The sequence below is a fragment of the Saimiri boliviensis genome, chromosome 2 (genome assembly GCF_048565385.1).
Source record: "Saimiri boliviensis isolate mSaiBol1 chromosome 2, mSaiBol1.pri, whole genome shotgun sequence".
Taxonomy (NCBI): Eukaryota; Metazoa; Chordata; class Mammalia; order Primates; family Cebidae; genus Saimiri; species Saimiri boliviensis.
This window is the reverse complement of record NC_133450.1, coordinates 206,945,437-207,191,462: the sequence shown is the minus strand read 5'-3', so window position 1 is coordinate 207,191,462 and position 246,026 is coordinate 206,945,437. Positions and strand designations below refer to the sequence as shown.

Below are 246,026 nucleotides of genomic sequence, written 5' to 3'. Positions count from 1 at the left end.
CTGAGGTGGAATGCACAATGTGCATGAATGTTTTAAATCGTAGATGTGGTCTGCCTCGGAGGTAAGGATTTATATGAAAGCAATCAGCAGGGAGTACCCTCAGGAAAGACCAGCAAGGAAGGAGGGAAGCCGGACAGGGAAGGGGAGGAAGCCAGGCCAGGGTGAGATTTCAGGCGGAGTCTGCAGAAGGCAGCTTCAGCCTGATCCCAGGAGGACCCCATGGTGTACACTAGGCCTAGAGTTGTCTCCACTCAAGGCCAGAGGGCTGGGCTTTCATGCCTGCCAGTCTTTGGACAAGGCCCATGGGAAGAGGCTATAAATTCCCAATCAATTCCTGCTCTCTACCTGTGTAGGCCAAGCTGTTCCAGTAGCTAAGGGCAGTGGGTGCCAGAGCAAAACTTATGGAGCAGGCGGGGAGGAAAAGGCAGCAAACGCGGTCTGCGGTACCACCACGGTACCACCTCTGTCCCGGCCCCAGTGTTCATTCCTTCCGTCCTCAGTATTTGTCTGGAAGACAAAGAATTTTGAGAAATCCTGCTTTGTCCAGTCATGTGTCCAGAGTTGTGCCAGAGGTGGGTTAGGGACAGTTGGTTCCATCTTGTCCCAGATCCTGTCCTTGGCTGTTTCTGTTCTCTTTCCAGCCCAGGCAGACCACCTGAGACCTGAGCCATAGATTCCCCTGAGGCAGCTGGTGTTTCTGAAGGCACCCCTGCCATTCTCCCACAGGGCGCCATGGCCCCTCTGCAGGGAATGACCCCCCACCTAGCTGCAGGAAGGCTTTGTCAGGCCTCAGATCTCCTGGCATTCAACTCCAAAGTTTGTGTGGTCATGGGCAAGTAGTTTAACTCTCTGAGCCTCAAGTTCCCCATCTGTAAAATGGGTTTGGTAAGCTAAATAATGACTCCCAAAGATACGCAGATTCCAACTCCTGGAACTTTGGAATGTTACTTCATATGGCAAAGGGACTTTGCAGACATGATTAAGGTAAGGTCCTGAGATGGGGCGGGCCCAGTGTAATCACCAGGCTCTTATAAACACGAAGCAGAGAAAGATGTAACAGAAGAGGAAAAGGTGTGATCATGGAGGCAGAGTTTGTTGCAGTGATGCGCTTTGATGATGAAGGAAGGGACCACAAGCCAAGGAATGTAGGCAGCCACTAGAAGCAGAGAAAGGCAAGACAGTGGATTCTCCCCTCAAAGCCTCCAGAGGAAACGGTCCCACTATCACCTGGACCTGCGCCCAGTGAGACTGATTTCAGACTTCTGCCCTCTGTAAGAGAAGGCATTTGTGTTGTTTTAATTTAGGACAACAGCCACAGGAAACTAACACAAGGTGCTGCTGCCCCCAGCAGCTGCCACTTACAGCCCCATGTCTGTACTTGGGAGGAGTAGGACAAGAATGAGTTTCTGGACTTGTTGCTTCTGGAATTCCTGGGCCTGACTCTGAGGCTGCAGCCCATTGGGTGTGAGGATTTAAAAAATTTCCTTTGCAGTTGGACTTAGAAAGATCCACTTAGTTGTCCAAAGTCACTCAGCTAGAGAGGACAACTTTGAACCCACAGCTGCCTGAAGCCTGGGTCTGTTCTTCCCTGCACCTGTCCTGGTGTCTTTTGAAGTGTGGTGGGCTAAGGCAGCTTCAAGTACTGGGAGGGTAGGGGAAGGGTTGTCAGAGGTCCAGCCTGGCCACATGTACCTGTGACTCTGGCATCTTTACTCATGATACCAAAGTGGAGGGTGTGGGGGTGGGGAACAATTGGAGACTCTCAGAGTCTGCTTCTTCCTTCCTGGAGAACGCTGGGCAGATTACAAAATGCACCAAGCCTCAGTTTCCCCTTCTGTCCAAGAGTCAGACAGGACTGCCATGCTGCTCAGGAACCCAGGAACAGAGTTCACTCCCATGACCTGTGTGGAAAAACCTCTTGGGTTCGTCCTACCCTGACATTTCAGAGCCAGAGCCCAGAAGGATTAACTAAAATGTTTGCCCCTGGCACAGAGCTGGTCCTTAGTGGGTAGAAGCTGCTGCTAAACTTAATACTGGATAAGTGCCTAGGGAGTAATGGGCAGCCTGGGGAGCTGGCAAGGGCTTTCTACCAGGAGGAAAAACTCCAAAGCATTCAACTTTGGATGCAGCTGGATGAGGGACCTTGGGCAAATCTATTCTTGCATCAGGACTTTATTAACCCTCTTGTATTAATAGGAACGGTCAAGGTGCTCTTTAAATCAGTACCACTGATTTATTTCTTATGGACCTGCCCTTGTGTTTGATTATTTACTCTCAGCAACTGTATAAGGTGTAGGTATGAATCCCATTTGCTTGAGACACACTGACAGCAGATGGCAGAGCTGGGGCAAGAGCCCAGGTGAGTTGAACACTGTGCATCCCATCCTTTGGGGTGTGCGAGTGGTGGACAAGGGATGATGTCTGTGCTGCATTCACAGCAGGACCTTGGAAAAGTTCTTGTCTGTCTACGGGCTGGATTTCCATGCTTGCCTGATGGGGAGTTGGACTAGAATATACTTAGGGGGTGATGACAATACCTACCTATCTCAGAGGAGACGACTGAGCAGCAGAAGACTTCCAACAGGTCTGACCTGTAATTAGTGATCAAGAAAAATTTATTATTACTGTTACTAACCAGTCCGTTTCAGCCATGACAGTTTGTGATTTCCTCCTCACTGTGGCTCTCTGCGATTTTTTTTTTTTTTTTTTTTTTTTTGAGATGGAGTCTCATCTGTTGCCCAGGCTGGACTGCAGTGGCCCAATCTTGGCTCACTGCAACCCCCGCCTCCTAAGTTAAGCGATTTTCGTGCCTCAGCCTCCCAAGTAGCTGGGATTACAGATGTGTGCCACCATGCCCAGCTCATTTTCGTATTTTGAGTAGAGACATAGTGGGAGGGGTTTCGCCATGTTGGCCAGCCTGGTCTCAAACTCCTGACCTCAGGTGATCCGCCCGACCTCCCAAAGTGCTGGGATTACAGGCGTGAGCCACTCTGTGCGATCTTGCATAAATGTCCTACCCTTCGCAGACCAGGCCTCCATCTCCAGGTCAGCGGTGGGGCTGATCGCGGTGGGGATCAGCCTCCCAGGTCCGACATTTTCATCCGGCAGCTGGGTTTGCACTCCCCGCGTCCCAGTCCCCGGGGGCGGGCCGCGGCGGCCGCCTCCCTGCGATTGGTGCGCTCCCAGAGACCCCGCCCCCTGGGCCGCCCCCCGCCGTCATGGGCGGGCCTTGGGGATTATGCAAAGGAGCCGCCGCCCCGCCCCGCGCCCGGATTGGAGGCCTTTGTTTGCCGCTCAACTCCAGGAAACCACCCGCGCGCGGCGGCCGCCAGCAGGTGAGGCGCGGGGAGGGGCTCGCAGCGCGTCCGGGGTGGTCCCGGGCCCTCGCTAGGACTCAGTTTCTCAGTCGGGAGAATGGGGAGGGACAGTGGACAGCGCCAATGGGCTCCTTCCACTGGGACGGCGCTGCTTTCGGTCTTTTCCACGTGGAAACCCCACGCGCACGCGAAGGAGACGCATCGCGGCTCCGGGAATGGGAGGGAGCCCTGAACGGGCGATCCGGGTCCGGGTCCAAACCCTGCCGGCAGTCTCCACCCTCCGGCCTCAGTCTCCACCTCCGCAGAATGGGGGCGTTGGCTTTTTCTCGCTCCAGCGGGGGCTGGTGGCAGGGAGGGGAGGGGTCCCGGGGGAGCTCGGGGGTGGGCCTTGGCGGGGCCTCGGCCAGTGTTTGGGCTGGAGGCGTGGCCCGGGTTGCTGTGGTTACTGGGGAGGTGGGGCTCTTCTGTCTGGGATTTGTGAGAGATTCGTTCACCCAGCAACAATCCGCGCAGCCTGGCGGCCCTCCGGAGCCGCACGCCCTTCCCGGACGCCTAACGCAAGTTTCTTTTCCTCTTTTTGTCACGGGGTGGGAGGTAGAGCAAGGGCCAGTGTCGGGGAGGCAGCCTTGACAATGATAGGAACTGAACGAGCTGCAAAAATATGTCCAGTTCCCTCGTGGTACACACAGAGGAGGAGAAAGAAGTTCAGAGAGGGGTCGCTATTGGCCCAAGGGCGCACAGCAGGGAGGTGCAGAGCTGGGCTCTCCCCAGTGTGATGGGGCTGGCACACAGGCAGAGCCAGAGTTTGCTTGCTGCGTGACCTTGGACGACACTTTCAAAGCTCCTTTCCCGGGCTTTTGTTGAAAGAAATGACGAATTGGAGCCCATCATTACCTATGTTTAAAAACCTGCTTCCGAGATAGTCGGAAGGGAAATCGCTGATAACAAATCCGGGCTATGTCGGAGCAGAGAGAAGCTGAGACAGGCTGCAGTGAAAAGAGACGTTGTTTCTGTCCTCTAGAACAGAAGGAGAAGAAATGGGCTGGAACTGAAGCACGAAAGACTGAACTTAGGTACACCCAGGGACTTCCCAAAAGACTTTTCCAGGAGCCTCTTCTGGAGTTGGTGGGTTTTATCTGGGGGCTGTTTTGTTAATAAAACAGAATGGCTGCCCATCTGTTAGAGGGGGGCTTAAGTCTGGTTTACTTACAGGGGAGTGGAACCTGTGGTGTTTGGGGACTCTGGGTTTATTCCCAGGGGCAGTCTCACAGTCCTTCTGCAGGAGGGAGACGATGCCCACGTGGGGCCTTTGCCTCCTGAAGTCCAGCTGGTTTGCATTTAACACATGTGATTGGAGCTGTTTGTTGCAAGGGGATTTCATCAGCTCCCACCGTCCTGCCTACTCTGCCAGAGGCGCTAGCATCGGGGTTTCCAGAGAGACTGGGAATGGTCCCAGCACTGCAAGGCCGTCATGCTAGAGGGTATTTTGAAAACTGGTGCACAACATGGACATTTCAGTTTCCCTCCATGAGGCGTGGAGAAGGAAGAGTATTTTTAAAGCATTCACATCCCCAGTCGAATGGCTGGCCCTTTTTATGTTTCCTAGGTCCTGAAGGTGGGAATGATCTGGAGGCCGGGAGTAAGAAATCCTGGATTTAGATCCCCAGCCTGGCTTCAGTTCTGAGTGCCACAGCTTTCCCTTCCATAAAGTGAGGTTGGTAATGCCCACTTTACCACCATAGGCTTGAGTGAGGGGGCATCACTGAAAGCTTTTGCTCAGTCCACATTCTAAGTAAATGAGGAAACTGAGGCTCAAAGAAAGGAAGGAATAATGACAACAATAATACCATTGGTATTATTAGCTAATATTATAGCTAATATTTATTGAGTGCTACATTCTAGCCACTGTGCCAGGGGTTTTACTGCAAGAAGTGAGGTTTAGGAGGACAGAGGCTCTTATCTGTTTTGTCACCATTGTTATTCCCTCGTACCTACCTAGTACAGAGCCCTACATATAGTAGGTGCTCAGAACATTGTTGTTGATCATCTAGATTATGTCAGTTACCTGATGTTGTTGAAGTGGGTGTTATTGCTGTCCCTCTTGTACAGATAGAAAGCCTGAGGTTCAGAGAGGTTAAGCCACTTGACTAGAGTCACACAGCTTTTCACTGGTGTTAGCTCATTCTTACTTTGGGGTGCACAGGGTGTGCTGGTGTCAGCTCAGGAGAGCGGATTATGCCCATCTCTTCCCAGTGCTGCATGCAGTGATGCCAATAGCCTGAAATTGGTATGGCCAATTTCAGTAAGGGTGTTTAACACCATCAAAATTAGTAACCACCACAAATCAGGGCCTTTTCCTACCTTCTTCTTTTTTTAATTTTTTTAGAGAGCTGCAGGTGAAGGGTGGTGGGGGAATGGAAGGCCAGCCTGGCTTCTGCTTGGCAGCCTGGAGTTGGGGGCTTCTTGGCAGAGCCCAGCGGAGCCAGGCCAGAAGGGCTATCCCCCACGGCAACTCCCCTGAAGTGTGGGATTTGGGAAGAAAACCTTTGTGAGACAGCTTTTGTAGTCTATGGTGTGAGTTATGCAGTGCAGCAGCCCCTGACTTGGGAACAGGTTGGTATGAGCCTGAATCCCAGGCCAAAATGTCCGGCCTTTAACCTGAAAGTGACAGGAGCCACTGATGGTCATTAAGCAGGGGAAAAGCCTGACAGAATGGTGCCCTAAGAAGGTTTATCCATTGTGCCAAGGGGTTGTGGGCTGAGTCAGGGTAGGTGATGGGTAAGAGGTGCTGTAGTTGACCAGGGGAGCCAGGAGGAGCTAACAGAAGCCCCTCGTTTCTGAGCATGTCCTGTGTGCAAACACATTATCGTGTTCCTTTACACATGCATGCCCAAGGGAAGGAAAAGCCTCTGTCTATAAATGAGGTTATCAGATAAGTTCTGAAATGAAAGAGTGAAGGGCTGATCTACCAGAGATGACCTAGGCTTCCTGCCCCCAAAGTCTCACGTTCTCACTCCCCGTCCCTCCTGCACCCCAGCTTGCGGTTCCATCTTGGCTCTGGGCTTCCTTGCCAAATGTCAGGCCAACTCCAGCTCCATTGTCAAGTGAGACCTTCTGTGCCCAGTGCCGCTCCCACACCAGCCCCTAAGTCCTTGCCAGCACTCTCCCTCCAATCTCCCGCTCCACCCGACTCAACTTATTCTGGGGAAGGAGCCTGGGATCAGGGCCAGGGTGGGATGTCCAGCTGTCAGTCTCCTCGGGGTCCTGGGACCACAGCCAAGGACTAGGATTGAGGAGGAGAGGTCTCAGGGTCCAGGAGGTACACTCAGTCCACCACTAAGGATTCATCTGGAGGACAATGCTTTATTTGTAGATACAGACCCAACTGTGCCCTAATGCGCTGTGTGACTTTGGGCAAGTTGTATAACCTCTCTGAGCCTTTCTTCATCTGTTAATTGCTTAATTATTTATGAGGATCCAATCCGGCGACAAATGTCGTGCCTCCAAATGCAAAAAGTGGCTAAGGCCGGTGGCTGATTGCATCCTCTCCTTTTTGTGATTTTCATGTGTTCCCACATGTTGTGTAATGGGTGTATCGCAGAAAACGACATATCGTATTAGAGTTTAAACGGAGGAGGAGAAGGTATGGGGGTTACAGAATGTTATAGGAGGTCAGAGACTTGAAGGGCCTCAAAGAGCCCAACCACACCTTTCACCTTTCATAGGAGGGGACAGTGAGGGTGGAAGTGCCTGAGGTCGGAATGAAGCACCACACAGATGTGAGGTGGTATTCGTTTGTTCCGGTTTTAAAAACAGTATATGTTCATTACTCTTATTTTTTAAAGGAACTGTTATTTTTAGAAAATACCCAGAAGGAAAAATGGCAAACTAACCTATCAAAAGAACTTATCTACCAGCTTGTGATAATTACTGTAAACTTTTTTTTTTTAACTAGCTTGTGATAATTATTGTAAACTTTTTTTTTTTTTTAACTGAGAACGGAGTTTCACTCTGACCGCCCAAGCTGGAGTGCAGTGGTACGATCTTGGCTCACTGCCACCTCCGCCTCTCAGATTCAGGTGATTCTCCTGCCACAGCCTCCCTAGTAGCTGGGATTACAGGCACCTCTCACCAGGCCTGACTAATTTTTATATTTTAGTAGAGACAGTGTTTTGCCATGTTGGCCAGGCTGGTCTTGAACTCCTGACTTCAGGTGATCTGCCCGTTTTGGCCTCCCAAAATGCTAGGATTACAGGTGTGAGCCACCACGCATGGCCTGTTGTAAACATTTTAAAGCATGTCCTTCTCTTTCACTTTCTCCTTCTTTTCTTTCTTTCTTTTTTCTATCCTGTCTCCTTCCTGTCCTCCTCCTCCACTTCCTCCATATTTTACTGGGTTTTGTTTTGTTTTGTTTTTTTGTTTTTTTAATGAACTCAAACTAGATATATATTATTTTCTAACTGGCTTGTCCACTTAACATAGCGAAATTTTTAGATTATTTGATATTCTTCAATAGCATGACTGCTAACGGCTGCTAATACTATTCCTTTGAGTGGAAATATCAGTTCCTTTGAATGATCACCTACTACTGGACACTGCGCCTGTTTCCAGTCATTTTACCTCGTGCGAGTTTCAGTTGCAGTGATGAAGATTATACTGTCTGGATTCAGACAGCTTGGTTCAAACCAGCTTCCTCCCCTATAAAATAACATGGGCATCATAATTTCCCTCCTTGGATGAGTATGAGGATTAAATAATGAGATCTGAATCCCTGGAAAGGCTTTTATAAGGTATTTGATACATAATAGGTGTTCAGTACAGTTTTGCTGTTAGCAGTACCTTCCTGGCGCATGCACGTTTTCTCTGTTGTTGTTTGTTGGACTCTTTGGAAAGAGCATGAATTTGAGTGTGAGTGTGAGTGTGAGTGTGTGTGTGTTCCTCACTATGGCCACACCCTCCTCATACCCCTATCTCAGTTGGCTGAGAAGGGCCTGTTTGCTCTGCTCCTTAACTACTCAGAGCAAGGACAGAGTTTCTAGCTGGGCCGGTGAGTCCTGGAGTTGGTTTAGGGGCCACAGGGAAGAGGGTCACAAGGAAATGTCAGCATCTCCCTCCACTCGGGAAAACTGCCTCTCCCTTTTTGTGTCTAGGACTCATTGCTAGAGCTGGGGTTGAGACTGTGGAAGCTGTGATGAGGAAAATTAAACTGAGTCCTGCTGGGAGCAGGTCATGTGGGCGTTTCATGGAAAAGACAAGGCCATTTATTTGTGAACAGTTACCCCGTGCCAGCTGGGCACTGGGGCCAAGAACTCTAGGCACTAATCTCATTTGTCATCCCAAGAATCCTGTAATTATTGGCCCATGTTACAGATGTGGAATCTGGGATTCAGAGAGGTTAAGCAGCTTGCCCAAGGTCACACAGCTTCCAAGGGAGAACATGGAGTTCTCTGTTTGCCCACAATGCCCGTGTGCCTTAACACCTGTGCCCTGCAGTCTCCCATCAACATGGCATTTCTGCCTGTGTGGGCAAACGGCATGAAGAACCCAGGAGGGTTAGCATTAGGAGATAATCTCTGATAACCTCAGAGACAATCGCATTAAGCCCAGGTTCCAAAGCTCAGAGAAAGGAAGGTGCTTATTCCTGGGCACTCAGGCTGGAACTTGGGTCTCCGCTTCCCAAGCCAGGCTTCACCACTTCTTGGTTCACTTCCGAAACCCTCACCTGCCTCCTCTCTCCCCCAGACTCCCTGTGGAATTTTTTTTTTTTTTTTTTTTTTTTGGAGACAGTTTCACTGTGTTGCCTAGACTGGAGTATAGTGGCATGATCTTGGTTCACTGCAACCTCTGCCTTCCAGGATCAAGTAATTCTTGTGCCTCAGGCTCCCAATTAGCTGGAATTAGAGGCATGTACCCCCATGTCTGGCTAATTTTTGTATTTTTAGTAGAGATGGGGTTTCACCATGTTGGCCAGGCTGGTCTCAAACTCCTGACCTCAAGTGATCTGCCCACCTTGGCCTCTCAAAGCGCTGGGATTACAGTCGTGAGCCACCGAACCCAGCATCCCTGTGAATTTTTAACTACGGGGTAAATGCAGCATCCTGGGCAGGAAAGAGTGGGTTACCTTGTGGTAGGTTTTCATTTCTTTTCCAGGGAAGGGAGCAGCAGGGAGCCCAAAGAGCCACTGAGGATGGAGTAACAGAGCTGTCAGCCCCCAGGGCTCCTGAAGTTCTAGCTCCTGGTTTCCATTAGGGTGGCAGAGAAGCCTGGTGACCCCCCCATAGACCATGTCTGTGCTCCTGGGGGACGTGGTGTGAGGGGGTGACTGTCCAGGGTTCATCACGTCAGCAAGTGTGGCCCAGCCGAGTCCAGGAGTATGTCCTGGGCTGCATCTGAAGACTTAAAGAAAGAGCCGCCGGGCGCGGTGGCTCAAGCCTGTAATCCCAGCACTTTGGGAGGCTGAGGCGGGCGGATCACGAGGTCAAGAGATCGAGACCATCCTGGTCAACATGGTGAAACCCCGTCTCTACTAAAAATACAAAAAATTAGCTGGGCATGGTGGCACGTGCCTGTAATCCCAGGTACTCAGGAGGCTGAGACAGGAGAATTGCCTGAACCCAGGAGGCGGAGGTCGCGGTGAGCCAAGATCGCGCCATTGCACTCCAGCCTGGGTAACGAGAGCGAAACACTGTCTCAAAAAAAAAGAAAGAAAGAAAGAAAGAAAGAGCCGCCTTCCAGATTGGTTAATATGCTTGCACTTAAGGGGGGCTCAGAAATGGTTGCGGAGGGAGGTTGTGAGGGAGGGATGGTTGAGTGGGCGATGAGGAAGCAGTGAGGCAATGAGGAAGTAGGTGAGAAATGGCTTCTGTGGGGTTGGAACGTCATGAGCCAGACACTGGAGGAAGTAAATGGCCGAAGGCGAGCTGGGCTCCATGGGAAGGCTGGCAGGGTTCTGCAGACGCAGCCACGCGCACACCTGTTGCTGGTGAAAGTCGTCAAGCCCTGGCAGTGGGAGTCAGAGGTTTTTGTTGTTGCTTCTTTTCTGGGTGAACAGGAACTAATCTATTCCCTTCTCCGGGCCTCAGCGTCCTCACCTATACAATGGAATAGGACTCCTGTTCTGCCCACTTTGACATTCTGTTCTTGAGCATCTAGCGCTCGAAAGAAGAAAGCATTTTGGGAAACCAAAAGGCGCTGTGTGGAACCGGTGCCTCACTATACAATTAGAACATTGGCTTTGTGAATTGCAATTCGTTGGTAATAAACTCCACTCTCGATTTTACTGTGCACAGATATTAACTCTCTGTGAGCCGCAATGCTGTGAGGACCAAATTGGGTCATTAGGAGCCGGGTCTTCGTGTGTTTGAAACTCTGCTGCAGCTCATTAGCATTCTGACCTTGGGAAAGCTGCTTGGGTTCTAGGGGCCTCTGTTTGCCCAGCTGTAAAGTGGGGTTGTCACATCAGCCTCATTGGGTTGTTATGAGGGCTCTGAGTCAGGCTTGGGCAAATAGCTAGGTTCAGTGGATCATCTAGCATGTATTCATTGTTATTTCTTTTTCTGTTTTTTGAGATGGAGTCCTGTTCTTGTCACCAGGCTAGAGTACAGTGGTGTGATCTCGGCTCACTGAAATCTCTGCCACCCAGGTTCAAGCGATTCTCCTGCCCCAGTCTCCCGAGTAGCTAGGACTACAGGCACACACCACCACCATGCCTGGCTAACTTTTGTTTTTTTAGTGGAGGTGGGGTTTCACCATGTTGGTCAGGCTGTTCTTGAACTCCTTACTTTGTGATCCGCCCTCCTCAGCCTCCCAAAGTGCTGGGATTATAGGCATGAGCCACTGCGCCCAGCCCTATTTATTGTATTTCTATTTTATATCAGGGTCTGTGCGCTGAGTCCTGGGGATATGATAATGAGAGCCTCACAGAGCTCCCAACTGAGTCAAGAGACAGATGTTAGTCAAATAAGCACATATGAAATATAGTTCCAAATGGTGAGTCCCCCAGTGGGGCACTCTGGAGCTGAGGTCTGCAGGTTGCCTGCAAGTTAACAGGGAAAAGAAGTGGGACTGGGTGAGCAGAGGAGCAGGGCACATCTGTCCCAGGAGGAGCAAGGAGGCCTGTGTGGCAGGAGCATGCTAAGCAAGGGCAGAGAGGGTGGCGGGAGAAGAGGCTGGAGCAGCGGCCAGCCCATGGAGTTTCATCTTCTTTCTTAGAGCCATGGCAAGTTTGGAAATTTCTATCTTGAAGATCCCATCGGTGCAGTGTGGGGAACAGATTAGTGGACCCTAGAGCTTTCCAGACAAGGCCCATCCAGGGACCCATGTGGGGATGCAGAAATGGAGACGGATTCCGGTGAAATTTAGGAAATGCAATCACTAGGAGTTGATGATAGGTTGGTTACGGGATATAAGGGAAAGGGAAGCGTCCAGGATGACAGCTGATTCTCAGTATGTAACTGGGGGAAAGACGGGCCAAACTAAGGAGGGGTGGGCTTGGAGGGTGGTCGTACTAGGAGCTCAGTTTTGGACAGGCTGCTTCGGTTTGGTAGAATTTGGCCTGTGGGTGGGGATGGTGATCTAAGAGAGGGTGCTGCAGCCGGGTGTGGGGGCTCACACCTGTAATCATAGCACTTTGGGAGGCTGAGGCAGGCAGATCACCTAAGGTCAGGAGATCGAGACCATCCTGGTTAACATGGCGAAACCCCGTCTCTACTAAAAATATAAAAAATCAGCCGGGCGTGGTGGCACACGCCTGCAATCCCAGCTACTCGGGAGGCCCAGGCGGAAGCATCACTTGAACCCACGAGGGGGAGGCTGTGGTGAGCCTAGATCTCATCATTACACTCCAGCCTGGGCAACAAGAGCGAAACTCCAGCTCAACGAAAAATGGTGGAGGCGGGCGCTGCCTGGGCAAAGGCAGGGAGGAGATTTGGTTGGGCTTGGGGGTGCAAGGAAATGGAATGGACTGCACTGCGCTGGAGGCAGTTCTTCTTGGTGTTAGGTGGCTGCCCCTAAGATGGGTTTGGGGTTATCCACGGGCCACAGGCATGCCCAGCAACGGCAGCCATCTGGTGCTGATAGCAGTGCTGCCTGCGTTAATGACCAGGGAGGGAGGGTGAGTGAGTGACGAGGTGTCAGGGGAGCCCGCCCCTCACACAATGGCACACATGGCCACCAGAGCTGGCAGGGAGGGGCCTGATTAGGGTTTGGCTCTGCTCAATGACGGGCTGGGGGCTGCAAGGAGAGCCCTGCCACCCAGATGTGGGTAAAAGGCAGGGAAGGGGATAGAGGGGTGGGTGGTCACCAGGATGAGGGCTCCTGGTTCTAGCCCTGGCTCTGCCAGTTACTTACAAGCTGACCTTGGGAAAGTCTACTCATTAGTGAATTCATCCATTGATGGAATAAGACCAGAGACTTATACCTAAGTAGCAGCAGTAGTTGTAGGAGCAAAAATAAAAGAGCTCAATACATGACTGTGTTCTGGGTCCCCTGCCCTGCCTGTGGTTGCGTCACCTCATCGTATCTTTACAGCAGCCCCTGTGGGGTGGCTACTCTTCTTATCCCTATTTTACAGACGAAGAAACTGAGGCCTAGAGAGGTGAAGCCTCAAAGATCAGAGCCAGGAAGAGAGAGGGCTGGGATTTGAACCCAGGTCCACGCTGACTCGAAGATCAGAGCCAGCAAGAGAGGGGACTGGGATTTGAACCCAGGTCCACGCTGACTCGAAGATGTTTTCTGTCCTACATGAACGGTCCCTGAATCTGGCTGCTTATCAGAACTACCTGGAGGGCTTTTTGGACAATAAAGAGGCCTGATTTTTTTTCCTTTTTCTTTTTCTTTTTCTTTCCTGTTGAGAGCCTCTCGTGCTCCTTTGCCCCCTCTTCTGCAAAGCTCTCGCCTCTCCCGCTTGGCTCGCTCTGCCCTGGGTACACAGGCCTTGCTGTTCTCAGGGAAAGCCTGCTGGCTCCCCGACCTTTGCCTTTTCACTTGCCCTCCCAGGACACTCCGCCCAGCCCTTCTGTGGCTTGCTCTTACCCCGTCTTCCTTCCAGTGCTTAGAATGTCACCTCCTCATAGAGACCTTCCTGACCAACCCGTAACCCTTTTCCTCCAACCTATTACTCTTTGTCCCGTGGGTTCTCTACCAGGGCCAGTCACCTGGGACACTTAAAATCTCTGATGCCCAGAAACTGACTCTGTCGGCCCAGGGTGAGCCTAGGCTTCAGTGCTGCCTGGCCTGGGACATGGATGGTCACTGAGTCTCACTGCTCACTGCTCTCCCCTTGACATTATACACGTGCTTGGTTATTGTCCGTGTCTCTGCTAGAGTGGAGAGCAGGGGCCTGGTCTGTCTTGGGCTCTGCCGTATCCGCAGCACCTTCAGAAGCACCTGGCACACAGTAGGAGCTCAGGGAGTACCTATGAATGAAGGAATGGGATGGTGGGGCTTGAGAAAAGGCAGCTTTGATTGACCGTCAGGATCGATCTGTTCCCAACATCTCGTGAACCCTTGGAGGGTTCTTCCCACAGGGAACGTTTACCTCATCTGTCAGTATCACGCTTCCATGCTGTCCGGAATGTCCCACTCTGACGCAGGACCACCTCTGGGCGAGGACAGTGGCTTGAGATGGCAGGAATCACCATGGTCTCCCTGAGATTCAGGCTGCCCTTCCAGCTCTGACTCTGCCAACGTGCAGCCTGAATCTCGCCGGGCAGATGGGCCCCAGGCCTAGTGAGGGAAGGAGCCTCAGCCACAGTCAGGCCCTGGTTGAAGAGGGCCTAGAGGCAGGAGCTACAGCATCCTGTGTGACCTCGGCCAAGCCTCTGACTTTCTCTGTGTGTTAGTGTCCCCATCTGTACCTGCGGGGCCTGGGCTGAGATGATCTCAAGCCCAGGACATCAGGAGTTTGTTTCCTGAGTCCTTTTCTGGGCAGCGCAGACCTTTGGAGGGCTTGTAAGGGTTAAGCTCCTCCGGCTCTGCTCTGCACGCAGACAAACCCCCTCCTTCTGACAAACACTTGTAGGAAATCAGGCTGGGCACTTCCTGCTGAGGCGAGGCAAGGCGAGGCGAGGCGGCCTCAGCCGGCAGGGGCGGGGAGAGGTGGGGAGCGATGCTGGTGTGTGAGCCTCAGCCTGGGCTGGCAGACCGGCCTGGAGGCGGGCCAGGGCGCAATGGAGGCAGGGGGCTCCCTGGGTTTGGAACAAAGACTTCAAAGGCAGGTCCCCTGAAACTGGGCCGGGAGGACCGTGGTGGAGCCCAAGAGAGGTAAGGGATCGGAACGGAGGAGGGCCCGGGAGGCCGCCTTCCTTCTGGACGGGCCAGTCACTGACTCTCTGGGACAGCCCAGGCAGCCGGACCAGCCCAGCCAGGAAGTTGCAGCTGCTGGAGTGGCATGGCTTTTCTCTTGACTCAGGGGAGCCCGCCCCCCCAGGGCAAGTGTGGATTTAAGGAGGATTTTGTCAAGCCTCAGGATGCTAGATTCCAGTCCCAGCTCTGATGCTCATCTCTTGTGAACTTGGACAGGCGGGTCCATCTCTGTGCTTGGGGTGTCCTCATCTGCACCTGGAGAGTTAGTGTCCTTGGTTGCTAAGGGGTCTCAGAGACAATGCCGGGATGGGGAGCAGGCCAGGAGGCAGTGGCAGCACTGGTGGGGGGGGGAGTTCCCCAGAAAAGCAGTAGCCCCTTATGTCAACTGTGTAAGGGCAAGGAGAAAAGCCAGGGACGGTCCAAGGACCAGCAGACCCAGCTCAGCTCTTGAGGATGGCGAGACCAGAGACAGGGCACTGTTTCTCTTTCTCCTCGGCCTCTGCTGCCGGAGCAGACTGGGGGCAGGGAGGGGACACACAGAGTGGGAGTGGCTGGTGCTTCCTTGTGGGACTAGTGCCTACACAGCTGGTGGAACCCCTTGAGAAAAGCAGGTCTGTGCCAGCTGGGGGTGTGGGATGGCTGAGGCCGACAGCACAGCCTTTTTGGAAGGCCTGGTCACTGATAGCGGGGGTCTTCTTTCCCCATTTCCCTGGCCCCTACGTGTCTCATAGTCTTGGTTTCAGAGTTTGCGACACCTGGGCTCTGAATCCTCCAGCTGCACTTCCTGGCTGTGAGGTCTTCTGAGAGCCTGCCACGGCTCTGTGCCTCAGTTTCCTCATCTGGGAGGTATCGGGATGGGGGTGTGGGTTAGAAGCAGGGGTGCACCCTGGGCAGCCCTGGCTGGAGGGAAGGGGTTGCAGAGGACACAGGGAGGCAGTGTGGACTGTGTGGCGGTGCTGGCGAAGGAGGACCTGGGAGTCTGGGCCGTTCTGAGGGATCGAGCTATACAGGGAAGGGTCGCTGGCTGTGGAGTGGCTGAGGGGGCAGAGCAGCCCTGTGTGGGTGGCGGGGAAGAGGAGTCCATCCCACCCAGGAACTGAAGATAGACACTTTGGGGGTGTGTTGGACCCTTGAGAGAGCAGGAGCAGGGGCAGCATGGCGGTGAGGAGATGTGAGGGAGGAGTGGCTGCTACTTCCTGGGGGGCCAGTTTCTCCAGGGATGGCGGGGGCCCTGAGCTCCACAGCCCTCCCAGTGGGGACTGCATCCTAAAGGAGCTGACCCTCCTGTGGTTCAGCCCCCAGCTCACATGGCTGGAGTCTTCACCAAACCCCGCTCACTGCCTTTGAGGAGCAGCCTTGCTGCCCTAAGGAAGGCTGGCTGAAACAGCTCTGCCTTTTCTGGCATTCAGGGACCCCTGCTTATAGCTCTTCTTCAAGGTCAAGTCCTACTTTCAGACCTCCGTGCCTCTGCCTATGCTGTTCCCTCTGCCTGGAATGCCCTCCCCAATCTCCTCCCCTAAAACTCTCATCATTTCTCAAGCCCACCTTAAAGCTTCCTGTAGTAACACTTCTGTATTGCACTAACCTGCACCATTCAAAATTTTGGAACGCTTTTACTCTTTTCTACAGTCTTTGCATCTTATGTAGTGCCTGGTATGTAGTAGGAAGTCATAAGGCTTTTTTAAAAAGTTAATTTGCACCTGTCAGGTACTAGGTATGTATCTTTGTACTTTGAAATGTGACCCCAGGGAGGAGGAGAGAGGCTAACAGCTCTGAGGCTGTTGCCCTTAGGAGCTGAGTCAACCAGGGACTTCAGCGTTCCTTGAGTCCCATCCCCTGCCTCCCAACCCACCCTGGCAGGGTGAGCAGGTGGTCCTTTCTCTATTTTACAGTGAGGGAAATGCAAGCCCAGCCATACACGCTGAGTGACAGCAGCCAGGACTAGCACCTGTCCCCTGATGCCCAGCCTGCTTCTCTATCACAGCATCATCCCTGTCGGAGGTTGGCAGGTAGTCGGCACTAGTGTGTGTTTGTTGACTGACTAGCTGACCGGCCAGCTCTGGGGCTCTTGTGGTGCTGAGGGCCGTGGCTCACATGGAAGATGGAGGCCTTGCTCGGGAAAGGCTCACTGGTGTGGGCGCCTGGGGTCAAGTGCCAAACCCTAGCCAGTCACCGCAGCTGCCTGTGACGCGCACCTTCCCCTGGTTCCAGTGAGATTTCTGCCACCACTGAGTCATCCCAGAAGACAGGATGTTCCTCTTTGTGCACCCAGAGGCCTCTGTGATTGGGCAGGCTGCTCTGCGGCAGAGCTAGAAAAAAAGCCCTTTAAAAAGTCAAAAACCACATACCTCCCCCCGGCCCCTTCCCAGCAGAGGCTTCAGAACCAGAAAAGCAGCAGCTACACGGGAAGCCCCTCCTCCACCTGCCGTAACTGGTAACTGCAGGAGCGAGGAGGCCTAGTGGATGTCAAAGGGCAGGCCCTGCTTGTGGCCCTGGTTTAAAATGCAGATTCCCGGGCCCTATCCCAGGGCCACTGAGTCAGGCTCTCTGCAGGTTGTTTCAGGAAACTACATGCTGAGAGGATTCTTAAGCACACTGAAGCTTAAGATCCCTGGCAGGGATTTCCAGGAGGGGTACAGGCCCTGCAGAAGGTATGAGAAGCAAGGATTAGAGCTTCTATTTAAACTACACTTGACCAGCTGGGTGGGTGGCTCATGCCTGTAATCCCAGCACATGGGGAGGCTGAGGCAGGAAGATCACTTGAGCCCGGGAGTTCAAAACCAGCCTGGGCAAAATGGCAAAACCCCATCTCTACAAAAAAAATTTAAGAATTAGCCAGGCATGGTGGCGTGTACCTTTGGTCTTAGCTACTCAGGAGGCTGAGGATGGCTGGAGCCCAGGAAGTCAAGGCCACAGTGAGCTCTGATTGCTACTGTACTCCAGCCTGGGTAACACTGAGACCCTGTCTCAATAAAATAAAATAAAATATAAAATACAATTGACCCTTGAACCTCACAGGGGTTAGGGGTGCCAACCCTCATACAGTCAAAAATCTGCTTATAACTTTTTTTTTTTTTGAGACATAGTCTTGCTCTGTAGCCCAGGCTAGAGTGCAGTGGCACAGTCTTGGCTCACTGCAACCTCCACCTTCTGGGTTCAAATGATTCTTCTGCCTTAGCCTCCCGAGTAGCTGGGATTACAGGTGTGCACCACCACACCCAGCTAATTTTTGTATTTTTAGTAGAGACAGCATTTCACCATGTTGGTCAGGCTGGTCTTGAACCCCTGACCTTGTAATCCACCCCCAGTCGGCCTCCCAGTGTGCTGGAATTATAGGCATGAGCTACCGTACCCAGCCTGTTTAGAGCTTTTCACTCCCCCAAAACTTTATCAATTACCTGCTATTCACTGGAAGCCTTGCTGAGAACATATACAGTTGATTAATGCATATTTTATGTGCTATATGTATTATGTCCTGTTTTCTTAAAGTAAGCCAGAGAAAAGAAAATATCATTAAGAAAATCATAAGGAAGAGAAAATCTACTTACTTTCATTAAATGGAAGTGGATTATCATAAAGGTCTTCATCCTTGTCATCTTCATGTTGAGGAGGAGGACTTAAGAGGAGGGATTGATCTACTGTCTTAGGGGTTTCAGAGGCAGAAGAAAATCCACATATAAGTAGACTGTACAGTTCAAACTGTGTCGTTAAGGGTCACCTGTATTTATGTCCTTTTTCCTTTTTATTTTTAGTAGAGACAGGCTTTTGCCATGTGGCCCAGGCTGTTCTTGAACTCCCGAGCTCAAGCTTTCTGCCCACCTTGGCCTCCCAAAGTGCCGGGATTGCAGGCCCGAGCCCCTATGCCTGGCCAATTTTCTATTGCATCTTTTTAGAAAATGCCTTTTGAAATAATTCTTTCTAATACATGTACCATATTAGCATGGTGTATTCAAGCAAATACATTTTTACTGATGGGTTGAATGATCAGAAAAAATATTGGAGGGCCAGTAGGCCAAAACTGACGGTAGCAAGTCTTGCTTTGGCAGGAAGTAGCTGAGTGATCTTAGCCAAGTTCTACCCTCGTGTTTGCAGGGAGGGCAGATTCTGAACTTACAGGTAAAGCTTCTAGCCAGGCTGGGGCCGAGTGGGCTCATCACTTGTGGTGGGGACTGTGGGGCTGGAGGATAATCCACGGGGCGATCTGGAGGAAATTCTGGGGCTCTACATTTGGGGACAGAGAGGAAGACTGGGTGGGAACCAAGGAGAGAAGCCCGAACACCCATCCACGGAGCAGGAGTCTCAGCCAAGGAGGGAAGAAGGGTGTTCCCTGTCCCTCCCTCCTCTAGCCCTTGAGAAGTCAGCCTTTCCTGGGCTGCTCTGTTCCCTGGGGAACTTTGTGTCCAAAAATAGTTGCCTGCTGACTTTTCGCAGCCACACAAATCAAGCAGGATCCAAATGCTCACGAGGATAAAGGGACAAACACAGACTTTCTGTCCTGGGAGGCCTGGAATCATACTCCCTTCGACACAGCATGCAGGGGAGAAAGCTCAGACCGTGGGCCAGGAGGCTGACTTTCGTCCTTGCCTTGAGCAAGCCCTCTCCGCTCTTTGGACGTCAGTTTCCCCATCTGTGGAAGAAGGCCTTTGTCATGAGCTGCCCTGGGGGCCCGCTGTGCTGATGGGCCATAGCCAGGAGCTCCCTGAGAGACCATGCCCAGGCTGGGTCAGCTTTGCCCTGCCTGGGTCTGGTTCAGTGCTTGGCATAGAGGAAGTGCTTGGGGAAATGCAAGAGAGTGGGAAAGAAGAGGCAAAAGGAGATGAGAGGGAGAAGGAGTGAGGGAAAGAAGGAGAGGATTGAGGGAAGGCAGTGGAGGAGCCCTTCTCTGGCCACCCTGTTCCTGCAGCAGCTGCCTGGCAGGTCCCTGTGTGGCCAGGTTCCCCTGCTCATTCTCCCAGAGCTGCCCGAGGGGAACGCGGAACTTTTGAACCACACCTCTGATGGGCTCTCCCTGTGTTCAATACCCCCGTGGTCATCAGGGAAACCACTGCCAGGTCCAGGAAAGCCCCTGGCAGGCTCGCTGTCCACCCCCAGGTCTCCTCACTTGGAAGGCTTTTTCTTTAAACTGAGGTGAAATTCACATAACATAGAACTAACCATTTTTAGGTGAACAATTCAGCGACATTGAGTACATTCATTCAGTCTTGTGTAACTGCCACCTCTATCGAGTTGCAAAACATTTCCATCACTTTGAAAGGAAATCCCATACCCAGCAAGCAGTTGGTGCCACTCTCCTCTACCCCAGCCCCTGGCAAATACCAGTCTGCTTTCACTCTCCAAGGAGTTACCTTGTCTGGACGTTTCCTATCCATAGAATCACACCATCTGTGGCCTTGGTGTCTGGCGTCTGTCACTGAGCATCGTTTTTGAGGTTCATCTAGACTGTACAGTGTGTTGGGACTTCATTCCTTTTTGTTTGAGTGCCTGTTTTCAATTATGTTGGGTACTGGAATGCTAACTTTTTTTTTTTTTTTGAGACAGGATCTCACTTTGTCACCCAGGCCAGAGTGCAGGGGTGCAGTCATGGCTCACTGCAGCCTCAACCTCCCAGGCTCAAGTGATCCTCCCACCTCAGCCTCTAGAGTAGCTGGGACTACAGGTGTGCACAATCGCACCTGGCTAATTTTTTGTAGAGATGAGGTTTTGCCATGTTGCCCAGGCTGGTCTCGAACTCCTAAACTCAAGTGATCTGCCTGCGTCAGCCTCCCAAAGTGATGCTGGGATTAAATGTGTGAGCCACCATACCTGGTCTGGAATGCCCTTTTCATCATCTCCCCCCACCCATCTCTCAATCTGAATTCTTACCCGGGTGGGGGCAGAGATTCCCAGAGGAACTGGCTTCTAAACTGGCATCACCTGACTTCCCTAGCCTGTGTCGGGCAACCCCCGTGCCTCCTCCAGCACGTCTCACCTGGATTTCTAGTTGCCTGGTGATGCGTCTGCTTCCTCCTGGGGCATCGGTTCTCCTGTGAGCAAGGCCTGTGCCCCATGCCCACACCAGAGCCAGTACTCGGTAACACCAGCTAGCATGCATTGGCCTACTGGTCCCCCAATATTTTTTTAATCACACAACCCCTCAGTAAAAATATATTTGCTTGAACATGTTATGCTAATATATTACATGTATTAGAAAGAATATTTTAAAAAATAATTTTCTAAAAAAATGCAATAGAAAACTGACCAGGCACTGAATAGAAAATTGGTCAGTGCCCCGGCTGCTGGGCTCCTCATCCCGTGTCTCATCTAGTTTATAAAACCCTGGAAGCAGAGAGGAATTACAATTCCAGCTTTATTGATGAAGAAAATGAAGGTAGAGTGACTTGCCCAAGGTCACGTAGCTTCGGGAGGACGCAGCCAGGAGTTGAACCAGGGCTGTCTAATTCCAGAGTTCCTGCTGGAAACTTCTTGTTTCGAATAAAAGAGGGGATCAGGATTGATTAATGTTATCCTTTGAATGTGTCCCTGACAGGGCACAGGCAGGATGGCCAATGCTGATAGGAGCCAGTGGTGACTCTGGGGCCCCCCGGCGGCAGCTCTTTCTCCTGAAGATGAAGTGGCCCAGGTGAAGCCCAGGCCAGTCCCAATGGCCAGCTCGGGGACTGAGATCCACTGGGCTGAGCCTGGCCTGGGTAAGGGCCCCCAGCGGCGGCGCTGGGCCTGGGCTGAGGACAAGAGGGACGTGGCTAGAAGTGGTTCACAAAGCTGGGGAGAAGAGGGACTCTTTCCCGATGCCACCAGCCCCGAGCTCCTGGAGGACTTCCGTCTGGCCCAGCAGCACCGGCCGCCCCTGGAATGGGACCCATACCCGCAGCCTGATGGGCATCAGGATTCCGAGTCAGGAGAAACTTCAGGAGCAGGTGAGACTGACCCCCCGCCTCCAACAGTGGTGTCCTGCCCTTGAGACATCGCACGTTCTAGCGGGGGAACGGAGTGGAGGCTGCTTCAACATTTTATTAAATTCTACAAAGTCTATCATTTAAAATTTGTTAAGATTTAAATTGCATACCAGGCGTCCCCAAACTTTTTACACAGGGGGCCAGTTCACTGTCCCTCAGACCGTTGGAGAGCCGCCACATACTGTGCTCCTCTCACTGACCACCATTGAAAGAGGTGCCCCTTCCTGAAGTGCGGCGGGGGGCCGGATAAATGGCCTCAGGGGGCCGTAGTTTGGGGACGCCTGAATAATACCATTGATTGCAGGACAATCAGAAAATATAAGCCAAAAATTAGGTAAAATTTAAAATTAAAATTAGGTAAAATTTAAAATTATCCATCCCCAGATCACCACTGTTTCTCCTATGTATAGATATGCAAATGTAACATAAATATGGAACAATATTCTACATACTTCACTGTAACCTGCTTTTTTGTTAACTTAATAGATGTGAACACTTTTCTAGCTCATCAGATCCTCTCCCGCAAGTGATTCCTAGACTTCCATGGTGTGGATATTCCATGGTTAATTGGCCCGTCTCTCATCGCTGGACACTGTAGCAGTTTCTAGTTTTTACTGTTATAAATAATGCAGAGATGAATGTCACTAATATATCTTTGCACACTTGATTTGATCATATCTTTGGTAATTTGAATTACTTAGTCCCAGGGTTATGTCCAGTTTGGATTTTTTTTTTTTTTTTTTTTTTTTTTTTTTTTTTAGGCAGAGTCTTGCTCTGTTGCCCAGGCTGGAGTGCAGTGGCAGGATCAGGGCTCACTGCAGCCTCGACCTTTCGGACTCCATCAATCCTCAGAACTCCGCCTCCCAAGTTGCCACCACACCCGGCTAATTTTTGTATTTTTCGTAGAGACAGGGTCTCACAGTGTTACCCAGGCTGGTCTCAAACTCTTGGCCTGAAGCCAGCCTCTCGCTTTGGCCTCCCAAAATGTTGGAATTACAAATGTGAGCCGTCATGTCTGGCCATTTTTATGATTTTTTTAAAATCCCAATCGGCAGTGAGAATGTTGAGATTTCTTGTTTTCTACAATAACTGTGTTCTGGTTGCATCCAGACCAACTTAAACTAAATCCCTAGTGTTGCTTAGCAAGTTCCTTCTCTCTGAATCTTGCTTTTTCCTTCTATAAAATGAGAGGAGTAATAAATATCGTGGGGAACAGTAAGAGCTTGATACAAGGTGGCTATTGCACTTAGATTATGAGTGAGATACCACTGTTTTAGGGCCCTGTGACTCCTGCAGCCTGGTGTGGATTGCGTTATTACTCAAAGTTGTACATACCTGATCTGCTCAAAGTGGATATTGCCCACTGCTGCCCACTCAGGAGTCATTTCTGAGCTCTCTCTCCAGCAGGGGATAGTGACTGAAATGCACTGGGCTGACAGGGCAGAGGCATCTCTTCCTGGGGTCACATGGCAACGCCTGCTATGATGTAACAGCTGCTACCCTATCCTGTGCCTTTACTATGTGCCAGGCACAGGGCTGGGCAGGGTCAAGCCCTCTCTCGTTCCCTCCTCACCACCCTCTGTCAGGTAGGAGGAACTAGCCTCAAGTTTGACTATGGACTGCCAGAGAGTTCAACAATTTGCCTATGGCCCCAGTGAGGGGTCCTGGGAGCCAGGAATGAACCCAGGGCTCCCTGGCTCCAAAGCCCAGGCCCTTCACCCCTAGTGTATGACCCCTAGTGGTGGAAGCAAACTCACCTGCATGGCTGGGGCCTGGGTCCTAGGTCCAAGGACACTGGGTGATCATTGGCAACTTACGTAATGTTCAGGTGTACTGCTGTAAGCAAGAGTGACTTGCTGGAGGAGATGTTAAGTGGTTAAGGGACACAGAGTCATCAAGGTAAGGGAAGAGCATGGAGGAGCAGAGAGGGAGACAGTGGTGCATCTGCCAGAACAGAGAGTCTATGCCTGGTGGTACCCAAACTGTGTCTCGTGAAACTTTGGACCTATCCCAGAGGTTAACCCTGGGAGCAGAGTAGGTGCTCCAGAAACAATGACTGCATGGATGGTGGTTAGATGCATGGATGAATGGACAGGTGGGTGGTGGGTGATAGGTGATGGATGGGTGAATGGGTGGGTAGATGATGGATGGATGTTGGAAGGAAGGATGGTGGGATAGATGGGTGGGTGGATGTATAAATAGTTCTTGAGTACCCACTCTGTAATAATTACAATAACTGTCTACTTCCTGGGAGTTTCATATACCTTACCTTTTTCCCTCCCTCCCTCCCTCCTTCCTTCCCTTCCTTCCTCACTCACCCGCCTTTTCTCCTTCCTTCTGTTCAGTCAGCAAATAGTGTCGGGTAGCAACACTGCAAATGCAATTGTGAACAAAAACAGAGAGCACCCTTGCCTTCCTAGAGCTCACAGTATAGTGGGGGAGACAAATGTGGTGAAACATAAATGGAAAACTGTTGCTATGATAAGTGGTACAAAGTAGAGGCAGCAAGTCCTATCAGGTCCTGTAAAAGGGAGAACTTGACCTAGTCAGGGAGATCTAAGACTTTCTTGAGGACGCCGAGGTTGAGCAAATGCCTGCAGGACAGATAGGAGCTAACTAGGCCAAGGAAGGGAGAGAATCCCCCGCAGAGGGAGGCGCACACACGTAGCCCCCGTGGTGGGAGGAGCATGGTGTGCACAGAGCAGGAGTAGGGGGAGCTTGAGGGGGCTACGGAGAGAGGATGGATCAGGGGAGCTAATGGGGCTGGAGTGGCAGGACCTTAGGGAAGGTTCTGTTTTTCTTCCACAGGAAGACATGGATGAGTTTTCAGATGGGGATGCAGGTGAGGATGGAGGAGATGATTAGGTGGCTACTGACTGCAGCTGGCCAGACAAGAGAGAATGAGGCACCAGCCAAGGCAGCAGTGGTGGACGTCAGAGCAGTAGATGAGTTTGCAATTTTTACAGGAGGTAATGGGGCAGGACCAGGTGACAGATTGGATCCAGGGGGTTAGAGGGAGAGAGATGGCAAAGATGCATCTCAGGCTTCTGGCTTGTATGCCTCGAGGGGATGGTGGTGTCGTCTGCTGAGACGGAAGACACTAGAGGCACCACCTACCAGGTTGGGGTTTGAGTTTGAGTTGGAAGGACCTCTGAGGGAGTATCAGACAAGCACTTGGCTATGTGCGGGGCTCCTTGGGATTCCTTCCATCCCCCGTGTTGAGGAAATGGAAGCCAGAGAGTCAAAGTGACTTAGGGTAAGTTACATGCTGGGTGCAGACCTCGTGTGTGCTAAGTGAATGGCCTGTCTTTCCAGAGGCTGAAGCAGAAGATGCGGACAGCCCAGCAAGTTCCCGTGAGCCCCTCGCCTGGCTCCCCCGACAGGGCCATCAGCTGGACATGACTGAGGAGGAGCCAGATGGGACCGTCGGAGGTCCGGAGGTGGAGGATGTTGGAGAGAGCTGCCCGAGGTTGGGGTATGAGGCTGGTCTCAGCTTGGAGGGCCATGGAAACACCAGCCCCATGGCTCTTGGGCAGGGTCAGGTCAGGGGCTGGGTGGCTTCTGGTGAACAAGCTGGTGGAGACAAACTTTCCGAACATTCCGAGGCCAACCCATCCGTTGAGCTAAGCCCGGCAAGGTCCTGGAGCAGTGGGACTGTGAGCCTCAACCACCCTAGTGACAGCCTTGATTCCACTTGGGAAGGAGAGATCGATGGCTCCCCGCCCACTGCCCTGGCAGAAACCTTGCCAGAGAGCCCCAGCCACCACCTCCTAAACCCAGATGACAGAACTGGAGGCAGTGTTGCTCAGGCAACCCCCATGGAATTCCAGGACTCCTCGGCTCCCCCAGCCCAGAGTCCACAGCGTGCCGCAGATAGATGGAGAAGAGAAACGACCAGATTCGCCTGCCCTCAGCCCGAGGAACACATCTGGAAGCCGACAAAGACATCACCTAAGCCACTCCCTTCCCGATTCATTGGCTCCATCAGCCCCCTGAATCCTCAGCCCAGGCCAATCCGGCAGGGCAGGCCGCTGCCCAGACAGGGAGCCACTCTGGCTGGTCGATCCTCTTCTCATGCCCCCAAGTATGGCCGGGGGCAGTTGAACTACCCACTCCCTGATTTCTCCAAGGTAGGGCCCCGGGTGAGATTCCCCAAAGATGAGAGCTACCGTCCCCCCAAGTCTAGAAGCCACAACAGGCAGCCTCAGGCCCCTGCCCGGCCCCTCATCTTCAAGTCACCAGCCGAGATTGTGCAGGAGGTGCTGCTGAGCAGTGGAGAAGCAGCCCCGGCGAAGGACATGCCTCCTTCCCATCCCATCACCAGGGTACCACAAGAATTTCAGACGCCTGAGCAAGCCACTGAGCTGGTTCATCAGCTCCAGGTTAGTGAGACTCATGGCTGTAGGTGTGTCACCAAGGCCCCTGTTGGCTTGGGGTGGAGGTTAATTGGGGTGGGGGGGCCTGGGATAGAGGCTGACTGGGATGGGGAGGCTGGCGTGGAGGCTAGCTGAGCTGGGGAGGCCTGGGGTGGAGGCTGACTGGGGTAGGGAGGCCTGGGGTAGAGGCTGGCTGGGGTGGGAAGCCCTGGGATGGAGGCCAGTGGGGTGGGGATACCTGGAGTAGAGAGGCTGGTTGTGGTGGGGAGGCCTGGGGTGGAAGCTGGCTAGGATGGGGAGCCCTGGGATAGAGGCCAGTGGGGTGGGGAGGCCTTGGGTAGAGGCCAGTGGGGGTGAGGAGGCCTGGGTAGAGGCTGGCTGGGGTGGGAAGCCCTGGGGTGGAGGCTGGCTGGGGTGGGGAGGCCTGGGGTCTGGGCCAGGAACTCCCTGCTGGTAGAGGGAGGGTGTGCCTGGAGCCCTGAGATAGACCCAAGCCCTTTGCTGAAAAAGAGCAGGGATGTACTTATGTTTCAAGGATGATCTGTTTGTTTATTTTCAACTTCTCCTTTGAAAAAATTAAAATATATACAAGAGAGAAGATCGTGGAATGCACTCCCATTACCTGCCCCCTGGCATCCACAATCAGCATCTCCCAAAAACCTTTCTCATCTGTGACCTGACCTCTCCCCATTCACCCCCACTAGGTTATTTTGAAGCAAAATCTCGGGCATCCCATTCTTTTATCTAAAAATATGTTCGTGTGTATAAGTCTAAAGATAAAGACCTTATTTTAAACACAACCTCATACCATTATCACCTAAATGTTAATGCCAGATCCTTAAATATTAACAAATATCAAACCCACAGCCACACCTCTCCAGGTCTCATAAATAGCTTATTGGGTCCACTTGTGGGCCTCAGCATCCAAACATGGCTTGTATATTGCATTTGGTACCTTTCAAGTCTCTCCTCTCCTTTTTTCTTTCTTTCTTTCTTGCATTTATTTTTTCAAAGCTCTCTTACTCTCTTAGTCTGCCCTCCTTCTTACTTTTGCTGTGCAATTCATTTGTGGAGGAAATCGGTCAGTCCAGCAGAGTCGTCCGCATTCTGGGCTTTGCTGATTTGCTGTGGTGTCTCTTCATGTGTCCTCTTTTTCTTGAATATTGGTAGGTTTTGAGCTAGAGGATTTGGAGGGCTGTAATTACCTGTTTACGTGAGTATTTCCCCTCCAGACCATGAGCTCCGTGGGTGTAGGGAGTTTTGGCAAGAGCACATCCCAGGTGGCCTGTGTGCCTCCTTCGTCAGGCACAGGATGCCTGCTGGCCTCTTGTCTGTGATTCTGACAGCCTCTGATGGTCACCGTCTCGGTCCAATCTTTCATTTGGGGGTGACAAAGTGGTAGTATGCTAATGCCGTCACTCCTGCATTCATTGCTGGAAATATGCCAAAAGATGAAAATGTCCCTCATCAACTACTCAGTTACCAAGTTCTTGTTTGTATGGGAAAGACCAGAGAGAGGCTGCGTTCTGTCCTTTTACTGTTACCATTACTGACCTGTTTTCAGAAGGAGTCAGTTCCTCACATCCTCCAAAGGTGACATGTTTTTCCTTTTTTCCTGCAATGACCTGTCTTCCTAAAGCTCTTTGGATTTGTTTAAGGCAGGTGACTCTGAGTGGGTGGAACAGTGATTTTCAAGTCTTCTGTTTCTCTGCCCTGGACTTGGGTGGTTCATTCAATTAGCCATTGATAAAAGGTTTAAGCACATACTGCTTGAGCACCGGCAGTGCAGCCATGGGGAAGACAGATATGGGCCTCACCCTACAGAGGCGACAGGTGGGCAGGGAATTTAGATAGATGAAACACTGGCAGCCCTCTGCGATATGGGTTATGTATCATGGTAAACCAGCCAGACCCCCTCGGTCTAGACTCGTTGTCAGGGGTTAGGATCGTCGTCCCGCTGCCCTCTCATGCTCAGAACTTGAACGTGGTGGATCTGTGTTGCACACGGGCCTGAGGATTGCTCAGCTCAGGTCCCACCGTGGAATGCTGTCCGCTCAGGAACCCAGAAGCCCTCGTGGAGAGGGGTTTGCTGCCAGGGTCCCCCAGCAAGGAGGGGTATGTTGTGTGCCCAGGCATGTGATGATGCTGCTCCCTTTTTTTCAGGAAGACTACCACAGGCTCCTCACGAAGTATGCTGAGGCTGAGAACACCATCGACCAGCTACGCCTTGGGGCCAAGGTACCAGGCTGGGGTGGGGTGGAGGCGTGGGCCCAAGTCCTCACGAAGGTAACACTTTTCCCCAGTCCTAGAGAAAGGTCACCGCCTCCGGCATCTACTGAGGCCCTGGAGATAGTGGAGTGCCAGTTTTTGTTCTACCCCAAGGTCCCTCTGTGACCTTGGGCAGTGACCTTGCCCTCCTTGGGCTCTTTTTTAATTTTTTTTTTATTTTTTTGAATCAGGTTTTGCTCTGTCACCCAGGCTGGAGTGCAGTGGCACAGTCATAACTCACTGCAATCTCAACCCCCTGGATTCAAGGGATCCTCCTGCTTCAGCCTCCGAGTAGCTGGGACTACAGGCATGTGTCACTGTGCCCTGCTAATTTTATTTTATTTTTTAATGTTTTATAGAGACAGGGTCTTACTTTGTTGCCCAACCTGGTCTTGAACTCCTGGGCTCAAGTGATCCTCCTGCCTCAGCCTCCCAAAGTGCTGCTGGGATTACAGGCATGAGCCACCATGAGCCCAGGAATTTCATTAAAATCTCTCTCCATCTAGATGGGCTCTGGAGTAAGGTCACCTGGGTTCGACTCCTGGCTGCATTGCTGACGAGCTGTGTGAACTTAGGGAAGTTACTTGGGCTCTCTGAGCCTAAGAGAGTAACACAGAATTTCTGCTCAGCCACCGGTGCTTGTTTTCCAGGCCTGAACCTTCCTGGATCACACCTTTGCCTTTCTTCCTCCCCAACATCTCACTATAGCCTCTCCCTTCCTCTGAACATCAGCGTTGGGCAGGGGTAGAGTGGAGGGGAAACCCACCACCCCAGCCCCCACCCCATCTTGGGAGGAGGCTGTGAATTCTGCACCTTCCTCTTTTCTGAGTGAGGCAGGAAGTGGGACCTGTGGGGCCCCTGGTGGCTTCCTGCTTTTGCTGTGCCCGCCTCTTGCCTCATCAGGCAGCAGTGGAGAAGAGGGTGAAGCTGAGGTGCAGAGATGTAGACCCCACCCAATGCCTGCCCCCTCCCAACCCCCCACCACCTGCCCCGCTCCCCCCACTCCCCCACCACCCTCATGTTCCAGGACCCCGCCCCCACAACTGCTGCTCTCAGTGTCTAGAGGCACTTCTGGGGCAGGTGGGCGGAAGCCACTGTGGGGAGGAAGCAGAAGCAGGGGGCTGTTCCAGGATGGGGAGCCCCTCTGCATCGCCACACCTGCCGCCTGGAACAGGCAGGCCCTTTCCCCCTTGGCCTCATGGGGCACATCTGTAAAAGAGGGCTGGCTAACCAAACTTCCTCCTAGGAGCCAAGCAGGCTCCTTCCAGCTTTCTGAACCGCTGGGCCAGATCCAGGGTTGGAAGAGACAGGGGCGTGGGGAAGGGGAGTGGAGGGGAGTTTGCTAGTTCGTCGTCTCTGGGGAATTCACATTCTCTTGGCTGCAGAATCCACGTAGGTCCGAGAAGAAAGGAACCGGTCATCAGACCCAAACGCTTGGGCTTCCCCATTTGATAGATTGGGAAACGGGGGCTCCCGTTTTGCAGTAGGGGCCACTGAAGGTCGAGGAGTGGCTGGGGCTGGAGGCTTGGGGCGTCTCAGCCCTCCTTCCTTCCTTCTCTCCTTCCTCCTGCGCTCGTTTAAAGGCATAAATCAGTATGCAGAAAGCAATGACCTGGTGCTTGGCAAGCCCTTTGTGAGAGTTAGGAAATATGATTGTTATAAAGGTGTTTACTGCAAGCCCCTGTGTGCCAACCACGGTGACACAGGCGGGGGTGGACATGCGGTGTGCAGTCAGGGTGCCTCCGCTCATGGGTGCTCTCTTGACCCAGTAGGACTCAGGGTTCCCCCACGTGTAGTCACCCCGCCCTGGCTGGCACCCAGACCCCTAGCTCCTGTGTGCGAGGATGTCACAGGAGGAGAGAGCCAGGAATGGTTCTGTGCCAGCTCACTCACTCCTGCTTTCTGGAAAAACAACTGCTTGGCGGGAGGGCTCTCCTCCCTCCCCCAACCTTCTCTCAGCCTCAAGAAGTGTGAGCACGGTTCAGGGCTCTGCCGGAAGCAGGATGATACCATCACCTCGCTGCCCAGAGCCTCCCAGAACCCGAGAGCGGGAGGGGAATCACTCCGGGTCCCTGGGGCATGAGGGGAGCTGAGATTCCAGCTGGCCAGACTTCCTCACTCCATCTGGACTTCTGCGCACTCTACCCTGAAGGCTGGAGAGACCCCAGGACGGCCTTCTGCTTAGAGCCCACGAGTTCACAGAGGCAGTGCTGCTCCTCAGACCTCCCCAGGACCCACCGAGTGACTTCACTCTGCTCAGAGCCCACGGGGGAGGGAGCCGCGCTATAGATGTTGCACTAGACACCCAGGCTAGGCATGGCGGATAGGTGGACAGCAGTGGATGGGGACCCGTAGGAAGGAGATCGATGTTCACTGAGCAGCAACAGGTATCCTATCCAGGTTCGGGGTCATCTTATTTGAGCCCCTCCACACAGACACTGAGGCTCAGCCAGGTGGAATGATTTGCTCAACAACCCACAGCTGGTGCAAGAGACAAAGCTGGGACTGAAACCTACATCTGCCTGATTCTAGAGCAGGTGTTCTTTTCCTCATGCCTAGGCAAGCCCTGGCACTCAGGCCCTGGCACGGGCTGTGGAGGGAAGAATAGGGATGATGACAGTTATAGTAATAAGAATGGTCATAGGTGATGTTTATAGACCACTGTCCTAAATAATTTGCAGTTGGGAAAGCTGAGGCACAGAGAGGTTAAGTAACCTGACCAAGATCACTCAACAAGCAGGTGCTAGAGCAGGAGTAGGAACTCGGCAGCCTGGCTCTGAGGCCCACGCGTGACACCAGGCTCTAGCAGAACTGGACTCGGTAGAGGCGGAATCTGCAGCTGAGGAAGGCTGGCCCAGGACTCCGCCGGGTCTGCAGCCTCGGGGTTGGGGCAGGACTAGGTGAGGCAGGATCTGCAGCTGAGGAAGGGTGGCCCAGGACTCTGCCGGGTCTGCAGCCTCGGGGGTTGGGGCAGGACCTGGAGAGCCTGGCTGTGGGGCGGGGAGCCACGACTGGTCAGGAGTCACTGGTGAGCTCTGTTCTCTACGCTGGCCTCTGGCCAGGGTTTATGGTGGTCTCACTGCGTTAGCTACCATGTTGCCACCTCCTCCTAGGCCCTGTTCCTCCATTTCAGCTGCAGAGGTGTCTAGAAGAGCTGAGGTGACCAGAAACTGCCCCAGAAGGAATTACGGAGATGATGCCAAACCACGTTTTTTCAGTGTGTTCTGATGGCCACAAACTGGCCCAGAAGCCACCGGATGGGGATGGGGGTTGGGGAGGTTTCTGTGTGCAGATGAGCTGGGGAAATGTCTTCCTCTCTTCCTGCTCCCCGCCTGCCCACCCCATTCATAAAGCCCATTAGCATTTTAAAGGCTGAGAGAAATCCATCTGTGCAGAGAATATTCATTTGTTTAACCCAATGTTTCCCAAATTCACTGGTCCTCCCTTCACAGGATCCTGATTCACCTTTCACAGAGTCCCCCGAGGGAGCAAATCCAGCCTTGGGGAGTACCCAGGACACTCTGGCTGTGTCCGGGGAGACGGACCCTGGGAGGGCCAGGCCTGAGCAGCTGCAGCTGCCACCCCCACCCCCACACCCCGCCTCGGTGTTCTGCCTGGGCATCTGCTCGGGTTTTGGGCTTCTCTGCTTCAAACTCCTTTATGGTCCCTGAAACAAAGGACCCCACTGGCTTCCCTGGCCCATCCCTGTTCCCTGTCACTCCCCAGGTGGGGCCTGAGGCTGAGAGAGGGGTCAGGGGAGGGAAACATGTCAGAGGGCTGGGTCTGCCGTGGGATTTGGGTCACCTCAGGAGAGGGGTGCTGATAGGAAAGCCCCCACAGGGGGGTCTGAGCAGATGGCTGACAGGATTATTAAAATCCAGCTTTGTTCTCATCTGGGGAGGCTGGGCCCGAAAGAGGGGGAGGCAGCGGGGACCACGCCACACTTGGAGTTGATTTTTCAGCCACAGCCAGGACCTACACAGCTTAAGCAAGAGAGGCTGCTTGCCTGGGGACCAGGGAGCCCCTTCCACCAAACCCACCCTAAACTGCCAGTTTCTGACCTTGTGCAGCAGGGGGCAGTTAAGATAACTCCCTGACATCGCGATGAGCAGGTGCCTATAAGGGTGTAGCTTTTCCATGGACTCGTCTCCATGGTGGCTGTGCAGATGATGATGGTGATGATGATAATGGTGATGTCAGTGATGCTGATGATGGTAACGATAAAAATGGTGATGATGGTGGTGGTGGTGATGATTGTGATGGTGTTGGTGATAATGGGGATACTGATGGTGATGATGGTGATGGTGATGATGGTGATGGTAATGCTGCTGCTGCTGATGGTGGTGGTGATAACTGGTGGTGGTGATGTGATGATGCTGATGGTGACGGTGATGTTATGATAGTAGTACTGATGACGGCGGTGCTGATGATGATGGTGATGAATGTCAGGGTGGTGGCTGCTATTTACTGAGCACTTATTTCACGCACAGAGAGGTTATTAAGCCAACTAGGACTCAGAGGTTTGCCGTGGTAGAACCTGGACAGGAACCTGTGCTCTGACTGCAAGCCCACATGCTAAGCCACAGTTGGCAAACTTTCTCTGTGAAGGGCCAGATTGTGAAAATTTTTAGCTTTACAGAGCATATAGTCTCTGTCACAACTACTCAATTCTGCCACCAGAGTGTGAAAGCTGCCATAGACAACACATAAACAAGCAGGCATGGCTGCGTTCAATGAAACCTTATTTACAGAAGCAGAACATAGTTCTCCAAACTCTGCCCAAAGCGGTTGAACAGCATGTGGTTTCCCCTGCTTTCACGCTTCAAAAGGTCTTCCTTAGTCATCTGCCTGACTCCAGACTGCTCCCTCACCAACGGCCCTGTTAAGTCCGCCCTCAAGGGAGAGAGATCTACCAATGGCAGATGAGTTTGTTCGCTTCCTGTTTTACTCATTCATTCGAACAGCTATTAGTTGCTAATATTATCAATGTAACAATTGTTGGAAATGTTTATATGCATTAAGAAATAATTACATGTTATATAGTATAGTGTGATATAATTATAACCCCCAGTATTAATTAAGAGTTACTGTTAATAATAGAACCAGCTGGGCGCAGTGGCTCACACCTATAATCCCAGTGCTTTGGGGGGCCGAGGCGGGTGGATCACCTGAGGTTGGGAGTTTGAGACCAGCCTGACCAACATGGAGAAACCCCGTCTCTACTAAAAATACAAAAGTAGCCAGGCGTGGTGGCGCATGCCTGTAATCACAGCTACTCAGGAGGCTGAGGCAGGAGAATCCCTTGAACCCAGGAGGCAGAGGTTGCAGTGAGCTGAGATTGCGCCACTGCACTCCAGCCTGAGCATCAAGAGTGAAATTCCATCTTAAAAACAAAATACAGTAGAACCATAGATGTTGGGGTCAGGTAGAGCAGTGTTGTAATCCTCACCCAAGGACTTGTCAGCTGGAGATTTTGAGTAAGTGATTTAATAACCTCTCTGCGTCTCAGTTTTTTCTTCTATATAATGGGGTGTTGGGGTCCCCACCTTGTCTTCCTTTCAGGACTGCCATTAAGAATAAATGAAAGGGCATGGAGTTCTTCACCTGTGTTTGACCCAGCCAAGGGCTGCACTGAAAGATGGTGTTGATGACCACAGGGCGTGTGTTTTGAGCTCCTGGATGAAGACGAGGCGTTCGGGTGGGTTTGTCCCTGCCCTGACTTGGCTCTGTCGGTCTCCCACTTCCACAGGTGAACCTGTTCTCTGACCCACCCCAGCCCAGCCGCAGCATCCACACAGGAATGGTACCACCGGGGACCAAGGTCTTGTCCTTCACCATCCCACAGCCCCGCTCAGCGGAGTGGTGGCCAGGCCCGGCCGAGGACTCCCAGGCCTCCGTGGCCTCAGGTGAGTCCCAGAGAAGAGGTGTGCTGGAGGCTCCTTCTGCCTGGGCTTCTGCTCTGTGGGGCCCACTTCTTCACCCTGGGAATGGCACTGGCCTCAGGCCAGGGGAAGGAGGGAGACAAGGCCCCACTCTGGACACTTTGACTCAAAGGGGTCAGAGATGTGGAAAGTGTCCTGTTTTGAGCCACAGCAGCATGGGGGCAGCGCTGGCCCTGCCACTTGGCATCTTGGTGATCCTGGGTGAGTTGAAAACATGGAGCATTGTCCCTGGGGAGCCCATATCTCAGCAGCCAGGCCCTGCACTGAGCCTTGACACATGTGATCTCAGTTAATACCCACAACAGCCCGTTGAGGTGCACACTGTTGTCACACCCATGACAGTCAAGGGGACCAAGGCTCGGAGAGATGAGGACACGCTGAAGCTCACACAGCTATGGAGGGGAAGTGTCTGGACTGGAACCCACGTCTCCCTGTGTGAGAGCCCACACTTGACTGGGAACCCAGAGGCCTGGCATAGCTCTGCCCTTGCCAGCCATGTGACCTGGGGCAGATCTGGACCTTGTTCTCCCCTGTAAATGGGGGACGATGCTCTGCCCAGCCCACTTCCTGGGGCTGATGTGAAGATAGCACATGATGACTGAGCTGGAACTTGATGACGGAGGTGGTGGTTTTGAGGTTCAGCCTCAGCCCTTTAGCCCCTGGAAGGACTATTCTTGGCCCCTGCTTTCAGCGATTGTGTATTCCAGGGTGGCCATCAGCTCGAGGAGACCTGAGCCCCTCCTCGCCCACCAGCAAGCCCACCCTAGGGTGGCTTCCAGAGAACCGGGGCATCTCCAAGGACCAGTCCTCAGCAGATCAGACCCAGGCACTGGCTTCTCAGGCAAGACAGTTCCTGTCCAAGGTGAGTGGACTCCCGTCTTTGCTCCCGAGACACTTAACTCACCTGGAGAACATAGAACCTCTGCCTGCTTGGGTGAGAGGCACTCTGGGAGCCTCCCTCGTCATTCCCCTGTCTCTGCACCGAGTTAACTCAGCTGTCCCCAAAACACGAACCCCTCCCTGGTTTTAGAGGCCACACAGCTCCAGCTCCTCCTTGTCACCACTGCTAGGTTTAACGCCCCTTTTGGTGATGCGTCTCATCAAAGTCCCTCCAGTTGTGCTTAAAAGTGTCTCTAGGCTGGTTCCCGGGAGACTCTAAGCTCTTGCAGGATTCCGGAAGGGTAACAGAATCTCCACTCTGCCTTTTCCTCTTCAGGATAAGTTGCCTCACTTTCTTAGTTCATTTTATTATATAAATCAATTCTCAGTTACTTCTCAAGGGTCTTTGTATCTCCATCCAACAGTCCAAGTAACCGTGGATTGTTTGCAGGTTTATAACTGTGTATTGGCTTTATTCTAGAAGTTATTTTAAGTACCTTATGAAAATACATACGTTTTAACCCCATTCTGAAAACAGAAGTGAGGAAACTGGGGCAGAGAGGAAGTAAGGGTAGAAAAAAATAAAGTATGTGAAGTGAGTAAATAAAATGTTCTGCTGAACCTTAAGCACATTACAGTCGCACATTTAGCTTTGAGCTTTCAAACTGCCAATGCAAAAAGAGAAATGCCATAGTTACACGCACCACCAAATTATTTCGGAGAAGCCCCACCATGCTATTCTTCTTCCCTTCCCTTCCCTTCCCTCCCCTCCTCTCGCTTCCCCTCCCCTCCTCTCCCTTCCCCTCCCCTCCTCTCCCTTCCCCTCTTCTCCCTATCTTCCCTCCCCTCCCCTTTTCTCCCCACCCTTCCCTTCTCCCCTGCCCTCCCCGTTTCCCCTCCCTGCCTTTGCTTTATTGAAATGTAATTCACATACCATGCAATTGATTCACTTAAAGTGTATTCTTGCTTCAGTGGTTTTTAGTATCTTCACAGTTCTGCCACCATCGCCACAATCAATTTTAGAACGTTTTCATTACCCACTAAGAAATCTCATCTCTATTAGGCAGCTACTCCCCATTGCCTCTTCCCCCAGCCTCTGGCAGCCACTCATCTGCTTCCTGTCTTTATGAGCTTACCTACTGTTGACATTTCGTAGCAATAGATTCATGCAATATCTGTCCTGTGTCTGACGTCCGTCACTTGCCATGTTTTCAAAGTTCATCCATGTTGGAGCAGCACATACATACAAGTACTTCATTTCTTTTTTCTTTTTTTTTTTTTCTTTTGAGACGGAGACTCTCTCTGTTGCCCAGGCTGGAGTGCAGTGGCACCATCTCGACTCACTGTAACCCCCACCTCCCAGGTTCAAGCGTTTCTCCTGCCTTAGCCTCCCTAGAAGCTGGGATTACAGATGTGAGTCACCACACCTGGCTAATTTTTGTATTTTTAGTAGAGACGGGGGTTTTACCGTGTTGGCCAGGCTGGTCTCGAACTCCTGTCCTCAGGTGATCCACTCGCCTCGGCCTCCCAAACTACTGGGATTATAGACTTCATTTCTTTTTACCACCACCAGACTTGGTTCCATAACTGGAGACACATTTCTTCCTCGTCTTACCTGTTGTCCAGAAAATAAAGTGATGTCAAATCATCACACTGACCAGGAGCTGGGGCCTTAGCTGACCCCTCATGATCTAGGGCTGCATGGTCCAGTTCCGAAGCCACTGGCCACACGTGGCTGTTGAGTACTTGACATCATCTGCTCGGAATTGAGATGTGCTGTGGGTATAAAACACATACCAAATTTCAGAGACTTAGAAAAAAGTATATAAAATATCTCCCTATTTTTTTTAATATTGATTACATGTTGAAATGATTACATTTTGAAATTATATCATTAAAATGATAATTTTTCAATAAATAAAATATATTATTAAAATTAATTTTACCTGTTTCTTTTTACCGTCTCAGTGTGATGCTGAGAAAATTATAAATGACATGTGTAGCTCACACTGTATTTCTATTTTATATATTATATGCATTATATAAAATATGATTATATTATATACATTTCTATATTACATTTCATGCTGATCTAGAACGTTCTTAAAACTGAACCTCAAATCATCCCTTTCCTGGCTCTATCGCCAGGCTGGAGTGCAGTGGCGCAATCTCGGCTCACTATAACTTCCATTTTCTGGTTTCAAGCAATTCTCCTGCCTCAGCCTCCCAAGTAGCTGGTACTACAGGCACACACCACCACGCCCGGCTAATTTTTGAGTATTTTAATAGAGACGGGATTTCACCATGTTGGCCAGGACAGTCTCCACCTCTTAACCTTGTGTTCCGCCCACCTCAGCCTCCCAAAGTGCTGGGATTACAGGCGCAAGCCACCGCATGCAGCCTCCCTTGCCTTTTTTCTAATTAAACGTTTTTTGGTTTTTTGCTTGGAGCAGGTAATAGAACCCCATGATAAGGACCCTTGCACAGTACAGAGGGCATATTGAGCAAAAAATAAATCTTTTCTCCAACCCATGCAAAAACGTTCACTGCACACACTCGCATTTATAGAAATGATTGCATAAGCTACTGTACCTTGACTTTTTGAAGATCTAAATTTGAATATTTATTTTGGAGCAGGCAATGAATTCACATTGTTCACAGTTCAAAGGAAGCAGAGGACATGTGGTAGAAAAATCTACTTCTCATGCCTGTCTTCCAGCCACCCAGTTCTCCTGAACGATTAATGTTTAATTGTTAATAAATTAATTTTTAAGTAATAAATAAACTGTTAAGAAATAATATTTTAGTTTCTTGAAACCCTCTAGAGATAGTATGTCATATTTAAGCAAACGTATTTTTAGTTTTCCTTTTTATTCTCTACGTATTTTATACAGATGGTCACATACCATAAGCATTGCCCTATACCTTGATTTGACACTGAAAAACAGGTCTTGGAGGTCTTAATAGCTCAGAACATAGGCGTGTGGCTTCCTCATGTTGATGGCTGCATACTGTTCCACAGACAGGCGTTTAGGCTGTTTCTTGTCCCCTTCCTACTGTTCGTGCTGCACTAAATATTCTGGCTCATTAGTCTTCATGCACAAGTGAGTTTCTTTGTCGTCAGTAAATTCCTGCAGGTTCCCCTTTGATTTTTCTCAAGGCTGCCATGCCTGGGGCTGGTGGTAGAAGCTATTCCCAGCACCCACCTCTCCATGCTTGGCAGAAACCCCACATCCTGAGGACAGACCCAGCTCGTCTTACCAAAGCTTCGATGTGGCTGGGTGTGGGAGTCTGCAGGATGGGATTAACGGAGCATATTTCTTTCCCCTCCCAATGTCCAGGTGGAGTCCTTTGAAAGACTGATACGGGCAAGACGGCTCATGCCCCAGGACCAACTCAAGGTACTGCCCAATTCAAGAGCTGCCCATGGAACTGCCAGGCAGCTACTGTCTCCCATGGCTCTGTCTCTGATGCCTCTTTTGCTGCAAAATGGGAAAGAGAATCCCAGACACTGTTTCTTTAGAGCAAACAGCTCCTGCTTAGCTTCCCATGATAACGATTATAATATCACAATAGTTACCACTTACTAAGCAAGGATGATTGTGTGCCAGGGGCTGTGGTAAACCCTAGTGTATGTTATTTTATTTTATCATCATCAAAACCCAGTGAAGCAGTTACAGTCATCACCCTCATTTAACCAGGATGGAACTAAAGCTCAGAGAGGTGACTCAAGGCCATACAGCTAGTAGGTAGCAGAGCCTGGAGCCAGGTCTGTCTGCCTCCCAGTTCCAGGGTCAAAATCACTAGCTCGCACTACTTCCCACAGATTATCCTGCCTCTCAGCAGGCAGAAAAAGGCCTCTTCTTTTTTATCGCCTTTAAAAACAATTACAAAAGTAGTTGCCCAAAGTTTGCAAACGAGGTTAAAAAAAAAAGCAGAGCGCGGAGACCCTTTCTAGAATCTGTATTAGTGTATTTCCTTTTGGAATTTGGTGTTTTAGATAACTGTGGTCATAAATACCATTTAGATTCCTGCTGCATCAGCCAGTGTCCCAGTAAGGAACAGGGAGAGCTTTCAAATCTGGGAGTGTAGAGGTCAAAGAAAGGAACTCTCAGCACAGGTGTGGGCAGCATTGGGGGACCCAACAAAAGCTGGGGGATCCCCAGGGAGTAGCATTAGCTGTTCCGGCTCTCAAGTCTCTCTCTTCCCACCCTGCAATCTCTGATAGGTTCCTCCCACTAGACAGACCCAACCAGAAGCCAGCAGGTAGAAAGCCCTGGTGCTCAAAGCACAGAGCAGGGTGGGAGAGGAGCTGCGAGAAGGTCTGGAGAGGTAAATGCAACACACCTAGTTTCTAAAAAAGTGTATGGCAGGAGCATTTTCCTGTGTGGTTATATATGTGTATATACATACCAGTCACAAGATGTGTGATGTGTATTATGTAGCATCATCCAGTGGATGACCAAGGACCTTATAAACTAAAACCATTCATTTTTTTGCTCTCTGTTCTAATTCCGCTCTATACAGGGAAGTTGAGAGCTGTCAGAAGACTAGATGTGACTAGGGATTGGGTTCTAGGTTGTCCTTGGCCTCGGTCTGTCCTCAGAGTTGAGCAGGATGCGGATGGTAGTAACAAAGTGATACCGGCTGGGCGCAGTGGCTCACACCATATCCCCGCACTTTGGGAGGCTGAGGCAGGTGGATCACAAGGTCAGGAGTTCAAGACCAGCCTAACCAATATGGTGAAACCCCCGTTTCTACTAAAAATACAAAAATTAGCTGGGCATGGTTGTAGGCACCTGTAATCCCAGCTACTCAGGAGGCTGAGGCAGGATAATCACTTGAACCCGGGAGGGGGAGGTTGTAGTGAGCCGAGATTGCGCCACTGCACTTCAGCCTGGACGACAGAGCAAGACTCTGTCTCAAAAAATAAAAATAAAAAAGACAGTGATACCAATCCTAATTCCTGCAACTTTAGCCATGTATTACCTATGATCATATTTAACATGCAAGCCTAGCAGAATTGCTAGGACCATGAGCTCTGGGGCCAGTGGGCCTGGGCCCACATCTTGTCTCTACAGCTCACTCACTCCATGACCTTCACCAACTTAAACGACCTCTCTGTGCCTCAGTTTCATTCTTTTTAAATGAAGATGATAAATTACCCTTCTCATTACGATTATATTAAAGGTGAAATAAATGCAAAGTGCGTTAGCATTCAGGTGCTTTAGCACAGAGCCTCAGTGCTCAGTAAGCGTTCTCTATCATGCGATGGTGATGATGACATTATCTGTGTTGATAATCTATAAGAATTTGAGGAAAGAGTGGCTAATTTTCTGAAGCCCACAGTTCTGTAAATCAAGAATGAGGATCCAGAGCCTCTCAAGTAATAGGTCCTCATGGAGATGTAGTGAGAGTATATTTGACACGGTGACAGCTATGACAGTTTGTGGTACTTTGGGGTCCTTGTAAGTCTACCCAGGAAGGGCTGGTGCCCTCTGAAGCTGGTGCCAAAACTCTAAGTGGTGTCTCTGTTGTGCCAGTCTGATGGCAGAGAACTTGACCACAGCAGCTCTTCAGAGCAAGCAGCCTCCAGAGTTCTCAACCCCAGACTGTATCTCGCATGAACTCAGGCCCAGGTGCCTCCCATGCCTCCCGCAAGCCATCTCATCCACTGTGTCTGCAGGGACAGGCCCTGGGGGTGCTGAGCACTCAAGTCTTCCTGGCCTGGTCTGGTTTCAGGGCTTCCTGCGGCTGAAGGCTGCCCACGCAGCCCTGGAGGAGGAGTACCTGAAGGCCTGCCGGGAGCAACTCGCTGACCAACCGCTTGCCAGCTCCATGGGGACGCCTGGGAGATTTGATCCTGGCAGGTACCTGCTGGGGAGGAACGCCTGGAAGGACAGATGGGAGGGGTCCCTGGAGTCCGTTAGTCTCCAGGAGGGAGACACTTTGTCCTTATGATTTATACACGAGGGAACAGAGAGAAATCCTATCCTAATTAGCAACACATCCAAATGGTGGCACACTCAGGAGCTCAGATCTGAGCCCTTTGGACTCACGTGCTGAGAAGACCCCTTGGCCATAAGAGCTGAAACCCTTGTTGGACTATGGGGAAACTGAGGCTAGAGGGGAGTGGGGTTTATCTAAGGTCCCACAGCCCGTGGATGGCAGAGGGGACTTGGACTGAGGCCTCTTGATTCCCAATGGAACCTTCTTTCATCTTGTTTATTTATTTTAAGTTCTCACCATCATCTAAAGGCTGATACTAAATGGACCCCAAAGGGCCAAGCCCTGGAGTCCCTGCTCTGACACTCTTTCCCAGACCTGCCTGATGGGGCTGCCATCTTGGGCTCTTGACGCTGATGTTTCTGCATTCCAGGGAGCTGGAGGCAGAGATTTACCGTCTGGGAAGTTGCCTGGAAGAGCTGAAGGAACACATAGACCAGACCCAGCAAGAGCCTGAGCTGGCCCGGTCAGACTCAGCTCTGGACAGCTCCCCAGCCCTGCCCTGCCGCCACCAGCCAACGCGCCAGCCGGCTCCTTCCGGACAAGCCCCCACGCCAGCCATCAAGACCTCCCACTGTGAGGTACCTCTTTGCGCAACCATATCGGGCTGTTCCCCTGTGCATTCATTTCTTCATTAATTCATTTCTTCAGTACATATTGCATATTTACGAAATGTGTACCATATGCCAGGACCCATGACACATGGTGGGGACTCTGTGGGATGGGAGGTGGCGGGGAAGGTAGCCTCTACCTTCACAGAGATTCCTGCAGAGTTGAACTAGTGACAGTGATTTAGTTATAATTATTACTTCACCGAAGGAGAATTACAGGGTTCTGTGAGAGTGGATAGCGGGAGTAGCATGACTGAGTTTGAGGAGAAGGTCAGAGAAACTTTCCCTGAAGAAGTCATGTTTAAAGGAGACCTGAGGCTAGGAATTACCAGAGACAGAAAGAGAAAAGCCATCCAGCCCGTGCAAAGGCCCTGTGGCTAGAGTACGGGAAGAGAAAGGAAAAATAGTCTGAGATGTGGCTGGAGAGGCAGGAGGGGGCCCCATGATGTAGGGTCTGGTGGGTCACTTAGAGAGTGTGGTCTTAAAGTCTGCTGGGTTTTCTGGCGGGGGATGACATAAGATGACTTGTGGGTAGGCCAGTCTGAGGCTGGGGAGGTGGCAGGGCGAATGGAGAAGGGCATGTGGATTTGAGAGAGGTTGGGAAGGTATGTTTGAGTGGACTTGGAGCAGCCGTGAGAGGGAAGGGGGAGGCAGATGGCTCCCAATTCTGGCTTGTAGTACTGCACAGATGATGGGGTGAAGCCTAGACAAGAGCCCGACAGGAAAGGGGCTTTGTAGGAGGCTCTCTGGCCCACACCACGACCCCCTGAGAGACAACCACTATCTCTGTTTTGCAGACAAACAAACTGAATGTAGTGTGTTCACACAGATGACAGGGGTGGGGTCTCTGTGCCTCCCAGCTGCTGTTGCCTGTGCTGCAAAGACTTGGCTATTGGGGATGGAAGCAGGAGAGAGCACCCAGCATGCTGGGTGGGGTGGGATTCTGGTAGGACATCCCTGACAGCTGAGGTCTACCGGCCCCATGGTTTGGGGAAAATCTTATGCGGTGCTCTGCCCTAGAGGGTAGGAAGACTCTACCAGGCATCACTACATGCATGAATGGGGAGAAAACCTGAGTACCTTATCTTGAGGGACCCTTGTGCTCTGCAGTGAAGGTATTGCAGGGGGCTGTGGTGGCTACACTGGAATGGCTAGGGGTCAGGAGCGTTGACTCTGGCAGGAAATCTAGGTTCAAATCTCAACTCTGCTCCTTGTTTCTGTTGACTTTGGGCAAATCATTTCAGTGTAAGTTACCTGTCTGTAAAATGGGTTGTAATAATTGTAGGTACTGGTTGTGCTGTTGTGATGTGATATCTGTATGGTGCTTGGCACATAGTAGGTGCTCAATTCATGGCAGCCAGTGTGGAAGACCACACAGCTCAGTCTCCATAGTTTACGCACACGTGAAAGGGTGGTGGGCGTTGTGAGTCTAACGTGCTTCTTACTCTTCAGCCCCCAGCGTGAGCCTGGCAGGAGGTAGGTGCTTAAAAGTGGTGTTGAAGTATCTGCTGAATCTCTGTCCCTCCGTCTCTCTGACCCCAGCCTGCCACCACCACTGCTGCCGCCAGGACTGGCCCCTACCCTTTGCATGTGAACGTGGAGGTGAGCTCTGGCAACAGTGACGTTGAGGACAGGCTGCAGGACCCCCTGGCCCCGCTCAGGGACAAGGAGCTGCAGACGGAGCAAGTTCTCCATGGCCTCCTGGAGCGGTGAGTGCCACCTGGACCCGACTGCAGTGTCTGGCCAGCAGCTGGATCTTGGCGGTCCCCCACTGGGCAGAGGTCATGCCCCTCTGTGTGTTCTTCTGCAGGTCCCTCAGTGTGAAGTCTCTCTCAGAAGCCATGAGGATGGAGGAGGAGGACGAAGGCGAGGAAGAGGAGGAGGAGGAAGAAGGACGCGACTCCTTGGAAGTTGATGGGGTGGCTGCAGCTTCAGGGAAGGCGGAGGCCACCGGGGTCCTCCCAAGGCAGTGCCTGGTGCAGGCTGAGAAAAGTCATGGGGCTCCCCTGGAGTAAGTCGCTGAGCCTTTCCTGCAGAATGCCCAGTTCCATGCTAAAACCACAGGGTGACCACCGTCCGAGTGAGTAAGGCAGCACTTTCCAGTTTACACATGGCTTCCCGTCCTGCCTCTTCGTGGTGTGGAGTGTTTACCACTGATAGCCCTTGAACTGATTTTGGGTAGTGTCAGTAAGACAGATGCAGCTCTAAAGAACAGTATTCTCAGCTGGGCACAGTGGCTCACGCCTGTAATCCCAGCACTGGGAGAAGCCCAGGCAGGTGCATCACTTGAGCCCAGGAGTTCAAGACTAGCCTGAGCAAAATGGCAAAACCTCATCTCTACAAAAAATACAAAAAGTAGCCAGGCATGGTGGTACACCCCTATAGTCCCAGCTGTTTGGGAGGCTGAAATGGGTGGATCTCTTCAGCCCAGGAGGTGGAGGTTGCAGTGAGCTGAGATTGGGCCACTGCACTCCAGCCTGGGTGACAGTGTGAGACCTCATCTCAAAAAAAGAGAAAAAAAAATTATTATTCTCCTTTTCCGTCTCTGACCTTCTGATGATACAAAGGAGAAAGTCTCAGTCAGTGCTGTGGTGTCTTTAATGCCTCTCTTGATCTCCTGTGGAAAAAGAGAGAGACGAGTGAAAGCATGCGAGCCGCCTCATGCCTAGAACCTGTAGCAGGCAAATGAATCTATGTAGTATATGATAATGTTCAGGTTTCTTGTATTTATCCTCAAAGTAAGTTTCTGTTTGTCATATGACACACCAATCTGTTTTGGGTTTTGGGGGGTTTTTTTGGATGGAGTCTTGCTCTGTCACCAGGCTGGAGTGCAGTGGCATGATCTCGGCTCACTGCAACCTCCCCCTCCTGGATTCAAGGAATTCTTCATCCTCAGCTTCCCAAATCACTAGGATTATAGGCGCCTGCCACCCTGCCCAGCTAATTTTTGTATTTTTAGTAGAGATGGGATTTCTCCATGCTGGTCAGGCTGGTCTTGAACTTCTGACCTCAGGTGATCCACCTGCCTCGGCCTCTCAAAGTGCTGGGATTACAGGCATGAGCCACTGCACCCAGCCCCAATCTTCTGTTTTTAATAGTGATCTAAAATCTTTTGAGTGGCTGGAAGTTTATGGAAATGGCTGAAATAGGGAAGATGGTATGTAAACTCCTCCAGTCTGGGAAATGCTGCTTTAGCATTCCCTCTGTGGTGTAATGGGTGGGTTTTGTTGGTATCCACATTTCACAGTTGAGAAAAGTGAGAGGGGAAGTGCCTTGCCCTAGGACACACAGCTAGAAGAGTGGCAGAACCAGGCTGGGCAGCCAGGGGTGTCTGACTCTGGAGCCTGTGCCCTGGACTGCTTGGCTCCCAAGACAGGCCAGCCCCCACGTCAGGACCGCCTGGCCTGTGGCCGAACTCAGGGATGATGCTCTTCTCTTCCCACGCCAGGGAGGCCACAGAGCAGTTGGAATCTGTGAAGCCACCAAGTTTCCAGACATCCCTGGCCAGAGACGGGCACATGTCAGGCCTGGGCAAGACTGAGGCAACCCCTCCAGGCCCTAGCATGCCACCCCACCCTCGGGGCACCAAGTCCGCAGCCTCCCACCAAAGTAGTATGACCAGCCTGGAGGGAAGTGGCATTTCTGAGCGCCTTGCACAGAAGCCTTTGCACCGAGTCTGTGGGCCCCACCCGGAGGTAAGTCTCCCCGTGGGGGAATGGGCCCAGAGCCTCAGCTTTCTGCTTCTGGGTCTTTCCTTGTGCTCTTCCTTCTTGGAATACCTGCTGCTCCTGTCCCTCCCTGCCAGCCACAATCCCACCTGACATGCAGGACTTATGCCCAATGCCACCCCGTCCTGTCGCTCTTCCAGAGCTCTTGTTCCTCCTCTGAGAGCTTGGAGCCCATTGCCTGAACTTCCCTGAGCCTGCTCATCACAGCTGGGGAGGCGACTTCTATGTCCTTTAGAGCAGAGATCACTGCCGCAAGGTCACAGACCACGATGGAAATGTGACTGTCATAGAATAATGCATATATGTACATTCATGTGCATGCACACACAAACACACACACACACACACACACACGCTTCTGTAGTCCTGATGAGCCCACGGTCAGGAATTTCTGCACTAGATGTGAGCTCACTGAGGGCAGGCCCCCGTGTTGCTGTTCATGTTCTTTGTGCTGTTCATGAAACCCGGTGGGTAGGAACCGTACGTATTTGATGGTTTCGTTTTTCCATTGCCTGGGGCCTGAGCATTTCCACAGTCAAAGAAGACCATAGTATTCCAGGCCTAAGTCAGTAGACACTGGAAATAAGGCTTCCTCCCTCTCCCCTTGCTAGTCCTTGTCCACGGCCATGTCTCTCCCAAGGGCTCTGGCTGCCCCTCCTCAGGGAGGCAGGACTCGCTCAGGGTCCCCCTGGGGTGTGGAGTCCCTGCTGGTAGCCAGATTCTTGTGCTGGGGCCTGGGAGCCTGAGGGCCATCACCCCTGGGCCTGGCTGCTGGGAGGTGGACCAGCCTCCTTGGTGTGTGAGCCTCTTGGAAGTGAGGCCCAGACCAGGATTTGGGACGGGCTTCCCGGGCCGCCTTGGGCACGTTCCGCAGACATAAAGGGATACTGCCTCTTTCAGGAGCCCTGGATGGCGTCCCCGGAGACAGACAGTGGCTTTGTAGGCTCAGAAACAAGCAGAGTCTCACCCCTCACCCAGACTCCGGAGCATCGGCTCTCCCACGGAAGGTATCCCGGGATCCTGCCATTGTCCTGTCAGTGCCACATGCCGGGGACAGCCTGGGAATCACAGTGCCCGTGATGGCCCCGAATAAGAGATGGTCTGGCCATTCATAGGGCCTCATTCATTCCCCCGACTGTGATTTCTTGTTTCCATGTTATTGACAGAGCTTCAGTGAGGGGAGTGCCTAGTCCAGCCTCTCACAGCCAGTTAGCGACAGACTGGGAAATTAATTTTTGTTGAGCAATTGAATGCATGAATGAATAAAACCTACAGGGAGGGCACTGTGAGATAAACAGAAGATGAGGACAGAGGGCACTCAGGGTGGCTACATGGAACCCAAAGGGAAGGGAGAAGGCGGAGGGGACAGGGGTGAAGGGTGGAGGGATGGGGCCTCCAAAGCTGGGTACAGGCCCTTCAGGAGGCCCACATGGCAACCCAAGGGTACATGAAAAGGAAGGATTCGAAGTCCTATTTTTTTCTTTTTGAGATGGAGTCTCACTCTGTTGCCAGGCTGGAGTTCAGTGGCACAGTCTCAGATCACTGCAACCTCCTCCTCCTGCTTCAAGCGATTCTCCTGCCTAAGCCTCACAAGTAGCTGGGATTACAGGCATGCACCACCATGCCCAGCTAATTTTTGTATTTTAGTAGAGACAGGGTTTCACCATATTGGTCAGGATGGTATCGATCTCCTGACCTCATGATCTGCCTGCTTCAGCTTCCCAAAGTGCTGGGATTACAGGTGTGAGCCACTGTGCCCAGCCTCTCTCTATGCTTTCTAAACATAAATTCTAAGCTTTATTATTTTGCATATTGGGTTGGCCGGTGTACAGTTTACAAAGAAGTGGGCATCTAATGTTTGTGTGTGTCCTTGGAAATAGGGTACCACCAGGGATGTGAAGTCACAAAGGTTGGGAGCGCTTTGGGTTAGCGAGTGGAGGGGCTTAGACGCCACCTGAGGGTCTCGCTCTGTGTGACCTCTGTGTGTCCCTCCACGGTCCCCCAGCACAGCAGGGACATTAGTCCAGCCCTTCACCGCATCTGTGCCCAGGGATGGAGCCTCCTACCCCAGGGCCAGGGGTTCTCTGGTCCTCAGAAGAGCCACAGAGCCCAGCACACCCCAGAGCCGTGCGCAGAGGCACCTCTCCTGCCCAAGTGGGCCTCTCCGGCAGAGGGCACCCAACTGCAGCCTGGAGCGGGCATTGGCCACAGAGATGGGTGAGTGCAAGAGTCTGGCTTGGCCAGAACTGTGTGGATGGACACATCAAACAGAACAACTTGTGGAATCCTTTAGGATATAACATCAGCCAGGTCCCTTGTATGGAAATTTGAAATGACAGATAAGGTGGGCAAAAGGGAACAAAAGAAAAAAGATACCCTGGAAACCATTAGTGCTGACATTTTGGTGTAGAACCTGTGAGCTAGCTGTTTTCTGTGCCGATGTAAATGTGTGTTTACTTACACACACTGTCATGCGCTGCATGACAACATTTTGTTCAACAACAGACAGCATGTACGACTCAGCCTCCCGAGTAGCTGGGACTACAGGCACGCACCACCACATCCAGCTAATTTTTGTATTTTTAGTAGAGACTGGGTTTCACCATGTTGGCCAGGCTGGTCTCGAACTCCTGCCCTCAGGTGATCCACTGGCCTCGCCCTGTGGATCACCACAAAAAGTGCTGGGATTACAGGCATGAGCCACTGCACCCGGCCTGCACTGTACTTTTATAAATGACCGGCAGAGCAGACTGGCCTTTAATTACATTTTTTATTTGGGGATAATTGTAGATTCACATGCAGTTATAAGAAATAATACACGGAGATCCCATGTGCCTTTACTCAGTTTCACCCAATGATAATATCTTGCAAAAGTGTAGTACAGTGTCACAGCCAGATGTTGACATTGACGCAGTGAAGCTGCAGAACATCCCATCACCACAAGGAGCGTCATGCTGCCCTTTCACAGCCCGCACTTCCCTCCAGCTCACAGCCTCTCCTTAACCCCTGGTAACCACTCATCTGCTCTCCACTTCTGTAATGTCATCATGCCAAGAATGTTGTATAAATAGAATCATCCACTATGTAACCTGAGATTACATGGTATCCCAGGGATTGGCTTTTCACTCGGCATAATTCTCTGGAGATTTACCTAGATTATTCCGTGTATCAATAGTTAGCTCCTTTATATATTGGTGAGTAGTATTCCAAGGATTTCATTGCTTTTATTTTTATTTTTATTTTTTTTTGAGACGGAGTTTCGCTCTTGTTACCCAGGCTGGAGTGTAATGGCGCGATCTCGGCTCACCGCAACCTCCGCCTCCTGGGTTCAAGCAATTCTCCTGCCTCAGCCTCCTGAGTAGCTGGGACTACAGGCACACGCCACCATGCCCAGCTAATTTTTTGTATTTTTAGTAGAGACGGGGTTTCACCATGTTGACCAGGATGGTCTCGATCTCTTGACCTTGTGATCCACCCTCCTCGGCCTCCCAAAGTGCTGGGATTACAGGCTTGAGCCACCGCGCCCGGCTCATTGCTTTTATTTTTAATTTATGTATTGTTTTTAAGATGGGGTATCGCTCTGTCACCCAGGCTGCAGTGCAGTGGCGCCATAGTGGCTCACCACAGCCTTGACCTCCCCAGATCAAGCGATTCTCCCTTTTCAGTCTCCCAAGTAGCTGGGACCAAAGGGGAGTGCCTCCACATCCAGCTAATTTTTTTTTGTATAATTTTTTTTTGCAGCAAAAATGGGGTCTTTCTATATTACTTAGGCTAGTCTTGAACTCCTGGGCTCAAGCAGTCCTCCTGTCTCAGCCTCCCAGGGTGCTGGAGTTATAGATGTGAGCCACCGTATCTGGCCAGTTCACTGCATTTAATGCATGGGCCAGATGAGTGGTTTTTAACCTTTGGTCACCCATCCCTTTGGGAGATTAGTTAAAAGTTATTAATGCTCTCCCCAGAAGCATGCATACATGGAAAAAGGTGACTATAATTTCAGAGGAGGTTCTGAAGCCAGCCCCAGAACAACATGGTAAGGTGATCAAGTCTTGGGGACCCAAGTGAAGGAGCAATTAATTCTTTGCAGGGGGAGTTCCTGAAGACTTGGATGGTGTCATGGTGGGTGGGAGGAGGGGTTCTGGTTAGAAACAGCAGAGCAGGCCCAGCTCAGCACCCACGCTCCCGGCAAAATTTAGATCTTCTGGTTTGGAGGTCAGTGTGGGTCACTGGCCTCATCGGGAGCTTCCTTTGTGACCTTGAACTGGGCACTGCCCCTTCGCCCCACCCCTCCACCCCCCGTCATTCCACCTGCATGAGTGTGAGCTTGGAAGTTCTCTCTGCTTAAACTCACTTTGGGTTCTCTCTCTGCCTTCCTAGTGGTCCCTGGCTCAGAGTTTGAGGGGCACAAACGGATTTCTGAACAGCTCCTTCCCAGCAAGACAATCAGCCCACCCCCAGCCCCTGCCCCAGTCGCTGCCCCTCTGCCCCGTGGACCAACAGAGACCATCCCCAACTTCACGCTCACCAGGGCAGAGCGAGAGTAAGTCAGACTCTTGGATCCTGGGGGTTCAAGCTCATCATACAGATGGGAGTGTGATGTGATGTATTAGGGGTGAAGGTAGAGACCTGCCCAGCTCACACAGCTGCTGATGGTGCGACCATGTGGACCCAGGTGTCCTGCCTCCCAGCTCCCGGCGGTTTCTGTGGGACCTCACGGATCTAGGCTGCAAGGACACTTCTCCAGCCAGCAGAAACTGACCTAAACAGTCACCTTTCTGATGCTTAATCATCTCCCGTCTCTCCCCGTCATTTCCCTTCCAAGATAAGCCTGTCCTTTCCAGGGGTGTCTCTTCCGCCACTTGCTCATTGGTTTTATAAACCAAGAAGCTGCTGCCTTCTGAGATTTTGTTTTCTTTTGGTCCATGTGCATTTTTTCTACTAAGAAAGTTCCATTTCCTTGGTTGAACAGAAATGGTAAAATGGCTTGGTCGGCTCTCTCACATCTCCTCTTAGTTGCTTTTGGTCGATGATCACTCACATGTCCTTGCGGGAGGGGGTGTCTGTCTCAGGATGCGCTGGGGAGACTGCTTGGTGGTGACCCAGCCAAGGCTGCTTTGGCTCGAACAGTCACGAGGCTGTCATGTTGCCACGTGCCAAGTTGTGTCCAGCTGCTGGCGTCTGGCTTCCTTGTAAGTCTGCCCCTGCAGGCTCCCCTGACATCAGGCTTGTTTCTCTATGGTATGCTGGGCCTTGGACAGAGTCTTGAATACAATAGTAGACAAGACTCTGTCCTAGGCCTCGTAAGGCTTACCATCTTATAGGATGAACACACGAAGAAACAGGCAGTGGCACCCCCACTGTGATAAGTACCATGATGGCAGAGGACTAAAGGACTGTGGGAACACAGAGAAGGAGCATCTAGTCCAGTTAGAGGCTTCAGGGAGGGCTTCCTGGAGGAAGTGGTATCTCAGCAGACATCAGAAGGAAGAGAGGTAGAAGAGTATCTCGAGGAGAGGGAATGGCACGTCCAGAGGTCTAGAGGTGAGAGAGTGCCCATCACCTGTGAGGAGCTAAATGGTCAGCCAGATCCTCTAGTGTGAGGTTGGGGGGTGCTGGGCAGTAAAGGAAGAGACATGTGGAAGGTCCTGCCTGAAGGCCATGGGTAAGAGGAGATGTTCACTGCGTATTCCTGAGGGCACAAAGGCTGTGTGGACAGGGAAGGGGATTTTAAGCAGGGCAGTAGTGTGAGCACGTTGCTGTTTTAGAGTTCTCTGGCCACCAGCAGGTGAGAACAGGCCGAGAACCTGCTGAGAAGGCTGCCTCATCCAAGAGAGAGATGACAGGGCCTGGATTCTCTAGGGAGGCCCCTGCAGGGGGAAGAAGAGAATCATTTGGGGAGAGATATTTTGGAAGTTTGGCCCCTGAGACTTGGTAGCTGATTAACTTCAGGGGTGTTCAGGGAAGGAGCGGGTCTAGAGGGGCTCAGATTTCTGCCTGGCCCAGTCAGTTGGATGCCGATGCCATCTGCAGAGACTGGGGAGTAAGTTTGCCAAGAAAGATGAATTTTAAGTGCCAGTTGGCACTCAGTAAGAAACTAAAGAGTTAAATCAGGGAGACTGAGATACCCAAGTGACTGACTCATGATCCGGCCAGGTAAGCCTTTTTTTTTTTTTTTTTTTTTTTTTTTTTTGAGACAGAGTCTCGCTTCGTCGTCCAGGCTGGAGTGTAGTGGCATGATCTCTGCTCACTGCAACCTCCGCCTCCCAGGCTCAAGCGATTCTCCTGCCTCAGCCTCCCGAGTAACTGGGATTACAAGGCTCATGCCACCACACCTGGCTAATTTTTGTATTTTTAGTAGAGATGGGGTTTCACCGTGTTGGCCAGGATGGTCTTGCTCTCCTGACCTCAGGTGATCCACCCACCTCGGCCTCCCAAAGTGCTGGGATTACAGGTGTGAGCCACCGCACTGAGCCTTTTTTTGATGCCTTCTGGCTGGGAGCCGGAGCTCTCCCTTGCAGGGGTTAACTGGGGGCGGGGAGATGTCCCTCTCCAGTAGCCACCGCCCACCCTTGCCCTCAGGGCTTTGTCTCAGAAACACCAGCAGGCATCTCCCTGGGGATTGCCAAGGGAACCCACTGCTCTTGAACACACACACTCAGTGCTAGGGCACAGCCAGAAAGAGGCCTCCACTCCTTCTCACACACTCATCTGAGCGCTCATGTCTGCTGGAGGCAGCACCAGGAGACACTCGCCCACAAGTCCAGGGGCCACCAGGCAAGAACGGCCCCAATGGGAATTCCACCCCAGACTAAGGGATCGATGTGGAACCTGCATCAGCCTGGAGGGTGGTCTTGCTGAGTTGAAGCTCTAATGCTGCTCCGTGTTGGGGAGAAGGAGTCTTGTGGGGAGGGGTGTCTGGTAGAATTACCTGCTGCAGTCCTAGCAATGCCCACAAAACGAGACCCTGGAGATGCAGGGACTGGCTGGAGAGAAATGCAAACAGGATTTACTCCCTAAATGCTGGCGACTGGAGGTAGGACCACGTTGGGAGTTTCACCAGGATTTACTACAGCCTTGCAGACAGCTTCCAGCCTGCTCTGTCAGCCCTCCTGGGACAGGTGGGGCTAGGAAGCATCAAGGTGTCTCCTTGTCTGCTCTCCATGCACAGCGCTTTACTCTGCTCCCTCTCAAAGCCCAGATCCTCTGCAGTACTGTTTCCTGAGCACCCACACGGTGCAGGGGCTCGGGGGTTATAAGACAGGAAGCCATTTCCTTCTTGCCTGCTGGCGGCTCACTGTGCGGGGAGACAGTGGGCAAGCGTCTTCTGCTAGGTCTGGAGGGACGGGCTTGCACAGTGGTAGGGAAGGGAGCTGCGCCTGGACAGAGCGAAGGTTGGTGTTTTACAGCGCACTGTAGCTAGGGCCCTCTCCCTCCTGCCTCCTCATCTCCAGCTCAGGAATCTGTCACGGGTGTTTCTGGACAGCTATTCAGACCCTGTGTGTCACGCAGGGGAAACTTCAAACAAAGGTTCTGTTCTCTTCACTGAATGCACAGGGACATGAACTCAGGAAGGATGTCAAGTTGTGTAGCAAGAAAAGTGTTGCACAGGAAAGTTCTAGAATCATTTGGTGATGACTCTAGAGCTAGACCCTGTGCCTGCTGGGACGGGACAGGGGTGCCTGTCCTGGGGTGGCTGCAGCTCAGTTCCTCATGCCTGTGTTCTTTGTTTCTGTCTCCACTCCTACCCCAGCCAGGCCATCCATGAGCTGCAAGAGGAGGTGTCTCGGCTCCGCCTGCGGCTGGAGGACAGCCTGCATCGGCCACCCCAAGGCAGCCCAACTCGCCCAGCGTTTGCCTTTGACCGCCCCGCCCGGACCCGCAGCCGGCCAGCGGACTCCCCAGCCACCTGGGGCTCCCATTATGGCAGGTGGGTGACCTCAAAACTCCTACCTCTGTGTCCTGGTGGCAGCCATGGAAGGTAGCCTTGGCTGGCCTCTGGCTCTCCCCAGGCATATAGACTCAGGTACTGTCACATCCCTCTCTCATTCATTCATTCATTCATTCACTGTTCCATTTGTTTACTGTAGAGTATCTGATGCACAGAAGAATATATAAACCTCTGTGTTAACAATATAGAACAACACAATGAATATCCCTGGGCCCACCACCCAGCCAAAGAGTTAAAATGTTGCCAGGATGTCTACCGTCTCGCCCACTAATTTGGTGTTGGTTCGTTTATAACGATAACATAAGATCAGCTGGCTTCTTTTGAGTGTTTCTGTGGGAGGGCACTCGATGAAGAGTTTTATGAACATTTTCTCATTAATCTTTTCATAACCCTCTGAGGTAATTGCTCTTATTATCCCCATTTGACAGATGGGGAGACTGAGGATCAGAGAGGCTCGGAGCCATATTCTGTGAGACTGACTTCAGAGTCTTTGGCTTTGACTTTTATACTCTTCCTTCCATTGTGTTAGAAGAATTTCTCCAGGCTGAGCTTCTCACAAATCCCTTTAAAGGCCACACAAAACCTCATCCAATGACATCTCTCTTTCCTTTTGCTAGTAAATCCATAGAGAGATTATCCGGTGAGCCTAGAGGTGAAGAGCAGACGGTCTCCGCAGGAAGGCGGCGAGCCAGGTCTTCCTCAGTGCCTCGGGAGGTGCCCCGACTGTCCCTGAGTAAGTGGCCACTTGCCAAGGCCGATTTCTGGAGGCCACAGTCTGAGCATGTTGGCTCAGTGGTCAGGGACCACAGCAATAGCATTCAAGGAGACTTGGAGAAGGGTTTTTGTGCGTCTGTTTTAGGATATCGTAGTGCTGTGAAGCGCAGTGCACTTCAGTTTTTTTTAGACAGTGTTTCGTTCTTGTCACCCAGGCTGGAGTGCAATGGCACCATCTCGGCTCACTGCAACCTCTGCTGCCTGGGTTCAAGCGATTCTCCTGCCTTAGTCTCCCAAGTAGCTAGGATTAAAGGCATGTGCCACCACGCCTGGCTAATTTTTGCATTTTTAGTAGAGACGGGGTTTCTCCATGTTGGTCAGGCTGGCCTCGAACTCCTGATCTCAGGTGATCCGCCCGCCTTGGCCTCCCAAAGTGCTGGGATTACAGGTGTGAGCCACCGCGCCCCACCGGCACAGTGCACTTCTAATGTACGGCACACCTACTGTGTGCAGGGTGTCTGTAAGGGCTTTGTAGCTGCCATCTTGCTTAACCTCCACTGCAAGATGGTCATATTATCCACATTCCACAGTTAAGGATGCCGAAGCCCAGGGAGCGCAGGGAACGTGCTGAAGGATCCGGGCTCCCTCCGCTTGTCCTTGGCCGAGTTGTTTCCCTGCTCTGAGCAGTTAAAGGGACAGCTCACCATGTAGTTATAAAGTGTCCACCTCATGGGATTGCTGTGAAGGCGCCCGACACAGCACACACACAGCGTCTAGACTAGCGCTTGGCGTGGGGGCAGGGTTCTGGAAATGTCAGCTGTTACTCCTAAGGGGCAGACTATGGATTAAAACCCAGGCATCCGCCCCAGAGCCTGAACTCATGATACACCCAGTCCTTGAGGTATGTGACCCCCACCCCTTGCCCCCTCTGATGCCCCACTTTTTCCACCCCAGGTTCAGACTCTGAGTTGCTCCCCCCACCACTGTTCTCCGAGAAGAGCAGGACCACCGAGGACAGTCCACAGGCAGCTCGGGACAGAAAGAGAGGGGGTGGCAGTGCTGGATGGTCAGACAGGGTCACCTTCCGGGGCCAATACACAGGTAGGTCGGGAGGGAGGGCCGTGATGGGAGCAGCCCTGGCGGGGGCAGAGGACTCCTCTGTTATGAGAAGCTTTCTCCATATGCCCAGTGGGTGATTCAGATATCATTTTCTGTCTGTTCCGTGATATAAAAACCAGCAGGGAGCATTGTCTTCATGAATCTTTGTGCATTTGTTCATTCATTCATTCATTCACTCATTCAGCAAATGCTTTCTGATGCCTCCCCTTCACCAGGGCCCGCGCTTGGTTCTGGGAAGCCTGTTCAGCTGGTCGATCCTAAATTGGTTTCTGATCACCTGCTCTTTCCCAGCTCAGAGCATGCAGGGTGGACACTGACTTGGGTATACCATCTGCATATACCATTGGGTACACCTGGCTTCCTTCTGGTTCTCATTTCCAGAGGGCCCCTGTATCTCAGGAAGTCAGCACCTGGCACAGAGTAAAGACTTGGGATGACACATGGTACCATTTCAAGTGCTTAACATTTATATATATATATATATATATATATATATATATATATATATATATGGGCTGGGCGGGGTGGCTCATGCCTGTAATCCCAGCACTTTGGGAGACCGAGGCAGGAGGATCACCTGAGATCAGTAGTTCAAGACCAGCATGGCCAATGTGGCGAAACCCCATCTCTACTAAAAATACAAAAAAATTAGCCAGGTGTGGTGGCAGGCGCCTGTAATCTCAGCTACTTAGGAGGCTTAGGAACGAGAATTGCTTGAACCTGTGAGGCAGAGGTTGCAGTGAGCTGCGATTGTGCCACTGCACTTCAACCTGGGTGACAGTGGAACTCCATTTCAAAAAAAAAAAATATATATATATATATATATATATATATATATATATATATATATTTATTTATTTATTTATATGTATGTGTGTATATGGTTCTCACCTTCATGAATCTGACTGTGTAGCAGAGAAGGTGATAACCAATAGGTAATTATAGTAAAGGCAAAGTCTCTACTGACACCTTGTGGAGGAGGGAGGGCTGCTGGCCTCAGATTCTGGGGACAAGGCGGGAGGGCAGAGGCACATCTCGCCTCCATGGAGCACGGTGAGGGAGTCAACAGAGGCCAAGGAGTTAGAAGTGAGAGTTGCAGGAGCACCTCCAAGCTCACCAGACAATCTCTCTGTGGATTTACTAGCAAGAGGAAAGAGAGACGATGTCATTGGATGAGGTTTTGCGCAGACTTTAAAGGTGAGCTCAACCTGGCAATGGAGGAAGACAGTGTACAAGTCAGAACCAACGACTCTGAAGTCAGTCTCACAGAAAGTGGCTCTGAGCCTCTCTGACCTTCAGTTTCCACATCTGTTGCGTGGGGAAAATAATAGCAATGACCTTCAGTGCCACATACACAAAGCCAGAACAGCACAGGAGGGAAATGAGATGATGAGACCTCTCCACTGTGGCTTCAGGTGTCACGTAGAAGGCCTTATTTAAAACTCAGGGATGGATAGGCCGGAGGTGGTGGGGCTGGGTGAGGAGCCCACAGTCCATCCAGCTTTTTCATAACATCGGGTGCTTTACATCTGCCAGGTACTGGGCGGAGCGCGACGTGGATACGGCCCCGTTCAGTCCTCCCTACAGACCTGTGAAATGGGCACTACGTTTATCCACACGTTACGGCCACTCAGAGCACGGAGGCAAAAACACCACTGACCCCATGCCCCAGCCATTAGATCCAAACCAGCAAGTTGGGGCGTGGGGAACAGTATCACTTGTTAATTTCTTATTGTTGCTTTGCTTATCCTTTCTTCCTGGCCTGCCTTCCAGTCCTGACTTAGCCTGGGTGTGCTGGTTGCTACTGGATGTCAGCTGGTTCTAGGATCTGAGATGAAACAGAATAGGCGTCTGGAAAAAGCTTACAATAAACAGACACAAAAATGTGCGGTGACGTATATGTGTATATGTATGTCAGGCATACTTATATATGTACATATTTTACACATGATGTGTGTATGCACACTCACATGGGCGCACATGAGAGAGACACAGAGACTATTAAAACCGTTTGGAGGAAGAGGAGAAAGATCATTATTCCAGAATCCTCCTCGATTTTGCATCCATCCAGGGGGCTGATACTGACAGTTTTGGTTCCTTTCCCCAGGCCACAAGTACCATGTTCTGTCCCCTAAGGCGGTCCCAAAAGGCAACAGCACAGTCTCCTGTCCCCACTGCCGGCCCGTCAGGACCCAGAATGCAGGTAAGGAATGCAGCTTCTTGCCCTCAGCGGGGTGTGTACGGGACCAGATCTGGCCTGCCCTGAACTCAGTGGTGGGTTACAGGGACAGACCAGGGAACAGGATTTTTCTGGGTGTCCTGTCATCTCATCTGCTGCTCCAGGTGCTGCTGCCTGAAGCCACCTCCTTGATTTAACAAATTCCTGAAGGGTCCTGATAGATGGGCTCTAGGCAGCAGGGGACCTGGCGTCAGTGATTATATCTTATTCTCCCCTCCATCTTCCCTTCGCCCCTCATACTTTCCCCCAAGCCCACAGGGAGGAGTGGCTGGATCTGGCCAAGCAATCAGAGAATTCAGGCAATGGCTTCTAGTCCCAGTTCTGCCACTGTCTTGCTGTGTGACCTTAGGCCAGTTCCTTGACTTCTCTGTGCCTTGGCCACCACATCTCTAATGAAAGGATTGGAAGAGATGGTTGCTAGGCCTTTTCAAGCAGTGGTGATGATAATGACTGATGATAACGAGCTGCTGTTATTAAGTCCCTCTGTATAGAGGGTGTCATGTTAAGGGTTTTGCATACATTAATCCTCGCAGTTCTGTGAAGTAAGTACTGCAGTACTATTATATCCATGTTATAGGCAAGGACACCAAGGCTCAGAGAGATTAAGTAACTTGCCCAACAGCACACAGCTTACAAGTGGTGGTGGAAACAGGATTTGAACCCAGGTGTTTGTGACTCCAGAGCCCCACCTCTTCACCACTATGCCCTGCCTGTGCTAGCATTAGAGTCCTGCATTCATTCATTCATTCATTCATTCAGCACCCACCCCGATGGGGCCCTGGGCCCTGTCCCCCAGGAACATAAGGCAGAGTGGCCAGAGGTGGGATTGGGGAACACGAGCAGGGCCGGGGGGTGCCTGACTCTGCCTGACGGGGTGGGAGGGCTTCCCAGAGGGAGTGATGATTGAGCCGAGGCATGAGAGAGAAACAGAGCAGCCCTGGAACTCACCCAGGTGTGGCACTGGGGATTTCTGTGGGAACAGAACAATGGTGCCCACTCTCCTCTGCTCCCTTAGGCCTGTACCAGCATCCCTGGTTTCCCTGGGGACTATTCTGGGCCACTGCCACGTGGAGAATGGGTCTGTCTTGCTGTGGGTAGGGGGAAACGGAGGTGGGCTGCATTTGGGAGAGCCCAGGCTTAGGATCCAGGGACCACTGCTTCCCAGCTCTGAGACCTTGGCAAATTACTTGACGTCTTGGAGCCTCAGTTTCCCCATCTGTAAAGTTGCGGGGGAGGATGAAGACAGTAGCTAGCCCAGTGGCTTGTAGGATTTGATAAAATAATGAGAGGGCCTGGCTCGTCAAATGCTTGCTTTCACTGTCATGGTTGTGGTCACTATCATTGCCCGGATGGAGGCAGCCTGTCCCCTCCTCCGCAGTGGACCCAGGGATAGCTCAGTGCTGCAGAAGGCCAATCTGATGATTTAGACGTCATCCTCCCCTGACGTCTCTGCCTCCTCTTCCAGGTGTTGCTGCCACAGGGGACCCGCTGGGACCGCCTCCTGCTGATACCCTTCAGTGTCCCCTGTGTGGTCGAGTTGGGTCTCCCCCAGAGGGAGATGGTCCAGGCTCAGCCACCTCTGGTAAGGACAAACACTTCATTTCTTCTCTTAGCCAGACCCTCAGCTCTCCTTGACCAGTGTTTGGGGACCAGGGTGAGTTTAGCTGGGGCGGCTGCTCTCCCAGTCCGGGACAGAGCAATCAGGGCAGAGGATTTGTTCCCCAAAGAGAGGCCTCCCCAGCGTGGACTCTTACAGGGGAGGGCCTGTCCGGCTCTCACGTGGGAAGGGCTGGGTGGACCCTCCATCTTTTGCCGCATCTGGCCAAGTGGTCAGACTCTGTCTCTCTCTGCTCTTCCCTCCCTGGTAGGGGCAGAGAAGGCCACCACGAGGAGAAAAGCACCGTCAACTCCCAGCCCCAAGCAGAGGAGCAAGCAGGCGGGGTCGTCGCCACGCCCGCCCCCTGGACTGTGGTATCTGGCGGCCGCGCCCCCAGCACCAGCCCCTCCGGCCCTTGCCTACGTCTCCTCGGTGCCCGTCATGCCTTATCCACCAGCTGCTGTGTAAGAGCCTTTCATTCCTACCTTCCCAGCCCCTTTGCATAGCTCACAGAGCATGTTAGCATTCAGACCTGTGTGGGGCGGCTGAGATGCCGTGCACTCCTCTGGTGTTTTATTCCTGCATGGATAATATGCAGCAGGAGCCCAGCACTGACATAGTCACTCAACAAACCCAAGTACCAAGGACAGTGCTTAGCCCTGGGACCCGGCAGTGAAGGGAACTAGGAAGAGGGAGGGCTGTGCCCTCTGGGAGCTTCTAACTTTGCGGAGACTGAGAATCCTAACCATCTTCCCTTTTCCTTGTGGGTTTTCTCAGCAAGTAAGTGATGCCCACTGTTGTTTTTTAAATAGACTTTATTTTTTAGAACAGCTTTGATTGATAAGGAAATTGAGCAGATAGTCTAGAGAGATTCCCACACACCTCCTCACGCCTGCACCGTTTCCTCTGTTGTTAACGTCTTACATCCGGCACATTGGCCTCGTTAGTGAAGCATTATTCATATATTATTGGAAGCCGAAGTCCTTGGTTTATTCAGGCCTCCTCCATTTTCCTCCAGAGTCCTTTTTCTACTCCAGGATCCCATCCACACTCCCACATGGTGTGTGATTGTCGTGCCTCATTAGGCTCCTCTCGGCTGTGACGGCTTCTCACACGTTCCTTGTTTTTGATGACCTGGACAGCTTTGAGGAGTCCTGGCCGGGTATATTGTAGGACTTTTTGCATAGATTCTGGACGTAACGTCAGTCAAGCCAGAAGAGGCAGGAAGCCAAGACGGAACTGGCTTGGGTTTGGAGCTGGCCAGAGCGACTTTGGAGTCCCATCTGCCCCCCAGTAGCACTGTGGCCCTGGCAAAGTTACTTCCTCTCCAAGCCTCACCTTCCCCATCTGTTCAATGGGGGAAGAATCTGAATCGGGTATTTAATTCTGTGTGTGAAGGACTGAGCGCGGCACAGGGCAGGAAGCAGATGAGATGTATGTGGAGTTTGTGGTGCCGCGTGAGCACGTGCTCACTGCTGAGCACACGGCAGCCTTTGCCATCCCAGAGAATGTTGCTATTCCTTGGCCTGGTCACTTAATAGGAAGACAAAGGAGTAAAATTGCATTCAACATGATAGGCTTGTGCAGGGGACCGAAGCGCAGACCCGCGGAGTAGGAAACCTGTCTTCCTGTCTCAGCTGTCAGCAGCTGCTTCTCTGCCCGCTTCCCCTGCTGCGAAATGGGTCGACTGGGACTGACGCCTTCGGTGCCTGTGTTGCCAGAAGCCTGTGTCTGTAGGCAGTGAGGGCCTGAGTCACGAGGAGGGCTGGTGCTGGATGGAGCAGGGACCCCAGGCGCCATCCAGCCCTGTTCTGTATTCGGGGACCAGGCCTGTACATGTGCTTTAAAAATTTTTTAATTTATGTATATTTTCTGAGATAGGGTCTTGATTTGTGGCCCAGGCTGGAGTGCAGTGGTGCAGTGGCTCACTGCAGCCTCTGCCTCCCGGGTTCAAGCGATTCTCGTGCCTCAGCCTCTCGAGTAGCTGGGACTACAGGAATGCACCACTACACTCGGCTAATTATTTTGGTATTTTTGGTAGAGAAGGGGTTTTGCCTTGTTGGCCAAGCTGATCTTGACCGCCTGGGCTCAGGTGATCTGCCTGCCTCGGCCTCCCAAAGAGCTGGGATTACAAGGCGTGAGCCATCGCGCCTGGTCTGTAAATGTACTTTCTTGCTGCCCTCTCAGCTAAGTCTGAGCAAGTACTTAAGGGATCTTCCGCTCCAGCAACACTGAGGACCCGTGCCGCATGCTCACACCTCCAGCAGACGAGGGGGAGAACAGCCTGCCCATGTTCCGACTCACTGGGTGGGAAAGGTTTTGCCTGGAATTCACCATGGAGTCTTTACTTCTCCCAAGGCCGCATTCCACATTCTTCCAGGCTCTGGCCTGTAGGCAGAACTAACCAGGTTGCTGTTTCCAAGTTAGGATGGGTGGGTTATACCTATGCCTCAGTTTCCTCCTCTGCAAAATGAGTTGTGGTGAGGATTGAATGAATTAATGCATGGAAAGCCCATAATACATAGAAGTTGGCCAATGACAATGATGCTTCTAATGCTGCTAGAATGTGGGCCGGTGGCATCCTGAAGTTTCTCCAGCTGCTGGTCAGCAGGACTGAGCGGGCTCAGGGGCTGAGGCCAGTGCAGTTTGGAAAGTGGAGTGGACCTGTGCTGCCCCCTGCTGGGCAGCTGCCCCGTAGGCCCTGCAGCCAAGGCTTTCCAGCCCAGAAGGACTTTCTCAGTGTCTGCCTTAGGGAGAGTTTTGGGTAACTTTCAAGCCAAGCTGGTCATCAAATTAACAGAAGGTGGGTGCGTATGAGAACCCAGTCCAGACAGTCCCAGCTTTTACAGTGGTTCGATTTATGATTTTTTGACTTTACGGTGGGTTTATAGGGACGTAACCCCCTTGTAATTTGAGGAGCCTCTGTAGTTACTTATACCAGACCGTCCCTAGAGGAGGGAGTGCAGGCTGCTGTTTATGGGATCAGGGAAGCCCATTCATTCAGTTCAGATTATTTTTATCAGCATCTGCTGCTTGCCAGTTAGCACAGGTTAGAGATGCGGAGAGAGTCGGGGCTGGGTGCGAACCTGTGGCTATCCCTTCCAGCTCTCTGACCCTGGGTCTTAGGAGCTCACATTTATGGAATACTTACCATGGCCTGGAAGTGCCAGGCTTTTTACCTGAATTTTCCATGGGCCCTGAGCTGAGAGGTTGCTAACTGTGGTTGTTTTAGGTGGGAAAACAGAGGCCTTGCCAAGTGACTTAGCTTGTCCAGAGTCACATGGCTAGCCTAGCGGAATGACTGGGATTTGGGGCGGGCCACCAGGGCCTGAGCTGCTAAGGCCGGTATGTTCTTCTGCCTCCTGACTCACTTAGCATCTCTGAGCTCCTTTGCTCATCTGTAAAATAAAGATAAAGGCGCCAGCTGGTACATGGGTACCTGGGCTAGCTCTGGGTTTAACTGTCGGAGGAGCTGCCAGACTGTCCTCCACAGCGGCCGCACTGTTTACGTTCCCACCAGCAGTGCTGAGGGCTCCAGTTTCTCCACGCCCTCGTCAACACTGGTCGCTATCTGTCCTTTTTGATTTTAGCCAGCTTAGTGGGTGTGGAGTTCTTTCACTTTCCATTTCCTGCTGGCGGATGATACACATCTTTTCACGTATGTATCATTCACTTGAATGTCACCTTTGGAGGAATGTCTGTTGGCATCATCTGTTGTCACACACTGCGCAGTAGTGTAAGTTAGAAAGTGGGCGCTCATACTTCACAGTGTGCTGAGTGAGATGCCAGTGAGTGACTCCGCTATGGCCTCCTAAACTTATTCCTCTTTATCGCCCTCCCCCACCTCATAGGCTTTATTCAACAATGCAGAGGCCACACCCCCTCTTCCCACTGCCGGGTTCCTGGAACCCTAAACTTAGTGGCCCTGATAGATGCCATTGTCACTTCTTAGGGAAATCCGTGCTTCATCCCAATAGGCTTGTCAGCCCATTCCTGCAGCACTTTAAAACCGCACCTCACATTCCTGTAGGACTGGACTGGGAAGGATGCCCTTCCCCCCACTTCCCAGGATACCTGGGGCCAGACCCTCCCACTCCTGCAGAATTCCTATGATTATTATTATTATTCTTGCCTTTCTCCAGCATCCCATGCTTGGCAAATGGAACCCCCAGATATTCTCCAATGAGGGGGCTTTGCTGTCAAGCCTGGGGTGATCCTGGGCTTCCCAAGATCCGGCTCCAAGAAGGTTGCAGGAGTCCATGTTTTCTCGTCCCACTGTAAGCCCAGAGCCTGGCACACTGGCCGGCAGGTACTAGATGGACAGTCAGTCACTGTGAGAGGAACAGGTAGATTGAACTTCCTGTCCTGGAGCACCTGTTCTGGGTCAGGCACACGTGTTGTTATCCGCCTTCATCTTTCCAAGAAATTCCTCGATGTGTGCCCATTATTCCCATTTTAGAGGTAGAGAAGTTGAGACCCAGAGAGTAGGGCCAGCGGCCCAGCTGGGATGTAGAAGGGGGCTGACCCCACACGCGGTGCTCCTCGGCTCGTCCCTAGCCTCCCCGTGTGTAATAAGCCCACTCACTTCTCCCAGCAGGTACTATGCGCCCGCAGGACCTACCTCAGCCCGACCAGCCGCTGAGTGGCCCCCCACAGCCTCTCCCCCGCCAGCCCGGGGACACCGGCACTCCATCCAGCTCGACCTGGGCGACCTGGAGGAGCTCAACAAGGCCCTGAGCCGGGCCGTGCAGGCTGCCGAGAGCGTCCGCTCCACCACCAGGCAGATGAGCCGCTCGCTGTCGGCCGACCTGCGCCAGGCTCACAGCCTGCGGGGCTCCTGCCTCTTCTGACTTCACTGGGGGCCCAGAGACAGATGAGTGGGTGGGTGGGCAGGTGGCCGCCAGGCCAGGAGCGGGGTGGAGCTGCTGAGGCCCGGAAGGCCGGCATAGTTTCTCACCAGGACAGTATCCCTCCAGCACAGACCCCGCCTGCTCAGTCCCTGTGCTTTCCGAGTGGAGGGGGTGTCAGCTCGATCACCAAGAGAAGTGACTTTCCAGGAGCACCTGTCCCTCACAGAGGTGCTGTGACCGAGGCCCGCTTACATCCAGGCAGAGCCTCTGGCAGCCTCTCCTGGTCCTGCACGTGTCCACCTCCAGCTAATAATAGGCATTTTATATACAGATGGACAGATACTTTTTTAAACTGGGGAGTTTTCCTGATCTTGGGTCCTCCTTAGGAGGCCGGACAAGAAAGGAAAGGCGTACGGTTTCTGGAGCACACCTGTCCCCCATGTGACCAGTCACTCTGGGGCAGACACCTCTGGGAAGGGCACAGCTGGAGACCTTTCTCCTAGTGACTGGCAGTCAGTGGGGCATTTTAGGATGTCAGAGCCCCAGGCTGACATGCGGCCAGCTTCTCCATGGCAGCAGAGGCCTTTCCCGCAGGCCTGCTGGGATGCAGGCAAGCTACGAAGCACCCAGGTCGCCGTCCACTGTGGTCCCTCTCAGTACCTCACACAAGGTCCCCAGCTCCTCCTAGGATCCCAGTGGCTTTTTTCAGTGGCCAGCTACCTGCCAGGCCTGGGCTGGGGCACGGTCTGTGGCCATAAGGCCAAGCCGCCTCCCACACCCCCACCCCGTGGCAGCACATACCTCTGCATTTCTGGAATAAGTGTGCATCAATGATGTTTGTATATTTGAGGCATTTAAAAATCTATTTTCGTTACAAGGGCAAATGAAGAATGAATATTGATCTTAAAAAAAAAAGAAAAGACAAAAAAAAAATTCCCAGAGCCATGTGTGTCTGTGATGTGTGTCATTAACTTTGCCTTCTAGGCTGGGCATGGTGGCTCATACGCCTGTAATCCCAGCACTTTGGGAGGCTGGGGTGGGAAGATCACGAGGTCAGGAGTTTGAGACCAGCCTGACCAACGTGGTGAAACCCTGTCTCTACTAAAAGTACAAAAATTAGCCGGGCATCGTGGCATGTGCCTATGGTCCCAGCTACTCTGGAGGCTGAAGCAGGATAATCATTTGAACCCGCAGGCAGAGGTTGCAGTGAGCTGAGATCAGGCCACTGCACCCCAGCCTGGATGACAGAGTGAGACTCCATCTAAAAAACAAACAACAACAACAACAAAAAAAACTTTTGCTATCTAAAGTCAAGTTTATGGGGTGGGAGATTTGATGCCCAGCCCAACTCTTTCCCAGGAGACCTGTTGGGTGTCTGCCTGCCTCCATCTGGTGGCTTCTGTTTCTCCAGTTTTTTTCCCATCTGCGTATCTAAGAATCATAAATCTGTCAGCTGCAGAGGGCTTTGAGGTAGGGCTGCCCAGCCAAGTCCCCTTTGACTGAGGCCAGAGATGTTGATGAGGCTCACATCAGGTTGACGTCTGTGAGAGCGTGGACCTTGACTCTCCCCAGTGCTCCTTTCAATAGCGGACAGCAGCTGCCATTTAGGGAGCACCTCCTGGCGCCTGATCCCTGTGCTAAGCTCTGAGTCTGTCCTGCTTCACACAGCCCACATGCTAGCCCTCAAGACCCCTACTATGCCACCCCCCCCACCACCACTTTTGCTGATGAGAGTGAGGTTCCACTGGGCCATCTGCCCAGACTGATTTGGGAGAGAGCCTGGGTTTGAACTCACATTGGCCTGCCTCCAAAGTCCACATTCTTTGTCCTGTGTGTTTTTTGCTTCCTATACCCCCATGATTTTTTTCCTCTTCACCTCCTGCTGCTTCTTTGCATGGGTTTTCCTCCCGCCTTCGCTTCCGGCCTCCCTTGCTTCTCCCTGTCCTGCCCACCACGACTCCTTTCTGCTTCCTTTTTCAGCAGATCCTGCTCCGTAGGGTTGAAAATGATGTCTCACTGAAGGTAACACCGAAATGGAAAAAACTGGGTAGTTTATTTTTTAAAAAGAGGTTTAATTGATTCACAGTTCCACAGGCTGCACAGGAAACATGGCTGGGAGACCTCAGGAAACTTAAAATCATGGTGGAAGCAAGTCCCTTCTTCGCAAGGCAGCAGGAGAGAGAGAGAGAGAGAGAATGAAGGGAGAGGGGCTACACACTTTTAAGCAACCAGATCTCATGAGAAACAGCACTGGGGGGATGATGCTAAGCCATTAGAAACCACCCCCATGTTCTTGTAGGCTCTGAGCCTTCAGTTGCAGGCCGTTCTGGGGCCCCAGAGGCTGTTTTGTCCACTTGCCTTCTGAGGACTTCAGCACGGCGTACCTAGCCTCCGTGTTGTGGACGCAGCAGTGGTTTGGGTGCTGAGCAAGGGTGCTGGAGTCTTGGGCCTGTGGAGCTTGGCTGTTGGGACAGGAGGTTCAAAGGGGAGTGGTGCCTGAGGACACAGGACTGGACCCCTGGGTGTCAGGGCTTTGGGCTCATGGTCCTGTCACCCTGGGTGGCATAGGCAGCTGCACACGCAGAATTGCTCCAACAACTCATCCCAGCCTTTCTGCCACTGGAAGGGTGCTGCTTCCCTGACGTAACAAGAGGCTGTCAATTATGAGCCCCGAGGTCTGGGTGAAGCCAGCCCTTCGTGGCATGTGTCACCGAGTGGGTCGTGTCTCGGGCTTGGCTCCACCTCGGGGCTCCACATTTGCAAGATGTCAGCTGATTTCCAGGGACTGGCCTCACCCTTAAGTGTTGCCTCCTCCTTCTGGGCCTCCCCGGTGGGCATCCTGAGGACACCTCCATGGAGACACCCAGCCTGTCTGGCCTGGGCCCCAAGTCCTCGCCATCACTTTAACCCTTCCCTGCCCTGCCCTGGCCAGGCAACCGCCTCTGGCCTGGATGCCCACAGCAGCCTTCACTTAGGCCTTCCTGCCTCCAGCCTAGTCCCCCAGGGCGCCTCCCAATGGTCATGGTAATACTGAATAAGGTCCTTATGATTGGCACTACATGCCATGAACTCTCCCCACCCCATCCACCTTATGTTAGTCTGTTCTCACATTGCTATAAAGAACTACCTGAGACTGGGTAGTTTATGAAGAAAAAAAAAAAAAGAGGTTTGATTGACTCACAGTTCTGCAGGCTTAACAGGAAGCACCGCTGGGAGGACTCGGGAAACTTAACAATCATGGTTGAAGACACAGAGGAAGCAGTCCCTCCTTCGAAAGGCAGCAGGAGAGAGCCAGCGAAGAGGGAGCTGCTCCACGCTTTCAGACAACCAGATCTCACGAGAACCAGCACTGCGGGATGGTGCCAAACCATTAGAAACTACCCCCACGACCCAATCAGCTCCACCAGGACCCACCTCCAACACATGGGGGTGACAATTCCACGTGAGATTTGGGTGGGGACACAGGCAAACCATGTCACACCTCCACTCCTGTTTAGGGTCTTCTGCCCCAAGGTTTCTCAAGTGCATCCTCTCATTTCCTTTGCTTGCAGGAGGAACAGAAAGGTTTTTTGTTTTGTCATGACTAAAGTTTTATTACAATCTTGCTATTAGGAGAAAGTTCCTTACAGTAGTCTCAGTTTAGAAATTCACATGTGTGGGCCGAGCGCAGAGGCTCACGCCTGGAATCCCAGCACTTTGGGAGGCCGAGGTGGGTGGATCACGAGGTCAGGAGTTAGACCAGCCTGGCCCATATGGTGAAACCCCATCTCTACTAAAAATACAAAAATTAGTGGGGCGTAGTGGCACGCGCCTGTAGTCCCAGCTACTCGGGAGGCTGAGGCAGGAGAATTGCTTGCAGCAGAGGTTGCAGTGAACTGGGATTGCATCACTGCACACCAGCCTAGGCCACGGAGCAAGACTCTGTCTCAAAAATAAAAAATAAAAAAAATAGAAATCCCACTTGACCCAGCAATCCCATTACTGGTTATATATCCAAAGGATTATATATCCAAAGGATTATAAATCATTCTACTATAAGGACACATGCACACGAATGTTCATTGCAGCACTGTTTACAATAGCAAAGACCTGGAACCAACCCAAATGCCCAACGATGATAGACTGGACAGGGAAAATGTGGTACATATACACCATGGAATATTACGCAGCCATCAAAAACGATGAGTTTGTGTCCTTTGTAGGGACATGGATGAACCTGGAAACTATCATTCTCAGCAAACTGACAGAAGAGCAGAAAATCAAACACCATATATTCTCACTCATAGGCGGGTGTTGAACAATGAGAACACATGGACACAGGGAGGGGAGCACTACACACTGGGGTCCGTTGGGGGGAAATGGGGGAGGGACGGGGAGGTGGGGAGGTGGGAAGAGATAGCATGGGGAGAAATGACAGATACAGGTGAGGGGACAGAAGGCAGCAAACCACACTGGGGGATGGTGTACCTATGCAACAATCTTGCATGTTCTTCACATGTACCCCCCCCCAAACCTAAAATGCAATTTAAAAAAAAAGCTACATTTCTTTGCTTGGATTATTTTAATTGGACACATAATGTACATACTTACAGGTACTGTGTGATATTGAATGTTCCCAACACAAAGAAATAGCAAATGAGGTGAAAATGTTTATGACCCTGATTTGATCTTCACACATTGTACACAGGAACGGCAGCTTGTATTATGCGCCTCATCTTTCTAGATTGGTTCAGATGCCCCTTCCAGGAAGCCTTTCCAGATTTCCACCCTGCAGAAGAAATTCTCTTCCCACAGTGCTGGCCTCCCACAGCACTTGGTGCCTGTCATCATCTATCCTGGCACATGTGAGGCTCTTCCCACCAGGGACAGTGTCTTATCCAGTGCCCAGCCAGGGTCCAATTCAGGGCAGGCTTCAGAATGAACGAATGAACGAATGACTAACAACCCAGCTGTTCCAAACACAGAAGCTTTATTGATACAAGTGAGGGAAAGAACTGAGGTACACGTGCCGGGTTGGAGGGGGAGGATGGCCCCCAAATCTCTGTCCTGATCCAAGGCTGTGTCCTGCTACGACTCCTTCTCCTCCTCCTCTTTCCTCTTCTTCTCCTCCTCCTCTTTCCTCTCCTTCTCATGCTGCTTCTCCAGCGGCTCACACAAATCCTAGAAGGCAGCCAGGAGGTGGGGTGAGGGGGAAGCAGAGGAATGGAGAAAGGCTGGGAGGTCTTCCGGGAGGGGCAGGCAGAACGAACTCCCGCCTGTGAAACCAGCTCAACCAGCGTTCCAGCCCCGGCACTGTCACTTCCCAGCTGTGTGATCTTGGGCAAGTCATTTTCTATCTCTGAGCCTCAGCTGATTTGCCTCTAAAATGGAGGCTCAGAAACACGGGTATTGACTGAGCACTTAGGACCCGCAGGACCCTTACGCTGCATCTCCTGAATTCCTCACCACTGCCACTACTATGCAGATGATGTAACTGAGGCTCAGGGTGGCCGTGGAGCCCATTCGAGGCTCCCTAGCCAGACAGCGCGGGTGCCGGGCTGTGGATCAGGTGAGCTGACTCCAGTAGCTGTGTTCCTAAGCCCTGTCCCAGGATCCTGGAGCTGGGGGTCGGGGGGCAGGTCACATCACTGGTGGTGCTCTCAGGTGGCGAATGGATGGCATTTGTTTTCCTTTGACTAGTCATGGAAGTACTGCATGGGTATATTTTAAAAACTGGAACCAGCCCATCGGCACTGTGATTTCACAGATATTAGGGCAGAGGGCCACACCAAGGCGAGACTTCAAACACAGATTTAAAGAAAAGTGTTAAGGAGCTCATTACACAGTAATTCTCTCATTTGTAGCAAAAATCAGGATGGTGATTCTGGCCATGCTGTAGTATGGGTGACACTGAAAACCACAGTATCAATTCCCCATTGCATGGGCATTAAAAATAAGCAGGCGGCGGGGCGTGGCGGCTCATGCCTGTAATCCCAGCACTCTGGGAGGCCGAGGTGAGTGGATCACCTGAGGTAGGGAGTTCGAGACCAGCCTGGCCAACATGGTGAAACCCTGTCTCTACTAAAAATATAAAAATTAGCTGGGCATGGTGGCACACGCCTGTAATCCCAGCTACTTGGGAGGCTGAGGCGGGAGAATTGCTTGAACCCGGGAGGCAGAGCTGAGATCCTGCCACTGCACTCCAGCCTGGCAACAGAATGAGACTCCATCTCAAAAAAAAAAAAAAAAGAATTGAGCAGAGAGTGGAGGTGGGGTGAAAGCCTGGGGTTTGGGAGGTGTCTGTAGGTGGTAACTCCCCACATTGTGTCTCCTCCAGTTGCCAATCCCCCCACCCCTGCCACCTTGGCTCACACTGTTCCCTCCTGTTAGCTTCGAGGTCCTCCCTGGTTTCCCAGGGACTTCTCCCTCCTGGGCTCTCATCCACCACCCCGGGCGTCTGTAGAGCTCAGCTGTCCCTACAGTGAGGCAGGTGCCTAAAAGCAGAAGGCCTGCCCAGTTGTACAGCCTTGGCTGGCAGCTCTCCCACTCTGGGGCTCTGAGGCTGCCCAAGGTGGGCCATGAACAAGGTGGGCACTGCCCAATTCCTTGCATTTACCTTTTTTGAATCGGTGTACAGGACTTCTGACCTGGGAATGTTCAAGCAGTCGAGAGCTTCATAGAACTCTCCCAGCTGCTCCTTGGTTGTCTCTGGCTTGTCAGCTGCAGGAGGAACAAGGAGACTGAGTGGGGACACAGTGGGGCCCGACTGAGAGGCCAGGGAGGGCTGGGGTTCTGGGGGCCCAGCCCCAGGGGTGAGTGAATGGGGGGCGAGGCCTAGGTGGGGCATGAGCTTGGGGCTGCCAAGTGTGCCTACCATAGACAGACAGCCCCGACTTCTTCTCATCGTCCAGGTCTAAAGCAAGCATGAAGGTCCTAGTGTCCCTGAGGATCAGCAGGCGAGCGACATGTTCTCGTCCTTCCTCTGGAAGAGAAAAAAGAGCCTCTGGGTGAGAACATGGGATGGCACAATGGTGCCCATCTCACAGGTGAGGAGGCCTAGGTGTGTCCAGGCCCACACAGCCCATTTGTAAAGGCCTTGGGCTCCCTTGGGCCACCGTGTGCCCAGCTCATGCTGCGTGCCAGGCTTCACGCCAAGCACTTTCTGTACATAGGATCACAGGAGGCTCACACAGGCTGTGGCAGTCGGGCCTTTTGCCCCATTATACAGATGGGGAAAATGAGGCCCAGAGAGGAGGCTCAGGCTGCTAAACGGTGTCAGTTCAGCTCCATCAGCTCCCTGCTATGTGCCACCTCTGTGGTGATGGGGGGACAGAGTTGAAGGCACCACCTGTCCAACGTACAGGCTTCCACCCTGGGTTTCCAAAGCATCTTAAGGAGGGAGAGAGAGGCAGGTCTGAAGCCAGCCTGGAGTTCCAATTCCAGTTCTGATTATAAGCGGTGTGACCTCAGGGAAGCTATTTGAGGTCTCTGTTCTGTCTCCTCATCTGATTCTCCCAATGTCCTCTTAAAGTTGTTTCTGAGCACATCGTAAGAGCTCAAAAATGTTAGTGGTTATTTCTCTATGCCCAAAGTCTCCAGGACCCTAGACCCACCCCCCACCTTACGCTGGCCTGCCCTGTTCCCATGGTGAACCCTCCTGCCTGAGGGCTGGCCCTCACCGAATTTGGAGATGGTCCCATTCTCCCGCTGGACACTCAGGTAGCTGGAGTTATAGATGCACTCGTTCCGGCTAAAGCCAAACAGAAAACGGAAGGAAAACAGTACGATTAACAAGGAGAAGTGGACAATCGCCCAACACAGTCCAGGGGCAAGAGTCCGGTGGAGATTAAAGATAGCCCTCCCAGGTCCACCCATGGGAAGGCCAAGGCCAGAAGAAGGAGGGGCTTGCTCAGGTCAGAAGCTGAGATGGGGTGGGCTGGAATGGGGGATCTCACTTGGTCTGGTACTCTCTGAGAAAGATCGTGTCCTCTGTCTTGTTGGGGGTAAAGTAAAAGAAAGTTGCTTGAATCTCCTGAAGCAACTTCTTGAACTCCTCATTTTTAAAAGCCGACGCGATATAAAACCACTTGCCGGAGATCTAGGGAGAAAGTGGGAGTGGTGATGGGGCCTTGAGTCTTTGACTGTTGGCCAGGAAGAGACTCGGGCAGGTATCTCCCTGATTTTGCAAATGGGGAGATGAGGCCCCTGGTGGGGAGCGGGCATGCAGGAGCTCACCCTGAGGATCAGTCACTCCCACTGGGCAGCCTCTCCAGGCCCAGCAAAGAATTGTCCTCTGCAAAGGACTCTGCAGTGAGGTTTCTGAGTTTGGAGGCAGGGGGCACCTCCAGAGTCCCCTGGGGTGGTAAGAATTTTACCCCAGGGACCCAGCAAAGAAAAGGGCAGAGCCAGGAGCAGGCAGCCGAACACAGCCAGCAGGGAAAGGGAGGCAGCTGCCCACGTGCACAAGGCAGGGCTAGCGCAGGCACTCACCTGGTCTAGGGTGGCATTGGTGATGGGCACCGGTCTTAGGTTGGCACACACTGGGATCTGGGCTTCTAGCAGAGGTAGGAGGCTCAGGACTGTAAGAACCCAGGGCAGTGCCATGTTGAGACCAGGGGGCACGCGGAGCCAGGCAGTGCTGGTGGCCACAGGGTGCAGTCACCTTTATAATAACCTGTGGGTGGTCACCTGGAGCCCAGCAAAAGTTTGCTTTGTGTCTGTGACACAATCCTGTCAGCACTTGGGAAATGCCTTGCACAAAACCTTTTCCTAAAGACCAGCTGAGGGTACAGCCTGCAACCCCAGGTCTAATTTGAGTTCCTGACATGGAGAGGTTACAAAAGCTCTAGAGTCTGGTGGCCCAAGGCCAAAGTGGGTGTGGGGCTGCAGCCACATTAGTAAACATGTGAGTCTGGAGATTTCAACAGAGAGGCCTCCCGCTCAGCAATCTTACGTCTTCATTCAATTCCCATCCCACTGAGTGCCAAGACTTCAGTGGGACCCAGCCGCAAGCCAAATGATGAAGCCACCTTCCAGTCACCAGGCTGGCATGGGGTGTGTTGTGGTGGGCAGAGTCGGGGTGAGGGGTGCTGGGTGAAGGCAAACATGGATTCAGTTACACAGAGTGTGGCAACAGCTGTGTTAGAGCCAAAGTTCAGTTGGGCCCCAACACAACCCTGGACACAGGGACATTTCCAAAAAGGGGCATCCAAGTTAAACATCTGTTTCCAGTCAATTTATTACGTGAAGCATCTCTCACCATCTAAAACAGGAAATGATCTCCCCGTTTCCCCCCATCTTAGCAGGCATCTTGCTTCTCTTTCACCAATACACCTCCGATCCTGGAGCAGTGCCAGAATCACTCGTTCCACAGTATGTACCCAGTGCCTTGAAGTGCTGGTCATTGCTCTTCTACGCCATTCGCCTTTCTACCCCATCAGTCAAGTCTTTATTTGTAGGAATAAATGATTTCGGAAAGTATGTAACCATTTCTTATGGCACGGGTACAATTTTGCATTCTTATTCATTTCATTCTGAATACTTTTTCATGTTTCCATGTAGTTTGTAGTTAAAAGTTTAATGGGGCCAAGGTGGGAGAATCACTTGAGGACCAGAGTTCAAGACTAGCCTGGGCAGCATCGCGAGACCCTATCTCTACACAAAAATATTTAAAAATTAGCCAGGTCTGGTGCCGTGTGCCTGCAATCCTAGCTACTCTGGAGTCTGAGGCTGAAGAATTGTATGTGCCCAGGAGTTCACAGTTGCAGTGAGCGGTGATTTTGCCAGTACACTCCAGCCTGCGTGATGGAGCCAAAGTAAATAATTAATTAAAAGTGTAAGGGACGCATAATCTTTCATTCACTTACTCTATTATTTTATGTTTTTGTTTTTGAGATGGGGTCTCACTCCGTCACCCAGGCTGGAATACAGTGGCAGGATCTTGGCTGACTGCAACCTCTGCCTTCTGGGTTCAAGCTATCCTCCCACCTCAGCCTCTGAAGTAGCTAGGACTGCAGACACGCACCACAACACCAAGCTAATTAAAAAAAAAATTGTAGAGACGGAATCTCACCGTATTGTCCAGACTGGTCTTGAACTTCTGTCCTCAAGCGAGCCTCCCACCTCAGCCTCCCAAAGTGATAAATTATAGGCTTGAGCCACCACTCCCAGCCTATCTAATAGCATTTCATATTGTGATATTTCCTCTGATGATACATGTCAGAGAGTGACCAACTTCCGTTCTAAAATTACCATACTGTCCAAGGGAAGGAAAAGCACCTCCCATGCACAAAGTCTTGTATATTAATGTTCATAACAGCATTGTTGAAAATAGCCAAAACTAGAAATAATCCAAATGTCCATTAGCAGAAAAATGGAAAATAAAAATGTGGTATTTTCTTACTAAGGAATATGACTTAGCAATAAAAATAGTTGAACTACTGACACATATAACACCGTGGATGAATCTCAAAAACATTATGCTGAATAAAAGAAGCCAGATATAAAGGAGCTTATACATGGCACGGTTCCGTTTATATGAAGTTCTAGAACAGCGCAAACAAATCTATGATTTTGGAAATCACACCAGTGGTTGCCAAGGGCAAAAGAAGGCAATGTGACTGCAAAAGGGCATGAGAGAACGCTGGAGTGGATGACAATATCCGGGTTGTCATTGTGGTGGCCATTATACACACAGGTATAGTTGTAAAAACTAATTGAACTGTAAACCTAAAATGTGTGCATTTTCTTTTATTTATCTAACCTCAAGAACGCCTATGTTTTAAAAATGTTTTAAAAACCCTCCTTCTAAACATGACAAATCCAGAAGCACTAGGGATTTCAAATGCCAATTTGGCAACGCACAAGTGAGTCTCCTTATCCACAACCTTGTCACAACAGAAATGTCCCTTTTTTCCTCCCTTTTATGTGTTTTTGCCAGCTCAGTTTGTTTTTTGAATTTGCGTTGCTTTCATTTGAGGCTTGAAACAATGATTGGGGTCATCAGGACGGAAGAGAGCAGATGAGAAGGTGGGTGTAACAGGGAGCTGAAAGGTCTGTGCGGCTGGAGCACGTGATGGGACCAGAGTGCCCAGACTTCATGTTGAAGAGGCTGGCAGGAGACGGAGCCTGCAGGGCATGGAAGCCAGGCGGAGGGGTTTGCTAGACTCTGGAGGTGATGGAGAGAAATTGAAAGATTTCAAAAGGGGTTGGAAGGCACGATCAGATTGCTTCTTTAGAAAGATCGCTCTGTCTGCATGGGAAGAATGGGGAGGGAAAGGGCAGGAGCCGAAACCTGGGAGACCAGTGGGAGCTGATGCAGTGGTCCAGGAGTGAGATGATGGGGACAGACTCCAGATACCATTTATCAATTGACTGATTGATTGATTGATTTGAGTCAGGGTCTCACTCTGTCACCCAGACTGGAGTGCAGTGGCATGATCTCAGTTCACTGCAGCCTCTGCTTCCTGGATGCCAGCAATTCTCCTATCCCGGCCTCTCGAGTAGCTGGGATTAGCTGCGATTACAGGCGTCACCACCACACCAGGCTACCTTTTTTTTGGATTTTTGGTAGAGATAGGGTTTCGCCATGTTGGCCAGGCTGGTCTCGAACTCCTGACCTCAGGTGATCCACTCACCTCGGCCTTCCAAAGTGCTGGGATTACAGGCATAAACCACTGCGCCCAGCCCAGATACCATGTATTTTGAGAAGAAGCTGAGTATTCTGTGGGGACAGCACCACACGATAGACTATTGGGACCCAGGGATTTAGAGGACCCCACATACCACACCCACCCATCCACCCACACCACACACACACACACACATCCACACAGACACGACCGTTTATTAAATAACAGATCAGCACCTCTGTCCTTTGGGATCCGGTGTCTGGTACTGGCACAGTGGGACCCACATCACTCACCATTCTCTTTCACAACCAACACTGTGCAGGCCCGGGAAACAAGCTCTCCATCTGGCACTCGATTCTTTTTTTTTGAGATGGAGTCTCACACTGTTTCCTGGGCTGGAGTGCAATGGCACCATCTCAGTCACTGCAACCTCCACCTCCTGGGTTCACATGATTCTCCTGCCTCGGCCTCCCGGGTAGCTGGGATTACAGGTGCACACCACCACACCCAGCCATTTTTGTATATTTAGTAGAGATGGGGTTTCACTATGTTGGCCAGACTGATCTCAAACTCCTGACCTCAACATCCGCCCATCTTGGTCTCCCAAAGTGCTGGGATGACAGGCATGAACCACCTTGCCCGGCTTTGCCCTCCGCTCCAAGTGTCCTGATAAGTCACAGATGATGCCATCGCAGACACAGAAGACAGACACTGCTTCACGAGAGGATTTGAGTGAACTTGAACTTACAGGTAAGAAAAAAGACACAGTAACATTTTAACTCTTTCCTTTCAGCATGCGTGCCAATGAAAAACTCATTTTGCCAAAAACACTAAAAGTCTACTTTCTTGCAATGTGTGGTTAGTGAGATCCTCCTGAGTTAGAAACAAGCAGTACTTACAACAGTTGCACATGGTTGCTTAGAAACGTTTGGCAATATTGCATCATTACTCCTAAATGTGTATGTCTGGTGTGTGCAGATGGTGCCCACATACAGCTTGTATCTAGTTCTTTTTTTTCTTTTTTGAGCGGAGTCTGGCTCTGTCACCGAGGTTAGAGTGTAGTGGCATCATCTTGGCTCACTGCAACCTCCGTGTCTCAGGTTCAAGCAATTCTCCTGCCTCAGCCTCCCGAATAACTGGGATTACAGGCATCCGCCACCACGTACAGCTAACTTTTGCATTTTTAGTAGAGATGGGGTTTCATCATGTTGGCCAGGCTTGTCTCAAACCCCTGACCTCAAATGATCCACCTGCCCTGACTTCCCAAAGTGCTGGGATTACAGGCATGAGCCACTGCACCCAGCCAATTGAATCTGGTCCTCTACATGGGCATCTAGAGGTTGCATGCTAGCTTCGTGAATAATTTTTAGTTGTACAAATCTCTTGGACATGATTTAATTGATTAATTAAATTTCTAAAACTTAAATGTAAAAATGTCAGCTTCATTTAAAATACTTTTGATTTATAACATTCAGGTACTTAGGCCAATGGTCTCGGGGCTTTATCTGTTCATGTAGAAATCCCCAGCGTGACCTGCGTGGGGGAAGGGTGAAGCAGGAGAGCCCTTGCCTTCCAGAGCAGAACTGTGCCCTGTGAAGGCAGTGCAGAGGCGCTTCCGAGTCTGTGGGGGTGGGTGCCTGTAATCCCGGCTATTAGGGAGGCTGAGGCACACTTCCAAGTGCCTCTCCTCAGCAGGAGTAAGTGGTCTTCAGCGTCTTCACGGTCCCTCAGGCTGCCCCACAGGGGTCTCACTCTCCACCTGAGACTTTCCAAGTAATTCCTCCAAGCTCATCCGGCACCCACCCTGCCCCAGTATAATCTTCTCCGTCTCCTAAAATTTCAGGTGTGCTTGAGTGCTCCTGAAGACTGAGGCTCTGGGTAGTCCTCCCTAGCTTGTCTGGCCCTGTCCTCCATCCGGCCCTGGGAGGATGTCAAGAGAAGTTAGGCAGGAATGAAAGAAACAAAAAAGGCCTCTGGCCAGTACAGGCTGGTGGTGAAACTTCTCTGTGCCTCAGTATCTCCACCTGTAAAATGGGGATAATAGTGGTACCTACTTCATTAGGTTGTTATGAGGATTAAATTGGTTCATAGTTGCAATGTTTGGTTTTAAAAACTTCAAAAAAAATTTTTGGTAGGGATGGGGGGCGGGGGCTCTCGCTGCATTGCCCAGGCTGGTCTCGAACTCCTGGGTTGAAGTGATCCTCCCACTTCAGCCTCCCAAAGGGCTGGGTTTACAGGCATGAGCTACGACACCCATAAAATGCTTTTTAAATAAAATAAATTTGTTCCTAAGGGTCTGCTGGTGATAATAACTATTGCCCTCAGTTCGACCAACCCCCAGACAAGCTGGGATGCGGAGGAAAGAAAGACCACCGCGTTGCAAACGTACTTCAGTGACTGCAAGCTACATCCTGCCTTTAAAGACATCAAAACGCAAAAACATATCTATCCTAGGCTCAAGAAAATAGGACATTTCCCCCATTATATAGATGAGGAACGAAGTGGCTCAGAGACGTGAGGCAGCATGGGAAAAGTCACACAGCAGGTGAGCTGGAGGTAATCAGGGAAACGCACCTGTTCAAAACACATCATTTCCTGAAAAAAGCCACGCTCCACCTTTCTTCATCAAGGCCAGAGCCAAGGTCTGTGTGAGACCGACTTGTGACCTGCTGCCACATGAGAATACGTAGGCCAAGCAAATCGTCCGCACCAAGAAATTTGTGTGTGGGCGGAGGAAAGACCCAAGAAGATTTTCTCAAGTTCAAATCCTGTTTTGTAGTCTTGGGCAACTTAAGTAACCTCTTCGGACTTCCAGGGTTTGAAAAACCAGGGTTACACCATGAGTCCCACAAGATCGCACGTGAGATGAAAATGTGGGGATTGCACCTAGCATGGCACCTGGTGTGTGGTCCGTGCACAAGAAATTGTAGCCATTTAGTTATTCTGAATGGCGCTATTCTTGGGTTGAACCGTACGAAACTGGGTTCTACAGGTCCAAAAGCAATTGGCTACCATTCTGTTTCATACACTTCGCTCTACTATATATATATATATTTTGAGACGAAGTCTCACTCTGTCGCCCAGGCTGGAGTGCAATGGCGTGATCTCGGCTTACTGCAACCTCCACCTCCCGGGTTCAAACGATTCTCCTGCCTCAGCCTCCATCACTCTTCTATTATTGAATGCTAGTCCTCTCTGTGCCTGGCAAGAAAGGCAGCGCATATTGGTCCCATTTTGCACAGAGAGAAACTGAGGCCTAGAGAGAAAGAATAGCCTACCCAGGGCCGTGTCCCATCGGGAGCTGGAGTCTGCCTGCCAGCCTCTCCTCTTGCTCTTCTCTCCCTCACTTTCCCAATCCTGGGCTGCTGGCCATGATGGGTGCGACCGAAGCCAGGGTTCGATTCACTGTGAACAGAGCAAACGCAGGCTAGCCTGGGCTTTCTCCTGGAATTGGCCGGGCCTGGGAAGTCCCCCTGGCTGTTTCCTGACACTCCATTGTGCAACAGGAGATAGGGAACTATGGGAACTGTCAGGTTTGGGAGAGTTTCCTCTGTCCCCCAACAACCTCCTACCGGTCCCTTCTGGGAATGAGCTGGCCCAGCTCCAGCATCCTCACTGGCCCACCTGGGTTTGGAAACCAGGCCGGGAGTGTTAGAGTTCTAACATGGCTCCTCTTGCTTTCCCCATCTGGCCCTTCTGGGTGGCTTTTCCAACCTCTACCATGTCTTCCAGGCCTAGCCGACACTACTGATGGCTCCAGAGCTCTGAGTGTGAAACAGACTTCTCTCCTGTCCTCAGAGTGCAGGCAGCTGCCTCCTGGGTGGCTCTGCTCCAGGACCCACGGCAGTCAAACCCAATGCCAACCCAAACCTCTGCTCATCTGTGCAAACCTGTGACTCGTCATGTTCCCAGCTCCATACCCCAGGCCTCCTCACACCTTTTCCTGTAGTGCCATGTGTTACCACTTACCACTCACTCCCAGCTCTCACAGAGCTTTCTGTGTATGTATGTATATATGTATGTGTGTATGTATTTATTTTAAGATGGAGTCTCACTCTGTTGCTCAGGCTGGAGTCAATGGATCTCCAAGCGGCTTGTTAAAAACACAGATTGGTGGCCGGGCATGGTGCTCATGCCTGTAATCCCAGCACTTTGGGAGGCTGAGGTGGGTGGATCACAAGGTCAGGAGTTCGAGACCAGCCTGGCCAACATGATGAAACCACCCTGTCTCTACTAAAAATACAAAAAATTAGCTGGGTGCGGTGGCGGGTGCCCGTAATCCCAGCTACTCAGGAGGCTGAAGCAGGAGAATCACTTGAACCTGGGAGGTGGAGGTTGCAGTGAGCTAAGATCATGCCACTGCCCTCCACTCCAGCCCGAGTAATAGAGCAAGACTCTGTTTCAAACAAAACAAACAAACAAACAAACAGATTGCGAATCCCATCCTTGGAGGCTGTGATTCAGTAGGTTTGGGGTGAGGCTCAGAATTTGCATTTTGAAGGAGCTCTCAGGTGCTGCCTCTGCTAACTCCTGGGTCCGATGCACGTTAACAGTGCTGTTAGCAGTCATGGGTTTAAATTACAGCTTTGCCTTACTCCTGGTTTTTTTTTTTTTTTTTTTTTTAAGATGCAATCTTGCTCCCTCCCCCAGGGTGGCGTGCAATGCGCAATCTGGGCTCATTGCAATCTCTGCCTCCCAGGTTCAAGCAATTCTCCTGCTTTGGCCTCCCAAGTAGCTGAGATTACAGGTGCGTGCCACCACACCTGGCTAACTTTTATATTTTATTTGGTAGAGACAGGGTTTCACCATGTTGGCTAGGCTGGTCTCAAGTTATTGACCTCAGATGATCCACCTGCCTCCACCTCCCAAAGTGCTGGGATTACAGGTGTGAGCCACTGTGCCTGGCTTGAATGACAGCTCTGCCTTGGCCTCACCTGTGATCACAGGCCCTTCCTTGGGCGTCAGCTGCCCTCTATGTAAAATGGGAGGGTGTGCTTTGGATGTGGAGATCACTATGCCTTTCCAGACCTTGCCTCCCAGGCTCTGTGGAACCGTGGCAGGCTGGCTCTGGGGCTCACTGTCTATGACAGGTGCAGGGTTGGGTTTGGGGGCAGAAAACGGAGCTGTATGTGGACTGATAACCTTGAAGCTCGGTGCAGATTTTTAAAATCTAAAATCCTGGGTAGAAACTCAACTGTTAGTGATTTGTTCTTTCTCCTCAATGAGAAGGACAGAAAAGTTCTGATTCATTCTTAGTCCTAGAGAAGGAGGAACAAGCTGAGGAAGAAAGAGATCTGAAACAAGGGTCGGGAAACATGGGCTCCAGGCCAGGATAGTTAGATACGTGTAAATCTCAGATAAACAAAAAGTAAAATGATTTTTGGCATAAGTATATCCTCAAAATTGCATGCAGCATACTTGTACTATAAAGTAGCTATTGTTGGCCGGGTGTGGTGGCTCACACCTGTAATCCCAGCACTTTGGGAGACTGAGGCGGGTGAATCACCTGAGGTCAGGAGTTCAAGACCAGCCTGACTAACATGGTGAAACCCATTTCTACTAAAAATACAAAAAAATTAGCTGCGTGTAGTGGCATGCGCCTGTAATCCCAGCTGCTTAGGAGGCTGAGACAGGTGAATTGCTGAAACCCGGGATGCAGAGGCTGCAGTGAGCCAAGATCACACTCCAGCTTGGGCGATAAGAGCAAAACTCCATCTCAAAAAAAAAAAAAAAAAAAAAGTAGCTATTGTTTATCTGAAATTCAAATTCATCTGGGCATCCTATATTTTTGTTTTCTAAATTGCAACCCCATCTCCCAGACTTAAACCCACTCACTTCTTCCACAGCAGATGCTATTGTGACTTCTCTCAAGAATCTGACAGGCAGGAATTACTCCTTTTGAAGCATTATTCACAATAGCCAAAGGTAGAAACAGCCCAAATGTCCACCAGTTTGGCTCAAACGTTCATCAACTTATGAATAGGTAAACAAAATGTGGTTTATCCATCCAACAGAGCATATTCAACCGTAAAAAGAATGAAGTACTGATACAGGTTACGACACGGATGAATCTTGAAAACATCATGCTGAGTGAAAGAAGTCAGGGTCACAAAAGGCCATGTATTGTATGACTCTACCTGTATTAGGTTGGTGCCCAAGTAATTGCAGTTTTTGCCATTTAGAAGCAAAGACAAAAATCGCAATTACTTTGGCACCAATGTAATACAACACGTCTGGAGCAGGCAGAGCCGTGGACACAGAAAGCAGGCTGGTGATTCTCCAGGGGCTGGAGGAGGCTGTGACTGCTAAAATGGGTATGGCTTACCTTTAGGGGTGATGAAAATAACAGGCAAATAGATCATGGTGATGTTGCATCCCATTGTGAGTGTACTGTCATGAGTGGCAAATTTTATGTTATGTGTAGTTAACCACAAATTGCTCATGTTAACCTCTCTGCACCCCCTTCCTTATGTGTTAAGAGTTGAATTGTGTTCCCCCAAAAGATATGAAGTCCTAATCCCCGACACCAGTGAATGTGACCTCATTTGGAGGTAAGGTCTTTGCAGATGAAAGCAAGTTAAGGTGGGGTCATGACAGTGGGCTCTAATCCAATATGGGGTCCTCATAAAGAGAAGATGGAGCACAGGGACACCTCAGGAGAACACGTATGACCACAGAGGCACAGACCAAAGTGCTGCAGTTGAGTAAAGTTTGTCTCTAAGAGACAAGCTTGAAGCCACCAAGTTCACGGTATTTGTTACAGTGTAAGGATGGCATCCTCTGAGCATCTCCTCCCGCTCCCTGTCCCAGCCCAGCCAGAAACTGTCCCCCATCCCCGAGCTTTGAGAAGCAGCACAGGACCACAGGCATGTCATTCCATTGCCTCAGTTTTAAATATTTATTTAAAATCCAGAAGGGAAAAGGAGAAACAGAACCCACTGGGGTTTTAATACACTGACATGTGGACAGAGACATAAACGAGGACAGCAGGAAAACCCAAGAATGAGACAGAGGCCAGTGGATTCTGGTGGCAGGAGGGATCTGAGCGCTGAGATGAGGCCCGAGCTGCTACAGATAATGCACTTCCATGCGGAGCATCCAGGCACAGGCAGCGGGGCGAGGATACGGAAAGTGTGGGGACGGGGGACGGGCCAGAGTGAGGTATTAAATAATAAAAATCAAACCCAATTCCCAAGGAGACACAACTTTAGGAGAGAAATATACAAATAGAGACTTTCACATACATTTTCCCCTTCTGTAAAAATAACTCCATACTTAAAATAACCTTAAATTCCAATTCAAGCGTCAACTTCCTTGCTGATATGGCACAATTCAGACGACGCTGAATGTCACGATGGTGCCGAACTCCGAGATCACCATCATTATTCTGTCTCCTCGGCACAAATTTACAGGTGGAGCTAATGATAATGGGTTTCTACAGAATTTAATGACAATGAAAAAGCAGGAACGATGATTGCCTCTTGCAAGGACAGACTCCTGGAAGTGAGAGCCTTGGAAGAGGTGATGCGGCTTCCTGAGATGGTTCCATGTTGATGCTTCACCTCCAAGGCTAACCCTGACCCAACGCCTGCTTTTGTGATTGGTTTCGTCAAGGTCAAGGCTTCACCCAAGACCTCTTCAGGGCACACCTTCCAAGGCAAGCCTCACCTCCCTCCAGGACCGTGAAGGGCCAAGCCAACATGCTTCGCACCCAGGCCTGCCTGCTGCCTTAAAAGGACAGACATTTCAAGGTCCATAAGTTAGAAGGTAAATCTCTCTACTTCTGGTTTCTGGTAGGTTTTTCTTTTTTCTGTTTTTTTGCTTTTGCTTTTTTTTTTTTTTTTTTTACTTTATTCTTTTCTTTTTTTTTTCTTTTCCCTCCTTAGCAGATTACCTGATGAGCACAAGGGTGATGCTAGGAAAATTCAAAAATTCCCCAAACTTTGTCATTTGGAGGAGAGAGAGAGAGATGCGGATGATACCCCACATCCAAAAGTTTCTTCAAAGTCTGTGGCAACATAATGGTAGCACCTTCAGAATCTTAAATAGGGTTTTTCTTTTTCCTTAAAAAAATCACATACACTACAAGAGACAATTGCGAGCACCAGCGATTTCACAGTGGGAGGTAGCAAACGTGGGCACCCCCAGCCCGAGGATCTCGCCGCTTCCCACACCTGGCTGCTCCTTCCCATCCTCTCAACAATTTCCCGGGGGAAAAAAAAATAGTAACGCACCTTCTTTGTGTTTGTTTAAATAATATATATATATACTTCTGTCTTTCCTTTTCTCCTTTTTTCATGTCTCCTTTCTAATATTGCACATCAATAGCTCCCTAGCAGGGACCAGCTGACAAGATGCCCCCTTCCCTCAAGTTGGCTTGAATGTGGGGCTCTTTGGGCAGGAAGCTGGGGAGGGAAGGGGTGGCCGTAGAGCTGAGAGACAGGCCATGGGGCTCAGGCGGGTTGCAGGTCCAGCTTGCTCTGGCTGGCTCTTTGGTTGGTCTTTGGGGCTAAGCTGGGATCCACTGTTCCCAAGGACACACTATCCCCTCCTACCCCCACCCACTTCTACCGGGCAGACAACAGCTGGGGTCTGCCCAAGGACACTTGGGCAGGCGAGCTGCCTCTCCTGGAACCATCTGCCCGTCGGCACCCTCCCCTTGCCTCTTCCTCTTCCTCCTCCACGAGGCCTAGAGGGGCCAAGAGGTCAGAGGTCAGAGGAAGCACGCAGGTCCAACTTCCAGGCGGTACTGCTTCCCTGATGAGGCAGGAGGGAGGTTGTCCACACTGATGATGGGCAGCTGTTGGGGGTCTTGGGTCCGGAAGGTGAAGAGCGTCTGATGCCAGCGGCCATCTTGGACCTGGGGGCAGAAGGAAAAGTGCACGTGTACATCCATCGTGGTTCTCATCATACGTCATGAGCATTTGCCCTTCCATCTTTCCTCACCATTTTTAATGGCCATACCGTATTTCACTGTAGCAATGATCTATATGGCACATTTAGATTGCTTCCACTTTTTTTATTCTTAAAAGTAATGCTGTCATGAACATCACTGTAACTAAACCTTTGTTCACATTCTTACTTCCCTGGAATGAATTCTAGAAGTATTGTTCTAGAATTGCTAGATCAAAAAACAAGTACATCTCTTATATGTGTATATATATATACACACACACATATATCATATATATCTATATATACTATAGTATTATTTATTTTTTCAGTAAGTTTTTGGGGAAAGGTGGTGTTTGGTTACATGAATAAGTTCTTTAGTGGTGATTTCTGAGATTCTGATGCACCTGTCACCTGAGCAGTGTACACTGAACCCAATGTATAGTCTTTTATCCCTCACCCTTCTCCCACCCTCTCCCCGAGTCCCCAAAGTCTGTTGTGCCATTCTTATGCCTTTGCGTCCTCATAGCTTAGCCCCCCCAAAAAATCGGTACATTTCTAAGGTTTTGGATACATATGAGAGCTGCTATCCAGAAAACCTCTACCAACGTATTTTTTCCAATAGCTTCATGCGAGATTGTTGGTTTCCCCACACCCTCACGAACACTGTGTAGTATTATCAGTTTTGTTTCATTTTATGAAACTGACTGTTGCATTTTCTCAATTTTCTGTCTTCCCCTCCCCTGACAACCTATCCCATTCAGGGCATTTGAAAATGACCAAAAAATAGAAGGGGAAGAAACTAGCCTGACTAGGGTGGGAGCAGGGAGAGGAAATATCTCTTCTTTGAAAGAGCCTTAAGGCCGGGCGCGGTGGCTCAAGCCTGTAATCCCAGCACTTTGGGAGGCAGAGGCGGGTGGATCACGAGGTCAAGAGATCGAGACCATCCTGGTCAACATGGTGAAACCCCGTCTCTACTAAAAATACAAAAAAATTAGCTGGACATGGTGGTGCGTGCCTGTAATCCCAGCTACTCAGGAGGCTGAGGCAGGAGAATTCCCTGAACCCGGGAGGTGGAGGTTGCAGTGAGCCAAGATTGCTCCATTGCACTCCAGCCTGGGTAACAAGAGCAAAACTCCGTCTCAAAAAATAGAAAAAAAAAAAAAAAGAAAAGAAAAGAAAAGAAAGAGCCTTACAAGTAAGTACAGCATCTACTAACCTGAAGAATTTTTACCAGCCCAGACCTCCCGTCAGGGCTTCCCAGAAAGGAAAGTGAGTAAAAACAATTTTAGAAAACTGTTCTAATAATATCACACAAAGATAAAATTATATCTGTCACATTAATATATGATGATATAAAAATGTTAGATATAATCTTATAAGAGAAACACATTTTTCCAAACAATTTTTTTTCCAGTTGTCCCCATATGAGGGGATAGAGCCGAGGAGGGGCTCTGAGAGTTACCTTGCAGCCATCCACGGACACCTCGGGCCGGAACTGACCCCCAGCCTCAAAAATCTGTCCGTTCCAGGCCCGGAAGCGCACAGCCTGCTTGGCTGGGGTCTGCCCAGTGCCTTCCTGCCACACGGTCATGTTAAGGCAGTGGATAGTGATGTGCTGGGTCACCTCGGAGCTTAGCAGGTGCAGGAAATTCATCTGGACCCGGCTGATGGCAAACTCAACCTGTGGGAAGCCGCAGCAGTGAGTCGGCTCAGGCTGGGCGGCACCCTCGCCTGAGAATTCCCTGCCTCTCTATGGAGGGGACAGCGGTGGGCCCTTTCCTGGCAATGCTCCCAGACGTGTGCCCACTTGATAGACAGGGAAACTGAGGTCTGTGTGAGCTGGTCTCACAGGTTCTTGGCTGTGTAAGCAGAGAAGGCCTGCCTGACTCAGAGCCAGAGCTTCGAGGGTCCTAGTGTCATCCAATCCATTACCCCACTGTATGGGTGGTCTTCGGGGCCGAGCTAGGATCCAGGGGCCCAGCAAGGAAGAGGATTTTACCCAAGATTCAGAGCCTCACGGAGTGTAGAGGAAATGAGAGGAGCTTTCTAGACCCTTCCTAAGTCCAAGATCCCTGGGAGGTGGGGTGGGGTGCTGCTGGAAGTGGCAGACCCAAGAACAGACGACGGGACAGGATTGGCAGCTCCAGCGCTTTCCCACACAGAGCACAGCCTCACCCTGCCATTGATTCTGATGGGGAAGGTGACCCAGTTGGGCACTCATGCCACCATTCCAGGCACCAACTCCAGTCTCACCCATCTGCCAGGCAGGTCTGCTGCGTGACCCCCAAACGTTTGAGTCACCAGGGAAGAGAGCCTGTGGATAGCACCAAGTCCCTGTTGGATTGTGAGCTCTGGCTGCAGGGGCAGTGGCGATTCTGACCTCCCTGTCTTGGCTCAGGGCCTGGCACATGATAGAGACCCACCAAAGACCTGGCAACTGGCTGGCTGCCTCACCTAGAGATCCTCAAACTGCCAGTCTGACCCGGTCAGCACAGGGCATCTCCCAGAGCCTCCCCAGGGGGTGTGGGGATGGAATGGGACAGTTTCCCTCCCCTGCAGACAGAGCAGCTTCTTGCTGTGGCGTAAATTGCCCCCAAATTCAGAAGGCTTAATGGAACTACAGACCCACGATCCACTGAGGATCCCTGCCACGTTCCACTGCTGCCACCTGCCTTGTCTCGTTGTCAAGTGGCCCTGTACCATCCAAAATGCTCAGCCCAGAAACAGGCACCTGAACTGCACACAGGCATTGAACCTGACTTAAGTATCTGCACACACAATTCATGCAACATGCTTCAGATGAGCATCACACTCGTTTTCCCTTTTATTTCATGCTGATGAGTCACGGCTCCCCAAGCCAGGCCAGCTTGGCCAACTGCTCTGCTTTAGACATTAGGCAGAAGATCTATGTGAAGGAAGATTCATCAGCATCACACAACTCACAAGGGTCTGGAAACCACACATTAGTTCAACTCACTCCCAATTTATAGATAAGGAAACAGCCTTGGAAGGAGGAGGTGACTTTCTCAAGACCACACAGTCAGACAGGCACAGGTCAGAACAGAAGCTGGGTTGGTTGTGGGTCAGGGCAAGCTGGGGATAAAGAGGGTCAGCCTGGGGGCAGTGTGGGAGCTGATGGGTACCTTGGAGGCCGTGATGGGCTTGAGACACGTCTGTCCACCATGCGTGAAGTTGCAGGAGACTTCGATGGTGTCGGACGAGCAGCCAAGGTTTGGATCCACCCAGTAGGTACCTGTGGGCAGCGTGGGAGGAGGTGATGTATGTATTTGGGGAAGAGCCCAAGATGGGCCCTGTATCTTGTGACCTGCCGAGCCCCAGGTGAGCATGAAGTCAGGGTAGGTGGGCAGAAGAGGGATTCAATGAGCCAAGAGATGGAAGGACACCTTCTGGGCAGAGCTCACAGCTGGCAGAACCCCCAGAGTGGGGGCCACATGGCTATGTGCTTCCCCGTGTTGCTACTGGGATGTGTCCATTTCACAGAGGAGACAATTGATGTTGAGAGAGACTGGGCCACTTGCACATGGGATTGGGGAATCACCTAGTTGAATGGATTCTTTGAGGCCTAGGACTCCTCCTAGGGTCTGCCAGGGGAAGGCAGGAGTCAGAGCTCTCACCCCATCAGCCAGCACGGCTGCTCACATCTGGTTTCTCCACTGGGATTTTCAGGAAGCCAAAGCCTTTGCAGCTCAAGAGTGGGACAACCGGCCAGGCACAGTGGCACACGCCTGTAATCCCAGCACTTTGGGAGGCCAAGGCAGGCAGATCACAAGGCCAAGAGATCAAGACCATCCTGGCCAATATGAAGCCCCTTCTTCACTAAATATACAGAAATTAGCTGGGCATGTTGGCCTGCATCTGTAATCCCAGCTACTCCGGAGGCTGAGGCAGGAGAATCACTTGAACCCAGGAGGCAGAGGTTGCGGTGAGCTGAGATTGCTGCACTGCACTCCAGCCTGGTGACAGAGCGAGACTCTGTCTAAAAAAAAAAAAGGAGTGGACAACCAGCCATCTGGTCCCAGCTGCCTGTGCAGAGGAGGTAAGGGCGGCTCAGGATAGGGCCATGGCTCACCCCAGCTCACAGAGCAACTTTGAGGCAGGGCTGACATTGGAACTCAGGTCTGTCTGCCTCCACAGCTCAGCCTTCACATCACCACATCAGCTCACAGATGAGAGAGTAGAGTCCTCACTCTCAAAAAAGGGAAAAAATCCTGGCTCACCCAGGAACCCGTGACATGACGGACCACCGGGGCCAGGGACTCCTGCAGCCTCAGGGGCTTTTTTCTGCCAAAGCTCTTGCCTCTTTGCACTGAAATGGTCACCCCCAGCATGTCGATCCAGGGGCTCTAGAAGGGTGGGACCTCTCCTCTGCATTCGTCGCACCCCAGGAAGCACAGTTTGACATACTGTGAGGCTCAGTGATTGTTGAGTGAATAAATGACTGCCCATGTATCTGTCTTGCCGAGGACTAAAACTCAGCCAAAATGAGCCAAAAATCAATATTCCCCCTGCCCCAGCTCACTGATGCCCAGCACCCCCACCCCGGGCAGGAAGCCTTCTCACCGTCCACCATCTTCTGCTCACAGTCCATGAGGTCCCTGCAGACCCGGGCGGGGTTCTCTTTGGTGCCCAGGGGCGTCTTAATGCTCTGGATGAGGTTGCTGAGGTAGTGTAAGGTTTTAAAGATCTCTCCTCCCTGGTCCAGCACCAGCCGGTCCGGATAGCTATAACCCTGTCACGAGGAGAGGGTGGCCATTGGGACCTGAGGGTCCTGGTCCAGGCTGGGGTCCAAGCCTCCACAGCCCCAGGTTCTCACGATCTGGGAGGTATCTCGGATCCAAGGGTCATGGCTGGAGCAGGGCTTGGGTTTCTCTATTTTGCAGATGAGAAAACTGGGGCCAGGGACAAGGTGCAGGAGGAAGGGCTGTCACGATGGCCCGGAGGCTTAAAAAGAGCTCGGGATCAGACCATGTTCTCTGATACGGGACAGGCAGAACCCTGTGAATAAGGTAGGTGAGGGTGCCCGGGACACTCGGCAGCGGCCCCCTATCTCTATCTGCAGAGTCTGGAGGAAGCGAAGGTGCAGGGAGGAGATGACTTGGGGGCACCCAGCCCCCACTGGGCTCCCACGGGCCTCTGTGAGGCACCAAGAGACGGAACTGGGGCCAGCAGGCACCAGTGTGGGAGGAGGCCTTGAGCTCAGAGAAGGAGCAGATCTCCACTAGGAGGCAGCAGGGGACCACAGAGTGCTAAAGAGCGGGACATTCAGGGTCACCCTGGCCAGACTCCTCCTGCACGCCCCTTAAGCCTCAGCTTCCAGAGTTACAAATCAGAGCTAAAGACACCCTCCTTCCTCTGGGGGTGGAAGAGGTCACGTGTGTGCGTGCATGCACGTGCGTGTGTGTATGGGTGTGTGTGCATGTGTGTACGTGCATGTACACGTGTCAGAGACCGGCAGCCGCTCACCCAATCCATTTCTTCTGCCTGGACAGACTACATTCCCAGCCTCTTTTGTGCTTTAGCCAATGGGATGGAAGTGGAGCATTGCCAACCCCATAGAGGCCTGGCCCAGAGACCCTCCTGCACAATTCTCTACACTCTCTTCCTCCCGTGGTGCCTCCCCCGGTGTGGAGTGACTTTGGGGGCTATGTGTGGGAGAGGAAGAGGGCAGAGCCCCTGGCAGGTAGCCAAGGTCTCTCATCAACAAGCCAATTAACTTTCACGTGCACGAGAAATAAACCTCGACTCCACTGCCAGTGCAGAGTGGGGAGGAGGTGCTTGATACATGGAGCCGCTTTCCTTAATAATGTTAAGGATGTTGCCGGTCAGTGCTCTCCCGGGATGCAGTGTCACTGGCCTCTAGAGGCGGAAGGAAATGCTTCCCTTCTCTAGCCGCACTGCATCCTGGGCGTCCCTCTCTCTTTCCACTGACCTCCCCAGACAGACGGTAAGAGGCTCATCCATGCTCTTCACCACTCTAGACTGTGAGTCCTGAGAAAGTCAAGGCTGTGACTGCACACTATCTGTCTCAGCATCCAGCACAGGGAACAAACAGAAATGTTCCCCGTCATGCAAAGGAGGCCAGGCTGCAAAGAGGGCTCCCAACAGGCTGGACTAGAGGACACGGGGGTCCCTTCTCAGCCTGGAGTTTTGGAGCTGAGTCGACCACAGGCCAGGGTCTTAGCAGAGCCCCGTGGGCTAACCATGAGCTTCTTGCTCCTGGAGAAACGTGGGAGTGATTTCTGGGAAGCTGCTGTGGGCACTGGGCCCAGGCAAGCTTCTCGCCCTGACTCCAGCCAGCAAGAGCTCAGAGATGCTGAGAAGCCTCCAGAGAGAGCTCAAGGGCTCAGGGCCTGTTTCTGGCCATGGGACCCTGGACTCACCACCCATTCTGAGCCTCCGTACCAATCCCCGTTTGGGGATGCAAGGGGCCACCAAGACCAGGACTCTGAAATGCTCCATGCAGGCCACTCAGAGGGCAGTGACCACACGTGGGCCTTTATTTATTTGTGTTTCTCCCAGGAAGGGACCCCACGTGGGAAGAGCTCCTACCTCTGGTCTGAGTGCTCCGTTGGTGTCCATCCACGTCTGGAAAGCTGCCCCAAGGTCATCTTGTTGCTGTGCAGGGAAAAGACAGGTATGCATCCTGTCCCCTTAGGGTTCTCTACACCCATCAAGTGCGAGCCCCGGGGCCACATTCCCTGGCAGGATCTTGGTCAAGTCATAGGCCCTCTGCAGAACTCTCTGTCCTTCCTCCCTCTGCAGACAGTCACAGCTGACCCTGCCTTTCCCTTTCCCCAGGTACTCTGACAGCTCCCCATTGCCCTCAGGATTAAGTTCAAACTCCTCAACATGGTAGTAAGACCCAGTCTGAACACTGTGATCTTGAGTCATGTCTCTTTCCTCTCCCCCGTATGTGCTCTGGCTCCAGCCACACTGTAGTACTTCTAAGTTCCTAAATGCCACGCTCTGTCTGGCCGTGGGGCCTTTGTGCACGCTGTTCTCATTGCCTAGGGGACTTGTCCCTCCCTCCAATGCACCATCTGGCTATCTTCTACACCAGTGGTTCTCAAGCAGCGGTGACAATGACCCCCAGGGGATGTTTGGCAATATCTGGAGACAGTTTGGTTGTTCAAGCTCGGGGAGGGGTTACTACTTGCATCTCATGGTTAGAGGCCAGGACTTCCGCTAAACATCCTCCGGGACTGTCACTCACCACAAAGAGTTATGCAAATGTCAACCGCACTGTGTCTCAGAAAACCTGCCCTAGACTCATCCTACAGATGTCAGTTGTGATAAGAAGCCTCTCTGGAGGCTTCCGACTCCAGGGTAAGAAGAGGGAGGCCCCCTTTCTCTATGCCCTCAGTCTCCCTGTTTCTCCTTTGGCTTCCACTATAATGGTCTAATATAACTTTCTACCCCCAACCCTAGCCCCGGGCTTGGCGGAGGCATGGCTATGGTCTTGCCATGAAACAGCAACAGCCCAGGCCTGGGTTCTGGAACCCGGACTCTAGCGCTGCTCCTCAGGGTCAAGCCCCAGACCTGCTACTTGCTAACTGCATCATCTGGGGAAAGCTGCTTAACTCCTTTCTGCAGTTTTTTCATCTTGAAAATGGACCTGATAATACAACTCTCTCACAAGAACTGCCGGAAGGAACTCACGAAAAGCACCCGTAGCCCAGGCGCAGTGGCTCACGCCTGTAATCCCAGCACTTTGGGAGGTCGAGGCGGGAGGATCGCTTGAGGTCAGGAGTTCAAGACCAGCCTGGCCATCACGGTGAAAGCCCTTCTCTACTAAAATACAGAAATTATCTGGGCGTGGCGGTGTGCTGCTATAATACCAACTACTGGGGAGGCTGAGGCAGGAGAATCGCTTGAACCTGGGAGGAGGAAGTTTCAGTGAGACAAGATTGTACCACTGCACTCCAGCCTGGGCGACAGAGCAAGACTGCGTCTCAAAAAGAAAGGAAAGCGCCTTAGCACTGAACAAGTACTCAGTCAGTATTAGTGATTACTCCAAAAATCCAAAATCCTCTAATTTTCTGTTTCCTGGATCTTTTTACTTTCCTTTACCTTTCTTTCTTACTGATGAGAAGGACAAGGGAGGGCTGCAGAGGAGAGGTCAGGGCTGTCACTCTGTCTCTGAAGACAGTGCAGAGGGAGAGGCAGTGAGAGCAGACAGGAGGACAGCAGAGGTTCTGAGTGACGCCTGGCCTGAGGGCTCCTGCTGCATTCCGTCTCTCCTCGAGGCTATGCCCTGGGACGCTGTGGGGGCCTGATGGCAATAGTCATCCAGCCACCGTGCAATAGTAAAATGGGGATGGACTCGTCACAGGGCTTGGGAGGAGTCATGCTCTCGGACAGGACCACAGCGACCACCAGGGAGGAATGCAGGGGCCCCAATCTGCCCCCAGCCCAACTTTCTTTGTTTTTTCTTTTTGAGACAGTCTCGATCTGTTGCCCGGGCTGGAGTGCAGTGGAGTGATCTCGGCTCACTGCAGTCTCCACCTCCCAGGTTCAAGCGATTCTCCTGCCTGAGCCTCCCCCGTAGCTAGGATTACAGGTGCCACCTACCACGCCTGGCTAATTTCGTATTTTTAGTAGAGATGGGGTTTTGCCATGTTGGCCAGGCTGGTCTCAAACTACTGACCTCAGGTGATCCACCCACCTTGGCCTCCCAAAGTGCTGGGATGACAGGCACGAGGCACCACGCCCAGCGCCAACTCTCTTTGGATTCAGAATCCGAGGTGTAAGGACTCTTGCAGTCAGTCCGTGTGTTGAGAATACACAGATAGGACCATGACCCCAGTGACTGGAGCATCTTCCTGAATTCATAGTCAAGGGCACAACAAAAACTTAGGTTTCCTGCCTCCTGGCCTGGGGCTCTTTCTATTGCTTCCAGGTCCAAGTCTCCAGGATGAAGTGACAAAAGGGCATGGGCATCCTTAGGCCCAGCTTAAGGCTCTAGGCACCGGGGCCAGAGAGGGCCGGCAGCCTCCTCCCTTGAACCCTTTAGGCCTTACCCCGGGTAGACAGAAGAGAATGTTTCCAACTTACAAATTGGATAGGACGCCCTGGAGGACCCTGTAAAAGAAGACAGCAGGTCAGTTAAATGATGGGGATAGTGTGCTGGCATCTGGGAGGGTGTCAGGAGACCAGGGAGGCCATCAAAGCATGGAGGACCCACCAAGCTACCCTCTGCTCTCCTGGAGGCCTGGCGGGCCCCACTGGACTGGTCTATACTTTTCTGGAGGCCTGGCCCCTAGGTGTGACTCCATGTTGGCAAAGGTGGATATTCTGTCCTATGCTCTCCCAGGAGTCTGTGGGCCACAAGAAGCATGTGAGCCCTGTGAGGTTCAGGGTCAAGGCTTAGTCTGCCGGCGAAGCCTTGGGTCTCCTTCACAGGAACCCCCCTCCTGCCCCCAGAAGTCCCAGATGCACCCAGCACTCAGTTACCTACCGGGGGGCCAGGCCGCCCTCTGGGGCCGGGAGGACCCTGGGGGAACAGGAGAAGAGTGAGCTCTGGTCCACAGGGTCTTCATCTCTCCCCATCCCAGTCCCTCCTCAGGCAGACCTGAGACTCAGGGACGATGGTTCCTCTAGCACAGATGGATGACGGAGGTCCAGAGGGAGACCATGTGCCACCAGGCAAACCCAGGGTGCTCCCCCCACACCCCACCCCACAGCCCTCACGGCCAGCCCACTCACCCTCGGACCTTGCAATCCCTGCAGGGAGACAGAAGCAGGGGAGAGAGTTAGGGAACCTGGCTGAGCCCCGGCCCCACCCCGTGAGCCCACCCATCCCCCACCCCTGCAGCATTGCGCCCCTCAGCCCCAGCCCATCCACTCACCCAGTCCCCACGGCTGCCTTTGTCACCCTTCGGACCCTGCAACAAATCACGGCCCAGTGAGACAGGGCCCAGAGGGGAATCCCCATTTCCAGATGGAGAAACTGAGGCTTAGACTGGCACTGAATCACAGAGACAAGGGGGCCCAGGATCCTTCCTGCCCAGCCCCCACACATACCGGGAGTCCCGAAGGTCCCAGGATTCCGAGGGGCCCGATGATGCCTTCCTTTCCCTAAAGGAGACAGAAAGGCTCGTGTGTCCTTGTCCCAGGGACTGGGGAACCGAGGCATGGAGACGGGGATGGAGGGCAGCCTGAGCGCCCAAGGGAGTGCAAGGGAGACTGTCTAAGGCAGGCGCAGTCCATGCATCTCCGAGCCCCTCCTGTGGGCTTCAAGAGTGGGGAGAGGGGAGGAGGTGTGGAAGGAGGGAAGGATGGCGGCTGAGCTGGGGGGAACGGCAGCAGTGGTGTGAAGGTGGGAACCAAGCCTGTGGGCAGAGAGGGCCCAAGAGTCAAGGAGCAAGAGGAGGATGAAGACAGGTGCCCAGCCAGCTGATGGCCGGCCACCCGTGAGCCTAGAACGACCCTCCCTGCTGCCACAGCAGGCAGGGGACTCACCATCAAGCCAGGCGGCCCCCGAGGGCCCTGGATGCCTTTGAAGCCGGTGTCTCCAGGGGGGCCCTGTGGGAGGCAGAGAAAGGGCTATCTGTACTTGGCTGCTGCTGGGTAAAGGGCCCCTGCACCTCCCTCACCCCTGGGGTCTGCCAACCTTCACCCTCCCTATCAAGAGAGGCCTTACCTGAGAGGCCCCAGAAGTAAGAAACACCCACAGTAATTATTCAGCAGGTGCCAGCAGCAGGCTGGCTCAGTGCTATGTGGCGTCTGCCTCTGGTCTTTATTTTTGCAACAGCCTTCTACTATCATCGCTCCCATTTTACAGATGAGGAAACCAAGGCTTAAAGAGACTAAATGACTTGCCCAAGGCACAGATAGGTAATTGTGTAGCTGAGCTTGGAACCTAGGTCTGCTGGAGTAGGTACCAGGGAATGAGGGTGTTCATGCCTGATTCTGGGTGTTCCAGATTGGGTATTCCAGCCAAGGTTTTAAGTGCCCCGTAACTATTTGCTGAATGAATAAATGAATGAATGGGGTGAATGGATGGGACCCCAGAGGAACGGTGAGCAATGGGAGTCCGTACCTTGGGTCCAAAGAGACCTGCCATTCCTGGGAAGCCCATCTCGCCAGAGTCGCCCTGCAGGAAGAACAGGAAGTGATGGAGTGAGTGAGGTCATAGCCAGCATGTCCTGCCGGTCACCCAGGTCCTCAGGGCCTGCCTTTTCCCTCCCGGCCTCTCCAGGGTGATCAAGTCAGTGTGGACAGGTCACAAACTAGATGCCAGTCCTCCTGGGCTCCAAGGGGACCCTGTGCTCTCCATCAGATGAGAGAGCAGAGCCTGGCTCCGGATTCCACAGGGGAGGCTCTGCAACACTCTGGAGCTCCTGTCCCAAGTCTTCAAGGGACAGAATAAAAGGGCCCGCAGCTGCCTCCCACGGGTCGGAAATGTTCTGTTAAGGAACGATGCCCTAAAAATAACCCCATTCACTGAAGGCCTGCTACGTGCCAGTTGTTTTGCCGGTACCACCACACCTGCGTGCTCCCAGGGACACACCATGTCCCCCGTTTACAGATGAGGAAACTGAGGCTCAGAGAGAGCAGGAACTTGCTGAAAGCCACACAGACACCATGTCGTGGACTGTGCTAGATTCAGATCCAGGGTGGACAATTCCAGGGACCTTCAGCCTCCTCTCCTGACTCCTGCTCCCAATCTTGCAAGAGGTTAAGAGAGCAATCAGCAAGGGGGGAATGCTGGGGCCTGTGCCAAGAAGGGAGAGCTGGGGGCCCCTGGAGACAGAGGAGCCTGCCATTATTGTACATTCTTGGGGCTTGGCCTTCAAGCTCATGAGCAGAAAGCCATAAGTGGTTAGAATCTCCTAGCCTAATATTATAAGACCAATAGCAAGCCACTTGCCTCTACTGAACCTCAGTTTCCTCATCTGTAAAATAGGATAACAAGTCATCTCGCTCTCAAAAGGGCTGGAAGGATGCAATTCAAGACCTGGTGCTGATGCAGGTAGGCTGAGGGGTCAGCCTTCAGAAGGGTTTCATGTAATCTAAATTCTGTTCAGTTTTAAAAGATAACAGCTTTATTGAGCTGCTAGTGATTCTCTTGGTGGTTCTGATTTGTCTTATAAATGCTTGTTGGATATTTGTGTATCTCCTTTGGAAAAAATGTCTACTTGAATACTTGGTCCATTTTAAATTTGAATTGTCTTTTTATTCTTGAGTTGTAAGGGTTCTTTATATATTAGAAATACACATTCCTTGTTTATGACTTGTAAATATTTTCTTCCACACCGTGGGTTTTTGCACTTTCTTGATGGTACCTTCTGAAGCACGGAAGTTTTTGATTTTGAGGAAATCCAATCTATCTCCTCTTCTTTTTCTGCTTGTGCTTTTGGTGTCATATTTAAGGAACTATTACCTAATACAAGGTTATAAAGATTTGTTTTTTTGTTTTCTCCTAGGATTTGTACAGTTTTAGCCTTCACATTTTGGTCTATAATTCATTTGTAGTTAATTTTTGCCTGTGGTATGAAGCGGGGGTCCAACTTACTTCTTTGGTATGTGGATATGTGATTGTGTGATTGTCTTAGCACTGTTTATTTGACAAAAATTCTTCTCCCATTCAATTGTCCTAGCACTTTTGTTAAAAATCAATGGACATAAATGTAAGGGTTTATTTCTGTTTTCATTAGTATAGTTTTGTAGTAAATTTTGTAATTGGGAAGTGTGAATTGTCCAACTTTGATCTTGTTTAAAGATCAAAATTTTGGTTATTCTGGGCCCTTTGCATTTCCATATGAATTTTAGGATCAATTTGTCAGATTTTGTTAAAAACTCAGCTTGGATTTTGATAGGGATTATATTTCATCTGTAGCTTCATTTGTAGTAAGTACAGCTATCTTAACCATGCTAAGTCTTCTGATCGATGAATATGGGATGGCTTTCCATTTATTTATTTATTTTTTAAAATTTCATCAACATTTTGAATTTTTCAGTGAACACGTCTTGCACTTTTTTTTTTTTTTTTTAAGATAGGGTCTTGAGATGTTGCCTAGGCTGGACTTGAACTCCTGGGCTCATGAGATTCTCCCATTTTAGCCTCCTCAGTAGCTGGGGCTATAGGCACATACCACCACGCCCAGCTTCTTGCCCTTCTTTTATTAGATTTATTCCTATTTTATTCTTTTTGATGCTATTATAAATGGAAATGTTTTTTAATTTCATTTTTGAATTGTTCAGTGTTAGTATATAGAAATGTGATTGATGTTTTTATGTTATATATGCAAATGGTATTTTTGTATATTGGTCTTGTATCCTGCAACTTCGGTTCATTAGTTCTAATAATTGTTTTATGGATCTTCTACTATTTCCCATATACAAGATCATGTCATTTGTGAACAGATAGTGTTACTTCTTCCTTTCAAATCTATTTCAGTACAATACTGAATAGAAGTGGTAACAATGGACATCCTTGGCTTGTTCCTGATCCTGAGGGAAGTGTTCAGTCTTCTACCATTAACTATGATGATACCTGTGGGATTTTCATAGATATTTTTAATCAGGTTGAGGATGTTCCCTTCTGTTCCTGGGTTGTGTTATTGTTGCTGTTTTTATCATCAAAGGGTGTTGAATTTTGTCAAATGCTTTTTCTGCATCTATTAAGATGACTGTATAATGTTTGTACTTTATTTTATTAATACGGTGTATTACATTGATTGATTTCCAAACGTTTACCCAGCTTTGCATTTCTAGGATAAATCTTACTTTGTCATGATGTAGAAGAACCCTTTAGGCATATTGCTGAATTTGGTTTTCTAATATTTTATTAAGGACTTTTGTGTCTGCATTCACAAGGCTTATTTGTCGGTTGGTTTCTTTCTTGTGGTGTCTTTTTCTGGTTGGGGTTTCAGGCTAATACTGGCTTCACAGGACCAGTTGTGAGATGTCCTACATGTTCATTTTTGCACTCTGATGGCTGTCTCCTATATACCCAACAGGTGCAAAGAAGGAGTAATTTAAAAAACAGTCTTACTAAAGTAAAACTAAAGATAAACAACTGTACTATTTAAATTGTATAATCTGATTTGTTTTGACATATCTATGTACACCCATGTAACTGTCATGACAACCCAGACAAAGTTTCCTCACACCCTCTTGTAATCTTTCTTTCCCACCTACCCTCCCACCTCCAGGAACCACTGATCTATTTTCTTTCAATGCAGAACAGTTTGCATTTCCTATAATTTTAAAAAATGAAACCACACAGTATATACCATTTTTTATCTGAGTTCTTTCACTCAGCCTAATTATCTTGAGAATCATCCATGTTGTTGTATATATCAGTAGTTCAGTCCATTTAATAAATAGTATTTCATTGTATAAACATACTACACTTTATTCACCTGCTGATATACATTTGAGGTGTTTTGGTTTTTTTTCCCCCAATTTGGGCTATCATAAATAAAGCTGCTAGGCACCTTCTAGTATATACAGTCTTTGTATGGCTGAACATCCTTATTTATGTAGGGTAAATATCTATGAATGGAATGATTGGATTATACAGTAGGGATATGCTTAACTTTTAAAGACGCTGCCCAACTGATTCCATAGTGATTGTACCACTTTAAATTTCCATTATCAGAGTGTGAAAGTTTCAGTTGCTCCATGTCTTCACCAAAACTTGGTGTGGTTAGTCTTTTAAAGCTCTTCACTATTCCAATAGGTGTGCAGTAGCATCTTATTGTGATTAAAATTTTAATGAGCATTTGTCTAATGACTAATGATCTTAATCTTTTTCTCATGTGCTTATTTGCTATCGGTATATTTTCTTTGAAGTGTCTATTCAAATCTTCTGCCCATTTTTAAAAACTGGGCTGTTTACTTTTATTATTGAGTTTTAAGAGCTCTTTATAGGTTCTGGATACAAATCCTTAATCAGATATATGATTTAGAAATATTTTATCCCAGTATGTGGCTTGTCTTTTCATTCTCTTAATAGTGTCCTTTGAAGAGTAAAAGTTTTAAATGTTGATGAAATCTGATTTATCACATTTTATTTTATGGGTCATGCTTTTGGTATCATATCTAAGAATCTCTGTTTTATCCAAGTTCTTGAAGATGTCCTTCTATGTTGTAGAAGCGTTTTCATTTTCGGTTTTACATGTAGGTGTATGATCCAGGTTGAGTTAATTTCTGTACACGTCATGAGGCATCACGTGTCTGGAACTACGTGTTAGGTAAGACTATTTTGTATTTGCTGAATTGTCTTCACACTTTTGTTAAAAATCAGTTGTCCATATATGTGTGGTATATTTCTGGACCTTTTATTCTGCTCCTTTGATCTGTTCGTATTTATGGCACTACCACAATTTCTTGATGACTGAAGAGTTGTAATAAGTCTTGAAATCAGGTGCCATTAGCCCGCCGACTTTGCTCTTCTCTTTCAATGTTGTTTCAGTGATTCTAGGTCCTTTATATTTCATATGTACATTAGGATCAGCTTGTCATTTTCTACATGAAAACCTGCTGAGATTTAGTTGGAATTGTGCTGAATCTATAGACTAATTTGAAGAAATTTGACATATTGAGTCTTTTAACACATGCGCACAGTATATATCTCCCATTTATTTAAGTCTTCCTCAATTTCTTTTACCAGTGTTCTATAGTTTTCAGTGTATATATGTTACACACCTAATGTCAATGTATCTAAGTATTTTATGCTATTATAAATAGTATTGCTTTTTAGATTTCCATTTCTAATTGCTTGTTGCTAGTGTATAGAAATGCAATTCATTGCTGTACATTGATTAGTGTATAGAAATGCAATTCATTTATGCATACTGACTAGTATATACGATCACATTTGTTCATATTGATCTGGTGTCCTACGATCTTGTTAAACTCACTTATTCAAGTAGCTTTATTGTAGATGCCAATGGATCTTCTACATAGACAATCGTTTCTTAAAATGAAATTAAAAAGTTTTAATTCTTCCTTTTTGATATTAATGTCTCTTATTTATTTTTCTTGCCTTATTGCACTGGCTAGAATTGCCAGTACAATGTTGAATAGAAGTGGTGAGAACAGATATCCTTGACTTGTTTCTGATCTGCTCCTTGAAAAAAAGCATTCAGTCAATCACTATTAAGTATGATGTTGACTAGGTTTTCCATGGATGTACTTTATCAAGTTGAGGAACTTCTCCACCTAGTTTGTTGAGTTTTTATCAGAAGCAGAGTTAGATTTTTGTTAATGCTTTTCCTGCAACTACTGAGGTGATCAAATGGGTTTTCTTTTTGAGTTTGTTAATATAGTGAATTATATTGATTGATTTTCAAATGTTATACCATCTTCTCATTCCTAAGATAAACCCCACTTGGTCTTGATGTATTATCCTACTTATATATTCTTAGGTTCATCTAGCTAAAATTTTAATGAGAATTGTGGTAGCTATATTTATGAGGCATGTGTCTTAGAGCTGTTAAGGGCTTATTTTTTTAAAAACCACTGAAGTTTTTAAATGGCATGTGTGGAAACTTTATGCAAATAAATAAGTATCTATGTCAAAAAAAAGGCATATTAGTCTGTAATTTCCTTTTCTCATAATGTCTGTCTGGCTTTTGACATCAGGGTAATATCAGCCTCAAGGAAAGAGTTGTGGTAACCATTCTTCTCTTCAATGTTCTGGAAGAATCTATGTAGAGTTGGTATTATTTCTTTTGTAATGTTTAGTAGCACTGACCAGTGAAGCCATCTAGGCCCAGAGTTTGCTTTGTGGGAAGCTCTTTAACTGCAGATTCAAACTCTTTTAATAGATACAAGGCTATTTAGGTTATCAGTCTCTTCTTGAGTGACCTTTGATCGTTTTGTCTTTCAAGGAATTTGTCCATTTCATCTAGGTCTTTAAATTTATTGGCATAAAGTTATCATTCTCTTATTATCCTTTTAATTTCTGTCATATCTGTAGTGACATTGCTCCCCTATCCCTGATACTAGTAACTTGTGGATTCTCTCTCTCTCTCTCTTTTTTTTTTTTTGTTTTTTGTTTTTTGTTTCCTGATTAGTCTGGCAAGAGGTTTTTCAGTTTTACAGATTTCAAAAAACTTTTGATTTTCCATTTTTTTTGGTTTGTTTATTTTTATCTTCATTATTTCCTTCCTTCTGCTTACTTTGTTTTAAATTTGCCTTCTCCAGCCCCAACCCCCAATTTCTTAAGATGGAATCTGAGACCATTTATTTGAGACCTTTCTTCTTTTCTAATACAGAAGGTATTACTATAAAGATCTCCCTAAATATTACATCAACAGCAGCATTTCACTGATTTTTATATGCTGCTTTTTACTTTCATTCAATTCAAAATGCTACCTTCCCTTTTGATTTCTTCTTTGACCCATGAGTCATTTAGACATTTGGGGTTACTTAGTTTCCAAATGTTTGCAGATTTTTCAGATCTCTCTGTTATTTATTTAAAATTTAATTTCATTATGGTAAGAGAACATTCTTTGTGTGATTTGAATCCTTTTAAATTTGTTAAAGGATGAATTGATAAAATATTATTTATACTATTAAATAAATACATTATTTAATATTTATATTATTCATATTACTAAAATATTTTATTAATAAAATTTATGTACTGGTCTTCAGGTTCAAAATATGGTCTGTCTTGGCAAATGTTCTGAATGTACTTGTAACGAAAGTGTATCTTGCTGATGTTGGGTGCAGTGTTCTATAAATGTCAATTAGATCACGTTGTCAGTTCAAGACATCCGTACTGATCTTCTATCTACTTCTGTTCTACCCATTAGGAGAGAAATATATTAAAATCCTTGACTATAATTGTGAATTTGTCTATTTCTCCTTGTAGTTTTTGCCTGATTATTTTGAAGATCTATTATTAGGTGCACAAACATTTATGATTCTCATGCAATTTTGATAAGTTGACTTCCTTGTCATTATGAAATGACCTTTATTACTGTTAGTAGTCTTTGTTCTGAAATCCATTTTGTCCGGTATTAAAATAGCTACTCCAGCTGTTTAAGATGAATGTTAGCACAGTATGCCTTTTTCTACCTTTATCTTTAACCTACTTACATCTTGATATTGAAAGTGGATTTCTTGTAGCAGTGGATATAGTTGGGTCTTGCTTTTTCACCTACTCTGACAATCTCAGTTTTTAACTGAGGTATTAAAACTGTTTGGTATGTGTTTCCTATGTGCCCTGTTTATTCTCCGTTCATTCTTCCTTCTTTTTCTAGGCTGGGGTAAGTTGAATGTAGCCTCTGGGACGAGGAGGAAAGGCGGTGAGGTACAGAATGAGCACTGGACTGGGAGTCAGCAGAGCCCACCTTCTGATTATGAGTACTCTCTCCCCCTTCTGAAGGGACCGCTCGGATCTCTTTCCTCAGCCTCCCCTACCACCTGGCTCAGGGGTGGCAGAATGGTATCCTGTACCCAGATGTTAGCCCTTGTCACAGAGCAAGGAGATGGCTTCTGGGTCAGTGTGTTTGTGTGTGCGTACGACTGTGCATGTGTTTGTGCGTGTAGGTGTGAGTGCGTGGGCACGTGCATTCTCTGGGCCTCACTCACCGGCTGGCCTTTGGACCCAGGCTCCCCCTGGTTTCCAGGGAGTCCCGTTCTGCCCTCGGTCCCTCGCTTGCCGTGGGGACCCAGCTGTCCAGGTAACCCACTCTCACCCTTAAAGAAACACATCAAAATTACCAGTCAAAGCAGGGAAGGGGGCCTAGGGGAGGGGGAGGGAGAAGGGGCCTAGGAGAATCAGAACAGTGGCCTGGTGGGGGCTGGTGGCAAGCCTTTCACCTCCCAGAAAGGAAGGTATCTTTCCCTCCCACAGCATGCCCGGCCCTGCCTTCCTCGCTCCTCTCCTGCAATTCCTCTCCTACTGTTTGTCCCCACAGCATGCCACTCCTCCAAACCTCAGCTCACACCCCTAGAATGCCTCCTCCCCTTATTATTTATTTTTTTATTTATTTTTAGACGGAGTCTCACTCTGTCACCCAGGCTGGAGAGCAGTGGCGTAATCTCGACTCACTGCAACCTCCGCCTCCCTGTTTCAAGTGATTCTCCTGCCTCAGCCCCCTGAGTAGCTGGGACTACAGGTGCCCACCACCATGCCTGGCTAATTTTTGTATTTTTCGTAGCGGCAGGGTTTCCCCATATTGGCCAGGATGGTCTTGAACTCCTGACCTCAAGTGATTCGCCCCCCTCGGCTTCCCAAAGTGCTGGAGTACAGCCCTGAGTCACCGCATGGCCACCTTTTCCCCTTCTCTTCTCATTCAAATCTTCCCTGGGTCAAGGCCATCTCTCCCTCTGCCTCCTGTGTCTCAGAGGGTTCCAACCTTTCCCCAATGAAACCCTGAGCTCAGGGAGGGCAAGGACCACATCTGAAGCATCCGTCTACATCTCCCCTTCAGTGTCCATCCCTTGGTTCTGGCGGATTCAAGGTGGCCCCCTCCTCCCACGCTGCTCTGGGAAGTTTTCTAAGGATGCCTTGGGGATCCTGGCTGCAAGCAACAGCTGTTGTTCCATAAATGTCCACGAGAGGGCGCCCGTGGACAGTTCAAAAACCTCTTGAAGGTTTCAAGGGCCTGGTAGGGGTGGTATTTCCAGCTCCCTGGATGAATTAACCTTTTAAGTCTGGTTCAAGCTTGGGGCAGGACCCCCGAGAAAGGTCAACAATGTGGACTCTGTTTTCACGCAGGCTTTGGGACATGGGTGCTTGAAGAGTCGGAACCACTAGAGTCTGCATCAAGCAGGAAGGGCGGGGCATGTAAGTGGATTAAGAAGTATCTGACCTTGAATCCTGGGGGCCCCTGTGCTCCAGGCAAGCCAGCCACACCTGGATTTCCTCTCTTCCCGGCAGGGCCCATGGGACCAGGGTCCCCATCGTCTCCCTGCTCCCCCTGTTAAGAAAGCAGGCAAAGGTGGGTCTCTCGTGTTTCAGGAAATAGCCAAAAAAGCAGATGGCTTAACGCCTGGGTGAACCTTGGGTGTAGTGGGAGGAAGGAGTCACACTCCAGAATGGTCAGATGGACGGACATGTGTGTGACAAGACTGGACCAGGAGGACAGGAGGAGCTGAGGACTGTGAGCGGGGAAGGGGCAAGATAGGAACTCTATCCACCAGTTACGGGAGGAATGGAAGGAATTTCCAGGTGCTGGCATCCAGGAGAGACAGTCAAAGGTCCACAATTCCAGGTGCCAGGGGATCAGATGGTTGCCCACCCCAAGGAAACTTCTGGATGTGTTGGTTCTACATATCCAAGTTTCTAAACGGGCTCCCCTGGCCCATGGCCTGGGGAAGTTCCCCCACACCTGGTCCCAAATGGATCCACCATCTGGATCCACCATCTGTTAACGCAAGCCCCACTCACCTGCTGTCCCGCTTGCCCGTCCCTGCCAGGAAGCCCATCTGGTCCAGCGATGCCCTCAGGGCCCTGTCTTCCCACCACGCCCCGGGGCCCCGGCAGCCCCTGCAGGCCCTGGGGGTACATAAAAAGCTGGTGAGGACATTCGGTGTTGGGGGCAGCGTGGAGGGCGGTGGGGGGGTGTGTGGACGAGCAGGGAGGCTGGTGGAAACAGCAGCTACAGGCACTCACCTGGACACCCCTCCGGCCTGGGGCCCCTGCCTTGCCTTGCTTTCCCTTTGGTCCCTGAAAAATGAAGGGCCACATGATGAAGGCTGCCTGGTGGAGGGTCAGGACCCTAGGAGCTCTGGAAAGAGGGACTGAGAGGATCCTGGGCCCCTGAGTGAGCATGTGAGGCCACAGATGTGCCCAAGCACACTGGCCTGGAAGCCTGGGTCCAGGGCCAGCCTAGAATGCCCAGGGTTGTCACTGAGCCTGCTCTGGGCCCTGGTGTCACCTCACAGGCATTGGCAATTTCCTGGGAGGAGTCAGAAGCCATGGGTCCATCTGATCATTTAGGGACCACATACCCCTGAGGAGTGCGGGTGGGGGGTGTACCCGGGGGAGGGAAGGGCATTAAGAGAGCACTGGCCCAGCCTGGGCACTGGGGGAATGCAGGGGTCCTGGGCCAGGGACAGGAATGGCTCCTCCTTGAACACCCTGTCTCCGCCTCCTCTTCCTCCAGACCCCCTTCACTGACTCCTCCCAGTTTTCTCTCTAGAGTGTGACGGGAGAGAGAGGCCAGCCTTGGCGCTACACTGCCCTGGGTTCAAGTCACTTTGGCTGGCCTCAGGCAGGTGGCTCCCCTCCTGGAGCCCCGTGAAATGGGGCTGATCGTCCCTCCTGGCTCAGGCTGTTTGAAGGGACATGGGGTCATGGCCAGAAGCAGCCTGCTCCCTCAGCTCCTGGCGGGCCACCCCTCCCTGCCCTGCCTCGCAGCCTCTGCAGCCTGCGTTTGGGTTGCTGTATGACCCTGGGTCAGGCTTTCCCCCTGCCCGGGACTCAGTCTCCCCTGCTGAAGCCCCGGGCCTCTTACCTCTGCGCCTTTCGATCCTTTGGGTCCCGGCCGTCCCCGGGGTCCCGGATGCCCCTGCAAACCAAGGTGAGATGACGCAAGGCAGCCCCAGGATTCTCTCCCGGGGAGGGTGGCCAGTCTCCGCCTGGAGGGGGAGGGGTGGGGAGGGGTTTGGGGGTGCAGGTTCTGGGGGGGTCTCCCCAGGGTCAGGGCATGAGAAACAGAAATGGCTACCCTAGACCCTTCTGCAGGGAGGGTCCCTTTAAGCTTTAAAGGGCCCAGTTCTTTCATTCCCACTGCTCCACCCCACTCAGGGCAGGAGGCAGGGATAGGATGGGAAGCAGCACTCACGGGTTGGCCCTGCTGGCCTGGCTTTCCACGGAGGCCCTGCACACCCTCCTGTCCCTGGAAGCCAGAGAGAGACAGGTGAGGGGGGCCGATCCTCAGGCACTGGGGGCAGCACAGAAGCCTGGAAAGTTCTTGTTCTTTCTAGACTCATGTCATCGCCCCTCTCCCCGTCATGCCTGATCTTGCCAGCAGGTAGGGGCTCCAATACTTACTGGGTATCCAGGGTCCCCGGGTTCCCCACGGTCTCCTCGATCGCCCACAGGGCCCTGAATGACAAAGACAGCAGCAAAATTTGGGCCACCAGGTGCAGAGGACGCCAGCCCTGGCCCCTGATCAGCCCACCCCTCTCCGTGCAGCGGGAGGATCAGGTTCCACCTAGGACGGCACATGGCCCAGGTGAGCAGAGGCTTACCGGATCTCCAGGTGGCCCAGGGGGCCCCTCAGCCTTGCCGTCCTCGCCCTGCTCCCCCTGTGGACACAGAACCAGCTTTAGGACAAACCGCCTGCTCCTGGGGAATGTGGGGAATTTCAGACAGAAAGGGCTTCGTCAGAGAAGTCCAGCCTTCTTAGAGTTACAGATGCGGACACAAACTAGAGAGGGGAGGGGACGGGTGTCTGAGCTAGACCTATGGTGGTGTGGAACCAGGACTGTGGAACCCAGAGCAGTGCTTTGTACCCTCCATGCTGCTGGGCACGGCCCATCCCGATGCCCTTGAGCTGTAGGATTCTGCAGGAAGTCAGGGAGCTCAGACAGCTGGGTCCACATCCTGGTTTGCAAAGGACCAGCCATGTGGTCCTGCAACATGCCCATTCCTGTCTCTGAGCTCCTCTCCTCGGCTGGGGAATAGGGGAGCAGAGGGGTGGAGTGAAGGGGACAGAGTGTGACGCCCATCAAGAAGTGGTGAGGACTCCATGGCATGAGGCTCCAAGCCCGGCAGGGAGTAACACCAACTCCAGCAGCTGGCATGCATGGGCACTGCTCCAGGCCAGACCCAGGCAGACTCGTGAAATCTGCCCCGCAGCGCCATGAAGCAGATGTGGTTATTATCCCAATTTGCAGATAAGGACACTGAGGCCTGAAGAGACAATGGGACCTGCTGAGAGTTCTTCACCCTCAATCTGAGAGTCCCCGTCTCTGATCCTTGCTGGGAGGAAGCAGCTTGAGGACGAACCTCCTAACCTCCAGGTGGCACTTGGCAGCTGGTCAGCACAGGGGCCGTGTCCATGAGACAGGTTCCTGTGTGCAGAGCAGGAGGGGGGCACCTCCCGGTGCTATTCAGAGGACTTGGGGAAGAAAGGCGCAGGAAGCCCTCAGCAGGCAGCCGCTCGCGGAGTAGAGGCTCAGCAGATGGCGTTAAAATTGCCGTAGCCGGTTAACAATAGTGGCAGTGAGACTGTGTCACATGGACATGGCCAGAGCCGGGGGCGGGGAGGCGGGGCAGAGCTTAGGGCTGAGGTCCTCATGCCATAGCCACCCCAGGCCCTGGTCCCCTCACAGGACAGGTGTAGATGCCACCTTTCAACTGTAAGGAAGGTGTAAGTGAAACAGCAAATGGCAAAATCTCAGGGCTCAGAAGACTCCAGCCCCAGAAAAGGTGTCACTCTCCTGGGCACAGGGCTCAAGCCAGGCACCCCTGAGCCCCTTTGTCCAGAGGGACCGAAAGGAGCCAGAAGAGGCCGGGCACAGGCAAACCGTCCCTGGGGTGGGGCACATCCCTGGCTAGAGTCAGTTCTGAAGGCTGGCGGTGATCAGCCACCAGCCTGGGGCCTCTGTGATTCCTGTGGGTGGAGGCTGAAGGCTGGCAGGGTCTTGGCCTGAGGCCTAGAACCAGCTGCACCCGGAGGGGTGGCCCAGGGAGTGGGGATTCCTTCTCCTGCCTGCCTGCTCTCTATGGGTCTTTGACCCAGTGTTCAGGTCCCACTGTGGGCGGAGGCAGCTGGACTTCGGGGCTTTGGGGAAGGGGTCTGCCTGTGTCGACCTAGCGAGTTCCACGTGCCAGGCACTTCATGAGGTTTCATCCGATCTGTGCAGCAACCCGTGCCGCTGGGACTACTGTCCACACTTAAAGATGGGAAACCGAGAGGAAGGAAGGTCTTAGCCAAGTCCACTCCGGCATCAGGGGGTGATCCGCGCCCAAAGCCAGCTGTACTGATACCCCGCAAGGCAGATGTAGTTGGGGATGCATTTTTTACTGCCAGAATCTGGTAGGACACTGTCTCTGCCCTGTCCAAGTCCCAGAATCTCATCCCCTCTCTCTGGCCACCAGCTTTGTCATGAACTTACCCCCATGGTGAGTGGGGGTGGGAGGTTCAAGTTCAAGAGCATCTCGGTTCCTTGTCTTGGGTCTGCTTTTGGTTGGGTAGTAGGGTCTGGCATCAGACAGATGGAGTCTAAATCCTGGCCCCGCCACCCTCTTACTACAGATCCTGGCCTAGTCTCTGAGCCTCATGGGGACTCAGTTTCTCCACCATCTTGTAGAACAATGATAGCTCCACACTGAGGCTGTGGTGAGAATGGCAGGAGGAGTGGCAGGGAAAGAGGTCTCCATGTGGGCGTGTGCTTGGTGGGTCTCCCCAGGACCCTGCTCTCGCCTTCCCAGCACCGTCCAGCTTGTGGGTGGCTGTTCCTTCCTGGGACCAGCTCTATATTTGAGACTGCTAAGCGTATCGTTGCCACCCTCTAGCTCAGGGCCTGGAACATGCTAAGTCCTCCATAAACACTGCTGTGGAGCTGGAGGAATGAACTGATCTAGTAATGCCTCCTAAGCAGAAAAGACATCTGGCTGTCATACATGTGATGTCCTCCACCTTGGCCTCTTGTTCCCAAGGACCCCACCACTTGATGAGGCAATCAAGGCTCAGGGAATCCTGGGGATCATCCCCCTACAAGGCCCCTGCAGCCTTAGGGCAGATTTGGTTATTAGATCTCATCCTCGGCAGCCGTAGGGACTGCTTCTAGAGCTGCAGATGGCCTGAGTGCAGGCCTTGGGACACCACAGGCTTCCTTGTTTCTGAGTCTGTGTTAACCCTTTCTGTGCCAGCCCTGGCAGGCTGCGAGGGCCCAGGAGGGACCTGGGGTACTGAGTGGCACCTTCTGTGGCTTCCTGTGGAATCTGCTGGGGTGGATGCCCACTCTGATGGCTGAGCTGTCCGCCTCCAGCAGGAGGAAGGGGTCGGCCGGGCAGCACGCTGGGCCAGTGTGAGTCACCGACAGCGGGATTGAGTCAGTGGGGAGCTGACTCAGCAAAAGGAGTGCTGGGGAGGCAGGGGCTGAGGGGAGTAGTGCTCCAGCCGAGCCAGCAGGGGAGGGGCGGAGGAGGAAGGACCGAGGACTCAGGCGAGGAAGGTAGGACTCAGACACGTGGCTTCTGGCGCCAGCTCTGTTTCGCCTTGGACGTGGCACAGCACCAGTACCTTGGAGCTTCTGGTACTCCCAGCCCTCCACAATCCCCAATGGCATGGCGGCGGAGGGTCCAGGGATCAGCGAGGACCCTTCCAGCAATTCGTCTCCTCTACCGAATATGGAGCCAAGGGGTGGGGAATGAACGCGCCTTGCCCTCTGCCTCGGTGGCTTCTTCCTTGACCACTAACCACTGGGGTTCCTCGCTCTCCGTCCTAAGCCCTCTCCTGCTCGGCAGCCTCTCCCCACTCTCGCTGGGTGATCTCATTCACGGGCAAGGCTTCAATTCGCATGTCCACACAGACGATGGAGTCCGCTTTAGTCATCACAAGATTGATGTCCATTTCTGCTTCTCGACTGTACGCCCCGTGAGAGCAGGGAGTGCATGTTTTCGTTCCAGTGCTGGATGCAAAGGTGACACCCAGCACACAGTGCTGAGCATGGATCTGATGGCTCCTGCCTGCTGGGTGCGGTGGCAGTGACACCAGCCTCGGCTGCTGCAGGGGGCAAGCCCTCACAGGCTTCTCCAGCCATAGGTACCCTAGGAGCTTTCTCCTGCTGGCCCTGAAGCTGACCTCAGCCTCAGACACGGGTGCAGCTGTTTCCCCCAGAGCAAACACCCACCTTTTCACCTTTTGGCCCAGGAGGTCCGAGGGGTCCCACGAGGCCCTTGTGTCCCTACAGGAAAACAAGAAGGAGGGAAGCGAGAATGAGAACTCAGGAAGGACAAAGGACTCGGACTCTGAGACGGGGACACCGGGCTGCGAAACTGGGTCCCAGCTCTGCCCCAGCGGGCTGTGTGGCTCTGAGTCTGTGCCTCTGTGGGTCCTGGCCTTCCAGATATGCCATGCTGGTTCCAGACATGCCCCAAAGGGGTATTCCAGTTTGGATGGTCGGGGGCCCTGCCCGCCCCACCCTGGAGCAGACCTGGGAGGGTTATCTCGGGAGAGCCAGCTTTGTCCTCCGAGCCAGGACCAGGGATAGGGGCAAAATGCTGGCCTCAACAGACCTCCCAGGCCTTGGCTAGGCCTGCAGGTGCAGACACCCTGGGGCTCCTCGAAGCACCCCTCCAGGCCTCCCGTCTCTCCTGGTTTCCTCTCCCTCTCCTCCCCTCCCTGCTGTATCTCTAGTTATGTCTAGAGCTGCAGAGACCAGGCTGAGGATCTCACATCCACACTGATGCTGTCAGGCCTCGTGCATGCTCTTTATCCTCCCAAGCTATGGTTTCCCCTTCTAAGTAGACACCATACCCCTCTGAGCCCTGATCTCCCCAGATGTGTAACCTGGGTTTGGCTCAGCCATGTCCAAGAAGGTGCCAGCATGGATGCAAAAATGGTCCCTTCCCCAGACAGCAGCTAAGGCATGCAGAGCGCCCACCCTGGGCAGCAAATTCTCAGGAGGGCTCAGGGTGGCTCATCCCAACCACACCTATCCCATCCATGATCTTCTACCCCCACCACAGCTCTGGGCCTGGGACTCCCCGGGGCAGGTGAGACCCCACATCTTCAGTGACCCTGGGAGGTGGTGGGCAGAGGCTGGCATGGGCCTGTGTCCCCGCCTGCAGGGAAGAGTCGGGGGCTGAGGGGAGGTGATATCTGCTTACATCATAACCAGCCAGTCCCGGTTCTCCTTGGGCCCCCATGCGTCCTGGAGCACCCTACAAGAGGAGGAAACCCTCGTTGGTATGGAGCATGGCTCTCACAGTGGGGACACAGGCAGTCTCCCCGACAGGCTCCAGCCCTGCTCTGCCCAGCAGCCTGGCATATCCACGCTACCCATAACCAAGGTGTGTGAACAAGGCGGAAAGCCAGTGATATCACTGCTCCTCCCTGGAGCTCCCCATACCGCCCCAGCCCTCCTTCTCCTGGCTCCAGGGGTTCAAGACAGCCGATTGCTAAATTTTCAGGACTTTTACAAGCCAGTGAAAGAGAGCCGTTATTAACAAATTTTATGGACTTCAATTAAGTTAATTGTATTAAAACAAAGATAGAGGATATTCAAACCTCATCTCCTCCTAGCCGTTTGACTACATTTTCCTCCTACCTACACTAACGAGGTGATTCTGGTCTACTGCATCTGTGCTCATCGGTGGAAACACTGCTGAAGGGAGGGCTGCTGTGTAACTCCTCCCACTCTGTGTAACTCCTCCCACTCTGTGTAACTCCTCCCACTCTGTGTAACTCCTCCCACTCTGTGTAACTCCTCCCACTCTGCCTTCCGTGTCGGTGGCTTGAAATCAGCCATGGAGGAAGCCCTTACACCACGGAAACGAGCAAATGCCACTAACCAGCTGGTTGCTTATTCTTCCACTCAGCCAGCTCAGAGCTGCTCTGCCACCCTCTCCAGCCTCCCTCCCTCGCTTCCCCTTGGGGTCTTCCTCTCCTGCAGGTATCAAACCCCTCTGGGCCCCTTCCTTCAGGGCAGCCCAGCAATGCCGTGGGACACCCTCGGAGTCATCCAAGGACCTGCAGCAGCATCGCCCTGTTCTTTCTGAATCTATTTCCAGTGGGAAGTCTCCTCATTTGATAAAAACGGTCCTAAGAATCTGGTCCTTTCTCCCCTAATGCTAATAACAAGGCTTATTAATTTGGGTCCAGAGAGGGCTATAGGGGACTCACACACCCCTTCAAATAGCAGGAATATTCAGTGTGGTGTATACTGTTCTGGAGGCACAGCTGCAGCTTTCTGCAGGTTACCAAAGGGATTCATGATTCAGAGAGGTGGCTGGGACAGTGAGCACCGGGTGTTCCATTAATAGCAGGGGTAGGTGATACCAGCGCGGGGAAGCCTGGTGTTCCCCTTTCCTGCCCTCGGTCCCCTCTATTCCATGCATGACTCCCCCACTCCAGCCAGAGAGTCCTCACCGTTGGTCCCAGGCTGCCCCGGGACCCTTTAGGGCCTGGGGTGCCAGGGGGTCCGGGGTCTCCAGGGACGCCCATCTCACCCAGCTGTCCTTGGTAGCCCTTGGCGCCCTGCAAGAGGAAGAGAGACAAGCTGTCACTGGGCCCAGCAGGACGGAGGGGCTGGGAAGGGGAGGGATGTGGGGGAAAGACGTGGCCCATCAAGGCAGGAGGGGGCACCTACCTTGGCTCCACTGCGGCCCTTCTCGCCTTGCTTCCCTGATTTTCCTTCGGGACCCTGAAGGGAGAAGGGGGAAACAGCAAGAGAAAGATGAGAGAAGAGAGGAAATCAAGGCGGATCCACGAGGCGGCCGGACTGTCGGCTCCGGAGGCAGACGGCGGGTTCCAAACCAATTCTGCCACTCAGTATCCGTGTGACCTTGAGCGTGACCTAACTTCCTGGGCTCAGCAACCTCTGCTGTGTAGTGGGGATGGTGTCACAGAACTTAAGGATTCGACTTGGCGATGCGAGAACATGCTCACAGCGAGGCCTGGCCCGTGGTCAGTGCAGGTGTGGATGCTGGGTGTGGCTTTGGCAGTTGCTGGCTTCGCTGTTGTCATAGTGACCGTTAGGCATCCCGGGCTGTCCTACAGGGAGCAGCGTTCTGCACGGAGCTCCCTCCAGTGCCAATTGCAATCTACCCTCCCAACGACCCTGAACGTGAGACCCCAATGAGACCCACTTCCAGTTGACGCAGCCAAGTTCCCAAAGACACAGTGACTTCTGCCCAGGGTCCCAGCTGTGCTGCGCAGGCCCTGATTCAATCCCAGCTATGTCTGGCTCCATGCCTGCGGCCCTTCCCACTCCCTGGCTCATGGTGCCTATTGATGACACGAGGTGGCAGGAGAGGATTTATAAGTTCTTCCCTATCTCTGAGCTGTTGGGTGTCACTTGGGTACAATTCCTGCGGCCATGTCCCTGGAACAGGGCCCGCCTCTCAGGGAATGGGCTGAAGATGCCTCCTCATAGTAGGGAATAGTGCTGGGAAGGTCACCTGCCTTCTCCCACTTCCCTTGGGGTCCCCAGGCCATTCCCTCTGACAGACCACTGTGCCCTTAACCCATGGGGCTTCTCAAAGAGATGCTCTGGCCTGGCCTGGTCTGCCCTGCCCTGGGGGGCAAATTCAGCTTTGTATCCACAGTTGTCAGAGAAACTGCACAGCAAGGATGAGTGAGTGTGTGCAAGTGTGCATGTGACAGTAACAGACAGACACAGAAAGAGAAGAGAGAGAATAAATCCTGGGCCATACTCGGTCAAGAGGGAGGGAGTGGGGCTGGCAGTGTTTCTAGCCTGGAAAGGACTTCTTGACTGCAAGCCCCAAGGGAGCTGGAAAGAATGTCTATGCTCTTGGTAAGCACTACAGAGCTGCTTTGATGTAATCCCTCTGGTTGCGTTAACAGAGGCACCAGATGTAGAATGGAGGAGGTGATGTCCCATTTGGGAACAGGTATTGTACTTTAAGAAGAGGCACTGACTAATTGCGATGGAAGAGGGACAGGAAGAGGAGGTCCTAGAGGAACAAGGAAACATCTGGACCAACCCAGAGGGCTTGGTTCCTGTCTACAGATTTCTGCAGTTGTTCTGGGGCAGGGCCAGCCATATTCTCCAGGGTAGCCAGCACATGAAAATTACGGGGCGGTTGGCTTTGATTCAGCACAAGGGAGAGATATCTGCTCTAAAGACACAACGCGGCATCAGTTATGATGCCAGAAAAGATGACGCTGTCCCAAAGGAAAGCACCAGGCAGACCACTCTGTGGCCCTCAGACGGAACACTGGCTCGGGTAGGACCCTGGTACAGATTGCCTGCACCCCGATGCCTGAGTCTACATGTGCCCCTGGACAAGTCCCGCTCTTTCCCTGAACCTCAGTTTCCCCACCTCTAATATGGGACTAACACTGTGGCCTCCACATACGGCTACTGAACACTTGAAATGTGGCTACTATGACTGAGGAACTGAATTCTTAATATTATTTAACTTTAATTAATTTAAAATTAAATTTAAGTCCGGCACAGTGACTTACACCTGTAATCCCAGCACTTTGGGAGGCCGAGGTGGGTGGATCACTTGAGGCCAGGAGTTCAAGACCAGCCTGGCCAGCATGGTGAAACCCTGTCTCTACTAAAAATACAAAAACAGCCAGATGTGGTGGTGCATGCCTGTAATCCCAGCCACTCAGGAATGCTGAGGGATGAGAATTTCTTGAACCTGGGAGGTGGAGGTTACAGTGAGCTGAGATCACACCAGTGCACTTCAGCCTGGGCAACAGAGCGAGACTCCGTCTCAAACAAACAAACAAACAAACTAAAGCATTAAACGCTGACACCCAATTATGTTGCTACAAAATTTGTTTGGAGTAACTTGGGCGTATAAACCTACATTTTCAACTGAAAGTTTTATGAAATCTAAACACAGATCAAGTATTGCCAGTGAAAATTCACATTTGAGATGTGCTATGAATATATACTATACACTATATTTCAAAGACTTACTACAGAAAGAATCTAAATATCTTACTAATGATTTTTAGATTGCTTATATTTTGAAATGATGATATTTTGGATCTATTGGACTAAATAAACTATATTATTAAAATTAAATCCTTGGTTTTTTTTATTTGAAACAAGGTCTCACTCTGTTTCCCAGATTGGGAAACAGTGGCTCGATCTCAGCTCACTGCAGCTTCAATCTCTGTGGCTCAAGTGATCCTCCCACCTCAGCCTCCTGAGTAGCCAAGACTACAGGCATGCACCACCATGCCCAGCTAACTTTTTAATTTAACTTAATTTTTATAGAAACGAGGTCTCCCTGTGTTGCCCAGGCTGGTCTGACACTTTTAGAGTCAAACAATCCTTCCACCTCAGCCGCCTAAAGTGCTGGAACTGCAGGCATCAGCCACCACACTGGCCTTTAAAATTAATTGTACCTGTTTCTTTTCACCTTTTTAAAAGGTGGCTACTGGAAAATTTTAAAGAAGTGGCTTGTATGTAGCTTGTATCTCGTTTCTATCTGACAGCAAAATCTCCAGCTCCTCCGGTGATAAAACATCAACAATCCCTACAGTTCTCATTCTACATAAATATTCATTAGATTCTCACCAGTATTTGGAGGAAGGGATTATTTATCCCCTTTTGGAGTGAAAGGAACTGAGGTTCAGTGACAGGAAGCCCGTTGTGGGTCTCCCAGCCAGGTCAGAAGTGAGAGGCAGCTCCTCCATTTCTGGGGCACCTCTCCTTCTAGGCTGGTCTTGGTCGGGCAAAAAGCCACGTTACAGTGACTGGTGAGATTTGCCAGTGCACTGAAGGGACTGCGACAGCTGACTGATCCCTTGCAGAAGTCAAGATGAGTCAGTGCTGAAGAATCCAGTACAGGGGCAGGGAGACGGGAGGCTGTGTCTCCCCCAGGACAGGGCGCCACTTGCTGGGACAGGCCCTCTCCAGCCGAGAGCCTCCAGTGGGTGAGGCTGTGGGCCCAGAATGAAGATGTCTGCTGGGCCCCATCCATAGAGATGCATTTCTGGAAAGGCCCCGATTGCTCATAAAATTCTATTTTTAAATACTCAACTGTTTCCAGGCCACAGAGTGGGAGGTATTTATCCTGATGCCAGAGACACTCTAGTAAGGTTCCTCACTGCCTTGTCACTGCACACATTCGGTCTGGCCCCAGAGACTCTCTTTCCAATCCCAGCATATGGGATAACGGGAGTGATGGCAAAATATTGACATTAACGCAGCTACCACCATCACACCATGACCATGGTAATCACCATCATCATCACCACTCCCCACACCACTATCACCATATTTCACCCCTTCCACCCATACCACTGCCATGGCCACCATCATCCCTTCCCCACCATGACCACCATCGCCACTGCCCATCATCACCACCACTGCCACTATCCTTAGTGCCACCACTGCCACCACCGCCCCATCATATCATTATCATCACCACCATTATCACCATCACTATCACCAACACCACTACCCCTGCCATCATAACCACCACTGCCATTATCCTTAGTACTACCACCGCCACACTGCCCCATCATCATCATCACCCACACCTCCACTCCACTCCCACCCCCACTATCACCATCCCATCACTACCATCACTGCCCCATCATCACCACCACCACCATTATCATCACTACCTCCAACACCGCTACCCCCATCATCATCACCATTACCAACCACCACTATCACCCTCGCCTCCACTCCACTCCCACCCCCACTATTACCATCACCACCAGCACCCAGCACCACCATCACCACCTCATCACAATCACTGCTACTGCTACCACTACCACCATCATCATCACTATCACCACCATCAGTACTACCATCATCACCATCATCTTCATCATCATCACCACCACCATCATCATCACCATCACCACCTTCAGTACTACCACCATCACCGTCACCATCATCTTCATCATCACCACCACCATCATCATCACCACCACCATCATCATCATCACCATCACCACCGTCAGTACTACCATCACCATCATCTTCATCATCATCACCACCACCGTCATTATCATCACCATCACCACCACCGCCATTGGTGCTGCCCCCACCCGCACCATCCTCTCACCATCATCACCAGCCCTCTAGTCACTTTCTCCTCTAAATTCATAAAGACAATATTTTATATTTCTGGTGCATTTTATAAAAATGCTTTCCTATCCTGAGTTTTACTTATTCTTTATAGATAAGGCAACCAAGGCTCACAGAGGGGCAGTGATTTGCCCAAAATCACATGAAGAGTGGGTTGCTTGAGCCAGAAGCTCAAGTTCAACCTCAGGACTCTGGTGCCAAGGCTATTTCTGCCACGTGTTGCTGCCCATTCCACAGCCATGATACTCAACACTCACTAAAAAAGGGTCCCTGGAATGCTGGAACTCAAAGTGATCTTAGCACACATTCCTTCCAAATCCTCCAAGGGCAAGACCAGAGAAGGCAAGGGACGAATGAAAAGTCACAGACCAGGTTCCTGATGCAGAATCAGGGCCGGGGCCCCTCCTGCTAAATTCCCCTTGGCCCACTTCCCCACCGCTGAGTCAAGCCCGGGGGGAAGCCTCCTGGCTGACTCAGCGCCCTTGTATTTATTCTTCTCTGGTTTGGTGAGTTCATTCTGTTGCAGCTGTTCGGGGGATTGGCACTTCAGTGCTATTTTTAGGAAACAAATATTTTCCCACAACCATAGTTTGTTGCGGTCTCATTTGGATCTGTCCTAGGTGAGTCATGTAAACACATCATGGGGAAAAAACAGCATGGAGAGCAGGCCTGATTCAAATGGAATCAAACTGGGTTGCTTTGCCTAGGTAACGACATCGACCTCTCCGCTTGAGGGATGAAGAGTGAAATGGACAACCCAGGAAGCCTGGGCTGGCAGCAGAGGCACCAGTTCTCTGGTTGGCTCAAGGTGGATGCCAGCAGGCTTGTGCATTTGGGCAGCCTGCCTGCCAGGCCACCTAATCTACGGTTCCCAAGCAGTTCCGCTGAACTGACCCAGCACTCCTGGGTCACACAAACCCTGCTCACCTGTACGAGACTACCACTGCCCCCCACTACCAAGTCAAGTTCCGAGTCATCAGTCCAGTATTTGGGTCACTCAAAAATCAACCTTTCACCTGCCTCCAGCCTCATCCTCACAGCCTCACGGCCAAGCCCCGGATTCCAAGCCTGTCAGAGCAGAGGGGCAGTGTGTGGAGAGTCACGCAGGCCTAAGTTCCAATTCCAGCTTTGCCATTTCTCACTGCCTGAGCCTGGGACATTTCGTTCACCGCCCCGATTTCCCCAGTCCTCGGGGGTTGCTGTCAGAATCAAAGAGGGAACCTTCGGGAAAGCACTGGGCAACTTGTCTATCTACACACATTCAAGCAGGATTCAAGCAGGAGAATTTTGCTCCCTTCCCTACTGGCTTCTACATCCCCCACGTTAGAGATGGTTTACCTCTTCCATCTCAGCGGACCTGGCCCAGGGAAGCTGCTCGTGAGGGTTTGTGGACTAAGTACATTTCTGTTAGTGGGGAGAGCAGAGCCGCTCTCTCTTCTCAATCAACAGACTTTGGTCACCTATGTGTCAGCCTGTTTTTTGTTCTTTTCTTTTTTTTTTTTTTTTGAGACAGAGTCTTGTTCTGTCACCCAGGCTGGAGTAGAGTGGTGCAATCTTGGCTCATTGCAACCCCAGCCTCCCGGGTTCAAGTGATTCTCCTGCCTCAGCCTCCCGAGTAACTGAGACTATAGGCATGCACCACCATGCCTGACTAATTTTCATATTTTTAGCAGAGACGGGGTTGCACCATGTTGGCCAGTCTGGTTTCGAACTCATGACCTCAAGTGATCTGCTTGCCTTGGCCTCCCGAAGTGCTGGGATTACAGGCTTGAGCCATGGCACCTGGCTGAGGCACTGTTAAAGACGTAAATGAAAACCAGAAAAGGTCTTGGCCTCCATGGGGTCAAGACATACACTGAAGGTTATGAATGGCCCTAGGGGCTCAGGGCCCAGCCTGGGGGTCAGGGATGGCTTTTTGGAGCAGGTGATGTCTGTGGTGATACCTGAAGGTCAAATAGGACTTAGGCAGGTGACAGGGGAGCGAGGAAGGGAGAGTGTCCTAGGCAGAGCATGTGCAAAGGCCCAGGGGTAAGGCTCACAGCTTGTCCAAGGAACTTAAAAAAGTTCAGTGTGGCTAGATACAGGGGACAGTCGAGATGAGGTCGGCAGGGGCCAGGTTTGTACAGGGCAGGGTGGGGGAGGATGCAGAATAGACATTGTTCTGCAGAGCCATGGAGCGTAAAGCGGGGAGGGGCCCAGAGAATGGTTCCCCAGACTGGTTCTCTGGCAAACTACCAGGTGGAGAAAGGACCACAGCAGAAGATCCTTCGGTGGCTCTACCGGAAGACCCCCCACCCAGGTGCCTGCACAGGCGTGAGTGCTCAGGGTACCCCAGAGCCCCAGGCGCTGCAGGCAGGCAGCACACTCACCCGGACACCGGTGACGCCAGGGGGGCCGGGGGGCCCGTCCTCACCCATCAGCCCTTCCTGGCCTTTCTCGCCATGTTCTCCATCAGGCCCTGGGTCTCCCCTGTCCCCCTGGGTGGCAAGGCATGAGGAGGGGAGAAAGAGAGAGAATAAATTAGTTACCAAGTCCATCAGAGGCCCCAGACCTCAGGGCTCCATTCAGGCGTCCACAGTCACTGGCCCCTAGATTCCCCTGACAGTTCCCTCTGCTGCCAAAAAAGCAGGCTGCTGAGGCTCGGCTGCCCAGCCCAGTGGAGCTCCAAGCTTGCACAGGACGCATCCCAGACGAGGAGGTTCCTACATGTCCCTGCCTGGGCCTGGGCGGGGAAGGGCAGAGTGACTCAGAGATAAGCCAGGGACCTCACTGCACCCACCCCATGGAGTTCACAGGAAGGGGTCAGTTTCTCCCCAGTTTAGACACATTGGGAGAACAAGAGTCTTATGAAGCTGAATACTTTTTCCTTTTCTTTTCTTTTCTTTTTACTTTCTTTTTTCTTTCTTTTTTTTTTTTTTTTTTTTTTTGAGGCAGTCTCACTCTTTCTCCCAGGCTGGAGTGAAGTCGTGCAATCATAGCCCACGGCAGCCTCGACCTCCTGGGCTCAAGCAATCCTCCGCCCTCAGCCTCCCAAGTAGCTGGGACTATAAGCATATGCCACCATGCACAGCTAATTAATTTTTTTTTTTTTTTTAAGAAATGGGGTCTTACTACAGAAGAGCTTGAGCCCAGGAGGTGGAGACCATTGCCCAGCCTGGTCTTCGACTGCCGGGCTCAAGCAATCCTTTCACCTCAGCTTCCCGAAGTGCTGGGATTACAGGTGTGAGCCACTGCACCTAGCTGAAAGAAATTTTCATCAAGAAAGAAAATTCACCCAATTCTCCCTCTCAGAACCACTCTTTCCATTTTTCTGAGTTGCATTTTCAATCCTTGATGACACAAAAACAGTGAATAATAATAAAAAATGGTAGGTAACAATTTGGATGGTATGTACCAGGCTCAGGGCAGTGAAGCCACTGTCCCCAGGCAATGAATCAGGCCCGAGTGTTCAGGGTACCCTTAGTGAGCAGTAAACTAAGCTCTAAAGGGACAATCCCACCGGGCCGCCGGTCTCCGTCTTTGTAATGGTTACTGCTTTGCTCTATGGTAAACAGGTTCTCCCACTGCTCTGGGCTCTGCACGGCGATCATTCTCATTGGCTGCAGAATACTTTCTCTGGAGGGTAGATGGAGCTAATATTTAAGTAGCACTAACCCTATCGGGACCATATTCTGGGTTCTTTAACATCTATTAACTGACTTAATCCCCACAAAAGCTTTCCAAGGCTGGTCCTCTTTTAGTCCCATTTTACAGATGAGGAAACTGAGGCAGAGCTACATCAAGTCATCTGGCTCAAAGGCCCACAACTTGCTAGCGGTGGAGCTGGACTTTGAAGCAGGAGCCTGAGGATGCCCTCTTTACAGTTAAAGGGCTGTAACCAAGGTCTTCTCAGGACCTTGGGCCTTTGGGGCACCTGAGGTTATTTCCTTGGAAAGGCAGCCCTTGGCATGGGCTTTTTTTTTTTTTTTTTTTTTTTTAGAAGATTTCATTCTGTCACCCTTGCTGGAGTGCAGTGGCATGATCTCAGATCACTGCAATCTCTGCCTCCCATGTTCAAGCGATTCTCTGGCTTTGGCCTCCCTGCTAGCTGGGATTACAGGTACACACCACAATGCCTGGCTTGGGTTTCACCATGTTGGCTAGGCTGATCTCAAACTCCTGAACTCAGATGATCCACCCACCTCGGCTTCCCAAAGTAATAAGATTATAGGCATGAGCAACCATGCCAGGCCGGGGTGGGCTTTTTATGGTTTTGAAGCAACCAGCGTCACTCTAAACCTGCCTTATCTCATTGCAGTAATCTTTGTATACTCCTAGGGAGATTGGGGGCAGGTGGGGTTCCAGGATGGGGCGGGCAGGATTCCAGGATGGGGCATGGGCTGTCACCCTCATCACTGTGAGCAGAGCTGGTGTGAGGAGTGCCGCATGGGCATGGATGCTGCCCCTCAGAAGGTCACCTCCATCGGGGCTGCCAGGCCTAGCTTAGCTGTGACTGCTCAGGGAGACCCATGGGACAGGACATGAAGTCACAGGTATAAAGAAGGGATGGGCGAGAGGAGCAGGCTTGGAAAACATCATGCGTCTACCAGTTTTGTCCTCCGGTGCCAAGCTTTACAAGGGACTCATAAACTGGTGTGCATCCAGAGGAGAGAGAGTACAGGAAGCGGAGGGCATCAAGCTGGAGCCTGGGGCTTGGCCTGGCGCAGGAGAGAGGCTTGAGAGAGTGACTCATTCATGCTCATTGCTGCAACCTGGGCCTGCAGGGGCCTGGGTGCCAGGGCAGGAGATGGGTGTGAGGGAGTTGCTGGGGCAGTTTCTAGCTCAGTCAGGCAGATGTTCCAAGGGAGCGGTCCAGAGATGGCACAGATAAAGGCAGGAGACTCCGAGCTGAGGCGCAGGCCAGGACAGAGCAGATCTGGGCACCAGGCCGTTCTCTCGGGTCCCTTCTCGCTGAGAGTCTCAGCTTCTAAGCACAGCCTGGCATGAAGACAGGGGCTGGCCCGGATGACTCTCCTGCAGACTCCCCTGGCTCTGGGATTCCATTTCTGGTTTGTCATCCTGGCCACCTGTTCTCCTAACTCTCAGAGGCAGGCAGCCTGCACCAGGTGGCTGGTCGGGTTTTCAGCAAAGGGCTCTCACCTGAGCTCTGCATAAGACCACACTCCAGGGACTAACCGGACCCCTGGGGTGCACGTCCTTGGGAATTCCATACAGAACAGGCTCTGGGAGTTCCTGGAGATGCCCCAAATCCTCAGTCATCTGCCAGTGCTCAGAAGAGGCTTGCAAGTTGCCTTGCGTAACCCTCTCCATTTACAGATGGGAAAACTGAGGTGCAGAGAGAGGCAAAGACTCCCTAACACCACAGAGTAAGTCAGTGCTGTGTGAACCTGGGGTTCCGGCTCCTTCTGATTCCAGGGTTCTCTGCTCAGGGGACGATGCCTCCCTCATCCCTGGGGTTCTGCTGCCTAAGTTCACATCTTGCTACCGTTCCTGAATAGCTGTGTGACCCTGGACAAATTTTTTCATTTGTAAAATAAGGATCAAAGGATTACTGCAAGGATTGAAAGAGATAAACCATGTAAATAGCTTAGCAGCGTGTCTGGCACGTGAGAGCTGGATAAAAGCTACCTGTTATTGGTCACTGCCACCATCGCCACCATCCGCTAGACATCAGCAAAGAGATAACGGGCACAGAAGCACTATAGAAAGTGCTGTGCACATTCAAGATGCAGTTTTCACCATGAGGTGATTCCTGGACAAACACCTTAAGAAAATGGGTATCTCCTGGGATTCATGTAAAGACCGGGGACAATGCTATGCATCTGAGCACACAGACTCAGGTGGAACTGGCTTTGAAGGGCGGGAAAGAGGACGAAGCCAGAGCCAAGAAGCCATGAAAGGTGGAGGGAGAAGACTGGGAGGCACCCAGCCTGGAAGACCCCCTCCCACCCCGCTTGGTGTGCATTCCAAGAAAGGTGGCTGCCCAGAGTGGAGTGAGAAGGCTGCTGCTTTGTGCCTCAGTTTCCTCATCTGCCTAGTGGGGATGGTAATGTATCAAGCTTGGGAGAGAATATTTATTATTCTGGGAATAATTATTATGCTGGGAATAATTATTATGCTGGGAATAATTATTATGCTGGGAAGAATAATTATTAAATGGGTTAATTCACACAAAGCGCTTTGGGTGGGTGGCACTGGGCACGGGGCAAGTGCCCAAAGCACTTTAGCCATGACCTTCATCAGCATCACCACCCAGTGTAATGGGCACTGGCAAAGGATGTGGCGGGGCTGTCAAATGCTCCGGGTCCTGGGACCTGCCTACACCCTAGGATGCTTCAGGGTTGGGGGTGAGGAGGCAGGCAGATGACAGGCAGGGGGCGCTCTCGCTCTTGCAAGAAAACACCAGGAGTCAGCAGGGGCCAGTCACCAAGCACCCTGGGAGGCTGTGGGGAGGGGACACTGAGGGTGGGTGGAGGCCTGGGGATGGGGAAATTGGGGTTCAGGGGGTTGCTTCTCCAAGGTCACCCGGAGAGTAGGTGGGTTGGAGGGGGTCCCCCGATGTGGCCCTTGGGACCCTGGGCCGGGGAGCAACTTGCACAGGGTGACCGGCCAGCCCCGGGGAAAGCCCACCTGTGGAGTCAGAGTGGGGCCCAAGACGGAGGCCAGGGACCGGCCTGGCTGGAGCTGGGTTTGGAGAGACAGAGGGTGGTACCCGCCTGCCTGCCTGCAGTTCAGGTGAGCTCAGGTGCCTCTTCAGGGTCCTGACATTGGTGGCTCTCAGGGAGCAGCAGGGTGGAGTTGGGCCAGCAGGCTTTGGCCCCTGTGAGCTGTGGGTTTGAATTTTGGATCCTCACTCACAGCCATAGGTCCTAAATATATCTTTGCCTTCCTCTGAGCCTCAGCCTTTTCGCCTTTAGAATGGGTGCATGGTACGGCAGAGCGAGCAGAGGCTTTGGAGCCAAACAGGCCCCGATCCGGGTCTTAGACGTGCCAATTGCTTGCTGTGTGTCCTTGGGCAAGTTGCTTGACTGCTCTGAGTCTCAGTTTCCTCACCTGAAGACAGAACTTCCACTGTTGTCTGGATCAAGCTGACAAAGGGCTTAGTGTTGTACCTAGTATGCATGTGACTAGCCCTCCCCCAGTCGTGGCTCATAAGGCAATGGTGGTGATTATTATTTTCCTGATCTTCTAGGATATTTGGAAGATAACGGAGATCAAAGGCCCTGGTTCTGGGCCTGGCCTAGTGCCGGTGCTCAGGAATCACCCTTAGCCAACAGAAGCTGATGTTTTAGCAGGCAGTGCAGTGGGCAGGGTGGGAGGTGGCCACTGGACACTGCTGACCCTTCCCCACCCTGCTCTTAATGGGAGCTGGAGGTCTCATCTCAGATCTCTATAGGAACACAGTGCTTCTGGGAGGACTCAGGCCTTAGATGGGAAAGCAATTCCCTGCCAGGGTGCCCAGGCCCTGCCCTAAAAGGGCACTTACCTTCAGCCCATCGGGCCCCATGGGGCCACTGTCACCCTCGAGGCCTGGCTCTCCCTGGAAAGGGTAATGGAGAAAGAGGAGGAGATGTTACTGGGGGGAGGCCCAGTGTGCTTTTTCTTTCTCACCACCCCCTCAGTGCGGCAGGACCCTGAACCATGGATCTCCAGGCAGTGGGACTCCAGAGGCCCAGACACACAGTGGGTGCACAGTAGCCAAGGGCTGAATTAGCAAATGAGCAGGAGGGTTGAGGTGCCCACCCTCGGCTCTCCAGAAAGTGAGAGCAGACCCCCAGGCTACCGACAGCTCCCTCTGCAGGGCGGTGTGGGTGGGGGCTACACGAGGTCATGAATTTAGAAGGTGCTTGTCATGGATTGGTCCTGGACATCATGTCTAGGCTGAGTGGCTGGGCTGAGGAGGTGGTATGGCCTAGTAGTTAAAGACAGGGTTTGACATCAGCCAGACATCAGTGTTATTCATTTCTCAGTTTCTCATTCTCTGGCTGTTTGACCACAAGCAAACTACTCAGTTTTCACGGGCATCTGTTTTTTCATGTGAAAAATGGGCTGACGCCACTTCCTTCAAGGGCTGCTGTAAGGCGTGGTGTAAGTGTCACACACATGGCAGCCGTGTGCGACATTCCCACCGGAACTGGAGTAAGCCTTCATAGAACTCCTCAGTGGAATCCCATTTCTCCGAAGAGGAAAGGGAGGCCAGTCTTTAGACTTTCTTGCTAGCCAGCTTGGGAATGACAGCAAGAACACTGAGTCCCTGGCCTACCCTCAGCCAGCCTTGCCCTTCCAGCTCCAGAGATGCCCCTGGACAGCTGAGTTCTCCAAATGGCCATCCAATTAAAGTTGGGTATCTCTCTGCTTTTAGAATTCATCCCTGTTCAGAGTCTGAGCTGGAAAGGGCCTCAGAGACCATCAGATGCAGGACGGCAACGAGGTGCCAGCTGGGTGGTCTGTGCTCCTCTGGCACCCACGGTGGCATCACTTAACCTGCCGAAACGCAAGCTCCAAAGACAGGCCTCTGTCACCCCACTGCTGTGCTCCTTCTGCCTTGAGCAAAGGGCCTGACACAGTGGGCACAGGATGCGTGCTCATCATTCTCTTCCCTACCGAGCCTTAACCCAACCTCAGGATCCTTCTTTTTTTTTTTTTTTTTTTTTTTTTTGAGAGGGAGTCTCACTCTGTCACCCAGGCTGGAGTGCAGTGGCACGATCTCGGCTCACTGCAACCTTCAATTATCAGGTTCAAGCTATTCTCCTGCCTAGGCGTCCCAAGTAGCTGGTTTTAGAGCCGCACACCACCACGCCCAGCTAACTTTTTTTATTTTTAGTAGAGATGGGGTTTCGCCATGTTGGCCGGGCTGGTCTCGAACTCCTGACCTCAACTGATCTACCTGCCTTGGCTTCCCAAAGTGCTGGGATTACAGTCATGAGCCACCATGCCCAAGCTCAGGATCCTTAACACAGCTCCTCAAGGAGACTCTACTGATCAGTCTTTATGGACACACAAGACTTGCCAGCTCAGGCCTCCAAGCTCTACACTCATCCTTTCTCCCCCTGTGGCCACCCCCTTACATTCTAGATCTTAATTTTGTGTTGTTGCTGTAACCTTTGGGCCATGGGTAATACGAGGCATTGGGAAAAAGAAAAGTTGAGAAACAGAAAGATTTGGGCTGGGGTCCTGGAGGCCCTGTGACCTGAGACCCACACTGCCTGCCTCTCTCTTTGCACCCACCTGCCCCCCCCTGCAAAGTGCAACAGGACACCTGCTCTGTATCCTCACAGTGCCCCCAGGGTCTACATTCAGGCTAGTCGGGTTCTTAGGGTGAGACAAACTTGGTGCGTTTCTTCTGGAAAAGGAAAGACAGCTCTCTGTGGAGCAGTTTTTGGGGATACCATGTTGTGTTTTTCCGTGAAAGTGCTTGGGGGTCAAATAAGTTTGAAGACCCTGAATGAATCCCAAAGGAACCAATTTCTAGACTGCAGACCTTCTCAGAGCCTTGAAAATGCTGCTGTTAATGTGTAAGAGGGAACACCGAACAGGCAGTGAGTCTCAAATATTTTGACCACAAAATGCCTTTCTCTTCACTGTGGAAACGCTGGCCTACCAAGAGAGACTGGCGAGGCTGCAGAGGCTCATGGTCTATTTCTGTAACTAAGGAAACTGAGGCTCAGGGAGACTGAGAAAAGCCCTTCTCTTCCCCGCTGCACCCACACTGCCTGGGGGCTTTCAGGGAAAATAAATTTGCTTCAACTTACCCGTTGCCCAATGAGGCCCTGCTCCCCAGGGGTGCCCAGGGGTCCAAGGTCACCCTAGGAGAAGCCAAACAAAAGTCCATGGGGGTGGGTAGGGCCAGCCCCAGCCCACACCACCCCTTCCTATTTCCACCAGCTCTGACTTAGGGTGGGGGAGGAGGCGCTGGGGAAGGCCCTTCTTCCCAGGGACCGCAGAGAAATCGTGAAACACCAACCAGAGCCCCTGTTCCAAGTAAGCCTCGGCCATGGGCTTCTTCTCCCATGCCGGGACAGAAGGACCATTACCACCAGCACCACCATCTTATTCTAACTGTGCTGTTCTAAGGACTTTTTTTTTTTTTTTTAAACAAGGTCTCATTCTATCACTCTGGCTGGAGTTCAATGGGGTAATCACAGCTCACTGCAGCCTGGACGTCCTAGGCTCAAGTGACGCTCCCGTGCCAGGCAGATTTGTAAATTTTTTGTAGAGAGGGGGTCTTGCTATGTTGTCCAGGCTGAGGACATCAGTTTTTATATGAACATATTTGACTTTCAAGACAACCCTGCAAGGAAAGGTATTCTTTGAGAAATGAAGAATCGGAGGCACTGCGGGAGTTCAGGAAGGAGCCCAAGCTCGCACGAGACTAGGCAGTGACCAATTGAGGACCCGAACCCCGGGCAGCCTGGCTCCAGGAGCCTTGGATACAGCAATGGCAACTGTGTGACTTTTCTCTTCCTTGAGAGACTTGAAGAGAAATCCAAATGAGGAAGAAGCCCTAAATGAGCCAGAAAAAATGTCACCTGTCCCCCACTTAAAGGCCCTGAAAGGGTCTTTCTCACTGGAGAATTTTCAAGCTATGCATCGTAGGCATCCCTGGTGTCTAGGGGCACAGAGGAGGGCAGAGCTCTGAGCCCCCAGCCCTGCTCCAACGGAAACAATCCCACTTCTATCAGTTTTCTACGTGGGGTGGTTTCCTTCATTGGTGTTTGAACAAAGGATTTTGGAACTAGGCCAAGTCTGACAGCCCTAGGCCTGGTCCAATTCTCTCTCTGAATGACAGGGAGACTTAGGCACAGAAGTGGGTGACTGGTCTGAAGTCTCACAGCCCCTCTGGGGCTCCCCTGGGCCCTGCCTCAGCAATGTCTATGGGCCAGCATCACTCATCAGCACTGGGGCCTCCAAGGCGAACAGGGTCCTCTTCCAACAGCAGAATAAGGAGGGGCTCTCCCCAGAGCCTAGGTATCAAAGGGCACCTGTTTCTTAGCAGATAATGAGTGGCACTGGCGCTGAGATGCAGATGGTATCGCACGAGGCCAGGGGGTGCAGCCACCCCAGATGGAGGCAGGGGCAGGTGTCCCGAAAAACCCACTGCCAGGCAGGGGGCACGGGAGGGGCTCCACACTCCACCGTGGCCAGGGCCAGGCCCCGCTCCCCAGCCAGGAGCACAGAGAACCCATTATCCCAGCCACAAGAAGGCCCATTTTGCTTCTGTGGAGAGGACATGGCCGCCAGCTGGGAGCTGCTTTCCAGTCACTTTTCTCTTCTTTCATCTGCCTCACCTTCATCCCGGCTTCCCCAGGAAGGCCTGGTTCTCCCACTGCACCTGGCGGCCCCTGCAAGAAAATGCCATTGGTCCTTCCTGGAGCAAGAGCTGCCCGCTGGTTGTAAGCAAGAGGGTAACAGGCCCAGAGAGGGCAAGAGATGCGTCCAAGGTCACACAGCACAAGAGATGCAGAGGTGGGAGCAGCCTGCAGCTTCTTGGAGCTTGGAGCTAGAACTAGGGGGTGGAGGGTGGGGGGTGGGCCCAGGCTGGCTGAGCTTCGGGACTACTCAGAGGCTCAGAGAGCCTTCTAGGGCCTTCTCCTGCCCCAGGAGTGCGGTTTACCACACTAGGAGCCCTTTGACAAGCACAGGGAGGAAAATTTCACGATTCACATAAAGACGGGGGAGGAAGCCAATGGATGCTGTGTTTAGGGTCAAGTGATCCTAACCCTTTTCTCTGCAGCTGAGCCAGCATGAAGCAGGCGGGAAGCAGCCCTCAGTTATCACCATGAGCATGGCTGCAGCCCTCGCATAAACTCTGGGGCTGGTTTTTCCCTCCAGATAAGGCAGGGGTGTCTGAGGCTCCTTCCAAATTCCTTGCTACATGACCCTTGGGGGCTGGATCAACAGACAAACCTTGCTGGACCAAGTCCCAGCAAGGTCAAGGTTGGGAAGCATCACTGCTTCCAGTGATGCCCAAAGAGGCAATGCCAACCCCCACAAGGGTCCGGGCACCACTGTGTGCCACCCAATGCCCCTGGACTAGGAACCCAACTCCTCAACCTATGCCACCAGGAATGGATCTACCCTCTTTGCCAGGGCGTCCAGCCTTCTCTGCAGTACACGGCACACGGCCATCTCCCTGGGCCAGGACAGGGAAATGGCAGAAAGAGATCCCTGGGGAGGAGGGCAGGGAAGAACTGATACATCCCCAGTGGCATCATGGGACAAATAAGGGTCTCTCACACTCACCTTGGGTCCCATCTCTCCTGGAGGCCCAATTGGCCCCTGGGGTCCCTGAGGGCCCTGGAAGAGACAGACAAACAGACAGTTGGGAGAAGCCAGCCTGGGCCCTCTTTGGGATCTGGAAGGGTGAGTGAGGGAGCTGACCCCCAGATACAGGGACTCTGAAGCACACCTCCAGTCTGCCCCAGCCAAACCGAGGGTCCTGGTGTCTGCAGCCTGTCTTCACCACTGGTATCTGTCATACTCCCTCCAACACAACTACAAACTCTCCTATTCACCCACCTAAAGCCCAGGGGGCCCTCCCTGCTCAGAAACCTCCTAGCTCGGGAGTCTTGCTCATCTGTTGCTGCTGCCTGGAATGGCCTTTCACCTCGGAGCCATATCTGGAAACCCCACCCCCAGCCAACCCACTGCTCTAAAGGGTGACTCCTCCGGCCTCAAGATGTGGGAGTGCAGCAGCGGCCTTGGGGATGGGAGTGTCCTGTCCTCCCCTGCCCTGTGTGGTGGTCACCCTCCCAAGCCCCTGGAGATCCTGTCCCCTCCCTGCCATCTCTAGGAGCATCACTCTCAGCCTCCTCGTGGGGCTCCTCGACTGTCCCCCTACACCTGTCCTTCCAGAGACATCTTCGGGAGGGCAAGCTGATGGCCTTTTCTGCCTCAAGCCCTTCCATGTCTCCTGTTGCCCTTGGGATGAAAAGCACCCTCCCCCTCTGGTCTGGGGTGACTGATGCCTACTGACCTCTCCCACCCTTTCTGAGGTCCCACTTTCCACTCTAGTCATGCTGGACTCTGCAGTTCCCACTCAGCTTGTACATTTACTCTTTTTTTTTTTTTTTTTGAGAAGGAATCTCGCTCTGTTGCCCAGGCTGCAGTGCAGTGGCGCGATCTTGGCTCACTGCAACCTCCACCCAGCAAGCAATTCTCGTGCCTAAGCCTCCCAAGTAGCTGGGACTACAGGCACGCGGCACCACACTCAGCTAATTGACTTTTGTGTATTTTTAGTAGAGACGAGGTTTTATCATGTTGACCAGGATGGTCTTGATCAATCTCCTGACCTCGTGATCTGCCTGCCTCAGCCTCTCAATGTGCTGGGATTACGGGCGTGAGCCACTGCGCCCAGCCTCATTCACTTTTATCTCCCCTCCCTCCCTCCTTCCGCCTTTCACTGCGCCAAGCACTCTCTGTACATTTTCACATTTCATCTTCACAACAGAATGGCAAGATAGAGACAATCCCCCCATTTTCCTGGCAAGAAAACAGCCTGGAGGCCAAGGGAGCTGAGCCTCCAACCCAGAGCTCCCTGGCTTAGTGCTCGCCACCAACCCAAGCCCAGGTGCATCGGGGCTTAGAGGCCAGGCATGGTCCCTTTCAACCCTTCTCCTTAACTGACCACCTGGCCCACCCCCACCCCCAGCTGCAAGCAGCAAAGAGGCAAAAGGGGGAAGGAAGGGCTCTTACCGGTTCTCCTGGGAGGCCCTTGGTGCCTGGGGGGCCTGAGGGACCCGGGATGCCCTGCAGAGACAAGGCAAAGGTGACCTTAGGCCCTCCATGGTCTCCTCTGCCCGGCCTTGACCTCGAGCAAGCTGTCCTAGTGTATTGGGTCCCCCCACCACACCGGGTGACAGATGGGAAGGCTGAGACCCAGAGAAGAGGGAGCGTGCTGAAGGGGCTTCAGTGCAGGGCGGGTGGGCAACCAGAGCCTTCGGGGTTTCCACAGGACAGGAACGTGGTTAAAGTGGTTATTACCCCCCTCCCCCCATGACCAAAAGCCCCACGCGGAGGATGTAAAGAACTGGTGCTACTTACAGGAAAGCCTCGAGAGCCCAAGTGGCCTCGCTCACCAGCCACACCCTGGAAGCACATGTGGGGGTCATTAGAGGCTCAGATCACAAAGCAGGGAGCAGGGAGGGGGCCTGCAGCTGGCCTTGGCCTGACATACCTGCTGTCCAGGCCGGCCCGGTCTGCCCTGGGGTCCTGGAGAGCCCTGTAGGAAGCAGAGCACATGAAGGTGGGAGCGGGTGCTTGGGAGGACCCTCCCCCAAAAAGGGACCCCTCTGCATGGGAGACAAAGGGAACCCGTGAGGCCGCAGAGGCTGCCCCCTCTCCTCTGAGCAGATGGGAAAACTAAGGCCTGGCCAGGGGAATGGCTCGCCATTGTCGTCAGCTGCTCCAGGTGGAAAACCGAGGACCCCTTCCTAGGGATGGGGCTGTCAGCGGCCTGACGGGGCCTGGAGTCTGGGGAAAGGGTCAGAGGACGTGTGTGATCTCCCTCCTCCTCTCTGGCTTTCTCTTTACTGGGCTGGCAGTGGGGGGTTGGGAGGAACGGAAGGGTCAAGCTCTCATTGAGTCCTGCAGCCTCCGCGGGGCTCCCTTCGTTGTTCCTAAGGGGCGTGGTTCTGAGGAGGTCTGAGCCGCGTGCCTGAATCCTGACCCAGTGTGGGAGTAGTGAGGAGGGCAGGCCCTGGGGGACGGTACCTTCAGGCCCCGTGACCCTTGCTCCCCAGCTGGTCCGTCCGGTCCTCGGGGGCCCTGGAACAGGAACAAGGGACTAGCACACTGGACAGCAGGGGTCTCCCTCGGGCCAAGAACCAGGAGGGCGGGGCTGCCCAGAGCCTGGGGCCTTCCCCTGCGCAAGCCCCGCCCCCTCCTCCCACTTCCCACACACTCCCCCCCCTTCCCCCCAGGTGGTCACCCTCCCGCAGCGCCTGCGAGACAGCTCTACAGAGGCCGCAGCATGAGTAGACTCAGCTAGGGTCCGAAACTTCCAGAAAGGGGGCTGGGGCACAAATGGCCCTGTTCAGAGAGACCTTTGGGGTCACCTAGCCAATCCATTTCACAGACGTGGAAACTGAGGGCCGCAATTGAGATACACGTGGCCACGTCCCCACAGCCAACTCTTCAGACTCTGCTGCCACGTGCCCTTCCCAGAGCACACACAGGGCAGAAACAGGTGTGTGAGACACAGCCCTTGGGGGAAACTAACAGAGCAGGACCTGGGAAGAACCTTCATGTCCTTCCCGGATGTGCAGAGCAGCCCCGTCTCTAGCCAGACGAACTATGAATGCAGCCCGGCTCACAGACGAAGACCTGCTGCGAGGCGGGGGCAGGAGCAGGGCAGGAGTGTGTACCAGGGGGTGAGAGTCCGGCTGCTGTTCACTGGATCCCTGGGCTCAGGCCTGACCCCTGGCATAGGAGGCTCGGTCCCTGATTGCTGGGAGACCCCAGGGGCAGGTGGAGTCCACCTCCTATCCCCACTGCACAAATGGGGACACCGAGGCATGGCCAAGGGAAGTGACTTAGCCAAGGTACCTAACACATTAGCTGCTGTCGTCCCCCATGTGGGCTCCACCCACTGCCCCACGTGTGTCCCCTCCAGGGGCACTCCCACAGAGACACACATGGTCTGGGGTCTCCTGGAAAAGAGCCATGGGAAACAGAGCGGGCTGTATTCTCTAGGGGATCTCAAGAGGTCTGTGTTGGGGGACAGGTCTGTGTTGGCCATCCCAGCCCGGAAGCCCAGGGGACCAGCCTGCAATATTCCCCCAGATAAAAGGAACTGGGGAAGTGTCTGGGTGTGGGAGGATGGGGAATGAGAAAACTAAACAAAGAAAAATCATTTAAAAATCGAACAAGGAAATTTTCAGTGGATAATGGGCCAACAAAGTGAAAATTCCACTTCTCAGCTGCCTGGAGCTCCCAAGGCTTCCCCACACCACAGCCTTAAAAAGCTCCCCACTGATCAAATAATCCTGGAACAGGGGCCACCGACAAGACCAGGGGCTCAGCTGTGAGACACTGTTCTCAGCATCTCCAAGCCCAGCCTGAGTCCCATGGTGGGGTCCAGCCCTAGCATAGGACTGCTCAGGAAATGTGTCTGGGGACAAGTGACTGCTCCTCACTAAGACTCAGTTTCTTTTTTCTGAAATGGGCACAAGAAATATCTCCCTCAAGACAGGAGGCCATACCCACAGGTGGCTGGTTGCCTGGCATGCAGAAAGTACTTAATAATGGCTAGTTCCATCCCCACCAGAGGAGGTGGCAGGCTCCCCAGAGGCAGGGACACAGGAGTGGCCTGGTGAATCTGGACTCAGTCCCTTCCTCGGGCAGTTTATATTATGCTGTGCAAAACCCATTGAGAGTTTTCAGAGATTCAAGCTGAGGTTTGATGAACTCCTAGCATGCATTAAGGGGCTCGGGTACCAGCCCTAGTTCTGTTGCTGGTTTGCTGTGTGACCCAGAAAAGCCCTGTCTTTTCTCTGGGCCTCAGCCTTAGGCTCTTATGGACACTGTCACACACCACGTCGTTAGACTTAACACCCGCGATTCATGGGCACAGGCCTGGCACAGCTGGAACCACATGGGGAGGGGGCGTCCTAGGTCATGGGAGCTGCAACAGGGGCTGAACTGATGGCAAATCACTGAGTTCTGAAAGATGACCTCTGGCCTCTGGGCTCTGTCTCTCACTGAGACACACACCTCCCTGGACAGGGATAGCTCTGGGAGGGGAGTGGAGGCCCAGAGGTGTTGCTTGGCCTGAATCCCACAGCACTTCTTTATCCCAAGAATCAAAGGCTTTCTGGGAGAAAGGTTAAGTAATCTAACAATAACAGTAGAGCAGCAGCAGCCACCGCAGTAGCAGTGAAAGCTATTCTCTTCCGTTTACAAGGAAAGAAACAGGCTGAGGATGCAGGTAAACTTTCCTGTGCTCACACAGCTAGGAAGCGGAGGAGCCAGAATTGGAGACCAAGTCAGCTAGACATCCGTTTTCTTCACCACTACCTGTCACTGTTTATCAGAAAGGGAGTGAGCTCCCCGTCAGCAGGGATATACAGGTCAGGGCCCAGAGGAACCAGCCAGGAAGCCCGCACACTGAGGCGTGGTGGTGGAGAAGACAAGGTCTAAAATCCCTCTTATCTGGGAGAACTCACTCTCTCAGCAGAGCACCAGGGATAGCACCGGGAGAAGCTGGCCTGGCTTCAGAGAGAGGAGGAGGCAGTAGTGGGGCCACCAGCCACCCCGTCTCCCCAGCTCCACAGGGCAGGGAGGGGGCGTAGCCAGACACTCTAACCCCTGCTCGGGCCACTCAACAGTTCATCCTGCAGGTCCCCACTGTCCTGCCGCCTTCTTCCCTAAATGAACCCGGGCAGGCCCACGGCCCCCACACCTGCCGGAGGGAAGCCTGGGTTCTCTCAGAGCCACATGTCTGCTCTCCTGTATCCGCTCCCAGAGGAAGATGTTTGCAGGCACAGTGGGGGCTGCCCTCCGGCCAGGCCTGGGGTCAGGCTTGGTGGGGAGGAGCAACTGCCTGGGAGAGAAGATCTGGCCAATCACAGCTCTTGTGAAAAAAGGCAGAGGAACCAGCAGGAATGGGCACACACCATCCTGTGCTGTGCTGTCGCCCTGCAGCAGGTTCGAGGTGCTCATGAAGGGACTGAATCCCCACGGCCAGCCCACCAGCTTGGTTCTGTGGCTGACCCACTTTACCGAGGGAGAAGTAAAGGCTCAGGAGGTGAAATCACTCGCCCAAGATCCAAGATCCAAGAGGAGGAGCGTGGATTCAGGCAAAGTCTGCTAAGCTCTGACACCCACCAGCAGGGGCAGAGTGGGCCCGAGGCACTGCAGTCTGGAGTCCCTACAACCCCCTCGGAAGGAGGAATAAACATTTCCCACCTGAGCAAGTGGGAGAAAGGCTCTAAGAGGCTAGGAGACCGGCCTGGGGTTCCACGGCTGGGAACTGGGGGTGCTGAGACTTGCTGCTAAACCCGTCTGACCGCAGAGTCCTTGTTCTTTTCACTGGGGCCTATGGGCCTAGGTTCTAATCAGTGTCCTCACCAACAGAGGACGAGGGCCTCCCTTGGCCCCGGCCACCAACACTTAGCGCTCATTCTTCCTCGGGTGGGCAGTGGGGTGGGCAGCAGGGCCCGTCCTACACACAGGCAGGGAAGCAGGCAAGGCCTTGCAGACCTCCAGGCCCATTCCTCATGCCACATATGGGTAAACTGAGGCACAGAGCCACAAGGCCTTGCTAAGGGCACAGGGCAAACCAGGAGCTGATTAGGACTTGACCAGAATCAAGCTCTTTCACAGGCACAGCGGGTGCCTCTCTAGCTTCCCCACCCTCGGTCATCGCATCTGGAGGTGGCCAAGCGCAGCAGTTAGGCAGGAGACCGACCCAGGGGGCCGATCTCATAGTTTGTGCATTCCTCACAAACCCAGCGGGGAGACGGGCTCATGTTCCCGATGCTCCCCTCTCAGCCCAGGAGACTTTGATGTGGTTGGAAGCCTGGATTTCCTTAAGCAGGGGATGCATTCTTCAAGCCACTGCTGGGAAGGGGTGGTGGGGATGTCTGCGGGGAGCCCAGTGAGTTGAGAGGCCTGAGCCTGGCATCTGAGGCAGGACAGGGGGCCTGAGCCCACGCGGCTCACCCTCCAGGGAATCCAGCTTCCTGGGGCCGGAGGGGACGTACAGAGGATCTGGATGGAGCCTGGCTGCCCTGAAGCTGAGGCCCGCTTGAAGAGACCCAGAGGACATGGGCACCGGAGGGACCCTGCCGGGTCAGAGGAATGCCTCTTAATCTTCCCTCTCCCAGGCCGGCTGCTCAGGCCATCTGGTTTGGGGGAAATTTTAAAACCATTTGAAATCCAGCCAAGAGGAGAATAATCATCACGGATCCCCTGTATGGAGCTTGGATATCAGGCCTCGGCTGATACTACCTGGTCCGTCACTTCCTCTTTACAATCAGGCTGCACGGCCCTACGCCTATATACCTAATTATGGCAGACCATCCTGTCAGCCCTCCCTGTGTGACTGAAAATAAGGCTGAATTAGGTATGCAAACAAGCCAGATTCCCTGGGTTCAAATCCCCGCTCTGCCACTTTTTAGCTGTGCAACTTGCGGCCAGTGACTTAACTTCTCTGTACCTCTCTGGGAGTGGAGTGGAGGCTCAGAGGTGTTGAGGGCTTGGCCTGAATCACAGAGCAGCTTGTTTATCCCAGGAATCAAAGGCTTTCTAGGAGAAAGGTTAAGTAATCTAATAATAAAATAATACAAATACAATAAAAACAAAATGGGAATGAAAATAGCACCTACATGGCAGGGTTGAGGATTAAATGAGTTAATGTGTGTGACAGACAGTGTCTGGCAGATTTCTCCCTGCGACCCAGGACAGCCCTGTTGAACACCCTCTGCGGCCTCCCACTGCCCCTAGAGTATAGCTGTGGTTTCTGAGGCCATGTCTCACTTGGTGCCTGCTAAGTCCTGGCCCCATCCCTCGCCCTCACCCCTCTGTTGATCCTGGGGATCCCTAAGCACCCACCTCCTGACTCACCTTCGGGCTTTCCCCTGCCCGTCCCCTGCTGGGAAGCTGGCATCAGCTCAGGCACTGCCCTCTCCTAAAGTCCTTCCTTAGTAGCTTGCCGAGCTAGGGTCCTCCTCTGGGCTTCCAGGCTGTCGGTGCCCCCTCGGTCTGTGTGCCGATGACCCTGCACTGTATCACCTGTGTCTGCCAACTGGTTTGATTCACTTGTTGCCTGGCTCACCAGGGCAGGCAGGGGTCATGTCTGTTCTGTTCACCATAATATCTGCAGAGCCTCCCACAGTGGCTGGCACACAGGAGGTGCTAAATAAGTGCTGGTTAAATAAATGAATGAAAAACAACTGGTACCAGAGCCCGACTGTGCCTGGTGGATGGACCGCAAGGCTCAGAAATGAATTGGAAGGAAGCGTGAGGTCCCACCCCCAGAGCCAGGCCCAAGGTGAGCCTGGAACCTTGTCTCATGCTGCGAAAGTCACAGATCCCAGAGCTGGGTGGGGACAGAGACTGGGCAGTCTCTGGTAGGTGGCTCTGTTCCAAATGTGCTCCCTCCCATCAGCATCAGCCCCCAGGAGCTGGGCCCAACTTACCCAACGTCCCTTTGCTCCCCTCAGGCCTGGTGGGCCTCGAGATCCTGGAGGACCCTGGAAAGAGGAGAAAGAGTTTGGAGAGAGCCCTTTTTAGGAAGTGAGAGCAATATGGGGGGCCAGAAGTGTGGGGCAAACATGCCCTCAGATGGGCATGTTCGGAAGCTGCCTGGGCCTGGCAGCCTCCACATGGGAGGACGGGGCACCTGGCTCATTGGGGAAGGCAGCTGGCAAGACACATTTCCTGGGAAATGCGGAGAAGGCTCCCTACGTGACATTTTCTTCTCCTTTTCCTCAAAATTAGCAATGAGAAGATACGATGCCGTTCATTCATTCATTCATTCACTCATTCATTGAGACAAGATCTGGCTTTGTGGCCTTGAGTTCTGGGGCTCAAGCGATCCCCTGCCTCAGCCTTGCTAAGTAGTTAGTATCGCTGGCATGCACCATTATGCCCAACTAATTTTCTTCTTTTTATGGAGACAGGGTCTCACTGTGTTGCCCAGGCTGATCTCAACCTCCTAGGCTCAAGTGATCCTCCTGCCTTAGCTTCCCAAAGTGCTGGGATTACAGGTGTGAGCCACTGCATCCAGCCTACAATGACAAATATGACAAAAGGTCTCCTCAAATCCTCGTCTCTTTTTTTCTTCCCCATCAGAAAGGGGAATCTGGGGACCCAAGCTCTGTCCTTCGCCTCCACCTTGACACCCAATAATTTCCTGAAGATTTTTCCCCAGGGCAGAAGAGGAGGAAGAGCCTAGAACACAGGCCTGGGGTGGGCTTGGGAGGCAGAGGGAGCAGAGTGGGAGAGGATCGAGAAGGAGAGAAGGAGGGGGGAGGCCGGGGCAGAGAGCGGGGTGGGCTGGCATGAGAGGGGAGCAAGGCCTGGCCCCAGGCAGATGCCGAGCCATCTCAGTTTCGATGAACAGACGACAAGAGGAGCAAGAGAGGCAGGGCCAGAGGGCGAGGGACCAGGGCCCGTTGAGCTCCTGAATCCTCAGCACCTGGCCTGACACGGATGCACGACAGGCACTGAGGAATCTTCTGAATGAACAAGGAGCACACGAACGGAAGAGGGTGAGGGTGGGAAGGGAGGAAACGCAGGAGAAGATGGGCAGCAGGCCACCCCTCTGCCCTGTCTCCCCCACCTCGACCCCAATTCCAGACCTCAAGCAGCAACTTCCTCCACCGGCCAGCCAAGACTCTCTGCCAGCTGCAGGAGCCTCCCAGCTTCTCGAAGCGATTCTCGGGCTGGGCGTGCTCCTTTTGCAAGGCAGAGCCAGCCTTGTTCCCCCTCTGAATACCAGGGAGAGGCCCAGCCCCATTTGGGGCCTCAGAATGAACTCTCGACGTTCCCAGTTCCCTCTCCCCATGGCTTTAAGGAGTGTGAACCCTGCAGCTATCACCTGGCAGACCCTCTGACAGCTGCTTCGGAGGGGTGGATGTGAGGGGCTCGGCCCCAGGCTGACCCTTCATCAGCAGAGCAAGCAGGGTGTGGACCAGGGCTTGGCCCCATAAAAGGCAGATCTGATTCCTGGATGATGGAGAACATAAAGACTGGGTGAGAATGGGCCATTTTATAGAGTGATCTCAGAGCTCAGAAGGCATGCAGTGCTCCACTGGGAAGTTTCGAGAGCCAAGTCTTTACATCAAGGCATAGCGTGCTCTGAAGAGCAGGCTATAGCGCTGGAGAACCCGGGCTCGAGTGCCAGCTGTGCCGCTTACTAATTGTGCCATGCTAGGCAAGTTACTTCGACTCATTGGGCATCAGTTTTGTCATCTATACAATGGGGATAGAAGAGTCTTACCTCCTAGAGTTTCTAGAAGATGAAGTGACAAAGTCCTCAGGAAAAGGTCGCTACCTGCCTGCTCTTGCAAGGCAGGAGGCGGTCAGAACTGAATGCTAGACCCAACTCTGGCCACTGGGTGACCCTGGGCAGGTCCCAGAGCCTCACCCCACCCCCAATAATAGGGATGATAATCTTGACGGGTCTCAGTGAAAGTGATTGATAAAGTGGGAAAATGCCAATCAGCCGTGAACAACGTCACCAGAAACGTCACTTTTCATGGTAGTAGTCTTTCTAATAATTGTGGCGATTATTAATTATCATCTCTAACAAATAGTTATTACCATTCGTGAAGCACATAGTTCTGCAGGAGGGTTGCAAAGCACTCCTTCAAAGCACAGTATCATCCCTCACGACGATCTCACACTGAAGGTGGCATTATGCTGACTTACAGATGGGGAAACTGAGGCTTAGGGAGGCTATGAATGTTGCCAACAATCCTGCAGCTGGCAAGCTGGGAAGTTGGAATTTCACCCCCATATGTCTGGTTTTGAAGGTGCTTTTCTGGGCCTCTGTGCTAGCCGGTTTCCCCAGTGTCACTGGGGGCAGCTGTCTGGCTACAAGAAACCCCAAGAGATCCAAGGGACCAGCCCCATATCACAGCAGGGGCTACGGTATCCCACTCTGCCCACCTTCCCGAAGCCCACCCTGGGCTGGGCTCCCAGCCCCGAGCCGTGGTCTTGGCTGAAGCGAGTGCCCTCCCCCAGTTTCCATCCTCCATCGGCAGAAACTGAGGGACCTGAGGAAGCTCTACCTGCTCCAAGTGAGAGCAGCATCCCACCCCCCACACATCGCCCTTGGGAAGGAGAAGGGGCTCCCAGACTTGAGTGCTCCTGGCTACACCCTTCCCCCAGCTCTCCCAGCCTCTCCCACCACTCTCTGCCTTGGGAGCCTCAGGAATATGCCTGCTTCCTCAGTCATCATGAGAAACCCAGGCCTCTGAGGACCTTCAGCCCGGTTTGTCCAGCATTTCGCATCTTTGTGCCTGCTTCTTCCATAGCAGACATCACTTCCTGGGTTCTATCTACCCACTCCCCATACCAGACGACATGTTCCAAAGGAAGGGCCCATTTTCTGCCTTTCTTGCTGCCATATCCCCAGCTCCTGGAACTGCTGAAACCCCATCTCTACTAAAACCACAAAAATTAGCTGGTCATGGTGGTACACGCCTGTGATCCCAGCTACAAGAGAATCTCTCGAACCCGGAAGGTGGAGGTTGCAGTGAGTCGAGATTGGGCCCCTCCCCGCAGCTCCCGAAACTGCCCAGACACTTATCACTCAGACATTACAGAGTGAATCAGTGAATGGACAGAAGCGATAATGCTGCTGCTAACCAAGATGCGCCCAAGGAACAAACACCACTCAGCAATGAGCATTGGCCCACGCTGCCATCCAACCACACGGTCACACGGCCACGACCGTGAACAAACACCACGCTGCATGAACATCGGCCCACGCTGCCATCTAACCACACGGTCACACGGCCACGACCGTGAACAAACACCACGCTGCATGAGTATCGGCCCACGCTGCCATCCAACCACACGGTCACACGGCCACGACCGTGAACAAACACCATGCTGCATGAGCGTCGGCCCACGCTGCCATCCAACCACACGGTCACACGGCCACGACCGTGAACAAACACCACGCTGCATGAACATCGGCCCACGCTGCCATCTAACCACGCGGTCACACTGCCACGACCATGATTATTTTGTTCTGTTTTTCAAATGAGCAAAATTCAGCCTCAGAGAAGTTACATGATCTGCCCCAGGAATACAGAGACTGTGTAGCTGGGATTCTACCCAGGTCTGTCTGATTCTGAGGCTAGCACTCCTAACCCTTATTCTTTTTCTCTCTTTTCTCACTCTTTCCTTCCTTCCTTCCTTCCTTTCTTCCTTTCCTTCTTTTCCTTCCTTTCCTTCCTTCCCTCCCTCCCTTTCTCTCTTTTCTTTTTTCTTTTTCTTTCTTTCTCTTTCTTCCTTTCTCCCCACTCCCTTCCTTCCCTTTTCTTCCTTCTCTCTCCTTCTCTCTTTCTTTCTTTCCTTCTTTCCTTTCTCTCTTTTTCTTGGTTTCTTTCCTTCTTTCTCTTTCTTTTTTTGAGACATGGTCTAGCCCTGTCACCCAGGCTGGAGTGCACTGCCGTGATCTCAGCTCACCGCAACCTCTGTCTCCTGGGTTCAAGTGATTCTCGTGCCTCAGCCTCCTGAGTAGCTGGGATTATAGGAGTGTGCCACCATGCTCAGCTAATTTTTGTATTTTTAGTAAAGACGAGGTTTCGCCATGTTGGTCAGGCTGGTCTTGAACTCCTGTCCCCGAGTGATCTGCCCGCCTTGGCTTCCCAAAGTGCTGAGATTACAGGTGTGAGCCACCGCGCCTGGCCGCCTAACCCTTCTCTGACGGTGGTTTGAGCTTAGGGAACACGAAAGCATTGGTTACCTGGGGTCCAGGTTCTCCAGGGGTCCCCATACCACCTGGCATTCCAGGATGACCCTGCCGAGAGAGAAGACAAAGGAGGAATCAGCTGCAGAAGGTGTCCCTTCCTCCTTCAGTCCTGCCTCGGTCGGCTCAGTCCCAACGCAAAGCCAAGAGGACGGCAGCTAGCCCCCGCGGACAAAGAGGGAGCCAGTCATTCTGAACATCTGGGGTACACGCTTCATGGAGGAGAGCAGAGCTGTCACTCACGGCTGCAACAGGAGGGGCAAGAGGATGCTGACTTACTCCTTACCATCGACCCCTTGGGTCCAGGTGCGCCTGGGGGTCCCATCATGCCACGATCACCCTGTGATGGAGAAAGCAATGCAGGCAGGTCATGGCTATGGCTGTGGGGTGGCTCTGTGGGAGGCAGGTGCAGAGGGCCATCCAGAAGCTCAAAGAGAAGCAGGGGCTCGCTCAAGGCCTCTAGAGGGTCATGGCCACATCACCCAGGCAGGGACCTGGGATTTCACTCCGAGGAAGCCAAGACCTCTGGCAAGCCCCAGAAGGCCTCAGCATCCCCTGCAGCGGGCCATACAGTGAATTTCCCTCCAAGGATGGTCCTGTTTAGGGAAGCGCTAATTACATTGCCCCCTTTGATCCTGGCCCACATCATGTGGTCCTTATTAGGCCTGGCATCTAGGCTTGCTGAGGTGGAAACAGCAAGAGAAGGCATTTCTTTCACTCTCCTCACCCTGTCCAAACCTAGATGAGATGCTAGAGAATCAGAGACGTAACTCATTCCCTCTCAACTGACCTAGACAGACTGGGCAGAGCCGGCAGTGTAGCACATGCTCTAGCCAGAAGGGAGGTGCTCTGGGTTCGAATCTTGGCTCTGTTTTTTGTGAGACCCTGTTTCTTAAATCCTCCCAGCCAGCAAATATTTATTGAGCATCTACTATGTGCCCAACACTATCTGCCTGCCAGACTCTGAATATACAATGGTGAGTAGACCTGCTTCCATGGAGCAAGGCACTCAGAGGGTTATAGGAGACACAGGGCAGTGAGGGTAGGGGCCATGGTGTAAGGTGTTATCATTGGGGCACTTGACCCACTTGGGGGCAGAGCTGGTCAGGGAAAGCTTCCCTCAGGAAGTCTCTCTTGACCCCGAAGCTGAAGGATAATTAAGAGTATCTGACAAAAAGGGCGGGGGCAGGTGGGAATGGGAAGAGTGCATTTGGCCAAGGGAAGGGTGTGGGTAACGGTCTGTAGGTGAGGAGGGACAGGGGTCATTTGAGCAAGAGCAGGACGCCAGAGTTGGCTTTGATGTTGCGCTGTCATGATGTAAGATGCCATCGTGGGAAGAAACAGGGTGAAGGGTACTATTTTTTGCAACTTCTTGTGAGTCTGTCATTATTTCAAAATAAAAAGTGAAATGGAAAATTTCAAGATAAAAAGTTGAATTTAAAAGGAGGAGGGGGAAGAGAGGGAGGAGGAGAAGGAGGAGGAAGAAGGCAGAGGCCCGAGGGTCTGGGCCACATAGAGTGATAGAGCGACACACAAGAGGGGCCTGGAGAGTTAGGTGGGGCCAGGCTTGGGGGATCCTTCCTCCCTCTGGACCTCAGCTCTTCCATCTATTCAATGGGAATAACACTGGTTCTCCCAGAGGGCCTGCTCTGGGGACCGGATAAACCCACATAAAGGAAGGCAAGTCCCTCCAAGGTGCTTGCTGGGAGCTGGGAGCCAATCAGAGGCAGAGCGTCTTAGTGAGCCAAGTGTAACTAACCTTTGGCAGTGAACCTGGTTCAAATCTCAGCATTGCCACTTACTATCTCGGTGACCTTGAGTAAGTCACCTCTCCTATTTGAGCCTCTGTTATCTCATCTAAAACAGAGGCTTAGCGAGGCAAGCTAAGGACATGCTCATGCTTCCTCTTTGTAAAGATGAATCTTTCCCTCCTTGCTCTAGCCCACACCTGGGCAGTGCCAGTGGGCAGCCGTGAGGAGCCCAGATCACATGCATCCGCTGATTGTCACATAAAAGTCTAACTGCGCTTGAAGCTGATGACAGGAGGGCAGGGACGGGCCTCCGAGGAATGCCAGGAAAAGAAACAATGGCTCTTGGCAAGCTCAGAATGCCAGGTCAGGAGAGAGGGTAGGGGAGGGTAGTCTGCAATCCCCAGGTGGAAGGGCCTCTTCTCCTTTTAAACATTTCAAAACGCAAGCTCTCATTGTGTATCTTTTCCCCTCAACACCACTTACCTTCTCTCCCACGATTCCCGGCTCTCCGACCAGACCAATGAATCCCATGAGTCCCTATGAGACACATTCACAAAAGCAAGAGAAACGATGTGAATCCGGGGACCTGGCCTGCATGCTACTTCCCCCACCGACGAAGCTCATCTCCCAGGTGTCTCCCGCCCCTGCCTGGTCATCCGGCCGCGTGGGGCTGTGCCTGGGAGAGCTCTGCCTCTCTCTGGGCACCATCCTGACTTCCCTCACTCCACCAGATGGTTCTGATTTTGAAGCCAAGCAGTGGGGCCACTGCCAACATCCCTGGGAGCGCCACACATTCTTCCCGCGCCAGAAGCAGGCTGGGAGGCTGCCACGTTTGGAGAGCTGGGGCAGGGGGTGGCCCTTAAGCCATACTGGGAAGAGGCCATCTGTCCCCATCTTTCGGGGCTCTGGGGCTGTTTCAAAGAGTGAAACAAACCCTCTGGCTGAAATACCGTAACAGCCTTCGCCAAGAGACCTGATTGGCATCGGGGAGGTGGAGGCCTCCTGACTGTCTTCTGAAAGGCCTCCTTGCCTTTTTCTGAAAGGGTGAACACGCAGGCACACACGTGCGTCTCCTGCTGCTCTGGTGAACTCTGCTGGGTGACAACTTGCCTGTGGGTTCCAGGGGGTTCTTCTAGGTGGCCCCAGCCCTTGCTGTCTCCCTGAGCAGGCAAACACGCACACGCGCAGTGAGGGTGGACAGCCTAGAGGGGTCACCTGGGAAGGCCGATCAATTTCTTGTTCAGGCCCGACCCTCTTTTCTGCTAAGGAAAACGCAAACTGAGTGGGGAGGGCCTTGTGTGTTTCAGGAGTGCAGAAGTGGGTTTGGAAGAACCCAGATTGGCAGCCAAGAGGTTCTGGGTGAATTACGAAAGATAAAGGGATGAGTGGATTTGTTGCATAAAATCCTCTCGCTGTCCCCAAGACTGCCCCCAAACCCTGGCCAGGGTAAAATGAGACCTTGGGCCAGGAATTGGCCAGAGGTTCTGTGCTCAGGCAATAAACCCAGACTCGCTGTCCGTCAACTATAGTGAGAGGGTTACCTCTGCGACCCACACTTTCTTATCTAAAGACAATTTTAAAGTCGTCACTTCAGCGAGGGCCACACGTGTCTCACTGCTGCAGTCTGGGATGTCCGCTCTGGTTTGTGTGGCTCCAAAGACCATGGCACCTTCCCCTCCAGCCCAAGGCCCCCAAAGCCTGTGGCTGTGAACAGAGCCAGGCATGGCACCACCCTGGCACTACACATGGTGGGTCCTGGGCCTGCCCCTGGTTCCCTGGGCTCAGAGACTTTTCTCAAGGATAAGGTAGGAGGGATGAGGTACCAGGTATGAGGTCACAGTGAACATGTCACAGAAAATAATTAAGTATTTGATTTTTGCAACAACTTAATTTTTAAAAATTAATTAGAGCATTTTCCAAGTGATAGCAATATTACAGCAACGGCTTTGACATACTGAGTACTTCCTGTGTGCCAAGCCCTGTACTTGATGTCACTGTCATTCAGTTTTCAGGTGGTGTAGGTTCCGGGCAAATCAATCTCCCAGAGCCTCATCTATGAATGGGAGACAATCAAAGTACCCACCTCGCTCCTGGCATTGTTCTGAATACGGGAGCTAACACGCAATGCCAGCTCCATACATGTTTGCTCAGTCCCATCCCCTCTAATTTATTTTACAAGGGCACAGGGGTAAGACAGAGGCCTGAGCTTCCCACAGGGAGCAGTCAGACATTTAGAGGATACCGAATGAAGGGAATAAAACCTGCTCTGTTAAAAGGCCCCTGCCTGACTGGCCCAGAGAAACAGAAATTTCAGAGCTACTTTAAATTTATGAGATGCTGGGTCCGGGAATGCAAGCGGGTCATAAACCTCCAACAAGAAGCCAAACAGGATCCTAATGAATAAGAGCCACACAGCAAGTGCCCCATCCTGACCTCCACCCCTGGGACTTCCCCTGGGGTACGGTCCCCAGAACATCCTGGCATGCCTGTTCTTGAGGCTGGTCCAGGGAAGCCAGCCCCAGAAACCCAGACAGGTCGATGGAGAAGCAGATCTGAAAGCTGCGGGCACAGCTGGCTCCTCTCAGGTGGGCAAGGCGGGCACAGGAGGAGGCAGCATTGTTACTCACAGTGGGCACCACACAGGCAGGACCAAGTCCCCAGTTTTGGGGAGGAGGCTGGCCTGGTCCTCACATGGCCTCCAGAAAAAGGGCCATTGTCTGCTATGGGAGCTTTTCTGCCTCCTCTCCTATGCTAGGCATTGGGGATGCAGCTGAGAAGGGCTATGGACCCCGAGCTGGACTAGACAGCTCAGCGTTTACATGCATGGCTGCCCCTGGACAGTGCGTCTTGAAGGCAAGACCCATGCTCTATCCCAGCACTTTGGCCAGGGCCTGGCAAGCAGCCTGTGATCTGTTAGATACATGCCAGGGCTCAGGAGATCAGAGAGTTTTTCAGCCCCTTGGGGCAGGCGTTGGGAACTCAGTAGACCTCAGTGTCAATCTTGTCTCTGACAGTCACGTTACTGCCTGTGAGATCTTGGATAAGTTACTTAACTTCCCAGAGCCTCAGTTTCTCCTTTGCAAAATGATGATAATAATACCTACTGCCAGAGACGATTGTGTAGATAGTAGTTGGCACAGAGTCTGGTACCTAACGGGTGACCGATAAATGTAGCTGCTATTGGGTTGTTGCAAAAGTAATTGCAGTTTTTGCCATTATAATGGCATCGACCCAACACTATGATTACAAGGAGGTCCTGTGGTGTGAGCTTCAGAACTTTCCCAGGGATCCTCTGCTTCTGCAGTGAATGCCCGCACTTTCACTGTGAACATATGGGGTGGGGGTCAAAGGAAGGGCTGGCATGGTACCTCCAGGTGCCTTATAGCAGCCGCAGGGGTCCAGCTCTGCCTCCTTCCAGTGACTGTCCAAACTGCCTGGGCAGCAAGCTGGGTGCTCTGCTCACCAAATGAGCCTGGGTTGCTCCCAGCAAGGTTCCCACCCCTCCTGGCTCTGCCACCATCCCGCTTGCTGGTGATCTTGGCCAAACCTGCTTCTCCTCCATAAATCCCAGATTGCCAACATGGACTGGAATCTGGGGGTTCTAAATCTGGGGTCTCTGTCAGGCTCTATGAATGGAATTCAGAGGGTCTATCAACTCAAATGGAAAAAAATTCTAACTTTAATTTTCACGAACTTCGAATTGAAATTTAGCGTTTGCCTCAAATATGAGTGTAGGCAACAAACCAGAGTAGGATTACCAGGACCTGGGAATGTCCCAGAAAGTGACATGTCACATTACAATCATTGCTGCAGAGATCTCAAAATACATCACTAAGGCTTGGCGTTAACTTCAAAATTGAGGCTGCTGTTGTATCTGCTGCTCGACCTCATCATCTAATGCTTTGCTAAAGAAGCATATACAGGAATATATTACATTCTAACATATGTTCATAATTGCATTTCCATATAATCAGCTTCCTTTGTTTTTAATTTGATGCATTTACAAACTCTACTCTGAGAAGGGGATCCTTGGGCTTTTCCAATCTGGCGAAGAAATCCAAGGCACAAAAAACAGTGAGGGCTCTTAGATTTCCAAGGATGTTTTGTGTTCAGAATTCCAAGACCCTGTATATCTATTTCCCGAGGGCCCTACCATTAGCATAACTATGAAATTGAATTTGCTGATCGCATTGCCTTTTTTTTTTTTCCAATGAGGAAATAGATCCAGGCCGCAGCAGCCTTTCCAAACTCCCGGGCTTCCCACAGAATGCGCTCGAATGACACTGGAAAGATTTCAAAAATCCAGGCCTCCCCTGCTTTAATTCCTTTCTTCCCCAACAGATGTTGCAGCCTAGTGAGGAAGCCCATCGTGTGTGAGTCTCATGCCACTGACGGGGCTTCGTGGTGCAGCCAGATTCCTCTACGGCCATCTATGCAGCATCAGACCTTTCGGCTCAAGAAAGCCCCGTCCAGAAATGAGCTCCATGATCTGAAGGAGCGGACGAGGTCCATACCTCTCCCTCTCAAAGCCCAGAGGTTAAGCTTTCAGGAGGCCCCACGGCTGGGCAGTAAGGACTGAAGCTATCTGTCCGCCCATCACTCAGAGCTGTTTCTCTGGACTTTAATGGAAGGTCGTGATCCTCAAACCTCTATTTTAATGACTAGTTGCAATCTCTTCTCTTCTTCAGACCTTGGCCCAGCTTCTCAACCAGCCAGAGCCACTGGTTTGAATTTCATTTCCTATGTAATTTGGGGATGCCTGGACCCAGGGCCCTTGGCAAGTGATAACCCTTCAGCGGCCTTTGGCTTCCTGATCTACAAGCTGAGGGGAACACAAGCAAAGATTGCCAAGGGCTCTCACAGTTTTAACGTTCTGGGATAGCAGGCACGTAACCTCTTTGGGCAAATGCACCAAAAACCTGCGTGTAGAGTCAGGCTGTGGGGAGAAGCTGTTCTGACTACGATCCACATGGCTTTCTCATTCAGACACTGCCACGCATGGATGTGAGGGTCACCATCCACCTCCCTGAAAAGTGGAGAGGACTGAACCTGCCTCTGGAATTGTTTGGAGAATTACGCAAGGTGGTATATGTAGGGCGCTTGGCAAAGGGCTTGGCAGAGTGAGGGCCCAATAAATGGAGCCATTCATTCACACACAGACCGTGGCTAACTAACCTGCTCTCCCACAGGCCCCGGCCGGCCAGGATCCCCTGGTTCCCCCTGCGAAGAGACAAAGAGGATGGATCAGGATGGGAGACGGACGTCTAGACCTCCTGGGGCTTCCCCAGGCCTGCTGGCCTTCGTTGCCATTGGTGGGGATGAACCAGGGATCTTATTTCCAGTGTGGGGCCTTAGAGACCGCCCCCCACCGCCAACAAATGGCAGAGACAAAGGGGTACTTGGACAGAACCGTGGGCAGACATGACTCTAGTCACCCATTCCCTCTGAGGGGGCCTTGGCTTACTCAGCACCCAGATGTGTATGTCTCATCTAGATCCTTTAGAAGTCCACGGCGTTTTGTGGAGGTGGAAAATGAGGCCCAGAGAGGTGAAGCGACCTGCCTGAGGTCACACAGTCAGCGAGAGGTAGGGCTAGAACTGAAACCTTGATCTGCCCGGTTGAAATACATATTCCTGGCCAGGTGCCGTGGCTCATGCCTATAATCCCAGCACTTTGGGAGGCCGAGGCAGGTGGATCACCTGAGGTCAAGAGTTCGAGATCAGCCTGGCCAACATGGAGAAACCCCATCTCGACTAAAAATACAAAAATTAGCCGGTTATGGTGGTACATGCCTGTAATCATAGCTACTTGGGAGGCTGAGGCAGCAGAATTGCTTGAACCCCAGAGGCGGAGGTTGCAGTGAGCTGAGATGGTGCCACTGTACTCCAGCCTGGGTGACAAGAGTAAGGTTCTGTCTCCAAAAACACACATACATACACACACACACACACACACACACACACGCATACACACACACACACACACACACACACACACACACACACACACATTCCCACTGCAACAGGCTGCCCTATCACAGAAAGGGCAGGGAAATGGGGCATCAGGGCACCAGGGTCGTAGGCCTCAACCCACCAGAGCTCTGCCACCAGCTCACGGGTGGCCGGGGTGAGTATCCCTGCTCTGGGCTCCCTCTCCAGCTATAAAGAAGGGAAATCAGATGCATTTGTCTTCAAGGCTCCATCCCGCTTTCACACCGGGTGGCCTCTCTCGGCCTTGTCTGCCTGTTTTATCCCATGCTGAGGTGGCTTCTGCTTCTCAAGCGGCCACAGCTGCCCGGGTCTCCCCATAGCAGACCCATGGGATAAATCCACACAGACGATGTCACCGCTCCCACCACAGAAACCCAATTGGTATCTGAGGGAGAGAGGCCGAAACCTCAGACAGCAGGACACGGGCTCGGGCTAGCCAGGAGCTTGGCACATACATGAATGTGGCTTAATGCAAGTCCGGGTGGAGACTTCTCCTCCTTCAGCTCCTTTTGGGACCTCGTGAAAAGTAGGATAGATAAGTGGGCCATTTCCCCAGAAGGGAGGGAGATATGGATGGCCCGGGCCCCCACGGCTCTGCCGTAATTTCTTGTGGGTTTGCCCATCTGTAAACTTGACCAGACGATCTTTTGCTCAGAATGGCTGGGAAACTCCAACTCAAGCGGAGTCTTTTGAAAACCATGAAGTGAGGCTGCCCATGGCGTGAGGGTCATTTCTCTCCTACCTTGGGCCAGGTCTTTTTTGATAACATTTTTAAAAAACCCTATTAATATATGTACTGCCTATTTATTTGTGCATAATAGGGAAAATATAGAGGCCCACAGAAGAAAATGAAAATCTCCTATTATCTCACCACCCAGAGATAACCCCTGTCCACTTCCTAGCCTCTGCTCTGTGCATAAAGAAGCAGGGTGCGACCAGGCATGGTGGTACACACCTGTAATCCCAGCACTTCAGGAGGCCAAGATGAGGGATCCCCTGAAGTCGAGAGTTCAAGACCAGCCCGATCAACATGGAGAAACCCCATCTCTACTAAAAATACAAAATGAGCTGGGCATGGGGGTGCAGCATGCCTGTAATCATAGCTACTTGGGAGGCTGAGGCAGGAGAATCATTTGAACCTGGGAGGCAGAGGTTGCAGTGAGCCAAGATCGTGCGGTTGCACTCCAGCCTGGGCAACAAGAGTGAAACTCCATCTTGAAAGAAAGAAAGAGAGGAAGAGAGGAAGGAAGGAAGGGAGGGAGGAGGGAGGGAGGGAAGGAAGAAAGGAAGGAAAAAAGAAAGGAAGGAGGGAGGGAAGGAGGAATGGAGGGAGGGAGGGAGGGAGGAAGGAGGGAGGGAGGGAGGGAGGGAAGGAGGGAGGTGCGACCTAGCCCCTGCCACTGGCTCACACTTGAGCATCCCCTTTTATGACCTGTTTCCTCCACCACCACTACCCCATACACAGGCATCTTCCCGTCCTGTAAGGTAGCCTGACTTACCATCTAGGGTGGCTGTGCTCTACCCACTACTTGAATGATCCTCCCCAGTTGGGCGCTTAGGTCACGTCCATTTTTCGTTTCTCTTTTTCCAATACTTTATTCCAAATGGGGACCAATTTTTTCTCCCTTTTCACACCTGGCCATGGGATCTGGGGCTTGACTTGGGGCCCTAATATGTATGACCCCCCCTTTCCTCTTGTCCCCAGGCATCTCCCGGTCCCCTCACCTTCACACCATCCAGGCCGGGCCTCCCAGGAAACCCCTTCCTGCCAGGCTGACCCTGCAAGAGAGAGAGGGGTAAGCTGGGCAGGGGCAACATTGCTGGGGTCCAGGAGCTCCAAGGACCTGGCACAGGGTACCCATGGCTGTAGAGGGCCAGTGCCCTGGGAAGACAGGAACATAGAAAGAACCCTGAGTCACCAGGTGGCCAGCTGTCCTAAAATACAGGCAGGGTCTCCAGCTGCGTGAACTCAGGGAAGCCTCCCCCATCCCTGGGTTGGTCTTTTTGTTGCAAATGAGGATGATGACACCTGCCTTCAGGGAGCGAGAGAGAGGAAGGGACTTGGCCGATGATCAGGGGCACTGGGAAGGGGTGGTCCCCAAAGTGTGGCCTGAGGACTCCAGGGGTCCCTAAGATCCTTTCAGAAGGTTCCCGAGGTTGAAATGATTTTCGTAATCACACTAAGATGTCATTTGCCTTTGTGACTCTCACTCTCGTGGGGCTGCGTGACCTGTGATACCGTCCGTGGATTGAAAGCAGAAGCAGAGTAGAGAAGCCAGCTGACTTCTATTAGGCTAGACACTAAAAAGATCTGCAGAAATACTGACACGATGCCACTCTTTCCACTCAATTATTTTACCATGGAAAATAGAGTGAATTCTCCTAAAACTATTCTTTTCATTAACAGGAAATAAGCTTATGATTAATCTTCAATGAATGAATGAATAAATACATCTAAAGTCTCTTGGTTTTAATAACTAACATCAGTAGATGTAACCCACACAAACAAAGCTCTTTGGGTCCTCCATCATTTTTAAGAGCGTAAGAGGTCTGGAGACCACAAATTTCATGAACTGCTGGTTTATGCAATGGCTGCAATGAAGAGGGGGCGTGGGACAAGGGACTTGGGGAAGGCAGCTTGCAACAGTGCAGAGGGCTTGGGCTGAGGTCCCAGGCAGGGCGTCCCCACTGCCTGGCTGTGAGACGTTGAGCTGAAGCCTTCCCTCTCGTTTGCCTCTTCTCTAATGAAACCAAGGAAAGAGGTCCTGTGACATGGGAGAACCCAGGAGGATACTGACACGAAGCACTCGGCATGTAAGACGTGGGGAGTGACAGTTTCCTGGCTCTTGTCTTTCTCCTTTGGGGTCTGTCCTAGTCCTCTCTCTGGCTTGGTCCCAGGCCCTACTGATGACTTCTCTGGAGCACTGGCCAGATGTTGCCTGCCGGTGCACAGCTGGCTCAGCTCCTATGAATCCCACCTCCCCCAGGCCAGCGATACTCACCTCCAAGCCAGGGGCCCCTGGTGGCCCCATGGGTCCCTCATCTCCCTAGAATTGGGAGACACGAGAGAGGAAAAAGGAGAAAATTAATCCAGTTGGACTTGCAGAGATCTTGTCCTGTATGGAGGGAAAGGGATGGACAGAGGAGAGGCCTCCTGGACAGAGAGCAATGGCATGGCTGGCCCACCTGCCCGGACCTCCCCCAGGACAGAGGCTCCACTGGTCATAGCCTAGAGCCCAGGTTACACAGTGACATCCAGTGAATGGAGACTCTGGGCTTCATGGTCCTGGGCGTGAGAGTTAAACTCCATTGTGTGCTGTGAGGAACAGAGCCTAAGCTGCAGCTCAAAGATGTAAGCTCTGAGTTCTGCTGTTTGCTCACTAGCAGCTCTCAGCCTCACTGTGCCTCAGTTTCCCAGAGTGGAGAAGATCATCCTCAAGTATAATAAGTGGCTTCACTGAGTTCCTGGAGGACAGCAATGATGCCTTATTCATTCTTGCAGCCACCCCCAAATATCAGTCAGGACGGTGCAGTGTCTAGCGGGTGTTTGGTGAATGAATGAATTAATTAATTAATGAAGCTGTGAACAAGTGACAGACAGACATAGGGCTTTTGAGTGGCAACATGAGTGTAGACAGAAGCACATGGCTGGTGCCGTTCCTCCTCTCCCTTTCTTTCCCATTTCTGGTCCATGAGACTCTCCAGGTCCCCGCAACCCCCACAGGCTCAGGCGGCCTCTGAACAGGCTCCTTCAGGCATGCCAGGCCTGACCAAAGGGCTCCCTCCAGAACTACTCCCCAGCTCCTTTCCCCCAGCTTCCAGGAAAGCAGCTCCACGTGGTGGCTCCCAGAGCCAGTGCTGGGACCCCGCCAGACCCAGAGCCAGCCCAAGAAGGGATCCATGTCAGCTGGATGCCCGCCTGCGCTGGCAGTGAATCTGGGCTTCCTACACCCTCAGCCCAAGGCTGTGTGTCACGGGGGTCTGGCATCTGAGCTAAGGTGGGTGGGGCATGGGAAGGCTAAGCATAGCCTTGTGCACAGGGCAAAATCAGGGGCCCACCCATCTGGTGCCCACCTGATGCTCCAACAGGCCCATAGAGACCCTTCCCCATCCACTTCACCAAGTGCTTTGCCACTATTGGTGCAAGTCATTGTAATATCCTGGAGGTGCCCCCAGGCCACTCCCAGAAAGCCCAGAGTTGACAGCATAGGATGTATGTCATGAGCTTTGAGCTCAAGCAGACCTGGGTTCCCACTGTGTTGCCTGCTAGTAACCATGAGACCGGACTCTCTTTTCCTCTCTGGGCCTCAGTGGCCTCACCTGTAAAATGGGGCTGACGATTCCCACTCCCCCATCAATGCCCTGATAAACTGCTACTAAGAGCATGGCAGTGGCAGCAGTTCTGGGAAAGAAAAATCCAGGGTGATGAGGGTGCAGCGGAGGGAGGGTGGTGGGGAGCCACCCCGCCAGGTGACAGCAGGACAGAGAAGGTCCCTGGAGGGAGCACGGGGCAGGGCTGTATAGGAGGAGCTGGTGAGTGAGTCTGGGGCAGCCCTGGGTGGTGTCCTGGCTGAGGGGACTCCAGCCTCCAGCTAAGGCCTTCAGTACCCAGGACAGGGCAGGCTGGGGGCTGCAGTCAGGCCAGGATGGGCAGTGGAGCAGGGCCAGACAGTCTCACCTCGGGCCCCAGCTGCCCACGGGGTCCCGGCAGGCCTCGGGCTCCAGGCTTACCCTGGGGAGAAGGGAACAAAAAGGGAGTCTCAGAGGTGGTACCTCCATCGCCATCACGGGCAGGCAAGGCACTCCCTGCTTCCAAGCCAAGCAGCCAGCCCTTGAGGCTCGTGGTTTCTGCAGAGCTGTCTGCTTCTCCAACTAGAGCTACCCTGGGCAGGGACTCACCTTCATGCCTTCTGGGCCGTTGTCCCCAGGGGGGCCGATGTCTCCTGGGAATCCCTGTGGGGAAGCAGAGAGCAGGGTCACCCGGGGGGGCCATGAAGGGAGTGCTACGGGTCTGCGTCTTACAGGGGGACTGAGCTGAGTTTCCATCTCATCCTGCTGGGATGGGACCCCAGGCTGGTGAGCTAACCACTTTGATCCCACAATCCTGAGATCTAAAACAGGAGGTGTGGTTCCCACCCTGAAACCTCAGAGAGTTGCTGAGACAATAAATGGGACAAATGCAGGAAAGCATGAAGGTTGTAACATGCAAGGTCACATTCAAGGTTGTTATTTTCAAATCTGGTGCTGCTACCAGGTCAGAGTTATGGGTGTCCAGGGACAGTGCTCCCCAGAGCCAGCCACTCCCTGCCCCGAGAAGTCTTATCTTTTGACTGCAGTAATCCTGCAGAGAGGATTATGTTCTGGGTTTGCTGTGACTTTGAAAGCACTGAGAAGTGCTGACTTAATTAAGCTGAAGTCCTTCCTACATCCTGGCTACATGTGTTGGACTCTGCCCCACTCCACCCGTGGGGGCTCCCTGCTTCCTGATGAGGGCCGTTCCCGTGGGAAGACTGTGCAATAGAAGGTTCTTTCTGCATGCAGTGGAGTCACCTCCCTTCCCCTCAGTATCCTTGTGCTCCTCCTCAGGGCCCCACAGAGTACAGGGGCTCCCTCTCCCCACCGTGGTCTTTGTACAATTTGGAGACCAGTTTCCCAGTTCCCAGAGACCTGTCCTTCTCCTGTGTGACCCTGGGCAAGTTCCTTAGTCTCTCCGGGCCTCAGCTTCCTCATCTGTAAAATGGTACCCCTAGCATCTCTCTTACAGGGCTATTCTTAAGTTTAAATGGAACCAGTAAAGTTGCAAGTGCTCAGTAAAAATCTGCATCCAAAATGATTTCGGATCCTGTACCCTGGGAAAAGAAGTCTGCCTGGGGCGGGCCCATCTCTACGTGAGAACCTGGCAGTCGGGATGCTGATGCTCACTTGCATCTGACCCATTGATGAGTAAGAGAGGATTCGCCCTCGTGCTGGAGAGCTGGAGCTCCCTCCCATGGTCTCTGGGAAAGCAGGCAAAGCAGCAGGGAGGGCGCTGACACACTTATCAGCTTCCGTGCTTATCAGCTTCCGCCTTCAGCGGAGCAGAGCTATCTCTCGGCTTCAGAGTCGGCCAATCAAAACAGACACAAAGATGGGAGAGGCTGATGGCTAAATTGTCCAGGGACCCAGGAGAGAGCCCAAGCAGACCGTATTTGCTCCTACCTACCGGAGCAACCCTGGGGAAGCCACTTTCCTGCTCTGTGACTCAGTTCCTTCAACTGTAAACTGGTGGTAGTAATATCTCCCTCATGCGGCTGCCGTGGCAAGTCAGCAAGTTCTCATCTCGAAGACACTACAAGGCCTCCTGGCACCAGGAGGTGCTTCATAAATGTGAGGGAGCATGCTTTCCACCCTCACGGGCCAGAATGCTGGGAAAGCCGGACTCCCAGAAAAGCCTTTTTCCAGTGACCAGAGGAGGGAATTGGGGCCATGAAGGAGAGGCCAAGTCCATTTGTCTAAAGATAGGACTGTGTCACGGCCAAAGTCAACACAGTGGAAAGTCAGAACTTGTAGCTTTTAGGAAACATTTCCTCATCCATCTGAGTGATAGCAGGAGTGATCTTTGGAAGGGTCTGGCCAATCCGCAGAGCCACACTTTTGTCTTGGATGCAGAGAGCTCATGAGTGAGCAAGACCCAGAAGCCAGGGCGTTGTGGGAGGGGGGCTCCAGCTGGGGTTGGCCCTGGGTGCTGATGATCCTGAGATGGACAGCAGCCCTGGCTCCTGCTCAGCCCAGCTCTCCAGACACGAGACCCATGTTAAAGAGAGCAGGGTCAAAGAGAACTCAGCCAGCTTGCTTCGCTCCATGACGTGTGAACTCCAAGTTGATCATTCAGGTGTAGCTACCTATGCCAATGATCACACGCATCAGAAATCCTCAGGGTCTCTCCTTACTTAACTAGAGTTACTATATGAATTGCTAAATCTATCCTTATTTCTCATTCTTCATTCAAAAGCCCAAATTTTGCATTTACTTCTTGCTCCCCAAACCCGGAAGCTCCGAGCCCTGAACCGTTCCAGAGTGGCTGTGGGTGGTTAGAAAGTTCCAGAGTGGCTGTGGGTGGTTAGGAACGTTCCAGGGCTTGGAACAGGAACTCAGATTGGAGAATGTCCCATGAGGGGCCCAGTAGCGCACAGAGGGCTTTCATGAATCACAAAGCTTCGGTGGCCACAAAGTTGGCAGAGGCCTCTGAGGCCAGCTTTTTGTCCCTGCTGACTTTGGAGAGCCTCTCGGTAAGAGCAGAAGAGCAGAGGGGGAATGAAACGATTGCTGATGTAGGAATCGCTCCCCTCAGCCTCATCTCTCACATCCTGCATGACCTAAAGCAAGTCTTTCTCCATCTCTGGGCCTTAGTTTCCCAAGGATAAGTCCAAGTCCTAGCTGCAGAAAGACAGAGAAATGGGGCATCACATACCTCGGGTCCAGGGGGCCCGGGAAACCCAATAGATCCTTTGTCTCCAACTTTGCCCTGTGGAAGAGAAGAGATTGCAGGGAGGCAGGGGTGAGGGCCCCACCTTCCACGAACCTCCCGCGTTACTCCCCTGGCTGTAGGTGGTTGGGAAGTTCAGGAACATGTGCATAAAATCTGCCTGGACAACTAGAAGGAGTGACCATTCAAACTCTGCCTCCTGCACTTCCTAGCCATGGGACCCTCAGCAAGTCACTTCACCTTTCGGACTCTTAGTTTGCCCATCTGTAAAATGGGAGCAATATTAATTCCCTAACTCCTGGGGTAGTTGGTAGCTTTCAAAGAAACATAGTACAGAAGGGGTCTGATGCACAGCGACACGCAATGAGTGACAGCCGCTGCTGTTACTGATAACATCACTACTGTTTATAAGGCATCAGGAACCCCAGATCCTCATCAGAGCTTTGTCAGCGAATAAGGCCTGTCTCTGAGGCCGCGTGAGTTTCTGAGCCTCTCACAGTGTCCTCATCTGTGAAATGAGCAGATCTCATTCCTTCCCTGCCCTGCTTGTCCCCAGGAGTTCTGCTGCAGGACAGAACGAAGTCCTGGAGGTCAGGGTGTCCTCACCCACGTTCCATTATCAGTTGGAGAGTGTGAAGTTTGGGGGTGCTGGAGGAGCAGGTACTTACCAGAGGCCCTGGCTTCCCCCGTGCGCCGGGGAACCCTGGCACCCCCTGGCTCCCCTGGAAGAGACCCAGAGCAGGCTGGGGTTAGTGAGGAAGAGAAAAGGCCAGGTGAACAGCCGCCCACTCCTCCTGCTGGCCCCAGGCCCAGAGAACGCCTTGGAGAAGGATGAGCTCTTTCCTTCCTTTCCCTGCTGCGAGCTCTGGCTTGGGTCACACCTGCCTGGCACCCCTCTAGGCTGGCCCTGAGGAAATGCTAACATAAAACAGCAGCACCTGCCCTCACCAGAAAGAATCAGGGACCCTGGGGCTGCACGCAGGCTCTGTGGTGCCCTTGACACCTGGGGAACCCTGGAGACTAGGTCCAGCAGGGAAAACGCCAGGCCTGCTACGGTTCACAAGGTGGAGCCATGGAGGCTGGGTCAGGACAGGCCAGCGAGGAGGGAGGGGAGAGGAAGAGGGAGAGCTGGCCAACATCTGGGCCTCGTTGACTGGCCAGGAGAGTCCAGATGTGGCCACATGATGCCAGACACAGGCAAAGGGGAGACTGTCTCAGCAGACCCACAGCTGGGCTCTGGAAGTCAAGGCCACCTCAGTTTGACCCCATAGTCGATCTGTCAGCGAGCAAGGCCAGTTACTCCCTCAGCCTTATCCTAAATATTCGTGATCAAGGGCAGGACCCTGAGTGGAGCTTCCTCAGGGCCCTCTGTAGCCTTGGTCTCAGGGACCTCACTGTCCAGCAGGGGACTCATCACAGGTACCCCAAAATCAGAGGAGAAAGGCGGCGCCACCAGTGAGGGAAGGACGTGCCCCTCAGGGCACTGAGAGAGTGAAATGGCCACTTTCTGAGTAGGTAGGAAAAACGTCCTCTGAGCAGGGTGGTGTGGAGACGCTGGGGGGAGGCGGTCCTGGGTGGGAGCAGTCTGAATGTGTGTGCAGCGGCACACGGCGGGCAGTTCAGTGGGGCTGGAGTGCGGGGCTGGAAGGGGGAGAGCGGGGGAGTATTAGAGCACTCACTGGGGTCCTGATGCGTGGTTAGGGAGCCTGAGTGTCACTCTGAGAACAATAGGGAGCCTTGGATGGTGCGTGAGCAGAGAGCAGAGCTTTACCCTCAGAAGAACAGTCAGGAGGCAGTAAGGAAGACAGAGAGAAAGCAAGAGGCTGGGGCCCAGAAATAAGTTGGGAGGCCCCAGTGAAGTCCAAAGAAGAGATGATGAGTGGATCAAAGATGGAGAAGCCTGGATCAGTTTCAAAGGCAGCCGTCTCACAGGTGGGTCCTGGCCTGTGACAGGCCCTAGGAAGGAAGCCAGGACCAGGGGAACAGCAGGGCGGGGGCGGGGCAGGGGGAGGGGAAAATCAATGCAATTACCTTGTCTCCTTGGAATCCGGGGTCTCCTGACACACCTGGAACCCCTTGTTCACCCTAAGTACACATCAGCAAAGAAGGTTACAATGGAGACCACACTGGCTCTGAAAGCCTCCCCCACAGACCCCCTGTTGAGGTACAGCTGTGCCGACGCTGTTCCCCAAGTCGGATCTGGCCGGCAGCAGCCTTGTGAGAGGAAAGGATGGGCCCCTGGTGAGGAAAGCAGGCCATGGCAGGGGATGAGCCCACCGATGTGCAGAATTGCCTGGAGCTGCTTGGGATGGCTGAAAGCGCCCCTAACAGAAGCTAAACTGCCCAGTGCCCAGTGTCACCCAGCCTTGCCCGGAGAACAGACGCAGAGCAAATGAAGTGTCTGAGCCTTCAACCTCCTCCTCATCAACTAGTACTATGACACAGGGGCGAGGGCAGTGTGGATAAGGGCCCCACGCCACTGTGGTTTCGGAGTGTTTGTGTCTGCTGTTTGATATTTTTCACAATCAGGCTGAGCTGTGACTTTCTCCTCCTGTGGGAGTTTCTGTGTCAGCAATCAGCTTTGGTCTATTTTTTTTTTTTTTTTTTTGAGACGGAGTCCCACTCTGGTTGCCCAGGATGGAAAGCAGTGGCATGATCTCAGCTCACTGAAGCTTTGACCTCCCGAGCTCAGGTGATTCTCCCACCTCAGCCTCCCTGGTAGCTAGGACTATAGGCACATGCCACCACGCCCGGCTAATTTTTTTTTTTTTTTTTTTGTATTTTTAGTAAAGACAGGGTTTCGCCATGTTGCCCAAACAGGTCTTGAACTCCTGCACTCAGATGATCCACCCGCTTCGGCCTCCCAAAGCGCTGGGATTACGGGCAGCTAGTCTATTTCTAATTAACCGCTTTTAATCAGCTATAGCGTGGGAAATCAAGATGTCCTGGCTTGTTAAGACTACGTGTAAACAGTGAGTAAATTGGTCTCGACTTAGGTCTGGGTGTTTCTCTTCTAACACAATGTACCGCACTGGTTCTGGCTGCTGAAGGTCTCTTCTGCTCCCTCCCTGTTTTTAGCCATGTTCTGAACGGGTACAGTCCAGATTGGGAGCCTCTTTCCCTTAGGGCCTGAACCACCTGACAAAGGCCTCACCTCACCCTATCCAGCCCTCCATGTTGGACGTGACTGACACTCTGTTGGTCCCAGGATTCACAGAACATTCACGTCCCGGGGAGCAGGAGGAAGAATGGGGAGAAAAACCCAGGGAGAATGGAGCGCCTTAGAAAAGCCACACATGGCTAAGGCCATGACCCAACAAAAGAACTTCCTTAGTAGAACAAAAGTCAGAATTTTTAAAAAAAACTTTTTTTTGAACTTACTTTGGTTTTTCCAATTTGGAAAATCCTGTACAACATCCTGGTGTTTGGGGAACCACAGGACATTTTTTTTTTTTTTAATGTCCAAGAGAGGAGTGACGGGGTTAAAAAAAAAAAAAAAAAAGAGTTACAATAGAAAAACAAGGAAAGTTGAAAAGGCACCTCGGATGTCAGGACAATGAATTTGAAAAGAGCTGGGCTCGGAGCAGGAGATCTGCTTCCAGAATGCTTCTCCAGGCTGCGAGAGGGAGCCAGCGGTTGTAAGTGGGACTGAGGCCAGGCTGGGTCATGGAAAATCTGGGCTCTGAGGCAGGAGCAACCTCGGAACATGAAGGGATGGCTCTGTCAGCCCAGGGTAGGGCCAGGGGACACGGATGTGTGCGTGGCCGATCGGAACACAGCCGTGAGGCTCCTCCCCACCAAAGGCAAAGGGGTTCCTCTCTCCCTCTCACTCTCTTTTTTCCCCTAAAGACATTTGATTTTCCTAAAAACTATGGGCATGAAAATAATTTCCTCCTCCTTTTTTTTTTTCCAGAGTTTTCACATCTCTAAATGTCCCAGGCAACTCCCAGCAGCAAGCCAGCCGAGTTCTATGTAACACATTTATTTCCATGTTCCTGCAGCTCCGCAAAGGGACCTATAAAAAGCTCGCTGCCTACACTCTCACTTCCCTGGCTTCCTTTCTCCCTTGTCCATGACTTCAACGTTTCCAGAGCACTGATGCTTCAAACGTTGGGATAAACAGGTAAGCGAGGGGAACCCCCGCCCCCACCCCGTCTCCATCAGAAAGCCCAGTCAAAGAGGGAGGGCTCTGGCAGAGGGGTGTAGCAGACAGCAGGGTGAGGGGGCAGAGGTGGGTGGTGGCTAGAGGCTTGGGCATGACAGGAGGAGATGGAAGAGGTAGAAACAGGCAGAGAAGGGACTGGGACTGGCACTGCATCCGGCTGGCTACCCAATCTGGCTACGTCCATTTTCACCCAGCAATTCTGATGTTCTAAGAGTCCACTGGCCTGCAAATCTCTTTCTCTCTCTGGTTCTTGGTTTCTCCAGCTGTGAGATGCAGGCACTGTGAAAATGTGACCTTCCCCCGTCCCCAGAGCCTCACCAGCTCTGACCTTCTGACTTCAGTTCTGCTCCACTGGTGAGGTCTCTGGAGCCAGGTGACTCTCTACTTACCAGCCGTGTGGCCTCAGGCAAGCTTCGTATTTCATAGTGGGTTGGAGGATTAATGGGTGGATCCATGTGGTACACTCAGATGGTGCCCAGCATGGCCCCTGACCTTATGACTCAGGTGTAGGAGGAAGCAGAGACACCTGGAGACAGGTGCGGTGGCATCTGGCCACGGGAGGGCCTGCACAGCAGCCAGCCCTTCAGATGTCTTTTGGATACTTGGAATGTTGCCCTGAACCCCTCCTGTACACCCTTTGGGGATCCTGGTTTGCCAAGGGTCTGAAGAGGGCAGGCAGGAAGATGGCCACAGAGCAGGGCGCAAGGAGTGCTGGGCCCTGTGTCTCTGCTGTTCAGATGCTGCTTCGCTCTGGGCGCCCAGGGCCCATCTTCCCACCTCCAACTGTGGTTTGGCACCGGGTGAGACAGGGAGAGCTCAGTAGCACGGCTGCACAGAGGACACATGGCAAGGGTGGCCACCCCCATGGCAGCGGGAGGAGAAGTAGGTCAGGGGCTCAGATTCGCATTTCCAGTAGGGATGCTGTCTGTGGTTGGGTCCCCAATTCCACACCAGGGTGGTCTATGTGGATTTGCTTCCTCCTGTGCCCACATTGCCACCCTCCTTGCTCTGTGGCTTTGCCTTCGAAGCCCAGATGCTGGCCTCAGCTCTGCTCTCTGGATTCAGAGCCCTGCCTCAGCATACCTGACCTCCCCCCCGCCAACCCCGCTGCAACAGCTTCGGATGCCCTATCTGCTGAGGTCTTCAGGGTCCCACCTGCCTGAGCCCCACCCACAGTGACTAGGAAGAAGCTGGGGAGCACAGATTTAGGGGAGACCAGAGGGGAGGCAGGAAGAATGCAGGGGAGTGGACCTGGCGAGAAATCAGCAGCAGCCTCCGGGCGGAGAGGGGGGTGGCATGCAGAGAAACCACAGTGCAATAAGGGAGTATTCAGATCACCTTATCACCTTTCAGTCCGGGCTCCCCCACGCTGCCCATCAGTCCCTGCAAGACAAAGGCCCAAGGCTGGCTGTGATAGGACTCCAGGTCACGGAAGTCAGGAGCCCTGGCTTACATGTGACTTGCCACAAACCCTGTGCCAGATCCCCCAACTTCAGTGTTCGAATCTGTAAAAGATGCCCATGTCACAGGGCAAGGGTGTGGCCTGAAGGAGCTATGAGAAGAGGCAGTGAATCGCAGCACTGCAGACAAACCCGGGGAAGGAGGCACTGATGGGGAGGGAAGGGCTGAACGAGCCGTGTCCCATGCATGTTGGTTAAATTGGGTTGTCCCTGGGATGTGGTCCTCCAGTGTAGGACGGCCTTGCTGCTGCACGCCCTTCCCACTCCAGGGTGGGCTGAGTTCACTGGTTTGCCATGGTAGTTTCTATAGCCCTGGTGATGTCCCCCACTGGACTTCCAGTGCCCCGAGGCCCGAAACCACGTCAGACTCATGCTCAGCTAGAGGAAGATGTCTGGCCTAAATGACATACAGATGAAGCCTGGCTCTGAGGCCCGAGCTGGCTGAGCTCCTGGCCTGCCCAGCTTCCTCCCAGTAGCTCTCGGAGCAGCCTGCCATCCTCCCTTCCCCAGCATCATCTAAGGTCACCCTTCCTTCTGGGCTGAAATGGGTTGGGGGTGCCCAGCTGGGACGAGGCCTGAAGCAGGGGACATCCCTTGCTTACCTTCATGCCCTTGGGTCCTGGGTAGCCAATCGGACCCAACACTCCCAAGTCACCCTGAGGAGAAAGAGAAGAGGATGCTGTGAGCAGTGGCCAACAGGGGGCTGGCCTGGGTGGTGGGGACAATCCCTGAGGTCCCTGGGGCTGGGCTTCCGAAGATGTCGCGCTGTAAGATTAATCTTGGGATGTGGAATGTTCTTCATCCAGAGACCTCCACTAAAGTGCTGGAATCAACTTCACAAAGATCCTTGCCCAAGTTCATTTCTGGATTGCTGCCTCTCCCCGGCCCCATTTCTTTCTATAGTCAATAGTTCTCTCCTACATCTGGTTTTTTAGCCCCGTACCAGGGACGAAGGGCTTTTCATTCGACTATTTTGGACCCTCAGGCTTTCTCTCTATAAAATGGGGGCAATGATCTGTCCCCCGAGAGCTGCTTGCAAGAGTTAAATAAGGCATAAATGGGAGTTGTGATTCCTCCAGCTACATGAGGGGAGGTGCCTCTGGGGAGGGGAGCAGGGAAGGAGTGAGACCATGGATCCCAGATATCCCACAGCTGGTGGTGGGCCCTGTGGGACACTACAGTCAGCTGGCAGATCCCAGGCCCCAGGTTGGAGACCCAGCTTCAGATCAGATCAGCCAGTCTGAGGTGAGAACAACAGAGTCCTCAGGCCTAGAAAGCCAAGTTCCCTTCCCAGGTGTGGCGTCTGCAGATGACAGCTCAGCCTGGCTGAGTGCTGTCCCCATGATGCCCCTCCTGGCCTTTCCAGAGCCTTCCTTCCTCTTCAAGGAAGGCTCTAGAGGCACTCAGACAGGCTGAGCTGACATCTGCAAACTCCACCCCATCCCTCTGTCTCCCCAGGGGCATTCCATGGCACAGGCCCCTCGCCCTTCCGCAGGAGCCAGGCAGGAATGTGACTTTTTATTCTCTGTCCACCCGGTGGGCAGCAGACCACTGGGTCTCACTCTTCTCTGGGATTCACTCATTGTGTGAACTGGGGGATCTTGATGTCTCCGTGCCTCAGTTTCTTCATATAACAAGTGGGGATGAACAATACTGTGTGCCTGCCAGCCTCGTTTCCAGGAGTAACTGATTGAACATGTATATACTTGGCATTTTGGGTTGTCAAACTTAAGAGGTACTATTGGCATCTGGTGGGCAGAGGCCAGGGAGGCAGCTGGGCATCCTGCTATGCACAGAACAGCCCCCGCCATGAATAACCATCCAGCCCAAACGTCAGTAGTGCAAGGTCCAGGAACCCTGCCACAGAGCGAAGAAGCTACTGACTTTCCTCTTAACCAGCCTGCGCTTTTCCCCTCAAATCTCACTTCTGCCCACTCCATCATGCCGTCGGCCACAGTCATGACACTAAGTCCGCACACAGAGAAAGGGAGACCCTGAAAATGCCTTCTTCTCCCCTTTGCCCATCCTCCCTGACTGATCTAAGTGTCTGGCTGCTGTGTGATTTCAATGTGCCTGACCTCTCTGGGCCTCTGTTTCCCCGCAATCCGATCAGGCTCTGAGGTTGGGGCACAGGTCTGAAGCGTGGGAGGAACAAAGGCTACCCCAGGTAGCCAGGCTCAAGAATGGGAAGTGGCGTTCCTGTCGGAGCTGCCTGGAGACATCTCGGAGGGAAGCCAGGCAGAGAATGAAAAATCACATTCCTGCCTGGCTCCTGCAGGAAGGGCTGAGGGGACTGTGTGATGGAATGCTCCTGAGGAGAGAGAGAGACAGAGGGTGTGGAGTTTGCAGACGGCAGCTCAGCCTGGCTGGGATGATGCCGATTCTCACTCTTTCACCCCCAGAACAACTGGAGTCTGGCCTTGGCCCTGCCTGGGCTGTGTGATCTCGGGCAAACGCTTCCCCTTCCTGGACTTTAGGATTCCCATTTGATTGGATGAAACAAAACCTCCTAGCTGAGCCTTTGCTAAGAAATTCTGCTTTCAGGCCAAGCACAGCGTGGTGGTTCAGGCCTATAATTCCAGCACTTTGGGAGGCCTAGGTAGGAGGATTGCTTGAGGTCAGGAGTTCAAGACCAGCCTGGGCAACACAGGGAGACTCAATCTCTACAGAAAACATGTAAAAATTAGCTGGGCAAGGTGGTGCATGACTGTGGTACCAGCTGCTCGGGAGGCTGAAGCAGGTGGATTCCCTGAGCCCAGGAGTTCAAGGCTACAGTGAGCTATGGTAGCATCACTCAACTCCAGCCTGGGGGACACAGAGAGACTCTGTCTTTAAAAAGAAAGAAATTCTGCTGTCAGGTCCCATCAAGTAATCTCACGGAGAAAGTGAGGGCTCAGTTAAACAGGTGATAACAACAAGCAAATGCCAGTTGCCAGGCACTGTGCCAGGCACTTAACTTGCCTTCACCCAGTAATTCCTCACCATGGCCCTTCAAGATCAGTCTACTACCGTCCCCATTTTGTAGATGAGGAAACTGAGGCTCTGAGAGATTAGGGCTTGAGTGAAGCCACAGAGCCAGGGCACCACTGGGATTCACAGTAGGCAGCCTGTCTCCAGAGCTTCAAGGTCATTCCGAGGTGGTCTCTTGAGAGGAGGGAGAGAGGCCGGATTAGAAGGGAGGCCAGCTCTGTCTGCAGAGAGCTGCACGTCCACAGGTCCCTCTGGCTGCTGCCTCTCTCCTTTCCTGGACGAAGGCAGCCAGGGTGGCCTGCCCAGAGTTCTCCGTGATGCACAAATAAACAGAGCCGGCTCTGCTGGAGGAGTCCTGCTCTGCCAGGGGCCGGGCAGGGCGGGTGACAGGCAGGGGGGCCACCAGCAGCTCGGGAACACAGGCTCATTCTTCCTCCCTCCATGCCTGAAGCGGCTTGTTGTGTGAAAATGAATTCAGTACAGACCAGACGGTCACCTGTGTGGGGCCTCGGGGAGTCACGGCACAGCACCCCACTCCCCAGGTCCCACTCTGCCTTAGCAGACCTCTCCAAAGGGGTCTGAGCGTGGTGGGGGCAGAGATCTGGCCTGGGCATCCAACCCCAGGGCAGAAGGAATCTGTGGCAGAGAGACCCCTGGCTGGCAGGGTAGAAGGTGCCAGCTCACACAGGGCAGGCCCTCCTGTGTTGGTGGGACCCTCACGTTGGGCTACAAAAGCATTTTTGGGGAGGAACAAAGAAAGCTCCAGGCCAGTATCCTGCAGAGCCACCATCTACTGTGTACCAGACACCCTCGAGGGCAGCTTGGCCACAGCCACTCAGAATGTCACGTTCCCATGAGAAAGAAGAATGAGTAAAGCCCTTAACTTGGAGTCTGTTCCCACTTTTCTCTAAGCTCCCAGACACCACACTCCACACTGTGCCCTCATCTCACTGACTCCCACCAAGAACACAATCAGCCTCGTCTGTCACCATTTAAAGAGCGCCCACTGTGTGCCAGATGCACAATACCCGCCTTGAAGCCTCCTTAGCAATCACTAAATGTCACTCTGTACACCTTCGGCATGCCAGGGACAAGGCGGCAGCTTGGACGCTCACCAGCTGCTCACAGTAACCCCAGGAGGTGAGCACCATTGTCAGTCCCACTCCATTTTCCAGAGGGGAAAACTGAGGCTTAGGAACAGGTGATGTAACTTACCTGAGATCGAGCAATAAGCAGGAGGCAGAGACAGGACCAGAACGCAAGTCAGTCAGTCTGTCTGTCTGTCTGACTGACCCCACAGTCCATGCTCACAAGGCCCAAGTTGGCTGTTGACCAAAAAAGCACTCAAGGTTGCCTGTCCTGTTGTCATGTCTCACGTGAGACAGGGCACGAGGTCAGGCTGGAGACTCAGAAGAACTGAGTTGTATTCCCCTGAATGGCAGCAGTGGACCCAGGAGGCGAACGTGGGAGTGAGCGTCCAGTGCCCCTCCTTCATGATGTCTACGCATGCATCTCACCTTCCTGCCCTGCTCTTCCTCCTTAGCTGCGACACACTTAGCTGCCGGCATAGCTTCCTGGCCCTGGCTCAAGCTGTTTCCTATGCCCAGAGTGCTGTGCCCCCCACTTGCATTGTTAATGCCCATTTGTCCTTCGGCCTCCAGTGCTAACATCACTTCCCTGACCCCAAAAGCAGGTTGTGCCCCTGCTGTCAGGCCTCTGAGCCCCCGTGCCTCTCGCTCAGGACCCTTCTGACACTGGCCATCCTTTCTGTGTGTGCTTACGGGGCCACCACCTGTGCTGCCAGACCAAGGGCAGGTGCCTGCTCTGAGGACCTCACCTCTGTGATCCCAGTGCCGAGTACAGAGCACAGCTCCGAGGAGGTGCTTGGTAAAAGTGGCTTGGTGATGGTGAAAAAGAAAGCTAGGCCAGGTGTGGTGGCTCACGCCTGTAATCCCAGCACTTTGGGAGGCCGAGGCGGGTGGATCACGAGGTCAGGAGATCAAGCCTCAGTTTCCTTAACTGTAAATTGGTGGCCCCACTTCCTACCCTGAGAGGGCTGTGGTGACAATGACAAACTTGACACAGGGTTGGGCCCAAGAGGGTTTGGTGCATGCCAGGTGGTGAGGTATCTGACCTTGCTTTACAGACAAGGAAACAAAGCCAGGTGATGATTCAGTGGCAGAACAAGGTGGACTAACCCACTGCACCTCACATGCTGGGTGTGTGGCCAGATCACATGTTCTCTGGGTTCCATTAAATTGCGGAGGAGCCAAAATTTCCTCTGTGTCACTCTGAATAGAAAGGACAGAAATCGTCTTTGTTGAGCAGATTCTGGGATCAGGCACAGTTTTCTTGAGGGCCTGCCAAAGGGTTTCAGTTACTCAAAGAGGGCTGTTTGGAGGCCCTCTCACCTCTGAGGCTGCAGGGAGCCACCGGTGGCTTATTGGAATTGAGGCATTCAGACCCAGGTGACAAGCCCGACACTTCCCCTCTCTAACCAGTGACCTTGGCTTTGTGAGGCTTGCCCCGCCCAGTGCATGTGATGCACACGCAGCAGACAGACGCTCAATAAATGTTAGTTTGTCCTCTCACGCCCTTCCTCCCGGCTGCAAGGACCCGGGAGACGGAAGGAAGGTTTGGCCTCAGTCTGCATGCAAATTGCTTCCACTGACTAGACAGAGGCATTGAATACATTTGAATTTCCACTAAAATGATTATCAATACGTGGAATTCCCATTTGCTCAGCTAAAAACCCACATCCTCTGGAAAACCATAGGTGACTCACAATCCCTCTTCCTCTTTAACTCCTGGTTAGAAAATTCCTTTCCTTTCCAGCTCTTTGGGGAGACAATTTTTTTTTTCCCCAGGCACAGAAGCTGCTGTTCCCAAAAATCCAGGGTGGAAGGAAGCATTTTCTTGGGGATCAGAGGTGATTGGATGGGCTCAGGTCCAGCCCTGTGACCCCACAGGCGCAGGAGTGAGGACGCTTCATCTTGGCAGTGAAACGAATCTAAACACTGAGGAAAGAGGCTGAAAGTGACCAAAAAGACGCAGGGCATGAAGGAAACACAATTCAAGGCAGAACAAATCAGTTCTGGCAAAGGGGTACCATGAAATGCAGAAAAACCCAGGGCTCTTCCCCCAGCACAGGCTGCTCCAAAGCAAAAAGAGGAATGTCCCAGTCTAGGACTTGAGAGTCATGGCCTCCATCCTCTCCTGCCTGGGGTGTGACCTTGACCAACAGCCTCAGTTTTCCCATTTGTTGAAAGGGTTTCTCCTGACACCACAAATAGCACTGCCAGACCGGACAATTAAAAAGACAGGATGCCCAGTTAAATTGGAATGTCAGATAAACAATGAGTGACATTTTAGTATAAACGTGTTCTAAATATTGCATCTGGCATTCAAATTTAACTAGGCGTCATATTTTCTCTGGCAGCCCTAACAGTGGACCGCAGCAGAGAGCACAGGTAGGCATGAGCTTTGCAAAGAACCAGGAGGTCCCAGCACTTTGGGAGGTCGAGGCGGGCGGATTGCTTGAGCCCAGGAGTTGGAGACCAGCTTGGGCAACGTGGCAAGATCCTGTCCCTACAAGAAGAAAGTACTAAAATTAGTTCAGCGTCATGGTACACACCTGTTGTCCCAGCTACTTGGGAGGCTGAGGTGGGAGGATCACTTGAACCCGAGAGGCAGAGTTGGCAGTGAGCCAAACCACACCGCTGAGCTCTGGGCTGGGAGACACAGCAAGACCTTGTCTCAAAAAAAAAAAAAAAAAGAACCAAGAGGGCTACGATGCTATAGTCCAAGACCCCAGGCTCTGCGTTTATCCCACCAAGCAATATTTTTGCTCCTCTCAGGAACCAACCTAGGAGACACTGGGACAATGACGAACAGGAACAGGTGCCAAGGATGACAGCCAGGATATGTAAACATCCCCTCAGAAAGGCTTTGGAGACTGGGATTGTTTAGCCTGAAGAAGGAGCCCTGGGAAGCACAAAGACCATTTTTACACCTCAAACAGCCTCTCTCAGGGACAGTGAGGACGAGCTGGGCTCAATCCACAGGAAAACACCGAACAATGAGAGCTCTGTAGAATGAGCTGGGCTCTCAGAGAGGGAGAGACTTTTAACACTGGAGGTGTTCATTTTGGAGTTTAATCACCATATGACCAAGATGCTCCAGAAGGGATTCTTGTTGGGCTTAGAGAGGGTCAGTTTAGAAGACTTCTAGAGAGTTCTCTAACTCCCGTGGCAGATGTTTCTTTTTCCAAAGCATTTAGGTCAGTGCCTTGTGCCAAAGAAGGTGCTCAGCAAAGTCCTACTGAATGGACATCAGGGATGACAAATTTATGACTCATATGTTGACACTTCCTCAACCCCAGCCAAGGCAGACATCACCAATCAATGGCAGCACCCTTTCCCACCAAGTTCCAATGTGACTGTGAAATTTTTCTCAATTCAGCAACCCAGACAGCTGCTACCAGGTGTGAAATATCACATGCATGTGTAATATAATAACACCAACAATAGCTGTTGTTATCATAACTAGTACTTCTGGAGTGCTTACTATATACTAGGCACTTCACATATTAATTTATCTACATCCTCACTCACAACAATCCTCCAAATTAGGTACCAATATTGTTCCCATTTTACGGATGAAGAAACTGAGGCATTGGGTGGTTAAATATTTTGCTCAGGATTGTGATTATATGAGTGGCAGAGCTAGGATTTGAACCTTGGCGGTCTGGTTCCAGAAACTGTCCTCTTAGCCACTGAACTGGAATGGACTGTGTTTCTGTGGTCCTAATAAAAGTGGGTACAATAATCCCATTTCATAGAGGGGATCTCTGAGACTCAGAGAAATGAGGCCAAGGTGAAGTTCAGAGTCAGGAGGCAAGCAAAGCCAGGATTCAGAGCCAGAGGGCTCTCACCTTCTGCCCATCCCACCCAGGTTCTGCTTCCACTCACCTGAGCAGGCACAGATGGCCATGGGGATCTCTGGGCCCTCTTCCCAGGACTAGCCTCCCCTGAGCAATAGGGTCCCTTGCCTCCCCCAGGGGCCTCCTCCAGCCTCTCTCTGAGCAGAATTCCTCAGCACAGCTGCCGGAGTGGCAAAGAGTTTACTTTTGTCCCTCCATGGGTGCCCAGACTCAAACCCCTTGAGGAATGACCCAGCAGACAGGGCAGAGGGAGTGTCAGACTATGGGGACACTTTGAGTGCCATTTCCCAGGCTCTGACCTCTCACTGGCCCCTGGGGCTGGGCCCAAGGTTAAGACTCACTCCACTGAAAGCCCAGCAGGGCCCCTGGCTTTGGCTAGAACCATTCCTCAGGGCCTGCTCCACCTGGATGGAGTCAGGTCAGCTCGCCTCCCACCTCCTCTGGCCTCTCTCGGCCCTGGGCATTTCAGGAGGTAACAACAAGAATTATAATAACAATATTTTCCACCAGCACTTACTGAGTGCCAGATCCTGTGCCAAGGATTACACATATGATGCCTTGTTTAATCCTCACGACCACTCCAGGATGATTCTGCTGTCCTCTCTATTTCACAGATGAGGAAACTAGGCCCAGAGAGGGTAAGTGGCTTGGCCCAGGTCACACAGCCAGGATGTCGCAGGCCTGTGACTTGAACCTAGGTGGTCTGCCTCCAAGTCTGCTTGGAGGAAAAGAGTGAAAAAGACCACCGTGGCGCTACCTCCTCCCTCTGCACCTGGAAATGAGCCTCACCTGTCAAATGAGCATGCCATCACTTGTCCACACCCCCTTGCAGGTGTGAAAGTCCTTTGGCCATCCTGAGTTCCAAGCACCCATTTCATTTAACTAATGAGGGAACAAACTCAGAGAAGGCAGGTGATGCACCTGAAACCACACAGCAAGGCTCTCCTCCCTCAGCCTGCCCGCCCTCCCCCACCTGCCTTCTCTGCCCGGGTTGTTCTCTCCTGGACCCCAGCCCCTCTGGGGGTTGGATGAGAAAAGAGCCTTTTCAACCTCCCCAACAGGGCCTGCTCCTGGCTCCCTACATGCCGGCTTCACCCTGCATCTCCCCAACACCCACCCACTGCCCGCAGGCACTGACGTACTTACAATGAGGCCGGGGACTCCAGGGGGGCCTGGCAGGCCCAGTTCTCCCTGCAGATAGAGAGACCAAGGTGGTTACTTGTCGCTTCTCCCTCCAGGGCCCCTCCCTCCATGTCGTCCTCCGCACGGGCACCTGGTGGGGTCTGTCAGAGCTGAACACTCCTTATTCCTGATCGCAGGCTCCAGGGACTTTCCTGAGTCTGGCCTGGAGTTTGGACCACACCCATCCCCTCTCTGCCATCAGCTTTCCACATCTGTCAAATGGGGAGGTCAGACTTCCAAATCCAGCATCTTCCCATTGTTAAGCATAACAGAATGAGCGGAATCGCAATCACGGTCATACAGATGTGCATGGTGCTTGACATTGCACGCTCACTTTGTAGACAGGAAAACTGAAGCTCCAGAGGTTGATTCACCCAAGGCCAGGTGCAAGGAAATGACAAAGCCACGAGGGCCCCATGCTGAGAGCCTCCAAGCCGGCCTCCTTCCCTTTCCCAGCTGGGAGAAAGGAGACGCCTCCCCCGCACCCCACACTCTCACAGGTCCTTCTCCCAGGGCCCTCAGAGTCTGGAAAGAGTTCTAGCCTGGGAGTCAGGAGATGAGACTTTCTGTGATTTATCCCCTACACCTCCATTTCTCCATCTTAAACATGATTCTTCCATTGCCCACATGAGAAATGATAGGTGGAGGGGTTTGAGTCAAGTTCAAAATGGAAAGGTGAGAATAAAACTCCAGGGATCAGCCGGGCGCGGTGGCTCACACCTGAATTCCCAGCGCTTTGGGAGGCCTAGGCAGGCTGATCAAAGGGTCAGGAGTTCGAGACCATCCTGGCTAACACGGTGAAACCCCACCTCTACTAAAAATACAAAAAATTAGCTGGGCGTGGTGGTGTGTGCCTGTAATTCCAGCTACTTGGGAGGCTGAGGCAGGAGAATCGCTTGAACCTAGAGGCGGAGGTTGCAGTGAGCAGAGATCGCACCACTGCACTCCAGACTGGGCGACAGAGTGACACTTCACCTCAAAAACAAAAACAAACAAACAAAAAAACTTCAGGGCTGTAGACATTGTGATTAGCAATGAGAAGTAAGAGGCAAGCTTTGCTTCAAATGAGGGGAAGTGATAGGCATCGGGTCTTCTCAGTTCCTCTATGCCAGGAGCATAGACATCCCTGCCCCTCCCCAAGGAAACTTGCAAATGATACTGCCTATTGTTAACAGTTAATCCAACAAGGGACTATGGAGGGAGGGGCTCGGATATCCCCCGCCCCATGCCTTTGCTGGTGCCCCTTCCTCCACCTGGAATGTCTCCCCACCTATCTCCTCATCCCGATGCAAATATCACTGTCCTCAGAAGACTTTTCTGTTACCTTCTCCAAAGAGGCACTTGGGACCTCTCTGATCCCACCCATCCCACTGCCTGTTGTATAACAGATGGGAGCAATGGCCCTCGAACTCCTCCATGGCAGGGACTGTGCCCTGGATTACCCAGTATTTTACACAGCCTCACCCACCAAACCCATGTGGAACACCTTGCCTGCCACCTTTCATTCTCACGACAGTCCTCTCTCTTTATTTATTTTTTGAGATGGAGTCTGACTCTGTCGCCCAGGCTGAAGTGCAGTGGCGTGATATTGGCTCACTGCAACCTCCGCCTTCTGAGTTCAAGCAATTCTCCCCCTTCAGCCTCCCAGGTAGCTGGGATTACAGGCATGCAACACGATGCTTGGCTAATTTTTTGTATTTTTAGTAGAGAAAGGGTTTCACCATGTTGGCCAGGCTGGTCTCGAACTCCTGACCTCAAGTGATCCACCCACCTCGGTCTCCCAAAGTGCTGGGATTACAGACGTGAACCACCGCACCCAGCCTCAGGCTGGAATTCTGATCCCCTTGCTTGACAGACAAGGAAACTGAGATTTAGGGAGGTGAATGGATCTGTTTAAGCTCACCCACCTGACAAGCGGTGCAACAAAACTCAAACCCAGGTCTGTATATGGCTCTGAGGTCAAGGCTATAATCCCCAAGGGAGCCTGGCTGGGTCAGGCTCAGGGAGCATTTGTGAACTGAATTAGCGTCTAATCAGGTGCTGGTTAGGAATGTAGCAGCCACTTCTGCAGAGGGCACAGCTGGCAAGGCTACTCAGGCAGGAAGCCCCAAGGGGAGACGGGGGACCTCAAACTACCTTCTGCCACCGGCCCAGGGCCTCGAGCCAGGAAGGGAAAGACAGACTCAGCTCCCCAGGACAGGCTGACCCGGCTCCTCGTGGAACAGAGCCTGGGCCTCTAATTATTTACAAACTCTATAAACATGCCTGTGGCGGAGATTCCTTTGGAACTCAGCTCTTCCCTTTCTCCAAACAGGGCCTGCAAACCGTGTGCTTCCCCAGGCCTCTGCTGGCCCGTAAACATTTCTGATGCTTTGTAAGATGGCAGCAGCTGGGGCCTCTCCAGTGGGGAGTGACCCGAAGTCCTGGAAATGGGATGCAGCCTGGAGCTTTGGGCCCAGGGGCTCAGTGGGCTGGGGACTCTTACAGAGGGAAACAGGGCAGCCACAGTAGACAGAAGCCTAGTGTTTAGAGACATCATGTCATTCATCCACGGGTGACCAGCTAGTAGTTCACAGGGCTGGAATTTGACCCAGGTCTGTCTGACCCTCAAGTGTGGGCTCCTAAAATCTGCTCGTGTTCACTCGGAATCTCTCCTGTTCACAAAGACTTTAAATACTTACAGGGTTTCCATCCAGTCCAGGAGGGCCTCTTTCCCCAAAGACTCCAGGAAACCCCTGGAGGGCATGAGAGAGAAGACACGGTAGGTTAGTGTTTTCACCTGCAGGGTGGGCTCTGAACCAGAACCCCCCCCTCCCCGGGGGGGACACAATGACAATGTCAAGGCCCTCTCACTCCTTGGTCATGGGCAGGCAGTAGGGTGCTGAGGTCACCCCTACCCTCAACGAGCAGGTTCACACAAAGAGTTTCTCAGGGATCCTTTCCTTTTCTGCTCAGTCTCTGAAAAGAAAACAGTACCCAGCTCCCCAGCATGAAAAATGCCAATCCCCTAATCTGGGACCTGGTCCTGATGAAACGGGAAGGACACAGACTAGGAGCAGGTAGCTGGGTCTAGGCCAGTTTGAAGAGCCTCTGTTTCCCCAGAAGGCTTCTGTTGCATTTCAGATCAGACCTTCTCGGTGGCACGTTTTTTCAAAAGTCACCCGGTGAAATCGCTGTGGGAAGTAGAAAACTTCCTTTTTAAACTTTCCTTTCTCGTTAAAGAGTAAGTGTGCTAATAACTTTGGTAAGCCCTAGCCCATGTAGCTGTTAGACACGCCATGCTTACAGGCACGCGGTACATTCTACGTCCTTGTACTTTAACCAAGATATCTGTGCTGGACACGCTCACAGACATGTCCCAGCTCTCCATTGCTTTTACCTGTTTAGAAAAGTTTTAAGTTGTTAGCCAATCGGGTTTTAGTTTCGATGGTGAGGTCTGACTCCAGCCAATGGAGATGAGACACAGCAGTAAGGACGATGCCAAATGTGTAAAGAATAAATTTGTGTGTTTTCCTTCATTCATTGTACTATTGCGGCAAGATGGCTAGCGAGAGTACCCTTCCTGCAGTCCAGGAAGTAAAAATTGCATTGCTGAAAGATCCTTTGTCTCAGTGCTGATTTTTCTTTGTGGCACCAAGCTTCTATTTCCAATATCATGATTTCCATTTTATAGATAAAGGAAATCAGACCGTGAAAGAGTTAAATGGCAAGGTCACACAAGGTCACATCACCAGTGAACATCAGCCCAGCCTCCACAGGTGTTTCAGCAGCTCGGAGAGATGCTCAGCTGCCCAGCCCAGGCAGGTCTGGCCCTCTCACCCTCTCCCTGACCCCACTCTGGAGGCCACTCCACGCTCTGGGGAGATGGGCAGCTGAAAAAATATCAGCTGTGGGGACGCCTCTGGGGGCCGGGGGCAGAACTCCATTCCTACTTCAAAAGGAAAAGAAAGTCCTCAAGCTTGGAGTTGGGGAAACCTGTTCTCCTCCCCCCGCTTGAATTCAAATCATTCTTTTTCCAGGGAAATGTAATTAAAAAAAAACAAAGCACATGTTTTCCTGACCAAGTAAATGCTGGAGCTGTGATTCGAATGGTAAACATTCCTCACAGAGGATCATCCCGGTTTTGGTTTCTAATACCACTGGAGGAGTCCAGGGAGTACACTAAACCCAAAACGCCAAACCTGGAAACAAAACCCAAACCAAAGTCTCCACCAGTTAAACAAAGACACCTTAAAATGTATGTGTGCATACAGGTGTTTAGCCTGGCCCTGCCCCACAGTCCTGCTCCCTTCAAATCTCTCCTCTGCCGGGAAGCCCTCTTGGGTTGACATTCATCCCACAGAAGGTGGGGCTTCATTGAAACATCAAAAGGAGGAAACAAGAAGACAATCATGAAATTCACACCAAGCTGGTCACTTTGCATGCAACACCTCACTTGCGTTTGATATCTACCTTTGAGGAAAAAGTTACCGGTCCCATTTCACAGACAGGAAAATCGAGGCTCAGCTAGGCAACATCACTTGGCCAAGGTCATAAAGCAAGTTTGCGGCAGAGCCCAGGTCCACCTCTGGAGTCTGACATGTTCATAGGGGCTACATACAAGCCTCATCTGCAGAAGCCGCTCAAACGCATGTCCCAGTGGTTACAGAGGGTGGCAGAGGAGTGTGGCAGGGGAGGTTGTGTGTATGTCCAGATCATGTCTTTGCGGGGGCACATCTGATCTTACCCAAGCTTTCTCCCCTGACATCCTTAGGGTCTCCTCTGGCAAATTCCATTCTCACCTAAACTAGCCCTTCTTGGTCAGATCCATGTTACCTCCTGAGACCAGAATCGGCCAGCTGGGCTGTGGCCAGGGGAGCCTTCTTTTTCTTTCTTCTTTTTTTTTTTTTTTTCATGAAACAGGGTCTCACTCTGTCACTCAGGCTGGACTGCAGTGGCATGATCACTGCTCACTGCAACCTCTGCCTCCTAGGCTCGAGTCATTTTGCCGCCTCAGCCTCCCAAGTAGCTGGAACTACAGGCACAGCTACCACGCCTGGCTAATCTTTGTATGGAGTTTCTCCATGCTGCCCAAGCTGGTCTTGAACACCTGGGCTCAAGCAATCTGCCTGCCTTGACCTCCCAAAGTGTTGGGATTACAGGTGTGAGCCATGACGCCCAGCCAGGGGTACCTCCTGAAGGCACCGAGTTCCCACCTCTGGCCTCTAGACTTTGGGGTAGAAAGACCTGGCAGGAGAGAAGGGCAGCTCCTCGAGACAAGGGGGCTGTTGTCTGGCTGGGCACCTGGCTGACTCCACGTGGCCTACCAGGGACAGGACTTGAGTAGCCCCTGCTCTGTTCTGCAATTCCCACACGTGGAGATGGGCTGCAGGTTAGCCCTGGCTCTCCTCCAGGCTGGCTGGCTGACCTTGGGTAGGCCCCCACACTTGACCCTCTGTCCTGCTCAGGCTGGGGGGAGTGTGATCCCTAGGGACCCTTTAGGACCCTGTGATGCCCAATATATTCACATACAGCAGCCACCAGGCAGGTCTCAGATCCACAGGTCTGCTTTCAGAGGCCATTCTGGGGTGGCTCAAGGCCTCCTCAGGCCCAGCTGCTGGGCCAGCCTGCCCTGCGACAATCCTGGCTGCACCACCCATGGGCCTCTTGGGGCCTCACTTTTCTTAGCTGAGAAGCCGCATGGAGGGTGAGCTCTCACAGCCACATGGGAGACCACAGCCATGTGAGGGAATGTCTCTGAGGTATAAGCAAGGGAGAGACGGTCATCAGAATTTTGAGTCAATTTCTAGAGGGAAGTAACTTCTAGACAAAACGCAGCCTGTGTCTAGCCAGAGGGATGTTGGGATGAAACAGTGACAGCCATAGCAAACTCCAACAGCGTGACCGCCAGCAGGTCCTATTATTGGCTGCATTTTCAAGATGAGGAAACTGTGATTCCGAGAGGTTGGGCAATGTTTCCAAAGTCACACAGCCCTGGAATAGCAGAGATGAGATTCGAACCCAGGCCATGTGACTCCAGAACCAGCCTACGGGCTCTCAAAGTGCTCATTAGAGCCCTGAGCTGATGTGCAGAAGGGAATGGCACTACTGATGCTCAGGACTGCTTCTCCTTAGACACGCTGAGGGCCGCCGGTAGCCACTCCCATCTCCAGCTTCAATCTCCCTTCCCGTGGAGGGGTCAAGCAGATGACCTCTAGGATTCCGGGGTTTGTAATTAAGAGCACAGTGGTTGGTAAAAAGAGTTTTAAAGGTGCTGGAACGAGTGGCCTAAAGATGAAGGGACCTGAGATATTCTTGACGTTCACACCTTATTACACTAATGAGGAGCCTGCAGCCCGGAACACACCCAAAACCTCTCACCACCACCTTGCCTCATCCCTCTGCTACTAAGTGGCAGAGCCATTTCCAGCAGTCTCCCCAAAGCTCCCTGGGTCTTAGAGAGGCGGCTGCTGAGCTGGATGTATAGCCCCCACTTCAGTCCCTTCTGCTTCCCTCTGTCCAGCCATGCCTGTGTATGTAAGGCAACCACGCGGCATGCACCCCCAGCCCAGCCAGCAGCAGGGACCTTCCTCCACATGCCTAGCTGTGGCGGGCTGGCCCCAGGCCCAAGGAATGAACTCGGCTCCCTGCCGAGGCCCTGGCCACATGGTTTCTCTACTTCCCCAGGTTGGGCCCCTCTGGAGAACTAAACACTTCGTACTTGGAGCAGAAGGCCCAGGAGGAGACAGAACAAGGCTCGGGAGTGAGACTCCGCATTCTCTCTTGGCCACAACAACTCAGAGGAAGAGAGCTGAGGACAGGGACGGTCCTTGCCACCACATCCGAAGCAGGACGCCAAGGAGAACTCACAAGGCTATCTCCTCCACTCTTCTGCCCCCAGGAAGTGTCCATCCCAACTGTCTGCTCCAGAGGGGGGGGATGCAGGGGCAGGGAAGCAAGGAACATCTGGAACCAAAGTCCCACGAATGCTTCTAAGGCTCAGGTCCCTGGCCTGCAAAACAGTCAGTACTGTCCCACTCACCTGGCAGGGCTGGGCTGCAGAAACCGTGAGATGCTCCTAATCCAGCCCCTGGCCAACTCTGTTGTGCCATCACTACACTAGTTAGGGTTTATATCAAGAGTGGGAATATTTCATAACCTCTAGGAGAAGCCCACAAAAGGATCTCGGAGAACTTACGAGGTGGACATTCTCCAAAATCTGGAAGTTCCTGCTGAAGTCTAACCTGCATCCTTCCTACTGTACTTGAAGCAGCCACATTCTTTTCTAGGTGTGCAGGCTCCAAGCCTGCTGGCATGGCAGGACTCCCTGAGGTCTCCCAGCACCCTTCTCTCGTGGTCTGAACAGGTTTTTACCCTGCGCTTCTGAAATCCACAAGGAAATCTACTCAAGAAAAGGCAACTCAGGGAACAAGAAGATAGGTAGAGTCCTCTCCAGGACTCCAGGGGCACTAACAGCCCGGGGCAGTTCTGGCTCACATCTGGGACACTGGAGACCACATCCCCAGCTCACGGCATCACCTCAGCTAAGAACCTTAATCTGCTTTGGCCTCAGTTTCCCCACTTGGAAATAGGAATTCTCTGTCACTTGGCTGCCTGCTCCCCATCATCTGAGAACTGGAAAGAGCCATGACCTTGAAGCCCAAATGCACCATGTTAGAAGCCCTGCCTCTTCCCAGAGGACTGCGTGGCCTTGGGCAAGTCCCAGTAATCCCTGAGGCACACCCCCGGGGTTGGTGCCAGGGCCGGGCCCTTCCTGCTCTAAGCTTTAGGGTCTTCCCTCCAGACTCACTCATGGGGCCAGCCTTGGCAGGCCAGGCCAGAGGCTGTGAGAAAAGCTGTGTGTGGTGGCCTGCCTTGCAGGACTAGCCCAGTGGGTTTGAAAGAACATTTGGAGAACACAGGCAGGAAGACTCACGGCGGCATCTTCCTAGCGCACCATGGAGACCCTTGGCTGGGAAACACGGCTCCGTCTCTCACTGTGAGTGACACTGAGCCATGCTCAACAAGCCAGGGCAGGCCAGGAGAAACCCATTCAGCTCCAGCCACGTTGGGAACATTTTCTATCTGGACCCCTCCTTAGAAAACCACAGCGCATTCTCTTAGGAGGCAGCATGAGGGATGAGAGCTACGGACCAAGCTTTCCTCTGGAGATTGAAGGTGGGAGCAGAGAGAAGAGGGAGCCATGTGGAGAGTACCCTGCACTGGAGAGCATGTGTTCTGGGTTCAAGTCTTGACTGTGCCAATGACTTGCTGGGAGACCTTGGGCAAGTGTCTTGCCCTCCCTGGGCTATGTCTGCTTAGCTGTCTGAAAAAGAGTTCGGGCCAGGTTGTCACTCAGTTTCCCACGGGTCTGATGTGCTTTGACCTGCACTGTCTTCCTCAGCTCTCATTAGTAAAAGACTCACACATCACCCTTCCAAATTGGATAGCGAGGAGGCCGCATGCATGGGCCCGAGGTTTTGCCTGCTGGGGAAAGACTGACTACAGCAAAATCATCACCAGCCCTGCCAGAAGTGACACCAGCTGCGATCTGGCATGAAGGACTTTAGCTCATTCCCCTGACACTTTCTCTTCTTAATAAGTGTCTAGAAACTGCCTGGCCCAAAGCTTGGATAAGGAGGAAAAACCATTCAAGACAGGAGCACCCAACCCTGCCAGGCAGAGCAAGGGCTTGGGAGCATCAGCAACAGAGGGACTGCCCTAGAGACTGCCCAGGGTCTTTAGACTGAGGGGCATGGCAGACTCAGAGGCCCAGCGGAGACAGAGACAAGCTGTAGGGACTCAGGCGACGTGAAGTCCTATTACACACACATTAAATCACATCTGACGCAAGCCTGGCCGATGTGCTGGCCACGGTGGCTGGGACGAGTCGAGGGTATTTTCTTGGCTCTGAAGGGTATTGCATGGGCCTAGGGCTGAAAAGGTGTTTCTCTCCACCCACATCTGACACTCCAGTGTCATAGAGGTCAGGGCCTAGTCTTAGAAAGTTAAAGGCGAGAAGCAAGGAAGCAGACAGAAGTTCTCAGTCTGGCAAGGACTCGGAGGGTCTATGGACAGATGGCTTTGATTGACAGTCTAAGCCTCAGTTTTCTCACCCGGAAAATGGGGATAATCAATCTCACCTCAAAGGTTCACTGGGAGAATCACACGTAGCCCAAATACTATGCACACCAGTGGCCTCAATACACGTGGCTTCCTTTCACTTGCGGGGTACTTAGGGTGGCAACCATGCCCTCTTCTGGCTATTTGTCCTGTTTATTGATCGTCTTTACCCTTAAAATTTGAGCTCCACGGCAACAGAGATTTTTTTTTGTCTGCTTTGGCTACAGTGTTATGCTTAGCACCCGGCATACAGTGATATATTCAACTAATAATCTTTGGTTGAATGAGGAATGAATGTGTGACCTTATCTCACACAGGCAGTATGATGGCACCTCAAACCCAGGACTGCCTTCTCAGCCAGGCCACGAACAGTGTGACTTTCAGCTCCAAGAAGAACACAAAAACACGGCAGGGAGAAGGCGGATAAAGGGGCTGCTGGGAGGGGAGATGAAGAGGATGCAAAGGATAGGGCGGAAGGGGGAAACTGAGGCATGGCCCTGCTGACAGTCCTTGTATCTGGTTGGAGAAGAGGCCATGACATGCCCAGGTTGTTGTGGGTCTTGCCTCTTCCATGCTCAGGAGAAGCTGGACCCCAAGCTCTAAACAGGTACACTTTGGCACCGGAAGCTCTGGCTGTGTTCTAATCCAGCTCTGACGTTGAGCAGCCATGTGATCTTGACCTAATCCTTTACCTCTCAGAGAGGCTATCTCATCTGTAAAGCAGCAATGCTTGGCCCTCGGTAAGGCTCCCAGGATGCCTCTGAACAAATCCCCCAAAGGCGGCCCTTGGGGCAGGGCCCAGCTGAGACCACCTAAGCAAGTCAAATCCTCCCATTCTGCAACTTAAACCATGGGAAACCAGACCCAGCAAAGGTGAAGTCATTGGCTCAGTATCCTACAATAGAGAGAGCCCCTCAGCCATCCAGGAAATCACAGAGGAACAAGGGCTGCTACTGTTTATTGAGTACTTACTATGTGACAGGCATAATGATCTTATAAGGCATACTATTGTCCCCACTTCTCAGATGAGAAAACTGCGGTTCGGAAAATCTGAACCAAGCCTGCTCCTTCCCCAGGGCCTTCGCCTGGAAAGCCACACAGCTCCCACGCGCACCTCATTAAGATTCTTCATACAGTGGCGGGGAATTTCTGCACTAACTTATCCACGAGCCCAACCTCCAGGCTCCCCGTCTCCCTATCCTACTCGTCTTAGCATTCAGCACTACCTAACCTTCATTTCATTGTTCATTCTTCCGTTTCCCCTTTCAGTGATTGTGTATGCCCCAAGAGAGTAGGAACTTTGTCTTAACCACTCTGCCCGAAGCAAACTCCTTAGTCCAGAATAGGCATTCAACAGATATTCACTGGATGAACAGATATTCACTGGATGAATGAATCTCCTTGCCTAAGGTCACGCTGGCTTGAGGGACAATCCCAGGTGCCAGCCCAGCCCTCTTAGACTCCAGGTCCTTGCCCTGAAGCTGGGAGCATCAGGTGCTGCTCCTTGCCCAGGTCCAGGTGTCAGGTGTTGGACCTGAGAGAAGACTGCCTGTCCGGACCACAGAGGGGTCTAGGTTGGGGGCAGAGGGACCTCCTCTGTCAGCTCTTTGAGGCTAGGATTTGGGTCTTTCTCTTCTTTGTTTTTCCTCTTTGGCCCCCAGAGGGCCCAGGTTAAAAGCTCCAACAGCTGCCAGGCGTGGTGGCTCACGCCTGTAATCCCAGCACTTTGGGAGGCCGGGGTGGGTGGATCACGAGGTCAGGAGATTGAGACCATCATGGTTAACATGATGAAACCCCGTCTTTACTAAAAATACAAAAAAGCAGCCAGGTGTGGTGGCACGTGCCTGTAGTCCCAGTTATTCAGGAGGCTGAGGCAGGAAAATCGCTTGAACCAGGAGGCGGAGGCTGCAGTGAGCCGAGATCTTGCCACTGCATTCCAGCCTGGGTGACAGAGTGAGACTCTGTCTCAAAAAAAAAAAAAGGGGGGGCGGGGGGTGGTTCCAACAGCTAACACGCTCATCAGTGGCAGAACCACAGAGAGGCCTCTCTGAACACTCTGGAATGCTCCAGGCCCCTCTTCACACTCCCTTCTTCACCAGCCACCAGTGATGGGAAATCCAGACTCGGGCTGACCTTGGTGCCAAGTCAAAGGGTCAACCTGCAGGGCAGTGGCAGAGGGACCCAGGATATCTCACTCTGCCGCTCAGAGAGAGCCTCAGTTTCTCCCTTCTGAATAATTGGAATGAATGACCTTCCTTCCAGGTGAAGATTCTAGGGAATCTATTTTTATAATATGACTGCGAACTAAGGATCCTGAGAGGCTGCCTCAAGCGGCCACTGAGATCGAAGACCCCAGGGACAAACCAACCGAGTTGGGATTCTGTCTGCATCGTTCACTCGTCATGAAACCCTGGGCAAGTGACCCAATCTCTCTGTGCCTTGGCTTTTTCTCCATGTGCTGCACACGTACAAAGAAGAGGAGAAACGATTTCCTCCTGTGCTGGGGAGTCACAGACAAAGCTGGTGGACTAGGGGTCACCACTGAGCCCCTCTTTGGGTCATGCCTGCTGTGGGCCTGCCCGTATACCCCAATGTCTCCTGGCCTTGTGTGTGCATGAGCAAACTGGACAGAGCCAGATGACACCAAGACAACATGGAGACCGAGTGTTCCCTGAGACGGGAGCAGGGTCACCTGGTCTCGCCAAAGTCCCCCAGTCACAGCAGACCCACAGACACAAATACCCTAGACAGAAGCCCCCCAGACACAGAACTGCACTGGAAAACCTTGCTGCCCACAGAGAGAGAGGAGCTACCCCAGAGGGGCCCAGAGCCCACGGAAGCCCCAGCCCCAGCCAGGCCCCAGCCACGCAGGGTGCCAAGACAACCCCCTACGCGGGCCCCCACACTCAAAGCAGGGAGAGAAGCAGAAGAAGCCAGGCAGCAGGTGGCCAGGGCAGCGTGGCCGTGGGAGGTGGGGATCCCCGCTAGAGTCTGCGTAATAGACACGGAAAATCTTTACCGGCATACCCATCTTGCCCCTCTTGCCAGGAATGCCAGGCAGGCCCTGCAGGAGAGAAACAGGGGAGAGGTCAGGTCAGGATGCCAGCGGGGACCACCAGGCTTGCCCCAAACCAGTCCAGAGCCACCCACGGCAGGAAGTCACAGAGTCACTTGCGTGGCAGCCCCAGTGACACGCACATTGGACGGATGGCAGGGTCGGGGTCTGTGGTGACCTAAGCTGGGGAAATAGCGGTGTTGCTGTATTCAGCAGATTCTTCATAAGTGCTCAGGCTCCAGCTGTCCTAAGGTTCTCTATATCCAGCTTATGGTGGTTACAATTGAGCTCCCTTAGATACAGGCTCAGGTTGAGAGGGGGCGGGGAGGAAGGGCCAAAGGCTGCCAGCCCAGCAGCTTCTAGTGGACCTCCAGGCTGGGCCAGGGGTCAGTGAGAATCTCCCACACCATCTTTTGGACTCCCCTGACTTAGATACTTGGTCTGGAAGGACAGGGTATCTTAGCACCCACTGCCCCCCACCCAACCAGCCCCACCACCTTCCCCAGACAGCTGCTCCCCTGGGGGCCTCCATCTCTTCGGCACCCAAGAGAGATTAGTCTTCCAGCCCAGCCTTCCCTCCCCACTGTCCCTCACGCCCACCCCGGTCTGCTGCCTCCAGCCAGGTACAGCCACACCATCTCGTCCTCAGACCGCTGGAACTTCTGCCACCTGGCCTTGCTGTCCCCTCCCTCCACCCACGCATTTTACTCAAGTAAATGAACTCAACTGTCTAAAAGAGAAATCAGCAGATGGTTTCTGGAAAGGGGCAGATAGTGAATATTTTTGGCTCTGTGGGCCCCACAGTCCCGGTCACACCTACTCAGCGCTGCCACTGTAGTGAGAAAGTGGCATGGACAATATGTAACCAAATTGAGCAAGGCTGAGCGTGATCAAACTGTCTGCAGAAACACACAGCCGGCTGGGTTTGGCCGGTGGGCCACAGTTTGCTACCCCAATCAATACTTTAAAGTGGGCCTGGTTTTCATTGGTTGCAAGTCCTCAAGGTCCCTTTCCTGCCTTAGTCCTGGGTGCCTAGGACATTGCCCCAGGGTCCTCTCCAGCCTCAGCTCCCACCACTGCCGCCCTCTCGCGCAGCACTCTGGTGGCGCTGATTGTGAAACTGGCCAACTGGCCAAGTGACCGTAAATCCCTGACTTCGCACATGCTGTTCCCTGTGCCTGGAACACATCTGCCTCGACATGTCCCCTTATCAGACTCCTACTCGACTCAAGTGCACCTCCTCCAGGAGGAATTCCTTGACTTCCCCAGGCTGGTGTGTGGCAGGCTCTGCTCTGCTTGGGCAGGAGTGGGTGGTGGGTGGTAAATAACGAAACGAGCAAACTTACTCGCTCTCCATCAGATCCTGGCAGGCCGAAGAGTCCTGGGAGTCCAATGTAGCCCTAGGAAAGAGAAGAAGGGGGGTCAGAGAGGTCAAGTGGTGAGGGGTGGCTGGCCCGACCTGCCCTAGCCCGTCCACCACTGCCATCCCACGTCCCGGCTCCTCCTCTTCCTCGCTGGTGGCAGTGGCAGCTCCGGTGGCTCCTCGATGACATAGGCCTTGAGGCAAGTGTATATGCCCATGGACTGCATGGTGCTGGCTTCCACGATGTAGTCCAAAGGCACATACCCTCACGCCAGGGAAGGGCGCGGGTGCTCGCAGGCAGCAGGCCCGCCCCACGCCAGGGCTCCAGGACCTGCAGAAGGAAGCTCTCGGCTGGGTTAGATGCTAGCGTGGCACCAAGCCCTGCCCACCCCCAGGGATGCCTGCAGGTGCCTGTGGTTCCTGCCATGGCTCCTCCTAGGCCTTCAAGGTCCTGGACCTTGTGGGGCTTACATCCACCCCTGGCCACCTGAGTGCTGGCATTAACTAATAGCAGCTGCAAACCCAGAGTGCCAACATTGTGCCAGGCGCAGGCATGCTATGGCATTAGACTCTCACAAGGACCCCCAGATTGTCATCACCCTCACTGGACAGATAAGGAAACTGAGGTTCTGTAGATAAAGCAACACACCTAATCAGTGATGGAACTGTGAATTTTCTTTGGGAATTTCTAATCAGTTCAAGGGTTACTGAGGTCCAGCTGCCTCCAGGCTCGTCACCATTCTGGGGTTCTTCCCTAGGATATGTCTCATTTCCTCCCTCCAGCCTTTTCTCATTCTGTCGCCTTCAGCAGGCATGCCCTTCCCACCCCTTATGACTTCTGAGCCAAATCCTTCAAAGCCCAGCTCTCAGGAGCTCTCCTTGGGCAAGCATCCCTGACACCCCAAGCCAGAATGCCATTTTTGCACCTCAGTAGCAACCTTCTCCACTTTCTCCCTTGTATCTTCATTATTTGTGTTCACGCTTCATGTTCCCATTAGCCTGGAAACTTCTTAAGGTGTTTCCTAGTGACCTAGCCCGGGGCTTCTTCCACTAACCGCATGCCATTCCGTGGATTGATGTAATAAGAACTCTAACAAAAGCTGATGTTTGTTGAGCGTCAGTGATATGCCAGGCCTGCTATCAGGGCTTTGCATACATTAAAGCATTCATTTCATCCTTACCACACCCCAAGGAAGTATTTTTTAATTTTTTAAATATATTTTATAGAAAGAGTCTTGCTCTGTCACCCTGGCTGGAGTGCAGTGCTATGATCTCGGCCCACTGCAACCTCCGCTTCCCAGATTGAAGCGATTCTCCTGCCTCAGCCTCCCAAATAGCTGATTACAGGCATGTGCCACCACACCCAGCTAATTTTTGCATTTACTTTAGTAGAGACAGGGTTTCGCCATGTTGCTCAGGCTGGTCCCGAACTCCTGGCCTCAGGTGATCTGCCCGCCTAGGCCTCCCAAAGTGCTGGGATTACAGACCTGAGCCACCGTGCCTGGCCCGAGGAAGTATTATTACCCAGCCTCCTGTACAGTAAGATCATTTAGGCCCAGAGAGGTGAAGTGACTGGCCTAGGGCCACACAGCTGGAATGTGGTAGAGCTGGTATTCAAATTCAAGTCTGACTCCTGGCTTGGGCTTATAACCACTCTGCATACTGCGTCCCCTCAAACAAGCAACCAGCGGAGGCTCACACCCATCTCTCCTTCTCTGGAAGGCCAAGAGGCCACTGAGCCTCCTTGCTGGCAGCCAGCATGATTAATATCCATAATATGAAAGAGTGCCATTTACTGACCCTTCCAAATAGGGCTTATCTCCCACATTTACAGGTGAGAAAAGAATTGACTCAGAGAGGCCCAGTGACTTGCCCAAGGTCCCACAGCCAGCTAGTGGCAGGGCAGGTCTCAAAGCCAGTCATCCAGATTCCAAAGCCTACCCTCTGCCTACTTCATAAACATGATCCTGGCGGTGGCAGGGTTGGAAGGCCAGCTTGAGTGACCGACCCACTGCTCATCCAGGTTGCCCACGGCTGTGTGGTCTTTAAGAAACAGGAGTGCTGGGGCCAGACCCATCCTCTCCTCCTCTGTGGCTTTGAGACGCCACCAGCCTGGCAGGCAAGTCAAGCAACTGCAGATGTCATTAACATGCCTGTCCCGGCAGGTCAGGAGATCAGGATGGGAGCTGCACTGAGAAGACCTTTCTCCCTGGGCTTAGGGGGCCTCTCTGGGGTCACAGCCCATGGGAGCAGCAGAATGAAGGCAGAGAGACCCAGCATCCAGGGAGGAGCCTCCGCAGGCCCTGCCTGTTACAGTCACCTCCTGGGGAATGCAACTACCCGCCCCCTGTCCCACCCGCCCACACTCTCCCAACAGCCACCAGTCTGCTGCAGGGATTAAGGCTGAGACTGCAACCATTCTGTCCTTTCCCACCTGCCAAAATGGAAATCGCTTTGGCTCAGGAGCAAAGGCTACATGACCTGTCCTGACTGAGGACTGTGTGACCTTCTTGCTGAACATTCTTTGAGAGGCAGCAAGTCCAGGCCTCAGAACACTGGGTCCTCATCTCAGACCCACCTTAGGCATGCAGTGTAAGCCGGGGCCATCCAGGCCTCGACTTGAACCCAGGTTCTTTGTACGTAGAAGAGAGGTTTCCACCACATCAGCTCTTCGTCTTTCCAACTCCATTGACCCCCCCCATTCATCCGCCCAGAACCTTCTCCATCTTCCCACAACGCCCATGAGAGCCCCCATCTGGGGGCCCCCTCCTGAGCTGTCAAGTCCCTGGTGTCCCCATACTCAGGCTAGAGGTACAAATGGACATCATGCCTATTGTAAAGGTAGGCAAACTGAGCCTGATAGTAACTCAGGCTCTGCTCCATGGGAGTCTTGAAGGAAGGGGAGATCTGGAAGCTCCACCAGGCTGTAGGCTTGGGCAGCATTCACACAGCAGGCACCCTCCAAAAACAGTGGTTCCCCCCAGCCAGCCCTCAGCTGGGAGCAGGAGGGAGGCCTCTGAAGATTCGATGACGAGCAATTCAAATGGCCCCAACTGGCTCCCTTGTAACTTGGGATGAGCCGGGAGACACAGCAAGCAAATACCTCGTTGTTTGCAGCTGGACTGTGACCAAACCCCGAGCAGAGCCTTTGCTGCCCAGACTTCTAGGCCACGGGGACCAAGCCGGCTTACCTGGCTCAAGGGTCTCCCATCAGCCAGCCCTCCTGCTGCCCCTCTGCTCTCCAGGAGCACTCAGGTGGGGGGACCTGGGCTCTCCTTATAGCTCTGACCTCCCACCAAGTCCACTGGAGACAGGTGATGCTCACCTAGAACCTACCCATGTGGCACTGGCCAGGAACCACTTACCCTGCTGCCTTTGGGGCCGGGATCTCCTACCGGTCCAGGTAACCCCTGAAACACAAAACACAGAGGGGCAAGGACATATGGAGACGCTCCACCTGCTGCCAATCTTGGGGCGAGTCCTGCCTCTTTGGGGCCTCTGCTGCTCTCTTTGTAGAATGGGGTGGGGTTAGATCAACAGTCTTTGGCATGAACCCTACAGCCCCAGGATCCCAGGGAGGTGGCTGGTGGGTAGGAGGGAAACTACATGGGAGGAGCCTCCGGAGCCCCAGCGCCATAGGACCAGACCTCCTCTTACTGTGCAGCCTCGTCCCGTGCCTGCAAAGAGGCTTCCTTGGTCCAGCGCCCTGGACAGCCCCCTTCTTAGGGTTGACCCAGCAGATGCAGCTCCTTGGCCCCAGCCCATTGCCTCCCTCTGCCTCGGGACACCTGTGGCCATCTCCATATCACCATGGCCACAGAAGCTTCCAGAAGCCATATACTGCACCTGCCTGCCAGGGTAACCTTTGGCCCCTGGGCTGCCCTCAGGTCCTGGCTGCCCCTGCAAAATAACAGAGAGAAACATAAGGAAAGGAAAGACCCTGCCCAGCTCTGGGCCTGGGGGATGGTGGGGGCCTGGGGCTGACAATAAACAAAGAGAGGGGCAGGAATGTGAGACGAAACAGGAGGAAGGGGAGGGCCCCCAAGCCCACCCCTCTGTGAAACCGGTCTGACCAGCTCTGAGGGACAAAGGGACAAAACCCCCTCTGCTTGCAGCCCAGGAATAAGAAATCACTGAGGAGGCCTGGCTGGTTCTCCCATGCTGGCAGGGCTGCTGTTTGACTTGGGCCAGACCAGCCCAAATTCCTGCAAACCCCGTGGCGGCGTGTATAATATCCCCTAACATCGCCCGGAACAGGCCAGCCATTCACGGCTCCAACCAGAGTTGCACGGCTCATGCCAACATCATGCCGGCATGGACTCTGGCTCTTTCAGGCAAATGTGACTGGGCGAGAGAGGTGGGGTGGGCTGGAGTGGGATGGGGGCCCCAGCAGGGTGAGAGGCAGAACAGCCTGGCTCTGGGGCTGGCGCACAGTGCAGGATCTAGGGAAGGGGCCAGAGACAGGTAGGGCTGGGAGGGACAGCGGGCAGGGCAGGGCTGAGGCTGAGGCCCTCACCTGTTCTCCAGGGTGCCCTGCCGGTCCAGGATAGCCCTTGTGTCCCTGTGAGGGGGAAGAAGCTGCATCAGGCAGGGAGGACACCTCTGGGCCTGGAAATCACAAGGATCCAGCTGCCCAGCCTTTCCTGTTCAGCACCCTAGTACCGCGTCAGGGATGGCGTGTATGCTCAGCAAACGTTCCCCAGATAGATGCAGACCCCATGTGAGGCTTCGCAGATTCCTAAGGGTTTCTCTCTGCTCCCGGTGGTTCTTAGGCCAGAGGACATCATGGGGGTCATTCACTGCCTTGGCAGAGATGGTGAACGGAACTGGGACAGAACAACTGTGACCAAGAAATGGCGTATCGCAACCATTCCTTCTGAATCCAGAGAGAAGGCGAGACCGTCTCTCAGGGATAGGCTTTGCCAACGGAGGAGTGGACTCAATCGGACTCGAGGTCTGGAATGTGCTGCGCCACCACGTGATACTGGGATTCCCTCCCCTGTCAGGACCTGCCCCTTCTCATAAAACCCCCGTCATACACCTTGACCACATATATTAACCCAAAGGGCTGTTTCCCTTCTTCCACTGCCCCCAGCTCCTATTCCAGGGAAGAATAGGCCACCCAGATAGTGATGAGAAAGACTCTGGCAATGCCCTAGTACCAACCTTGACCCTCTGTCCTGATGGCCAGAGACCATGGTGTAAGGCATGGCCAGGCCAGGCCTCTAGGTTGAAAGAACCAAGCTCAGTGTGTGCTTTCAAGCAGCACCAGGTATGGTCACCTGAGCCATTTCCTAAGAGTAAGGAGGTCTCCAAAGGAAACCCCAGATTTCAAGCTTCCATACGCTGGGGGGCTTCCATTGTACACAGGGATTACTTTTGGTGCTGGTTTAGATGCTGTTCCTATGCTGTGCATCTTGGGGTGAGTTACTACCCTTCTCTGAACTTCAGATAACAGAGTTAGAACTCTGAGTCCCCTTCAGCTCTGATGTTTTAGAACCTTAGAGTTTGAAGACTTCTCCAGAGTCTAACATACACACCCAAGACTCAAGATACATTATAAGACTTTAGCACACACACACACGTGCGCGAGCCCACTCATACCTGTAGACTCTCTATGCGCTGCTGTTCACCCAGGACTACATGGGCAATAGATGACTTTATCTACACCTTACAACAGTCAGACGAGCTAGAGGGGGGTCGATTATCATCTCCATTTCACAGAAGAGAACACTGAGTCTCACCCAACTGAAGACGCTTGCCCTGAATCCCATTGCTAACAAGCCACAGGCACCCACTAGCTACCAGATCCTTCTGGCATCTGAGGCCACACTGGGAACTCTGCAAACATCCCCAGGCATGTACAGCTCCATGCACATACACAAACACACACAGGCATACACCCTCAGCACCCCCCATCAGCCCCCAGGAAGTGGGGACTCTTAATTATAAACAGCAGAGTCAGTGTGATCTAAGAGGTCTGGAGAATTTACGAGCATTCCTTTTGCACCTATTCACGTCTCAAGACCCTCAGTGATATGATTCTACCTTAGATTCCAGGGGCCTATGGAGATTGATGCAAGAAGGCTGGGTGAGGTTCTCCTAGCTGGGGTGTGTGCTCTTTTCCCCAGAGGGCAAACGGGGCATAGGCTGCAGCCAGCAGCTTGCTGGCAGAGTGATCCAACCTCTTGCTTCAGGCCCATCTGGATTCCAGTGCTGTTCTACTAACTGGTTGGCTGGGTGACCCAGAGCCAATGACTTCACCTCTGAGAATCCCGTTTTCCTCAATTACAAAATGGATATACAAAGTTGGAGCAGGGATTGCAGGACAGAAAGTGTGTAAAGCGATTAGCACTGTATTTGGCATTGGATTCCAGGGCCCCGTAAAGGTTAGCTGTTGTGATCATAATCTTCATTTTTCATTCATTCATTTGATAAACATTTACTGAGTTTTCATGCTCCAGCGCCCTTCTAGGCACAGGAAGAATGAGGCAGACAACATTCTTTGCCCTAAAGGAGTTTACATTCTAATTAAGGAGGTCTAAAAACAGAGTAAACAGAAAAATAACATCTGGGCTGAAAGGAGAGGCATGGGGAGTTGTTTGATGGGTGCAGTTTCAGTTTGGCAAGATGAAACGCTTCTGGAGATTGGTTGTACAATAATTAATGTACCTAACGCTATTGAACCGTAAACGTAAAAATGGTTAAGATGGTAATTTTATGTTATATGCTTTTTCAGCGCAATTAAAATAACATCTTTTCAAAAACAGAGAGATAATGTCTAGCAGTGAGCAGTGCTGTGAAGAAAAGGAAGGGGTGGGGTGGCGAATAGGGGATGGGATCCAGGAGGGCTGCTCTGAGGAGAGGAATGGGATTAACGCAGGGTGGGCTCCCCAGAGGAGGGCATTGCAGGCGAAGGAGGCAGCAAGTGCAAAGGCCCTGAGGCAGGAACGCAATCGACTGGCTCGGAGGGAACACAGCAAGGCCTGCACGACTGGAATAGAACGAGCAAGAGGGTGAAGAACGGAGGTGGTCGGAGAAGCAGGAGGTCAGAACACGCCGGAGGTGATAGGATGCAAAACCACAGAAGTGCTCTGAGTAGGGAGGTAGCGTGACATAAAGGAACTAACAGCCGTGATCATCATTTTTCCACCTGGAGCTTGCAGATGAGGAAGAACAAGCGAAGCCTTTTCCTAGTGAAGAGCTGCACGGAGCCTTGCACTCTGGGCTGTGTGACTCTGTATGGGTAATTACCCTCTCTGAAGCTCACTCTGCCATCCTCTGCCCGCCTGCAAAGATCCAATGGAGTAATAGGGGAAGGACCCCCCCCCCAAGAGAACTACAATGTAGAGTCCAGGGGGCCCTTGGCCATCACCAGCTCCTGTGGCTTCATCTGCAGCCACAAGAACCCTGCTGAAAAACAATACTTCAGGTCCTGCACCTCCCTACAGCAGAGGCATTTCTCCAGTGAAATCCAAGGAGATTTCAAGTAAACCCTTTGAGTCAGGATGCAGCTAAAAGGAAGTGAGTGATCATCCGGCGTGCCCGGTGGGCAGCCCTCTGCCTGGCTCAGCACCGAAGCCTTCGTGTAACAGTTCAGGGACTCCTTGCAATCAGCCCCAGGAGGCAGGAATTACCATACACATTTGCCAGTTGAGGAAACTGATGTTCAGAGAGGTAGAGATGTTGCTGAGGCCACACAGCCTTCTAGGGGCAGCGCCAGGCCTGTGACTCCAATCCCACATCCTTAGTCATCAAAAAGCATGGGATGAGACATGCTTATTGAGGCCCAAGGCCTCCCTAGAAGAGCCACAAAGCCACTCAAGGAGAGACCCCCTTATAGATGCACCTCGCTGGGACAAAAGCTCTCATGTCATTGCAGTGTTATTCAGGCGGAGGTCAGTCATGAAACCCTGGAGTATCAGAGTTGAAAGGGACCTAAACCATTAGTTTGACAACCTCCTTTCTCATTGGACGGACTGAGAAACTGAAGCTCAGAGAGGGGAAGGGACTTGTCTAAAGTTACCCAGCAAGTTATGGCCAAGCCAGCACTTTTCGCTGGGACTCCAGACCCACTGGGGTATACAATTTCTAGGTCTCTCTTGATCAAGGGACCCTGAAGGGCCTTGAACATTACCATGAACACCCCAGTTTCTCCTGGATGGCCAGGAGCAGCAGAGAGCATAGCCCAGGTGGGGGGTAGGAGGCGGGAGGTGCTTATACTCCCTAGAAGCATCTTAACAATGTTTACCAAGCTGGGGCCAGCAAATAGCTCCAAATGACAGGGCCCCAGACCTGCAGGAATCTAAACCATTATCTTCTGCAGTGCCCCGGCAATTACGGGGCGGGTGCCGACCGCAAGGTGGACCCATGGGCGGTGATTTCCCAGTTTGTGATCGGTGCCTGACTGGCACTAAGGGAGAGGGAATGTTTCGGGGAGCTCCAGGGACCGTGCTGTCTGCAAGGGGCCTCTGGCTGCCCAGCAGGCGGGTCTCCACAGGACCGGTGTTTATAATAGAACTCGGTCTCTATTTTGGTTTGGGAGCCAGATTAATCATTGCTTACAATGCGCAAGGAGAAACCAGACATCACCTCACTGTTGCTACAGACCGTCTCCCCGTCTGGCTGGGCTGCTTTTTGGGCTTTGGGCAGGGAGGGGAAGGGTCCTGTCCTTGCCCAGGGGTCCTAGGGACCACTGTGTACTCAGACATCGGCTGTCCACCCAGGCTCCACCTCAGCCTGTGCGAGGCCTCGGCTCGCCTTGCAGTTGTTGAAATGAAACTCACCCACCTTGCTTAGCTCTCCATGAATCTCTCTGCTGGACTTCCCTATCACCTGGGCAGCCCGGACCCCAGACTGAGCCATCAGTGGGACAGAAAGAATCAAAGAGTGAGAAACACATGCCTGGAGTAGAGGGTCTTATTATGGGATGCTGGACAAGGTGCCTCTCTGGGCCTCAGTTTCCCCAGCTGGCCTCTCCAAGTGTCCTCTGGGCTCAGAAATGGTAGGATTCTGAAATTTGTGGCTTGTCTAAAAGCACAGTCCATCATGGCACAGGCCAGGTGTCTGACAGCAAACTCTGTTCCGTGGATACATGAGACTGCTCTGGGCAGGAAGGTATATTTTCTGTATGGATCATTCATTCATCCAGTTATTCATTCATGCAGCAGATGTTTGCTGAGCCCCAGCAATGACCAAGACCCTGTGTTAGGCACTAGGCATACACCAATGAACAGAAAATTTCTCTGCCTTCTAGAAGAGGGCATCAAATGCGTATGAAGTGGAATGAAGGAGAGGCAGCATTGCTGGAAGAATGTAGATGCACCCAGCATTGTAAACTGAGGCCTGCGGGAGGGGCAGGGCTTGGACAGGAGACACGGGATGGGGTAGTGAGAATGGGCTGCAGAGGCAGGGGGGCCTGGAGACATTTCTCGGGAGGACCTCTACGGAATTAGGGGTGCCACACTCAGGCAGAACTGGAAGTTCTGCAGAAGGGCAGGGGATTGTCTGAGGCAGCCTCAATCACATTTCCCCAGAAACGCTTCCAGAAGACCCCTGTGCTCTCCCATTTTATGACAGCTTCCCACAGACAATGGCCAACGCGGGCAGCATTTCTGCTAGGGGGAAGGGTGGGGCAACAGGAGGGAGCTGGGGGGGAGTCAGGCTGGAGAGAAGCAAGCCAGGTTTCAGTCTGAGTGCCAGTTTTGTCCCGTGCGTGATGTCTATCTGGGGCAGTAGGGTAAGAGAGAGTCAGGGGCTGTGTCAGGGCGTGGCCGGAAAGATCCATCTGTGACGCTTGCTAGAGGTGCGGAGGGAGGGAGTTGAATGTGGCCAGCACTTCGTTAAGCCCACGTGGGGAAACAAAGATGGGTTGGGTTCTGTCCTCTGTCCAATCTGAGCAGTGTGTCGACACTAGTGGGTTGCCCACTAGCCCAAGGAGACTGAGAAGGGAGGCCAAATGGTCAGAGAAGGGAGGCATGACCTCTGCCTGAAGGTGCTGAGGAGTACTCTTGGAGAAGATGCTATTCTTCTCTGAGAATAGAGCCAAGGGGCAGGCATATGAGGACGCGTGTGGAGGAGAGGCCTGGTGAGGGCACAGCAGAAGCAAACGCAGGAAAGCAGGAAGGCCCAGGGCACACAGGATTGGACGGGGCCAGGGTTTCTACCCAGCAGGGGGCAGGGAGGCAGGAAGGCTCAGGGAACACAGGATTGGATGTGGCCAGGGGTTTCTACACAGGAGGGGGCAGGGAGGCAGGAAGGCCCAGGGCACACAGGATTGGATGGGGCCGGGTTTTCTCAGCCTTGACACGCTGGGCTGGACACATCTTGTGTACATGTGTGGGAGGGAGGGGCTGTCTACTGCTAAGATACTCTTTAGCAGTATCTCTGACTTCTACTCATTAGAAGTTAGTAGCACCTCCCTCCCAGTTGTAAGGGCCAAAAATATCTCCAGACATTGCCAACTCTTCCCTCAGGGGCAAAACCACCCTGAGTTGAGAACTACTGGTCTACAGGAAAGAAGACAGGCGGGTTAGATGAGAGGGAGCAGGGGAGGTGCAAATGGGGTTCTGGCAGCCTTCTTGGCTACTGGAGGGCGGTTGACTGGAAACTAGCAAAGTGAGTGGCGCTAGCAGATGGTAGCACAAGACCGTCTTCAGATGCTTCTCTTCATGATCATTCAGTCATTCATTCCGCAAATATATGCAAAGTGCCTGCCATGCGCCAGCCCTGTGCTGCGTGCTGGGGATATTACATCTCATTGAATCCTCCCAACCACCTCGTGACTCAGCTGAGGCCCAGCAAGGTGAGTTGACTTGCCCACACTCACACAGCAGGAGAGGGGCAGAGCACGGATTCCATCCAGGTCTATGTGACCTGGTTTGCGTGTCTTCCCCACCTTAGGAACTGGCCCAGCAAAGTCCTTCGACATGCATCTCAGCCAGTGGCAGAGAAACAAACCTTCTGAGGCAGGCAGCCTCTTTTTTACTGGATGGAAACTGTCTTGTTTGAGAAACGGAATCAGCTTTGTGGCGACCCAGAAAGGGCCTGAGGGTCAGAAGACCTGGGTTCAAATCCCAGCCCTGCAGCTTAGAGACCCATGGAAGGTGTTTCCATTACATTGGTGCCTCTCACTCTTGGCTACACGTGGGAATCACCCGGAGGCCTTTTAGAGCTACTGAGGCCTGAGTCCCACTCAGACCAACTGAGCCAGAATCACCGCGAGGGGGCCCCAGATCCCCGGGGCAGGGATTTTTGTGCATTCAGCTCAGTGGCTGGCACATTCTAGGCATTCACGAATTCTTGTTAAACAAATGAATAAATAGGATTATCAGTGTTGCCTCAGAATGACACAAAAATCCAATGTGCTGGTGAGCACGAAGAGGAAACTGACTTTACCTCCTTTTTGTGTGTGTGTGAGATGGAGTCTCGCTCTGTTGTCCAGGTTGGAGACCAGTGGCATGATCTCAGCTCACTGCAATCTCTGCCTCTCAGGTTCAAGTGATTTTCCTGCCTCAGCCTCCCACGTAGCTGGAACTACAGGCATGTGCCACCATGCCTGGCTAATTTTTTGTGTATTTAGTAGAGATGGGGTTTCGCTGTGTTAGCCAGGATGGCCTCAATCTCCTGACCTCGTGATCCACCCACTGTGGCCTCCCAAAGTGCTGGGATTATAGGCGTGAGCCACCACGCCCGGCCTGACCTTACCTCTTACCCACTCACCTCCCTTCTCTCCACAAGGCTTCTCACAAAAAATAATGCAGAAAAGCCACGCTATAGGATCAGAGCCAAGTGGCTGCTGTGGTCACCGAAGACTGTGTGTGACAGGAGAGACTGCCTACCGTGGTAGCCTCGGGCACATTGCCCATGGCAGTGCAGTGGTTCTCTGCTCTGCTCCCCACCACTGGTCAGGGGTCTCTGCCTTGGGACCTGAGCTCCCCGACGCTTCACCCAGCACCCTCTGTAAGTGGGTGACACCAGCCTGCTGCAGACCAAACTCTTCTGTGCCTGTCTAGGCCAGGGCCAGAGGGGAACTCGAAGCAAACGGCTTTGCTAAATAGTCTTCCAGCTGCACAGAGGCTCTTGCTTAACTTAGAGAAGCTGCCTCTCTCCCTGCTCAGGTGAGCTGGCTCCTCTTGATTGGGGGTTCTTCTGGACATCTGCTTAATGCGAGGAGCCTTGGAACCCCAGGCAGGAGCTGGTTCCAGTCTGGTTTCCCCACCTCCTGCCACCTCTGCTGGGCCGCCACCCCCACGCAGGACAAGACCACCACAGGCTGCTTTACAAGCCGGGGCTGGACGGAGCCTTTTCCGCTAGCACCTCATCCATCAGAAAGCGCTAGAGCCCAGAGGGAAAGCAAGTGGGGCGAGCCAGTCCCTCTGTGTTCTCTGAGCCGGAAAAGACCATATCTCCTGGCTCACAGCCACTGCCTCCAGGGCGGACCTCTCAGAGTAAAGGTATGGCTTGCTCTGCCCATGGAAGGTGCGGGAGAAGGGAATGGCGGAAGAAGGTCCTTCAAGGCCCCCCTGTGTCGTGGGGCTCTCAAGGCAAGAACAGGATGGAGCTGAGAGACACCCCAGCTGTCCAGATGAGAGCCAGATGGCCTAGAGAGAGGACAGCTGTGGCCACAGCTGGGAGCCAAGGAAGAAGCTTAAGACACAGTGGTAGGCTGATGGATCTACCAGACAACCCATCAGCAACAGAGGATTTTCTTGGAAAAGGCAGTTGACCCTTAGCCTGCGTTTGCCTGTCCTCTGTTTCCTGAATACCTGCAATGCAAGGGCTTCATGTGAGGCTCAGGAGGGACAGCAGCAGAGCAGATCTGCACACCCCGGGTGGGAAGGCAGGACTGGCGGCTCAGAATAACTAAGTCAGGACGGTTTAAGTGGCCTTGAGCAGAGAGGAGCCTCATGGCCCGAAGCTGGGTGTTCCAGGAGCGCTCCCTGGAGTAGGCACAACTAGAATAGAGTCTTGAAGGATGGGAGACACAGGCTGGAGGAGTCAGAGAAATCTGGGGGCACTGGAAGCTAGAGACCTACTACTAGGAAATGGCAGCCTTTTCCCCGCACAGGTGCTCGGACAGGTAACTCCCAGAGCATGGCTGAAGCGAGGATGGGATGGGGCAGAACAGCAACGGTCAGGCAGGCACAGAGAACCCACGGCGTCTCCAGAGCATTCCCCTTCCCCTGCAGGGCACTAACGAGGGCTGATGTTAAACCCAGCGCTCACTGATTGGCCCCAGGTCACCCAATCAGGAAATGGCAGAAGGGTGAGTAGGACCCAGGTCCAGCTGACTCCAGGGTCTACTCCTCCATTTCTCTGCTCCAAGTCTTGCTCCTGGTCACACAGCCCCAGACTGTGCAGGGTCAGAGATGGGGATCACTGTCTCTGTCTCATGTAGGAGGAGGCCAAGGGGCAGAGGTGGGACTCACAGGCCCAAGGCCACTCAGCCAGTGGGTGGCGGAGCAGGGGCTGGCACAGGGTACAGCACCACCGCAAGTTTTCTTGAAGGTGGCCTCCCTGGGAGCAGCTGGGTCCCCAAAAGGAAGCACAGCAAACCAACGACACTTCTTAACAAGCGACCTCATTAACCGTGCTGAGAGGCACCCACTGAAGCCGGGGTATTCCCCATCCCCAACAGGCACAGCCCTCGGAAAAGCTCTCTCACCTCCCACCCATGCACCCTGTCCCCGGGGAGGCTGGGCTGGGGCTGGGGAGAGGCAGGTGGGCCCACCGCTCTCCTGCCTGAAGACCTGGCTTGCTAGGAGGCCCACAGCGCAAGGCATAGCATCCAAACCAAACAGTACCTTTCGTCCCGGAGGCCCTGGATTCCCGGAGAGCCCAGGCAAGCCCATGTCGCCCTGTAAGACATGGACAAGGGAGGTGAGGCAGGAAAATGGAGCAGAGACGCTCGCTACACTCTACAAACTGGAATTGTAACTGCCAATGGCTGCTTGTTTCCAAATGAGATTGACGGAGAACTAGAGGCTCAGAGGAGCCTCGGGGGCTTGTCAGCAAAGCGAGAGCAGAAGAGTGGGGGCTGTCCCCAGAACCCCTCCCCACTCAACTCAGCAGCTCCATCTGATCTATTTTATATATTGGTCTTCAGCAGAAGACACCACTTGAGGAATGGGTTCTGATACTAAAACCGTGTTTAAAAACTGTGCTCCAGAAGACATGTGGCTTCTCAGTCCCATACCAATCAGCTGGCTCTCCCCACAGTCCTGAGACACCTTCCCATTGCTGGGCCTGCCACTGGCCAAGCAGGGGGCATTTCTGCCACCACCCCAGGACCTGAGAGCAGGCCACACAGCAGCAGGAGAGAAACCTGGGCTCCTGGTGCCAATCCCATTTTGCCACTTACCAGCTACCTGACCGCCAGCAAGCCACCCCTGCCTGGAGCCTCTGTTTTCCCATCTGCAAGCTGGGCCCATCTGTCCTGGCTCATGAGGTTATGATGAGGTTCAAACGGTAGTGTATGGGAACACTCTCCTGGGACCTGGAGTCACCCAGTAAATATGTGCTAGGTGAAAACACCTAGCATGAGGATGTGAAGCAGTAAGCCACCCATGTCTTGGGGAAATCAAAGAAAGCAGCCAGTTGTCGGTGCCCTAAGCACAGGAGACTGGGCTGAGAAGCAGCGTTCAGTCCATCAGGATGGCTCCGGGGCTGTGTCCGGGAGGAAGCCAGGCAGACCTGGGCTTTGCTTCCAGGGTGTGTATGCCTGGAAGATTGACACACTGGACAATCTCACTTGGAGTTCTGGGCTCCCCTCTCCCCATCTGTCCGGCACTCTCTCCAAGCCCCTTGCTCAGTTTACCGGGTGGATCCTTCAGAGACGGACAAAGGCCTTTGGCCAGGTGTTTTCCCTTCTGCAGGCAAACCTGGTTTCACAGCCCTTCAGAGTCACGGAGCCCTGAATCTCTAGCCTCCGAGAAATCCACAGAGCTGTCTGCTGCAGTTAACCTCAGGGGAGGCTTTGAGTGTCTGCTGGAAGCTTCCTGGCCACGTGCTACCAAGAAACTACTGGATGCCCAGGGTCACCTAGCAGGCCCCGCAGAACGCCACGCAGGACGTTAGGCAAAAGAGCATTCACCAAGGGTGTGTCCATAGGCAAAATCTTTTGTCAGTTTTGTTGGCTGTACCCTGGAAAGGAGGTGCTGGAAATAACCTTGGGTAGCTTTGCTGCCGGGAGAGGCTGAAGGACTTCAAGGAACAAAAGCAAACCACACCCTGACCCTTCCACATGTTCCCACCCCCCTGCCTTTGCCATGCATGGCCTCAGCCAGGACAGCTCGCTGCAGAGTGTGGCGATTTCACTATTGTCCACTCCCCTCTTCCCTGGGGACTGGGGTCCCTGGAAACCTACCTTTGCCCCATCATGGGCCTTTCCTGGTGAGAGCCCTGGGTCCCCTTTCTGTCCCTGAAAGAAAAACAATTCCACTTTGGCCACCAAGTCATCTAGAGAGGATGCCTGTCTCCCCACAAACTCCGCTCAAAGCCCCGCTCCCTTGCTCAAATGCCTTCCCATCCATCCTCCCACTCACACCCCTCCAGAGGGTCTTCTCCAATTTCACCACTCCCCTCCTCCAACACCTTCCATAGCTCCCTGCTGACTGCATGGTGACAAAGTCCAAATTCCTCTTTCTGCTATCCCAAGTCTTCTGTAATCCAACACGTCCCAGGCACCCTGTCTACACTATGCCTTCTTTACAACAGGCAAACCCACAGACAGGGTCTCTCTGCTCTATCCTCAAACCACAGCTCACTCCCAGCCACGTCCCGCACCGTCCTGCCACCAGGCTCCTGCTCAGGCAGTCACCCTCACCTAGAAACCCATTCTCCAAACATCATTAGCCACACCACAAACATTCTTTGGTTCACAGCTGGAACGCATCCTCCACATCCTCCTTGTAGAGCTCTGGGCCCATCCTCCAGGGGACCGGTCTCTGCCTGTGCACGTGGCCAGGACTGTCTCCTGGCTTGTTCCCCTGGGCTCTCAGGAGTTTCTGAGAGATATGATCAAGAGGCATGCCAATACTTTTTGATTTTCCAGAACGTCGATCTCCATCTCATTGGTCTCTAACTACCTGAGGTTCAGTGCATGAACAGCCACTTCATAGCTGGCAGCACCATACCTCACCTCACTAGATTCCCACAATCTAGTGGGGCAAGGGAAGCCTTATTACTCCCATAATATATTGGGGAAACTGAGGCCAGGGGAAGAAAAGGGACTGTCTAAGGCCTCAAGATGAAGCACTGGCAGAGCTGAGATTAGAACCCTGACTGGTGACCCCTAGATCTGTGTTCTGGGGTGCCCTGGCTCCTGCTGAGTTAGAATAGGCAGTAACTTGAGGAGAAACTGACAAGCAGTGAGTCCCTAGTCAGAGGCAAGCACTCTTTGTGCCTAGCATAGGGGACAGTCCCTGTCGCACTGATCCTGGCTGGTAAGAGTATGGGGCTCAAGAAAAGGGCTCACAGGTTCACCAGCCACGTCTCTCATGGGGTGCTCCTGGTTACGCTCCTCTCCTTTGTCCAAACCTGATCATGTGACTCAGGAAACAGAAAGTTGGTCCACCCTGGGTCACCTTCTAAGAGCTTCTAATTCTTGTCCCCATCCCCATCCCATTTTGGGCCCTCTCCCCTCCCTGCCTCAGCTGGGCCCAGAGTCAGAAGTCCTGGAGTAAAGTCCTGGACGACCAGACTCACAGCAGGACCTCAGGGAAGTCACTGCACCTTCCCAAGCCCAGCTTCCTCACTTTTAAAGTGGGGACCACACACGTGCTCAACACACACCTGCCCACACACACGTCCATACACATGCTCGTATACACACAAACACATGCCAGCTTTCCAGGTCTCCAGGCGAGGAGCCAGGGGAATAATAGCCAGGACACATGTGAAAGGTGGTTTGGGAAGCTTTAATTAACTCCCACTTGGTTCTTTTCTTCATCAGAACTCAGATGTTCCAAATCCTGACACGATCACCCTCCACCAGAAATCACTGCATTCTGAACTAAAAAGTGCCTCCAAGAGGGAAAGGAATGGGCTTTTGCTGCTCACCTACTATGTGCAGACACTGAGTGAGGCCCACTGTGTGCACCAACTCCTTTAGTCCTCATAGTACCCATTTGTTCCAGGGAAGAACAAAGGTTCAGAGAAGCCAAGTCCCACCCTAGGCTGGCCTTCCCTGGCAGGGAAGAGACAAAGGCTGAGTCCGTCCCCTGGCTAGGTCTGACTTCAAAGCCCCACTTGCAAATGGGAGGCCTGGGTGCTTCTCCCACACTCCCACTTCCCCAGCTATCCCAGGCTGAAGGTCCCCAGAACCCCAACTCTGTCCACCTGGGCCCCTCCAGGTCATATCTTCTGCAGAACCTCACCTCTGGGATTCGCCTTGCACTGCAGCTGCTCCTCCCGGACACCCTCCCACCCTGGGCTGTTCAGAAGCCCAGCTCAGTGCCTTTTATGTCCATGGTACAAGGCCAGGCCCAGGGCTACTGAGGATTCCAGCGACCAAAAAAGGATAGCAGCTCCTCCTCAGCCACCCTGTGCCCACCTCGATCTACAGCTGACAGAGGAGCCGGGCTTAAACAGCTTTCAGGGGTGGGTCTTCATGTATCCTATTCTGTCATCTTACAAAAAAAGGAAACTGAGACCCAAAATGACGACATGGGACAGACCTGTTCTCTTGCCCAAGGTCTTTACCCAGGACATTTTAGTTAATTTTATTTACGGATTTCTCTCTGCATTCTCGGCAGCCAGCACAGTGCTTGGGATGCAATCCCTGCCGTGTGTGACACCCACAATTACAGATACTGTAAGCCAAGTATCAAGATGAACAGAAGACAGGGAATGTTGGGCCAGGCGCGGTGGCTCACGCCTGTAATCCCAGCACTTTGGGAGGCTGAGGCGGGCAGATCACAAGGTCAGGAGATTGAGACCATCCTGGCTAACATAGTGAAACCTGTCGAAACCTGTCTCTACTAAAAATACAAAAAATTAGTTGGGTGTGACGGTATGTGCCTGTATTCCCAGCTACTCAGGAGGCTGAGATAGGAGAATTGCCTGAACGCAGGAGGTGGAGGTTGCGGTGAGCCGAGATCACACCACTGTACTCCATCCAGCCTGGGAACAGAGCAAGATTCCGTCTCAAAAGAAAAAATAAAAAAAGAAGAAGTCAGGGAATGCCATGGTGGGGAACAGACACATTCATGTCCATGAGGGACAAACCAGAGAGACTGGTGATGATAATGAGCATTAATATTCACTGAGTGCTCTTCTAAACCCTGCACACATATTCACTCATTTAATCCTTGAAACTCATAAGGTGGCAACGATCCCTATCCCCCTCTTACAGAAGAGGAAGCTAAGGCACCGCAGGAATAACTCACTCGCCCAAGGTCATACAATTAGAACGTGGGATTTGGTGATTCTATGACAAAGACACATGCACGTGCATATTCATTGCAGCACTATTCACAATAGCAAAGGCATGGAATCAACCTAAATGCCAATCAATGATAAACCAGATAAAGAAAATGTGGTAATATACACCGTGGAATACTATGCAGCCATAGAAAGGAATGAGATCATGTCTTTTGCAGGGACATGGATGCAGCTAGAAGCCATTATCCTCGTCAAACTAACACAAGAACAGATAACCAAACACAGCACATTCTCACTCATAAGTGGGAGCCGAACAATGAGAACACATGGATGCATCCGGAGGGGACAACACACACTGGGGCCTGTCGGCAGTGGGGAAGTGAAGGGAGGGAGCGCATTAGGAGAAACAGCTAATGCACATCATGCTTAATAACTAGGTGACGGGTTGATGGGTGCAGCAAACCACCGTGGCACACATATACCTATGTAATAAACCAGCACCTCCTGCACATGTACCCCAGAACTTAAAATTTAAAAAAAAAGAAAGTGAGATTTAGATTCTTGCAGTCTGGTTCCAGCGCATGAACTCTTTACATTTTGATATACTACAGATGAAAAACTCCAGTCCAGTGATAAGTGAGGACAGGAAGAAGCTGGGGAGAGGTTGGAGAGACTGAGGGGAAATCCCTGAAGGGAGTTTCAGCTAAGTGGAGCTGGAGAAGGAAAAGGAGGAGCCAGATGAAGTTGCAGCTCAAGGGATGCTCAAGGTGCCCCCTGGCAGGTGAAGGTATGACTTCTGGGATGGAGCACATGGAACCACTAACCTTTGAGGAAAGTGGGACAATAGTATGTCTTCCCAGCCAGACTCCTGCCAATCTTCCAAGAAGAAATATAAGTAATATACAAAGTCTAACTAACCATTTACACCTTCATAGAAACAAGAGTCTCCCAGACCAGCTCTCCAGCCAATGAGCCTATGTGACCTTGACAGAGCCTGTGTGACCGTGAGCAAGCCACTTTCCCTCTCTGTATGCGAAATGGTAGACTCTGCCTGGATTAGTTAACAGAGCCAGTTGGTACTAGAAGACAGGTGGGAACCTTAAGGTGCCCAGAACACAGCAGGAATGGGAACTGTGGTGAACTCCTTTCCTGTAGGTAGGGTTGGGAAACAGATCGGAAGGCTCAGGTGGCTGAGGCCCAGAGAGGGGCTGAAACAAAGGAGGAATAAATCACAAAAGATTTGGAAATTCTGGCCAGGAATGGTTGCTCATGCCTGTAATCCCAACACTTTAAGAAACCAAGGCAGGAGGACCACTTGAGCCCTGGAGTTCTAGACCAGCCTGGGCAACAAAGTGAGACCCTGTCTCTACGAAAGCTGGGTGTGGTGGTGCACAACTGTAGTACCAGCTACTTGGGAGGCTGGGTGGGAGGATTGCTGGAGTCCAGGAGGTTGAGGCTGCAGTGAGCTATGATCGTGCCACTGCCCTCCAGCCTGGATGACAGAGAAAGACCCTGTCTCAAACAAACAAATAAATAAATAAATATTGAGATATTCTGGGCTGGAAGCCCCCTGCATAAGTCATCCTTGGTCTCAGTATCCTGCCCAGCGCCTGGCCCAGAGAAGTCATCACAAAATATTTCACATATGAGTAAATTAGTGAACAGAGTCTGAAGAGACAATGGTAGGGCTAGGAATGGGTCAAATCTGGCTCCAGCCCCAGAACTTTCTCTGAATTTTCACAGGCCTCCTACTATCACTACTACTGTTTTCATGGGTCTAGACGTTCTGGCCAATGCAATAAAGCAAGACAAATAAATAAGAACCACTAACCTTTGAGGAAAATGAGACAACAGCATGTTCTTCTCTGCAAATAATATGAATGCCTATCTATAAAATCTGGGAGAACCAACTGAAATACTAATAGAATTAATAAGGTGATTCAGAATGGGGATGATTATAAATTAAATATAAAAAGTAAAAAAAAAAAATACAAAAATCAGTAGTTGTTTTCAACAGATGAGGGCTATCTAGAAAATGTAATGGGGAGAATAGTCCAATCATGACAGCAACAAAAATATAAAATTTCTAAGTATAAACCTAATAAGAAATGTTCAGGGCTTATGTAATAAAAGCCATTAAAGTTTACTAAAATTCAACCAAATGGGAAGACATGCCATGTTTTTAGATAGAAAAATGTAATATTTTAAAGATGTTAATTCTTCACAAATTAATATATGTATTTAATTGCAATTCCAGTAAAAATTCCAAGCATTTAAGGAAATTATTAAGATAGCCAGAAATGTTTCAAATGAAGAGAAGAAGGAGAATACATAGTATAAAGATAGTAAATGTCACATAATTGGTATTTTACTAGCATAAAAATACATAAACAAGGGAACATAATACAATGGCTTATATTAGACTCTTGTCTATCAAGAGTAGCCAGTGGAGGAAAGATTGTTTAACAAATGGCTATTAGAGGAAAAATAATGTTGAAGCTCAACTTCATTTCCACCACCCCCATTAAGATGAATTCCAGAAGGTTTAAAATTTAAGAGTACAAATGATATTATGAAATGACAAGGAATATAACTGAATACCTATCTGATCTTAAAATGGGAAAAAAATATTTCTATGTATAGAAGCAAAATAAAGAACCACAGATTTTACAGATCAGTAGAGCCCTCCCAAGATTATCTGACATATTATTTTTTTAAAAAGATAACATTTCCATTTGTGAAAATCATGAATACTCTTAAGATGCAAACAATAAGCTAGAAAATATATGTAAGGTGGACAAAGCCTTGATAACCTCAAAATAATGTTTACAAACCAATAACAAATGGCAACATCCCAACCTCCCAAAATAAACGAATTCATAAGTGGTGAAGTACAAATGGAAAAGAGATTTCAGAAAAACATTCATCTCATAGATGATCAATGAAGTGAAAATGATAGTAAGTTATCTTCTTTTTAAAATATCTTCCTTTAATGCTAGCAGCAGCATACATCAGTTTAATCTTTCTAGAAGGCAACTGCTAATTAAATAACAGCTAAGCATTTATATGTCTCTTATGTGTAAGACATAGTATAAATCATTTGTATATATGTGTATATATGCATGTATATGTATATACAAATATATCTTGGTCTATAACTTGATACAGATCCACATATACATATATACATATATAAATACACACACATATGCACGAACTACGATCATCCCCATTTTACAGAAGTGGAACCTGAGGCCCTCCACATTTTAAGTAACTTGCCCCAAGTCATATGACCAGCAAACGGTAGTGAGGCAGAAGACAGGATTTGACTCTGGAGACAGGGTTTGGACATTGGACCAAATTGAGGACTAGCTAAAACAGGCATGAAGCAGAATCACCTTTCCATAAGACATTTCCCCTAGTATGCCATGTTAGTTTACCATTGTTATAACCTGAAAGTTACTGCCCCTTTCCATGGCAATGGCCTGATGACCTGGAAGTTACCACCCCTTTTCTAAAACTTTCTGCATACTCCACATCTTAATCTGCATATAATTAAAGGTGGGCATAACTATGACACATAAGTCCATCTGAACTGTTACTGTCAGCACACTGCCTAGGATGTAGCCCTGCTCTGCCTGAGCAGTCACAGAGCTCTCCTGCCACATGAATAAAGCTGTTTTCTTCTACCACCAGCTCACTCTTGAATTCTTTCCAGAGTGAAGCCAAGAACCCTCCCAGACTAATCCCCAATTTGGGGCTTGTCTGCCCTGCATCAGCAGAGCCAGGATTCAAACTCAGCCACACTGACTCCTAAGTCCACATTCACAATTCTATTTTTGATGAACTTATCCTAATGATATAATTGGAGATATTCTAAGATTTATATACAGTAATGTTAATCAAAATAATAACTTGTATATTAATTTAAAATAGAACGTTTTTCTTTTTACAAAATGGAATCAGTTATATAAAGCATTAGATATTAGTGTTGACAGAATGCCCTGAAACCATTAAATCATATGTGATAGATGCCAAGTTGCTAACACGAGAAAGTTCACAACAGTTGTTAAGTGAGGAAGGCCAGATACGCAGTCACTGCAAAGTGGATCCACACTGACATATGTGACACACACAGGGAAGATCAGAGAGCTTCAGGGCTAGATTGCTGCCTTGAGGTCAGAGAGTTGAGGGTTTGAATGCTTGCTCTGCCACTTACTAGAAATGTGACCCTGGGCAAGTTACTTAGCCACCTTGGACCTGTTTCCTCATCTGTAAAACAGGGGTAATAATATCTGCCCAGAAAAGTACATAAAGCTCTTGGCTGGGGCCTGGCCCACAGGTTGCTCAAAATGCTCTCAGGTTATTACTGGGCAGGACTGCTACAGGTAGCTCACTTTCTTCTTGACATCTTCTGGACTTCTCCACATTTTCCTTGGGTGGCTGAGGCCCAGAGAGGGGCTGAGACAAATGAGGACTCAATCACAAAGGATTAGGATATTCTGGGCTGGAAGCCCCCTGTATACTCTATCTCTGATCTCAGGTGCCCTGCCCAGGGCCTGGCCCAAAGGAAGCATCATTAGAGGAAGAGGAAAGGAAAAGCTTACACCAGCTCTGCCAGCAGCCACCTGGGCCATGGAGCCTGCCCTCTCCTGACCCCCTCTCCTTTCCTGGTGTCCAAGGGCCATAGTCATTCTGGCTACTTCACTACAGACCAAGAGGACCAGACCAGAGACAAGGTGGCTGGCTGTCCATGAGTGGGATTAGGAGTCTCATGGACCAGTGCAGGGAGCACTGGCAGGATAGCTTCCCTATCCAGGAGTCCCCCACCTCTGCCCCAGAGCTCCTCATTTGCACCAAGGACCTGCATCCCACCATGGTCCAGCATCAACACCCTGCCCCAGGGCAGCTCCAGCCCTCCAGCTGGCCACCAGCCAAGCTCTGCCTCGCAAGTGGCCTAAATGATGTTTGCAACCCTCACCTGATCATGTCACTTCTGCTGAAATTCTTTTCAGGTCTTCCAGCTGTTTGTTGGACAAAGTCCAAAAATCATACCACCAATCACCAGGCCTATTGCCCTTGCCAGTCTTCTCCAGCCCCTTTGCCTAGTTGTTCACTATACTTCAGACCTTGGTTCAACCTTGCTGCCCTCTGAGAAGGTGTCCCTCACTTCCCAGACCAGATCAATCCTCATATCGCCTCTGAGCACCCTGGGCCTCTTACATGGTGCCCTAGAGACCTAATCATGGTGTAAGTCTGCATTTGCCAGTATGGGTGGTTTGTTTTTCTTTATTGCTCACCTCTACACTCCCCAAGGGCAGGGCTCATGCCCGTCTGTGCCCCTCGTAGCCCCAGTGCCTCACACATGCTGACAGCCGCCCCTTCTGCAGTGCCTGCCACAGGTCAGCACTGCTATAAGCGGAAACAGTGAACAGTTACTCCTCACGATGACCCAAGGAGGCAGCTGCTTTTATTACCCCATTGATATGGTTTGGCTCTGTGTCCCCACCCAAATCTCATCTTGAATTATAATCCCCATGCGTTGAGGGGAGGACCTGGTGGGAGGTGATTGGCTCAGGGGGCAGTTTTCCCCATGCTCTCCCCATGTTCTCATGATGGTGAGGGAGTTCTTTTGAGATCTAACAGTTTAAAAGTGGCAGTTCCCCTGTGCTCATGCTCTGTCTCCTGCCGCCGTGTAAGACATGCCTTGCTTCTCCTTCTGCCATGATTGTAAGTTTCCTGAGGCCTCCTCAGCCACGCAGAACCGTGAGTCAATTAAACCTCTTTTGTTTATAAATTGCCCAGTCTCAGGTTGTAACTTTATAGCAGTGTGAGAATGGACTAATACACCCGTTTTCCAGATAAGGAAACTCATGAGGCATGGGAAATTGAAATAATCTGCTCATAGTCCCAGAACTGGGAGATGACAGAGCCACCGTCAGCCTCCCATGTCTGTATGCTGCACCACTGTGCTTTCCTGAAGCAATAACTAAGGGTCGATTGGATAAATGATTAACCCTGGGCCTCCAACGTCGGCCAATACCATCCTCTCAGGGTCCTAGCTTCTCTGCCTCGTTCTCAAAGTCCTGGGTCCAACTCTGCACTGGAGCTGATGAGCCCCTCCCCTGCTGGACTGGAACATGGCATCTGTGGGTAGATGATAGATGGGCAGAGCCTTCAGCTCTGGAGGAGGAAGATGAGGTATAGCCCGGCTCTGGCCTGTACCAGCTGTGGTACCCTGGCAAAACTCCATCTGGCAGGCAAACCCAAGGATCTGAAATACAGTCCACTGCCCAACCGTGATCCAGGCGAGGCCCCTTGGCCCTTTGAACTTTCACTCTTCTGCATGCTCAGGAGGGATGAGGGCCCTCACCTTTGTTTTCTCTCTGTCTTGGTCTTCCTCGAACCACCCATCTCTCCCACCCTTGAGCCTAGCAGAGGGATCGTCTTCCCACAAGACCATAAGCACCTGAAGGTGGAGATGAGCTGAGGGGATGACTGCATGGGGCTGATTCGGTTCTGTGCCCCCAGGGCAGGCCCTGCCAGTGTGGCTGATTTATCTGTCAACAGCCCAGAGTGGGTGCTCCATGCATGTTTGTTGACCGAAGGAGGATGAATGCATGGGAAGTCCCAGACACCCTGCTGGAAGAGGAGGGGCTGGCACAGGGCCTGGGGGAGGCCAGCCCCACAGTCCCGTGAGGTCGCCTCCCAGTCCAAAGGGGATCTGGTGAAAAGGGAGGACCCTCTTCCCCAGGGTCCCACCCATTCATACAGACACACAACTTTCTCATCCAATCTCAGCCAAGCCATTACTCCCATCCAGGGAGGACCTCTGCTTTAACCCTGTCCTTCCCATGGCACAGATAAGCCTGGGACCCTGGCCCAGCTACCTGGGCCTCCCACCTAACCAGCCTTGCCTGGGGCTACCTCTGTTCACCCTTGGGCTCAGGGCCAAGTGTCCAGGCAAAGGGCATGACACTTCCCCTTGGCATTTTATGCAAGTCCCAGTGAGAGCAGCAGACTCGGACTCCAGTGTATTTTATAGACTCCACACTCTTATCTGTTTTACACAGATGCAAATTGGAGTCCTGTCTGTGAGACCCTGAGTCCGTGGTTCCCAGCCCGCTGTGGCAGCAGGAGGACTCACTTGCTAGGGAGGAGCCTCAGTGGCCACACTCAGAGCTGTTCCTCAAAATGCGAGGAGAAGCAGCTGGCAGGCCCTTCTCCTACCATGGCACATCTGTCAGCAAGACTGGGGTGGGCTACCATGGGCCTGGCACTGAGGTTCCACAGGGCTCTGAGCAGGGCCAGCAGGAGGAGCTGAGGGAGCACCTGCTGCCACCGGAGCAGGGAGTGAGTCTGGGATGGGAGGAGACAGGCTCCACTGGCCCCAGAGCAGCCCAGGAAGGGGAAAGCGTGGCAATTCAAAACAGCTGCGGATGCTCAGCGTCTTCATGCACCCACAGCCTCTGCAAAGCAGAAGTCTCCAAAGGAATTCCTGCCTCTCTACTTGTCCCATGGGGGCAGGTTCCACTGCCATTTCCTAGACAATGTCTTAAATTGACCTGTGCCTCAGTTTCTCCATCTGTAAATAGGTACAGTATCCTCCCACCCATCTCTTTAGGTCTTTGTGGGGAATCCAATGAGAGAAGCCACATCAAATGCATGCAAGAGCCTGGCACGCAGGAAGGGTTCTGCATATGGCGGTTATTATCATTAGTGTATGCCTTATTAAAGCCCAGGGCACCTCCAGGCAGCTGCTAAGCACTGGACACCTGAGGCCTCCACTGCCTGCCTTCCAAAAAGGCAAGCCCAGCCCTGGGCATAGAGTCACAGATCCAGAGGGGCTGAGGCCAGTGCTCCTGCACTCTGCTCTGCCCCAAGACTCTGGCACCACAGATCCATATACACATGGCTGCCATGTGAGACCTCTGTCCAAAGCTCCCAGACAAGCTGATGGGCCAGAAGGAGCTCTATTCCATGACTCAGGAGAGCCGTGCTCAGCAGCTCACTGTGCATGGCCTGGCGCCAATCAGTTAAGGGCTTTCCTTAAGCCATTCAACCTTTGCAGCTGGGTTATCAAAGAATGACCCGGGACCTGAGCCAACCAAAGCCCAGGGGTGCTCTTCACCTGGTTACCCCCTAGATGACACAGGTTGGGCTGGGAGGGCCCAGAGCCAGGAGCCCGTCTGCCCTCCACAGCTCCTTCGGCACAGGCGCTGTTCGCTTAGCTTCAGGCCTTTAGCATCTTCCTCCTTCTCCTAACTCTCTGGCCATTCTGCAAGCTTTCTTTCCCCATGACCTAAACGTTGCTGGCTCTGGCACTCCTTCTGGCACTCTGAGTTTCTCACTTCCAGTGCAATGTCCCGACAACCCTGCCCTCTGCCAGAGCTCCAGGAACAGACCGAAGAGCTCAGCAAGCCCCACATCAAAGCCTCAGTCACTAAGGTCTCATTAAAAGTGAACTCAAATATTCCAAGAAGGCTCCCTGGGGGAGGTGGCATTTCTGCACCAGCCTCCCCCTGGCTCTAACTCGAGCTCAGAGCACTCCTGAGTTCCAGAATATCTGTCCATGAATGATCTCCACTCGACTGGGCTACATGTTCCTAAATGCAACATCATCTTATTCCTCCTCCCGGGACCCAGCTCAGTCCCCAAGGCTCACGCCAGGGAGGTAAAAACCATCTGATGTTTGCAACCATCTCTCACCTCACATCCACCACCATCCTCTCTGCCCTACCTCCTCCCACACCCCTAAGCTAGCCTGGACTAGCCTCCTCTCCCGCCTGTATCGCCCCTGGTCTCCCAGCCTTGGCTCTGGTCTCCAACCCCCATTCATCCTCCTAGTGACATCCAGTGATCTTTCTACAACGTGACCTTTCCACATCCCTCCCCAGGATGCATCTTACAGCCTGGTAGGCCTTATGTCCTTAGTCTGACATTCAAGGTCAGCCTTCCCTATTTAGCAAGAAATCATCTCTCTGCCTAATATCATGAAGGCTCTAGGTTCCAACTCCTGACTCCCCGCCAACCCCATCTCTCCCAGCCAGAAACTAAACTCAGGACTCCACACTGTGTCTCCAGACCAGGTACAGAGCCCAGCCCTGGAAAGGAGCCCAGAGGGTGCCCCTGGCTTGGATGGGAATCCCGCTCAGTGTCCCTGAAGCCCCTCGACAAGTACCCCCTGGGAATCACTGCAAACACAGCTCCGATCCCAGCACCCGCTCCAGGGCCCCATCTCCAGTAAATACTCACTTTGGCTCCAGGAGGGCCGGGGAGACCTGGGTTTCCGTAAGGCCCAGGAGGACCCTGAAAGGAAAGAGAATCAAAAACAAAAAAGGTGACAAAAAACAGGAGCCAGCTCGCCTCTGACTGCAATGCCTGGCGCCTTCCCTCCACCCGCTGGTCTATTATCTTCTTCCCAAGCCAAGTCCCAGCAACACGGTTGTGGCCACTGAGCCTACTTTGGGGAGCATCCCCTCCATGCCTGGCTTTGTGGGAAGCACTTTCCATGTGCCACCTCCTTGGGCCCTATTCACCTGGAAGGTAGGTGGTGGTATTATTACTATTCTGAAGCTAAGGAGGCTGATGTTCACAGAGGTTTGGAGCTGCCTCAGCTAAGAGGCAGAGCGGGACCTTGGCCTCGGGGCACAAGTCCTTCACCCCTAAATTTTACCGCCTCTCCACCCTCTCGGCCTGGCCCCGTCAGTCCTTCCCAGCTTCTTCAGGCTCAAACCACACTTAGCTGCCCCCTTCCCTCCCACGTATCTGGTACTCTCTCTCCTCAGTGCCTTTGCCCATGCTGTTCCCTCATCTGGCATCATCTTTTCTCATCCATCTCCTCTGCTTAAAACCTGATCCATCCTTCAAGCCTGGCTCAAAGTGCCATCTCCTCCAAGAAAAGCTCTAGGGCTCTTCCAGCCTCAGTGGACTTTTTTTTAGAGACAGCGTCTTGCTCTGTCGTCCAGGCTAGAGTGTAGTGGTATGATCGTAGCTCACTGCAGCCTCAAACTCCTGGGCTCAAGCCATCCTCCCACCTTAGCCTCCTGAGTAGTTGGGACTCCAGGCAAGGGCCACTATACTTGGCTAATTTTTATTTTTATTTTTTCGGAGAGATGGAGTCTCGCTATGTTGCCCAGGCTGGTCTCGAACTCCTGGCCTGAAGCAATCCTCCTGCCTTGGCCTCTCAAAGTGCTGGGATTACAGGCATGAGCCATGGCAGCTGGCCCCCGATGGACCTTTGTATGAGCCTTTGGAGTGGAGAGCTCAAGAAGGATGCATTTGACTTCTTTTGAACAAAGGCACACCTCTCCTGTGGCTACAACACATGATCAGATCCTCCCTTAGACACCTGCAAGCTCCAGGCTTTCAAGATCTTCCAGAGACCACAGAGCATCTGGGAACACTGGACCCAGAGAGTCCAAGAGGCTTGGTCAAGGTCATACAGCAGAGGTGTGGCCAAGTGAGATCAGGGTCCAGGGCCTGGTGGCTTCAAGTCCAGAGTTTATTCATAGTTCCGGATTTTCCCAGGCCGTACCCAAGTTCCTCTATAACAGCTGAGTCCCGTTATGTGACTCTCTCCAGCAAGGGCCCTGGCCTAGAGTCTTCCAGCCCAGTAATATAAATAGAGCCCTAAATGTCGGGTAATACTTGAGAGGTTTTGTCTAGCAGGAATAATCTGGGGCATAGGAGGTGAGGAGAGGTGCCCCAAGGGGTCCAGTGGTTCTCCCCACCCTACCAGCCTCTAGGCACACTGCCCTCATCCCTGCCCCTCTTGATTCATCGGGCTGACTGTGTATGAACTGCTTTCTTCTTCTCTCTCTGAAGCCAGCTTCCCAGCTGCAGCCTGTCACATTCCAACCAAGGCACCTCCCTCTTCCTCTCTTCCTCGATGCCTGAACTGGGACCCTCCCCTTCCCCGAATGCACCGGGAAGGAACAGTGTCCAGAGCACACTGAACCTGGGAGTTTCTCAGCGCCACGTGTGACCCTCCTTTCCTAAATAATCAGCCCTCTTGCCTTCCCCCAAAGTCGACCAAAGACTGTCTCACAACACGTGACAGAACCTAGAAGCATCGAGATGGGGTCCCAGTTCTGAGCCCCACCTGGCAATCCCCAGTCTCATTATCTCCTTCTGTTCTGTAAATGACTGGGACCCAGCAGTCTCTAAGGATCCGGAACATTCCCCAATGTTCACCCCAGCCCAGGCTCATGGGATCTAATCACAAGCTCAGTGGGAATTGGACAGAGGTTGGGAAGGGGTGTTCAAGGAGGGATTCCTGACAACCAGTTCCGCCAGAGCCAGGCGTGGGCTGTACAAGGTCAAGGGTGGCTGCCTCTCCCCAGTCATGCCCCCAGCTGCCCCACAGATGGTAGGCCAGGGCACTCAGCTCTCCCATCTGCAGCTCGTGAAGGTGGGGGCTTCCTGTTTCCCTGCCCCCCCATCCCCACCCCTTTCCAGCCACTGCCTTGCAGAGAAACGAGGCACATAGCTGACTGAAAGCCAAGCAGACCGATTCTATAAATGTGGCAGCCCAGAAAGCCAGGTGGGGGAGGCTCTGGGATTCCCTGACATCCCTCTGTGGGCCAGGGGAATATGTGAAGGTAGGAAAGGGCAAGACACAGAGCTTTGGGTGACCTCAGATAAGAATGACCCTCCCTAAGCCCCAGAGCCATCATCTGTGCAGAGAGAAGCTGGGATTGTTTAATCCAGCATTCTATTATCTTTGGAATTTTATAATCTATGGAATTTCCAGTCTAGAAACAGGATGATGATGGGGTGGGGGAGCAGTGGCGAGCAGGCAAAGAGCCTAGAACTGCATCAGGACAGTCATTCCCCCAGAGCTAGGTGGAAACTTAGAAACACCTTACCATGACCCCAGGTTGTATAGATGGGGAAACTGAGGCTAGAATGAACTTGCCTAAGATTCCACAACTTCTTGGTAGAAATATTCTTGACTCCTGAATTAGAACTCTTCACCAATCGTTTGCCCAGCACCTCCTGTACACAGGGCACTCTGCTAGGCATCGTGTAGGAGAAAGTAGTAATCAAGGCCCATCTCTCGAGGGACTCAGGTGAGTACCCAGAAAAATAGCCACAATAGATGCTTAAGACGGTAGGCTGTGCGCCAGGCGCGGTGGTTCACACTTGTAATCCCAGAACTTTGGGAGGCTGAGGTGGGTGGATCACTTGAGGTCAGGAGTTGGAGACTAGCCTGGCCAACATGGTGAAACCCCATCTCTACTAAAAAGACAAAAAATTAGCCGAGTATGGTGGTGCATGCCCGTAATCCCAGCTACTTGGGAGGCTGAGGCAGCAGAATCGCTTGAGCCTGGGAGGTGGAGGTTGCAGTGAGTCCAGATTGCTCCTCCAGTCTGGGAGACAGTGAAACTCTGGCAAAAAAAAAAAAAAAAAAAAAAAGATGGTAGGCTTGGACGTAGACTGCCTGGGTTCAATCCTGGCTCTGGCATTTACAGTCTTTGACTTTATCTAAAGTAACTGAACCTTTCTGAGCCTCAGTTTCCTCATCTGTGAAATGGGACTCGGTTGAAACCTGTTTCTCAGGATGGCTGGGAAGGTGGAATGAGATCCTGCACATGTGGCTCAGCAGCCAGAGTTCAGTGGTCAATGAGAGCTTTCAGAAAGTGCCCACGCCATCCAGAGGGGACAGAGGAAACACTGAGGGAGTTCCAAGAAGGGAGTGGTCATCAGAAAGAAAGGTGGCATTTGCTCTTAGATCTGAATGAAGAGTTTACAAAGAAGGACATGCCAGGTGAAGAGGACAGCCAGAGCAAAACTGCAGAGGCTTAGGGCTTAGGAGGTTGGGGAAAGGGTGGACTGCCCGGGCCTCAAATGCTAGGTCAACGGCCTCATCCTGGCCCCAGGCTGCAAGGTCCCAACGCTAGCAGCATCGGCAATATCTACGTGGTCCCCAGGGCTTGTGCTTCACGCAGGCTCTGAAGCCAGGAGGAAATGCCGCTTTAGACAGCAGATTCCAGAGCCCTGGGCCCAGGGAGCACAGGGCCAGGTCTGGAGGGAACTAGGGCTTGGGTAATTGCATAACCAGAACCATTCGCTGGGCTCAGAGCTAAAAATATGCCCCAGGCAGCTGTCTCTGCCAGGGCCTCACCAGGCACCCAGCGTGGGAAAGGCTGATTCAGCCCGGGCACAGATGCCGGGTGCTGTTGGTCTCAGCCCTCTAGGGAAGGAGATAGGTTTCCCTCTCAGGGGATCTCCAAGGGTTCCAGCATACGGGTAAGAGCCTGGGTTCCAGTCCTGGTTTTGCTGTTTCCTGCTCGGTTTCCTCATCTCTAAAACGAAAATGATCACACTGCCCCATGGGGGCTTGGGGTGGGCATGAGAGGTCAAACAAGGCGGCATAAAAGAAGGTGCCAAGCATAACACAGAGGGGCAGCTTTCCCTCTGGGGCTTGGGCTAGCTCAGCCAGCCTCCCCAGCCTGCCAAGCTGTGCCCCGGCCTCTCTCCAGCATGAGGAACTCAACTCCTCCCTGGCACGGCCCCTCCCAGTACCTATGTCCCCATCCCTACCCCAGGACGGCCCTGCAAAGACAGGAAGGGGGATGGATGCAAGGACCATATGTTCCCCGAGTCAGAGTTTTTCCTGGACAAACACTGATGCCCATCAACTGAGGGGATGTGGTCTTCAGGAGCCCCTTACCCCATCCCAGGCTGGAAAGGGTGATACCCTCAATGGACAACTGACACGTACAAGAGGTCATTGCTGTCCCAAAGCCGTATCTGTCCGTATAGCACCCCTGAGAGCCTAAAGCCACTCCCAATGGGCAAAGCAGAATGTGGATGCCGGAGAGGGGCAGGGAAGAATCTGAGGACACAGGGCAAACCTCAGGCCTCGGGGCAGTGAAACGCAGGCCGGAGAGCACACAAGAGTTCCAAAGGACAGCGTGGGATAACTCACCCGAGGCCCACGTGCACCAGGGATTCCAGGCAGCCCAGGCAGCCCAGGGGGACCCTGAAAAGAAAGCAAGAAGACAGCATTAGACACCGCCCACTGGCCGCAGAGAAGGGGCTCAAGCAGTCGGCCGACAATCTCGCCTGCAGCTATGGGCATGGACAGTCCGCAGCTGAGAGGAAGACTCAGACTCCTGAGGTCCCTGCTCTGAGAAACTCATGGTCTTTGGGGCTTTCAGGCTTTTGTAGCTGCTGTTAGTCACTAACGCCCTCATCGTTTATCACCCAGCTAACTTAGGGTGTCACCTCCTCCAGGAAGCCTTCCCCAAGTTAGACAAAGTCCCTTCTTTTCCTCTATATTAAAGACCACTATCTTCCTTGGGGAATTATCTGCTTAGAAGCCTGTCTCTCCCACCAGACCATGGTCTCCTCAAAGGAATTAAGGGGATATGAGTCATCTCTCCAGCTCCAGGGCTCAGCCAACTGATAAAATAAAGCAGCAAGAAGCCTCAGAGCTCAGCCAAATTCTCCGCAGAATCACAACAGAGAAAGGACTTAGCCAAGGTCACACAAAGTATGTCTGCCCCACAAACAGGCAGCACAACACACGCAGCACAGTGCTCTGTGTTTTTGAATCAGAGGCACCTGGGTTCGAATCCCTGCCTGCCACTGATAAAATGTGCTTCCTCAGCCAGCCTACGCCCATACACATGGGGGCAATAGTACACTCCCCATGGGATTCCAAGGATGACATCAGAGATGATACGTTTAACATGGTGCCTGGTACATAACTGGCACTCAAACATTCTATCTGTTCCCGTGGCCCCAGCGTGGTCCAGCCAACAGCCCCCTCAGTGGTCTCCCTGCCTCTACTCTCTCCTCCACTCCCTCCCCACGGCCGTCCTCCCCCACACAGCCTCATTCACCTTCCAAAAGCCCCACACAGCTTCATTCACCTTCCAAAAGCCCCACACAGCCTCATTCACCTTCCAAAAGCCCCACACAGCCTCATTCACCTTCCAAAAGCCCTCCCGCGCTCAACATTTAAGAGCTCCTCATTCCCACAAGTGAAAGACCCAACCCTGAAACTGAGCATTTAAGGAGCATCAGTGTATCCTCATCTCTCTTCTCTCGAAGCAGGACGAGAGGCAGCTCAGTAGACTTACTAACCCATGAGCTGACCTTTGTTCAAATCCCGGTTTTACCACTCAATAGCTGCAGGCTTCCTGCAGTTCCTCCCACTTATCTGAGTCTCAGATGCTCCCCATCAAGATGGGTCCAACAGCTGCTGCTGCGTCTACCTCGAAGGAGTAAATGAGGATTAACTGAGCGCCTGATGTGAAGAACTGTGCCTGAAGCCTTCGAAGGAAGCCAGGCTTTCGAGGATGTGTGAGGCCTGGGGAATTCATTTGTTTCAAATAACCATCAACGAGATTCCAGGTTTCCTGCCCAGAGTTAAAATCGGTGTTGAAAACCCAGTCCGGTTTGGCTGGTAATTAATCCAGATCTCACGCTGGGCAGCCTCGGCTCACAGTTCTGGCCTGTGAACACCACGTGCTTGCTCGTCCATGAATAAAAATCAAAGGAGAGAGTCAGACAGGCAGATACGGGTACCAAGGTCACTGGGCGAGAGCTCTCAGTGGAAGGAGGAGGGGCTGTTTGGTGACTTCCGGCAAGTCCCAGCCACCTCTGAGCATCCGGGGACCTCGGGCCAAATTGGCGGCAGAGCTCGGGGGCTGGGCAGAGGGGTCGTCCAGTTTTGCAGGTTCTGGACTCTGGGCGCCAGTCTTAACCCCTTCTTGTCTTCAGCTGGCTTTGGGCAGTAGAGTATGGTGTAAGATGGGGGGGGGCTGCGTTCACATTGGGCACCCCCCACCTACTAGCTGGGTGGCTTTGAGCAAAGCTATTTCCAGTCTCCAAGACTTTGTTTCTATTACTGTAAAATGAGGTTAATAATAGCACCTAGCCGACAGATAATCTATAACAAGTGCTAATCCTGGTGTCTGGCACCCAGCTAATGCTCCAAAAAATGTTAGCTGTTATTTCTGTTAAGCAAGCTCCTGGAAAGTCCTCAACTCAAAATGTTAAGCCATCCTCCTTCACATCTGTTTTTAGGGGACAGAAAAAGATGTCCCTTCTTAGAAGGCCCTTCTTGACTCGGTTCTCCCAGGTGGACCCAGAATTGTTTTAAAATGCAGGGAGGCTGAGACTAAGCATGCAGTAGGTATACCATGCCGTTTCAACAGATAAGAAACCAGAGAGAGGTTCAGAGTGGCAAAGTAACTTGCCCAGTGCCATACAGCTAACAAGAGGCAAAGCCTGGATTCAAACCCAGGACCACTGGACCTGTACTCCTAACCTGGGCAGCTTCCACACAATCTTGGTCAAGTGTGACTCTGACTAGGTATACGGTCTTCCATGGCCATCTGTGAAATGAAGATCCTGGAAACTTCCTGGCACTGGGATTTCCTGAGTTGCGGAGGGCCAAGGAGGGGGTAATTTCCTCTGCTACATTATCAGGTGAAGAGGAAAAGCGAGATTCTTCCCATCTCACAGAAGAGAAGGCCAAGGCCCTGCAGAGTGAAGGGCTTATCCAGGACTCCGGGGAGGAATGGGCTCCATGGGTGCAGCTCCTTCATGGACCCTGATGGGGCTGCAGCTGCAGAGGCCTGGACACTCCCTCTTGGCATTTTTTCTGCCCCAGAAATAGGGGCATCCAGGCTAGTGTCTGACATCATCCACCACATCTGCAGAGCAGACTCTGAGTGCCACTCAGGACCCAGGGTCCAGCCTGGTGATGTCAGCCCACAGGCTGACTCCTTGACAGGGCGGCCCCAGCTTGGGGCCTGGCCAGTCCCTTCACTCCACCAACCTGGGTCGGGCCCGCTCGCTGCCCACTTTGTTCGTGGTGAGCACGGGTGGGTTTCCCCTGGCCCCTCTCCCTGATCTGAGACCCGGCTTGTTCTCTCTGCAGTGGAAAAACGCTGCCGTTTCTTTCCAGGGCCTGAAGCCTGAGCGGGTGACTCTAGGATGATTCACGAGGCCGGGGTGGGATTTTCCACTCCACACTGCAAACAACGGGGCCTCTGAGAGGGCCCAGAGCTGAGGGGGAGCAGAGCGGGGGCTCAGGCCTGCCTGGGAGAGGTGGAGGAGGCCTGGGCTCCAGGCGCACGCAAACAGAGCCTTGGAAACAACCAAGCAGACCCCTGAGAGCTTCCCCCCAGAGTCCTGGCCTCTGACCAGCCAAATCTAGGGGAACACCATCCTACGGAACAAGTCACCCTTGTGTCCAGCTGCAAGAGCCTGCCTGCTAAGCCCTGCAGAAAGAAGTGCTGGCTGGCATGGCCCACGGCAGTCAGCACTGAGAGGTGTCACAGGCCCGGGGTTTGGGACGCCAGAGTCCAGTCCTAGGTGTGCTGCTACCTACCATGTGACCCTGAGCAATGTCCTTTTGATCTCTAGGCCTCTACTCGGTGTCTGTAACCTGTGGGGGGTCTCAAAGGGCCCTCCCATCTCTCTCTGAGCTCATGATTATTCCTAAGAATTCCCATATGGCACCCAGACTTCCCCAGCCTCTGTTCTAGGAAGGACCTGCTGGAACAGAGCTTCTCCGCATCAGTACAGCTCTGTATGGCCTTGAGTGCGGGTTACCTCACCTCCCTGGGCCTCTGGGCCTCAGTTTGTCCAGCTGTGAACTGGGAATGTAATACCCGCATTCTGAGATGCCAAGTGCCTGCTGGTTCTTCTCCATTTACTCCCCAGATCCATGCCATGCCCTGGGAAGCTGATTTCTGCAGACTGTATCCTGACCTTCCTTGACCTCTGGCTTCCAGCTGGGTTTAGCCAATGGGAGACCCCAGCAAGAGACTGCATGGTAGGAAGGACAGGGATTTCTCTCCCTGTTCCCTCTCTGCTGTGCTACAGTTTGGCTGCAGCTGTGTTCTCCCATGGTCCCAGCTTCTGTCAGGAGACCCCTGCTCAAGGTTTTAACTCCCACTGGGTTCTGGGAACACCCTTCCCTTCCCTGGGACCTTCTGGTCTGGGTGTGGTAACAATTTCCCACCGTTTCCAGGCCCCGTGTGTTTCACCTGCCCCTGCTGGCTCCTTTGATGCTGTCCACCCCTCCGTAAATAGTCTTTCCCTTAAACTCTCCCCAGCGAGTCTGGACTCTGCCTGGAGCTGATCGACAGCATGCAAAGTGCTTAGCAAAGGGCTGGCACACAGTAGGTGCTCAAATATGATATGCTAGAGGCAGAGCAAAACACCCCTGCATTTTCCTGGGTTCCAAATGATGCAGTGTAAGAGAATTTCTCAGGGTCTAGCCCCAATTTCTAAAGGCCAAAACTACGGCAGCCCTAGAAACATCAAGAGACGTCCCTCCAGCTATTCCCCGGGGGGGCGGGGGCTATGGGGTGAAAATGCAAATGAAAACAAGTCAAGAAGCTTTCTTTGAGGCTTCTGAAGCCACAGGTGCAGAGGTTAAAAAATGGGGGCAGTCCTCCCCCTAAAACCCCTCCTGTCTAGCTGACAAGGGTCAGGCTCCCAAGCTGTCCCTGCCCCACCGACTCCAGGTTAGTATTTTCATAGCACAATTCTCCAGCAAACGTGAAACTGTGTCCAGACCCTCCCGGTTCTCAGTGCACAATGTCCCCACCTCAACGCCCACCATCAGTCCACAATCACAGCCGCAACAATCTGCCAGGACCCAGGCTTCACGGGTGCTTTACCTCCCGCCTCTCACTGAATCCATGTCACAACTCTGGAAAGGTGGGTGGCACCATATTCTGCACTGTACAGAGGCAGAAACTGGGGCTTAGAGAGGTTAAGTGATTTGCCGAAGGTCATACGGCACCAGGCATCTAGAGATCATTCCATTAACCACTGTGCAGAGAGTGAATAGACGGCTGGATAAGGGAACAGTTAAACCCAGGTGGCCCCCCATCCAAAGCCTGCATGCTTCTGCAGCCCACATGACCTCCTCGTCTCCGGGCAGGAGAGTTCTGGGGAACCTGAAGGAGCTCCGCCTGGGAGTCAGGACGACCTGCATTTCGTCATAGGGATCAAATTCTTCCGTTCATTTCACAGTCACAGAGCACACGCTGTGGGCCAGGCCCTTACTTGGGTCTTCCCGAGGGGACACTTGCAAAAAGTGCAAGCTCGGGCAAATGCCAGTGGCTTGATCGTGAATAAATAAAGCCTTGACCCGCCTCCTCTCAGGCGTAGGGCTTCTGTGCAGCTTCTGTGCAGCGCTGTGAACCGCGGCCTCCCCGCCCAACTCACCCGAGGCCAAGCTCAGTTTTTCCATGCTCCCCCCTCCTGGGGCTCCCACAGAGCTCCCTCACTCAGCAGCTACAGCTCCTGGCAGGCCTGGGCTCAGAACTCTATCTCAGGCCTCTGCCAGCTGCTCTGGTGCCCTGAACCCCGAGGAGCAGGTTTGCGCACGCAGGCACAGCCACTGCACCTTTCTCAGACACGGAATGGTCCCACAGTCATCTCTAAGGGAAGAGTTCTCCCAGCACCCTGGATCAGTGGGAGACTGGGCCCTGGGGAGAGGAAAGAATTTCCCCAAAGTCACTCAGCAAACCTGTATAAGATGGCCCAACTGACTTCATTTCTACTGCAGTTTTTTGTTTGTTTGTTTTTGTTTGTGTGTGTGTGTGTGTGTGTGTGTTTCAGAGTCTCGCTGCATTGCCCAGGCTGGAGTGCAGTGGTACGATCTCGGCTCACTGAAACCTCCGCTTCCTGGATTCAAGGGATTCTCCTACCTCAGCCTCCCAAGTAACTGGGATTACAGGCATGCCTGGCTAATAGCTGTATTTTTGTAAAGAGTGATCCTGCCTGCCTTGGCCTCCCAAAGTGCTGGGATTACAGGCGTTGAGCCACCGCATCCAGCCTCTCCTACAGTTTTATATACAGATAAAATTTAGGCACATTTTCAGGCCACCCTCTCCACCAGAGATGGGAGCTATTATCATCTTACAGTCTACAAAAACAGACTCAGCATGGAACAGTCACAGAGCTAAAAGCGGGGGAGCCAGGATTTGAACCCAGGTCTGTATGTCCCCAGGTGGAAGACAAACTCTTTTCCTGGGCAGCTGGAGCTTCTGCTCTGCTGGGCTAAGATCCTGGATGTATGTGGGGGTTGAGGGAAGACAGCAGAGGACAGAAAGAATGAGAGTCCATTTCATCACCATTCAAAGAGGCCTCTTCCATTATATTATTCTGGTATCTGGTGAAGAAGTGACCAGGTTGCCAACTGCTACACAGTGAACAAAGATTCTACCAGCTTCCTGGTTCCTCCTGGAGTGAGTATATGTTCCACACTGGGGGAGAGTGGGGACAGGGGATAGCATGGGGCCTGAGGCAGGGATGTCACCTGGGCAGGTTCATGTATTCCCCTAGTTCTCAGCAGTCAGGGCTGGAGAAGCAGACAGAGCCTTGGCCCTGGCCAGAAGTCAGGGAACACAGGTGGCATCCCAGCCCCTTTAGGAACTCGCTGGGTGCCTTTGGCCAAGTCCTTTTTCTCTTTCCAGCACCTGTTGGATCACCTGTGGGGCAGGGATGAACACACACAGCCTGCCTTCCACAACCAGTTTCCACGAGGTCCTAAAGGAGACGCCGCGGATATGGAAGTAGCTCAAAAACTTGATGGGTTATCAAATCAGAAGACTCTTTAGGCCAGGCACAGTGGCTTAAGCCCATAAATCTAGTGCTCCGGGAGGCTGAGGCAGGAGAATCACTTGAGGCCAGGAGTTTAAGACCAGCCTGGGCAACATAGTGAGACCCAGACTCTACAAAAAAAAAAAGTGAAAAAATTAGCTGAACATGGTGGCACGTGCCTGTAGTCTCAGCTACTTGGGAGGCTGAGGCAGGAGAAAGGCTTGAGCCTGGGAGATTAAGGACGCAGTGAGCGATGATCACACCACTGTGGCAGCCTGGGTGACAGAGTGAGACCCTGACTAAAAAACAGAAAAGAAGAAAAAGATTTTTTAGATGTTGAACCCTTCCTCTGAGGCCAGGGGCAGTACCTAACTCCTGTCTGAAGTCTCCAGTCCCCCAGATCTGAGTCCCAGAGCCTGAGAGTGGACACTCAGGGCAGTGAGGTAGAATGTGCACGTCTCAGGTGTAGAGTCTGGAATGTAAATTTCAACTCCGCCTCCTCCGAGCTGCCTGGCCTTGGGCAGATCCTGGCCCTCACTAAGCGCAATTTCCTCACCTGCCCAATGAGGTCAGTTAACTAAGTCATCCCCAAGCATCCACGGACTGACCAGGTTCACTTCAGTGCCTCCTCTTTTTCAAAGAGATTTGGCAGGAGGCCTCCCTTCCTGCTGACCCAGAGCCCTAAGCCCCAGGAAAAAGTATTTGACTCAGACATACAGCAGACCCAAGATTCTACAGAATCTGCCCTGGGCCGGCTCTGCCCCTCTCCACACCACACACATTCTTGCGGGGGGAGGGCTGGCCTCCTCCTCACATCTGGGTTGTGCTGTGTAGCCAGAGTTGAGACCATGGACCTCACCATGTCCTGTTAGGAGGGGACACTTCCCCTTTTGACCTCACCACCATTGAGCCCAGCACACACACCATGTGGGAAGCAGAGCTGTCGGGGCCCAAGGCACCTGGTGCCAGAGCTGGCCTGGGTTGCCTGGAGAGGTGAAAAGCATTCCTCGTTCTTTCCACAAGGAAGTGGTGGCTCCCAACTCTCTATGCTGCCAATTTCAGAACACAGGATTTGAGCAGAACGTTGACATAATTCCAAAGCAATGCATACAGTTTCCATAAGTTCTACAATATGGTTATAATAAAGGCGGACTCTCGGTCCCCATGGAGACAGGCTGGATAAATATTATTCCTAATGATTATTAAAATTCATTAAGTGTGTTTGGAAGGCCTGGGAATTCCCAGCATGTGCCACTGTCTCCGCATTGTAGGGAGCCCTAACCTCAAACACGGAGCCCAGTGGCAGAGCGGGTTAGGGAAGGAAAGAGACAGGTCACCACACGGTGGTCACCTCCAAGGCGGGAGAACAGAGCAGAGCCCTAAGCCTTCTGGAAACGCCATCCCATCATTCCCCACCCAGAGAAATTGGCCTCCAGCTGTGGGAAGGTCGCTGCCCCTGGAGATGGTCCCAGGCAAGCCGGAGACATCGACTCTGAGACCGTCTCCTGCACGTCGTGTTCTATCTTCTCCCTTCCTCTTCCCTCTGGCCACGCCGACCTTCCGCAACCCAAACTCCTACCAGGGGTGACAAATCAAACCCCTGCAGGCACCAGCCAGGCAGGTAACATACATGGGGAAAGGACTGGTCAGAAGACTCAGTCGGGAGAAGTGGGGACGAGCACGAATAGGAGCGGGCTTGTCCTAACAGGGTGCCACTTTCCAAGAGAAGTTGGTCGCCGAGTCTTTTTATAAGAAATCTCTCACATTTTTAAAATGTTAGTAACTTATTGGATTTTTTAAAAGCACACTGCACGTGCCAAACCAAACATATCCAGAGCTCCCCATGTGCGACCTTCGTCTGCAACTCTCAGACAAGCTGATGGGCCAGAAGGACCCCGCTCCATGCGTTGGGAGAGCCGGGCTTCGGGAGCTGCTTACTCACTGCAGGATCGGGGCCAGTCAGCCACGGGCTTTCCTTAAGCCATTCGACCTTTGCAGTTGGGTCAGCAAAGAATGGGCTTGGGCCTGGGCCAACCAAAGCCCAGGGGTGCTCTTCACCTGGGAGTAGTCACCAGACTTGAGTCTGTCCCAGTGGATTATGAATCTGGAGCAGGGTGGGCAACGATGCATTTAGCAGAGCCAGAGAAGCCAGGGGCCTGGGTGGAGCCGGGGATGTGCCCATAACCGGCTCCCTGCTCTAAGCTGCTCCTTTTCCCCTGTCTTTACCAGCATCAACCACTTGACCAATGCCCCAGCCCCCCACTAGAGCTCCAAGCAGCATGCAGACCCCACACAGTCTTACCGGCAAACCACAGTCTCCCTTGGGCCCCGGAGGCCCCATCAGCAGAGGGAAAGGCGTAGATCCCGCCAGGTGGAAGAACGCATAGCCGCTGCTCGTGGGCCGGGGGCTGGAGGACAGGAATTGCGCCGGGGCCAGTACCGGGGCTGGGGTGGTCTGCTGACTGGGCCGGGACTGTCTGGGGCTGGGCCTGGTTGTCACATCGCTCAAGGGGACATCCCTGGCTGCTTTCCCAGGTCGGAGGGGGACGGGCTTCCGGGGATTGCTCTTGGGTCCAGCTTTCTTTGAGGCTTCCGATCCAGTGGGCTTCTTGCTTCTGGTGGGAGCTGAGCCAGGAGTGGGGACGGCAGGTGCTGTTCCGGGAGCACTGGTGCCCGAGGTCGGAGGCACCATCGTGGCTGGTGGCCGAGGAGTCCTGGTGGAACCAGGAGTCGGGGCAGGAGATGAGGCTAGAGCAGTGGATGGGGGAGGTTTGTGGGTGCTGGTGCGGTCAGAGGCCGGCTTACTGGCACGGCTGGTCATCTTGGCCTCAGTTTGAACTACCGTGGGAATGTGTGTTTTAGAGGAGCTGGTAGCAGGAGGTAGGGGCCGGGTGCTGGGCGGTGGGGGCCTGGGCATTCCCGGGTTCCTCTGGATGGGCTTCTCTGTGGGACGGGAGATTTTGGCAGGAACTGGACGGGAAGTAGGTGGCACTTGCTTCTGAGTGAGTGGGGTTGACTTTGTAACTGAAGGTGGAGCCATTTTCTGGGTAGGATGGGAGTTTCTGGCAGAGACACTTGAAGGAGAAGGGACTGAAGGCTTGATAGGAAGGCTTTTGGGGATTTTGGTGGCTGTGATCTTCTGTGATGGTTGAGTGGCCGCAGGGCGAGGCATTCTGGTAGAGCCGGCAAGAGAGGCTGGGAGCGCAGGAGCAAGGGCCTTACCGGCTGACAGCTTGGCAGGTGGCAGTGGGGTTTGGGCTGGGCCTCCCACCGCGATCTGCTGGTGAGGGTTTGTGGGGCTAGTCCTTCGGGGCTTGGTGGGTGCCACAGTCACCCCGGGTCCCCTGCCTGCTGGCCGTGACCCCAGGGCTGGTGTGGCAGTGGTCAAGTTCTCCAGGCCTAGCAGGGCGAGGTCGGACTGGAAGGTGAAAGATCTGCCGGAGTCTTGGGGGAAGAGAGGGCCCAGCGGGGACTGGTACGTGCCAGCCTGTCCACACTGCTTCCTCAGGTGGGTACAGTAATTGTGAGCGACCTGCATCACAGGGTAGATACTGAATTGGCACAGAGCACCTTCAAACTGGACTGCGTGCGGGCTCATCTTCCCAAAGAGGAAGGAGCCCCCGGGGTCGAGTGCAGGGTCCCTGTGGAAAGGCAGCAGGACAGGCACCCGGCGCTGCCCGCAGGCCATCACCAGAGTGACTGTACGGCCCCGGAGCTCCAGGGCCAGGTGGTGCCAGCGACCATCGTGCACATCGAGGTCGAAGGCCACCGAGCGCCGGGACCCCAAGTGGACCACCGTCTTGCCGGGGAGGAACTGCAGGCCCAGCTGCAGCTTGTGCTTCCGGCTGCGGACGGCGAAGAGGAAGGCATGGTTCACCCGGTGGGAGCAGAGGCTCAGCACCAGTGCCAGCTCTGTGCCCAGGGCGGCAGGAATGATGGCACTCGTGGGAGCCTGGAGCCGGGCCCGCTGTGTAAAGATGAAGCCCGACTGGAAAGGAATGACTCCCGGGGGCGCAGGGCTCCCGGCCTTCGTCCAGCTGAGGCCCAGCCGCTGGAGGACGTCCACATCTGAGAGGGAGGGAAAAGGGGAGAGGACGAAGTCAGGGCCTGCTCCAGCCCCAGCCCACCCCCGCCCCCTCAAAGGGCACAGGCAGTGTGGACAGTCTACCCACAGCTACCTGGTCATTCGTTCATTCATCTAAAAATAAGCCTGCCCCATGGTGGTGGCTGAGAGGGCAGCATTGGAACCATCTGGCATGGATTGTGACCCCTTATCTGGCTACATAATCTTGCATATTAAGGCTAAAAACAGACTCTGGAATCAAACTTCCTGAGTTCAAATCCTAGCTCTAATACTTACTAATCTTGTGACTTTAGTGCCTCAGTTTTCCCATCTGTTAAATGGGATAGTAATAGTCCCAACAACCTCAGAAGGATGTAATCATTCCATGAGTGAATACAATTTTTTTAAGTGCCTGGCAAAAAGAAGCACTTTCAAATAATAACTAACATGAAAATAACAATAATTTCCAAATGCTGTTGCTGAGAGTGTTAGAGGCTGCCCAACCATGACATGTTATGCGCCTTTTTCTCTACCTGGGAAGCCACCTCCTCTAGAAAGCAGTCCCATAAGTGAGGGGCCAGGGTGACAGGAATAGATCTGTCACCAGAGCTTCGTAAGGATGTCCCAGGGATTTGACTGGTTTTACCAGCTCCTCAGAGACACACCCCTTCCGCTTCCCTCTCCTGAGGTGTCTCTAGCAGGCTAAGGGGCTGCTATCTGCTATCAGAAGGGTGATGGCATTTCCGCTGACTCCTCCTCCTCCCCACAGGGCTCTGGGGAGAGGAGTGAAAGTAATCAAGGCACCCCTGCAACCTCTGTCCTTTGGCAAAGTGTGTGGACATCTGACTGTGGTCTGGCCAGGTCACATCCGCCCAATAATTATGTCGGCAGGGCTTGCCAGAGTAAAAGCAAAAGGAGGGCTTCCAGAGTGTTTATGGAAAGGCTTCCTGATCTTTTCTCTCTCAGGTCATTAGACCCCTTCAGTTAGCTGAGCTGCCATTGTCGGCAGAAGCAGGCTCCTGAGCTCTGACTCAGCAGGGAAGGAAAAGCTGCCTCTGGAATCTGAGTCTGGGTCAGGTCCTCAGGGCCCTTCCCCTGAGCTCAGCAAGCTAGCCCCCCAGTACTGAACGTGCTCTCACTATCACTCCCTGCAAAGGTTGTGCTGGGGGCTGAATGCAACACTTGGCATTTGTCCCTCAGCTGACAACCGGGAGATGGAGGGAGGGAGGGATGGATGGATGGATGGACGGATGGATGGATGGATGGATGAATAGAGTGGATGGATGGATGAATGGATAGATAGGTAGATGAATAGGTAGATGGATGGATGGATAGATGGATGAAAGGATGGATGGACAGATGGATGGATGTATAGATGGATGAATAAGTGGATGGATGATAAATGGATAGGTAGATGGATGGATGCATGGATGGATGATAGACGAAGGGATGAATGGATGGAGTGATGGATGGATGGATGGGTAATGACTGGCTGGCTGGCTGGATGGGTGGGTGGATGAATGGATGGATGGATAGATGGATAATGATTGGATGGGTGGGTGGATGAATGGATGGATGGATGGATAGATGGATACGTGGATGAATGGATAGATGGGTGGGTAAAAGGGTAGATGGAAGGATGGATAAATGGATAGTAGATGAATAGGTAGGTAGACAGATGGATGCATGGATAAATGGATGAATGAATGGATGAATAGACGAAGGGATGGATAGATGAATGAATAGTTGGATGGTGGATGGATAGATGGATGGATGGATACTGGCTGGCGGGATAGGTGGCTGGATGAATGGATGCATGAATAGGTAGGTGAATTGGTAGATGAATGGATAGAAGAATGGATAGATAAATGGATGAATGGATGGATGGATGGATGAAAGAGTAGATAAATGGATGATGGATGGATTGATAGATTGATAGATAAATGGATGGCTACATGAATAAGTAGATGAATGGATAGAAGGACAGTCCCCTGGGGGAAACTGAGAAACTGGCAGCATGTTATAATGATTCCATAGCAGAGTCTGGAGTCAGAAGGCCAAAATTTAGAGCCTGAGAAGACCAGCAGTATGCCTGGACTCTGAGCCTGAGTTCCCTCCACTGTAAAACAGGGCTATAAAGAGTGCCTGCACCATAAGGTTGTTAAGAGGGTGAAATGGTCATCTTCCTCATCAGCTTCACCCAAGCCCCACACTAACTCTGCTTGAGTCTCTTACTGACACTTGGACCTCAATTCCCTGCCTATAAGACAAAAGAAACAGACCTTGAGGTAGCAGAGGTGTTAACAATGTCTAAGAATTCTATAGCTCTGTGTTGTTGGTTCAGGTTGGCTTGAGTTTAAGACCCTTATTCTTCCTTAGGACCCAAGGGCTTTCATTTCATCTCAAACTCCTCCTTCTCATCCTTTCTCCCACCTGCCTGTCCTCAGGTTCGAAGCTAAAATAAACTACTGCTTAAGGATTCTCTTAGTGGTATATCTTATGTTATGTTTTAACCACTGAAACCCTCTTATTATCATGAAATACTATTCACTATTATTGACTATAAACTGGGACTTAGAATGGGAGGAGCCATTTGGCTGGGGAAGACAGAAGGGCAGGAAGCCACCTGGCCCTTCCTCTAGACCCGTCTCAACAACCCCTGGAGGGCCCTTCGGGTCCCCTCACACCCCTCCCCACACATGGAATTGAGGGCCAACCCGCACTCGCCCAAGGAGACTCATAATTGGCTGGGCCAAGCAGCATGGGTGAGGTTTCCCCTATCCACTGGGTGGGTTTCTAAACTGACCACCAGCCAGTCTCCAGCTGCAGCTAAAGGGCAAATCCCCAAACGCTGACACCTGGCAAAGGCGACCAGCGCAGAGCTGCCGTAAGTCTCTGACCACTGTGGGTCCTGCAGGGCACAGGAAAGGGCTGTTCTTGCCCAAACTTTTCAGGTAACTAATTAACACCAAAAAGAAAAACTAATGTTTATGGAGCACTTACTATATACCAAGTACTTTACAGGCATGATCTCACTTGATTCTCTCAACAATCTATGGAGCGTGTACTCTTTATTTTTCTCATTTTATAGATGAGGCTCAGAAGAGTCAGAGGGAATAACGTGCAGCTTGGAAAAGGCACAGCCAAGGTTTGAACCCAGGCCACCTGACCCCAGGGTCTTTGTGCTCAGCCATGATGCTTTACTGGCTGGGGCCTCCCAGGCTCGTTGGAAAGCAGGGTGGAGACACATCCAGAATCCCACTAAGGGTGAAGAGATGGGGGACAGGACAAGCAATTCAGTCCAACGCCAAGATAGAAGGTCCTGCCAGCTGGCCCCCGCAAGATCCCTTTATTACATAAACCCGGCTCCACGCAGCTCCAGCCTCCCCCCAACCCCCCGCCCCAGTGCCTGACTCAGGACTCTGGACAGCTGTTCACCTACTTCGTGGGGGAAACAGCAAGCTTGGAAAGTATGACATTTGCACAAAACGTTGCTGGGCAGCAGAAGTCTCTTCGGGGCACAGCCCTGCCCTCCCAGGGGCCCAATCCCTGCCGAGTGGCCAGGTCAGGCCACAGGGACTCTCGGTGTGCACGGGGCTGCCTGCCCCAGCACACGGGCTGGGCGTGAAGGAGGGGGAAGGGCGGCTATTTTCAGCGGCATGTGGCTGCTTGACAAACAGATGTGGGAGAGGTTTCAGATTCCCTGGGCAAATGTGGAGCCAGCCCACCGCCACCCTGGCCCTCTGGACAGCTCCTCCAGGATAGGAGGGAACCGCAGAATCTCACAGGAAGGGGAGGATGGGATCGCAGGCTTGGGCCGTGACAGTTCATGCTTCATGCTGTTTCTAGCAGCTCTCAGAGCACTCATGGGACGGACAGGGACCAACTGAGGCTCATTGAACCAGGGTAACTTACTCACATTTGCCCCAGAAAGGAACACGAGCATCACCCTTCCACATTTCTGCACTAAGTCCTTCCTTTTACAAAAACTTCCTTCCCTTTACAAAAACTTCAGTAGTGCTGCTTTCAAGCCTAAAGAGAATTTGCCAATGATCATCTCCATTCTACTGATGTGAAAACTGAGGCACTGAGTTCCAATTAAGGGCATGGCCATCTCCTACCCTTGAGTTCTCAAGCCCCTCCCGTTCTCCTTTGTCTCCCCCTGGACAAAGAGAAGAGAGAATTACCTTCAGGAGCTCCTTGGGTGGAGGCCAGGTGACAGGCAAATGCGACTAAGATCCAGGAGAAGAGAAACCCCCTAGAGACCAGGAGACACAAGCAGAGGCGGCATCAGCTTCCACCTCTCACGCCCAGATCCGGCCGGGGGAGCTGGGAGTGGACACCAGTCCCAGCCTCACCCTAGTCCTGCCCACGGGAGGCAGGAGGCCAAGCGAAGGCTCTAGGAGCAGCAGCCCACAATTCCCAGCCTCCAGGCACAGCCTCTCAGGGAGGACTTTTTTACATGGACAAACACAACCTTGCTTTTCACAGATGGACTCGCCAAGGTCAGCGGATAGGAAGCCGCACACAGGAAGCCCTGCCCTGGGCACTGGAACATCCAGGGTCCAGCTCCAAATCCGATGCGGACTCACTGGGCAACCAGGTGCCAGCCCCTCCCCTTCTCTGGGCCTCAGTCTCCCAATCTGTACAACAGCCTCATGATCTTGAGACCCTTCCCCAGACTCCAGCCAATGGGCAGCAGAGCCAGGGGTGAAAGGTCAGCAGGAAGACCAGGCTGGTCTGCTTGGAAGACCAATGCAGGAGAGAGAAGACCCCTTCCTCAGGACCAGTGCTATGCGAAGGCAGCTCCCGACTTGGCTTTATCCTGATGGGAAGTGGGAGAAAGCAAACAGAGGGGGCAAGGGGGAGTTAGACCCAGGTGCAAACCTGGCCCTGTCACTTATCAGCTGTGTGACCCCGCATGCGTCTCTCAGCCTCTCTGAGCCTGTCTCATCTTCTGCAACATTGGCTATCTTGCAGGCTGGGCATGAGGATTCAATAAGCTTATGCATGTTAAGGGCCCAGTCTGGTGCCAGCCACAAAAATACTCCCCTAGACAGTCCGCGCTGTCCCTACACTCTGGGGCCAGGAAGGGTTAAAGCTCTGCTCCGTGGCTCTTGCCAAGATGGGCAAAGGCAATGATCCAATTTCACCTTCCTGTGGGAGCAGCCACCAGTGACACCCGAAGCCAGCGGGTATATCTGATCCCCAGGCAGGCAGAGGGGAGGGCAGCACGTGGCCAGAGACAGCCGGGACGCAGGAAGAGAGCGGTGCCAGGCAGGTGGTGAGGACTAAGGCAGGGGCAAAATTTCCAAGAAGAAAGCTAGGATGGTGCGTGTGGAATCACGTAATCTAGGAAACCTGTCTGTCAGGGTTGATAACTGGAACCCCACGTTCTTCCCAGACTCCCTGGGCACCTCAGACGACAGCTTCTGTCACTGTGGTCACAGGGAAAGACACTGGTGATTACATACCCACAGACATCCCTCCTTCCTGCTTGCTCACATAGGCATGGATTTAGAGGATCCTACCTGAATCTGGATAAATCTAAGCTGATCCTGAGAATTCCACTTGCCATCCCAGTGACTGATTTAGGCATGCATATGTGACCCAACTGTGCCAATGAGAGGTGAGGGATGCCTATTAGGGACCCTGAGAAAGCATTTCAAAGGGACAGAGAAGGTCTTCTTCGAGCCTGTATATGTTGTTGAGTAAGGACATATTGCTCGGTGCTGCTGCAGCCATTTTGTGCACATGAGGTAACAAGTCCCATGAGTACGTGAGACGGCAGAAGAGAAAAATAGTGGGTGTCTGATGACAGTGTTGAGATGCTGAATTAACCAGCCCTAGTACTGCTCTTCCCTGAGGTCTCCTGATATGGGAATAAACTCCCTTATCATTTAAACTATTTTGAGTTGGGTCTTCAGTTACTTGTAGCATAAGGTAAACCAGCTGAAACAGCACTCAGGTGCCAGTGATGGTCCCTGAATGCCTTCCCCAGCTCTGGGCCTTTGCACATGCTGCTCCCATCAGGTAGACACTACTCCTTTGCCTGGCCAGTTCCTACGCACGCATGAGATCCCAGCCTGGGTGTGGAGACATACCGCCTCCTGTAGCTCACTGCACACGCCTCACTAAAGTAGCCATCACATGTGTGGTCATCGTCTGTTATCCTATTTCCCTGTCTAGACTAAGCCTCTAAAGGGCAAGGACACCTGTCTTATTCGATCTTTTTCGTTTGTTTGTTTTGTTTTTGAGACAGAGTCTCACAGTGTTGCCCAGGCTAGGCTTGAACTCCTGGCCTCATGCCATCCTCCCACCTTAGCCTCCCGAGTAGCTGAGATTACAGGCATGTGCCACCATGCCGGCCATGTTCACACTTCTATTTCCAGCCCCTGGCAGGGAAATATAAATCGTCCAGTATATTCTTATAAGATGAATGAATATTACCTGGTATGACAGGACTCTAGACTTTAAAAAGTGTCTTCCCAAAGCCTTAATTGCCCTGCTCTGACTTTTTCCAGAATTGCTCCTAGATATTCCTTGATCCTTCCTCTTCGTCCTCTCCAATCTGCTGCCACTGTTATGAGAATGCCGTTTGCATGGGGCCAGGCCCCCTGCTCACCATGGACAAGACTAAAGGTCAAAGTGTCAAGCTGCCCTGGGGATGCCTGGGGAGAAGGGCAGGGCCAGCCCTTCTGGCATGATTGCTCACTGGAAGCAAATGGCAACAGCATCAGCCCTGGAAAGAAATTAAAGGCCGCTTTGTTTCATTAGACAAATGGAGAACTCTGAGGTTCCGGGAAGGCAGGTACGTCCATCCTGGCAGCATCTGGGCTCATAACTCTTTCGTACTATTTCCCACATCCACCAGGGACTTGCTTTCTAGTAAACTGGCCAGATACATTAGGGAAGAGCTGTCCCCTGCATCCCAGTCTTGACAATCCCGAGAGTACAACTGTACATCAAAGGCTCTGAGAAGTCCTGCAATAGAGAATTTGTACTTCCTGTCATTCAGCTGTCCCCCAACTTAGAACTCATTTTTCCTGTGAATGCTTCCTCGAGAGAGACTACCCCCTTCCTCCCTGCATTCCTGTGACCCCACCAATTTCTGCTCCATCTCCCTCCATCCCCTCTCTTCCTGGCCCTCGTCTGGCATCTGCCCTCACTCCTTGAGTCCTTCATTGGATTACGTCTCATCCACCCTTCCTAGGAAGTTTCCCAAACTGATAAAGAAAGTCGAGGTGGGGGGCCGGGCGCCGTGGCTCACACCTGTAATCCCAGCACTTTGGGAGGCCAACGTGGGTGGATCACGAGGTCAGGAGATTGAGACCATCCTGGCCAACATGGTGAAACCCCATCTCTACTAAAACACAAAAAATTAGCTGTGCGTGGTGGTGCGCGCCTGTAATCCCAGCTGCTTGGGAGGCTGAGGCAGGAGAATAGCTGGAAACCGGGAGGCGGAGGCTGCAGCGAACCGAGATCGTGCCACTGTGCCACTGCCCACCAGCCTGGCGACAGAACAAGAATCCGTCCAAAAAAAAAGAAAAGAATGGTGAGGTGGGGAAGAGAACGAGGTGGGGAAGAGAAAGTACTAGAACCACACATGTTCTCATTCGATTTTCCTGGCTGCAGCTGTACCAAAGTGACGACTCCACAGAGAATTAGAGGGTAAATCAGGGGAACTCTTCGTAATCCCTGAAAGGCAGGAGAAGGGAGACTCCTGGGAGACTTGGAATCAGAAGCTTCTGTTCAGTTAATCTTCCTGACATCGTGGCTTCCAACTTGAGGATTTCAGCCCTGAAGGCCTGTTATAAAAGTATTCAACCTCCACTCACTCTCCTTGACAAACGCAGCTGACCCTCTTAGAAACGGATTCTGTGTGCCCTTGACCCATAAACTTCCCAAGTACGGAGCATGTCAGAGTGGGAGGAGGTCATTTAAGATCATCTAGGGGTCAGATTCTAGTCCTCTCTCTCCCTTCTTTGAAAAGTTGGGTAACTGAGGCCCAGAGAGGGCAAGTTACTTGCCCAAAATCACACAGTGCTTCGAGCCATGACTTAACAGAGAGTCCTTTTCATTTGACTTGTCTCCATGGAACAGAAATTGCAGACTTGCAGGGACTTCCTACTTGCCAGAGACCGGAGCCCCAGCCTTCACCAGCAGGAACAGAGACGCAACCCAGGGAGCCGACGAGCCATCTAAGTAAGCTCCAGGCCTGGAAAGTTGGCTCTCAGAGGGAGGCCCTGCCGGTTCCTTTGCTCCCGTTCCAATCCTGTTTAGGCTACTGCTAATCATGTTTAGTGCCTGTGCTGGCTCGGGCCTTTGTTCTTCCAGACTTCTGTTTTCACCGCTTGCCTCGTGGGCCTTGGCTCTGTGAACCCAGGGCTCCCGAATGTCGGGAAGACCACAGCACAGCGGCCAGGGAGGCCAGGAGGCAGCTGCAACAGGAGCCACGAGGGAGGGAGCCCTGGAAACATCAGCGGGCCACACAGCTCTCCAAGAAGGAAGCCCAGGTGTTCCTATGCCCTGCAAAAGGCCTTCTGCCAGTGCCCCAAATGGGGCTGCTCCTGAGTAACTACACTGCCAGAACCGGCAGCCTGCATGAATACTTTTTCTTCCATCCTTATTACCTGGAAACACACAGGATCTCGGAAACCCACACGAGCTTGAACAGTCACTGAGGGCTCTAAGCTGAGACCCAGGACACAGAAACACACAAGCAAAGCGGCCCTATGGACACTAGGCTGTTCACCAGTGGGGTAAAAGCCGGAAAGGGAGCTAGCTGGAACTACAGCGCAGCAAGAGGGGTGGAGACCTGTCCCACCTGCCTCCATGGACAGGCCAGACCGCCTATGCCCAGACGGCTACGCCTGGACTTTCTTCACAGCTTCCATCTCCTCCATGGGAACACAGACAGGTCATCATCTGGACGGATGCAGCCCAGAACTTTCCCACTGACTCACACACCCATTCAACATGAAGGGAATAATACAAATACCAGCTGCTGTTTATTGAGCACTTACTACATGCCAGGCCCTGTTCTAAGGCTTTTACAAGCACGGTCCTGTTCATCCTCACAAAACCCAGCCTGCTGGGAATGAAGGTGCCCATTCTGCAGAAGAGAAAAACAGGCAGCAGAGTAGCTCACCCAAGCGAGTTAGGATACAAACTCGATACTGTCTGTGGCAAGGCTTGCGCCCCTCCTGTGTTGCCACCCGCCTCCCACTCTCGCAGCAGTCCCCTACCACCAGTGGATATGGCATTCTGCACGGCCAAGCCAGGCATGTGGGTATCAAGAGGGTCCGTGGACAGAGACGGAGGAGCAAAAATATAGGGGGAGTGTGCTCAGAAAGGACAGAGACCACCAGGAGGCTGCTGAGGGTCGGCAAGGCGGGTGGAGGCACAAGAGAGGGAGAATGTTCTGAGTACAGAGAGGAAAGAGAAGAAAGCAGAGGCCAGGGGTGTGTGCAGAGACATGACAGGGAGCCTGGTTTGGCCAGAGAGGTCCAGGAGCAAAGCTGGAAGGTGTGCTGGAGCCAGAGCACACACGATGCAGGCGAGGTGATGGCAAGGGAGGCAGGGAGGCAGGAGAAGGTGGAGACTGGGCCTCCAAGCAGTGTGACTGCCCATTGCCCAAAGCTTGGGCCCCACCATGGGGTGCTCGCCTGGTACCACTTTTCTGCCCAACTGTTGGCTGGCATCTGCCCTGGCGCAGGGTCTTCTGGAGAAAATGAGTCAGCAGTGTGCTCACTACTGCCCCGTGTGTGTGTGTGTGTGTGTGTGTGTGTGTGTGTTGCGGTGAGGGGGGTGGGGGGCCGGGGAATCTTAACTAGCCAGCTTTTTCCAAGACACGGGGAAGAAAGGAGGGGCTGTCATCCCCCAACTCCAGCTCAGAGGGGGCAGGGCCCAGCTACAGCCCTGACAGCCTCTGGGGAGTGTCCTGGGGTCCTGGGGGCTGGATGGAGAGAGAGGAGCGCCGTCCACCGGGGCCCCAAGGGGCTGCCTGCATGCTGCTGGCTCCCACACACACCCACACGCCGCGCCGGCCCCAGCACAGGCTCACCCTCTCTTACAACTCCTACTCCGCACGCTGGGAATCCCAGCCTCTGGGCCCCATCCCTGCGCAGCCGCTCCTGGGAGAGTCCCTGCCCCTCTCTGGCCCTGTCTCCCCTTCTGTACTCTGAGGGGTTCCGCACAGTAATGGTCCAGGGCCCTTTCTGCTCTGACATGCTGGCTCTCACTTTCTCTCTCTTACACACGTGAAAGGGACAGGAACAGAGAAGCAGGAAACACAGACCTAGGCCGACTCACACACACGGGGAGATTTCCAGAAATGCGGGGACGTGCAGAGCCACACAGACACGGAGACAGGAGCAGAACCCGAGACCTGGTGACCTAGAAACTTGCAGACAATTTCACAAGAACAGATAGAAACCGAGACGTACAAGCTTGGGACCTGCAGACACCGAGACACCGGAACACACCGAGACGGCCCCAAACGGAGAACCCCCTCATCCCCCAGCATCCAAAGGGCCCCCCTCTGCACCCCGCTGGCCGCTCCAGGCGCCACCACCCACCCCCACCCCCGACCCCCGGGCTAGCTCTGCCCCCGCCCCAACGGGATCGGGCAGCCGGGCAGCCGGGCCAGGCGCGGCAGGGCAGGCAGCGCTCGCCAACTCTCGCCCGGCCGGGGGCGCAGCCCCTATTAACCCTTGGCATCCCGCCTCGCGGTGGCGCAGGAAGGGACAGGAAGCTGACGTTCCGCTGGAAGCGACCGCGTGGCGGGGAACCCCAGCCCTCCCCGAGATTGGAGCAGCAGGAAGCTGGGGAGGGGGCGTCCCCGAGCTCGTACTCACCCCCCGCGCGCCGCCGCCGCCGCTGCTGTGCCTCGGGCCCCCAGCGCCGATCCCGCTCCCATGGCAGGCCCCTACTTCATGCTCCCGAGCCCGGGGGGCAAGTGTGGGCGCGCCCCATGGGGCCGCCAGCCCCCCGCCCCGCCGCGCCAGGCCGGCTCAGAGCGCGCGGCCCCCGCGCCCCCAGCGCAGCCCCGCGCCCAGGGGCGCCCGAGCAGGCAGGCAGCGCGGCTGGGGCCCCGTGGGCGCCCGCGCCAGGCCCATGGTCCCAGGAGTCCGGGCGCCGCGCTCGCCCCTGCCTCGCTCCTTTTCTGCTTCCACCAAAAAGGAAGAAGAAGCAAGAAAAAGAGAGAGGGAGATGATCAAACTTTTGGAGGCGGGCTGCTGGCGGTCCCCGGAGGCAGAGCAAGGCCGGGTGAGGGCGCGCGGAGGGCGGTGGAAGCTGCCTCCCCGCCGGCCTGGGGGAGGAGAGGAAAAGGAAGGATTTGGGGGAAATGAAGGCGATTTAAAGTCTCGGCCCGCGGCGGCTCTCCACCTTCCCTCCTCCCCGCGCTGGGCCGCCCTCTGCTGCCCCCTGCTGCCCCCTGCCGGCCGCAGCCGAGGATACAGCCTCAGCTGGCCCACTGCAGCCCCGCTGGGACACCCGCCCCCTCCTCCTTGTAAAGATGGGGAAGCAGATTCAGAGAGGAAGGGGCTGCCCAGGGCTTCACGACGATTTGATCGGCTTTCTGAGATTAGGAACTTCTGACTGGTGAGGCTGGGGGTCCTCCAATGGGGGTTTAGGGTAGAGACAGGAGGGACAGATTCCACTCCTGAAAGAAATCCGCAGTTCCAGGGACACACACGGCTGGGACCAGGACTTGGTGTCGAGACTCCCACGACAACCAGTATACTGACCCCCACCGCACACCAAAAGGTTGCGCTCCCATACTTGGAGCGCCGTGGAGAGCATAAAGGGTGGCTTGTTGAAAGTTTGCCACCCTCTCTCTTCTGTCAGAGATTGGATCCTACCGGCTCCCCGCCCCCGGACCCGTGCACCTCCCCAGAATCGACAAAGACTCCCTCGGATCCCACACTGGAGCTAAAGAGGCACACCTTGATCCCCAGACACATTCTCACAACCTTGGTCCAGTCCTGGGACCACAGCTCCCGCCGCCTCTACCACCTCTTGCCACTCGTTCACAGGCAAAGTCACACTTATTCACCGGTGCACACTCCCGCACATATCCACGCTTTCTCCAAACTCAGACGCACTCTCACACCGGGTCACAAGCAGGGACAGCCACGCACCCTTCCTGGGTTCACACAATAACGCATCCTCAGATCTGGGCTCAGGCGCACGCTGAGACTGCACACTCAGAGACGCATGCACACGGATGCTTACACACGGGCAAATGCACACTATCCTGGCCATACAGCCTCCACACGTGTACACACCCCAGGTGCACACACGGGCGCACACCCTCACTTGCACACAGCTCTTCGAGAGTGCCCATCGCACATGTGCACACACTCATTCACTCCCCACGCGTGTACCCACCTCCCCATAAGCGCACAGCTTTGCGCACTCACACACACACGGACACCAACACCCGCAGCGCTCCAGGAGCCTCCGGGCACTTACTGGGTCCCTAAGTGCGAGGCTGGCCGGTCGGTCCTTCCTCCGGCGCCTAACGGCATTTGTATTCATGGGTCCCCGCAGCCGTGGGCGCGGGGGCGGAGGGGGGGGCGAGGTCCCCTTCCCTAAACGCGGCGCTGGCGCGCTGAGCGCAGCGGCACCGGGAGGGGCATGGGCGCGCGGGACTGCGCCGCCGGCCCGGTCCGCCTGCGCTCGAACTTCGGCCGCTCTGCGTCCACGGAATCCGGCGCGGGCTCCGAGAGCGGGGGGCGGCTCATAGGTGCTGGGGCTGCGGCGCCCTCCGGGCCTTTTGAAGTCTCCGCTGGGGGCGGGGAGGGGGCGCTGAAGGCGGCCTTTTAAACCGTAGCTGCACGCGGGCTCGGTCGAGCAAGGTGTCTGGTTTCAACAAACTTTAGGAAAAGTCCCAAGCCGAGAGAGGGGAGGTAGGGGGGTGGGGGGAGCTGCATAGCTGTGCGCTGCTTCCTGCAGAGGGCAGAGCACCCATGGCTGCCAGGAGGGAGGCCTGTCGTGGGACTGGGGAACCGGTAGGCTCCTGCCTGGCGTGTGGAACCACCTCTGCCACCCCCGCAGCCCCGTGTTGAGCCAGAGTTCTTAATATCCATCTGCAGGAACCCCAGGGAGTACAGGAAGACCCCCAAACTGTGCACAATTTGAGCATGCTTGTGCATTCTTCAGGGGAGAGGGGCCACAGGCTTTCCTCCGGTCTTCAGAAGTCCACGGCCCTCTAAGGCTGAGAACGCCCTCTCCAATCATAACTCATGTTTTTTTAGTTGCATACTTGGTACCGTGCAGACCCTGTCTTTATTTACAGTTTAGATGTTTTGTTCATTGTGGGGTTTGCATTAATTTTGATACTTTGAAAAGTGTTGCATTAAACAATTATCTTGATTACTTTGGTGTTCCGGGGCACTGCTTTGAGCAATTGACCTCGTCTCCTGGTATGCTGCATCTCTGCATGTGCCACGCCCTAGTTCAGACCCTGACCCACACAGGGCTGGGGTTTAAGGGAGGTCTCTTACTTTCTCTCCATTTACAGATGGGAAAGCTGGCATAAACTGGTAGGTGGTGGAGGTGGGATTTGAGCCCAGGTAGCCTAACTCCAAACTTCTTCATCTTGTCATGAGGATCCAAATGTTAGCCTTTAAGGGGTTCTGTGCAGATCTTCCCCAGCCTCCCCAGCTTCAGATCCTGTCTCCTGAGCTCCAGCCTCTCTGATTCCTGCACTCAGGCTCAGGCAGGAGAATTGCTTGAACTCGGGAAATGAGATCGCGCCACTGCCTGGGATGCATCTCATGATTTCTGGACAATTTCCCCACTTTCTCTTCTTTCAATACTGGTAGAAGGTGTGGTTTCGGAGGCTGCATCCCAGCCTAGGCAACAGAGCGAGACTCCATCTTAAAAGAAAAAAAAAAAAAAGCTGGGTACAGTGGCTTACACCTGCAATCCCAGCACTTTGGGATGCCAAGGCAGGTGGATCACCTGTGGTCAGGAGTTTGAGACCAGCCTGACCAAGATGGAGAAACCCCATCAATGAGGTCAATTGCCCAAAGCAGTGCCCCGGAACACCTAAGTAATCAAGATAATTGTTTAATGCAACACTTTTCAAAGTATCAAAATTAATGCAAACCCCACAATGAACAAAACATCTAAACTGTAAATAAAGACAGGGTCTGCACGGTACCAAGTATGCAACTAAAAAAACACAAAATTAGCAGAGCATGGTGACATGTGCCTGTAATCCCAGTTAATCAGGAGGCTGAGGCAGAAGAGTCGCTTGAACCTGAGAAGCGGAGGTTGTGGTGAGCCGAGATCGTACCATTGCACTCCAGCCTGAGCAACAAGAGCAAAACTCTGTCAAAAAGAGAAAGAGAGAAAGAGAGTGGGGGGGGGGTGGGAAAGGAGGGAGGGATTCTTAAAGACATTATTGAGATGCTGAATTAGGCACTGCTGGACTGACCTTTCTCAAAACAACAGTGTCCCTCATTGTTGACGCCACTTTTAGTTGGGTCTTCCTTCAATGGCAGCTGAAAGCATCCTAGCTTATGTATCAAAGGAACAAGAACTTTGGTCTGTACCAGACAGACCAGGGGATCACAATGACAATGACACTAACAGTCCCCTCCTCCATTCATAGCCAAAACAATGTCACATTTAGCATTTTGGGGTTCCATGCAACAACCCCATCAGGTTGGCATGACAGATATCTGCATCTCTGATTTAGAGATGAATAAACCAAATCCCAAACGAAGGGTCTTGCCCAACTTCAGCCGGCAGCAAGGTGACAAAACTGGGACTAGAACTGTGGCCCTAAGTCCACAGTTCATTACAATATATGTTCATTACAATATACGAACATTCGTGTGTGTGTGCGCATGTGTGTGTGCATGTGCACGTGTGTGTGTGCGCGTGTGCGCGCGTGTGTGTGTGTGCGTGTGCGTGTGTGTGTGTGCGTGTGTGCACGTGCATGTGCACAGGGGATGAGTTCCCTTCACAAGGCAAGTAGTAGTAACCAGTCAGTGGTGATGGAAGCACCAAGTGAATTTCAGAGCTGAAAATTCATCCAGGCCAATGTCTGGTTGGTTCCTTGATGTGGTCAATCAACTTCTATGTGGTAAATCTGCTGTCAGCCACATTGGAGAGTCAGCATTTGAGAGAGACATCATTCTCCGTCCACCAGCTGCAATCTGCTCTCCAAGATCTTGGCTACCTCATTACCCCATGCCCAGACCATGCGAGGTGATACATTACTGCCTGCAGGTAGTGACAGGAAAAGTTGGATGCTTCTGCTTGTCACAAAATGAGGACAGAGGAGCCACACATACATGCACACATGCACGTGCACACGCACACACACACGCACACACACCACTATGCCTCCCTTCCAAGAAGCCACTTCTGCAAAGAGTTCTTCAGCTGCATCTCCAAGTGTCAACATGCTAAAGCTCCTTTCACAGTGACTATTGAGAACTGCAGTTCTGGGATCAGCGGAAGCCTGACTCTGGCTGAAATCACCCTGAAAGTAACAGCCCTGTCTTCCTCACAAGCCATCCTTTTTCCAGGCCCAGCAATCTCATTTCCTCCAATCACTCCTCATCTGGTACCCCTTTCATGTCTTCCGTCATGGTCTCCTCCAAGGGCATTGCAGTCAGTACCCAACTACAGCCAGGGGACCACAGCAAAGCTCACAGGTTTGGGTGGCATCTGGCTAGCACAGAGTTGAGCAGGACTATCACCTCCTCCCATATATAATCTATGCTCCTGTTAATGCAATCTGAGGGCATGTTAGCTTTTTGGCAGCCACACCACAACATTCACACTAATCTGATGACCATGAGGAACCCCTAAGATTTTCTCATGTGCCTCCTCTGGTACAATAAAGTTTTGTTTCCCTGTGTGGAGCCCCTATTACGTATCATCTATCCTTTTAGCCTATCTGGATTAATGCTTATTGACTACGTTTCTCCTGTGTTTATGGCTTAAGAGCCTGTGACTGACGCCCTTGTTAAGGCATAAAACATGCCAATAAATAGCTTTGCTTAGAGGAGTTTCAGGGTGGTTCGTGCCAACATGTCAGCATCGTTTTCTAATAACAAGAGACTAACAGTTTGTACCTGGCCTTTGTGAGACCCCTGGAGGGAGCTGCCAGCACTGGTTTCATAGCAAGAATATGCCTAAAATGACCAAACAAGAATGAAAAACTTCAGGTGAGACTCCATTTGGGGCTCCTGGGTTCTAGGTATTCCATACTCAAGTCCGTGGCTTCTGATCTGAGAGAGGAAGTGCGTCTTGGTATGGCCTTTCAAGGGGAGGACAATGTGGGCTGATGCCCGGCCTCTCCAGACCCCTTGCTATGAGGCGGTCTTTAGCTGTGAAGCAGATTCTTACGTTAAATGCAGTTGCAATGTTGTGCGCGTTTCCCGAAAGAACTGTAGCTGCGTACACTTTGTCATTCTGAGTCCTGTGGCTCTTCTTTGCAATCGAGCCCTAATTGCTATTCTTAGGGCAGGATCCTACCACAGCCTCAGGCATCTGCACAAGCAAAAGGGAGATGACAGGCTGGGTGCAGTGGCTCGCGCCTATAATCCCAGCACTTTGGGAGGCCGAGGCAGGTGGATCACTTAAGGTCAGAAGTTCAAGACCAGCCTGGCCAACATGACGAAACCCTGTCTCTGCTAAAAATACAAAAATTAGCCAGGCATGGTGGTGCGCGCCTATAGTCTCAGCTACTCAGGAGGCTGAGGCAGGAGAATCGCTTGAACCTGGAAGGCAGAGGTTGCAGTGAGCAAAGATCACGCCACTACACTCCAGCCTGGGTAACAGCACAAGTCTCTGTCTCAAAATATTTTTAAAAAAATTTTTTAAAAAGGGAGATCAGCTGGGAGTGGTGGCTCATGCCTGTAATCCCAGCACTTTGGGAGGCTGAGGCGTGTGGATCACAAGGTCAAGAGATCAAGACCATCCTGGCCAACAGTGGTGAAACACCGTCTCTACCGAAAATACAAAAATTAGCTGGGCGTGGTGGCACACGCCATGAGAATCACTTGAACCTGGGAGGCAGAGGTTGCTTTGAGCTGAGATCACACCACTGCACTCCAACCTGGCGACAGAGTGAGACTGTCTCAAGGGAAAAAAAAAAAAAAAAGGAAGATACAAATGCTCTAACAGGTGATCAGGTGATCAGAGATGGGTGATACCACTCCTCTTGCTCTTAGAGTGGGTAATGTATTCATTGAGGGGTATTTTCCCCCCATTTTCTGCATTTTTTTCAACCAGATTCTTATTTGGGGTCTCACCGATCTAGATATCCAGGAAGGGTTATGATTTCATATGAAGCCCATGCCTGAGGCTGGTTGCAGGGTGCGGCCAAGAAGACACACGGCACCACCTTATTTTAGCCATGGGACCTTGGGAAGCAGACTCCCTTTACCTCTCTGAGCCTCTCCCTTTACCCCTCCTGAGCCTTTTCCTCACCTCTGAAATTGGGGAAACTGAAATGCACATCCGTGGTGATTATTCATTTCTCCCAACTTCACCAGTCCCTGGGAGGTGAGCTCTCAGGGCAAATGCAGCTGATCTCGGCATGACGCGCCCCTCGAGCTAACGGGGTCTCCTCTAGTTATCTTGGACTGCAAAGGCGTGTTCCCTCTCTCTTGCCACCCTTGTGGTCCGTGTTGATAGTAGCTAATAGCAGGCTACCTGGTGCCAATCCCAGTTTTGAGCTCTGGCTCTGTGGTTTTGGGTATGCGATTGAACTCTTTGTACCTAAGTTTCTCCACCTTTTGAATTGTGATAATAATAGCATCCTAGTATTTTACATTGGTATTTTAATAATAATATCTACATTGTGCCTAGGATTTGAGTATTAAGTAAGTTAACGTATATAAAGCACGTAGAACAGCAGCTAGTGCCAGGAAAAAGTAAAATAAATGTTTATTTATTACTACTATTGTTATTATTATTTTCTCAAATGGTTTAGGTACCAGTGGCTTCTGAATAAAACAGCATTCTTGAAGTGAACAGCTGATGAGGACGTGAAATATGCCAAAGCCGGCAGCGGACTCTTCT

General features: G+C 52.4%; 3 protein-coding genes across 13 annotated transcripts; 1 reads left to right on the top strand and 2 right to left on the bottom strand.

Moving 5' to 3' along the window:
- The first annotated feature begins 3,278 nt into the window (after positions 1-3,278).
- Positions 3,279-64,793, top strand: AKNA (AT-hook transcription factor). 8 transcript variants are annotated; one of them, XM_010335907.3, is made up of 22 exons: positions 3,279-3,335; positions 21,148-21,535; positions 24,890-25,956; positions 28,114-28,188; positions 33,968-34,124; positions 34,868-35,022; positions 38,381-38,440; positions 40,782-40,909; positions 41,419-41,626; positions 43,199-43,365; positions 43,467-43,667; positions 45,105-45,351; positions 46,285-46,391; positions 47,390-47,601; positions 49,759-49,921; positions 53,132-53,308; positions 53,947-54,062; positions 54,998-55,144; positions 57,270-57,365; positions 58,867-58,983; positions 59,270-59,462; positions 63,593-64,793. In XM_010335907.3, exons 2-22 carry the CDS (start codon positions 21,262-21,264, stop codon positions 63,846-63,848), a joined length of 4,323 nt encoding a protein of 1,440 aa, XP_010334209.2. In that variant the 5' UTR covers positions 3,279-3,335; positions 21,148-21,261; the 3' UTR covers positions 63,849-64,793. The 8 variants fall into 8 exon arrangements, with proteins under 8 accessions (XP_010334209.2, XP_074251319.1, XP_039330666.2 ...); XM_074395218.1 differs by lacking the exon at positions 3,279-3,335 and adding an exon at positions 3,777-3,874; XM_039474732.2 differs by lacking the exon at positions 3,279-3,335 and adding an exon at positions 3,883-4,390.
- A 4,005-nt stretch (positions 64,794-68,798) lies between these two features.
- On the bottom strand, positions 68,799-72,504 carry LOC101050189 (alpha-1-acid glycoprotein 1). Its single transcript, XM_003925203.3, has 6 exons — positions 72,318-72,504; positions 71,783-71,925; positions 71,507-71,577; positions 70,702-70,809; positions 70,444-70,547; positions 68,799-69,008 (listed from the first exon to the last, which is right to left on the bottom strand). Exons 1-6 carry the CDS (start codon positions 72,429-72,431, stop codon positions 68,916-68,918), a joined length of 633 nt encoding a protein of 210 aa, XP_003925252.1. The 5' UTR covers positions 72,432-72,504; the 3' UTR covers positions 68,799-68,915.
- Positions 72,505-82,331: 9,827 nt separating this feature from the next.
- COL27A1 (collagen type XXVII alpha 1 chain) lies at positions 82,332-240,827 on the bottom strand. Of its 4 annotated transcripts, none has more exons than XM_010335912.3 (61): positions 240,447-240,827; positions 232,154-232,224; positions 226,206-227,971; positions 217,251-217,304; positions 212,570-212,623; positions 200,298-200,351; positions 198,736-198,789; positions 189,447-189,491; positions 188,777-188,830; positions 188,296-188,340; positions 184,914-184,967; positions 183,532-183,576; positions 174,092-174,145; positions 171,375-171,419; positions 162,919-162,972; positions 162,195-162,239; positions 158,723-158,776; positions 157,360-157,413; positions 156,677-156,730; positions 154,126-154,179; positions 153,905-153,958; positions 152,229-152,273; positions 150,952-151,005; positions 148,412-148,456; positions 143,720-143,773; positions 141,772-141,825; positions 141,483-141,536; positions 137,197-137,250; positions 131,768-131,821; positions 131,232-131,276; positions 131,099-131,143; positions 130,751-130,804; positions 129,299-129,352; positions 128,344-128,397; positions 126,808-126,861; positions 124,542-124,595; positions 119,425-119,532; positions 112,613-112,666; positions 112,393-112,500; positions 111,132-111,185; positions 110,153-110,206; positions 106,541-106,597; positions 106,341-106,394; positions 106,132-106,185; positions 105,802-105,855; positions 104,958-105,011; positions 104,733-104,840; positions 104,155-104,262; positions 102,929-103,036; positions 95,415-95,468; positions 94,835-94,897; positions 94,397-94,450; positions 94,222-94,257; positions 94,079-94,096; positions 93,831-93,866; positions 93,428-93,454; positions 90,923-90,988; positions 88,934-89,102; positions 87,496-87,605; positions 85,815-86,033; positions 82,332-84,317 (listed from the first exon to the last, which is right to left on the bottom strand). In XM_010335912.3, exons 1-61 carry the CDS (start codon positions 240,500-240,502, stop codon positions 84,171-84,173), a joined length of 5,568 nt encoding a protein of 1,855 aa, XP_010334214.1. In that variant the 5' UTR covers positions 240,503-240,827; the 3' UTR covers positions 82,332-84,170. The 4 variants fall into 4 exon arrangements, with proteins under 4 accessions (XP_010334214.1, XP_039330926.1, XP_074251317.1 ...); XM_039474992.2 differs by lacking the exon at positions 240,447-240,827 and adding an exon at positions 238,826-239,368; XM_074395216.1 differs by lacking the exons at positions 85,815-86,033; positions 240,447-240,827 and adding an exon at positions 238,826-239,368.
- Positions 240,828-246,026: the final 5,199 nt, after the last annotated feature.

What these genes read in the sequence shown, in the direction of transcription:
- AKNA (XM_010335907.3), top strand. Translation starts at nt 21,262, where the DNA reads ATGGCCAGCTCGGGGACTGAGATCCACTGGGCTGAGCCTGGCCTGGGT. An exon ending in GGTGCCCCGACTGTCCCTGA is followed by an intron (nt 54,063 to 54,997) that starts GTAAGTGGCCAC and finishes TTTCCACCCCAG; the next exon opens with GTTCAGACTCTGAGTTGCTC. An exon ending in CGTCAGGACCCAGAATGCAG is followed by an intron (nt 57,366 to 58,866) that starts GTAAGGAATGCA and finishes CTCCTCTTCCAG; the next exon opens with GTGTTGCTGCCACAGGGGAC.
- LOC101050189 (XM_003925203.3), bottom strand. Translation starts at nt 72,431, where the DNA reads ATGGCACTGCCCTGGGTTCTTACAGTCCTGAGCCTCCTACCTCTGCTA. An exon ending in TGGGACCATCTCCAAATTCG is followed by an intron (nt 70,810 to 71,506) that starts GTGAGGGCCAGC and finishes TTTCTCTTCCAG; the next exon opens with AGGAAGGACGAGAACATGTC. An exon ending in TGTACACCGATTCAAAAAAG is followed by an intron (nt 69,009 to 70,443) that starts GTAAATGCAAGG and finishes GCTGCCTTCTAG; the next exon opens with GATTTGTGTGAGCCGCTGGA.
- COL27A1 (XM_039474992.2), bottom strand. Translation starts at nt 238,887, where the DNA reads ATGGGAGCGGGATCGGCGCTGGGGGCCCGAGGCACAGCAGCGGCGGCG. An exon ending in GGGGAGCAAAGGGACGTTGG is followed by an intron (nt 131,822 to 137,196) that starts GTAAGTTGGGCC and finishes TTCCTGTTCCAG; the next exon opens with GGCCCCCGAGGACCGGACGG. An exon ending in AGCCCATCACGGCCTCCAAG is followed by an intron (nt 86,034 to 87,495) that starts GTACCCATCAGC and finishes GGCTTCCCACAG; the next exon opens with GTTGAGTTTGCCATCAGCCG.